Genomic DNA, 251,991 nt, shown 5'->3' on the forward strand with positions numbered 1-251,991 from the left:
CGTCTCTCTTTATCTGACCTGAAAGCTCAATAAAAGTATAGTGTGTTAAAATCATAAGTAGTATACGTGTGGTTTTAGAAATCATGGTGGTCTATATTTTACTCAACTATATTTGAAATGGAAATATTTCATTTAGTAACTCACTTAGTACACATAGTTGACAGCTATGTGTTTTTTTGTTTTGTTGTTTGTTGTTTGTTTCTAGACTAACACAAAAATCATGAGTTAGAGATTAAACCACTGACTTGCAGTTAAAATATCAATATTTTTAAAAGCAAACTTAAGACCACTTTAACTTGACTTTTACCTACTGAGCTTTATCTATTTACTATTTTCATTTTTATTTCTGTCACAGTCTGTTAACTGATGTCTGTATTATTCACCGTAAAAGCTTTATTAATCTAACATTCTTTTTTTTACCCCTTTTCCTCCTGATTTTTATTCAATCACCAGTTTAATTAGTCTGTAATGTTTCTTCATTTTACCATGGATGCCATTTCCTCAGTTTAATTTTGTGAAGGACTTTGTGTTAAAAGTCATAAGGTAGGTTTATTGATTCAATTGTCATGTTCCAGATGTCAGGAGTCCAGTAAAGAGTCATTTCACCTCTAGATAACAAGTCTGCAGAACATGGATATACATCTGTGCTACTAAACTACATTTTTGTCATCTTTCCTCTCCCATTAATTATCTCATGAATGCTCACGTTTGACAGGCAAAATATTGTCTAGGGAACTCTTGTTACACCTATAAAAGTCTGCTTACAGTTGTTGCATTAGTATAAACAATTTAATATGGTGACATATAGTAATAGTCTTTTTTGGCATAATGAGTTTTTTTTTTCTTTATATGAAGAACATTTCAGATAGAATTTTGCTCAATTAGTTTTCTTTTTGTTATATTATTGTAGTCTGTGAGTAGCATTCGTATACAGTATTTTATAACAGTATATTCACATAATTGTGTTATGCCAGTAATGACCAGAAGGGGGCAGAAATTCTATTCCTGGCCCTACACAGTTCAGGTTGATCCACAATGGGATTCTCCAAATCTACAAATCACACTCTCACAGCAGACACCTTCCACAGAGCCAAACATCTGAAACTAAACCTGACAAAGAAGCCAAACTCTGTCCTTTTGTCAACAACAAATCTGAGACACTGTGGGATCTTTCTCTTTGCTTTGGTATCATAGTGTCAGTGACAGAGAAGCCCTGCCCTGTAGGCAGGTAGAGTGAGAGGGAGAGAGAGGAAGGCTCTTTGGTGCAGAACTTACCTTTTGTCTCACCCCTTCACAAGTCCTGAAGCCGAGCTCAACGTTTCAGCGTTGTTTGAGAGTGGGTGTACTCTGGGACAATGGCATCAGATAGGTGCTCCACAGAGACAACTGTTCAGAGATCTATATTTAACACTGTAGAGCCCTGTTGTGTTGTGTTTCAGAGGCGTGTAGAATTTTCTGTATTGTTGTGTGAAGGTCGGGGGGTGGGGGTATGTCATTGAGGGAACATCCTCATAATGATGTGAAACAGGTGCTGTGGTCACAAAGCCTCCCCAAGGACCGATATCAGAAGAGTTAGTCCGATTTGAATCAGACTAAGACAATAATTCAGTTTTCATAATGTCATGTAAACACGTTGGATCGAGCTAGTCTTAGTCTGACTAACATACCTGGATAATGCATAGTCCGATTACTGCTGCATGTATACGCAGAAGGAGAGTACTGTTGATCAGGCGGCGATAGAGTGCTGACTGTTGGTAGAAAACCATCTCAAACTCTGTTGTACTGCAAATAGTGAGTATGAGGTAGTTCTGTTTTTGAAGTGGCAGTGTACGAGATTGTAATAAGGCAACTGAAATGCACGTTTTCACAGAGGATCTGAGGTCATTTCCTGTTTGTTATTCCTGCTACTGTCATCCTGACTGGCCCAGCGGTTGTTTTCCAACCATCCAGGAAGTCCTTTTTAATGTGTTATGCCTCCATCACCTCCTCTTCTTTTTTCCTGTAGTTCCCAGTCGAAACTTATCTGTCAGGGACTTTAAACATGTTTATTTACAGATCATCAGGGAGCTGGGGAAGAGGCCTGAAAGAGAGCCGCTTGCCCACTGGTCTTCAAACCCCAAGATCTGGTCCCTTGGTGCGGCGTCGGAGGCCGCGCTCCCGTTGCCATGTTTGATGGGTGTCGACAGCCACTTGCAGAGCTTCAAAGAGAAATGTGGTGGCTGTAGATGTGTGACTGCTCGCAGAGTACTAATCTGTTCAGAGGAAGGGGGATCCAATCCGGATCTTTTTCATCCAGCCGCACAGAGACGGGGCTTTTTCCAAGAGGCCTGCTGTAATACTGTGCATTACTGAGATAAAGGCTTCTCCTCACAGCTGTCTAACACTGACAGACTCTTGGAAAAACTGGCTCTGGGTGGATCTGGGAGGATCCTTTCCTTCTCTGCTGCTCTATCTTTTCCACAGGTTTCTGTCTTTGCAGCCTCACACTTCCTTACAAACCCTTGAGCTTGGCCTTGTTTTCACCCACAAATCCCTGTTATCATTGTTTTTGATAAGATCTTCTTCAGGACATTTTCTCAGACACATTTGCTCTGAAACAAGAATAATGTAAATTGTGTTGTACAGTTAAAACCGTCAAACATCTGACCATAATTTAATAGAATTAAATAGTTTTCTTTTAATTAATCAGCCATGTTCAGTAACTTCTGTTGGTGCATTTTATATGTTTGAGACCATCTTTTCAGCGTGAGTTCTTAGTACTTACAGGTGTTGAAACTAGAAGTGAAGTTAGTGAAATCTATAACCGCAAACTGCACCAAGGATGGCGAATGTCCATCCTGGAGTAATGAAACCAAACATTTCTTATTTTTTATATTTTTATTTTTTATATTTTTATTAAGTCATTGTACACTTAATAAGCTTAATACCTCCCGGGAGGTATGGTCAATTTATGTAAATAAACCCTCTTAATTCTCACACACTCATTCCTGTTAAGCGTTTTTATAATAGTTTATCTTGTGTTATTGAAAGGAAAATGTTCTCAAACCCTTAAAATACCTCAGTTTTCAATCAGTAAATGACAAATTAGTTTGAATATTCTTCTAATACCTTTACAATGATTCATATTCTAAAAGAGAAGGAGACAAAATCTCCTCTGGCTGGACAACACTTTTTATTCAGAGCTGACTAAGAATAGTGTTGGCTCTGTTGTGTTTGTGATAAACTGGAATCTATCCTCTTCCAAGCAGACAAACTAGGACTCTGGAGGGGAGGACGTCCACCGGACCAGACCAGGGAGGAAGGAAAGTAGGGATTGAAGGAAAAATGGAAGGGAGGGAGGAAGAGAGGGGGAGGGCGGCTCCAGACGTCACATCTGTTACCACTACTCCCCAGGGGCCTGCAGGGCATGGGAATGTCGCTCATCTCCAACCAGCCCCCTGCCCCCATGCTGTGACCGGCCTGAGACCTGCGGTTTGAAATCATTTGAATGTGAAAAAAAACTGATACATGCAGCTTTATTTCAAGGTTGCTCCTCTCATACAATGAATCATGAGGAAGTCTTTTTTCCCTCAAGAGTAAAAAAACTGTTCTGTTAGTTTGGATGTGAAGACCACAAAGCACCCGGATTCCATTAATACATTATTTATTGAACCCCAAAAGATACACAGGGAAAAACCAGCACATAAAAATAAATGTGTCGTGCATTCTTTTTTTTTCTTTTTTTTTGGATAATTAAAATTTCACAATACCTATTGGACTTTTTAGCTGATCATTCCTCAGATTTGTTTTACTTTTAATCCCATTCATTCTTGCATTTTTAAAGACATTTGTTGAAGTGGCTAATGTGACAGCTCTTTGCCAGTTCTTTGTATCTTCCCGACACCCAGAAACATAAAAGTGTAACTTTATTCAACAAATGTTGAAACTGTGGAGCAGCATTTTAATACAGTTGTTCAGTTACACCCCAAAAAATCACCCTGTTTTGGGATGCAATGCTTCACTTTGGGTGTCTGCACTGTGTCATTGTCTACACTTGTCCAAAGATGGACATGGACTCCCATTTACAAGCTTAAATGACTTCAAACACAATTTATTATAAATTGTTGCATTTACTTCCTAGTTGTGACAGTTCAGGTTACGATGCCACATAATCTCCCCCCTGTGTGTCTTTAGAAATACAGCTTTTAAACCCCTGCCAGCTGTTAACAATGGCATGCTATGTGTATGAATGTGTGTGTGCACATGTATGTGCAGCAGCTGTCGACAGCATGTACAATTTCCAGCCAGTGGCCATAACACAGCAACCAGCTGTTCCTAAAACTCATACTTTTCTCATACTTTGCGGCTATAACTGCTGCCATTCTTTAGACCGTGTCAACATGAATACAGCAGCACACGTTCCACGCTTCACAACATCTGAGCTGAAAATATTACTGATCGTAATGTGTCCAGATTTACATTATCAGATTTGCCTTTTAACTTTTATCTTGGGAATTAGTTTCACTGATGTACTGTAGTTTCAGGGTTTTTATTATTTATTTATTGTTTAAAAGGGAAACAAATACAATGTTATTAGCTCAAATCTCATATATTTCAGTTAGTTTACAAAAACAAGGAGAAAAGGTCAATTTTTAATGCAATTCTGTTAGATATATTCTGGCTTTACTCCTGTATTCTACAGTTTAATCGCATTCTAGGTATAAAATAAATTTTTCTAATCTCAGTTTTGATTAAATACTGTTGTAGATTCGAGTCTGCGCTGAATGCTAATGCTAGCTTACGTGACCACAATGCTAACATGCTATCTTTAGCTCTTTTGATGATGGACATGCTATGAACACAAAAAACACCTTCGTAGTTATTTCTTTGGAAAGCATTTGTCTTAAGACCAATTCATAGAGCTTCTACACTATACAGTTCTAGCAGCTCAGCTCGGCTCGGCTCGGCTCAGCTCGGCTGTACTGGGGTTTTGTTTTGTTGCTTCTCCATTAGCGATAGCAGGCTACCTGCGCTCTGGTCATGCAGGAAGTACTGAACTACAACTGTGACTGGAGATTCATGGGGACTCATTCAGTTTCTATTTTTCATTAATTGGACTTTGTGTTATGTTTTCATGGTTTCAGTTGCTTTAAACTTTGATTCTGGGTTTTTTTCTGCTGTTTATTTACTTTGTGGCTTGTTGATTTCCTGTTTTACTTTGTAGTTTCTTCTTCCTATAGTGTGTCATCTCGTCCTGCCATTGTTTGGTTTTCCTGAAGTATTTCTTGATGCACGTGAATGCGCTATGGTCAACACTAAGGTGTCAGTGGATATTTCATAATTGTATCATGTTTCTTCTTGGACGCACAACAAATTAACATCAAACACTAGACACGTCCTTGTCTCCTCTAAGGTTTCACTAAGCATGCCTGTGTTACACTTGAGCGAATAAACAACCCGTGTCTAACATGCCACACTGTGATTTGTCACAGTCAGTTAACACTGAACACTCTCATGTATTCTTTCTTGCCAAATCAATTTCAAGGAAAGCTGTATTTTGTTTGTTGTTTGTTTGCTTTGTTTTTTCCTACAATTTACACCATGAGACAATTTCACTTTATATAATTTAAGTAACCTGAGCGATCGATTCTTAATCTATAAATATTGACTCATGTCAAATGATCTGGTAAAAAAAACAAAAAACTTTCAAACTTGTTTTATAGGGAGTCTTTTATTTCTTATAAGACAATAAATGTTGATCGGTTTATTCACTTGCATTATACCTCGATTCCTGCACAGCTGTGGTGTATGTACTTACATTTTTATACTTAAATCTTATATTTAGTGTTTTACTCTAATACATTTCCGTTGTATAGCTGTTTGTATCTTCTTCTTTCATATTTTATTTATAAACTAAATGTCAACCGTTAACTTGCTTATTCCACATCCCATCACTTAAATTTCTTTACATTTCACATTTTAATGGTTTTCATAATTTTTAAAAGATGCCTGACCGGTTTGGGGAGCAATAAAGAAGCTGACCCATTTTTAAAAACATTTCTGTCAAGACTTGACATTTAGTTTCATATTCAAGGTTTTTTTTATGTATTTTTCAGCCAAACCAATGCCTCAAAACAGAGCCATGAGATATTTTTTGACTCATCTAAAGTCAAAAAAAAAAGGCAGCAGACGACGAGTGAGTGTCTGTCAGGCTGACTTGTGGCTTATGGTTCTTTTTATGTCTGTGGAGTGAGACAGCCGTTCATGGCGTTCAGCCTGGGACAGACAGATGATGTGTTAAAAGAGCTTTTAAGCCGAGTATTAGCCTTAATGACAGATCTGACACATTTGAGCCGACTTCAGTTATTGTTTGTTAAACCATGGTACATTAGCATAGCTGCATGGGCAGAGTCATGAGGAGTATCAGGTCCAAACAGGTGTCCTTTACTCCTAAGTTGTTTTCCAGAAGGCTGTGCTCGCAACCTTATTGCTGGGTGGATAATGACCATCCATCCATTCATCCATCCATCCATCCATCCATCTATCTAGTCTTCTTTCAAATGCACTAAATATATAAGAGAAAATAGAACTGAGTACCTTTTGGTCCAATTTTGGAACCTCTTTAAGGGTGCATTCACACCAACCTTGTTTAATGCCCCTGATGTGATTTGTTTAGGTCATTGTGGACGCAGTCAGAGAGCTCTGATGCCAACCAAATAACCAAACTCTGGTCCACTTGAAAGAGGTGAGCCCAGACCACTTGAGATCAGGAGTGGTTGATCACCGTGTGAGCTCTCGCAGCACCTTTCACTGGATGCATGTAGTATTGGCTACAGCCTGTGTTCAGAATCAGAATCAGAATAGCCTTTATTGTCGTTATTTTGTGGACAACGAAATTTGGGTGCCACTCCCTTGGTGCAAAATACAAATATATAAATAACAATTTTAAAAGAGAAAATAGAAATATTAACAATAAAATAAGAATAAGAAATGTTGTTTACATTTTTTTTTCAGAAACTATGACTATGTATAAATTAACATAAGATAACAAATTCAAAGTTCTTATCTACACGGAAAGATTAGAGATAAAGATAGACAGGACTGAAAATGACTGGCAGGTCCCAAATCTGCAGGGAGACCAGCACTTTAAGACAAGCTGGAATTGTCGTCCCCAAAGTGCCACCACGCCTGCCCACCAGCTAACTGCTGGCCTTCAGGGTGCTGCTCATCAGCAGGGCAGATGAACATTAACCTGCCAATGCTCCATGGTGTAGAAATCTTTTACCAGCCTATATGTCACACCAATATCTGACAGAGCGGTATTTCTGTCTATAGTGAAAAAAATGAACAAATTCTTCAATAATAACCCTTTGCCCTTTATGTTTTTCTTTGTCCTGCACTATTTTGTAATGAAGCCAACTTTCCTCCTGACAGAGGGGATCTGAATGCAGAGAACAAAACATACAGTAGACTTTCAGAGAATCAGTTCACTCTTACACAATAAATCTGGAATTACATCTTATCAAGGCAGGAACAATGTCCTCATTCAGGAGCTGGTCCAGCAACAATAAGCATACACTCACTGGCATGTAGGTACTTTTATAACTTTGACAACATTAAAACCCAAGTACTTTAAACCAGAAAAAAACAAGCAATAAGCTTCCATATTGGTAGTATACGTACAAACCTCTTTTAAAGCCCCATTTCTCTTTGTTGTAAAGTCCTCTGGGGAATTTGTGGGCTTATCAACTCACAACAACCTTTAATTTGTCAGGAGTTGAATTGTTAAAAATCTGGTACTCTCCATGCACATTTCAAATGCCGCCCAGGCGACCACTGGAAGAAGGAAAATTGACTGAATGCCTTTTAGAGATACAACATATTTAATTGGCATGATGCAGCAGATGGGCCTCCTGCTAATATGAGTGTCCAGTGTTCTCTCCTGCTCTTTGGCCAAATGTGAACTGATGGAGGGGAAAAAAATAAGACTGGACACTTCTAAAGACAGAAAATTAATTAGATACAGTATTGTGTAAGATTATTTATTTAAGTGCTAAACGAGATTAAAATGGTGGAGAGACAGAACCACAGTGATGCACATTCTCTGTTCCTGCGTCCTCAGTAATCCCTGTGTGGAGCAGAGGCAGCTGGGAGATTGGCAGTTCTTCAATCTCTAATGAGCGACCATCTCCCTGACCCTGCTTCATTCCCCTTTTCCTCTCTCCATCCTTTGCTCAATAAAGCCCTCAGTCCAAACCTCCAGCCTCTCCTTGCCTCACTCAATTAGAACAATCAAATATAATTGCAATGAAAGGACGAGAGCCTGTGTGGCCCACGTCGCCATCGGCTTGACTGTGTCCAAGCCAGACGCCTAGTTGTGCTCAACACTGTCCATCTGCACACAGTGAGAGCCTTTGTTCCTGGAGGAAACCAAATAGAGTGAGGCGATGACCAATGCACTCAGGCCAAGAGGAGGCGTGTCCAGCACACTTAATCAGGCTTGTGTTTGATCCTGGGAACCGGAGGTCATAGATGTGAGCAGCAAGCAGAGTTTGACCTGTACAGTACAATGAAACACTGGGAAAGAATATATTCATTCAATGGTGACGACTTCTGAAGGCCACGGGGCAGCTGGAACCAATCTCAGCTGACATATGGCGAAAGGTGGCGTGCACCCAAGACAGGTCACCAGTCTCTTGCAGGGTTAAACATGCAGAGACGAACAACCACTCACTGTCACATTCACTGCTACAATTTAGAATGTCCAGTTAACCTCTGCATGTTTCCGGACGATGGAGAACCCAGAGGAAACCCACGCCCACTCACGTGCAGACTCAACACAGAGAGCTCCTCGGTCAGACCGGGTCACAAACCAGGACCATCTTGCTGTGAGGCAACATTGCTAACCACATAACACCGTGTGGCCCATAGTAAAGAAGATGTGATTCTGAAACTATATGAACTCTTCATCAGGACATAAAGAAAAACACACCTTTAATCATTTCATTAATTTCATCATTGTGAGGTGGATCTATTGATGGAAGTCTCATCCTGACTTCTACTTTTTATTATTTTTGGATGGCCTTATTGTTCAGTGACTCAGTTATTTCTTTTTCATTTTTCGGTGTCACGTATTCACTGAGAGCAAACCTGCCAGGTTCGAGAGAAGTGCACAGTACAGTCACCACTGAATAATGACTCAGTCATCTTCTAACCGCTTTATCCTCCACCAGAGGGTCGCGGGGGGTTCTGTGCCAATCTCAGCTACATCGGGCGATAGGTGGGGTACACCCTGGACAGTTCGCCAGTCCATCGCAGGGCCACACACAACTAGAGACAAACAACCATTCACTCTCACACTCACTCCTACGGTCAATTTAGAGTGTCCAATTCACCTAATCCCCACATTGCATGTTTTTGGACTGTGGGAGGAAGCCGGAGAACCCGGAGAGAACCCATGCACACACAGGGAGAACATGCAAACTCCATGCAGAAAGGCCCTTGTTCCAACCGGGGCTCGAACCCGGGTCTTCTCGCTGCAAGGCGAGAGTGCTAACCACTACACCACCGTGTGGCCCTATATGTCAAAAGTATCCCATTCAATTTACTAGTTTACTGGTACCCACCATGTGCAGGATGTTCTGTACATGCTGAACTGTGCATTACTGCACAGACAAACTGTACCGTTTATACAATCCAGCTGCAGCTCAGTGACCCTGAATGGACACATTCTGACTCACGCTGCAGGGACAGTCAGCGTCGGGCTCATTGTGTAAAAGTCGCCATATTTATTTATGATTTTTTCCCCCTGCAGTTACATGGCTCGCTGACTCTAAATCTGATAAGTAGTGCAACTGAGGCTTGTGCGAGTTAAACAGATGATATTCTGTTATGCAAATATCTGTCCGTGAAAGCTCTGTTAGCAGGATAAACATGTTTATGCAAAATGAAACCAGCAGAACAGTGAGACTGTGAACCGTTTCTTATTTCTTCCTTACATCGTCAAATGCAAACAGTAGTGAACCACTCCCATGCATAACATAAACATACCCGATGCAATTTTTTTTTTTGCAGACAACAGAACATTCTCAGGTAGGAGGGAAACCACTGTTTGAACACAAACATCAATAATAAGTCCTTTCTAAGAAGTTTTTCCCAGGCTCTGAAGGAAATCAGTGTCTGCCTCCAAAAAAAAAAGAAAAAGAAAAAAAAATCTCACCAATAATTGCAGTTGGTAAACAAAAGCTCTAACCTTGAGGCCTTTTCCTTTGTGTTGCAGGAAAGGAGAGGAGAACCAACCACTGCCTGAGATGAAGAAGGATGACAGGTGTCAGATGAACAAACTGTGAGCGTGATAGCGTCACAGATACGAGATGGCAGCAGAGACTAACGGATTATTACGCAAACAAACAAAGAATCCTGCAGTGTCAGCATTTACAAAACATTCTCAAACAGAGAGGGAACTTCATGTGTGGGAAAGTTTGATTAAGAGATTGTGAGGCTGCCGTAGGTGCGAGTCTCACACCCATCAATACCCTGAAACAAATCTAATAATTAGCCACAAATAAAAAAAGCCCAATCCCTTTGAACTGAGTTACATGGGTTGGTGGTTAAAATCAACCCCTATGAAATGGAACAGAGATTCAACATGCCGACATTAAACAAAAAGCCACTGTCAGCTATTGTCATACTGCTATTGCTACCATGAAATATAGAAATTATTCTCTGCTTCAGACGTGTCAGAAAACGTCTTCAATGTCTGGGAAAATTAGTGGACCACTTTATATGTACAAAGAGACGGCAAACAGGTTTTGTTGTCTTTAGCGTGACAACACAACTTGCGAAACAATGTTAGTTTCAACATAGTTTGATTCAGTTAATCTGAGAAATATGCCCCTGTAAAGTCTCTGTTTTCAGGGTTTAGCTCTTACACTCCACCCTATCGCTACCACAACAAGTGTTGGGGATTTGGGGATGAGATTGAGCATTTGTATTTAAAATGAACACTGCAGGAGGCAGGAAAGTGTCCATTTAAACTGTTAACACTAACAGTTTGGTATCAAGGCTCTCAATCCTGCATGGGCCCCTCCCACCAAATGATTCACATGCCTCATATGTGTTTTACTGCATGTATTGTGTGACTTTTTTTTCTCATTTTTAGGCTGTTTATAGGCAGTTGTTGCCAATATAGAGATAGCAACTTTTCCCCCAAAGGAACATGTATGCACAGCTGCTTTGAAGAGCAGCCAAAGGGAGGCACCCTCTCTCACTGAGAACTGCTTTAATTGTGATGGTTCAGTCTCTGCTGTCATGGGCCAGATTTGTAGTGGAAGTTTAGTTCTCAGATCACTGGAGTTACATCAGGCTGAAAGGTTTTCATGGAATTATTGATCAACTGCGGCAAAAAAATTAAATGTTGCCTACCCACCATTAAGATTTCTTGAAATACTATATTGTTGAAACGAAGGTCATTTCAAGCTTGTGAGCTTTAAAATAATGTCTAATTTTGGACAAAATCTCCAAAGCTGATCTCTCTCTTTCCGCCTCTGTATCATGCTGGGAATAACCGGCCGTTTCCTGTCGTTGCAGCTTGACTGCAGACATATGATTTCCACAAGCAGCCTCCTGCAGATGTTGGCCAGCGATGTGAGCTGAACCAGGGACGTGAGGCGATCCGACTTTCTGTGTGCCGCTATAATTAGAGCCACTTAATGGAGACCAGCAAGTGCGTTGTGCTGTAATAGAGCCAGAGTTGACAGTGGCCATTTGAATGATTGATTGTTTGACTTGTTTATAGAATCCTCAGTAGCAAACCATGACATATATCTAAGTTATTTTAGTCAAAGCTTCATTTTTTTTTGGTCCCATGAGAATATTGTAAAGGTCACTGTAATTCTAGGTCGCAGTGGAAAAACAGAGGAAAACCCGCCAACTTCTCTTGGGCAATATGTTTTGACAATAATGTGCCTCTCAGCCCATGCTGGTCCTTTTTAAATTTCACTGCAGTTGAAATTTTCAGTCTCTCTCAGGCACTTGGATCTGCACGTTGGCAACTGTGTGCTACTATGACACAATCACTGGATGTTAAATACCACAGTATGAGGGTAACTTTGTGTTTTCCAGTGATTAAAAAAATATAAAGGGTCAATGTATTCTTATAAACATCATATTTTCCTTTAGTGGTGAATTGGGTTTGCTCTTATTTTGAAATGAAAAATATGTTTTTCTACTCCCCGGAGGGTTTTTCCAGTTAAATAGGATAAGACAACAGACTCCCGCCGGATCATTTTAAATGTATTGTAGCATCACCATGCCAAAGACTGTAATTTTCTTGAGCTTATGTGATTTTGTTAAGGAGAATCGTGGGGAAAATGGCAGGAACAATGACGCTGCATTAACGTTAAGTTGAGTAATTGTTATTTTCGGGTCTATTCAAAGATTGATGAGCTTCCTGAAAGATTCCTAAGAACACAGGATGTACATCTCTTTCACTTTAATTTGTCTTGAAATTTAGGGTTTTCTACCCAATCTGCAGGATTATGCTGCTCTTCTGCGTCGCTGCAAACCACTCATGTACAGTAGATCACGTGATAATGTCTTAACCACTTATTGTGATTTTTGTGGAAATGAGGGTGATGACCATTTGGTTATAAATGTGGTTATGTTTAGAAATAAAAGGCACCTGGTTAGAGACAGGAAAATATATTTTTATATCTGTCTAAATCCATGGTTCTCAAACTGTGGTATGAGTACCACCAGTGGTACCCAAGATTCCTCTGCAGGAAAATCAGAAATACTGCATATACCAGGGTATGTGATCTGGGTGGAGCTATGGATTTTTGACTGGATTGTGTTGCAAATGAAACAAATAATTACTAATAATTAGTCACCTTAACTCTCACTTCATCTTAATCTAATTTCATCTTAATATAATAATACCTCTGTATTTTAACGTTGTTACTTCAAGAGTTCAATATTTTCTCAGGTGGCACTTGGTATAAAAAAATGTGAGCACCACTATTTAAATCATTTCCAGTCCCAGAGCCGACTCAACTTCATGTAATAATTACATAAACAATAATAGTGGCTTAATGCTAAAATCGCTGTTAAATCTGAACACCTGTCAGTATCTCTAAATAGGTCTTGGGTGAAAATACTCTGGTTCATTGTTGTTTTTTTTCAGTTGTTCCTTTTTGTCTGAAAGTGAAAGGCTACCTCAGTTGACAGCTGCAAAAAAAGAGTGTTAAACACCTTTTCTCCAGAACTTTCTCACAGCCACCGTTTACAGGGATTAATGCCACTCATTTATGACGCTCAGGTAGAAAAATACATTTCCCACCATTGTCAGATTGTCTGGTCATGAGAGCCAGTCAGGGACAGACAGGACTACATGTGCAGACTACTGGATTTGTCTCTGGGATATTCAAGTACCCTGTGAACTACACTGTACCTGGAGTCGCAAATAGCTGTTTGTCTTTTAAGAGCAGGATTAAGAACATAAGCATGTCTAAAAATCCATCTAAGTTCCTCTAGATTTCTGGAAGAGAAAGAGGAATTCTGAAGAAAACTCAGATGTAAACTTCAGACCTGGAGCAGAGAGCCCGTTTAAAAACAAGATGCTGCAGAGCTTAATTGCAGAAAAGAAAACATTTACTTCCTCGGAACTGCGTACGTGCTGCCTGCAAAAACAGCACAGTAGGTGATTCTGTCAACCAGTGAGAAGGAAGCATGCAGTCCATGTTTGTGCCCGTCGTTGCTGCTTATCATCCATTTTGTTAGCCATTGTTGAGTTTTATGCTCTCATGCAGCTTCCAGGTCAGTCCTCTGCATCAGGACACGGTGTCATACACAAGTTATATAACGTTGTTTGTTTTAAATAAAGTTTTGCTTTTACTGCAAACACAAAGTACAACTTAAGTGACACACATGCTTTTTATTCAGCGATAGACAAACATGTACACACAAGCTAGATACTATACATGTGAATAGAAATTCAGTCTGTGCTATCAGACAAAATGTGTGTTAGGTTTGAGTGTGTGTGACATGCCTTGTTTGTCTCATGCGCCTATCACCCACTTGAACCACAGACGCCTGCTCTCAGTGAAAACATGACTGTCAGGAAACAGAAAACTGATTTTAGCAACTTAACAAAAGGCTCACTAACTGTTGCTGCCTCTTTTTTGTACTGTCTGTCATTGTTGTAGTTATTTTCTGATGTAATTTGTTGTTGACGTGCTTGCCTTAGCTAGGTCTCACTTGCAAGATAAACACGATTCCCAATATGACTTTGCTGTGATATTGTCTTCAAGAAGGAAACACTTAAAAAGGGGAAACAGGAAATGTAGACTTTCTGCTTAAGTCTACAATATGTTTGCTGCTTTTTAAACCATCATGAAAATGTGTCATTTTAAATCAAGACACACAGCGGTCATTGCTCCACTGCTGCCTCTTTCAGTAAGTTCTAATGTGTAACTGTGATTTCACACTTTAAATTAGATCAAATGCAAATGTGTTTTACAGTAACCCAACACCGTGACCCATGAAAAAAGAATCTCATTCTGGTAAATAAATGAGAGGTGTGTGTGAACTTTCTCCTTCCCATCACTTGGTCCGCGGTGTCGAGCGCTGAGCTGTAGTCGTCAGGTGCTTCATTGTCCCACAGAAGTCCTGGTTTCCTTGCTCTTTGTGTGGCATCGTGTCACAGGCTCCCACACTGTTCTCATTACACAGCAACGTACACAGGAGCTCTAATCCTCACCCTTCCTTCCCTTGTACAAACTACAATTATGAGATTACTCTTACAAACAAGCGACACACACTCTCTCACTCTCTCACACACACATTTCTGGAGCTTGCAGTTATATATTGTCCAAACTTACTCGAGGAGACGTTAAATCTTAGAATAATAAACCGGAGAGCTTCAAAGTCTTGGGTAAACAGTTATTTCTCAGCAAACATTTTTCTTATTAAGATATGCAGTGGGAAAAAGAGTGAGAGGGGGCAGTGGAGGTATTTGTGTATATTTTGCAGCGACAGAAAAAGAAACAGGAGGAGAGAGAAAAAGTCCCTAACGAGAAGAAAGACAGAAAGCCCCCTTCCTCGGTCTGAGCAGTGACCTTGCACCGGTTAAGTCCATATCAGTAACCCCCGTGCAGTCACAGACTTGACATGGAGCTATTTCATTCCCATGACTGGGCTGCAGATATTTACCCACAATCCCACAGGATCATGGAGCCAGTATGTCCTGGCTGCACAGTGATACTCCAGGCTCCCTCATCACGTCGTCCTTATCAGTGCTCTATCAGAGGAGAACAGCTATCACATTAGACATCTGTCAATGATCAGTGGACAGGCGCTCACTGTGGGAAAAAAAAAAAGAGAGGCTAGAATCGAGGTGAAGAAAATGTCATTATTTGTTTTTGAGCTGAGGGAACTTAAAATTTTAATTTAATTTTCATTTTTAGAGTTTCAGTGTGTGTCACTTTTTCCTGGTGCCCCCAAAATTTGTTGAAATCCACAACACCATGCAGAAAACAGCAAAAAAGAGCATTGAGGAAGAACTAAAACTCCTCCTCAAGGTTCTTGATAATGTTACCCTTTTTAGGTCGAATCCATGACATCTGACTCACATGAATGCAGTGTATCCACTGAAATGCTTCTCATTTATGTTGAGTGGAATGGCATCGAGGGTCACACAGTTGGTGTTGTGGTCCTGATAGGCCTACTGCGGGGGACTGACATTACCTAACCACATCTAGATTTATGATGCAAAATGAATCTATAGATGTGGCGGGCCACATGCAATCAATCAGAGGGCCCCATGTTACCCATGAGCCACAGGTTTGAGACCTCTCCCTCTAACTCTGTCTTTGTTTTCCCCTTTGTCTTGTTTACCTTGAAATTTTGTGCACATGTGTATAGGTGGTGATGTCTTAAATTACATTATATATATATATATATATATATATATATATATATATATATATATACATAATTGTTGTGTATTGTTTTATAATATACATAAAACAATACAATAAATCTCCAGGAACACTTTTTTAAAACCTGCCTATGGCTGTTGCATTCAGAGCAGATTTGTCCTCAAATTGCAGTAAAGGACCACACCTTCACTTCCAAATGATCAGGTTTCCATCCGTCCTTTTACCTCCTTGCTCCATTTCCTGTCTGTCAAATGTCTTGTAAGTGTGTCCAAAAGAGGGGCTGGGCTCTGTAACATGAATGCCAGAACCGAAGCAAAATGGAATGTGACTGGGGAAAAGGTGACACACCTAACTATAAAGTGAGGTGGTGACGCTTATTCTGCATGAAGTGATTCAGCAGACAGTATGGTGCTGTTCGGTGACATCATGGTGTAAAATTTGGCACTTATGAATGAGTTTTTGTTTCAATGATTTCTGGCCTGAAATGATCACAGCTTACTTATTTAGAGCTTGTCTATGTCAGACAGCACATCACGGCTCTTAAGTAGCAAAACAGCTCTGTAATGGCCTGTAGTGACTGACAGAATGTGTGTTTTTATGTTTCACTGGAAAAAAATGTGAATTTAACTTGCTAAAATCACCCCACTGAGAATTAAACAAGCCTGGACTACTGACATGCCAACCACCACTTTGTGTGGGAGTGAAATATTCCTGGCGGGTAACTGAAATGCAAAAAAAAAAAGAGAGAGAGTGAAGGACTAAAAAGGAAGGGTAGGGCAAAGGAGAGAGCATGATATCAAGATGGCACAGGCAGACATGGAAATAGGTGGAACCAGTGATGGATGCAGGAGAGGTGGAATTACAGTGTCCCTTTGGAAATCCTAATAAGGGAAAGGTCGCATGTTTCCCAAACTTTCTGGAATACAGTATAGTGCTTTTTTTCCTGGCTGCACCTCAAGCAAATAGCCTTAGTGCAACATTGGGAAGCCAACATTTAAAGAAAAAAAATCTCTACTAGAAATCTTGACATCCCCAAAGCTAAACCTCCAATATTCCCCTTTTTTTAAAAACACTAAAGTACACTAAAATAAGGTGGTATGAATTTCACACAATGTAGACAGAACACATTAATGTTACATGTGGTGGTATGCAGACGAGGGTAATTATGAAATGTTTGAGGAACAAAGAAAAGGCTGGGAACAGTGGCGCAGAGGTGTGTCCCACTACATCCTCAGCCACAAGAAGCTTAGCGCATTCCTTTGAAAGCGAGATGTGCACTGTCGTACATGGATTTCAGTGTGAATGAATATGTTTATGCCATTTCTGGAGCGAGCAATGCATCTGTTGTTATTTATTATAAAAACAAATCAATACAGGCCTCATTGCAAAAGCATCTCATTAGACTTAGAGACTTGATCGTCATGTTCAAACCACTCGTTTAAGATTAAGAAATTATCATCAGGTGAAAGTTACGCAACAAAATCTGTTTTATGATGAAATAAAGTTCTTTTTTTGGGACCAGTCCATAGTCACTCTTTAAGTGGTGTGGTTAAGAGTGATGAAACGAGACGTCACATCATCTAACCATAAAGAATAATGTGTCATTAGGTTGTGGATATGACAAGTGAAGACAAGTCCATTATCAATATATAATGACATTTTATGAAACAATAAAAACAAACAATTTAATGCATTGTTTATTCAGTAATTATAATATAATTACTAATCCTTATTCACAGCTTATTCTGGAGCTGTCAACCATATCACATAGTTCTCATCTGTAATAGCTGAAACGAAAATAGATGTGTTGTTATTCAAACTCTGTAGGTGTTGGTTTTTCCATGGCAATTGTACTTTAATGTTTTTTTTTAACCATTTAAAGTTATTTGTACAGTAAAAGAGCAGAAAAAAAAGAAAAATCGATTCTTAAAGGAACAAGGCCATGAAAGAAGATTCGCTGAAGTTGACTGGGAAACAAGTTTAGTGTGGATGCTGGAGCAGCAAAACACCGGTTCAACTTTGTCTTTGGGAGTTTAATTCAACCCCCCCTGTAAACAAAAGGAGGAAGTGGCCCTGTGTGACTGGCTTGCAGGGACTTCCTGTTTGTGACTCTGAGTCCAAAAACAGAACCAGGGTCTCTGGACCTCCCACGACACAGTTTCACTTGGGGCTGGAGAAGCAGTGACCTGCTGCGTCTGGCTGTCCGCACATTGTGCTTATGTAGCCGGGGTGCCACAATACTGGGAAGCAGCTGCAGCAGACGTTAAAGTGAAAATGAGTGTTTAGTTAATGCGCTGTGTGGCGTGTAATTAGTGTAATCGGAAACAGTCCTAATGACTGTTTAAATTTCTGGGTCACTTTTGACAGGTTAAAGTGTGATTGTATGTATTGTATTTAAATGATGTTTTTTAAATGTCAGAATGTTCGTTTGCCATTAAATGACATTACGATGGAAAAGAGGCTCACAGACAGTAACACATTAATAATAAGCAGACCTGTCACCTACCAAGTCAATACAATAATGAGTGATTAATGCCATTTTATAATGTCTTGCTTTTATTCTGTGATTTTCTTAATCACAGTATTTCTAATGTTCTAATGTATTTCTATGCCCTTGTAAAGCACTTTGAGTTGCCCTGTGTATGAATAGTGCTATAGAAATAAACTCGCCTTCAACCAGTTTAATTACCTTGAGAAATGAACTGAAGTGGGGCCACGCAGTTGGTGAAGTGGTTAACACGCTCGCCTTTTGCAGCAAGAAGACCCGGGTTCGCAAACCGATCGGAACAAGGACATTTCTGCATGGAGTTTGCATGTTCTCCCTGTGTGTGTGTGTGTGTGTGTGTGTGTGTGAGGGCTTTCCTCACACAGTCTAAAAACATGCAGATTTGACTGTAAATTGACCGTGAGAGTGGATGGTTGTTTGTCTCTCTGTGGCCCTGTGATGGACTGGCGACCTGTCCAGGGTGTACCGCACCTTTTGCTCTATGTCAGCGGGGGGTTGGCACCAGTGGCCCCCATCCATGTGGAGGATAAAGCGAAAGATGAATGAACTAAGGAATTGACTGAAGTGAAGCATGTTCCTTTTATACTGTGTCAAGTGAAGATGTTACAGAGTTCTGTACTGAACACACCAATGTTGAAGTGAAGAGTTGTCCCTCACTTCTTCATCAGCTCCACCCGCTCATCTAAACATGTTCTCGTCTGGACACGATATGTGCAACTCCCGCTACTGATGAAACAAAACAAATCAAACTTGTGAAACTGTGACTTATTAACTTACTGTTAAAGCCACAATAAGCTCTCCAGACATTCTCAGCACCTCCTTCCCTTAACCTTGCTACTGCAGGAAAGCAGGAGCCAAAGACCCTCGTCTGCATTTCCTCACTGTGGGCGACAATAATCCATGATTCAACAATAAAGTCGGTAAACCCTCCTTTCTGATAAGAACAATATACAGCAACACCAGGATACATTAATCTGTGTTTGAAACTCTCAGGAAATAATACAATTGCAATACAATGGTCAATGTTCCTTCCCTCAGGTATGCTTTGTGCCGTAGTGGACATCACAACCTGTCAGTTGTGCTTTTTGACAATACATTCAGTGTCTGGTGTTGAAGGTATATGGCCCTGAAGAAACCAGCTTCGTATCCTGGGAAAAGGAAACACAGACAAAAGAGGTGATCAAGCTCTTGTTCATGATTATTGTCTTACAACGTCCCACTCTTGTGGGAAATTTGTAAAAGGAGGAAGAGAATGGATAAACGGATTCAACGCTTCACACAACATGGCCTTGATGCATTTAAATGAATCGGTAAATGTATTTATATAGCACTTTTCTAGTCTCGATGACCACTCCAAGCTGCTTTACACGACAGTTTTGCCATTCACCCATTCACTCCCACTTTCATACAGTGCATCTTCTTTCACTTTTCCTGCTGTCCTTCTGTCACACATCACCCCTGACGTTCGTCTCCACCCACTGCACACACTTCTTCACCTCTCTTGGTGCACACCTTCCGTTGCTTTGAATGGTTGACCCCAGGTATTTGAACTCATCCACTTTCACTACCTCTACTCCTTTCATCTTCACCGTACCACCTGTCTCACTGCCATTCACACACAGATATTCTGTCTTGTTCCTGCTAACCTTCATTCCTCTTCTCTCCCGTGCAGACCTCCAACTCTCCAGGCTCTAGTCCACCTGTCTGACCTCATATGTCAACCTGTCCTTCACTATTGAAAACAAGAAGGTGCTCAGATCTGATCACTGATGTAATCCCACCTTCACCTTGAACCCACCCGTCACTCCAGCTGCACACCTCGCCTCTGTTTCAGTGTCTTCATACGTCGTGCATCACCCTCACATCTCTGCCACTTCAGACTTCCACATACATTACCACACCTGACCATAAGCTTTCTCTAGATCCACAAAGACACAAAGCAACTCCTCCTGGTCTTCTCTAAACTTCTCCATCAGCATTCTCAAAGCTAACCTGACATCTTTGCGGCTCTTTGTTGGCATGAACCCATACTGCTGCTTGCTGATCTTCACTTCTTTCCCATATATTGGCAGATCAATTACACACACATTACCTTTGTTTTTTGAAAATCTGTACCACTACACTGCTGGCAAACATGTTTTCATAGTCAGTGTTGACCATGTGTGAATACCTCCTACAGTCACACTTAAAAAAAAACTATCACTTTAATGTCTATGAATAGTTTAGCCTATGTGCTGCTTTAGCCTATTTCTAAATGATTAAATACCAAAATGTAGATACACACTAATATCAGAAAACAGGCATCACCAATTGATCTCACATTGCAGTCCATATGTCCTTGTCGTTTTTAGCTGAACTGGACCTACTGTAAGTCATGAAAGTCCTTTGGGAGAGGTGAGAGTTGGGAGGTCAATTCTTTCCCCGTCCATAAAGCCTGTGAATGTGCAGTAGTAAACAGGACACTTCTCTATAATTAGAAATGTCTTGGTTATAGAAGTTTTCTGCGAATAAAACAAGACCACAGCATTCCAGAGAAGCTCCAAAATGATCATGTGTGGGACTGCCCATGTCCTTCCAAGGGATTGTTTGATTTGTGGGAGATTTAGATTTTTTGACATCTGGAAGTCATCTGCTGAGGTTGTCACCACACCACCAGCTACACATTCAGATAATGGATCAACAAATCATTAAGGCCCACCCACAACCATAGAGGAGTGAGTGTGGAGATCCCGAGGAAAACTGTCATCACAACAGTTGCAGTGCAGTAGTCAACACTCAGAGAAAGCCGGTCTGGTTAATGAGTCGCTGGGACTATTGTGGCTCATTTATTGTAACTGTAAGGCCTTCACTTTCAACGTGAGGTGTACAGATAAGGAGCTCAACCTGTGAAGCTGTGGATACACGAAGAGCTGGTGTCAAACACACTGTGAGAGGTGAAAGACTGACACTGTGTTCTGCTGTGTGTGCTTGAGTCTCACCATAAAATCCCAAATATACTCAGGACAGTGAAATGGACACTTACACTTTTCTGTTTGTGTTCTTCTGCTTTTATACTTGTAATTATTTTGGGCAAAAACATGAAAAACATCCTAACCCATTCAAAAAAATTGGGTATGCTACTTATGTATGGACTAGAAGTTGTAACTGTGTCTCTTTTTTAAATTCTCATGCTAAACATACTGCATAATAATAATAATAATAATAATAATACCCTCATGTGTACAATAAAGCAGTAGACAATGAGTTAATGAACAAATGAATAATAACAATAACAACGTTCTTCTAAAAGTTACAAAGTGATTAACACTTTGTAACAGCAACTGAAACAAGACACTGGGTCATAATACCGACCTGGAATAAACATTTTTTCACTTAAACTAATCATTATTTTATTATAACTGATTAATAGTAATTAATCATATTGATTCCCTCATAAGTCTTGCATTCATGATGTTTTTCTCTTGACCATTGGACAACATATTTGACAATATCTACCGTCCTCCTCACACTCTCTAAAAAACTATCCATGTCTTCATCGATGTCTACCACTGCGTCTTCATGTCGGTGACCAAACAGAGTAGGGAAACAGATGTTGTTTGTTTCCTCTTTGACGAAGATACACACCAAAATAAACACAATAAACGTCAAACATTTAAGGCATTCTACTCCATTCTATTGTTGGTTTTGGTCTGTCTGTGGCATTTGCTGAAAAAAAAACAAAACATGGAGGAACACACTTCACTTCATACTTCTTGTCTTTATATGCACAGGAAGCATAAAACGAGATTATGTTGTAGCCGTGAGACTTTTTTGGATTTTGACTGAGACACTTGTCTTTCTCTGGCTCTTATAACATTATATACTATTTTTAAATGATGTAGAAAATTCACACCCTCCATTTAATGACTGTTAGCAGGTTCAAAGGGAGATTATCTCCATCCCCGCAGCAGCTCGATCGCAGTAAAAACAAAGACAAAAGACAAACTGAGTTGAGCTCCATAAGACAGTGAACTACATGTCCGGACTTGTCCCATACACACAACATCTGCCGTTGCGGCACTGCTCGTCGCCCACCCACATGTTTTGGGGTTGTGTTTTTTTTTTTTTTTCCAAAAGGCAAAACAGAGGCTCTTTTATGCAAAGTGGTATTAACACTGTAGATTCTTGGCACAGCCCTCGTACATAAAACACAGCGAGTGCAACAGTTGAACGGCAGTTATGTGGTCATGACACTGTGGATGCAGGCAACATTCTTTCTATAGCTATAGAATCACAGAGTTTCTTAATAAAATCTTGTCTTTTGACTCATACATTCAGCCAATGCCTCTGCCTCGGCTCCAGAAAGGGGTGTGTCATATCTGACAAAAACTTTCCATTAATTACCATAGGGAATCATTTCGCAGCTTTATATGAGGGTGAAAAACAGCTCCAAAAAAATGAAAATCTGAAGACAAATCACTGAATGGCATACTTTATTGAACTTTTTTGATTAGTTACATTTTCATTCACAGTAGGAAAAACAACGGCACAGTATAAATAAGGAAAGCATCATAACCAGGTATGTGACATCTTCTACATCAACGATGGATAGGGGTCACTACATCGTGCTACTTAAATTGTACACCATGTATCATATGGATATTTCATATCGTCTGAAAATAAAGTTTAAATGACAACAAACAAACATGAAGGTCATCAACAACCTTCCTCATTCGACAATAACATTGTCCATTTTGTCCATCTTGCACAATACAAGTCTTTTATCAACCTAAGAACCTCACCCTTCAGGACTGACTATAGGTGGATCGGTCTGTAACCATTTCTGAGTCATTATTTTCAGATATCTTTGTTTCCTTTTATCCTTTCTGTTAGATCCCAAGATAAAGCATGGTGAATGTCAGGGGAATCTGCTGTCCAAGAATACGCTGCATAGTTCTCAAGATATTTTCCCAAAATGCCTGTAACGTTGGGCATTTTTGTTTTATCAAAGCAGCAGAATATGAGAAAAACAATGGCAGATTATAGTATGTGCCTTGAGCCTAATATAGAGGTATTGCATGCGCTGAGTTGATGGATGTTGTTTCATATCTAACATATTTACTCCGCAGTAAAAACCTCCACTGATCTATTCACATGAGGAGAGGGGTAACAAATGCACATCTGTTTGACTAGCGTTTATCTTGGATTTATATGATAATCCCTCATTGTGAAAATGGCTAGAATATGGTGGTGTTAAAGCCCCACCATGTTTCCTAAATAAACCACTCTGTGCATCACTTAGAGGATGAGAACTGCAGCAGACAGATTGTGGTGTAGTTTTCCTATCTGATCTGACCTGATGCAGCTGTCTCTCTTTTATGAGGCTGATAAAGTAGAACAGGTCTTTCCATCTGTGCTGCACCAGTCGTGAGGACAGACCCCCAACCCCCAGGTCAACACAATGAGAAGGAAATCAACACAAATCCTGTTTACTCTTCACCTCACAATGCCACACAGTTTCCCCATTGAACAACAGCACAATAGGGAGTCGTTTAAATGAAGCGCAGGGTTGAAAATATTGTAAAACCTGTCGCAGGTTCTCTTAATATGTGTTATTTGGTCACAACCAGTGTGATATTAGTGAGGTGGTGATGCAACATGGAAGTCCTGCTCCCCTGGGTCAATAAGTGTAAAGTGATATCACCTTCTGATAAAGAGCTGGACAGACACACAGGTCAAACGTTAACCTAGTCAGCGGAAATGTGATGTTGGGTTTAAACAGTTGGGGTCATCCTCACATTGACCACTTAATTAAACACCCAATTGTTCCCTGACCCTCCTTTTTTGCTTAAAAGCTCCTGTGTGTAACGTTGATGTTGTTGACGTTATTAATCTGCCTCTGTTTGGTCTTCAAACAGAATCCATCTTCGGAATGACCTTTTTTTTCTCACAGTATTCACTTCTGAAACTTTTAATGGGTACTTCTACGTGTTTGTCATACCTCAACCTGTTTGACGCTGTCTCACCTTTCTAGCAACATTTTGCAATCACTTCCTGTGTGACACAAGATCTAAACACTGCAGTACTGAGAAACTCAGAGAGTTGTGTGGAGCTGATTAGGCTTATGTTCATATTTAAAACTTCTGCATTGAACAAATCAACACTTTCCCAAATGTTCCCTTTTTATCATAACATCGTGATGGAACAAACAAAATGTGCCACTGTCTGTGCAGCCTTCAACAAATGAACCACATCATCTATGCTGACTGTCTACATATATATATATATATATAGATTGTAAAGGAATCCATGATAAACAGAATTATCTGTCGTCAAGCTACATTAACCACTAGTACATCTTTTAATACATGACGCCTTTTCTCATAATGAATTGTTTAATTTCCTTAGGAGATGGGTCATATAAGCTTCATATAAGCCCAGGAACTTTTCTTATTTACCTGGGAAGAAAAATCTTGGCCAACTCACCAGAATTACCCAGGGAATTATTTTCTCTCGACCCTAAAATTTCACCGATTGAGGTGCCACTTTTACAGACTTTTCAGTTTACCAGAATCTCTAGGACGCTGATTGGTGGAACACATTTTGCAGCTGTTTAAGCCAGTAACTCTGCAACTCACCTTTAAACAACACATTTAAAAGAAGGTGAAGAAAGACAAACATATTCGGTCGTTTAAAAATATGGTGCAGGTGAAGAGGTCCAGACTCCAGGGGGCTGCTATTTCTCAGTGCTGAATATAAAACCCCTGCTCACACAAGTAGTAACCCACCATGACATCTGTCATTTTGAATCCTTGAGTTTATTATTTTGGCCTCTGCCGTCTTGATTTTTAGAATCAGAAGCAATTATTTTGGAAGACAGTGCTCACCTATTGCATATCTGCTTACATCTGCAAACAATTTGTCTGCCTGTCAGTTATTCAGTGTCGATGCACTTATATATACCATGCTTTATTGTCTATTTTACTCTACATGGGACAGTCGTTTACAAAACAAACATCATATCTGTTGATATGTTAAATATCAACAGATATTTAACATGTTCATTGATAAAAGAAACCACGTCCACTCTCGGTTTCCCACTGGAAACAAACAGCGGCACACATTTGACTTACTAGGCCACCTGCGTCTGCTGGAGGTCATATTATGTAGCCAAAATACTGAATTATGGTTGTAATAAACTGCTTGTGCAAATGACCTGAATTGTCTCCTGGCTGTTTTCGTATAGATACAGGACAGAAGCTTAAAGTGACAGGATCACACGTCTCTTAATCTATTCTTCTCTAAATAACCTCAGCCCATTTATTAGTTGCGTGTTTCACAGGTTTCAGAAATTAAAGTCTCATTCAATTAATCTTATGATTGAGCTAAATGGGTTAATAACCAAACAACCAAAGATGATTATGAGCTTAATATGGTAAAGATAGCCAGACTGATACATTTGCATGACAATACCCACACAGTCCTGCCTTAATCTGATTAGTGTGCACATAAACAGGCTGATTTAAAATGTAGGTTACACAGTGTTAGACCAGACTCTCATCATGCCCGTTTGGTTTTTTTCTCTCTGCCCTCGGGGTTTAAACGCCTGCGTGATGTTTTTTTTCCCTCTCAGTCTGGCAGCTGTTTTACCTGTAACGTCCTGGCAGAGGTTTATTAAACAAATGAGGGCCTGGTTTGGTTTGGTATGGCATGGGTGGATTAGTGAATGGGTGTAGTGGACTGGACTGGACTGGACTGGAGCCTCTGTGTGAAGTTCAAATGGAAGAAAACAGCCTCAAAGAGACAAACATGTTATTAGAGAGAAATCTCATAGTTCAGTGTCAACATTATCGTGATGATAATGTACAATATAAACATACAATGTCAATATAAATGAATAATAACTTATTATACTATCTACACTGCACTGTACACAACTATGTGCAATTATGAGTTGCACTATTATTTTTTTATATGAATTATTGTCTATTTGTGGCTATACTTGATATAGGTGTTGCTGTATGTCACTTTGTCTTTTTTATGTGTTAATCATGCTACATCAACATACCCAAGGACCACATATGGAAATTAACCAGTGGCTACGATCTGGCACATGTACATGTGAAAATGTATGTGTACTGCTGTTTGTTTTCAAAATAAAACAAATTCAAACACAGTCAAATAAGTTTTGTGCAGATAGTTGCAAAGGCATACTGTGCTTGCAAACATGAGGGTCAGTGTCTGCTGTTCCACGCATGTGTATCTGATCCCATATGTATGGTCTTTTTTTTAGATGCACACGGATTACCACATGAATTCATGGGTGGATGATGACAGTTGTGCTCCAGTCCAATCCAAATTTATTTCTAAAGCACAGTGGTTCCCAAACTTTTCACAGTCCCTGATAATTGAACTCCAGCCATGTACCCCCACTCCCACACACTTAAAAAAGAAAACTTGTGTCTGTCTGTGTAGCCACTACATCACTTTCCCAGTTTGGGAATCACTGCTATAGCACACTTAAAAACAACAGAGTTGACCAAAGTGCTATACATTGCATAAATACATAAAACAGACAGGATATGAATGAATGTGAACTACAAACAATACAAAAAACTATAAAAACAGAATATAAAACCAATGAAACACAGACAGAAGGTCAATAGAAAATATAAAACACTAAAACTGCCAACTCTTATACATGGTCAGGGAACACCAAGGAGAAGAAGTGGGTTTTTAGTGGAGATTTAAAAACAGGCAGTGTGGGAGCACTCGACCTATAGGTACAACAAGAAGAGATTTTTCTGCAGACATCAGTGATCTTGACATGGCAGACCTTTGTTTGCATTTTCGATTGCTCTCTATTCTTTCATTTTTTTTCTTTTAACATCACTGTGAATGCACTAAGCACCGCTGGTGTAGTGGTATCATGCAAGATTCCCATTCTTGTGACCCGGGTTCGATTCCCGGGCGGTGCATAACCCTTCCTAAATTTCTCAAAGGAACCTGAGGGTTTTATAATGTTCTATCTAATCAAAATTCGTCCACTCCAAAAAACATGTTCATGACGACACAGCGTCTCCACCCTGTGTCGTCATGAATGACAACAACACAATGTGTGAGCCATAGTAAAGAACCACATCAGCTTTAAGTTAATGATAATATTCTAAAAAAAATTCATCCATCTGTAAAATAAACATATTCAAATATCATAATGATGCATATTTTTTATGTAATGTGAAATTTACAAGCAGTTTTGATGTTTTTACTTACTTAGCTACTTATTTATGATTTACGGTCAGAGGCCCCTGACTTGTGAGGGTTTTTGGGCCAGAGCCCAGTATGTCCTTTCATTAAGCTGGAAACACTGTATTTATTTACTTATTTATCTTCGATGTGTTTCTGTTTGTGGGCCACACAGTTGGTGCAGTGGTTAGCACTTTTGCCTTTGCAGCAAGAAGACACAGATTCACAACCCGGTCGGAACAAGGGCCTTTCTGCATGGAGTTTGCATGTTCTCCCCATGTGTGCGTAGGTTTTTTCAAAGACATGTAGATTTGGGGATTAGGCAAATTGGACTCTCTAAATTGACCATGAGTGTGCGAGTGAATGGTTATTGGTCTCTACATGTGGCCCTGTGATGGACTGGTGACCTGTCCAGGGTGTTCAGGTGCACAGCCCGCGACCCTCAGGTTGAGGACAAAGCGGTAGAAGATTGATGGATGGTGTTCTGGTTGTCATTTGTTTCATTCTCATTAGTCATTTTCCACCTTCCCCAGAAGTGCAGGTGTTTTCAGTGATGTCAGCAGTGTGTACCATCACAGCAGTGTACCTGTGTGAAACTGCTCCGGCTCCATTCACATACCACTTGATGGGAACCTGCCGTAACTTTCTGCTGACTCCGCAGACCGGCTGAGTGAAAGTTTTGCACAAGTTGCAGTCAGCAGTAATTTATCAGTGAAGAAGATCCTAACTGCTACGAGGCACACTGGTTCCCATGCTCCGTCAGGTTGTGATGCCCTCATGCAGCACTGATGTGGGCTTTTAAACACACACTGTTGACACTGAGCTGTGATTCAGAGATTCATTTCAGAGTGTTCTCTCCTTGTTTCCCACTCTTTAATGTTTTCAAGTGTTATAATATCACAGTTGTCAGGGCTCATGTGAATAACTGACTCTATCCCTCATTTCAAATCTTAACTGAAAACTCACCTGTTCAAAATAGCCACCACGCAGCACTGTCCAATTATATTGTCTTTCATTATATTGTATTATATATTTTAACTTGTTATGTGTTTGCATTGTATGTAAGGTGACCTTGAGTGTTGAGAATAAAGTGTCTTATTATGATTATGATATTTTAATGTAATATTCAAATCCCTTGCTCCTAACTGAGGTGCACATTTTGGGTTGCAAACACTTTTGTGAAGATTTTTTCTTAATTGAAATATAACTAAATATAATCAACTTTAAGATGCCCTACAAAACAACAAGATCTCATAAACCGTAAATCAGAGCAAGTATAGCACAGGTCCTGATTCATTATTCTTAATAAACGAAATAATTTAAAACTTGAGATAATAATAATAATGATAATGATAATGATAATAAATTAAGGTAATGACTGTACTCGTGCTCAGTTGTTCTCTGTCTAATTACAATGATGAAGACTTGTTATTTAACCAATCACTAACTTATAAAACACGCTGGGGAAGAAAGATAAGTTGTACTGTGTGTGTGTGTGTAACGCCCCTCTGTGTGTGTGTGTGTGTGTGAGCAGCAGCAGTCAGTGATGTGGTTCGTCCCTCAAGTCATTTCCAACTCGGGAACAGAAGTGACAACATCTCTCGCGCGCAGAGGATCCGCTGAGGGATGCAGTGAAACTTAGTTTGTTATTGACTTGTTCTTCACTGTTTTGGTCCGTTTTTTTTCACCTGTCGTAAAGGGGAGACACAACGTCGGATCTATGAAAAAAGCCACGTGGACTTGTAAAAACGTTTTAAACCAGAAGGAATGTATATTTTCTTTGCCAAACTAACTTTCTTGTTGTCGCTGATCGGACTAACACGAGGTGAGTGGCGCGTTATTTTACATCACTGCTTCTGGGCACTTTCTCATCAGTTTGCTATAGAATGAAGTTTGTTGTTTGTTTTTGTTAGATTGTTTGTAATCATGTTAACTCGTAGTAAAGTAAGTCATAAAGTTTGAGTAACTTGAACCTTTCATTTTAGTTTGTAAAGTGATGAGCTGAACTTTGAGCAGTTTCCTTTTACTTTTTACTAGTTTACTGTGATTTTTCTCTCATCAAATTTGCTTCCATGCACCTGTTGGCATCATCCCAGACATGTCAGGTTTTCTCCAGCTCACAGTATTGTTTTCTTCCTTATTTGTAAATGCATGTATTTGCTGCTTGGCTTCAGAACGATGGTTTTATATACGTACAGTGTAAGCGTGTGTGTGTGTGTGTGTCCTGTGTCAAACCCATGTTCACCTCAAACACTGCACTCTTCAGGTGACAAGAGTCTCACCTCCATTCCACACATGAGTGTCAAAGTGTCTGTGGGGATATCTGTGCTGTATGACCTGGAGTTAACCATATTTTCTGACACTGTTGATGGGAGTTTTTGTTGTGTATTGGTGTATTAAAACTCTCCTTTCACAGGCCTGATATGCTCCTCGCTCACGGAGTCATGTTCGAACCAGGGGAGATGCGAAACAACTCCAGATGGGACCGGAGAGTGCAAGTAAGTTAAACATCTGTCTTCCTGCTTCTTTTCAGCGGTGAATGTTGAGGGCGCGAGAGTGTTGGTGTCGGCGCTGGACGATGCAGAAGTGTGTGATTGTGGACTCTGACGTGACGGTCTGGGCTCCAAAGGTGGAGATCTCATACCAGTGCTGCTATTTCTGGGAGAGAGAGATGGAGGGGACATTGATGAGGACTGCTGGGGTCACTGTGTGTGTGTGTGTGTGTGTGTGTGTGTTAATGCCACCACACTCTCCCCTCTGCAGCCAAACTCTGGCCGTCCTAAATCTTGTTTTTCTTTTCTTTCATGGAGCGACAGCTGGGGTTGCCAGAAGCTCGGTGACCATTGTTCTCTGCTGCGATTAATTCTGTGTGACTAATCTTGGTGAGGCTTCCCAGAGAGACCCTCAGACCCTGTCCTCCTACCCAAGCTCTCCACTAGCCCCCCCTCTCTCTTGGGATTTTGTCGCCTCCTCACTGGTCTTCAGTCACCCGCTCTCATTCCTTTAGACAGACTGGAGACGATAGATGTTTTTTAACCTACTGAAAAAAATGATGCCAAGTTTGTCTCTCTGAGGTTTTTCTAGTCGTTGATGTTTTGACCAATGTTGACCAACAAGCAACTGAGCTGCCCCCAAACTCTAATTTTTCAAACATCAATCACTCTTTGTGCCTGGCTGTGTTTCCAACGGTCTAGTCCAGTCCAGTGCCACCTGACTGCCGCTGAGATGACTGGGAGCCCTTTTGGGTCACTCTCAGCTTCTGGAGTGCAAGGCCCAGGCCGCTATCTTGGCTCCCCGCCACCCCTCAATTACACCCCCAAACACTTCACCTCCTCACTGTGCCACAAAGCCAGCATTGTGTGCCTGCACTGTCCTCCTGCTCAGGCTCCTCCAATTAAACTTGGAGATGGGCAACAATACAAAAAAAAAGAGGACAAAAAGTTTCAATGAGATTGTGTGCAGGGTGATTACATTCCTCTCTTAATCTGCTTTCAGTCACTGAAGTCCAGACATTTTCCTGGGGCTGAGTGCGAGAACTCAAATTTTCCTCATCATTTTTGAAAACTTTTCCCGCCATGACCCCTTTTCAAACTTCCACAAAAAACTCACAGTGAGCTCAGGTGACGAGGAATCTTCTTATACACTTCACAGAGAACAAGGCAATCAGAGATGGCACACTTCTCCTCATTCACACAGCAAGCCTCTGTCGGACTCCAGAGCACAAGGTTGCATGTTCACTTAAATTTAAAAAAAATATTCTAGCAAGCCTCTGTCGGCCTCTGTTGCACATATTGCAAGCAAGTGCGTAAGCACACACACACACACAGACACACACACAGACACACACACACAGACACACACATACACAGACACACAGAGCCACCAAAAGCAATACATCACTCCCACTCTGTGGGGCAAAGTGGGCAATTCCTGCGTTCTCGACACAGGCAGCACTGGAAATGTTCCTTCTGTTGGGAATGTGTCTGATCCAGACGATCTCCTGCATTTATTTTCTCATATTTTAAAGCTTTCATGAGGTTTGGGCAAGAAAGTGTTTGTGGCAGAAACTTGGAGCTGTTGATTTAACAGGAAATTGTGTGAAAGTACATTTTCCTCTTCTCTTTCGCCCTCACCACTCTCCCATAAAACACCATGAGCCCGACCTCTTCTGGAAGGTTATTTTTGATGTGTTATGTGAGAAAGTGGAACTAGTTAAAGTAAGGCGGATCCATTTTCACAAACTCAAGGCTATGGTATTAATGAAATAAGAAAGAAAAATGGTCAAAGACAAAGATTCACCAGAGCCATAAAACACTGTGTAACTATAGTACAAGTGGTTATTCACAACGCCATTTTCTTCCTGCAACAACTGATGATTTCCACAGTGAGTGCATTCACACGGTCACTGGTGTGTCTGTGGTGAAGCGGCACAGCTGCCAGCATCAGGATATGGACAGTTGAGGAATAATTGCTGCCAGGTGGATCCTGTTTGGAGCCTTGAACGATGATGTTTGTCTTGTTGACGTACCTTTAAGAGGAGTGTGAAAGTCGTGTCAAGTGTCAAGTGTATCACTTCACTAATGTCGTACATGGTTGAATTGATATTTTGGTGATTAGTTAACAGTTTGTAAGATCCTCTTTGGTCTCCTGAAATTCAAGACCTGACGTTTTTGTGTTTCCTTAAATCTATGGCCTATGGCAATCCTGTCTTTTGTGGAATTTTTGGATGCACTTTTTCCTGCATTTTTGTCTGTGACTTGCTTGCAGACTTCCAGGTATCCTCTCTGCTTTGGTGGTGTATGAGCAGGGTCGGTTAGTGATGACAGTTAAAGCCAATCATTCCATGAAGCGTGTTGTTTGTTTTATTAAACAGCTACAGACAGACAGGGAGATTTAAGCAAATAAGATAAAGGATGTTTTATAAATATTAAGGAGAGTTTTTCCCCTGAGACTAACTCTTTTCTCATACATTTCTGAGCTTGTTTCACCTAAATCAAAACCACTTGCGCTATGTGGAGGTCAAGTAAGAGGTATTGGCAGCTTCAGTTTCATATAGTCTGACAGATATGCCTCCTTGACATGCCATAACATAAATACCATCCTCTCTACTTATCTTGGCCCTCCTGACCCAAGTGAGATCCTGACTGAGGTTTATCTCTAAAGAGCTTTGAGGAGGTCTCTCATTTACTTTAGAGGTTTGGCAGCAGCAGCAGCAGCAGCAGCAGAGAGCAGTGAGTGACGGGGCCGAGCCCATCCAGACCAGGATAAATCTCTCCCAGATTCCAGCGGCACAATGGAGAGATGAGAGCTGTCCGGGGGTCTGTTCAGGAGAACTGAGACATTACTGATGTTCATCATCAGTTAGTCACTGTGACGATAACTGGTGACTTCTAACGGCCTGTTGAAAGCTGAGAGTCACATGATGAAGGGGGTTTTAAGATGTACATGTTGGCAGGTATGAATAACATCAGTACTATACACCAGAAGTTTAGCTAATTCATTAACACAGAATAATCATTTTGAGCATCTGGGGTTTCGGATTGTGAATTTTTATTGGCAAAGTGTCTTTGATAGTTTATTTGATGAATGATAGTTTGTGGGCTATAAATAAATTATTATACTATAATGAAACACAGCAGTGATTTGGATTCTCAGAAAAGTTTTGCCTCTCAACAGCCATACTGGTATTGGGCAGCTGTTCGGGCTCCTATCTAAATTTATTTAAGTACCATAACTTTGGCCAGACATAAATACTACAAATATGAAATCATCAGTCGAATCTGCCTCATTGTCTACCGCTTTATCCTCCACAAGAGGGTGGAGCTCGTGCCAATCCCAGCTGACACGGGGGGAAAGGCGTGGTACACCCTGGACAGGCCACCAGTCCATCGCAAGGCCAAAACACAGAGATGAACAACCATTCACTCTCACACCTATGGTCAGTTTAGAGCAGGGGTGTCAAACTCATTTTTGTTCAGGGGCCACATATAGCACAGTTTGATCTCAAGGGGGCCGGACCAGTAAAAATAGCAAAATAATAGAATAATAACCTATGAACAACTCCTTTGTTTTACATTTAATGAAGAATAATTTTACAAAACATGAAATTTCTTGAGAAATATAAGTGCAATTTCAACAATATCATGCCTAAATTTACTATTTACACAGCACACTGGATCTATAAAGGCACAAACATTTAGTCACGGGTATCTGGAGCATTTGACATTACATTTAGATTAGTGTGAAATTTTAACAAATTCATCCTGTGGGCCGGATTGGACCCTCTGGCGGGCCGGTTCTGGCCCCAGGGCCGTATGTTTGACACCCCTGGTTTAGAGTGTCCAGATAACCCATGATCAGTCCCATGATCAGTCAAATCCCATTTAAGAAAAGAACAACTCACAAAATAATCCCAAGACCTTCATCCCTGGCTTCGCCAAAGCAACATAAACAAATAGGTTCATATAATCCTGTCCTCGATATTCTCCTCTTCCATGTGTGTTTAAAGTCTGTCCATTTGATCTGTAAATCAACAACATGATTGACAGATGTATATTCCAGTTCAGCTGTTATAGAGTTGATCGCTGGGAGGAAAGGGCGGGATTTGTGTCATACTTCATTCCATCAGTGACACGGTGACTTTTTATTTCAAATGTATGTAAATGATGTGTCTGTCCCCTGTAAAGTCTTCAAAGCATGAAACATTTTTCTTAACCTTAGTGGTTTAACTTTAGTGGAGCTTTGTGGTTTAACAAAATCTCTAAGTTCACGTTTTCTTGCTGGAGCTTTCAGCTCCATCAGTACATTTCTCAGTTGGAGATACATTCAATATATTGGCTATGATGTGTTAAACTGCTCATGCCAATGTCAAGACTTAAGTTTCATGCTTTTCCTTTTTAACGCAGACAAGAATTCCTGGATAAAATCATAAGAGCAGGAACAGATCCAGTAAAATTTAGAAATTTTAAAGACTTTCCATGGTTTCTGACAGTTTCTTGGACCATGTGCTTTGAAATACCGTGAACGTGGAAAATGTTTGGCATTTCAGAGTGAGCGACATACACTTAGGATCTGACAAAAAAGAGATTTAATCCTGTACTTGTGTGTTTGTGTTTGAGTGTCATTTGAAGTCATTGAATTCCTTGCTGGTATGTGTGGCCACTGCTACAGTACACATCCACTTCAGTGAAAGTGAGCCTTGTCCCTCCGCTTCAAGGGATTCTTCAATGGCACCTCTGTTTTCTGTGGTCAGATGAGTCTATCTCAACGTCCCTCCACCCTCACCCTCACCCGCACCACCACCCCTCCTCCCCCTACATCCCCATTCAGAGTTCAGGAAACACCCTCCCGGGGAAGAAAAGGTGCTGTATCTGATCATATCATCGCACACCCAGAAACACACAGCGCGAGGCTTTTAATGTGGCCGCTGCTGGTCGTGTTGGGTTCCCTCTGGCAAAAGTGCTGCTGTTGAGAGGGCAGATCGGCCGAGCATTCTCGCTGTATGAAGCCACTAAAAGGTGGTAATGGTGGCGGGGGTAAATGCAGGGGAATTAGTGATATTTGAGCCTCGCTGGTTGGCATATGTCACGACGAATCATATCAACTTTGATCACGGGCTAAGTGGACTGAGACTCGGTGTGTGTTTGTGTGTGCTTGTGAGACAAAGCCACTTGGCATAAAGCACACTTCCTCATTTCTTCTCTTTTTTTCCCCCTCTTCCTTTCAGCCCGACCACCTGTCTGTGTGTTGTAGTATAACAGCGGAACAGGAACGTGCACTTGTCCACAGCAGCGTGCTTCATGATTACTTGTGGTTTTTGCCTATTCAGCTGCGCACTGAGACACACTGACTTTGTCTGCCAGGTGTGCTTTTAAGCTCCCGCTCACATTTTCACTGCCAGGCACACATTGAGTCAGTCACTGCAAATGTAGGAGAATGGAGTGTGATGCCTCTCAAGTGAAATAGAGCAGCTTGTTATGATCGGGATATCTGTTACAGAGGGAGAAAATAAAGGGTCCACACATGACAGTTTTAGTGTTTTGAGCCAGGATTATCTAAGAGGGGACAAAAGGAACTCTTATTTTGAATACTTTTTCATTTCTCTAAAGCAAACTGTCTGGATAACTCCCAAAACACATGTAATCCTGTATTAAGTGGCATTTCACCTCCGAAAAACCTCTCCGGGCAAACGTCTGATTCATGTTTTAATGTCCTACATGTGTATAATTATGTTGAAATGAATCCAGCCTGATCCTGGGTTTGATTTATGGATGACGCAGCGAAGATGAAGCAGTCTAATGTGCTGTGTCTGAAGCCCTGAAGTTGCCATGTGCAGGGTCCAGTGGCAGCGTCAGCTTCACCTTCAGTTGCCCATAAAGCATTTAAGTGGTTCCCAACCTTGTAAAGTAGGCAGTGGCAGAAGTCATTAGACCTTCTGTGACTCTGAACACACACACACACACACTGAGTGTCGATCCCTGAGGGAGCTTGTTCTTTCCCATGGGCTGTGTCCGTACTGCTCTCAAATAAACAGGGTCTCTAATGAAGGCTGCCAGATGTGGGCTGGTCAGGTCAGCTCTCCTTTACTATTAGAGAGGAAGGGAAAAAAAGGATGAATGTAAGGAGGGAGAAAGAGGGGCAGCGCTTCCCCTGTAATTTCTGTGGCCAGTGAGGATCCCGTGGTAACTTTGGTTTCAGCTCCACAACAAACAACAAGACGGTTTTAGTGCCAGCGTTGGCCTTAGCCAAAAAGCTATTTTTATTTCAGTCGACTCAATCTGTGCGATCGAAGCTGAATCTGAATTTAAGCGTGTGTGGGTTGTTTTTTTTTCTGTGTTGACTTTCAGCACCAGTGATGGTAGAGTTGTCAGCTTCCATATGCGCAACGCGAAAGAGGGCAGTTGAAAAAAGGAGAGGGAAGTGTAGAGGAATGGAGACAAAAGAGAGTCCCCCTGGGCAATGCTTGTAAAACAGATCAGACAAGAATAAAGGGGACTTAGACTAGGCAGACAACCAAAACAGCCAGGAAATGAGAAAGGGTGGTGGGGAGACTGGAGGGATGAGGGGGGCCGAGGTGCAAACATGCTCCACTAACACAGTTCGAGTCTTGACTGAAGACTTGAGGAAGAAGCCTCAAGCGAGTGAGTGAGCGAGGGCTTTGAAAAAGAGTGATATCAATAACAGACGTTAAGAGATAATGCTGCTGTTTGTCTGCGTGTGTTTTTAATTTGAACGTTATTGGCCATCCCTCTATCCGTTTCACCGCATTGTCTGAGATCTGGACGCTTGGCAACATTTCAAATGCAGAGTCTCCGCGGGGAAAAAGGAAACATGAACAGACAGACTGTTGGACAGATTACAAACAAAACTCCATGTTTGTCAAGCAGACTATTGTAAGCAACAACAAAAGTGAATGATAAAATGGCAACTTGCTGCTCTAACTTGGTCCCTATAGGGTCTCACGTTTATAATACAGTGTCGTAACTGTGTGTAACACATCCAAAAATGGAAAATAGCAAATCAAAGACAGTTTCATAATGAAATTAAACAACTGGCCTTTGAATAAAATAGACTTTAAGAGTTTTCTCTGTAAACTAAGCTGAGAGCATAATTAACCTAAACTATTGCGATTGAAGTCATTGTCAGAAAAGAAGCTGGACACTCATTCTGTCTCCTACAGGGCTTTACATTATGTGCCTAAATAATTGAATAAGTGTCTTTGACACACAGAGAGGCCCTTACAGCTACTGTATTTGCATACAGTGCACGTGTGGCAGACATATTACGTTCAAAGCCTCTGTCCCCATCTGTGTGTGACCTCAGAAGCACAGCAGATGGCAGATTGGCCCCCGACTTTGAGGACAGCTCCTTTTCGAGTGACGCCTGGCTGAGGGTCAGATGTCACCACAACATCTGCTGGAGGCTCGAGCCGCCGCCCGGCCCCTGTTATGCATCCCATCAGTGAACCAGACCTGTTGCCACGGGCTGCAGTGGCAGCCACTGAACATGAGATGGCCCAGAAGTGAGTGCAGGCGAGAACAATGTGGTCTGTTGGGCCAGGGCGACAGAAAAGATAATAACAGTATCGACCTTACCGCGGAGATAGTTCCACTGCTGTCCCGCAGTTATACGATACCGTACGAACACCTGATATTTGCTCAGCTTCTGATTTGTGCCCCTCTTTTCATGTCTTCTTTATTTACCTTTCCAGCAGCTTGCTTTACCTGCTGCTGTTGAGATTATCCTGCTTGCAAGGCGGGCAGATCTCTCTTGTTGAAGCAGCTGCATCACTGTTTGTTTTGAACACAAGTCGGACTCCATAAAAGAGTCATTTGAATATCTGTTGTCTTACTCACTCAATTTATACGCTCAGGCTCCTATTCAGTCAAGTATTGCGAGCGCTGAGCACAATGCCTGTAAAAGCATTTTGTGCCCTGAACGTGTATTTGACAGGCGCTCGCCAAGTTAAAGAGCAAACCGTTAGCATTCTTTGCCTAGCGTGTGCTAGAGTTGACTTGCGGCTCGCAACTCAGCCGGCGTGTGTTTGAACAGTGCGTCCACGTGCACTGAGGTAAGGCGAGGGGGCTCTCTCTGTTTGTCTTTCAGGCCTCAGTGTGAGACACTGGGGTGTTTTTGCGAGGGCAGATGCCGCTTTCAAAGCCAGTCTGAGTTTTTCAAGGAACCATAAAGTGACGGTGCCAGCACGCCTCTACTGAGGTTTCTTGGGTCAAGAATCGGGACAGGAGACTCTTGAGAGTAAACATTTAAATTCCTTTTGAGTTGGCAAACTCGGTAAGAAGTTTGCCAGTTGTCTGTCTCCCCTCGAAGAACCCAACCAAACCAGTTCCACTTTCCTTTCTTTCCGACTCTTTTGTTTGCTTGACTGCTTGTGTGTTTTGGATTTGAAGCTTTTCTTTTGCTGCATGCTCGGCCTCAAAGACTGCAGAATAAAGTTACAGATTAAAGTTACACAGCAGCTTGCAGAGACGTTTTAGGGATAGTGAGCATTAGTCTGTCGAGACTTATAAATCCAAATGTGCTGTTTTACAAATGAAAAAAAATAATAAAATGCAGTGTCGGAGACGCGCGGTGAGGTTTAGAGGGAAAGATCGAAGGTGGACAGGCGGGAGCGAGTGGATGCCAGCGACCATACTGCTTTGAAGAGAGGAAGTGAAACCAATAATGAGGAAATTTAGGGATGAGCCATATATAATGAAAGAAGATTTAGGGAGAGATTTTGTTGGGATGTAGAAAGGGAGAAAGAGGAATTAAGGGAAGGAGAGGAAAGAGGAGGTTTGACAGCTGAGCATGTCCGGCCTTAGGTCAGCACTGAATGAGGAGGAAAAACAATGAGCCCACTCATCATGCTCTCTTTGCTATTCCTGTCTTTTCTTTGCTATTAGAGGAAACAGCCATTGAGATACTAACACTATAAAAAAAGTATTACTAAAAGTCCAAAGTGACACATCTAACTAGTCACCCATAAAGCAATTGTATTATTCATGTTCATAAAATGTGAAAAAAAAACTTTAAAAGAATCATCTCCACCAAACTCAGCCTATTTGCATAAACACGTATAAACATATTTATTACAGTACAGGCTTTGGGACAGTAATGGGATAGAGTTCCGTGAAGAGGAAGGAGGCAGAGTTGTGGGATAAGGGACATGGGAGGTGCTGAGGAGGAGCAGGAGGGGAGGGGCTGGCTGGGGCAGCAGCTGCCGTCTCCTCATTAACATGCGCACCTGCTCCCTGCGGCCTTTTTCCAGTGAGTTTGTGTGGCGCCTCACGACCTCAGCACCCGCCATTACTGGGGCTAAACTGGACTGGCCTTCTCGCAGCCACACACACACACACACACACACACACACAGACATGCACACACAGACACACGTCTATTGTCTGCTGCGGGTCTGGGTACAGAGACATATGAACTCTGTGGAAGAATTTGAAGCTATGTCATAATTATTTTTAAAAACAATGGAAACTTTGCCTAATTCTCAAGTGCTAAAAATAAATCATGCCATAGATTGAATCCTGTTGCAAATCGTATTTGAATTTGTGTCTAAATAAGAAGTTTTGAACGCAATGTTAATGTAATGTAAGGACTATTTGTAGACAAGGAAAACTATGTTACGAAACATTTCCTGAGACATATTGAATAATTCCTAATTCTATATATAACTATATTTAAAATAGGTCGTCGGACATCCACTGAAATAGTAACTTTACATGGGTCAGTGAGATACCCCAGAAAAAAAACCCCTAACATTTTATAAGGAAGATCCTTTATCTTCCTTATAAAATGTAATGCCTGCCAACTGTAGTGCCTAACTTAAAATATCAACAATTGTCCATTAGATTCATTCAGCAGGTTGGAGTATGACTGAAAACACAAAAGAGGCACCCATGAAAGGTTTTATGGCACTTTTCCATTATACAGTTCTCGCACTATCAGGCGCATCGCTTTCCATGACTATAGTACCTCCTCAACGTGGGTGGGGTCGTCGCAGCACGGCTGCAAGGAACTGCTGTGACGTTGTTTTATACATGACACACACAGTGCGTAGTGAGGAGCAAAAGCAGTGCTTTTCGGTTTACTGAATCATTAGAATCATTGAATACAGACTCCTCTGTTAAATATTGAGATTTTAGAAATGTCCTTGCTACACGTTGGAGATTAATGTATGTTTAGTCTTTTTAACTGATCTACAGTTCGGCATTGTTCGGTAGCAGGTACCAAAATAACACCAGGTACTATCAGTCAAGCCGAGCTGAGCCGAGCTGAAAACCTCTGCAGATGGACAGGATAAAAAATCTGTGCTGCTACTGTATACACATACATGCTCCCTCAGTCAGGTGTGGTAGTATTGCTTGACGAGGTGGTGACTCTCTGCTCCCGGTGGTCACATGCCACCACTCACTCATTGCTACTGTTTGTGCAGCGGGCAGCCTTGCATGTGATGTTTTCTTTTCCTTGCCTCATTCCTCAGGCTGCCTAATCCCCTGAGAGGGAGACCCTGTCTAAACACACCCCTGTCCCCATAGAGAGGCCACGGCTTGGCCCCCACCAACACACACACACACACACACACACACACAGACACACACACTCTGGCTGGACCCCCTGGGAATGTTTGGGGACCAGGTCTTGTCAGCCCCTCAGGGCTAACAGACTCTCAGGCTCTGCTCAGGTATTTGAGAGCGATGGTGGATTTTTGGAGCATGTTTAGCGCACAATATTGTTTCTGCATGAGAGTGAAACACAACAATATTGAAAGAGAGCAGTTTTCTGTCAAATCCAAGATGGAAAAAAAATGGGATTTCTAGAACTTGTAATTTTCCTTTGCAGAAGAACTCACTTTTAGAAACCTTTCATGTTACTGGACAGAGGTTGTGCCACAGTCTCCTCCGTTTCATCCTCTTCCCATTTCTAGTTTGATGATGCTGCTGAAAATCCTCTCTGGGGAGGAAAGAATCACGAGCACTGAGGTGTTGGGGTGTGCGGTGCTTTTTAATCTGCCATAATGTTGGCTTGCAGCTCAAACACTGTTGAATAGTTGGCGCCTTCCTCTGAGGATGAATGAGTGGTGACAAAAGGGTTTGAAGTGAGCTGCTGAAGGGTGCCACCACGACTCCTTTTTTTGCGTCTCAAGTTTTAGAGAGAACAGATTATGAAGGAAAATTCCAAATACCACCGGGGTTTTTTTTTTTTGTGTTCATCTCCAGTGCTATTGAGTAGCTTCTTTGTTTTTGTACTGCCCGGGCCTCTCTGGCCACCCTGTGTTGTTGACAACAGTACTGAAGCTCTGAAGGCGATGAAAACAGAAATGTGGCGGTAAGGGTTGAGCTAAAGCTGGACCAGGGAGTACTCATGCCATAACAGATAGTAACATGCATGCAAACCGCAGTGTTTTTATGTTAAAAGTCCAAGTTAGTTTGACTAAAATCAAGCTAGTCTTAGTCAGACTAACATGGAGTTGGACTTGGTGTTCGGTGCATGGACCAAAATTTCCTCCCCGGTCTTTGACCCGGAAGTAGAAGCAGATGATGTATTTAAACTGCAATACTGTTGCTGGAAATCATACGGCAATCAAACGGTACCTGTCTTTGGACAACACAGCAAACACAAGAGCCATGCTCGCCCTAATTTATATCATGATTAACATGTACAGCAGGTACAAAACATACAGAACCACAGCACGATCCATCTCGCCGTTCACTGATTCAATACGGTTGAATATGCACACAGTCATGAACACTGTGTGTGTGTGTGTGTGTGTGTGTGTGTGAGACTGCACACACTGTAGCTATGCCTGTATGGATGTTCTGTGTGTGTGTGTGTGTGTGTGTGTGTGGCCGCTTTGTTTAGCCATGTGTATACTCAGGGGGACTCTTCTCTTAAGCTCCTCTCATTGTAATTGATAATGTGTGAATGTGTCCCTGCGATCTGCGGCGTCTACCTCCCCCTCGTCGTTTATGAATGACACACAACCTGTGAGAAACCTCTGTAGTCCGTCCCCCTCGTCCCTCTGTTCGGACCGCTGTGTTTTACAGCCTCTAACACATTGTTCACGGGGGGGATCACAGCGGAAAGATGAATGTCCTGTTTAAAGCATAGCTTCTCATGGTCGTGTTGCTGTGTTGTAAAAACAGCAGGACTATCTTTTAAAAGAGCAGATAGTCGCACTGGGAAACGCTTTTAATGCAACCAGCGGATTTATAAGCACAATAGTCTGCACTGAGAAACATTAGATCATTGGACATATAAATATAAATTCCCTTTCGACTGTTCCCACTCTTTGTACTGCTAATTTTAAATGAAAAAAATATCTTATGTTTATTAGTCGATGATCTTTTTCACCCCCAACCAATCCAGGCCAGATATCCACACTTTTAATTTATTAAAATGAAAGTAATTTAAAAATACTTTAATCCACCTGAACTCAGCCATATTAGCTAAGAAAACAAATGCTGTGCATACATACAGAAAAGTACAGAAGATTATCAACATATGAGTTATTTAATAATAGCAAATGCAGTTCATATAAGAAGCCATAAGACAGCAGAGTATGGTGGTAGGTAGATATCACTGGTGCCTTCAGTCCAAGCTGAACCCTGCTTCTCGCTCAGTGTCAGCTGATATTATGTTCCTGACCACTTGGTTTTTGTCTCTCACTAGATGCGGGGATGGATATGTAGGAAGCCGGTGCCAGTTTCGTGACCCGTGCGTCTCCTCGCCATGCATGAACGAGGGCACGTGTCGAGCCGTGACCAGAGGGAACGCGGTGGACTTCAGCTGCACCTGCAAACCGGGCTACACTGACCGCATCTGCCTCACGCCCGTCAACGTCTGCCTCAGCTCACCGTGTCGTAACGGAGGCACGTGTGAGCTCGAGACCCTCCAGGCGTACAAGTGCCACTGCCCACCTGGATGGTCAGGTAATAAAGCTGTGGTTTCTGAATCAAGCACTGGTCGATGTCTGACACGTTTATCACACGATGAAAAGTAATAGCTGAATTTACTCACAGTTTTTATGTCTTAGCACATTTAAAACATGTTTTCTTTATAATTCAGGTTATTTATACCAGAGAGGTTATGTTTTTGTCTGGGTCCATTTGTTTGTGGGTTTGTTGGTTTATTTGTTTGCAGAATTATGCAAAAACTACTAAACCACTTTCCACCACCACACTAGCACTGAGGACAAACCCATATCATTTTGGTTTGGACGCCGATTTAAGGGTCAATCCGGTATTTTTATTTATTTATTTTTTTACTTTTGTGATTTTTGACTTTCTTTGTTATTGCACATGTGTTCATATTTCCTTATGTTGCACACATTTGTATTTATTTATTTTAAATCTGGCATATCCAGAGACATGCAATTTACACTAAATACAAACAAGCTTTTGTGTCAGTGTACGTAAGTTTGACTGAATTTTTGCCCATTGTCTTTGAACAAAGAGGAGGGGCTATTTCTGGCTTATACAACATAATGTCATGTGAACATATTTATTTCAAGTGAAATTAAAAAATGATGGATCTTTGCATCATTCATATCTATTTTCATTGCAGTGATGTTTCATTGTACTGTATGTAAAAAGGTCCATTACACCAGGTTTAACACATGCTTGAGCATTAAACAGACTTTTGCACAGTACTGGATCTAACCAGTAAAGTAATGTATGTAGAGATTGAACCAAAGCTTGATATTAAGTATCAGGCATTTGTTTCTAAGAGTTTTGAGTTTGTGGAATTCTGAATGTTCCTTGTCCAAAAACATGCAGAGGTTAAGTGAACACTCTAAAGTCAAAGTAAGTAAAGTAAGTTGTCCGTCTCTATGTTGGCCCTGTAATGGACTGGCAAACTGTCCATTGTGCACCCCGTCTTTTGTCCTCTGTCAGCTGGGATTGACACCAGCAGTGACCCTCATGTGGAGGATATAGCAGTAGACAGTGGTTAGATTCTGAGGATAGTGTGTCTTTTTTCTAAAATAAACTAGAACCATTTGTGAAAAACTACAGATGACAATGTCCTAAAGTGAAATTATTAACCTTAGCAAAAATATAATTGTATATGTTTATTAGAATAGAATGATCTGTTGTCATCGTCATCATCTATTCTCTGTGTTTTTAGGTAAACTGTGCCAACAAGCCGACCCCTGCACCTCGAACCCATGTGCCAATGGCGGCCAGTGCTCTGCCATCGAGTCTCATTACATCTGCACCTGCACGCCATTCTTCAACGGAAAGACCTGCAAACAAGACGTCAACGAGTGCGATGCAAACCCGTCGCCCTGCAAGAACGGGGGTGTGTGCATCAATGAAGTGGGCGGGTACAGATGCCAGTGTCCTCTGGAGTACATGGGCAAGCACTGCGAGAACCGCTACCTGCCCTGCAACCCCTCACCCTGCTTTAATGGAGGCACTTGTATCCAAAAGGGGGAAACAAGCTATGAATGCACCTGTGTACTAGGTAAGAATTTTAACTAAAGCCATGGGCAGACAGGTTTCTATGATTTGATTTTTATTTCAACATTTTAAACTTTCATCAACATTTAAACCACAAAGTCACATGATGTAAACTGGATAATTTTAGTGTTGAATGTTATCTTGATGTGAGTTTAATTTAATTCAATTCAATTCAGTTCAGTGGGGGCAGATGAGAGGTGGGGGACAGGAAGGGGGAGAGGTAGTACAAGAGGGAGGTGAGGTAGAGACAGAAGAAAGAGACCAGGAGCAGAAATACAACAATTGTATCAAGTTACATGTTTAGACAAGCCAGTTCTGAATCAGTGATGACATGTTTATAGAACTACAATGTCATTTATACAAGCAGCAGCGGCAGAGATTATTTATAGAAATTAGACTGATATCAGCTTTAATTATAGCATCATAATAATACTGGTGATGAAATGATTTGAATGGTAATGATAGTAATGCTAATAGCCTCAAAACTGGATCTGGATCCTGCCATCCTGCAAGATGAGGACAGAGAGAGAGAGAGGACAGGAAGAAAAGACACAAACCAGGGAGTGAAAGAACAAGGACATTATATGTTAATGACATATAATGAAGTCATATTCTATTGGGGTTGATTTCATATCTGCTCCTTGTCTCATCTTGGCTTGTTCCTGGTCACTTGGGTTTGGTTCACTCGATTCACATTGTCATGTCTGTACAGTAAAACATTGTGATGGACGACGTGATTACATTGCCCCCGCACACTCAACCTGTATTTAGACATGCTAGTGAAAGGAAGCAAAGAGACGGCGTAAAAAGTGTATATTTTTCATTTGATATCAGGTCTCGACAATGGTAACGCCACATTGTGATGTCCGTCAGCTGATGATTATTTGTTAGATACACAATGGAATGTAACAAGAAGTTTGAGTTGAGTTTAAATGTCAGTAGTTGTTGCTTCATAGATGATGTCATTTAAGGCTGGGCTATTCCTGCTTATGTTGTGTCTTTTGTGTGTGTGTGTATATATATATATATATATATATATATATATATATATATATATATATATATATATATATATACACATATGTATGTGTGTGTGTGTGTTTACAGTGTGTGAACAAGGCAGAGCAGGAAGGCATCAGGCCTTATCATAAGGAAATGGTCAAAGGACAACATCCTTTTCACGTAGTAGAGTGAAGCAAAGCTTTCTCGGGCTGTAGTCCTGCCTCCCTCAGCTCGTCACCTCCGCGCTGACGGAGTTCGGATATTCACGTCATGTGTGAAATGTGCTTGTTGACATATAATGGAACAAGCTGTTACTTCCTCTCACTATATAGTATAAAGTTTACTTGTGGAGACCGCTGTCACGAAGTGAGTTAAAACGTTGTGCTCTCAAATGAGGCTTTGATTGGTGATATATCATTGTCTGGACTCGTGAGACATAATTACCAATATGCTGTGTATTAAACCAAGTGTTTTCATAAAAACAGGGTTTTCTGATAACAGATTTTCCCTCAACTCATCAGTATGACTCCGTAAGGTGTCACTTGTCACAGGAATGAGGTATTAACTGGCCCAAGAAGTTGACAGTGGGACAATGGTGGACAGTGGTGTAATACTTGAAGGCAACCTACTCTCTTTACATGCTGCTGTTCTCTATTTACTAAATATATCACCATATTGCATTGTATAGATATACTAAATGCCATATTGATTATAATAGCTGAAATTGACTTCAACACTTCAAACTGTTACCGTGTCAAAAAGCAGTGGTGCTTTTCCACTGGTTTCCTCGAGTGTAACTACACAACAGCGTGGATGTTACACAGAGAGGTTCCCACAGACCTCAGGAGGGAACAGCTGCCATTTTCTCTGGCAGAAAAAAAGACAGTTGACCACATTTAACTGTTAAGAAGTTTCACACCCTTCGTTGAAAGGTTTTGGGAGATTGTTGTTTTCAAACCAGGCGAAACATGTAACTGTAAACCAGAATGAGTAGGAATTACTAGCAGAATAAGTTGAGACTTTAATCCGTATTTTTCTTTATTTCAGGTTTCAGTGGTAAAAACTGCAACTACAACATTGACGACTGTCCCAATCATGACTGTCAGAATGGAGGGACGTGTGTAGATGGAGTCAAAACCTACAACTGCCAGTGTAAACCGGAATTTACAGGTGTGTGTAGCGATGTAGAGGTGCATGTGTCAACGCTGCAACTTCAGAAATATGAACGCAATGTAGTGATGTGTTTATATTTATGTACTATAGTGAATGTTTTTGACCTGGGGGCCACTGAGTGTCTCGGTTGGTCAGTAGGCCGGTCATGTGAGAAAAAGTCCCAACTTTTTCAAAAAATTATATTTATTATGAAATTTTAAAGAATTTCAAAATAAAAGTGTTTGTTTTGATTTGGAACGATAAATAGTGTAAAAAAAGCATCTGTTAATAAAAAAAAATACACAAAAAATAATTCTAACTTGATATTAAGTGTCGGGCCGCATGAAATTGATTGGTACCGCAAGTTTGAGACCTCTGCTCCATAATTTCTACATTTGTTGCATGTTTTGTGACTGTAGACACAGATGTGCATGTATTATGCAAGTATGAATGTACTGCATGGGTGTTATGTGTGTATTTACAGTATGTATGTGTATGTGTATGAAATGTTGTGTCTTGTTGTGTCCTTCCACAGGTCAGCGCTGCACAGAGGATGTAGATGAGTGTCAACTGATGCCCAACGCCTGCCAAAATGGTGGAACGTGTCACAACACCTATGGCAGCTACCAGTGTGTGTGTGTTAATGGCTGGACCGGCGACGACTGCAGCGAGAACATCGATGATTGTGCCAGTGCCGCGTGCCATGCCGGATCCACCTGTCATGACCGTGTCGCTTCCTTCTTCTGCGAGTGCCCTCATGGCCGCACAGGTAATTTTAATGTGCATTCAGCGTTCACTGCTTGACAGTACACTATTTTTTTTACGCGACAACACAACAAACCTATAAGCGTCTTTGACTGAAGGACATTTTAATTATGTGTTGTGAGGATAAGGAAGTAACAAATAAAGACAAAGTAAATTAAAGGCTGTAAAGTAAACACCAGTAAGTGACATGCATCAATGCTAATCTCTGGTTTCTGCTGTGGTTTTGGTGTCTTGAACTAAACTAACTCTGTTCTTAGACATGAGTGTGTTTTTAACACTTTGCAGACATATAATTTCTACACTTCATATTGAAGACAAATGGGTGTGATGACATGCATTTGTTTTAGTGGATGGACATGTTTTTCTTTCCCGAAGAGATGTAATGCTTTGATCTTTCAGAGTAAAAACAAGTTCCCATATGTAGAGCCACGGTGGTGCAGTGGTTGGTGCAACAAGAAGGTTCCTGGTCTAAATCCTGGAATGGATTGTGGTCTTTCTGTTTCAAGTTTCTATGTTCTTCCCATGTGTCTGTAGAATATCTCTGCCAAATATAACCAGAAATGGTCACACTTTTTGCACGGTCATTTAAAGTAAAACCTGGATGTCTCGTTCTTCAAAGAAAATAGCAGAGGAAGAGCAATTTAAGGCAATGTAGCTCTGGGTTAGCAATTGGAGTGCGTCGTCTTCAAACCAGAAGGTCGGCGTTTCAATCCCCCAAATTACTTACTAAGTGCTGGCAGTGTGTGATTGGTTGTGACAGGTTCATTATAGAAGTACTGCAAATAGATGCGCTGTGCTATTATAGTTGTGAATGGGTAAAGCTCTTTGAGTAGTCATCAGGACAGACATTTGACCATTTTCAGATAAGTCAATGATGTATTAGTCCGATCATGGACACATTTTGTTGTCTTATGTTTCTGAGATATACAGTACTAAAACTACAACAAGCACATTTGTTGACACATTTTTCGCCGCTCTATACAGTATACGTCATGTGGGTCATATTGGTTGTGGGTCTATCCAATTGCGTACAGAGGCATTTTGATCTACAGTAGTCCCATTCTACCTTCTGCTGCCATGACGAGACTAAGATGCAGTCTGGCGTTAGTCAGGCTACCTGTCCAGGGTCTTGTCTACGCAATGTACGTGAAACTGTCATTGAAAGATGAACGCAACATTAAAGAGGAAACCTACAGTTTAATGTTAATGTCTTCTTTACCAGGTCTGCTGTGCCAGCTGGACGACGCCTGCATCAGTAACCCGTGTCAAAAGGGCTCCAACTGTGACACCAACCCTGTCAATGGAAACCACTTTTGCAACTGCCCCTCCGGATACTTTGGTGCTTCCTGTGATCAAGATACTGACGAGTGTGCACTGGGTAAGACTCAGACCGTTGCCTGGTTTCAGCCTGCAAATCTCACTGACTTAAGAAAGATTTTGGCCTGCACCGATGAGTCCACGACAAAGTCTCAGTCACTGCTCATGCATTTGTAACACAGGTCAAAACACAAGCACTTTCTTTTCTGTTACTAGGCGCAGTTTCAAGGCCCTAATTATACGCACATTTGCAGTGAGGCTGCATCCACACTACTCAGCTTTTGTCTGAAGATGCATAAATTCTTCTCTGTGGATATACACGTTTGAAAAGGCTGCTGCTCTGTTTTTATTTGAAAAGTCTGTGTTTTTAGGGTCTCGTTGTGTGATCTGTAATTGCTAAAAAGTTAAATAACATGTATTCATATAAATACGCTATTTACCAAAGGAGCATGAACCCTGTTCTTCTGATACAGAGCTCAGCAGACATTGTATGGTTGTAGCCTATAAGAAATCACTGACAGTGGACGCTTTAGTTTTTGACTTCACCATATCCACCCAAAATCATCTCATTGCCCTGTGTTTGTCTCATAGACAGTTTAAAGTCAAATACTCATTTGTTTTGACCAGGTTCCAACCCATGTGAGCACGCAGGCAAGTGTATCAACACCAAAGGTTCCTTCCAGTGTAAGTGCCAGCAGGGTTTTGTGGGGCCACGATGTGAACTGGACATCAACGAGTGCATTTCCAACCCGTGTATGAACGAGGCCACGTGCCTGGACCAGATAGGAGGCTTTCGCTGCATCTGCATGCCAGGTGAGACGCTCGTGTTTGAGGGTCGTTTATGTGTTTCTGGTTTTACATCTTAATTGTATTATATTTGAATATAGGACACACGTTGCTGTATACTATCGAGAGTGTAATGCCTTTTTGTAACTTTGCTGGATATGATAGGATTATTATACTGATGTCACTAAAACTCAAAGATGAGCTTTCAAACAAGTCACATGAAGACAAAAGCAGCCTTTTCAGCTCAGGTGAAGGTTGAATCCATCTGTTTTCACCTCACCTGGAAATTATCTTTTGGGGAAAATACTCCAAACATCAAATAAGGGTTATTTCATGTTTACATCCTCGTGTTCAGTTTTAATTTGAAATCACAATGTGAAACAGTATAACTAGCAAATGCTCAAGGCTGATATTTAAGATACATGTTATGTTATGAGTCACACCAATATCTTATCAAACATATGTATAGTTCTTCAGTTCAGTATCAACATCTAAAATTATCTTTTATATTTTGCACAGTTGATCAGACTAAATCAGTCATTTAATGACAAATACCTTAAACTTTTTAACTCATTGTCATTTAATCAAGAAACTACTTGTTATACACAGCCATTCTCCTATTTATGACGCCATTGTGTATGATTTCCATCCAGTACAGCATCGCATTACAACAGTGTGAACGTGCCTCTCACTGTGAATCTCTGTCTAACCAATCCTTCTCTCCCCGCGTCCTCCCTTGCTAATTGGCCAGGCTACGAGGGGGAGTTCTGCCAGATCGATACGGACGAGTGCGCCAACAGCCCCTGCGTCAACAACGGCAAATGTATCGACAAGATCAACTTCTTCCTCTGCCAGTGCCCCACAGGTGAGGCTGCCGTGCTGCTGCAGAGGAGAGAGGATGGGAAGAGGGCGCGCTCTCTCTAACACACACACGTGCACGCACACACACAAACACCTCTCTGGACAGGCACTAATCCCAGCCCTGAGGCAGGCTTACCCAGGCCCGGGTAGCAACGAAACCAGCAGTCGAGGTAGAGAAGGAAGAGGAAGAAAAAGAAGAAGGAGAAAAAACAATCTATAGGGAAAGGCTTGAGGAAGTTTGAACTTTTTGTACAAGTTTGTTATCCCTTTTACAAAAGTCTGATGAGTGAGCAGAAACTTGTGGCTCTTGTGATTGTGACTGGGAAAAAAGGAGAGGTAATACCAGCTGCCAGAGCCACTGCAAGGCTTCATAAAATAATGCTTTGTGTGTTGTTGTGGCCAGTGAGGTCATTGGTTAGTGTTTTTGAGGGGAGGTAGTTGTTTTGCTGCAGCTTTTTTGTTTTTGGAGATGCCATTGGAGTTACAGTGTTTGGACAAGAGGTATTGATGTGTTGTTCAGGGTGGGAGGAATGCAACTATTGAATCTTGGTCAGGGAGAAAAGGAAGAAAAGAAAAGAAAGAAAGAAAGGTTCTTATTTTTTTGCATTCTTTCAGTGGGATCGTTGACGTGGAAGTGATTTTCTTTTTTTTTTCCTGCTCTTTCTTTTCTGGGAGGAAAATAGTGAAGCTCTGAGTCGGGTGGATCAAAGGCGGCCCGGGGTGGAGAGAGGCAAGATTCCTCCTGTTGAGAGAGAAAGAGAGGAAGGAGCAAAAAAATGGAAAGAAAGAAAAGAAAAGAAAGAAGGACATCCCAATGAGGAAGCTTTCGAATGAAACGAGAGGGGGTACAAGAGTAAACACAAGAGCTTAGCTCCTATGAAAACTCTGTGTGACATGGAGAGGGGGTTATGTGAGGAAGCAGCACAAAGTGGTAGCAGTGAAAGTGGTTTTAAGGGGTGTGGAGTGTGTGTGTGTGTGTGGGGGTGAAAGGTTTGGAGGTTGAGACGCACAGACCGTTATGCTAAAGGGGGGGGCTAAAGAAGGGGGAGGGGTTTTAACCGCTCGGCTTGAGATGTAAATTTGTCCCAGTTGTGAGCCAGGCTTGAGGCGAGGGTCGCCTCTTTTCATTTCTGTACATGGAATAGCCATGGAAACCCCACTGAGAGCCTTTGAAATGTCTGATTCCTACAGTCTAGGAATAAAACCCCTCCTTTTCCCCCCTCTGAGGTGCATTATGTATGTGTGTGTGTCAGTGTCCCGGTGCATTTTTGTTGTGTTTTATATGCATATGTGTGCATCTGGGCTAAGAGATTAAAGTGGAGAATTGCATTCAGGTGCACTGTGACTAAACACTTTTTAAAAAACTAATTTTGTTCGAGACAACCCTCTTACAGGTTTTGAGTCTGAGTTTGGAAGTTCTATATGTATAAAGTGTACATTTTAAAATACGTACGTGCCACCATGCACGCCCTTCCTTCAGAACTGCTTCAGTATCTTCGCTCATTTTCTTATGGATTAGTTTTAAATCTAAGGTTGAAGGACTGCACAATATGTTCAAGTACAATATCCAAATCAAAAGACGCTGCAATAATTTGATGAAGACATATAGTAAACAGCTGCAGTGCTGCGGAAATCCAGCTGCAGAAAGTCTTTCTCTCTCCAGTGAATGTCAAATCATCATGATGGTGTGTGTGTAAAAATGACTGTTAAAAATCAGTTTCCAGGCTTGGAGAAATCCGGCCTGCGAGGGTAGACTTTGACCAATCATGTTTTTATTCAGCATTTATTCAACCAGGTTAGCCCCATTAAAGATAGCAGCAACATTTTAGAACAGCCAATTGCAAAATGTCCACTGAGTGGAGATTGGGACCATGTTTCCAAATTAAAAGTGAAGAGAAGTAAAAAAAAGCTAAAATGTGATCTTCTACAGTTTCTTATATACATATAGATATATAGTACATACACATACACACATAAATATGTATATATACATACAGTATATCCCACCAGTTTCTCTTTTGCATAAAAATAAAAGCAAGAGATGTGTCTATAATAAAATCCTAGTAAGAGCTTTAGTTTTTTTAACAGCATACTGAATGTGCTCCGTAAAAGACAAGTGGTCATCAATTAGAAATCCTAGATATTTAAAAGTAGGCACTAACTCTGTCGGTTGACCATTAACTTCTCTCTCTCTGTATGGCAGAAAAAAAAAGAGAGTCCATCACAATCATCTATTTTCTGGTTGTTGCCATCTTTTATACTGTGAAAAGAACCAGACTCGCGACCTGGTCCGACCTGTGTGGAGTTTGCATGTTCTCCCCATGTGTTCATGGGTTTTCTTCAGGTGCTTCGGTTTCCTCACAGTCTAAAAACCTGCACAGGTTCTGAATTGGCCTTAGGTGCGAATGTGAGAATGGACTGGCAACCTGTAGAGGGTGTACCTTACCTTTCTCCCTATGTCAGCTGGGATAGGCTTCAGCTGCCCCGCGACCCTCATGTGGAGGATTACGTGTTAAACAATGGAAGGAATGAATACTTCATACTACAGCTTTAAGCCAACTTTGGAAATGCATTCTTGTGGAATTGACTAATTGGATTATATAATAACAATAAAAGGGCTGCCATTATGAAATCAGTTCCATAACAAATTATTATTGCCATGCTTTTAGCTTTTCCAGAGTCCACTGCGAAAAAAATCAACTAAACCCCTCAAATACTTCCTCGCTGGATTAGCCGGAGCTGAGTATTGTCCTTTCAGCCTAAACCACCTGTATCTTTCTGCGGTGAGGAGGGGAACTGGGAATTTTATCACTTCATCACACAACATCCTGCTTGCCCTTGGACTGTGCCATCTTTAGACAGAGGGGAGATTAAAAGAGGAAAATATCTCAGATGTGCAGAAAAGGAAAAAGCCTGCTGGTTAATTTTTTGAATAGTGCAGGGGGAAAAGGTCAAGCTGGTGCTTTGTAAAGGTGGGGAGATTGGACGGGGGGGGGCTATGGGGCGGTGGGGGTTGGTGGAGTAAGGGTGAAAGCAAGACAGGAGAATGCACATTGTGATGGAAAAGTTTTGGAGGACAAAAGAGGCAACAGGCGCGGTTTGGCTCAGATGAGGCGTTGTGCGCACAGGCCTTTCTTTGTCTCTCACCTCTTGGTCAGAAGGCCTTGCAACTTTTATTCTGTCCTCGTTTCTTTTTTGCTCCTCCCCCTCCCCACTCCTCCTGCTTTCAACAAGCTGGCGCCCCCACTCAGCCTCCTCCTCTTTGGATTTGTGCTGAAAAGAAGAGCGAGGGAAAAGAAAAAGTAGTATAGTATTTTGCTCTCGTTAATTAACATGCAGATTTCTGATTCGCTGCAAGCTCTTATAGAATTGGCTCGGGATTATGAGCGGGACGGTTTGAAATGGTGAGAACACACTAGCGATGTCTGTACACACACACACACACACACACCGCACGTGCACGTTCACACACATGCGTATGCCCCCACAATAGAACCCCTCTTGTTGTTTTTCCAGGCTTCACTGGGAACCACTGCCAGATAGACATCGATGAGTGTGCCAGCACGCCGTGCAAGAATGGCGCCAAATGCACAGACGGGCCCAACAAGTATACCTGCGAGTGCACGGAAGGTACAGAGAGTCTTAACAAAAGCTAAAAAACTAATACGATTAAATAAATATGACTTTTTACAGGAAAGTTTACAAGGTCATAGAGTGTGACTTTTGACACGTGCCTGTAAAATATGTCACACATCAAGACGACATGACCAAAGTTAACCCTCGCTGTTGCCAGGCTACACAGGGAGACACTGCGAGATTGACATCAACGAGTGTTCCTCTGACCCCTGCCATTACGGCACCTGCGTCGACGGGTTGGCCTCGTTCAGCTGTAACTGCAGACCCGGATACACCGGGCGGCTCTGTGAAACCAACATCAACGAGTGTCTGAGCCAGCCGTGCAGGAACGGCGGCACCTGCCAGGACCAAGAGAACACTTACATTTGCAGCTGCCCCAAGGGAACCACAGGTAAAACACCACACACACACACACTAACAGAAAACTTCTCTTTTTAAAAAAAAAAAAAAGATTTGAGGCCAATGAGACACAATTTCTTCCAGGAATCAACTGTGAAATCAACATTGACGACTGTAAGAGCAACCCCTGTGACTACGGGACCTGCATTGACAAGATTAATGGATATGGGTGTGCCTGTGAACCAGGTTATACCGGTAAGCATCTTCAATATGAATTATGCAAATGCTTCATTAGTTGTTATATAGATGTTTTATTCAACTCAACCTATGAAAGGCACAATAAAAGTGTGTGTGTGTGTGTCTTCTCTGGGTAAACTCTCCCACAGTCCAAAGACATGCATGACAGAATTGTTGATTGTCTCTGTATGTTGGCCTTTTGATGGCCTTGGTGACCTATCCAGGGTGAACCCTGCCTCTTGCCCATGTGATTGGCTTCAGCTCCTCCCTTCACCCTCAAAGGTTAAGTTCAACAGATAATGTAACAATGAATGGAAACGTTTCACTGTTTTTAGGAGAGAGAGCGAGTGAGCAGAAGGTTGGGAATTGTAGGAAGACGACAACCATCTAAACCTATGAAACACATCGATTTCTAGCTCTCTTAGCTCTTTATTCTGACAGCTACCACTGATCTACTATCACATGTGGTCAGTGACGTGTCTCTCAGTCTCTGACAGTAAATGGCATCACTGACTGCAGCTTTAATCCCACCAAAGGTGTACGGTCCTTAAATGAGTGTGATTTACTAAGATATTGGAGCAGTCTCATCAAATTAGGAACCTTTTATTATACTTAAAACAATTGCAATGTTATGTGATTACAGTCACATTATTTAATACTGTACGTTTCACAAAAGTGTTTTATTTTATGTCAAGAATATACAAAGAGTTATTTGGCTGCTTCTCTTTAAGATATTGTCGTCTCCCACCTGTCAATCATTGTATTTGACTGTGTAAATGCATTAAAGCTACGTTAACATGGCTGCAGTCTCAGGTGACCAATACACTAAATGAGTATTTAAGGTACATGATTTGGGAAATTGGCATTATGGAGCGCGATCGCGGTGGGGAGCGTGACAGATGGCGAGCGAGTGAGCGCTCTCCTCTGAGGCTCGACTGGTGTCACCTTCCAACTCCACCGTGTCCCTCCAACCTGCCGCTGGTAGGACACACAAGCTGCCCTTGCCACACAAAGAGGCGACCCACACACACAGACTCTGTGAAACGCACAGTCACCCGAGATTTGAGCAGGAAAAAAGATTCCCTGAAAGATTCCTGAAAGTTGAGCTTTTAAAAGCTTGGAAGTCAGTCCCTGCTTTAAAGCTAAATGGGCGGCCTTCAAGTGGCCGACAAAGCAGGGGCTTAAAGCCCTTCATGTTTCTGGAAATTGATACATTAACTCCTCTGAGATATAGACTCCATTGTGTGGCGGCTTTGTCTGCACTTGTATGAGTGCATTTATTTGAAAATAAGAGCAAAATTTGCCCTTTTAACACGTGTTTCAAAGGTCATCATAGCAATGCACACATAGATAGAGAACACATTTGATCACACACAATTTCCTCTCCTTTCTTTTAGGCACCATGTGTAACATCAACATTGACGAGTGTGCCATCAACCCCTGCCACAACGGCGGCACCTGCATCGATGGCATCAACAGGTTCACCTGCGTGTGTCCGGATGGTTACCATGACACCACCTGCTTCTCGCAAGTCAACGAGTGCCTCAGCAACCCCTGCATCCACGGCAACTGTGAAGATAAGATCAACGGGTGAGGCGGTCTGCACACTAATACATTAAATTAGTGAACCCATGAAATTGAATCGCTCTTTGCAATCAGACCGCCTCTATCGCTGAGAGTTTCCAACATTGTTTCCCCTCCATCAGCTACAACTGCCTCTGTGATTCCGGCTGGAGCGGTAAAAACTGTGACATCAACAACAACGAGTGTGAGTCCAACCCGTGTATGAATGGTGGCACCTGCAAGGATATGACCGGCGGATACGTGTGCACCTGTCGCGTGGGCTTCACCGGTCAGTACAAGTGCATGAGTGTTTGTCTTTTGCTTCGACATCCAAACCACGCCTCTCTCCCCACGCCACTTGACCTTTCAACTCAAACTAAAGTGTGTGTGTGTAATCTATAACCACAGGACTAAACTGCCAGACCAACATCAACGAATGTGCCTCCAACCCCTGCCTCAACCAGGGGACGTGCATCGACGACGTCGCTGGCTACAAGTGCAACTGTCTCCTGCCTTACACGGGTATGAAAATATTATTGGAAATAGCTGATACAGTACGTGTATGTGCTGGCCTGGTGTTCAGGCATTTCCCTTTCCACACGGCCCGTGTACTTGAAATGAATCAACTGTCGAGTAAAGTTCAGCAGCAAGACTTCCTCAGGGCTTAAAGACACCAAACCTCTGCTCCTCTGTGGTATACAAGCGTCCCCGATCAGATCTGGAAAATATTTTTATGTCGTCCCATTTGTTATTTGACAAAACAGATCATAATGGAATGGCTAAGGGCACATTTTTCTCGTATTTTTTGAGTCATCTTTTTGGAAAAATCCACAGGACTCTGAATAATAAAAGGCCTCTGCTTGTGCCGGGGTGGGAACGGGGTGCTTGACACATTTCCTGTTTGCCCGCTTCCGGTCTCACAGAAAAGTAAATGGCTTCACAATGGCCGGAAACTGGAGCCGGCTTCCCGTACGAGCCATGTGTTGTGGAAACAGATAGGGAAATGTCTCCGCAGGCTTCTAATACTAACAGAACCTGGCTAAAATCTTCTGATAGCACTGACTGAAAGATGATTCTGTGTTTATTTAGGTTGGGTTATCTCCAGGTCCATGACTCACCCTCGATATCACATAGTGACATAGTGAAGAATAGCTCAGTGATTTATATCAGACGAAGGTTTGCTGTAATGTGAGGTGATTTTGTGTTTGTGTTGTACAGGAGAGAACTGTGAAACCGTGATGGCTCCCTGCAGCTCCAAACCCTGCAAATATGGAGGAGTGTGTCAGGAGTCAGAGGACTATCAGAGCTTCTCTTGTGTCTGCCCTGAAGGATGGCAAGGTGAACACTAATGGAAAGATCATACTATTTATACTATTTACAATTCAAATCAAACAACTTTATTAATATACCTCATGCCATCGCCCCAACATAAAAAAGGACACTTTTAGAGTAGAGTACACACTGTGTCATCTCATAACAATATTACATAGAGCAGTAAATAGGTTTAAAAAAGAAATAATGGTGTAGTGATATTCAGTGCAAATACACACAACAAAAGAGGAAAAGAAGGATCAGTACTTAATACAAATGAAAATGATAAGTACGTGAATTTGAAATGTGATCGTCGTACAGCAACATAAATAAAAACAACAGCATGAAATAAGAAAATTCTAAATTATTCTATTGATCAAAATGGAATTAAAAACACAATAAAATACGTGTATAGATAAAAACACACACAGGCCATGATGTGTTATAAATCTATTTAAAGTCTTGTCACACAGGATTTCGCTGGAATGTAAGAAATAAAAATGTCCTCCCACCTCTCATCCACTTGCCTTATACAGTAGGAATCTCATTTAGTTTACACACACACACTGTCATGTATACATGTAATTGCATAATCAAGTGTTAGAATTTATGTTGTAGACTAAATCAAAGCACTGGTTTTCTGGTTAGAAGATGACCCACTCTACCTTCTGAGCCACATGCTCCCCTCGTTCATTCACGTCTTTGTCGTATTCTAAAAATCTCCAGAAAAATTGATGTAAAATATGCTTTTTTATATTATCTTAATATGTGTGTCTTTTTTTCTGCTTTCCCTCTCTTTAAGGACAAACCTGTGAGGTGGACATCAAAGAGTGTGTGAAGAATCCCTGTCTTAATGGAGCAACCTGTCAGAACACTATGGGCAGTTTTCGCTGTGGCTGCAAACCGGGCTTCACTGGACGCATATGTGAAACTGACATCGACGACTGCAAGCCCAGTGAGTTTTCTAAATTCTTTTTTTTTTGTCCCTGATGCGTGGACGGCAAAGATGTGGAGAGCCAGTGTTGCTAAGTGGGAATGCTGTCCCCATAGACCCCTGCAGCAACGGAGGACTCTGCAAGGATGAGGTGAATGGCGTCCTGTGCACCTGCCTGCCTGGCTTCAGGGGGACAAAGTGCGAGGAGGACATCAACGAGTGCGAGAGCAACCCGTGTAAGAACGGCGCCAACTGCACTGACTGTGTGAACAGCTATACCTGCACCTGTCCACCCGGCTTCAGTGGAATCCACTGTGAAAACAATACTCCTGACTGCACTGAGAGGTAGGAAGCACACAGGAAAAAGAGTGACATGTTAATATCACAAGTACATCTGGTGTGTTGTTGTGAAGGTGGAGGTCAACAGCTTCACATTCATCCTCTTGATGATGTATGTGGAATTTTCTTGTCCACTAGTGCCCCCTCTGGTGAAGAATTGATCCCTCACAGCCAACTTCTACATCTCCTTTAGTGAGGCTGAGCCACAAGCAGTATATAATCAGTTTCTTTACCTTAAAAGTACAATGTGTACATTTATATTTGTGCATTTATTTGGGAAGTTTCAAGTTGCAACTGATAATTCTTCAGTTCACGCATCCCTTCCAAGTGTGTTGGAGAACCTATGTAGTTATCTTTAAGAGCTGACCTGGTTCCTGGCATAATTATGAAATATTAATTCTGGGGAAATTAAAAACAGGCAATTGTATAATTTAAATAATAATAATAATAATAATAAAAAATTCCCCTCAATTGTATTTACTGGACCTTGTACATCTGTTGGAGATCTTTTTTTCTAAACTGGATAAATTGCTGTAAAGTAATTGGCCAGGTAGTGTTTGACTTTATTTTAAAAAGCTGTGGAATAAGGCATTTGCTTTTCCACGCAGCTCCTGCTTCAACGGCGGCACTTGCATGGACGGCATCGACACGTTCACCTGTCGGTGTCCGCCAGGTTTCACTGGAAGTTACTGTCAGCACGACATCAACGAGTGTGACTCCAAACCCTGTCTGAACGGAGGCACCTGCCAGGACAGCTACGGCACCTACAAGTGCACCTGCCCCCATGGTTACACGGGACTCAACTGTCAGGTACGAGGAGTAAATCTGGTTGCACTTCCATAAATAAATACAAAACAGTGTTTCGCCTAAAAGAACAGACCAAAAATGAAAACCTGTTTATCCTTAAAGGTCAGTTTATATCTTTCTTCTGTTGCTTTGTTTTAGTGATATTCATCTGTAGGAGCTGCTTACCTCTTGAATATGATGATTTGAAACACCAGTGCCACATGGCTCCACGTGTCTCTCCCTGTTTTTCTCAGTTTGACTGGATGAAGTCTTCTTGCACTGCCCACTGCTGCTAAGTCTGATAGTATTGCTTGACAGAGCTGCGTTTCCAATGAAGAACGCGGTGTTCAAATAATGTCACTAAACAGAGGCAGAATAAAACGTTAGGCACTGCAGATTTGAATGCACGTCTGTAACTTTTGTCTCTTAACACCCAAAATGTTCCCACCTTTCAGAATTTGGTCCGTTGGTGTGACTCGTCACCCTGTAAGAACGGGGGAACCTGCTGGCAGAGAGGCACCACCTATACCTGCGAGTGTGAGACAGGCTGGACGGGCTTATACTGTGATGTCCCGCGTGTTTCCTGTGAGGTGGCAGCCAAACAGAGAGGTGAGATGGATGGTGCACTTTTTCTTTCTTTCTTTCTTTCTTTCTTTCTTTCTTTTAAATCACATTATCATACACAATTTGTGAAAGCAGCACCATTAACAGTACCTTCTGCCTGATTCCCTCTATGTAGGAGTCGATGTTGCCCATCTGTGTCGGAACTCCGGTCAGTGTCTGGACGCAGGAAACGTTCACCACTGCTACTGCCAGGTCGGATACACTGGAAGCTACTGTGAGGAGCAGGTGGATGAATGCACCCCCAACCCTTGTCAGAATGGAGCCACCTGCACCGACTTCTTAGGTGGATATACGTGCAAGGTAATAATGGAAACGTGAACAAATAGCGTACAGTTGCTGTCAGTACAATAGATGCATTAGACCCATCAGAAATGAACCACACAATACAATCACACAGAGAATTAAATCCTTTCACAGTATGTTTGACCTTGATTTGAATTCAGAAGGAAGTTGTTGGATGGACTGATGCACAAGAACTTGCTTGAATGGATGCGTCAGTCTTGGGGGACTGACAGGAAATCAAGATGAAACTTTTCCTCTATCCTGCATAGGGCTGAACAGTTAATGGAAATTTATCGAAATCGCAATTGTGTGTCAAAATATCATTTTAGATGAATGATTTTCTTTTTCTACAGACTGAAGAAGACATCGTTGTTGTTTCCCACATTCATTTATAATTGTTTAGCCCTAATCCTGCAACATGTTATCATATCAGGAGGTGGAACATTACATATCTACCCTCTAGTGGACTCCTGAGCCACAGTCACCCAGTTTACATTTACATGACATTTTCTGGGAAAAACTCTGATTTGATCTTGAATTAACTGAACAGCAGGAGTCATTTCAGCTCAAACAACTCTGCAGTTTTAATGAAGTTTATAAATAGAAGCTTGTTTATGTTAATCTCCCCTGGAATAAAGAATCTGCTGGCCTTGGCAGAATGGAGACAGAGAAAAGAGCCAGGTAAACAAAACTCACTTTGTTTCATGTCATTGATTAAACTTTCCTTGTCTCCTCTCCCTCCCTCCCTCCTCCTCTTTCTCTTCCTTCTTCTTCTCTCGTTCCCTCCGTCTCTCAGTGCATGCCAGGCTACATTGGGACCAACTGCTCCGACGAGATCAATGAGTGCTTCTCCCAGCCGTGCCAGAATGGGGGCACCTGCATTGACCTGATCAATACCTACAAATGCTCTTGTCCCCGTGGAACCCAAGGTCAGCAGACCCCACGCACGCACACCCTCCTCTGCACCGCCCTGCCCGTCCACCCTTTCCTCCTTCATCTCCACGCTTCATTAATTAGGGCTTAGCAGCGCCCAGAGCATGTCTGAAAACTCCTCCTCCCATCTTATCTCCATCCCTTCCTCTGATTGTCAAATACACCATTGATTTTTCTCTCGCACATGAAGGGAGTGTGTGCTGTAGATGAGCCTCAAGGGCCAACACAACTGGGTGAATCCCAAGAAATGTTAGTGTGCTTCTTTAGGTAAATATTCAAATATTATTTTAAAATATTGACATATTGACAAATTTAAAAGATAATCCACAATAATTGCCTCTGCGCCGGACTGGCGACCTGTCCAGGGTGTGACCCGTGACCCTCATGTGGAGGATAAAGTGGTAGACAATGAATAAATGAAAAAAAAAAAAGGGTTCGGTTTTGCAAACGAGTATGAATGTATGAATTTTAGAAACAAAAATACTTGGTGACACATATTCACCATTAACTAGGTGCTTACCAACATGCATATAAGTAGCATACTAGCCCTTTATTAGTAAATATTAAGCACGTATTAACGCCTTATTAAGGCGAAATCTTAATTCATGTCGTAATAGAGGTATAATAAGGTGATGTTGAATAAGGTGTTCATACGTGCTTAATAATTACTAATAAAGGGCTAGTATGCTACTTACATATGTTAGTAAGCACGTAGTTATTGGTGAATATGTGTTCCCGAATATAAAGTGTTACCAAGTACTTAAACTTTTACAATATGAGGTTGTTGAATGTCTGTCTGGAGAAAATGTAGTCTTACGTGAAGCTGAAACGGAGAAAACCTTTTGACTTACACTTGTCAAAATGAGGTTCAAACTGATTCCACAGTGTTAAGGTGATGACACCCTCCATGTTTATATTGAACCCCTATAAATCTTGCGTTTGTTATGTTATTCCCTTGTCCACTGGGATATATTTTTGCAGGAAAATTGCAGATAAAGAAGCATTCAAAACAAAAAAGGAGAATAGTATTCACCTGGTATCTTGTGTGTTTTTCAGGCAGGGGGTTTTATTATGACACAACACCAGCTCTGAAGATAAAAGCACCTCTTTAACATCATCACAAATTAGATCCCCGACTAAATGTAAAAACTCATCTTCCTCCGTCTCCTCAGGAGTGCACTGTGAAATCAACTTTGACGACTGCAATCCGTCCACCGACCCCGTCACCAAAGAGCCCAAGTGCTTCAACAAAGGCAAGTGTGTGGATGGAGTGGGAGGATACCACTGCATCTGCCCCGCGGGATACGTGGGGGAGCGCTGTGAGGGAGACGTCAACGAGTGTCTGTCCAACCCATGTGACCCGCGCGGCACGCTCGGCTGCATCCAGCTCACCAACAACTACCGCTGCGAGTGTCGCACTGGATACACAGGTACACTGCCCGAGGACATGAGCTCTACTGTCTTCTGTTCAAAGACATGGTTCACTTCAACTTTTACAGGCAAAACTAGGCATTTTTACTTTTGTTGACAGATTCCTTAGGTTTGTTCTGTTTTTGTTGCTTGTTTTTTTTCAGAATAAATTTAAACTTTCATTAGAAGCAATTTAAAACCCCTTAAAATCAATTCTTGTCATGTGTCTTGTGATCTTTTGTTACTTGTGAGCCAGATTGTAGATTGTTTATGCATATATGTTATTTTAGTTATTTGTAATATTTATATTTTTCTTATGTATATTTATACTTTTTTTTCTACAAAAGCATCTCTTTTTCTACTTTATGCTGGTGTTTTGTGAGTGGACAGCAAAGTAAGAATTTCATTGTACAGGGAAACGTGTTTCTTTACTGTGCATATGACAATAAACACTTTGAGATTGTACAGGAATTACACTATTCTTTATAATATTGACTTATATATTGACTGAATGCATACCTGCATTGATTGCTGTGTTATGTTAAAAGGACATTGTAGATTCGTTCTAATCATATTAATGTACGTCTTCCTTATGTGTGAACCCCTTCAGGTCAACGTTGTGACATGGTGTTCGATGGCTGTAAGGGCAAGCCTTGTCGTAATGGAGGGACCTGCGCTGTAGCCAGTAACACGCCGCATGGCTTCATCTGCAAATGTCCTCCTGTAAGCACACACACACACACACGCACACACACACGCACACACATATTCCCTAGCCCCTTACCCTAATCTTAATCAGCACAACTAAGTGTGTAACTCCTGATGTCCCCACAAAGTGACTTCACAAAGATATAAATACAAATACACACACACACAACATACTGGTAAGGACATATACAGTATGTGAAATAATTTACTCAAGTGGCTCCAAGTACTTACGGCAACTAGGGACTCATACATACATTTGAGCAGTCAAATGTTTTAAAAGGAAGCTACAGTATGTGAGTGTGACATGTTTTTTTAGCGCTGTAAAAATGATGTATACTCTTGTTCAGACTTGCAGACATTTCAGTATTTCATGTATGTAGCATGTAAACTATAGGAGGCAATGGGAATATGTAGCCTGGCTGGATTTCCCACTTAGCCTCATGTAAAATTGCCACTTTTCAATTTAAAGTGTTAAAATCCTCACTTTAATGTTCTTTGCATGTTGTCTCTTCTCTTCTGAAAGGGCTTCACTGGCTCCACATGTGAGTATGATGCGCACGCCTGCGGCAGCCTTCACTGTCGCAACGCTGGCACCTGCATCTCCGGCCTCAAGAGTCCCAAGTGTCTGTGCTCCCCGTCGTTCACTGGGCCCGAGTGCCAGTATCCCACTGACAGCCCCTGTAATTCCAACCCCTGCTACAATGGCGGCACGTGTGAGTACACCACTGAGGCGCCGTTCTACCACTGCGTCTGCCCCACAAACTTCAACGGCCTGCGCTGCCACATCCTGGATTACAGCTTCCAGGGAGGGTTCGGCCACGACATCACGCCGCCGTCAGAAGTAGAGGTGGCCTGCGAGATCCCGCAGTGCAAGGAGCACAAGCACAACAGCTTCTGCGACGTGCTCTGCAACAATCACGCGTGCGGCTGGGACAACGGCGACTGTTCGCTCAACTTCAACGATCCGTGGAAGAACTGCTCTGCCTCGCTGCAGTGCTGGCGCTACTTCAACAATGGAAAGTGTGACTCGCAGTGTGATAACGCTGGATGCCTCTATGATGGGTTTGACTGTCAGAATCTGGAAGGACAGTGCAAGTAAGTCGTTTAATGCACGTGTTGAAGGCAGTTATATTTCTTAAAAAATGTAGATATTGATATTGATTATATACGCTGCTGGTTGAAAGCACTAAAAACAATGCTTCCCAAAAGTGTGGACCAAGACCTACTGGTGGGCATTGGTGGTATTGCAGGTGGGCGTCTGACTGGGGTGTAAATATTCTCATATTTTACAAATCCTTTGAAAGATATATTTTTGCTCTGGGGGAACAAAATGTAAATTCAAAATATGTGTTTATAAAATGTCATGTCTCACTTTGTAAGTTACATTTTATTTATCATAGGGCTTCAAGGTTATGGTCATAATTGTGATCACAATTATTTTGATCAGTATTGAGACATGAATATAATTATATATATATAATATATATAATTATATGTATAATATTACGATGGAGAATTAGTAATTTTTTAGTGAAAAAAAATTCACACATTATCTCTGTTTAAACAATGTCTAATATTATCTGGTTGAGGGCCTCACCCTGTGGCTAGTAATTCTAGTTTTGTATTAATTTGTTAGGACATCTAAATTGTTTTTATCTTATTCAAATAAGAATATAATTTTTTTTGCTTAATGCATGGACTGATGCTCTTGAAATTATGTGTTATTATATATTACAACAGCCCTAAACTATCCTTATTTCTCTCCAGTCCTCTGTATGACCAGTACTGCAAGGATCACTATGCCGACGGCCACTGTGACCAGGGCTGCAACAACGCCGAGTGTGAGTGGGACGGCTTGGACTGTGCCAACAACATGCCGGAGAAGCTGGCCTTGGGCCAGCTGGTGCTGGTGGTCCACATCACGCCCGAGCAGCTTCTCAGCAACTCCTCCACCTTTCTGCGAGAACTGAGCCGCGTCCTTCACACCAATGTGATATTCAGGAAAAACAGCAAAGGCGAGGTGATGGTGTATCCGTACTATGGCAACGAACACGAGCTGAAGAAGTACAACGTCAAGCGCTCAGTTGCCGCGTGGTCAGAGGTTCCCGGTCAGGTGTTGAACGTGGTGAAGAGGAGCCTCTTGGATGTGTCAGGAGGGAACTCAAGGATGAGGAGGGAGCTGGACCATTTACAGATCAAAGGGTGAGTATTTGCTCTCCTCTTTAGGCTCTTGACTTTACATACTTTACATACGACAGACTTTATATGACGTCCTCACTGTCCTATTGCCCCACTTCAGGTCAGTTGTCCACTTGGAGGTGGACAATCGTCAGTGCTTCCAGCAGTCCACCGAGTGTTTCCAGAGCACCAACGATGCTGCAGCCTACCTCGGGGCTTTGGCCTCAAGCGGCAAACTGGACGTCCCGTATACCATCAAAGCTGTTTTTAGTAAGTTTGCATTATAAAAACTATGTTTTTGATATTCGTCTATCCTTTTTTTTTTTTTTTATTGTATAAGTTCAAAATGTATTTCTGGAAGTCATTCTGAAAGTGAGTGCTCACCGTTACACTGTTACACACTGTTTGTGTTGTTGGGTTTTTCTTTTGGTGTTTGTTAAGGCCAAAGTGGATCAGACACGTGCTCTTTAATGCCCGCACTCAAACCGAAAAGTATCTACCGCGCCCTCTGGTTGGGTCCTAACCTTGCTGCGCTTTGATTGTGTATTTGTTATGCAGCAGTGAACAAATGCAATTGTGAATCTCATGGCCTAAACAATCAATCCTTCCCTCGTCGTGTAAATCCACTGGCTTCAGGCTCCAAAATGGTTAATTGCTGCAAATCAACTTGTCCAATCCCCTACTCACACAATATAACGCACTGTCTCTGTCTCCGCCTCTCTCTTTCTTTCTCAGACATGTACACGTTTACATCCGTGGATAACACACACACACACACACGCATGCACGTGCACGCTCACACACTTCATCCCACAATGTGAGGGGCTGCTGCAACCTTCACCTCGCTGAATGTAATACCAGGACTTAATGCATCTCTGAGGGTTTAGGTTGGGGGAGTTTATCATTTCAAAATCGTTAGTGGAAAAAAAAAGAGAAGGGGAAAAATTGATCGGGAGTGTGCTAGAAGTTGGGAGTCTTTGTTATCTTGAAAATCCTAATAAATCCTTCGTCTTTACAGCTTAAAGCGCGTGCAGTAATTTGAAGTTCATTAATCCCCATCCTTTTTTTTCTCTTAAAGAAGAAATGGTAAAGTTGTCTCCTGGTACCCTGGGCTGAAAAGGGAGAGAGGAGGTGGTGGTATTCTTTTTTTCCCCCCTTTTCTTTTTGTAATCACGCCCCATCCCTGTTTTTTTTTCCTTTTTTTCCTTTTTGAAAAGTGGTTAGCAATTCTGATTATCACTGAATAGGTAGTAGAAGCTAGCTTTACCAACAGTGAGGGGGGATTGCCTGTCACTTTCTGGGGCTCGCTGCTGGTTGTGGTGTGATTACGGAGAACTGCGAGGCAAAGGGGAGTCAGACGATCATAGCCCCGGCACTCCGGCGAATCCGGGGCAACCTGGTCTGTCCTCTGACGGTCCCCCGTCTTTTCCCCTCGCCCTCCCCCGTCGTGACCATGTTTTCCCTTTTCCTACCAGGTGATGTCGACCAGAAGCTTTCACCAAACCTCTACCCAATCTACTTGGTCCTGGCCGGTGTAGGGATACTGGCCTTCCTCGGAGTGGGGATGGTAGCTGCCCGAAAGCGGCGCCATGAACATGGGCGCCTCTGGCTCCCCGAAGGCTTCAAGACCACAGAGACGAGCAAGAAGAAGAGACGTGAGCCTGTCGGAGAGGATTCAGTGGGATTAAAGTAAGTTTGTATTCATCTAATGGTGGCACTCAGTGTCGTCAGGCACCTGTTTCTTTGCAGGTCAGATGAAGGGCTACTACTTCTGAGGAGCATTTTGGGTCTAAGTGGCGATCAGTCAAATTTGGAAAAGGAGGCTTTTACGTGGATCATTAATGATAATGATATCGGAGGTTTACATGCTCATTAATTGACTCGTTGGGGCAAAGGGGTGGGGTGTATGGATTTGATCAACGTTTTTGTTTTTCGGCATCGCCGCACCATTTATTGTGCGTAGTTCAGACGAGATGAAGGCAGTGGAGTACGAGAATTTTCACCAGGTTTTCTGCTTCATCTCAGGCCGTTGAAAAACACCTCGGACATCTCGCTCATGGATGACGCCCAGAACGAATGGGGCGAAGACGAGCCTTCAGATGTAAAACGCTTCAGGGTAAGGAAAAAAAAAAAATCTGCAATATTCTTTTATAAACAAATTTTAATTAAGTTGAAATTTAAATTTAGTAAAAAAAATTAAAAACATTTTATTTGGAATTTTCAGGTTTTTTTTTTTTTGAATCAGCCATTAATAGTATTTTATTTTAAATACTTTAAATTTCTGTTTTGAAACTGTCTAACCTCTTCCTGTCCCTGCTTCAGCAGTTTGACGAGCAGGCTATTTCTGAGGCGGACGACCAGACCGACCACCGCCAGTGGACACAACAGCACCTGGATGCTGCTGACCTGCGTATCCCCTCCATCGCTCCCACACCCCCTCAGGGCGAGATTGAGAATGACTGCATGGATGTCAATGTCCGTGGACCAGGTGGGTTCGACGCACTAACCTATTAATATTTATTTAATTAAACAAAAATAACTTAATGAGATTTTTTTCCAAGATTATACAAATAATTAAATGTATATTTAAATACAAGTTTAATTGCGTTAGAAACATGTATGGAATTGTGAAATAAAATGACAAGTGACATTTTCAAGATAAAAAGTATATTAAAATGAAGAATGTTTAATTTTATGATGTAAAATTTACTCAATTTTTTTCATTGCTTTGTGAAGCACTGGATTAATTAAATGTAATTAATCTTCAGAGAAATTAATTTGTAAGTGTAACAATTGAAAAAGAGAAGTCACATCTTGGAAATGGTTGTGTGTGTGTGTGTGTGTGTATAATGATTCACTGTCTTTCTGAGGGAGCATTGCACATTTCTTGTGTGTTCAAGTGTGAGTTAAATCGTGCATGTAGGAGTTGCTAAAGCCCCATGTCCTCAGGGTAAAGGATCTTCTTCAAAGCAGCCAACTGGAAGCCAGGTGCCTGAGGGAAAACACTGATTCCTGATCAGATTAATCATTTGACCAGTAATAGGCCTCTGTTTTTTCTTCTCCACATTACAAAACCCAATGATGGCATCAAATGCAAAAACCCAATTTTGTAAGAAAGTGGCAAATTCCCTGAACAAAAGCTATGAAAAATCAAAGTAACAGAGTTAAGAACTTGATAGCACAGTTTTTTCCTCCGCCGGGATCGATGGAGTTGAATCGACCAAATCTGTGAGATCTTGGGCTTGCCATCCTTTTGAAGAGGAGAAAACCAATTCAATGCGACTGACAGTGCTGCCTCTCACAGTTAGATATTAATGTTTGGGTTTTGCAGCAGTGTAGCTTTAACAAGCCCTGGCCTCTATCCCCCAGCTTCACTTTCCCTCTGAAGCTTCTCCTCACCGAGGCCTTGATCAGAATCCGTTATCGGAAAGACAGAGCTGTGATTATTCAACCCAAGCAAAGGTGTCAAATCCTCATTCGATTTGTTTGTTGCTTTGTTTTGATCTGTGCGGCACTTTGAAGTGCAGGCTGTCTTTTTTTGGGGCCAGTTTACTGGGTCTGAGCTGACCATGCAGTCCAGAACGACATGGGCAGGACATCACTGCACTTGCACGCCTTCTTTGCTAAACTCCTTTCCTCCTCCTTCTCTCCTGTCTGTGCAGATGGGTTTACTCCCCTGATGATTGCCTCCTGCAGCGGGGGCGGTTTGGAAACGGGCAACAGTGAAGAAGAGGACGATGCTTCTGCCAACGTGATCAATGACTTCATCTACCAGGGAGCCAACCTGCACAATCAGACCGACCGTACGGGCGAAACCGCTCTCCACCTGGCTGCTCGCTACGCTCGCTCTGATGCTGCAAAGCGCCTCCTGGAGGCCAGTGCTGATGCCAACGTCCAGGACAACATGGGCAGGACACCACTGCACGCCGCTGTGGCCGCTGATGCCCAGGGAGTGTTCCAGGTGAGTTCTCACATGTCAGATTTATTTCCTTAGTAATTCCTAGGTAACATTTTCAATTTGCATATTTTTACTGAAATTAAGAAATAATTAGCAAATTGATCTGTCAATTACTGACTTTCTTCATGTAAAAATGCCAAAATACACATCTTCTGTGATGTCTCGTGATTATTTGTCTAGGTTTTATTATCATGAACTTTAAAATAATGACATCCTCAAATGTATTATTTTATCCAGTTTGATTTACTCTCATAGAGGAGCAAAGAAATAAATAATGTTGATATATAATAACCTTAAATCAAAAAACAGTCAAACCAATGAATCAATTATCACATTAGTTGGCACCTACAGTAATTTAGTCGTTGTTTACTGATTATTTAATTGTTGGAGCTATATTTAATTGTATTAGTCAGAGGACTTTTGTTGCTGTGTTAGTTTTTTGTGTAATTTTTGACATTTATTCATCCATCATCAGACAAATCTACGTGAAACCCGAAAAATATCTCATTAAATAATCGTGAAATGCTCATGTATTTACAAGTCAAATATTATTGTGTCAAACTTTTTTCATGATTGCATTCTTTGAAGCACAAAATGAAATAAGACTTTGTATTTCTGCAGATTCTGATAAGGAACCGTGCCACAGATTTGGATGCCCGCATGCACGATGGCACCACACCTTTGATCTTGGCAGCCAGGCTGGCAGTGGAGGGCATGGTGGAGGAGCTTATCAACTGTCATGCTGACGTCAATGCAATCGACGATTTTGGTAAATGTTCTGCCACTCAAGAACCTGAGAATCCTTACAGCTTTAAAAAATGTGTCAGACAGACATCGTCAGGTAGATTAACCCTTTTTTTTTGTTCGTCCTCTCAGGTAAATCAGCTCTACATTGGGCTGCAGCAGTTAATAATATAGAGGCTGCAATTGTGCTTCTGAAGAATGGAGCCAACAAGGACATGCAAAACAACAAGGTAAGAAAAACAGTCTTTGTACTGCTAAACTTTTCATTTAAACTTTATGATTTAAGACTGACTGAACCATCTGCTTCTCTATTAATAACACATACGTCGAGTAACCCATGCGTAGGGCCAAAATCAGTGTCACACATACGGTATAGTTCCAGAGCATACCAGATACTCTGACTCCCTCACTCACTTTCTGCCCTTCTTTTTCCCTCATCACTCTGTCTCTCAACTGTCCTCCTTTTCTGATTACATTGGGATATTGTTATAAGTTCAAATCAGTTGAAGGGATGCAAAACATGTACATTTGGCATCTTTGTCTGCTTTTCATTGCAGATTTCAGAGAAATGTATCTATCCCACAATGGGGAATTCAGGTTTAACAGTTCACAGTCATAAAATCAAAATACAGCATTAAATAAATAAATGACTGCATTCATAACCATTACAATATGACAACATTACAACAATATGGTCACAAGGAAACAAGCAACTACCCTTGACACTGGGCATTTAACAGCTTGATTTGAGAAGGAATGAAAGAGTTTAAGTAAGTGTTTGTTTTCCTCAGGTGCGTCAAAGCAAATTAACTGGAAAAAACATGGTCAGGTTGACTAATGATACTTGTCCAGAGTGAACTCAAGTCCTGTAACTGGACTCCCGTAATCTTAGAGCAGACCTTGACGCTCCTGACTCTCCTTGTCTTTCACATAAAGCCCATTTAACCAACAGATAAAAGAAATAGTAAAAAAGACCATCAATAAACGTACAGTAACATTTAGCAAGAGAGAGCAAATGACGTGATGCCTTGGAAATGCAAATTTTATTGAGCAAATCAATAAAAGTGGATGGCATGGGCGAAGCGCCTCTTACGTGTTGTCCTCCCATCTTAAGCTGTGTCAGCACATTAGTTCCTTGAATTTGAAGGAACTAATGGACTTTAAAAGTCCTTGAATTTGATGTCAACCAAGGTGTGGGGACCCTGTTTTTATACAAAGAGGATGTCACGCGCAAGCCTTACCTTACTTTTGACCGAAAGTTGTCTGTCGCCAGTTTAAATAATAAGGAAACATATTTCAGAAAGAGTCTTTCCTGTTCTTCTGGCAATCTGTTAATATGTTGTCTCCCTCTTCACTGCCTCAGGAGGAAACACCTCTGTTCTTGGCTGCCAGAGAAGGAAGCTACGAGACTGCCAAGGTCTTACTGGACCACTTTGCCAACAGAGAAATAACCGACCATATGGACCGACTTCCCAGAGACATCGCACAGGAGAGAATGCACCATGACATTGTGCGACTGATGGACGAGTACAACCTGGTGCGAAGTCCTCCCATGCATGGAGGGTCTCTGAGCACCACATTGTCACCGACTCTTTGCTCGCCAAACGGTTACCTGGGCAGCTTGAAGCAGCCCCAACCTCAAGGACAGGGCAAAAAGGCACGTAAGCCCAGCACCAAGGGCATCGGCTGTAAAGATGGCAAAGACATGAAGGTGAAGAAGAAGAACTCGCAGGACGGGAAGCCCGGGAACCTCCTGGATAGCTCAGCTGTTCTCTCACCCGTTGACTCGCTGGAGTCTCCACACGGCTATGTGTCTGATGTGGCCTCTCCGCCCATGATGACCTCACCTTTCCAGCAGTCGCCATCTGTATCCCTGAACCATCTGCAGGGAATGTCTGACCCACATCTGCCTATAAATCACATGGTGATGCCAAACAAGCAGGAACTGGCTCGCATGCAGTTTGACCCGCTGCCTCCTCGTCTCACTCATCTGCCCGTGTCTGGCTCCGGTGGTCAGGGCACCATGAATGGCCAGTGCGACTGGCTGTCCAGGATGCATGGCCAGTTCAATCCCATGAGAGGAGGTCCTGGTGGTCATGGAGGTCTGCATCAGGGAGGTCAGCACAGTATGATGACCTCCCTCCACAACAGCCTTCCTACGACCAGCCTGTCTCAAATGATGACCTACCAGGGGATCCAGAGCACCAGGATGGGTCCACAGCCCCACATAATGCAGCAGCAGGCTCAGCAGATGCAGCAGATGCAGAACCTCCAGCAGCTTCAACAACAACAACAGCAGCAGCAGAGCATCCAGCTGCAGCATCAAACCTCAAACAACACCAACAGTCAGAACTTCATCAGCGGTGAGCTGAGTTCTCCGGAGCTCCAGCAGGGCACCGGCAGCTCCAGCATGCCCATCCACACCATTCTACCACAGGAAACCCAGATTATACCCTCCCCCATCAACCAGTCAATGGCCAGCACCCAGTTCCTCACCCCACCCTCCCAGCACAGTTATTCAAGCCCCATGGACAATACCCCAAACCATCAGGTCCAGGTGCCGGATCACCCTTTTCTGACCCCGTCCCCCGGCTCCCCTGATCAGTGGTCCAGTTCGTCTCCTCATTCCAACCTGTCTGACTGGTCGGAGGGCATCTCAAGTCCACCGACAAGCATGCAGTCTCAGATTGGACATATACCTGAACAGTTCAAATAAAGTGCGTGTATGTTTTTGCCCAGATGAGCTGCTCTCTCTCTTTTTTTTTTTTTATGAAAATACAAAGGCACTCTAAAAAAAAGAGACTAAAAGGGCACCGCTGTAAACAAGATTTAGGACTTTTTTTTATACTGTATGCTTTTACACTAACAGCAACACCTGTTTTTCATCCATTCTTTTTATTTATTAATGTCTTATTTATATACATTGCCTACTTACAGAAATCTTCGGGGATCCATGGTGTGGGGTTTTAGCAGAACAGAGACAGTCTTTTAGAGACACTCTTTTTTTTTCAGTGCTTTTCTCTGCAGTGAGGTCACAGCATACACACTGGGTATTTATTTCCTTGAGGACTTTTAGTCTTTGCCTTTTTTTGTATAATTTCTCAACCTTTGTTTATATCATTTTATTATTCTTTTGTATAATCTTGTTAATAAAGAAAATTGCAATTAAGGGGCATTTTATAGAGCACATTTTATGTTTCAGTGTTAATGTTTAATTTGTCGTTTATGTGCGGGAAATATTGCAGTCAGTGGCGACAGTGAGCAGAACACACTGTATGTCCTGTATTTCATGCACAAGTCCTTTTCCCCTTTTTTAAAAAAAAAAATCTTCTGTGATTCTTAGTTACACTCTAGAGTTGTGTTCATTTCTACATCATCTAGATTGATCGCATTCGTATGTAGAGATGTGTTGCACATGCGATATGGTGTACAGTGTACAGCCATCTTGGAGATTGGCGGTTAAGAGACAGGCTTGAGTATCTGCTAGTCCTGTGGTGTTGGAGAACTGGCCCGGTGGCCACAGCGTATGTTGTTATGGTATGTTTCCAGAGGGAAAAGGAAAACAAATTTCCCCTGTCCCTCTATTAGTTTGAGCCTATGGCTGTGTTCATCCTTTTGTAAATAAGTTCCCTTGTAAGCAAGATTTTGTTTAAGAAATCTGATGTCTTAAGCATGTCATTTTGATAGGCCACGCACCAGTCAACCACCTCTAAAATGTCAAACAGAACAGAATATATAAATATATATTTTGTATTTAACTTTCCCTTATGCATAAATAAATTTGAACTATATACAAATAGATACAATATATTGTTAGACAATGTTTTTCTCAGAAAAATATAAAACAATAAATATTGAGGTTTTATAAACTGATATTTAAGTACTGTTCTGTAACACATAAAGAAGTCCTCCATTTGTGTATGTCATGATGATGTGTTTTTGTTACACTTTGATGATATGAAAAAGAAGTTCTCAGCTGTGACATTGTCAATGCCTTTATTAAAAAAAAAAAAAAAGCTCCCTGGTATAGTTTGCAAATTGTCATAATACAAACATAAGGTTGTTGTGAAAATGTAATGACTGCAATATGTTTTCTTCCTCTCAAAGTTATGATTTTTGAAGAAATGTATTATACCTTTTTATTTTGTATCTGTAAAGATGTTCCTTGTTATAATAAAGGGCACTTGTGTGTCTTAAATGTTATTGCTGTATTTTCTTTACATTATGATACAAGATCAGTACAGTACAGTATTATCCTCTGGATTAACTGTAGAAAACTGAAGAAAGCAAAAATAAAATAAATATCCACTACAGTATGTTAGATTAAATGTGACCCTTTCATCATATAATAGCAACTAATTTAATAATTTTATGAAGTACATTATTTTATTTGGCTCGTCTCCACAGGTTCTGCTGCACCACCTGTATGTCTCCAACTAATGCTTATTTTTGTTAGTGGTGCTAAATTATTAGTTTTGTGTATTTTTTAATATGGCAAAAATTCTTTATCTTTGTTTCCCAAACCTTGAAACCAGAAGATATTCACATTTAAAAAGCTAAGCAAATCAGAAAATTTGATTTTGTTTGTTTGTAGAAAACACTGACTGATAGATATCTCATAAATATAAACAGAAACTGTCCAAATGTTTAAATAAACATATTATATAGTTAAATAGTTGGTTTACAAATACTGCCTGCCTGCCTATCTATCTATGTATCTATGTATCTATGTATCTATCTATCTATCTATGTATCTATGTATCTATCTATCTATCTATCTATCTATCTATCTATCATCACTCATTAAACACGTCATTTAAAACTGTAGTTTTCCTGTTTATTCAGCGTTCGTGTCATTTCCTTAAAAACTACGACTCCCATGGTGCACCGGTGGCAGCAAGTTAAAGTTCAAAGTTCAGACATTACAGTGAAAATAGGGTCCTCGCAGACTGGCATCCTGTGTGCTAACAGGGAAAGGTAAACAACCCGGCGGGCACTGGACACGTTGACTAGTCGTTACCGCCCCGAAAACCGACAGAGGAAACCGAACATGTCCCACAGTTAATCGGCGGGCGCTCTGGCTTTTTGTTGTCGGTGGATTTACAGAAGGACGGCTAGCTGGGTGCTAACGTTAGCACGCTAGCTTGCCAGGAGCATAGAGACTGCTACTAGCTAGCCAACGTCTCTGCAAGGGTACTCTCTGAAGAAGGGCTGCAGCTATGTTCGTCCAGGAAGAGAAGATATTCGCCGGCAAGGTGTTGAAAATACACATCTGCACCATGGATGGCACGGAGTGGCTGGAAGAGGTGACGGAAGACACCACTGTTGAGAAAGTAAAGGAGAAGTGCTTGAAACATGTAGGTGGTGTGTCTTGTTTGTGTCTCCTCTGTTGCTCTTTTCGTCCTGTCATCCCTGTGCCCGGGGAGCAGTCCACCATACCCTTTGTAGTGTAAACTATCAGTGTCAGTGTCACTGCGTTTGTATTTATAGTAACCGGGTAGACTGTGCTATATATAATTTAGCAGGTTGGCTGCCCCTCCAGCTAACAGTCCCCTTTTCTGTTCTCACTGAGCCATGCTACTTTTCAGCCTGTCTATTATTACACAGCTCATCTCTCTTTTCCTTCTATGGCCCTAAAAGCATAAAAGTCCCAACTCTGCTCTAATGTTTGTTTCTCATGAAACATAATAGGTCAGAAATATATTTTGTGTGATATGCACATTTGTTTTAAGGCTTTTATTTTAAAACAACCCATTGGTTTATTGAGTTTTTGGTTATTGTGTTGATTTTGTGATTTGTGTGAGTGTCTCTCTCTGTTTAATAGTCCATTTTAGAGCTGTCAATTAAGTAAAGTATTAAGTATAATTGATCATATTAGTTTTCAGAACCCCAAATATTAGAATTTTGAATCGTAAAACTACTAACATTTAAAGGCCTCTCTCTTTGTTTTTGGAAATCTTATTTAATTTAGTTATTCAATAGATCAGATATCAGTTTGAAACAATGTGTTGTGTTTTCTTTGTCTTTAATGTTTATTTATTTTAAAATTTAACAGCATCATCGACCATCAACATTGTTGCCAAATCTTCTGTTTATCGACAATTTAAATGAATTGATTTGTGTGATGGATAATCATTTCAAAAATAAAAACTGAATAGTCATATGGTAATAAATGATGATTTGTTTTGGGGTATTTATTGTTATAACATGTGTAACATTATGGTTCTTTAATATAAGAATTGATTGCTTGTATAGTTTTATATTCCAATAATCAAAAACGATTGTTTCTTGTTTCAAATGTAGTCTATATTGTTCTTGTTTTGCAGTACGTATATGGAAGTGTAGAAGACCCCAAAACACTCACCCACCATAAACTTATACACGCTGCTACAGAAAGAGTTCTCACCGACACTAAAACAGTCGCTGATGAAAACCTCAAAGATAAAGGTATGCATTTCACTCATTGATAAATTTTTGGCATTATTGTGTCCTATTTTCCTTGTGTTTAACATTTTTAATACATATATTTCAGACGTTTTGCTGCTTATAAAGAAAAGACCACCTCCTACCCCTCCAAAGATGGCAGACATTAGTACAGAAGAAAAGGTATGCTTGTTCAACTCTTTGTAAACGCATGTTTCGTCATGCTGATTCCAAACTCTGAAATATTTGTGTTTGTGTTTTGCCTGCTTTGTACTAACTGTTGTTGTTGTTGTTGTTAATGGGGATTTTCACAGAAGAAACAAGATAACAAAGCTCCAGACAAAGATGCGATCCTAAAAGCCACCACCAGCCTGTCCACACGCCACACTGACCGCACTGTTACCCAGCACAACATTAGAGATGTGAGGATTTAATTGTCATGAATACCTGTAGATAATACGAAGTGTAGTTGAATTGGTTATGAGTATGTGTTTGTATTGTTCCAGTTTCAAACAGAGCTCAGAAAAATCCTGGTTTCTCTCATTGAAGTTGCCCAGAAGCTTCTTGCCTTGAACCCTGATGCTGTTGAACTCTTCAAAAAAGCCAATGGTGTGTTGTATTAATAATACCATTGTGAGCAAAGTTAGGATGATAGAATATGTTGCACCAGACACTGACACGTTACAGTAATGTAAAAAGATGGTGTTTCCTGACCTGGGGGTGAGACTCAACAGGCAATGTTCTCTCTATTTAGCTTTTATTGTTTGTGATTGTAGTGAATATGATTGATTTGTTTACTGAAATGTTGAGTTCACAGTTCACACAATGCTCCGTCTTGGCTGCAGTCCTCAGATCTTTTATTGTTTCTTGTAGCAATGTTGGATGAAGATGAAGAGGATCGGGTGGATGAAACGGCACTTCAGCAGCTCACTGAGATGGGTTTCCCAGAGAGCAGGGCCATCAAAGCTCTCAGACTGAATCAGTGAGTCTGTATTTGTTGTCTAAACACCGACACTGAAAATGAACTGTTTTTACAAGAATTGCAGGTCTGATGGACATGAACACCACATTTTTGTAACTTTTCTCTGTTACAATGGACTATTCTTCCTCAGTCTGTGTAGTCTGGTCAGATACATTTTTCCGTCATCCTTTCTGCAGCATGTCAGTGACCCAGGCCATGGAGTGGCTGATTGAACATGTAGATGACCCCACTGTAGACACGCCACTACCAGGCCAGGACTCCTCTGGGGCAGCAGGAGCCACAGCAGCTGCTACGCCAGGCCCTTCTACCTCTGCCTCAGCGTCAGCCTCAGCGTCAGCCTCAGCCCCGAGTCCTAATCTTCTCCGCAGCCTCTCCAGCCAGTCGAGCACCGATGAAAGCAACAGACATGATGAACTCACTGAGATCTTCAAGAGGATCCGCAGGAAACGGGAGTTCAGACCAGACTCAAGAGTGGGTTGTTTTCATTCTTAAGCTTCAACTATGATCTTAGGAAGTATTTGAGGCCACAGGTGGATTTGTTGTACCTTGTCTATGTCTATTTAGAAGTACATCTCCTGCCTTAGTGGTTATAAAGTTAATATGCTGTATAGCTTTGATTGTGTTCACGGTCTATTCACAGTCGTAGGGCTTAGCATAGTTTGTATGGGAGCAAACGCTGAATGTTTCCAATCAAAAAGGTGATTAAACACCTGTCTTTATTCAAAACACTACCATTGTTGTTAATTTAATTTCCCCCACAACACTTGTTACACTTCATAAAACTGTAACTGGATATGCTGGGTTTTTTTCCCCATTATTTCTGCAGGCTGTCATTGCATTGATGGAGATGGGCTTTGATGAAAAGGAGGTGACTGATGCTCTGAGAGTCAATAATAACCAACAGGATGCTGCGGTATGTTCACACAGTTTTACAACAGATTTGCTATTTGTCTTACTGCTCTATACATAAATAAGTGAGCATATAGTTCAAAGGCTGATGATGTACGTTTGTGCTTGTTGACTTAATGATTTCACTTTTGCTTTGATTTCACATATCTTGTTTCACACTTTCCTTCCACATGACAAGCCTTTACTTATTTTAAGAACAGTAATCCAATTGGAAGCCTGACCTGTGCAAAGATGATGTATTTTCAACAACAGAATGTGTTTTTCTCTCTTGCAGTGTGAGTGGCTCCTGGGAGATAGAAAGCCGTCTCCTGAAGATCTAGACAAAGGCATTGACACCAACAGCCCGCTGTTCCAAGCCATTCTGGAGAATCCAGTGGTCCAGTTGGGTCTAACCAATCCCAAGACTCTGCTAGGTACAGAAAGCTCAAATCCAGCACCTACATCTTGGTAAAAGCTAGCAATAACAAGGCGACACATACAACTGATACATCCCACACCCTCCCTTAACATATGGACACACACACTACAAGCTTTAAGTAAACAATTATTGTGTTATTATTTTTGTCATATCCTAACGTGCTAAAAATATTTTAAGGACCAAGTCATACTCTCAGCATTCCGTGTCCATCGAGCGCTGCTTCGTATTTTTGCATGAGCATACATGCCCACTGTTCTGTGGCCATTTCTCTGCAAGAGTGCCCTCTTTTGTACGTCCTTGTATTCTCCAAGAGCTGAGTTGCACATGTTTGGGTACCAGCAAACTGCCTTGTATTACCTCAAGCAAGTTTCCACAGCTGGACTGGAAAGTGTTGTGCTACAGGAAGCAGGGGCATACAGGCCACATGGACTCAAACCTGAAGTGTGTTTGAGTTCGTCCAGGTAGGGTCTGCACAGACCAATGCAGAAATGGGCGGATAACGATATTTACATCACACGGATCTCATCAAATATGTGGAAACAGAAAGTATGGCCTGGGCCGTACAGTATATGAAAGAGTAGGTTTTTAAATATCCATTTACAGGCTATTAATTAACACAATTCTTCCAAATGTGTGTGTTTGTTTAGCTTTTGAAGACATGCTGGAGAATCCTCTCAACAGCGCCCAGTGGATGAACGACCCCGAGACCGGCCCAGTCATGCTCCAAATATCCAGAATCTTCCAGACCCTCAATCGCACATAGAGCCTTCTGGTGACCCCTGTGTGTGACTGCGGCAGCAGTGTGTGTGTGCGTGTGTTTGCGTGTGTGCGTGAGAGTGGGTATTTGTTTGTATCTCGGTAGAGACACAAGTATTGTTTTTGCCTTGGAAAGACAGAGCTGGCAGAGACAAAGTAGGAAAAAAGTGATCTATATATATGTGTGTGTGTATATATATATATATATATATATATATATATATACACACACAAAAAAACTATTTATAACAGTACAATAAAAACAGTTATACAAAACAAAGTTAACATATGTTGTTTTTACATTTGAATGAGATCAATTTATAATTATGACAGACATGATTTATTTTATATAATTTCTCCCATGTACAAATTACATCAATTTTAATCAATTTAATGTTTACAGTTGAAAGAAAACTGTTTTATATGTTTTGTAATATTTAAATATCAATCACAGTTTTGTGTCTTGTGTTGAAATTGTTACATGTCATCATTGGTGAATGTGTGGAAGACTTCTGTCACTGTCATGTTATGTTGTCCCCTCCTCCCTTAGTGTCTTGTTCTCATCAGTATAACTGCTTACAATGTGGAGGCTGATGGTCAGAGTTGAGTGTTTGCTCAGCTCGTTGGACACGTTACTTCTTGCCATTAATGCCTGCGAGGTCACTGTAAGTCAACCGTGTGAACCGTTGAGAACATTTGAATATTTATTTTACCTTCTTGCCTTTTTTTTAAAGGAAAGCTGTATACTAAACTGTTTGCGTCTTAGCGATTTTACAAGAAAAACGATAAATTAGGCTTGAGTGTTTATTGTCAATGTGCTCTTGAATGTCATATTATCATATTGCGTTAATTAAGCACCTGTTGACGTCTGTGAATATCACTCACTGCAGCACTGAGGAGTTACAAGAAGAGTCTTTGTGTTTCGTCTCAAAGGACTGTCGTGGGATGTTTAACAGAGCTAAGCCAAATCAGAAGAGTGTTTGGCCTTTTAAGTCTTTATTCTGAATTATGAAGATGCATGCTCAATCTGGAGATTCAAGCATCTTTGTACACGCAACTAATGTTGGTCTTTTAGTTTACTTTTTTCTTTTGAGAGCAATGATCATGTATGCTGTCAAACCAAACTATCACTATACAGCCTGCCTTGGCAGTAAATGTATTCATTAAAAAATATCCTGTATTTCTGTGCAATAGCAAGGACTTGTAATGAAATGTATTTGATTAGAGATGTTTGAACTGCAATGGATAGTGTGGTATTCTATATCAGCCTTTGCATTTATTTACATGGTTTCATTTACATGCAAGTACTTAAAATATTCAGCTCTGCTAAGGCGAACTTTGCATCTCCTAGCTGTACCGGCAGTTCAAAACATAATATTGAGGATGATGTGTTTTGCCAAGGTTTTGGGTGTTTTTATTCAATATTTAAAATGTGGTTTTGATGTGACTTTTCTGCTCAGGGAGGCTGAGATTGTTTTTCTAAAAACCTGTCATCATGGCAAACCTCTGCTCACCCCCCCTTGTAGTTTGACGTTTGAAAAAAATGGCTTTAACTGATCAGTAGAACTTTGCTTAAACGAGGAGCACCAAAAACACATGGTTTTGTAAATGCAATATTTGAAAATATTTAAATGTTTTTAGGGAGAGATGTTTGTCTGAATTGTGTATAATTACATTATTTATATCAGAGCAAAACTAGTTCTTTGTCTTTTCTTTTTTTATTTATAAAATTTTTAGCAGACCTCAAAGCTAATCTATAAATGTGAGTACGTTAAATGATTCAAATGTTGTTTTTACAAACCATTATAAAAATGTGTTTATGATCTGGTAGGCCACAGTATGATTTCATGGTGTAAAACATGTTTAAGTCTCTGGAAGCCTGTCTGCACACCGTCTGCACTGTAAAAGATCTTGAACATGGTCACAGTGAGGAGTTGTCCCATCACTTCCATGTGAGCCATTGGTTTGCATGCAAATATCCTATAATATCTGGAGTCAAACATTTGGCAATGTTTGCAGAAAAAATGCTCAATTCTATCAAAATGGTCAGTGGGAAGAGGAAAGGACTTAATGGACTTTATTGCTATGGGACAGCGGAGAAATGTTGGGGTCACAGATTACTCTAATCACTCAGCTTTCATGCAGCACTGTCCCAGATCAACAACCTATGCAATATACTCTCTCGGTCTGTTTGTTCAAACAGCCTGATGGCAACTGGCATCTAAAACACTATTGCATTAAAGTTACTTTTGTGGCTGTATTTTTTTGGATTCTGTCATTTTTAAGTGGCCAACAGGTCAATATAGGCCAGCAAATTGGATATAGGTGTAGCAAAAGAATCAAGGACTTGATCAGGTACAAGATCTGCCAATCATAAACTCATGACTGACATTATAATGCTTGTAATGCTCTTTCCCTTTCAATTAATGAATCTTTATTTATCAGGGACACTGCAGTGAGACATAGTGGACATAACATGCATCTGATGTACTGCACATCTAGCAATTTGTTAGTTTGCCAACTCCTGTCCCTGGAGTGTCGCACATACAGTAAAAATTACAATAATACAAGACCATCTTTCTCATCTACCTAATACAGTGTAAAAATATATTTTTGCAGTATATGATAATGATGCCAGCGAATTGGCTTTTTATCTAGAATGTTTTATTGTGGAAGGAGCTGCTTGTGCAATATGGGATGTGGGAGAAGATCATGGTGTGTATGTATAGTAGCAGGGCTGTCTGCATGGTATGTGTCTGATTAATTTGAAGCAGTTGAGATTGATTTCTTTTTTTATAGTTTTGAAACTTTCTTTATATTGTGACTAAATTTGAGTTGAGGATCTGGTATAATTCCCAGCTATTTGAATTCTGATGTCTTGATTATGTATGTTAATTCTAAGTGTTGCTGGCTAGATTTTTTTAATTGAGAAGCACATGGAGACTTGTGTTTTTAAGGTTCAGCAGTAGATGATTTTGAATGGGCCACTTTTGGACGTTTACACGTAGACAGGACGGCAGCAGCCTGCGCTGGTGTCTTGGCAGCTGTGTGTATGACTGTGTCAACTGCATGAAGTTGACATGCTGTGGCTGGGCAGTTTAACGGCAGGTCATTAATGAAAAGGCTGAATAGGAAAGGACCAAGAATAGACCCTTGTGGAATGCCCATATTGTTATTTAAAAATAGGGATGTGTCCTGGCCAACTTTGACACACTGTTCTCTGTTCTGGAGATAGGATGTGAAATGGAAGTGAATGTTGAGTATTTATATTCCACAAAGAGACTTATAATGCTGCTGCTTCTGCTTCTTCCTCTGAGAACTGTAAGGCTGCCCTCCACAGGAGAAATGTATCTGTTACTATAAATTCTTATATATAGACCAGATGCAAAAGGAAACTCTAAAACTGCCTTAATGGCAAGAGATGATTCTTCCCAATATTTGAATTTGATCCTATGGAAAAACACAAAAGCCTGTTTTAATAAAGAACAGTTGTCATTCTCGTTTGAATTGACCACATGGATATCTTCTTCTTTTGGGTCCTATCTTACCTAGGGGTCGCCACAGCATCTGCCTATAAAACATGTTCAATTGTCCTGGATTTCCAGGGACAATCCAGGTGTTTTTCTTTAATTATAATTTCAGATAGCTAGCTAATTCACAATGTCCCATTCTCAGTCTAGTTAGGAGAACCTTGTCCCTTCTCTTCAGCTTCAGTGAAAGCCACTTATTTCTAACAGAAGGCTGCAGAGAGTGTTCAGACATCTTATTTCCTTCAACTCCTGAGTGTCCAAGGCACATAAATATTGTATTACAGCCCACTTTTTCTAACCCTGACTAGGTAACATCGGTGCATAAGTGAACAGTGATGAAGACAAAGTCCTTTCATCTGCCTTACATAAATCAAAAGCAATGGCCCTCCTTCCTACCACTTCCTATTCATTTCCATGGGAGGTTTCTTTGCAATTTTCCTTCATAATCGTTACTCGAAATGCCATAGCACAGCTTTCCTGATCTATCAGCATGTTTTGGTCTCTGATTTAATTTTTTGTTTTCTTTTTCCTCTAAAAGGCGCCTCGGGCTTTGCTGCTTTGATCTTCAAAGCAGACAATAAGTACGGATGCCAACTGCCATAAAATATCGAAGAGGAAGAACGACGGGACACAAAACACACACACACACAAGATCAGCAAGATTCAACTTTGAAGAGAGCTTTGAGAGAGATGAGATTAAGGAACGCGGGTGAGGATAAAAGAATGAGGATAAGAATGAAGGAGAACTTTGAACTGTGATCAAGAATTCTGAACTGTGGGGGGCATTGGACCTTTCTGTGTACAGCCTGCCAGAAATGGTTATTATTATTATTTGTATGAGAAGAAGAAGAAGAATTAACTGTGTATAAACCAGCCATTGTTTATGCTCAACACAAACCAACAGCTTAAATATTGTTAAAAGAGATGAGAAAATCAACAGTGATTCCGCCGAAAGGTCTTTCTCTAGAGGTCCTTGACTCTCCATGGACCCGAAAGAAAATTTATTTTAACAATTACCGGAGAGGAGATGAAGAGGAAACTAAGGATGAAAGTGAGTACAACTCCGAGACATGCGAATCTGACTCTTCAAAGAAATTTAAATCTCCGGTTAATTCCAAGTTTTTGGATACATCTAAGTCTTCAGTCGAATCTAAATATTCAAACGAGTCGGAGTCTTCAGATAATTCAAAGTCTTTAGATAAATCAAAGTTTCCAGATAAATGTAAGGTTTTAGCTAAATCCAAGGCTTCAGTTGAACTTGATGGTCTACAGGAAGAACTACAAGCAGCAAGGAAAGCCAGTTCTGCTCTTAAAAAGGACTTGAAGATTATTAAAGAGGCTGAAGCTCAACAGGAAGAAGCCCTGGAATGGATGCGAAAAGAAAAGCACACTCTTGCAAAGGTTTTGAAGGAGGAGCAAGCTAAAAAGAGAACTCTTCGTGTTGAAAATGAGCTAATGAAGGCACAAATAGTTGCCCTTCAGAAGTCGCACAAAGAGCAGCAGCACGGATACGAAAAGCTCCAAAAGAAAATGACACTTATTCACAAGGAAGAACAAGCAGTGATCAAAAACCTGACAGATGAAAATCTTAAAAAGGATAATGAAATCCAGTCCTTACACCTCATTATGCAGAGTTTTAAAACTTTCATAGAGGCCAAGGACAGAACCATTTCATGGCTCCAAAAGATGAATTCTGAGGCTGCTGTGTCCCAGCAAAAACTCAACCCTCTGATTCATGAAAACCAACAACTGGTTTTTGAGAACCAGAGGCTCCGTGCTCATGGAGATGCTGTCTATCAGCAGCAAAAGTATGCAAATGAACACAACCTTTTGACCAAAAGAAACCTACAACTGGCATCCAAGATCAAGAGGTTGGAAGGTGACCTCGAAGATGCCCTAAATGAGAGAAAACATGCTCAAAAGCAGCACCAAGAAGACAGAGAAGCTTGTAGTAGACTTGAGGAAGAGGTTCGGATAGAGAAAGCTCTCTTCTTTAGAGCCAGTGAAGAAATAGAGATGTTGAAGAAAGCCAGTGCGGATACAATGAAGGATATGGAGACGAAATATGAAATTGAAGAAGCCCTGAGACAAGAAAAGGAACACAGTGCAGCCTTGCAAAAGGGAACTGATCAAAGCAACTCTGTTCTTGAAAAGGTAAAGGCAACAAGTGAGCAGTACCTGGCTGAACTCTGGGAATCAAGGAAGGAGCAGCAACAACTCGCTGAGGCGCTCGAGAAAGCACAAAGCAGCCTCAGCTGTCTTCAGGCTCAGCACCAGGCTGAGTTACAATTGCAGGAAAGTCAGATCAAAGACAAAGATTCCAGGTTCAAGGAGCAGAAACTTTCTTTAGGTAATGCATTGAATGCTCTAACACAGCTGCAAAACGAATACGTCGATCTAGGGAAGAGGTACGGCGAAATCAATTCTCTTTACCGTCGGCTGCTTAAAGAACATGGTGACCTCCAAAACAGACATGAGAGGCTCACGTATACAAAAGGGAACCCCCGACCAGAATTCTCTGTATCTCACCTCTGCTCAGCTACAGAGGTCAAATGTGAGTGGTGGTTTGGTAAGAGCTATACTCACATGTACTGTTAAAATAAAAGCAATTTACTGAGAATCTGCTATTCGTAAATAAGTGAAAAAATATTTCATAAGGAATAATTCAAGGATATTCCAACTACTAACAGACTACTCAGTCCTAAAGTGAAACAATACAGGTGTAAATCTCACCAGTGCTTGATTTCTAAGCTGTGTACACAACGTTTCTTTCTTCTTTTTTTTGGGTGGACACTCCCTAAGTCCAGCAGAAATAACGATTATCTGTCATTTCCACCATTTTACCAGTAGATGGCATTATTTGTCTAAGTCAAGAGGACAAAGCAGCATCACAATAATAAATGCATGTCAATGCTTTGTGAGATTTAAAGAATTATAAAATAGAGAATATTTTCTGTGATTTTAGTTATTTAGTCGTACATCCATTTAAGAAATTAAACATACAAAACAAATATTTCTAATGAAAAAACAATACCAAAAGGAATGAAAAGGAGCAGAAAGAAGACAAATCTTATATCTTTCACAGTGTGTCAGTGCACAATACACAAATGATAAAAAAGCAAATAATGTATGGAAATATAATAAGTAAAGCTAAATGATGTCATATTTATTCAAAATACCGTTGACTTTTTTTTTAAATATTGTTATTGCATGTGATTTCTTTGTTTCTAATCTCAATTTGTTTTATAAACAGACTCCCTTCACCATCAAGACTCCGTTCGATCAAACTGGTTCTGATTCTTGGTTTACTAAAGATCTTTTAAAGATCTTCTCTTTTCTCAAGTCTTTTCTGTAAGTTGCATTATACTTTGGATAATCTAGGAGATCATCAAATTTCAGCGATTCACTGTCACTGTAATAAACAATGTTTAGTTGTACACTTGTCTCTAAATGTAACACGTGTGTTCAGATCATCTTAACAAAACACTGTGTTGTTTTAAAATCATGAAGAAATTTTGAAATATTAATCTCTTTTTGGTAAGTTAGTTGCATGGTATCCTTTGCAGCTTCCTGTACATAGCCATCCAATCGAAGAATTTAGAATTTATTAATGTATGTTTCTTTGCCTTGCCTCAACCAGGGGGCTTAAACCTAACCACACCCAAAAACTAGAAAATGGTTATCATGACTATCATCTCAATAGTGCATATATCTGTGGTTGTACAAGTGCAGGATCCTGGGGCCTGGGTTGACTTAAGCTTGATTCATACACCGTCACTTAACAATTTGACAATAATTGCTTGAGTTTCAATGAATGCCCTTGTGAAAGGCGTCAGTCGTCTCCGTGTAACGGCGCACCTCCAGCTGCCTCTTTCATTTGCCAGTCTACATTGTATCACACCGATCAGTACTGTCAGTTTATTTGTATCCATATCTGTGCTGACTTTTTCTTCATTTTGATAATGTGTGGATTAGATGCAGTTGTTGATATAACTGAGTGGGAAATAGGTTTGGAATTTACTTTTACTGAGATGATTGTTGCAGCAATAAACCAGTGACGAGAGCAACGGGGAGATGTTGTGGTTCGACAGCTGAAGAGGGAACACAACAAGAAAGTTTCTGCGACAAAAGAAAATTCTACAGTTTATAATATATAAATCAGGCTTAATAACCAGCAGTTCTCTCAACTCACAGTCCAGGAAATTGCTTGCTTTGATTACTTTATTAAAACACCCATGAACCAATAAAATAAAAGTATTAGCAATATACAGTAGGAAGAGACAAATGGACTGTAGTCAATGAAGCTGGAATCTTTCCTTTGCTTATGGAAGGCAGATTTGCACAAAGAATCTGACTTAGATGTAAAGTTATGGTTAAAGTTATGCCAATAGAGCTTGTCAGCTACAATTAGTAATACATAGAGATTGATCAATTACAACGTCTTTCACCAGCTTTACTCCACATATATTGTATTAATGCAACCCTTATGTATCAACTATGTGTTTTAGATGTAGTAGAGAGGAGGGCTCATTCTTACATTGTATCTGGTTGTCCACAAAAACAAAAAAGGTTTGGCGAGATCTATGCCACATATGCAACCTATTCAATATACTTTTTCATTGGATCTACAAATTTGCACACTGGGAAACCTTACAGAAACTTAAAAAAAAAAAATCACTTTGTGGATTTAAAGGAAATATCATGAGGTAAATTAATACAATATTATTGTACACCTTACCAACGTCTTTATCAGATTTGATATTAGGATACTGCCTATAGCACTGACACCATTGGTCATATGAAAGACTAGGATTGTTTTTATTGCCTCTCACCTTTTGAAAATGTATATAACTCAGTTTATTTCAAGTGAGGCTCTTTATAAGAGAAGGATGTGGGGGTGCGCTAATATGTTGTTTGTGCCTGTATCCATAGACTATATTTCTTTTTTTCTGTAATGTTAATACACCAATATGTAGAAACTCTTTGACCAAAATGATATTTTTAATGCTAAAATTAATTATTATCCAAGAAATTTCAAATGTACTGTTTTACAGAAAATAGCAAAGCACATTATTATTTATTGATTAAGATATCAAATTATAGCTATATACTTGCATTCCTGAACAGAAACATTTGTTTTAGTGGTTGAATGGTATGCTTGATTAATTTCTGACTTCTCAGAAAAGCCCAGTGAGCTGGCTCAAATTTGTGTATAGAAAGGTGAATTCAGCTTGTTATTTGCCAAATAAATAACAGTTTGAAGGATTACTAAAATATTTGTTTTCTCGTTTTTTGTGAGAGATGGTCTAACAAATAATATAAACTAAAAAATAAATAAACGTACTTAGTGCTGGTTTATTATTGTCAAGATGTTCGGTGCCGTGGTAAAGTATGGTAATCACGCATGCGCAGTCGCTGCCCTCACTCACGAAGACTGGGACTGTAATTAAACGTCGATGGACAGAGCGCGAACACACACACATACACGCGCACCCACGTAGCCTCAAATCTCTGTGTGCGTGTCCCCACTCTAACATGAGGCATTCAATAACTGCGGGATAGACGGAGTCTCTGGGCGGCGTGTTCATTCACCGGAAAGCCCTGTCTTTTCTTTCCTCTACCTTTCTGCTGGACGTCTCTGCGTTTGTGCTGGGGGTCTTGCCGTACGTGGAGCTGTTGTCATTCTCACAGGCCGCGGTTCGGCTCTCGTTGCTGGGAGGAGACCGTTAAGAGACTCCCTGCTAGTACTCTTAGCTGGCTATGATGCGTCGCTGCTGCAGGTGTATTTTCCACTCGGCAGGCCACTGTACAGCGAGGCGGGTCCTTGATTAATTGTTTACCCCGACTGATCTGGAGGGTGACTCGGAGATACACCACACCTTCAAGGTAACGTGTTGTCAGCTAGCTAACGTCATTCACGGGGCCGATGAACGCAGTGGCGCTCCAAGCTAACGGTTAGCCAGCTAGTTAGCTAGCAGCCATGTATTTGCATGTATGACCGCATAGCCAACCTGGGTACTTGGTCAGCTAACTGTTATTCTCTTGCCAATGGGTTTAGTACAAACAGCAACCCTTTAACGTTAAATTAAAAGGAATATTTTTAATTAGCGTTTACCTAGCTTATCCAACACGCAAGCATTGAGCTGTTAATACTAACGCAATGGCAAAGTAGCACTGAGTTTATGCTACAGGTAATGATTACCACAGCTGAACTACACACAACTTAAAGTCAAACAATATTAAATTTCCCTGTATGCTAGTATGCTTGTGCATTTCGTTTCCCCTCATCTGTATCTCTTCAATACATTACATTCTCACTCAAACACCAATAAAGGGTGAGTGAAGAGATTCAAACACAAGTCTGTTTGCATTAAAGCAGGCATTCTTAAAAAATGAAATGTTATTCCAAAGGGTTGGACGAAGCATGATATAGAAGTATTTATTGTGTACAGACTTCAAGGAAGTTACCGGGGGAGGAAGATGACGGAATATTCAGTGCCTGACAGGTCTGACTGCTGAAACAATCTTTTGTTGTTAGTCTGCTCTGGGAAAGTGCTATCACTGCAATTGCAGTCTGAGATTGTCTATCAGCATGGGGTTGTAAATAGTTTTTCCTTGAACAACATTGACCCTTGAATGTAGTCAGAATGTGCTTTATATATGTGGTTTTGATTGAAGCACCAAAGTAAAGCTGTAATCAAATAAACTAGCAGTTAAAGATTACAGGATGTGATATGCTTCCTACAACATACAGAATGTAAGGGACTGGCCATGATGTGTCTGACAATTTTGTGTTACTGTGGCCTCACTCTTGGTTCAGTTAGGCACCTGATACTGCAAAGACACTTATTTCACCCTGTTAACAACAGACACAATGACTCCGTGATTGTAATTATGCCTGCCAGGATGCTACTTTGGTACTTATGCCTCAATTACTAGATTAAAGCCTCAATAGATGGTTCAGCAAGAAAACAATAACAAGATGGTTCAGTGCACAACTCAAAACGCAAATTTTCTCAATAATTAAACATTAGGGAAGTTTTTTTTTTAATTTTTTTTAAGAAAATTATTTAATGGAGCATCAAGCTTCATTTTAGATCTTAGAAAAGGCATTGCAAAATGGCACACTGAATACTGAGTTGCTGTTATTTGACTGAGGCTCTTGTGCTGTGACATGTAACGTCATGTTTATTTCTGTTGTTTCAAGGATGGATGTAGATTTTTGTGCTGGTGGGGACAGTACCAGGAGAAAAATGGATCTGGCTGGGGTTGCAGAAGGCACAATAGATGTTACGCCATTGGAGATGTATGACTCTTCCAGAGCAAAAATAGCTGCCAACCTCCGGTGGCTGTTTGCCAAAGCTTATGGCATTGGTAAGTTATGTGAATTCACATAAAAGCGATAACACTGTTTTTAATTTTATAGATTGTATGTTTTATTTGTAAATGATGTTTGCATGTCTTAAGAAAGTAATGGATGAATTCCTCAAAATATAACCTTTCTCATATACTCATAGTTATCTCACAAATTCAGATGTTTTTGTTGGATGAGTGTTTTTACTTTTCTCAACATACTGATCACCAGTTTGTCTTGAAACTTTGACAACAGAAATATTAATTTATTTGTACTAGGCCAGTCCAATTTTTCCACACGGATTACACGCTGGTACCTGTCCATCAGCCATGTTGTTTACAACCCTTAAAATTGAGATGAGAGATCCGGCCATGATTAAATCTCTTGATCAAAGGTACTGTATGTATTGCCCAGCTGAGAAGTGGAAATACCCTAAGTGTATGCCCAGGTCCGTGAGCAAGAGGAGAAAGTAATCTGAAGTGCACAAATGTACATACCCCAGAATATATTGCAATATACACTACCAGTGAAAAGTTTGGATACACGAGTCAAAAGTGTGGACACACATTTCCATTTAATTGAATGAGGAAGTGTGTCCAAACCTTTGACTGGTGTGTCCAAACTTTTGACCGGTAGTGTATACCGTTACCGCAAGATGTTTTGGAATTATACTGCAATATGAGTTTTAAACCATACTGCCCAGCCCTGATGCTAAAATAAATGGAAATATTAATCAGTAATGTCAACATAAATCCTGCCTACTTTTCTAAAAAGTTCTATCTTGAACGTTGAAACAAATTTTGTTTCCTCTTCATATGGCCTTTAAGATAGTGAAAATTAATTATTAAGTAGTTAATCTGAAAGGACGTATAATGTTTTGTGAGAGTGTTACTATAATTTTATTTCTCTCATTCTTAACTCATGAAATTAATTCTTAATCTTTATGCGGGCATGGCATCAGAGAACAGTGTGACTGTCAGGCAGGTTTTTAATCATCGATACTTCGAAATGTTGCTTGTCAACTGTAGGATGTGCTACAGGGTGTCCCCTTATTATAGCAGTTAAACATAATTTTCAGTTGTGCATATCTGTTGCAGCACTGCCGTCTCGGTTAAAATCATCCCTCATTATTTCAAGGCCTTGTTCAAGCTTTCCTTTGTGTTTTGTTTCTCTAGTATCTTGTTAAAAAGATTTCACTGCCACTGAAGCTTTCAGTTTAAACGGATGACAACAAGTTCTCCTTTTGATGATAATTCTTCTGCATATTTTTTTTTCTTATTTTTATGGCCTAGTAATAAAAAAAAAATGTGGACTAGTAGTAGTTAGAGTGGTTGCCTCTGTGTGTCTGTCAGTCTGTGCGGATACAGACCGACTGACAGACACACAGAGCCACCAAACACAATACTTACCCCCACTCATCAGCTGGATGCTCTTTCATAAAGTGCTTGATACCAACAATTACTATTTGCACCATGCTTCATAACGTTTTCCCCAAGTAAAGTTCCCTAGTTAATGGAAAAGGCCAGACGTTTTGCTGCAGAAACATTTCTTGTATCACAGATGAATAGAGGTGGAGATGATTGTCTGTGACAATAGAAAGTATACAGTTGTCCCAAAGCTTTAGTGGCTCACAGGGAGGCAACTCAGTCTCAGGGTCCGCCACAATCATCTTCCTCTTATGGAGCTGAATATATTAGGCCCATCTGATTTTCACTCCATGGTTCATATGGTGCCTGTTAACAATGCTAATGCTGTAGCATTGTTTACTCTGCTTGTATAAACAGTCTTGATGACAAAGTTCCTTTATAAACAACTGCAGCAAATCTCATGATGTGGGTGTAGTCAGGAGTCGTGTGCATCAAGTGTGAACTCACTATTATGGTTTTAATTTTATTTTCAGTCTTTGAACAAGCATGTGTGTTATAGTGCACGCTAACCCAGTTGCAGGGGTCGAAATTAAAAACTTGGGTGCCAATGAATAATATAGAATTCAGAACAAGCTTATAGATAAAATAAAGAAACATATCAGAGATTGAATTTAAAATTTGAGATGTACCATGTTAAGATGTTTTAGTAAGGGCAATGAATGGATACTTTTTCATTAAAATGAATACCCTCAGTCTAAATGTATATACATCAGTTGGATTACTCACAAAACAGCATAAATGAATAGGAACTGTAAATATTGTTGAAATTTATTAATGATTTTCCATTGAAATCATCAGTAAAGTAATGCAATTTCCATCATATCTGGTTTCCTCTACTGTATTTCTGTAGAACAGCACATACAGGCGTCTAGTCACAATCGTTTTGCTGTACTCAATAATTTTTCCTGGATGTACAAAGCTGAAAAAACTTTGGACATCCATACAGGCCCCCCCTGCCCCTCTTTGTTTTCAGTCTATTTAATTAGTTGATTTCTTTTACAGGCAAGGTATGTGTTGTATTAATGAGTGGCTGAAAAGACTATGTTCGGCCCGGTCCAAAGCAACGCAAAGTGCAGTGCAAGTGTCATTGCAGGTTTTTGTATGCATGTGTATATCCAATATGTATTCTTTCCGATTAACAATTTCAAAAAGAATTCATGAACAGATGACTAATCGTTGAACTTACTAATCGGTACTATTAACTCGTAGGTGTATAATTTAATTGACTAATTGTAGGTTCCTGCTAGTATAACAAACCTGAAGTGACATGGGCGATGTGCTACGAGCTATGCTATTGAAGGACCGTGTACTTTTCTGTCTGAACATGAATGTTTATGTCTCGTGTGCTGTAAGAGTGCTGCACTGTCTTGGTGCTGTGTGTGTGTCTCGAGTGAGAGAGGCAGTGTCAGTTGTGACAGTGACCAGGCATGGTTAGCGATAGTCGAGACAAAGAAGACACTAATGTGAAATGTTCTGTGCTTGTTGGAAGAAATAAATGTCCAGACTCCTCCTGATCAAGTGTCTGTATGTTCTTCACCTGCTTGTAAAAGACCTGAGTCTGCCTGAAGCAGCTACAGCGACCTCCTGGAGGAAATATAGTATCTTCCCTGTGCTTTCTGACCATGGCCTATAAGCTACATAAGGTGAAACATAACCAGGCTTATGAAAGTTAAACTTGTTCCACTGTGACTCAGTTGTAGCATGTCTCTGTCTGCAGGAGCTAGCCCCGCCTCTCTCCTCAGGACAGGGAACAGCGAAAATCCATTGTACACTATCTCATCATGTCCTGTACCCACTGTTTCCTCTACATTCATTTAGGAGTGGCGGGCAAGTCATTCCTAAATCCTAGTTGCCGCTCCTTCAAATTTCTTTAAAAAAAAATACACTGCCGCAGCATGTCTCCACCTTCACAGCAGAGTCCTGCACTGGGTTGGATAATCGCGAGTACTACAGTAAACTACAGATAACTATCTACACGCCATGATGTAACTGCTGACTGCATTTTGAGATGAGCTTGTTCAAATATTTCTCTAAGAAGAGAAAGACACCAGATGAAGATGACACTAGTTGGGTATCATTAGCCTTTTACTGACTAATAAATAAAGAAGAAAAATAATTACATTTACTGTTCACACTTGTAATCAGATGTGATAAATTATCTAACATTAATGTTTTATGTAATTGTTTAAGACGTAATAAGTAACATTAGACAGGGAGGAGCAGCGGAACAAAGTGAAGGAGAGCAGAATACAGCAGGGGGAGAGCCGAATGAAGGAGCAGGAGAGCAAAGGAGAGGGAGATGAGAGTAGAGGAGAAAAACCTCAAGTGAAGCACAGGCTATCAGGCTGGGACCCTAAATGGTTTGAAAAAAATAGCCGTTCCACTCATGGCTCTACCATGCTGATAATTCTTTCCTTTCTTATTTTTTTTTTTACATATACATGTCAGTATTTCTGTTAAATAAATAAAAAAAGAGGAGGAGGAGAGAGGAGAGAATTAAGAGAGCACTACCCAGTTACCCAGTTTAGAAAACTACACAGCAAACGTGGCACACCTCTTTTAATCACTGCTGTAGCCATGTTGTGTGTGTTGTCCCTCACCACTACATGCACTTTATTTTTGGTTATATTCCACTTTCCTAACATGCTGTCAAAAGTTGTTGCAATAGCAGCAGCTGTGTGAGATCCACAGCTCTCTTGTATGAAAAGAACAGCCTTCTGAAGTGCAAAGGTTTTCATGTCTACTGTGCTATGAGACGTGGCACGCTAACAAGACTAACACTTGACGCCAAGTGTCTGTGATAAAGCTTATGTGTGTGAATGGGTACGAAAGATGTGCGATAGTAAATGCGCTGCATATCGATGCACTGTATGAATATGTGAGTGAATGGGTGAATAGCAAAACTGTAGTGTAAATCAGCTTTGAGTGGTCATTATGTTTTTATTGTTTTGGTCAATAGTCATATCGGCATGTTGGACGATGACTGATAATTCATTTGAAAGGCAATGTCTTGCTGATAATATCATGCATTCCTATTGATTATGGTATGTTGCGGAACACGTTTGGCTGACTGTGCTGTACATCCTGGTTTTTGTTGTTTGTCCTCATGCTCCTCTCATCCCACTAAGTACATTTCATCCGCCTGGCCTGTAGTGGCATGAGGGTGGGGGGGGAGCAGCTGCTAGATTACATCTGGGTCTGTGGAATATAGTCAAACATTATGACTTGCAATTACACATTTACTGTACTAATGTACACTGACGCTCGTCTCAAGGATTGACTGGTTGGTTTGATTGTTTGGTGACGTACAAAGTTAACTAATACTTATTTAACATTGTTCTTATTTGCACCATGTGCCTGAATGCAGACGGCATATTTGTGGCTTGTTTTGGCATACTGCATGGATACATGATACAGTACAGGATCAGAGCATAAGCAGCTACTTGAATGAGGGCTCCATTGTTTATGTAGAAATTAAAATTCTGTTTTTGCAGTTTTATTGTTGCATGATAACAACTGTACATACATTCAACAGGGAAATTAAATAAGCCTGTTTCATACTCCATAATAGGGAAGGGACAATTTGAAAATTTCATGTTGCTTATCAGTTATCTGAAGCAAAATAATTGTAATTGTCTATATTATTGTGGTAATTCAAAATCGGCTTTAAACTTGAAACTCTAAAAGACACTTAAGTTACTAACCTTTTCATTGTGGTTAGCAATAATTACGCTAGGCCTTGATTCCTACTCTTAAAAACTCACTGGATGAAGTGGTAGAAGATGAGTGAGCCGAGTTTTCTCAACATTGGAATATCACACAGAAAATTAGATTATTTCTTTATCATGTCGTCTTTTTTCAGATTACATTTTTCATATGATCCCAACCCTCAAGTAAATGAAACGATATATTTTTTTCTTTTCTATTCATACTGTCATGCAACATATTTGAAGTTATGTGTGCTTCACCTTGCAGAATGCATTTGTTTTGTGCATGCCTCAAGTCAAGGGCTCTTTCATCCCATGCCCATTAAAGGCTTTGGTTTTTGAGAATGACTTCACTTCTAGTGCAACAGAATCTCTTGCTTAGGTCAGAGTTTCCTTTTTGATTTTTAGGACTCCTGTATTGTTGTATTCAGTGCTGGCCATGCCTACTGTGTCACCTGAGAAGCTGTTTTCACTGCAGCCTTGGCTTGCAATGGATCTATTTTCCCCTGTGCTCTTTAGGCAGAAGCTGCAACTTACAGTTTCAAATGGCACATAAACTGAAGTTGACTTGGAGACAAAACCATTCACTCTCACATTTACACCTCGATATTTGTTCTATGTTTTGCCCTGCAATAGACTGGCAACCTAATACAGGGTGTACCCCAGCTTTCACCCTATGTCAGCTGGGATTGGCATCAGTGACCCCATAACCCTCATGTGGAGGATAAAGCAGTAGACAATAAATTAATGAATGAATAAATTTCAACCATTTACTGCAAATCCAAGGTTTCATTCTCTCCCCTTATGTCAAAAGCTTTTGAGAGTTGTGCCAGTAAGTTGATAAAAAAAAAAACAGGCTAGGTATCTCGTCTTAATTGCAAGTTACAGTTAAAAACTTCACTGCAAATATGACTATTGGAGCATGTGAAAATGCCACATAGTTCACCTTTACCCTTTCTTTTTTTGCAGACCATATTCCAGAGGACCTGAGGGACCCATTCTACACGGATCAGTATGAGCAGGAACACATAAAGCCGCCTGTCATCCGCCTACTGCTGTCATGTGAGCTTTACTGCCGAGTCTGCACCCTCATTCTCAAGACGGAGCAGGCAGCGTCTCTACAGTCTCACCTGTCCGTCATCCAAGCTCTGTCCCGTAAAGGGATTTATGTTGTGGACAGTGACGATACACGTGTCACAGAGGGGGACCTGGCCTGTGTACCCATCAAAATGGTGAGTGGTTGTCCTCAATGGCTTTTGTTGCAAAAAACATCTTCATTGTACACTAATTGATCATCTGGTTATTCTCTGTGTGAATTTAAGTGAAAAATAATAATAATAATAATAATAATTATTGTAGCTATGGGTAGGTGCTGAATCCTGATTCCAGTATTTCCCTGGTTGCTATGCAACTGGGTTCAGCTCACCTGAATCACAGCACAAGTTTTAGTTGGGCTGATTTCCTGCACCTGTTTGCAAGGTACTGATTCAAGTCAAGTTTTGATTTGATTCTATAGCGATTCTTATAGAGATATTTAAGTTTTCCTACCAATTTTGCTTAATAATCAAAGAAATTTTCTCTGAACTAATGCTGCAGATTGTATAAAATGTAGGTCTCTATAACATGGTGCATCATTAAAATTAGTCATTTTTACACACTCTACAGATTTAGATGTTGTCTACAGACTTAGATCCAACAATATCCTGGTCACACGAGACTATCGTGGTTAAGTATGACGTGTTTTCGATAGTCTCAAGAGATGTGCGCACGGACATAGGAAATGGCATATATTAAAAGCTTGATTTAATTTTTATGAATCTATATGGGATTTTCTGAATAAAAAATCAATATGATTTGGAAAATCTGCTTTTTGACTGCCCTAATTTATAGTTCCTGAGCTGTCTATATGAGGCACCATTTTCACTGAGGCACCGCCTGCACATTGTGACCATGAACTACAAGCACACGTTTCTGCCATACAGTGATGCAGGCAGGCTGTGTGTGGAAGATGATGAGATATGTTTCAATCCACATGTCTGAGGACAATTGAGATCACTGGGACAATAGGCTGTGGTAAATGACAAAAATGTAATTGTGGTGACGCCTCATGTGGTAGATTTGGCACATCTGAGGTGTATATATTTGAAGTGTTGAGTTATTCTTACATTAAATTTTATGGTCAAATTTTAAATACCAGTTCAGGTAGTGTTAAAAAATCAGAAATAACCAAAACAATACCTGACCAATCTAACTATTGTAGCACAGACTGCCCGTGTGAGAAGATGGAAACTAGGCCAGTAGCTACAACAGCCTTGCATATTACCTGTAAAGCTGTTCCTGCTTCTGATTTATTATCTTACCACAGTGAAATCAGTGAAACTAGCTCATGCTTTTATTTCCACCGAGCAGTGCAGCCATTCTAAACCATATGCATTAGTCACTGGGAAACCAGTTGTGTACTTGTTGTGTAGGGTGACTTTAAAAACCTGTGGATATGTACATAATTACCACTGCAATAGTTTGGTATTATTAACTGTATAAAAGAGAGTTTACACTTTCAGAATGATTGTGATAGTGTGGCCTTATCGTTTCCATGCAAATTAGCTATTCATGCAAGATCGTGCTGAGATTAGGATTTGTAATGTGTTTATTGTACAATGGTCCTGCTTGGAACTAGTCTCTTGTTGCCATTAATATTAAGAGGGTTTCAACTATGCAATAATACTTCAAAGAATGGATGTTGCTGTCTGTTAAGAGCATTTACTGTATTTTTGTACTTTAAAGTCTCCCCTCAGTTTAAATGATGCTTTTCATGCAACTTTTCACACTCTGTTGATTTTATTAGTTAAATTTCAGGGAAAATGTCTAACTGTTGACAATGAGGTTTTGTCTCATTTTCACTGTTGATCCCTTTCTGTTGTCAATAATATTGTCACAGGTCAGCTTTAAAATAGGTTATAATGCTCCTGGTATGGACTGCACATCCTGTAGGTCATCACCGGTAATGGTAGAACCACGTCACAGCATTGTCCCTGTGGCAATGGGATGTGATGTCTCACAATTTAACCGAGAGGATAGAACACTAATCAGTTCACTAAAGCCCTTTGCGGCAAACTGTGTTTGTAATGGGCTATATAAATAAAATTGACTTGATCTTGGCCATCTTTTCTTTTGCTATGGAAACCAGTATTGGTGCCTATCTTAAGACTTGTTAATTTAGCCTCACAAAATAATCCACACAGGCCTGGTATAAGCAGCTAGACACAAAGCCTGTTAAAGGGGATGAAAAATACTGAGCAGGACACCTTGTATCTCTAATAGACTGTTGGAACACCCCCTTTCAGTTTGCTGACTTGACAAAGTGTTTCCATAGCAACCTGCTTTTTTGCTATAGTGTGTGTGAGTGAGTGAAAGAGATCCCATACCAGCAGACATTTTTTTTCCAGAGATTTTGAAACCCTGAAACATAAAGTTTTGTAAATGCTGCTGGCCCTGTTTTTCGTTTGAAAACACCAGATTATATTTTAGTAACGATGGACCGATACTAAAACAATAAAACCATCACTTAAGTTCATCTTATAACTAGCTCTTACTAGTCATGATTTGACGACCAGTGGAATGCAAATCTTCTACAGTAAAGCAATTGAAGACTATTAAAATCTGACATGTTCTTACTTTTTACTAGGGGTCTATGGGCTGAAATATACCAGAAACTGAATTTGAATCATTTATATTTGAATTTAAATTGCTAAACTTGAATAATTGCATTAAAAAAAACTGAATTTGAATCACATGATTGTTTAATCATGAGTCATTGCATTGGAAAAATTCTATATATTTTCACATTTAGTTTTCACGATTCAAATTCAGTTCTCTCTATTCTTATACCTTTATTTGCTTTTCACTGTGAAAAGAGATTAAAGCTTGATTTTGTTTTGTTTCAGGTAACGAGCCTTTACCTTGGTGGATTTCAAGGCTTAACTTGTGTTGGGGCAACAGCTTTTAAAATCCTAAAAAACTAGCCATTCTCTTTAGTTTGTTTATGTGTGTGTGCGCGTCCTGTATCGTTTGTCATCATGCACACCCACAACTCAGGGCCACAACTTCTCCCCATGGGGTTTTGTAAAGCATTATGAGGTGTACGATGCTTGTTGGAGGAGAACAAAAAATAGAACGGGACGTCCTGCTGATAGATTTGCCCTTTCATGAATTTGGGATGGAAGTCTTTAGGTACCTCACGATACGATTATGATTCAGGGACCACAATTCAATTATAAAGCAATTATCAATTATAACATGCTTTCTCAGAACTTTTTTGTTGCCTTGAAAAAAAATAAAATATGTACCAATGATTTGTTGAGGAATGGCCTCAAATGACGACCAATGGTCACCCAAGAGAATCCTTTGTCAGGGGCAGCCCTATCTGGTACATCTGTGACATTACAGTACAGAAAAAACACTGAATTTCAGGTTAATTGCTTTTTAATGACTTCACCTGTGTTTAAACATTCTGGGTATACCTGCTTATTATGGCGTGAAGTAAGCTTTATACACTTACAAAATATATTCTCTTTATAGCTCTTGAGCTTAGTAGAGTAGTGTGTTAATACAGTTGATTGGGTTTTTTTTCATGCAAAATAAGTGAAATTGATTGTCCTCTGTTTTTCTTTCTCACTCAACCAGAGTGCTCACATGCCCATGATCGATGCTCTGATGATGGCCTACACCGTGGAGATGATCAGTATCGAGAAAGTGGTGGCATCTGTCAAACGCTTCTCCACCTTCAGTGCCTCCAAAGAGCTACCCTTTGACCTAGAGGACGCTATGGTCTTCTGGATCAACAAGGTTTGAACAACAGAACAGTATCCAGCTGGTCATGATGGTCATGTCTTATGCTGATTTCTCACGCTGCTCCACATGTCAAAAAGAGCTTTCACATTGGCATCACAATTCACAGTAGAATGCTTGTATTCTTGAGGCCCGTATGTCAATGGTGCTCAGAGACAAGTCGGGAGATAGCAGTGCAGAACTGTTGCATACACACAAAACACTCAGGCTCACATTGCAGTCATCTTTAAAATGGTCAAATGTCCAAAGCAGTGAAAGCCATGATGCAATGTCTCCATGAATCTTCATGATGTCCCACAGCATTGCTGTCATTGAAATGGAAACCGTCTGTTACTGATGGCTAAACTGCCAATAAATGTACTGTACTAGTTGATAAATCTATACATTTTGAAGTCCACAAAATTGCAGAAAATATTATTTATTAAGAGCATCTAGATATAATAACTAACGCAGCATATCCTATCATTTAGAGAGTTACGTCAAATTTATTTTTACATTTTCTATAACTGACAGAAGATGATCATTCCATTCATTTCCGTAAATGGAATATTTGAAGGAAATTCAAATTTCTCCAACAAACAGTTTCTTAAATATCTGAACATGTATATGGGTAATCATTTTCCCTAATTGGCTTTTTACAACAAGTCTGCCAAAGATGCAAATTAATTTGTGTTGCCAAACTCTGCTTTAATGTGAATGTTAGTAGTTGTCTGTTAGGATAAACAGCTGGTGGTTTTGATTTCTCTAGCCAGCATCATTAATTCATTGCAGAAGGAGAGTATGCAGTAAACTGCTGCAAGTAAGAGCACAGCTTTAACCACAAATGGTGATGACAAAGAAGAAAACATTGTTCGAACTGCAACGATTATTAATTCATTACTAAATGAATCGTCAACTATTTTGATCAATTATTATTTGTTTTTAGAGGGTTTGACAAACAAATCATTAAAACTGAATAATTTTCATCTGAGGTTATCATTATTTCAAGGTTTGGGAAACACTAATCAATGTAATTTTCTAACATTTTATGGACCAAACAAGCTCTGATCAGGATTCTCATGTATTTAAGATAATATTATTACCTTCTCCTTGCACCACATAGATGATGGTTTCATCTGCTTTTTAATCTTTTTATTAGTGCTTTTATATCTGCTTAATTCTCTGAGTTAAATGACATACAGGCTTTAAATGTGATTAATGGCCTGCTGTATTGCACACAGATTTATAGTGTCCAGATATCTACAGGACATATAAACAGGCTGTTGGGGGTTAGGGTAATTTATTTAACCTGGTTTCTCTGTGTAACCCTGGTTTGTTGAGGACATCTATGTGAACTGAATGTGGCATTGCTTCTTCTTCAGGTGAACATGAAGATGAGAGAGATAGCAGAAAGAGATCACAAGGTCAAGCACCATCCTTTGGAGTCCCCCAGCCACCAAAAGGTAAAGAAACATATGTCTTCCAGTTGCTCTATTTACAGGAGAGAAATCCAGATCCTAAAAAGGCCATATGTGGCCGTTAAAGGATATAAAATGTTTATAATTTTATTAGAAACATTTATCTAGGCATCACCTCTACTAAATATTTCACCAAAGTTTAAGTTAATTGTGATTCAGCACAATATTAGGATGATAAGATAGCTGTCTCTCGCTAATGGCACTGACCCTGCTGTCTTTTTCTGTTTAAACTGGAAACGGATCCAAACCTTTTGTCTGTGACCTCTGATCTGTTAATCTTTCTGCTCCTGTTCCTCATCTGTACCTCCCTCCCCTCTCTTATCCCTGCAAACTGGATAGTCTCCCTCCAAATGGTATTGGAAGCTTGTCCCTGTAAGTTGGATGCCAGCCCTCCCACCCCCATAACCCCATGTTCTTCCCCTCTCCCCCTTGCACGCATAGTTCTGTGCTGATGTGTGCGCACACTCCACCACAGCTCATTTAAGCTCATTCTGTGCTGCCAGTGTGTCTGCAAGGGGGAGAATGCTGATGGATATTCTTTTTTCCCCCTAGTGGCAAATATGTCACCCAGGTGTAAGACTTTTCTTACCTTTGTCAAGTATTCAAAAGATTTTATTTTAGCTACGCAATGTATGCTATTTCATTTCAAGCTCAAGTAGGCAATGTGGATTTGCTGTGCAAGTGTGTTCTTTCTTGAGTTTTAAACCATAGGGTGAGAACATTATAAGGAAAGTGGGAAAATTCTGGATAGTTTTTCTTTTCTGATCATACATCTTTTTAAAATACTTTAAAAGTTTAGGACTCGGTTTTAGGGTTGGTATTTTGGTGTAATTTAGGATTATGGTGCTTTCACCACATATCAAATTTGAGACCATTTTGTCACTAGATTACTGAAGTCAATGCAAACACACACATTTTAACAACAAGTGTTATTGAAAATGAGACCTTGCTGTGTCTCATTGAGTTTACCTGTTTATGTGAATCGTGGGATGCAAATGACACTAAATTGCTTGTGTTGAAACTTGAGGTAAATTCTCATTATAAAATGTTATGAAAGTCAAAAGACCCATAAGGCATTTTATGGCTAGGGCAAGAAGATAGGGAAATTCATTTTAGTTGAGAGCAAATCCATGCCTATACCTCTCCTTTGCAATCCCATCCTTTGCCACTTTTCACTGACTGCTTTGTCATTCAGCCTCTAGTCTCTCTAATCTGCTTTCACATTTGTTCCCTCTGTTCTCAACGTCTATTCTGTCAGCGTCTCTGCTTTGTATGTTTGTGTGTCAAACTGATGTCGTGCACAAGCTGGCCCATAGCATGCTGGAGCTCACTAAAGTGGTAGTGTTTCCTCTGTCAGGACTGGAATCTCTATGCTTGTCCTGTAATAGAGGACAAGCTTAGGTTTCATTTCATCTTAGATTTGTAGCTAAACTGTTTAGCCAAGTTGGTATCATTTTTTAGATGTATTGAAGAAATTACTAAATCGTGTTTGTTATTTTTATCTCTTCGTAGTATTGCTGCTTGCCTTTTCTTTCCTGTACATGGTACCTGCAGTTTTGTGCAGAGCTATGCAAGGAAGTAACTAGTGGACTAAAATTACTTGTTAAAATTGTGTTTTAAATGTTAAATACTGATACCGTCTAACTAGGGCTGGGCAATATAGTAAAAAACCTTATTACTCCTTATTACATTAAAATAAAACTTTTGATAAATAAAACAGGTGTACATATTAACTAATATCTATAATACTTACAGGTTCAAAGCTTCAAGTCCTACAGGAGAACAAAATAAATTTGATCAGTTCTAAATACAGTTAAATATCAGGAACAACCCTCATGCTGTGTCTTTTTCCCACCAACAAACATGCCAATCTAACCAATGCAGCACAATGCTTAGCAAAGTATGACACACTTTGCAGCTCTTCTTCAGTTCTCTCTCTGCAGTCCGTATAAAACAGGGGAAGAACTGTCTGAGAGAAATATTTACGACCAGGGTGTTGGGTCAATTACTTTTATCAGCTGCTTAAATCAGTTATTTCCGACTGTGCTTAATTGCACCATGCGTTGTGTGTTCTCCAGGGGATGGCACTGCTTCAGGTGTCTTCTTCTCTGCCTTCTTCGGTAACACTGTTGCTAGAGGTTTTCGTTAGGATTTTGTGTTATAATTTTCTCTTTTAACTCGCTCTCATGTCTAGCTGTGTATGGCTGCAGTCATGAAAACATTACCACACGTGCCTCCCCCTGCTTGCCTTGCACTTTGTGCATCAACCTTAGCTGATGTGGCTGCAGCTATTCCAGCCACATGATTTTCTCTTGAGTTTCTCTCATTGTCATTGGTTGTTCAGGTTGTCTGTCAAAACATAGATGATTAGTACTATTAAAGTTTAATCAAGCATATCCCGATGTATATTATCATATAATTGCCCAGCCCCAAGAGAGCCAGAGATTGTCAAGTTGATAAGTCATTACATGGGGAGAGGTTTTTCCAGCATAAGGTGAATAATTGTATATCCTGCAGAAGTATTAGGCTTTATAAGCAACATCACCAGTCAGTACAATATGCTTTGGTATGGTATATCCATTTTGTTGTGACTTGGGCATAGGATAGTGCAGCTACAGCCATGATGCTACCGCCTGTGGATCACTACTTTTCAAATTCATCCAATAGTACTAAAACAGAGGTTAAAAAACCAAAAACTTCCTGTGTGACAGATTCTGTACTCTGCAAATGCACCATGTTTCTCAGATTAATATCTGAATCTGTGTCTGTGTTTTGGAAGCTGAAATAAGCACTGAAAATGTCCGTCATACTTAACAGATGCATATAACACATTGGTGTGAGCAATTATCTGTACCAGCCACACACTCATTCACTTAAAGTGGGCCAGTGATTACCCCAGTTTGATAAATATGCTTTTAGTCAGCTGTGTCACCCTGCTAGTGTTGACCGGGCTCCACCACTGGTCGCCTTCCCTTTTTGACCACCAACTGTGTTCACGTCACTGCTCCAACATCTTCACCTTCATTGTGTCTCATTGGTTCTCCCTTTAAATTGGTGACCCTTTTGTTGCTCAACTCAGCAGCATCTTATGATAAAGTCATTAAACCTGATGCTGGATCAGTTGAAGAGGAGTTTTACCTTGAGCTTAAATACCTTTTTCTTTTGAAACTCCTGGGGAGAACCTTGATTTGATGCTTAAATGAATTGGCTGTAGCATTAATCGTCCTACCATGTTGGAATGTGTGTTGTTTTTTCTTGCAGCTTTACTTTTTTTCTTTCTTAATAAACTGCCATCCTCTCTCCCTGCTGGTTAGGTGAGGTATCGTCGAGAGCATGCCTCAGGGCAACATCTGGCCTTCCCGTTAGTGGAGGACTTGATGAGGGATGTTTGTGATGGAGCTGCACTGCTCACTGTGGTCCACTACTACTGCTCAGACATCATGAAGCTGGAGGGTATGTGCACTGCCATGTTTATTCTCTTCATGAAATTAATTATCAGTTGCCCTCGAAGAATTTGTAAATCTATCTTTCCTGACAATGAAGTTAATATCCAGTGTCTGTCCATGTGTAATACATTTCTGGCACCTTCACATGGCTTATTGGTTCAGTTCTGTCTCTGTGATATATCTCACCATCAGATCATTGAACGTGTACTAATGTGACCTCTTCTCTGTCTGTCTGATCAGATATTCGCCTGAAGGAAGTCCCCTCTATTGCTGATAGCCTGTACAACATTCAGCTGGTCAGAGAGTTCGCCAATGAGTATCTGAATAAAAGTTTCTACTTGACAACCGAGGACATGCTTTACTCACCACTCGTGCTAAAGGTATGTGAACTAAAATTATATATTTAATCTACATTACAAGTCACTTATTAGTACAAGTTAAATGTCTGGATTCAAGCTTTTTTTTAACCACATTACCTGTTCCTTGTAGCACAATGTCATGGTTTTTATTGCTGAGCTCTTCTGGTGGTTTGAGACTGTCAAGCCAGAGTTTGTCCAGCCCAGAGATCTGCAGGAGTTAAAAGATGGTAAGCATCACAGTGCAACTTCCTCACATACAAGATGAAAATATCACATTGGTGAAAGACTGACTGCATTGTATCTTTTTAAAGGCTAGACTGATAGTATAATGAAAGCATGTGGTAACGCTGCACACTGTGATGTTACATTATTCTCAATAACTGCATCAGAAATGTCTTAACTATGACAATCCTTGTCTCGAGTTATTGGAGAAGTAATATCTGGTGACAAAATGATTGATTAAGACATTAATCACAAATTGAACCCTTATGTATTGCATTTCAAATGAACATTTTTGTCTTTACTTGATTTGTGCACAATTGCATATAAATCCTGTTCATCTCTGGTTGCGCTGCATTAGTGACAGCAGTCCTTAGCCACTATCTGTTTGTATTAGTGATCACCATATTTGTCCTCCTTTCCTCAGCACGAGCCGCAGCTCAGCCCAAGAGTGCACGTCCATCAGTGCCCATCTCTAATGCCACTAAACGCAGCTTCCTGGTTAGTCCTGGTGTGGCCGATAACCAGAGCAGCCCTGAAGTCTGTAACAGGTACTTCCTGCACCCTGACGACTCTGACCCCCTGTAAGTCTTCTCTCACTTTTCCTTCTCATTCCACCTCATGATCCAGTCTGCTAACCAGTTACAGTAACTGTATAAGGTTGAGTAAATATGCACTTGATTCTGTCTCATCATTAATTTCACGTGTCTTTCACCTTTCTCGTCTGCACCAAACTATTATGATATGCACCAAGTAAAGCTAAGCTTTACATTACATTTACATGTATGTGTGTGTGCTTAAAGGCTGCAACTATTATTTTCTTTATTGATTCAGCTATCGATCATTTTCTCAGTTAACTCTTGTTTGTTCCATAAAATGTGATCAGTTAATGTAATTATTTTAGTACGACAGGATGTATGAAGCCTTTGGATTTTCTCTGACAGCTCAGATAGGTTCCATTAAAACGCAGCTGACTGTTCCCACAAAATCATTGTTCCAGAGCTGCAGCCTCTGCTTTTACCAGGTTAATGATGAGTGGCAGGCTGTTTACAAACACTGATATTTCACTAGTACTTTTCTTTGCTATAAAAACAAGATGCGCGATGCATAACTTCCATAGAATCATGTGGCTGCAGCCACATCATGTTAGGTGGACGCATACAGTGGATACAAGCATACAAGCAGGGGAAGGTATATGTGGTAATATTTTCATGACCCCAGCCATGCTTACCAACAAAAAAGAGAGCAAAATAGAAAATGAGCAACATCTGAAGCAGTGCCATCTCCTGAAGAACACTTAATACAAGACTTTACAGTCGGAGATTCAAGTACGGGCCCTGTCATACTACATAAACGGCGATATCATGCAATCATCTACTTTTTTGCTAAAAGATGTGGTGCAATTACTCTTTTCTGCAATTGTGATGTTTATGAGACTAAAGACTTCAGCTACATAGTTCAAAGGAGAAATAAATGTTTTAAGCATACAGGGAAAAATAAGTCTTTGATCATAAAAGGAAGAAAGCATCTCAAGGTATTAACTATAGTTCGTCACTAATTCAGTAAAGCAAAAAAGGCATGAAGTGATGTCCGAGTCATTTTTGTAGTTGCAGTCACAGTTAAGTCCCAACAGCAATCAAGCATAGTCGAAAAATAATGGATTTGGCTGTAAATATTTCTCTCGGACAGTATTTCCTCTGCCTTATACAGACTGCTGAGAATTAAAAAAAGAGCTGCGAAGTGTCATACCTTTCATATCGGATTGGTCAAGTCGCATTTGTGTTTGTTCTAGTTTGTTTTTTGCTGGGTTTGTTTGTCAAAGTCACAGCATATGAAGGTAGTTCCTGATATTTAGAACTGATCAAAGAATGTATTTTGTTCTCACATAAAACTTGAAGCTTTGAACCTGTAAAGTGTTAAGATTTTAGTTAATATACACCTGTTTTGTTCGTCTAAATTCATTTGCAGAACGTAATAACCCTTTAAACTAAAGAGTAAAAGAGAAACTTGACAGAAATATCAATGTGAGTGTGAGTTATATCGTGATATAACCATATATATATGTGTATATATATATATGGTTATATCGTGATATAACCATATATATATAACCATATATATATATGTGTGTATATATATATATATATATATGTATGTGTATATATATATATATTTATATATATGTGTGTGTGTGTGTGTGTATACATACATATATATATATATACATATATATATATATATATATATATATATATATATATATATATATATATACATATATATATATATATATATATATATATATATATATATATATATATATATATATATACGTATATGTATATATATATATATGTGTGTGTGTGTGTGTATATATACACAGGAAACAATTTATATTAAAAAAAGCATATAACATTTTTTTCCCATATTACCTAGCCCTAGTTGCAGCCCTAATTTACTTTGCATTTTTGGGGTTAAAAAAGGTTTATTGAATGTTATCTCTTTTTAAAGATTGAGATTAGGGGTGGGCGGTATTGGCAAATACGATCTCTATATTTTTGACAATATTGATAATTAGCAGAAATCACACAAAAGGAAAATATGCAGTGTGCTCCATCTTATCTTATAATAAATATATAAAATTTAAAATATTTTTTTATAAATATAAAAAATATAGAAAGACTTTAAACAAACGTTATTATTATAAACAAATCCACAGTCAAATAGAAAAGAATACTATTACTATACAGTATAGACTTATTAGGACAGTTTTTTCCAAAAATTCAGTTTGAACTAATTTATAATGACCTGTTATTTGTTCAAGTAATTCAAACCCCCACCCCCGTGAGCACATGCTGCTGCCACCCCCACCATTGTCACTGCTCAGATGTAATCATGTTACATCCAGTAGCTGTTTATCAGTGCAAGCAGCTTCATTTCTGATATTATTTGATAGAAATAATATCGAGAGTGTGTGGCTCTCTTTATTTACATTATAACCATCAGAGCAGTGCATACAAAGACCAAAGCTGTGTCTTTGTATGCAGGTGTTTATATTATACGGCACAGCGAGGTGTTTAGTGTGCCTGGCAGGTTTACCAGGCTTTTCTTGAGATCTGGCATCTCCATGTTTCCTCTGCGCAGCTGCCCTGAGTGGCAGGGAAAGTACTCGCGAGTCTACTAGTGGTAATTGGACACTGGATTCTGCTGCTCAGTGCTCAGTGCTCAGTGCTCCTGCAAGGAGGACTTCTGCTGCACGCATTGAGTGAATGTGCGGAGTTTACTTGCATCGAGTTTCATCGATACTACCTCAAATAATATGTAATATTATTATAATATATAATAATAATAATATATAACACCCGCCTCTAGTTGAGAGTTTCTCTGTTTGATGTTACAGTGTCTGTTCTTATTTGGGTTTGTGAACTGCATTTGATTGGCAGAAGCTGCAGTCCTTTGTTTGGGTGTGACCTTCATACTGCCCTGATCTAACAAATGATTTACATGGCTCTGCTTTGCTTGCATTATTCTGATGACTGTATTTCATTCTACATAAATTACAGTAGTGTTACAAATTACTTTTTACTGACTGCTTTTCTTTTTCGTTTTAGTAAAGGGGGGCCAACCTTCAGTCCTTCGCACCCACTTCTACCCCTACGACAGAGGCAGCAGATGCAGCAAGGAGAAGACACTCCAGGTAACTACCTCCAAAAAGCAAAGCAGTACATCTTCTGATCCATCATGTGAGACACAGATTCTTATTCAACTTATTTCATACCTCCTGATCAATCATTTGTTTCTGGTTAGGTTTGCGATTCCGTTCAAACTCGTTGACCCAAATGGATGGACAACCAAGAGCCTCTGTCGCTGCATGGCCTGACAAGAGGCAGAGGTACGGAGTATAGTAGCACACATACATATTTAAATCTAGAAGAAAGGTGCTTATAAATAAGTTCAATTTCTTTTTCTTTATTTTTTTAATTATTAATATTTTTTCCAATGCACTAATATCTATAACTATCAGGTGTGCAAAACAGAGTTTCCATGGATCTTTAAAAAGGCATTGAATTAATTCATCTAAAAACAAGGCCTTATTTGGTATTCGAATATTTCAAATCGTTCTTTCAGAAGTCTTGGGAAAACATGGGAAGTAAGAATTTATGATTTGTTATCTAACATAATTAATGTAATTAAATGTGTGTGTGTGTGGATATGTATCTGTGTGTTTGTGTATATATAATTTTCTATTTACAAATTTAATTTTAAATAATTTTCCCAATGCCTCTTGCCGTAACATCATGCAGATCAGGGTATTGGAACCAACAAAACATTAAGCAGATATTTAAATTCTGTACATTAAAATTCTTTCTTTTTTGTTCAAAATTGTCCCTATCCCCAACTAATGTTTTTTTTTCCCCATTTTTGTTTATATCTTGAATTTAACTTGCCTTATGCTGGAAGAAGCTTGTTGTTTTTTTGGAATCTTTAAATTATACTGACAAAAATGTCTCTGTCTCTGTAGACCGCTGTCCACACTGAGCCCCTTCATGTTGCATGCAGCCACAGACAGTGATGCAGACATCGCCTCTGGTGACAATATTAGTCTGGCTCGGTCCATAAGTAAGGACAGTCTGGCATCCAACATAACCAACATCACACCCAAACACCAGACTTCTGTCCACCAGCTTTCACAGGGTGTAGTGCGTAAAGTCAACGGACACAGCCTATTGAGTAATGTCAACATTGAAGATGAGGAGGAAACTCTGTTGGCTGTTGCAAGGACTGATTGTACCACCATACAAAAACAGGTTGATGGGATGCCAGCAACTGCCACTGTGGGACCTAAACCTTCCACTGAGTCCAAACCTGCAACAGATTGCTTTTACCTAGAACCACTGATGCCTGCCGTGCTCAAAACAGCAAAAGAAAAGTCTGTATGCCTAAACAAGGAGGAAGAGTGTGGTGAGGGGCCCCTATCGTCAGGACGGGGCTCATTACGACGAGGAGATGGATCTACATCAGTCGTTCGTAGGAAAACGCCCATCAACTTAAACCAAACATTTTCCCCTCCAGGTGAGGAGACGGACTCGTCAGAGGAACCTACACAAGGTCAGACAGGTTTCAGGCTCGCATCCACAGACGGTACGGACCTCCTGTCCAGAGACCCAGCAGGTGGCTTCTACCTGCATTCAGATGCTGAAGAACCAAAGTCTGGTCATGGTGTAGATGCTGAGCTGGAAGACCTGGATGAGGATGAAGAGGATTTGGATGAAGCAGTTACCACTAAAGACCCTAGTTGGCCTAGGAAAGACCTCAATGAGGAGGATGAAGAAGAAGAATCAGCCAAACTCCAAGAGGATATGAATGTGAAAGAGCATGAGGACAAAGACATAAATGGTGGCAGTGGTCGCTCCAGCCCTTGTCTCAGCACTCACTCCCAGGCCAGCAGCATGGCAAGCGGCAGTGTGCGCATGACCTCGTTTGCAGAGCGCAAATACCAGCAGCAGCGCTTTGGCAGCAACCATGACCTACGCTCCAGTGCCTCTAGCTCCCAAAGGACCACCCCAGATGGATCAGAGAGCAGTGGGCCGCTGGCATCCTCTTGGAGGATGAAAAGAGATCAGAGCCCCTCCTCACCGTTGGGTGGAAGCATCCGTGCAGGTGATGTTAGTGGTGGTACTGTTCTGGCTTCCGAACTGGTCCAGCTGCGTATGCAGTTGGAGGAGAAGCGGCGGGCCATTGAGCACCAAAAGAAGAAGATGGAGGTGCTCTCAGCAAGGCAGAGGCAGAAGCTTGGAAAGGCAGCTTTCCTGCACATTGTAAAGAAAGGTGGAGGCAGGAGTGAAACGTTACCCAACCCACTTAAAGCTGATATTCCTAAAGATGAGATCAATGGAGAAAAGGGACCAAAAAGTAAAGATGATGTATGTGTTGATGCCTTGAGGGGGGGGAAAGAGGTGGCAGCAACCACCTTGCCTGGTGCCTTAGAAGCCGACAAGAAAGTAAACAGTGGAAGCTTCTATTTAGAAGAAGAGTTGGACCTGAACGAGTGTAGCCGCTCCATTGACCTACTGAACGACGCCATCAGTAGCATCCAGCAGCAGATGATGCAGCTGTCGGTGCAGCAAGAGATGTTGATGAAACAGAATGTACAGTCCCCCCCTGCTGCAACTCCACCTCCTCCCACTGGTGAAAAAAAATGTGACTCGAAGTCCAGTGCAAGTTTTCATTATGTGGAGCACCTCTCTGGCACTAACACTGCCCCTACCAGGAAGCCCCCCAAGCTGAGCTCAGGCCGGAGCTCCAGATCAAAACCATCAGAGTTGAAAATAGCCAAGGAACAAGGCAGGCACACATCCAGGACCCTCACCCCCACCCACAGTGGATCAGAGTCAGCACCACATCCAAGGCATTTAGCCGGGGGCAGGTCCCCCAGGACCGAGCAGCCTGACAGCCCCAGAAACCTCACCACAAGAGACGCAGTCGATATGCACGGCTCCAGCCACATTCGGAGCCCCACCTTCCGCCTTCATGACGAGGCAAATATGCGTTTGCCAACTCGAGTGGACCTGACAGCAGTGGTTGTCCCAGAAGTGTCCTTCAACAAATGCATGTCCAGCACCATGAGAGAGCCTGAGCTCAATTCTTTAGAGCTCAGTTTAGAGAACATCTCATCAGAGGAGGTGCAGCGCAGCAAAACCCACCTGATTGAGGTTGATCTGTCTGAGCTGAAAGCTACCGATGATGAGGTTGCTGCGGACGCAACAACAGAAGCAGGTGATGGGGAGCAGAAGTCAGTTCTGGGCTTCTTCTTCAAGGTAATGCCTTTACTGTACATGAAAATATATAATCCATATCATCTTCCATATCTATCATCAAGTGTATAATCATCTTTGAAGTTTTGATTATTCGCTGACTTATTATTTTATATATGTATTTATTTGTAGCTTCATAAAAGATGAATTGGTTTACATTTGATTGATTCCCATGTTATAGGATGAGCAGAAGGCTGAGGATGAGCTTGCTAAGAAAAGAGCAGCATTCTTGCTGAAACAGCAGAAGAAGGCTGAGGAGGCTCGTCTTCGTAAACATCAACTGGAAGCCGAATCTGAGCTGAAACGAGATGAAGCTAGGTAACCAATTTTACATACTTTAATATTTGGATTAGAAAGACTATTCAACAAAACTAGATGCTAATAAACTGGTGTTTGACGTCTACTTCAGACGGAAGGCTGAGGAGGAGCGCCTTCGCAAAGAGGAAGAGAAGACACGTCGGGAGTTAATAAAGCAGGAGTATCTGCGGCGGAAGCAGCAGGAGATGTTAGAGGAGCAGGGACTGGTGAAGCCTAAAACCCCAAAACCCAAACAGAAACACAGACCAAAGACTGTGTTCAGAGAAGAATCCTCCAGTGACAATTTCTCCAAGTGCTCTTCAACACGTAAGATTCTTACATGACCAGTTTGACGTTAACCCAGTACTCCTTGTTAGTTTATACTTTGAAGCTAGGGTCTGCAATTTATTTATGAATCCTCTGACGAGGCCACCCTGATAGCCCTCACAATATTATGTCATAATGTCGTAAATTACAGCCAAACATTTAATTCAGACCACATTGAATGATTAACTGATGTACAGTACCTCTAACCAACCTGCCTACCTGCGTGCATCTTGCAAAGTCACAATGACCAAGACAATCAATTCTAGTTTTTTGGGGGGCAGCACCTGATGAGTCAGATGTGTTATTTGCATATCTAGTTTGCTATTGCGAGCTCTTCCAGGTTTACAGACCACCACATTAGTAGCCAATAAATATGAACAAGATAGAGATAAGGATGTTGACGTTTTTTCTTTATTTAGTTAAAAAAACCTGTAACAAATTAAGTAGTCTAGGGTATTCTTTGTGGTGTTTTCTGCTACTAAATTGATCTGGAGATGAACTTCACAATGTGTATAGACCCCATTTTTAATCTTCCATGTTGGTAGATTAGATTATGTAGAGTTTTAGCCCTGGATCTTGACAGGTCTTCTTTTGCAGTTTTCTAGGTCATATGATTATATTTAGTTTGACACACAGGATGTACAGTACAACTTCAATGCACGAAGTTGCATTTTACTTGGTTGTCAACACGCTTACAAACCAGCACACTCATAATGTGTTTATTGACACAAACACTTGTTGTATATTTGACAGCTGAAAACTTGAGCACTGCCCAATCAGGCTCCAGTCTATCTCTGGCCTCCGCCGCAACCAACGAGGCCGACAGCGTCAACTCTGGAGGAGCTAGCTCCCAGCGGTAAACTGTGTTTTTTTTTCTTTTTTTTGTGCGCTTGTATTTAAAGAATATTTTGTACACTTTTTTATTCTTGAGACTAGTGTTTATACCAATATCTGTTACAAAAGTCATGTTTTCGTGATGTCTTCCAGCTGTGATTCTGTGGAGTCATTTCCTGGCAGTCGTACCAACAGTCGAACCGCTGAGAGGGACTGGGACAACGGCTCCACTGCATCTTCCATCACATCCATGGCAGAATATACAGGTCAGTGGGCAGAATCACAGCTATTCTCAGATGTTACTTTGACAGCAGCTATGTATTCAAAGACTAGGCTTCGCAATCACTGTCAAATGTTTAAGGAAACAATAATTAAATTGCTGTTATCTGCCACGGTGCCTGTTGTGTGATGTGTTCCTTTCATTAAGAGAGCAGATGATTATTTACTCTCTCGTTTGTTGTACACAGCATTTGTGTTGTCTAACTGGTTTTCCCCCTTTAGGTCCCAAACTCTTTAAGGAGCCCAGCGCCAAGTCAAACAAGCCAATCATCCACAATGCAATCTCACACTGCTGCCTGGCTGGCAAGGTCAACGAGCCGCAGAAGAACCAGATCCTAGAGGTAGGTCGTCTTCAGTAAACAAAGGAGTTGTTTTGTTTACATATTCATTTAAACTGATATTATGCAAATATTTTGATTTATTTGTGTTGTTTTTTTGTGGACTGGACACAGAGATCTGTAAATCTTTTACACAATCAAATCACACTTATTGATGAACTGACTCTTCGTAACTATTTATCCAAGCAGAAGAATTGTTTTCAGTATACAAAGCCTAGATTCGGAGTCACTAAATGACACTCCGATTTGGACCCTGACCAACACACTGTTCTATCCGGACCATTTCCATAAATCACTAATGACTTTGCCATTTAGTGACCCATAATCTAGGCTTGTTAGTAAATGCCACGTTTTGATGGAGTGTTTGTTTTTCAACTGGAGCAGCTTTTCCTGCCTTTAATGCACCAGACGTCCAGGAAATGCAGAACAATTATGAGCTGTAAATGAACACGTCACGACACTCAGCCAATCACACTAGTGAACTGGATCCACACTGGATGTGCATCGCTGAATCTTAAATCATTTTGTTTTTGTTCACATGACACAGCAAGTGTACCAAGTAATCCACCCTGATGGGATTAAACCTTTTGTTTATTTTTACTGTTACAAGCAATATAAGAAGAGAAAATAATCTTTCATTCCAGTTTCAAATCCAATTCTTTCTGTTTCAAAGTAAATTCACTTTACTGTCACTTCCTTGAATACATACATCTTTAAACAGAGCTTTGATTGTGAAATATTTGCATGATCGACAGATGCACAGCTAAACGTTAAACGTATATTATGGCTTTATCAAAGGCAAACCCGCAGCAGCAGCTGCACAACAGCCAGTGAAACGCACAGACCAAGTTGACGCAAGTTTTTGAGGGAGTGTGTGTTTGGCATGTTAGCCACAGGAATGTTTACCAGAGCTGTTGCCTGTGAACTGAATGTTCATTTCGCCACCATAAGTCACCTTTAATTGTCTCAGAAATTGGCAGAACAACGAGCCTTATAACCACAGACCACGTGTACTCACAGCAGCCCAGGACACCACGTCAGGTGTCTTCACCTGAAAGATTATCTGAGATTAGCCACCCAAACAGCTGACATAATTTCCTCGTAAGTGGTCAGAAACCATCCCAGTGAAGCTCAGCTGAGTGCTTGTCGACAAAAGTGTTGCATGTATCCAACATTCTCAGAAGAATGTTATGTCTCTCTTTTTCACCCCTCTGTGGATTTCCCTGTTTCATGTGGGAGCCAAAGCTTCAGCATTTAACTTGCTGCTATTTAAGTGCGTCCATGTGATTGACAACCGTCTTCTGCTTCTTTGCTAACCAGGAGTTGGAGAAGTGCGAGTCCAACCACCTGATGATCCTCTTTCGTGATGGCGGCTGTCAGTTCAGAGCCCTCTACTCGTACTTCCCCGACACCGAGGAGATCCAGAAGCTGACGGGCACCGGACCCAAGAGCATCAGCAAGAAGATGATTGACAAGCTGTACAAGTACAGCTCGGACCGAAAGCAGTTTACTGTTATACCTGCCAAGACTGTGTCGGTGAGCGTGGATGCTCTGACCATCCACAACCACCTGTGGCAGCCCAAGAGAGGCACTGTGCCAAAGAAGAGTGTAAAATAGCAGGAAGGAACTGGTAAACCCTCTGTCAGACAAATCATCGTTTACTCATCTTGCTTGTGTCCCACATTAACTGCTTCGATGCTCATCGCCACGTTTACCGCCACGCTCGCTCTGGAAAACCTACTCAGGAGAGGCCACGTCTGCGAACATGTGGTGATGTGTAGGTGAAAACGGACAACAAAGAAGGGAAGAGGTGTGTCTGTCTGTGTGTGTGTGTATGTGTGTGTGAGAGAGAGAGTCTGTCTGACTGTGAGTGTCCGTCTGTCACAGGTGGTCTGAGGGTCTGGTGCTTGCAACAAAAAGGGGAATGTGGACTGAATGTGCTTCTTCTCTCTGTGATCTCAGTGCGGTCTGTTCAGATTTTGTCTGGTCTGGCTCTATTTTCTACAACAACCACAACTCGAGCATGTGGCATTTTGATTTCTTTCTCTCTGATTCATAAGTGGTGGATGTATAATTTTTACATAAAGTATTTATTAGTTCAGCACTGTCATGATGGAGAGCGCAGCTGCAGTAACACTAAAATCCTTTCCTCTCTCCAGGACTTTGGAAGCTCCTCTCCTTTGGTCCGATTTGGACAAAAGGAGGGGCATTAGGGGGATTTCCTGTCATTTCTTTTGGAATATCTGAAAGGCATGACATCTGTATGAGCTTTGTTGGACTGCTCTGTTGTCCCAACAACAATTATCTCTTCCTGTCGTATCTGGCATTGCCTTTTTTTGCCTCACTCCCCCCAAAAAATCATACCCTGCTGCTCTGAACTGTCTTCTTGTTTTTGTGGCGGGGAGCTCGTCGCGCCTTTTAACGCATCGTGGTACTATCGTCTATTTATTCAACCGCTTTTTAAACTATACGCTGATCGTGTAGCTCTGGATATGTGTATAGCAAAAAGAAACCAGTCAGTGATGGTCATTTTTTATTTGAACACCCCCTTGTCACAAGGGTGTGAGAATCATGGGCTTTGGTACAGAAATCATGCTTTTTCTGGTTTTATTTTAGATTTTAACATTTTTCTTAAAACATTAACGCTGTTTAGAGTTTGAGCTGATGTGATGTGTTTTCATCATAACGGGAATTCTCTGATGTTTAGGGCTTAGTTGTTTTTCTGTCTCTCACCACTGGGCACTCTTGAATTGTCCTGTATAAAGGTGCACTCATGAACACTTGCAGTCGAAGTCTTCTTTCATGCAAACTCTAACTCCTCCACTCGTCCGCACGTGTCGGTCTGTCCCGCACGCACGCACTCTTGTTGTGAAGTGTGTTTTTGGGCCACTACAGCCGCTGGGAATGAATGACCCATTTGTTACCCCGTGTGTGTGTGTGTGTGTGTGTGTTGGCGGCGGGACTGTGGTTCAGATATGTACCGACATTAAAGAACATTCCTCCAAGGTGTTGACAGACACTGCCACGTGGGCTCTATCTTTTCTCTCTCTGTCATTTAAACATAATCAAAGTGCTTTTATTTTGTCAACCCTTTGTTGGGCTGGAGAACAACCACAAGTGTCGCACAAGCACTTTACTTTCTCTTTGTTGGGGGAATTTCACCTTTTAAATGGGCATAAATCCTTAATTATTTATTGAAGGGATCGTTCCGGATTTATAAAGTCACGATGTTTGGGGGGGGGGATTCTAGATAGTTGTCGTGTTGCGCACATGTGACCGCACTCTGCGCTGCATGTGGTGAGAAGCAGCCAGGTGTGGTCAAACATGGCAACACCAGAGGACAAGAAGGAAAAAACAGATGTCAGCCTTTTAGAAAAGTCTCACTTTAAATGAAGAAAACCAAACAATGTCACCTTAAGTGCAAAGCTGTGTTTTTAGCCAGCAGGTTCACGTTGCTGGTCTTCTGCTGCCTCCATCATCAAGTCTCTCTTTGACGGAGGATTTCTAAACCCTTAAGTCACAAAATAACACAATTCACAATTTGTTCAGTAGATTTAAAAAGCAACACAAAAGCTTGACTTTCTGGTCAAAAAAGGTTGTTTGATGTCGAGATTTGAGATTGAATATATTCTTGAGGTAATGAATACTAAAGCAGATGTAGACTGGGTTAGGTGAGCCTTTTGTTAAGTGGCTAACATCTGTTTTGTTTTGGAATCCCAAACTATCCCTTTAATATAACTGCTGTAAAATTGTGAACACTAATCCAAACACTAGGATGAAATACTGACATAAAGGGCCTCCACTGATGTGATACTACTGCTGTCTCTAAAAACATCAGGAAACTTGATTTCACACCTGCTGCGTTGTTTTTGGTGGGTGTGGCTGAGGGAGGTGCTACGTCTTTAGTACCATGTGAGTGTGTTTTTATGTTCACTAAAAGATTGTATTGGCATTGGTCACCGTTTTTGTTACACTAGTGTATTTTTTCATCCTTGTTGATTGTCTCTTTGATCCCATGCCATCTATTTATTTTAAAATGGAAGCACTGAAACTGAATAAATTTTCAAGTGAATAAAAGTCACATTTTTCATTTTAATTCTTTCCTCATGGTTTGATTATTATTTCATTTACATTTGTGTGAAATTCACTGTTTTCTTTCCATTTACTGGTTTTAGACCCCACACCGTTTTCACGAGTTCACCCCACATTCTTTTCCTGCAATGTTTGCTTTCACCCTAATTTATGGCTCTTTTGCTGTTGCTATAGCAACCATGCCGCGAGAGCTGATGTCTGATGTAAGTTTCCACTGATCCAAAATTGTATGGGTTCTTGTTTACCTCATGCCCCATCCTTCCTCAAGAGGTCATGAAATGGACGCACAGATTTATCAGATTTAACAGACGCACACCAATGTTATTCTGGGCTGTTACCACACAAAACTCTTACTTGTAATTGAGTAAGTAGATGAAAATACCCAAAAACTGGTTTATGATTAAAGGTAGTACTACTTTTAATCATAAATACTCTTTGAAGTAACCTTTAAAAGTTAGATATAACCTTAAATGTTAACTAAAGATGAATCTAGCAATCTGGTACATACAAATCTCTGGCCAATGTTCTCAGAACTTTCTCTTTTAGTTGTAAAAAACATAACCACAAGTTTTTGGTTCTCAACATAACGTTAGGCTCCTACCTGACCCTGAGGGAACGTCCCTGCCAGCAGGTGGCGCTATGCCCTTGACTCTTATCTCACATGAGAAGTTGGCCACATATCGGTCAATGTACAGTAAAGTTTTAGGGCACTTCCTGTTTCGTGGCGAATGGTCTAAAATCGCCCAAATTCCCATGGTTGCCGTGGCCACGCCCCTTTTGAATCTGCAGGACTTTATGATAATGTTTCATCTTTGATGTGTCCTGTACAAATGTACATTGGCATTTTTTGAATGTTTTCTCTATTATATTTATATTATATTTCTCTTAATTTACATAATTTATGTGCCAGTTTTTTTAGTGCCTCAAAAATACGCTTCTTTTAGAAGAGAACGATAATTCCAGCAGTGCTCAGGCCCTAATGAATCAAACAAATAAAACAGAAATATCAGACAAAGTGAGCTTGGAAAATGTCTTAAATGAATAAAGTGAAATAAGTGAAATAGTTTTGGTTTCCCCTGGTGACTCTCACTCCACCAACCAACTGGAACAGCGGCTTTTAAAACTCTTCCACACCAGCGCACATCACCACGCCGAGCGTTCGTCTGTCATAGCAACTGTGTTTCTTCTCCACACCTGGTGGATCAGGAGATCACAACACCCTCACACTCGTGAGAACCGTGCCTCCAGGTGCTGTAAGAGTCCAGATCGCAGATGTCCCTGCTGAGATTGACCACCACGATGTCAGGTTTGTGCATTCATTTAAATGTCTCCGTGTGTAGAAAAGGATGAAATGGTGATTTCTGGTGTGTCTCCACAGTGGTCGCTGTCCTCGTGTTGCTGGTGCACGTGCAGCTCAGTTGTTCCTGTGACGCAGAACAACGATCACTCATCTGCCACAGCATTCCTTCATGTGAGGACTGAAAGTCTTTAATATTCATGTTCACTGAGATGACACTGGTGAAAAGTCTTTTATGATGAGATTCGTTTTTTGACAACAAAACAACGACTGACTGTTTTAAAGTTGAAGAACATTTCTTTCTTTTTTTCTACCTTTTTAAACACGAGACAAATGTAAATAAGTGATAGACTCAAAGTATTTGGCAACTCACTAATAAATAAAGTTGCTTAGACCTAACTTTATTTTCCATTTCATGAATTTATTTTCATTTACTTGGTTCACTTGTTGACTTTTGTATTTTTAGTTAAGCATTTTACTAAGTTAGATGGAAAAAATAAGCTTTCCTTTTTGTGTGTTCATCATAAAGAGCAGTATATTGTGACTGCATCACACACTAAACAACATTACCACTAGATGGCAGCGAACACACTTTTAATTTTAAAAGAAAAAGTAAATCACCAAAAAATGACTTTGGTGGAAGTCACTCTTTATAATATTACTTAAGTAAAAGTGTATGACATTTACAGTATTTAAGTATCAAAAGTAATTTGATATAATCTGATATAAAATGTACTTAAGTTTTAGAAATAAAAGTATTAAAAAGAAGGGAGGAGTCATGTGTGAGCCATGGTAGCTTAGTGGTAGGGTGAGCTGTCTTTCAACGGGAAGGTTGTGGGTTCAATTCCTGCCTGTGTTAGTCTATATGTGTCTTTGAGCAAGACTTGTGACTGGTATTGTGTAAAGCAGTTCATGAAGGCTAGGGAAGTGCTATATAAATACAGACCTTTTCCAACTCTTCTTCTGATTTTATTTGGTAGTAAAAACAATAGTTAGAGGAAATGTAGAAAAAAAGTAAGTAGAAAATTAGGAGCTGAAAAATGACGAAGTAGAAAATGTTCCCATTTTAAGAGCTGAAAAATGACAGAAAGTAGAAAATATTCCCATTTTAGGAGCTGAAAATTACAGAAAGTAGAAAATATTCCCATTTTAGGAGCTAAAAAATGACAGAAAGTAGAAAATATTCACATTTTAGGAGCTGAAAAATGACAGAAAGTAGAAAATATTCACATTTTAGGAGCTGAAAATTACAGAAAGTAGAAAATATTCCCATTTTAGGAGCTAAAAAATGACAGAAAGTAGAAAATATTCACATTTTAGGAGCTGAAAAATGACAGAAAGTAGAAAATATTCACATTTTAGGAGCTAGAAAATGACAGAAAGTAGAATAGTTTTTACTTTTGTATTCATCCTCATGTCTGTGTACTGTGCGGTTATGAAAATCTAACTTTGGCTGGAAATTGTATGAAATTGCAGAGTATGATGATGATATTGATGGTGAGGATGATTGTCGTATTTAAGTGTCATGGCTACAGTCATGTAATGTAATATCTGCTGTCTCACCCATTGGATGTCACTAATTCTTACAGTTTCCTTGTTTATATTGTGAATAGAATCTCAGGTTTATTTGCACATTAACTGTCATTCTTGCAGATTTCAGCCCTGGTTATTTGACCCTGGTGATGTACGTGAACGACGTTGGGAACATCAACTCCACGTTGTTTCACAGTGAAGGTCTGGCCTCTGTGACGCGGCTCAGGCTGGACGGCGCTGATATCACAGGAATCGACGAAGGAGCCTTCGGTTCTTTACAGAACCTGACCAGTGTCAGTTTAATGAGGAACTCCTTGACCCAGGTTAACTCAAACTGGTTCGCTCGGCCCGCTGTCCTCAGTGAGCTCAGCCTCTCAGAGAACCAGATCGAGGCTGTGAATGAGTCCATGCTCGGCGGGTTCACCGGCCTCACAAAGCTCAGTCTGAGTAAGAATCGGATCAGAACCATAGGTCCACACAGTTTGGCCTCACAGAGCAGTCTCGCAGAGCTGGACTTGTCCGAGAACAGGTTGACTCGGCTCTCGCCGCAGGTCCTCGGGCCTCTCAGGTCCACCAAGATAAGACTGGATGCAAATCCCTGGGACTGTTCCTGTGCGGCTCAAGACTCTGTTCTCCTCATCAAAGGTTTGTGGAAACACGAGACAGAGCTGCATCCAAACCTGCGAGTTTGAGGGAATCTAACGTGAACCTGCTTCTGTTCTCAGGTCTCCACAGTCGATCTCAGCTGGACAGAGAGTCGCTGGTGACCTGTGTCACGCCTTCGGCCCTGAACGGTCGACCGGTGTGGAACGTGACGACGGCGTGTGAGACGTCACCTGAACCAGGATCAACATCAGTGTCTCAGTCCGTCAACGTCAAACCCACGAGTGCTCTCACGCCTGCTGCCTCTGGTACAGCCCATTCTTCTTCTATGCTTTTGTTTATTACATAAACCTTTAAACATTTGTGTAAAATGTGCCAGTTTCCTGGAAAACTTCCTTACAATTTCCTAAATATTACCGCGTGTTAGTTTAAATGCTAGTAAGAAGAATGTAATGATGTTTTCTGGTACACTTTATAAGAGGATAAAAAGGTTTTATCTAGTAAATGATGTCACAGGTGAGTGAGAATGTTATAAACAGCTTTACATGTCTGGAAATTCATTTTAGAAATAATGTGTGATTATTTATTTATCGATCATCAGTGTGTTAATTAATTAAAATATCAACACACATAAAATATATGATCTATAATGTTTGTAAAAAAATAATTTTAACAATATACATTGCATTTCTCTATTTACTACAGTATTTTTCACTTGATAAACAATTTAATTTTCATCATTATTTAAAATGGGTTTTTGTTTCCATTATAAATGAGAGGTGGTGTTTATCATCATCGTCATCATCATCATCATCACAGGACTATTTCCCAGACAGTCAAAGGTTTCAAGGAAACCCCCAGAACAATTCAAAGATCTATAAATACTGAATGTTGACAGTCGGGTTTTGGAATCTTTTGTTGTTCTCGTAGAAAAAGTCGAAACAACACAATCACAGCCAACGACGGAGCGTTCTGTCCAAACCACACCCACTGATGGAGCCGTTCAAACGTCACACACTGGTAACACGAGCTTCTCCGAGGCTGAAACTGGTAACGTTGGTCACGTTAAGTGATTTTGTCTGTCGTTCTCTGCAGCGTCAGAAACATCTGTCCACCTCAGACCCACTGATCTCCTCACAACAGTCTCCACACACACCGGTACCTTCACTCTTCCACATTCTGTTTACTTTTTTGTTATTATTATTGTTATTATAACAGGTTTGTCTCTGGACTCCTGCATCATTTAATTATTATAAAAAAAATAAAAAAATCTATATATGTATATTTATATATATGTATATATATATATATCTATATATATATATGGAATGAGTTTCATGTTTATTAAAATTAAATGTCTGCTCACTCATCAGGTCAGTGAACTATTCCAAAATGTAAATCATAATCCTTTTATTCTCTAAATATTATTTACTCTTATAAACATTTAAACTTAATTTAAGCATTAAATGAAACTTATTAATCTTTTGCAACAAAACAAAAATACTGAAGCACCACCAACTGGTCATTTAGCATAAAACTAATAGTCCAAAGATTATAATTTATGAACTCCATCTGCACTCAATCATCACCCATTTTATTTAAAATAGATTCTCTTTCTTGTTTTCCTTTTACAAACTGGTTACAAAAAAAATATACACTGAAAAACTTGGGTTTAATATATAAAAATACACATATTCCCTCTCATAATGACTTCCTCTCTGACATGGTGTGTTTCTGTTCTTTTAAATATTATTATATATATAATATTATTTCTAATATTTGTGAAAAGCATGACATTGGAACTAGAATTCTGATAAATGTGCAGCATTAAATGTTAATAGTGGAGCTTTCAGTCAGGTCTCATTGTCTTATCAGCTGTTCATTACAAACCAAGAAGCTGTGGAGATAAAAAATAAATAAATAATTACTTTTACTTTGGACTATTTCAAATCTGCAGTAAACCTTAATTTTCTCATAGCTATTCATTGCATTCTTATAGATCCTTCATAGTGCCTTATAGTCTGCTAAACTACACATTTTTTACTGGAAAATGATGCTATTTCACCTGCAGATGGCGCCACAACAGCATGATAAAAACGACCAATGACTGATCATGAAAGCATCAAGATTAAAGCAAATATCAGCAGAATTGAATGCATTTTCATACACATATTACATTTGAAAGTTCTCTGTCGTTCCCTTTAGCAACACGTGTGACTTCAACTCCGTCACACAACGGAGCGTCCGGTAAGATCCGTCAGTTTTTGTAATATGAAACTGAGAAATATTAAATGTAGTAAATCATAGCTTTAAGCATGTATGTTTCTGTCGTTCATTCTAGGGAGTTGTGAGACGTCACACGCTGTGCAAACCATACTGTCTGCACTCATTGCTGTCATAGGTTGGTTTTTGGTTCTTTTTTTATGCAGATTCTTTTGTGTTAATGATAATAAGTGTATGTCTTGTGCTCCTGTGCAGTGATCCTGTGTGTGCTGCTGTTTGTGGTGTGTTTCCTGCTCGTGCAGCACAGGAGGAAACACATCAACGCGGCGGCGGTGACGCCTGGAAAGCCAGCAAACGAGAAATCCGAGCAAGAGAGCGGAACCACTCGTGATCGGTCTCCACTGGAGCCGCCTGACAGCAGGGACCCAGAGCTGCTTCTGAGGAGGACTCTCACCGGAGTCAGAGCTAAATCGGCCGATGCTGTTCTCTTTACGTCTCCCTTCGCTGCGTCTGGAAGTGATCGAGTGGCTGAACAGACCGAGACGGAGCAGGAGGAGCACGCAGATGGACACAGGGTGGAGAGTGAAGGAATTTGGGGGCAACATTTCACAAACATCACTGAGACAAATGAGATGCAAACTGACGCCGACATGAAGATACAAGGAAACAGCCACTGTGTTGACACTGACACTGTACCCTATCTGAGCATGAGCACCAACCAGATCACACCGCACCTGGAAAATCTCAGCAGGGAGTCCACTGATAGCTCGGGTCAAAGGTCACAGATGGGTAAAATATTAGGGAGGATCTCCACATGGCCTCTGACTGCAGCTCAGTGGCAGCAACAATGTCAAATAAAGGAGGAGGAGGAGGGAAATGAAGCTGAGAAGTTTCCAGGTCAAGGGGAGGAAACTGTAAAGAGAGTGGAGCATCAGGACAAGACGGCAGAGAAAGAGAAGACAAATCAAAAGGAAGATTCCGTCCATTTTTCAAACCAAGATCACAAGACCGCATCTCACTGTGAGGTTGTGAAGCAAGAAGATCTGACCGCGGCGCGGTCGACGCGTCGGAAAACACCAAACCGAGACGTCAAACCTGCAGAAAACTCAACACACCAGAGCAGACATGACCGAAGAGAGCAAAGAAATGAAGAGGCCGCCGAAACGTCCAAGGCTCCCCCTGGTGGTGCCTCGCCCGATGACGACACGCTGCTGGACGGCAACGAGTACGCCTTCATGGATCTGCTGCACGAGGTGGCGCAGAACAGAGGACGCTGGACACGGGACAGGTGGAGACACGTCCATGCCAACAAGCAGCGGAAGACGGAGGTTCAGACCGTCACAGATTAACAGTCAGTCAGATTAACAGATCCACAAGTGTTGATAAAGTGGAAAAGTTTCTTCTAGATTTACTGGCATAAAGTAATTATGTAAAAAAAACAGGCAACAATAGCACTTGTCAGTCACACTGGTGTACACTCATGCCACTTACTGTAATGTGCCGTGCTTTATTGTCTCTTTTCTGTTAACTGTGAACATTTATTTACACAATTTACATCATGTCCGATTGAAAAAGAGAGGAAACGATGCCATTATCTCCTCAGGAAAGTGTTTACTGATGTTATATAAATCAAGTTAAGCTCATTTTCCCCTTAGACTTCCGTTCCAACTGAGCAGACTGAGCTTGCAACCAGTGGAGTCGCCCCCTAGTGGCCAACTGCTACTGACATCCTACTCCCCGCGCTTCACCTTTCAAAGACGATGTTCATATTTACCGTATATATATATATATATATATATATATATATATATATGTAGACTATGGGGAGAATATATAATCAAATGACACAAATTTAACTCAAATATTTCATGGACAGCAGCTTTAAACAAATTATTTTACCTGTAAAATGATTTTAATGTAACCCAGGAAGAAGAGACCACATTCCAGATAAAGGAGCATTAATAAGCAATAGATCAGGTGTATCAAACATATGTCCCACGGGCCAGAACCGGCCCACCAGTGGGTCCAATACGGCCCCCAGGATAAATTTGTGAAAATTACAAAAAAATACTACATTTTTCAGCTCCAGTTACCTGTAAATGGTTAATTTAGGCATCATATTGTTGAAAGTGGACTTCTTTTTCTCAAGAAAATCAGGTTGATCATAATACATTTTGTAAAAACATATTTAGATGTAGAACAAAGGGAAAATGTTGTTGTTCATAGGTTATTATGCTATTATTTTACGCTTTGTCGCTTCAGAAATTGTCAAATTGATCAAATAAAAGTATATGATTAAATAAAGACACGTTTTCATTCATTCATCGATCTGGCTGCATGCAGCATTTATTTGTTCATGTTTTAAATGTGGAGAAGGACACTTGCTTCTCATAAGAAATAGTACAAAATGGATCAACCACTTTTTTTTTCTCTCTTTTTTTTTTTTTCCCAACAGTGACTTAAAATCATAAAGTGGAGGTAAACATAGTACAGAGGCGTTTGGTCAACACTGAAACAACATGCACAATCCAGTCATAGAAATACACAGTATCAAATAATGGCTCCAACTTGCAAGCAGTTGATTTGACGATGGAGTTTCTCTAAGCGAGTGAGATGTAGAAAACGTCTCATTCTTGGCAAGCTTGTATTATCAAAACATGCTGTGTAGTGTCTGCATGCCCCGTGTGTTAGTGTGAGTGTGGACAGTAAAGAGGTCTGGAGTGATTATTATCTAGTGTTAATCACAAGTGAGGACACAGGAAGACGTTAAAGTGATAGATCAGGCTTTTCTTTTTTTTTTTCTTTCTTTCAAAGTGTGGAGAGTGAACCAGCATCAGGTGCAGTCTGGTCACACTCAATGAAAAAACAGACAGAATAAATAACCTGTAAAATGTTTTAGGAACACGTTTGCTGCTTTATCTTCTTCTCAGACGGACTTTTCCAACTGGAAACAGACATTTGTGAACAGTTTTCTCTCCAACACTAAAGTCCACAGAGAAAATCAGCATTTTCTTTTTAGCTTTTGGAGGACATGGAATCATTTTAGTTAAGGATTTCAAACATCAAAGTCACTAAACTTGCTTGAATCAGTGACTTCTGTGTGCCATGATTTCAAATCAGATGTTCTCTATGGTCCTTGGTGCAAGGGAGTGAGAGGTTTACAAACTGACGCTACGTCACTCTGAACGTCACTTAACCAGAGCATATAATTCACAAAGCAGTGGCTTAATCTGTTGTTCCATGTTTTCACTGAGGGCATCCACACTTAAAAAAGAAAATAAATAAAACAAAAAAAGAAAAGTTCAGATCTGCATGCTGATTGTGTCCTCCAACGCCATCGCTCATGCCTTCACTCCTCGTCTCTCTGTAAACTGACTCCTCTGGGGACATTTTGATCAGTTACAGGTCGCAACAATACACACATTGTACATAAAATAATCTTATGCTAATCCCAGAACCATCACAACTGTCCTTGGATATTTCTTTGACGTAATGACAAACAACAAAAAAAAAATGGCACATTTGCAAGGTAAACAAACAACAACATAATCCACGGCGTGTAATCATCTTAGCTTCACAGGAGTCTGCTGTGATGTTGTACAGGTTCAGATTAAAGGGTCATGCTGCTCTGCTCTCGACATCCTCGCAGAGCTTAGTGCAAAAATACTTCAAGTCCTCTTTCACTTCATCACACACACACACACTAAAGAAAACAATCAATATGTAAAGTTACTATTTACAACAAAACAAACGGTGGCGAAACAATACGTTATAATAACCGGAAATGAAAATACTATGTTGTGACACAAAAAATCTGGAATGGCGAGCGCTTCATTCTCAGCTCAAGTTTCAAATCCATTTTTTTTTGGTAAATGCAGAAGGTCAACGTCTCTGACCACACTGTAGATTACAAGATTAAAATGCCTGCTAGTATTTGTGCAAAACCGTTCTGCTACCACGACCACGGCAACTTCTTAAATGTTATGAAACTGGATTAAAAAAAAACAACTCACTATTTACAACCAACTTCTAATGAAATCAACAAAGGGTTTTTGACCTATATTAATGAGTAAAAAGAACATAAAAAAATTTAATTTCTTTTTTTAAATATACGTCTGGTAGATGTCTGCATGTTGATTTTTGAAAATTGGCCTGATGCATGAAGATTCCGCCACTCGTGTTTGTAAACTGAATCAGAGCCTCCAGTTAAGAGACTGAAACAAAGAGATTATCACCTTCTAAACGTATTTAATAAAAAAAAACGTGTCGCATTTCAAAAGTTGCTCCAGTTAAAATGCAAATGCTCTGTCAAAACGTGGCAGTTATCGGTGATTTATGGAAACACAGTAGGTTCTTTTTATGACCTGCGGCATAAACGGTAAACAGCAACACGTCGAGTAAAACACAACATCAATCATTTTAGATTATGGCGTGACATTACTTTCATTATAAACAAATGTTGCTCCAAATTCTCTGCACAAAAGTGAATAAATATCAGTAATTAAATCCTCAAATGTTATTTCCAATGCAAAGTGTTACACGTGAAACAATTCGAAATTTGGAACGTTTACATTTCAGCTCAGAAACATGTAGTTCAGTAGCAAGATCTAAAAATTAAAACATTATTCATCATGGTGTCGTACGGAAGAGTATTAATAATTGAAAGAAAGAAAAAAACCCAGCATTAATTCTGAGATTAAAGTCAGAATTCTGACTTTAATCTCAGGTTTTTTTTTTACATGTGGCCCTAATATTCTTCCGTCGTGTCGTAATTAAGATATTCATGATGATATTTTACAGAATTTCAAAGTAAAAGAGCTTGTTTTGATATGGAGTTTTTTTGATAAAACATATTAATTCTGCAAATAAATCTGTTAATATTAAAAACAGGGACATATTATATTATATATTAATTATCGCTGGCAGCTGAGCCTCAGTCACCACGCGCTGTGTTTAAAAGAAGGTGAGGTCGTGGGCCATGTTTTCATTATAACATGACATTAAGTGGGCTGCATGAGGCCCGCGGGCCACCAGTTTGACACCTCTGCTGTAAAATGATTCCTTTGAATTGGTTTGTAACAAGAGTTGTGGCCACTTTTCAAATGTTAGGACGACAGCAGCAGCAGCAGCAGCAGCAGGAGGCCTTTTCTTGACTTTTACTAAGAAAATAAAGTGATTATCAGTAATAATCACTGTCGGCTCTTCTATTTTTTTTTTATTCTCATTAAATGAATCAACGATAGCTAAAAACTGGCTGATTGACACATTAGTGAACCGAATGTTGACCCAGTTCATTTACTTTGGCTTTTCTCATGTATGTATGTGTACGAGTCGATCAGGCTCTGAAATAAACACAAACACTTTTCATCACAATAGATTCAGAATGGCACATAGTGGTAATGTACTTTTTTGTTTTCTTTCCTTAAATATCGAACAAATACGTAAAAAATAGAGTAAACAGAATGGCACATAGAGCAGATATGAGAGACTCATAAACAGTAAACACTAGAGTAACACATATTTGCCTCCAAAGACACAAAGAAATATTAATGAATGACTGTATGTGCTGTAAATAATAAATAAACTGTACATCTAAAAAACAAACAAACAAAGAAAATGTCATTAATTAAAGATCGTGTGGAGGAGGGATTATAGGGTTTAATGTAAAGAAAACACAGCTTCTCAAAAATTGTGGTGCTACACCAACTGTTGTTTTTTTTCTTTTTTTTTTTTACCAACTGACCACTTGTTGTGAAGACCTTTAACCCCTGGGAGCAGCTGAGACCCGAGATTAAGGTGAAAACAGACGATGAAGCAGCAGCGTCACCCCTGAGCAAAGCATGTTAAGTGAAGTGATGATTTCATATCACGTATGTGCGTGAAAAGAAAAGACCAAGGACTTCCTCACGTGAGCGATTCTCTGACCTTTGGTTGTGTAGAGAGAGTCATGTGCAGATCCTGCTTCTCTGTATCAGGTTGTCTTGCTTGGGCGGCATGTGCTTGTACCGGGGGGCGTGTGGAGGGCAGACGGGGGGCGGGGCGGTCAATGACGAGGCACTCTTCATGCATCCTTCTCTAGCAGCTCAGTTGGACGGCGCATCTCTCAAAGCAAATCTGAAAATGTTCATTGTTCCTGGTCTGAGAGACACAAAAATGCACATTCACTATGGACGACGACCCGAGACAAGCCGGCGTCTGCGTGAGACAGACGAGCTCCGTCGGCCCAGGTGTGGCTTAGCGGTTAAGGGTCAGAGTGTTGAGCACAAAGGGGGAGGGACTTCAGAGGTGAGTCTCGTCTCGTGTCTCCATGCCAATGTCCTGCAGGTTCCTGGTGCCACATGCCTGACCCACCGGAGTGTCCTCTGGCATGTGTGCCAGCGGGTCAGGCCGGATTATATACCTGGAGAGGTAAAATCCCACATCATTAGTAAGTGTGAAGCTCGTGGTTTAATCTGAACCCTGACCATTTTGGATTAAAACTTCAGTTTTAAATGATCCATAGTGCACGGTCTAAAGCAGGGGCCTCAAACTCAAAATGACCTGCGGGCCAGTGAACTTTGGTCGAATGAAAAAGTCCAACAGTTCAAGAAAAATGTACTGTTTAATGATTAGAAATTAATATCTTAAAGTGTTTGATATATAGTTCAACAAAAAACTCAACTCAAAACACACTAAATATACACTAAACACATTAAATATGATTAAAATATAACCTAATGTATTATTGTTGTTCACTGTTGGTCAGTTTGGGCCAGTTTTCATTGTACTTTTAAAATAAGGGTAGGGCTGCAGGACATTGACTGGGGGCCCGCTTGTGGCCTGTAGGCCGTGAGTTTGAGACCCCTGGTCTAAAGTGTGTGTGGTGCAAGTGCATTAGAGTGTCCAACTCTACTTTTACTAGATACACGAGGCCTAAAAGTGAGGCACAAAGCACAACGTTGATGTTTCTAGTGTCTGAATCATTCATTCACAAGTACAGGAAACTGGAAGAGTGACCGATTCTCTGCTGAGGAGACGGATGATGAACAATTAGAGCACGGACTCTTCACTGACGGACGGGTACGTGGTCCTTGACCGTCTACTGGTCCTCTGACTCAACTGCATAAGACACAGGATGAGGAACTGCACTGACCACTCACTGGTGCACTGATGTCTGCAAGTGCATTTAACACCTACACAACTACACAACGTGGGTGTGAAAATATGACAACTGTGTCGGGTGGAAACTCGTAATGACACTTGTGCTGCTCTGTTTCGCCGGGAGTCAGATGGAGTAATGAGATGGAAAAGATGCAGTAATAGCAAAGTACAATATATATATTTACAGTTTATGATATATATCATGTTCACAGTAAAATGTGTAAAATCATCCACAAAGCTAAACAAAAAAAAAACCCACAAATACAAGCTTAAATCCTGTTTCTGTTCTGTTTTCACTTGTTTTAACTTGCGTGAGTAATACATTGCGTGTAAAACAAACCCAGAAAATGTCTAAATCTGTCTTTGCGACATCCGTCATCTAAGTTTAGCAGCTACAGTTACAGCTCCATCTGCAAAATTGCAGATTTTTTGGGGTCTGTATGATTCAAATTGCCTGAAAACTCATTTCAACTTAAAGTCATTTTGTCAAATTGAATCCAAACATCTGTTTATTGTGTGACTGCAGGCTGACGTTGTTTTCCATTACATTTGAAATGTCCAGGTGACATGGTGACTGGATTCATGACAGGAAGTGAGAGAGTGGCATGTTTCGCTGTGAGTCTTACACAATGTCATTGAGCTCCAGCATGGTGTCAGGAGGAGGATTGATGAGGACGTAGGACAGAGTGTTCTGGTGGTCGTTCATCTCGTCTGTTAAAAAGAAAGAAAGACAGAAAACACGTTCAGGGTCAGGACTCAGTCAGGAGACAAGCTGTCTTACCTTTTTCAACCTTCCACTGAAGACCCATGTGCAGTGTAAGAACAAGTGCTACCAAATCTGACTAATAGATGTGGAAAAGCTCTTTTTAAAGACTAATTATAGCTGTTTACTATAAATGAATGCTTCATGCTTTCTCTCTTTGATATGACATTTCATTATTTTGTCCTAACTATGACTATCTCATGATTTACATCTCAATTTTTGACTATATTTGATTTCAATTTGACATTTATTTCATGATTTTGACCTTTTCTCTCACAATTTTGACTTTCCTCTTAACTATCATAATTTCAACTTTGAATGTTATTGTATTGACTTTGCATTACTTATCTCAAGTGTGATATGTAACGATATGTAAACAGTATATAGTCATGACTTATTAAATATTTGTTTTAATATGGTAATACATTACCATTTTTTATTAGAAAATGATCTATAATTGAATTCTTATATTTCTATTCCTATATTTTAGACTAATATTCTTTTTAACTTGAGAAATATAGGTATTAATATTATCTTTTTAAATAAAAATCCTAATTGTTAGGCAGAAACTCAGTTTTATTGAGTGAGTAGGGTGTGTGTGTGTGTTTGTTGAGTGCTCTCTTGCAGCTGCTCCTACTTGTGTTGTGTGATGGACAGAGGAGGGGAAGGAGAACGGGAGTGTCTCCATGACAACCCACCTTGGAGTGGCCCTTAATAAAGCCAGGCGGGGTGCAAGAGAGAGAAGGGCTAACTGTTACTGACAGGGACTTTGTGGAAGGAGGGGAGGCCCATGCTGCTTAAGGACTCCATGCGTAACTTCAGGACGGGGCCAACATGCAGACAGCGTCCGAGGCCACGCACCGTGACTGATATCCATCGCATTCCTTCATCGCCCTGCACATTCCACACTGGACCAACAGGCTGTGAAGGCGGCAGGCTGCCATGCCAGCGGACGAAACGTAGCCCCCAACCCCACCCCCCCGCCCCACACCCCAACAACAACAGCAACCCACAGACACAGAGGACATGCTCCAGCATCCGTCAGACTGGACCAAACGCAGAAGAACTCAAACCAAACCCAGAGTAAGAGCAGAACGCATCGGGAGTGTGAGAGTGGAAGTGGAGGGAGGTGCTTCTTGTTATGATGAGCGATAAAGGACTACAGCATCCTCTAATCCACGCTTTGATACAGTAGAAAATACCATAAACCAACACGAAACATTCATTTTCACTAATTAGTGAGCAGTAGTTTGCTGCAATTTGAGAAACATAAACCCACTATACGACAAAAGTATTACCTCAGTTATTTCTTTTGTTCATACATTTGTTTTGGTATTGTGACCTGTCAAACTTCTGGAGCTAAGTTAATTTTTTACCCACAAACAAATATCACAAGAAACGTTTCGATTTAAGTCATTGCTTTTGGATTTAAAAATAAAAATACATTAAAAATGTATCACTAACACAGAAATGTGTTATACTCCATTGGTAAAATGAACCACACCTAATCTAGTCTATGTTTTATTTAGTAATCTAGTCTTTGTTTTATGGCAGCCAGCGTTTTCCTATCTTAAGGGCCAGTTAGGAAGGATCAGTAATCATAATTATGATTTTAGTCATTATTATTTGAAATACTTGTTGATATTATGCTGTTGCTGTATTTTACTATTTTGTTTTGTTGTGCGTCCTGCTTTTATATGTGTGTATGTGTGATACTGTATATACTACATATGTACAGTAGGTAAATAAAAAGGGAGGAGATTTTTGTTATTTTATTACGGGCATTTTTCTACACTCAAGAATATTGAGTCAACATACAGAGAAGGTAACAGTAATTGGGGCAGCAACTGTTTCTGTATTCACCATTTTCTGACATTTTAAAAGACAAAACAACCAAGAGTTGTTACAATATTATGGTTGCAACGCTAACATTTATCACGGCTGTCACCTAAACTGAAGCTTCACCTGCTGCAGAGTCAGACCAGAGTTATGGTTTCAGATAAAAGCCTCAGCTAAAGGAACAGCCTAGGAAAAATACAGACCCTTTTTTTTAAGAAGAATCTGTGACTCATGCAAAGCTCTCGTGGAGTCCCAGCATAAAAATAACAGACGAGCTACGAGCGCCACTGGTTTAACCCTTTAACCCAAGAGTGATGCTCACACCAGACAGACAAAGATATGGCTGAGCTGAAGCAGCTGTGTGGGAGGAACGATCCACATTTCTCTCTGAATGTTGTGGGAGTCGGATTCACAGCCTCAGGAAGCACTTACGATTACAGTTGTGTGTTATTAATTTGTTTCATAATGCGGAAAAACTGGTACTTGCAAAGCATTAATGTTTACATTTCTGAAGTGCTCTATGTGGAAACAACAGTGAAGGCAGAATTGAGGAAAACAATGCTTCTCCCTCCTCTCAGTTTTTAATTTTCTACATCAGTGACGCACCGTTGTTGATTGTCATTTGCTGTAAACATCAAACTGAAAAAGCAATTGAATAAGAGGCAAAAAGACTGTTATTGTTTGTGATTGAGGGTTGTATTAAAGGGATTGATTAAATTTGTGATTATTCAAAGACAGTGTGTCGCAAACAAACAAAAAGTAAACATCAGTATCAGTCGCGAGTCACGACGACTGGCAAAATTGTTGTTCGGTAAGAAAATGAGTCTGTCGTTCGTCAGGAACTCATTTTCCACATCTAACCTTCCATCCACAGACATGACACGTTCCGCTCCACTCTTTAAAGCCATACTCTTATGCCCTGCTGATACTCCAGCCGTTTGTGACGTCACCTCACGGGAACACAATGCAGAAAAGACCAGATAGAAAGAGAGAGACAGTGGAGAGAGGTAGATTGGCTGCCGGTCTACCGTCGATTATAGCAGGAGAGACACACGCACGCACACAGGCACACATAGCTACTGTACACACACACACACACACACACACTCATGCAATTAAAATTGCAATACTGTCATCATCAAGCTAACCTGACGGCCTGGTCCCCTCTGTATATGGATGCTCTGAAATGTCCTGCAACTCTAAGCAATGGCATTCACTGTTACCTTCAATGACGTTTAACGGTGCTCTTTTAAAAATGTATAGTTTCCATAACAAACACAAATGTGAGACAACAAACATCCACAAATGAGTGTTTTATAGTGACGTCAGTTAGGTGCACTATTTGTGCATGGACGCTGATGAGAGGACAAAATGTCTTTCTCCACAAGATGGACCACATGTGCTACAGATTAGATGAGGGAGGGAAAAAGAAACAGCACATCAATTACCTTGCAAATATCCTAGATTTACTCGATTCATGACATCACTCGCAGTGAGATTAGAAACATCCTCTACAAGCCAAAAGGAGGGAAGATAGAAGAATCAGAGAGAGGAGGAGGAGGAGGAGAAGAGGAGGGGAAAACAAGAAAAAAGAAGAAGAACAAAAACAATCAGGCAGGCAGCGAATGTGTTTGCAGTTTCAAAAAGAACTCTTTTAGTAAAGGTGATGCAAAGAAAGCCATGCGTTAGAGAGTGCGCACAGAATCACTTCCAAATTATTCATCTGTCACACGTTGCATTATTCCTCACTGACTTTCATCGTTCTCAAGAAGGTCTTGAGCTTTTGGGGTTCTTCCTGAAACGTATTTAATCAACATGTTACATGATATTTGGCAAGTGCAACACACCTGGAGCATGATTCTGCCCTTTATTTAAAAAAAAAACAAAACGAAGAAAAAAGAATAAATGAAAGCATGAAGCTGGGAGGAGCAAAGAACAAAAGTAGAGCAGCTACAAATGCAGGCAATTGCAGTCTGTGATCAAATGCAATTGAGAAAAGGTTCACTGCTCCCGCATCTTCAAGCACGATATGTTGACATCCAGATGTGATGGTCATGAATGCGTGGCGTGGTGTGGGAATGAGATTCTGGTACATGGGAGAGGAAGTCTGATGTGTGTGGAGGTGATGTGAGAAAATGAAGTTCTGATGAGGAGGTGTGATGTTACTGTGTCTGTCCATTCACAGCAACATGTCTTCACAGACTATGAGATGAGACAAAATGGCTGGAACAGAGATTGGAGTTTTGAATAGAGCCTCCAAATGCACCGCACTGCATGGCAGAAACAATCTAATTGGCTGAGAACAGAGTCAGTGGGTGGAGCTAAATAAAGAATCAGCTAAAATTGGCTCCCTGCTTTTTGTTTCACGTTTAAAGGAGGCAGAGACGCAAATGCCGCACAATGACTAGTTTCAACCCTTTTCTACATTGATGAATGCAAAGTTATAGGAGCTGAAATGCATCCAAACAAAGCTGCACGCACCACTCATTCATGGTTAAAGTTAAGTTTAGAATCTGTTTCCCACAGAATTAATACAATCCACAGTAACAGGGGTGCACACAGATGTCTACGCTATGTATGTGGTTTGCTTTTGTGTACAACACAGTCCAAGAGACGAGTACACAGACCGGAGGGTCTCGCATGAGAAAGAGAACTGAATTACATACCATTCCAGGTTTTGAACACACAAATCAGATGTAACTGTGCACACAACTCAAGCCCAAGATCTTTTCTGTTCTTATGAGGGGCGTCTTCTTTTTGGTTCATTATTAAATCTATATAATAACTGGGAAACACTGTTTAAATGATATATATACAAGTGGGATTCTTTAAGGCAATGAAAAGCCCTGGATGTGTGAAATCTGAGGTACATTACAACCTAATATTACAAATTAAATGATACCAGAAATGCATATTCAATAAGTATGTTTTTTTTGTAGCAAAGTAAACACACTTTTCCCATCATTTCAACTTCACCCACTAACTTTTATAGCAGCCAATAATATTATTTCTTCCATTAAAGCTTTTATAGGCTTAAAGAAATAGTTCAGACTCCAATCTGCAGCAAACACCATGATTTGCAATATTATGTATCATTTTTCAGGAATATTATGATAATTTATTTTGATTTAGTAAGTGCTACACTGTGAACAACTGCCCTGAATTAAGCATTAACTATCATTTAACAAACATACAGTATCTACTGGTCGTAACTCCACGGCATCGGCTGCTCTACTCACCGTATCCGACCGTGGGCAGACCCAGGTGCTTCATGCGATTCTTGACGAGCTCGGACAGCTCCTGGCGCTCGGAGCGCCGGTACAGGTTGAGTCTCTGCTGCGAGATGCGCTCGGCTCGACTCGGCGGTTTGGTGCTCTTCCTGCTCAGACGCCGCGCCCACTGCATGCTCTTCTTCCTCAGCAGCGGGTGATCCGATTGGTCGCTAGCAGTCGAGTTTTTGTGCCCCATCTTCTCCTTCCAGGTGTCTCCACGTTCTCTATGGTCCTCACCATGCTCCACATTAATAGACACCTGAGACTGGGAGAGCACAGTGACAGTGTTAATGGACAACAGCATGTGTTGTCTGGATTATTCCTGTGTTATCATATAGTGATGGTTATCAACATGGTAAAATGCCAGAGAAATGGCAGTGAGGTATTTTTCATCTTTGCCAGCTCTCAAAAAAGAGACAAAAAGAGCTCTAAAAAACAAAGGCCAAGCACATTTGTCCCTTACCTGAACATAACCGTCTTTGCACTGAAACAAGAAAAGGACAAACACCCAAACAAAAAGAGATGCATTGAAAAATAGCAGCATTCAAAGCAAACTAAATGATTAAAAACTTTAAATGAAAAATGAGAAAAGTAAATATAATAGAGTGAATTTGGGAAATGGACACTAGCAATTATAAGTACATTTTTACATCTTATAAACCTACCAAAAATATTGTTTAGAGAGTGATTTCTATTTCAGTATTCACACCAGCTAAGCACCGACATCTGTGGTATCAAAGCAGTTTCCTGCCGTCATTTAATAGTCAAAAAAAAACTAAAAGGAAAGAATCTTCAATAGAAAAAAATATGCAGGACATTTAGTCAGAACAAATAAAGAAACGGCATACTTCACAGAGAGGTGGTTAAAGGAATAAGGTGTGAAAGGAGAAGATAAGAAAATAATATAATATAAAAAAGCCAAACCAGGAGCCACAGCTGAAACTAAAGCCAAAGCCAAGATTCTGACATTATGTTCCTGAACTTGCCTCCGAGGACGAGAACATGTGCGACTCAGTGCGGTAAATCCCAATGGGGATCTCAGCGCTGGAGGAACAAAGTTTCTGGAAGAGTCTGCCGTACGTCCTGATCCACAGATCCTCCTCTGTGATCTTCATCTGCAGGAGACAATGTGTGACAGGCCGCTTGATACACACACACACACACGTGTAGTTAAACTTTGTGGGAGATTAGAAACTTACAACACACAAGTACCCAGAGCCTGGCGTGGTGTCCAGACCCAGAAGAAGCCTTACAATAGCGATCATGTAGTCCTTCACAAATGACTGAAAACAGACAGACAGAGACTGTGATGAAGAAATGATCTTATCTTTTAACAGTTTAAAGCAGTGATGATAATTCCCCTTTGTATGTGTGCCCATACCTTCCAGCTCTACTGTATACTGTATACTCATGACTAAATAATCGTAGTACACCATAGTAAACCACATTTCAGCCCCAGATGTGTGTTATCTTATATCCCACCTGGTAAAGCAGTGTGTCCAACATGCTGATGCTGAAAACCCTGCCCGCAGCAAACGGCAGCCGGAACATGAAGGCCAGGTTCGAGCCCTTATCACGCTCTATCTGGAAAACAGATTTTTGAGAAACAGTCTCACTTTGTTCTCTTTTTTTTGTTTAGCAAACTATTACTCTTTGCTACACTGTTTAAAAAGATGTGAAAATATGACACATTTTTCTATAGGCTGTGAAAGCCAAAGATATAATTGTTGGCAAGAGAAAAAGTATAGAAAAGCAAAAATGAAGAATGGGGAAACTTCGAAAACTCACACACTTGGTAAAAGGTTGGCGTGTACACCACGTTTTCAATAGGAAAAATGTGTTTCATGAGATCACAGTGACCTTGACCTTTGAGCAGCAAATATCCAATCATTTTATCCTCAAGTACAAGTCAACATTTGTACCCAATCTGAAGAACTGTCCTCAAGGCTTTCTTAAGATATGGTTTTTACAGGAATGGGACAAAAATAAATAAATAACCACTATGTCCCCAAAGCAATTAAGTGTTAAAACATGACTGAACATCACCAGACAAGATACCATCAAAATATTAACTTTTATAATGTGAGAACTTACAGTAATTAAATGTTTCCAACGTCTACTTTTTCAAAATTGGCATAGAATTGGCACTTATTTCATAGATTTGAAATAACCATTTCAAAATGTGAGTCCATACACATGTATTTGGGGACTGTCATAATTTGAAATAGTACTGGTGAGGGATTCAGAGGTTTTAAATATTGATCTAGAGTTAGATATGTCTCCTTTTGAAAACAAAAAGAAGTATATAGTCCACATTCCTTCCTCTGTTGATTAAGTATTGACTATACTTTGTCTCAGAGTTCTTCTTCTATACAACAACTGCATGAAAGAAAAAATAGTATTTGATTAAGAAAATAACAGCAGAACTTCACATACATTTTTATAATAGATGGAATCCTGTAATAGAACATTTAAATTTAGGTAGCAAGTTATATGATATAAGAACATGTGTGTAAACTGATAGTTGCCACTGCCACTTTTTTCCCTTTCCCTTATTTATTTATTTCTCATAATTTTTCTTTCCAGGGATTGCATTTAAACTCTACGGACATGTCTGCCTGCAAAATATAAATAATAACTGTTTGGTGTAACAAAGACAGCAGCTGTACAAAAGTGACTGTGGAAAATATGGTTGAAATTGCAGCCTTTGCGATTGCAATTTTGAAAATGATATTCTTGATTATTTGAAGGCTGAAACTTTACTGATTTTAAGCATTACGCTGGATTAGATGATCGTCTTTGAAGATAAATGAAAATGTGAGTGTCTCATCATGGTTCCTGACTGTAGAAGCACTAACCTTCTCCAGTTTGGAGAGAGCGAGTGAGTAACAGTCCTTGGCCCTGAACTGCATGAACCTCATGTTGGACGGGTGTGTGAGCTCAGTGATGATGCTGAGGCTGGGGAACAACCTGAGAGCGGTGGAGGAAAAAGAGATTGGAGTTAGAGGACAGATGAAATGCTTTGTGATGAGAGGTAGACCTGGTGTGGCAGTGATTAATGCTTTTAATTTTAGCTGTTAAATAAATTAGTTGCTCTAGAGCTTTGTGTTTATAAGGTGATTGTTTACAGAAGAGTGAGGTCCTCCCTCTGTTACCTGAACATAGTCTGGACATTGACAATGGTCTTGGCATCTGCCATGTAGTCCTCCTTAGCACTCATGGTGCTCTCTTTGTCCACAACCACCAAGTTGTCAGCATAGATTATACCACACTGCAGCAGATTATCCAGACTGGGCCATTCAGAAAACACAAGGGTTAATAACTTCATGACAAATCAGGAAACACCATATTACATCAATCTGTTTAGTTTAAAGGAAAAAAAATAAAAGATTCCACACTCCATTACATTCTTATACTATGTTTGCAATGTCCTACATTTCCATATAAATCCAACCTGAAGAAATGTATAGGTCTTATATTGAGACTAAATCTCAATAAATTACCTGTCAGGTGTAACTGCCATAGCTGAGTAACTCAAAACACTATTATCATCCTAATATACACACATGACCTAGTACTTGATAGAAAATACTATGTTCTAATAATGGAAAATTTAAGTTACATTTAAAAAGCACACATGATTACACTACACAGCACTACTAACTGTGAGACACATTTTTTTCCATGTATGCAGATACAAATAAAACAAAGTCATAGTCTGGACTGAATCTAAAAATTGCCAACTGAAAAGTAACAATATGGAAATGAATTTGTAATCATGTAATTTCATGGTAATTCTGTCTTACGTCTATGGTAATATCAATGAAAAATGATGTATTGAGGTATTTCATTAATGATAGCTTATATTTATTTTCATTACAACCCATTACTTGGATATTACTTTGCAAATATGATGGTATTACCATAATATTACCTACCTATTATAAACAACAACACACTTATGTAAACGGTTACAGTATTGCATGTAATTTCTCTCAGAGATGTTTTTTTGGGCTCATTTCCTGTTTGTATTCTCCATCCTATGTCACCTCATAAACACAGTCCAACCTCATGAGCCGAGACTTTGTTGAGCTCTTCTCAGTTTACTGATCAAAGTCTCTAGAGCGATAATAATTGTCAGAATTTAGAGGAACTTCAAACGTATTTTAACCAGGTGCTAAGTGGTCATAACGCCACCCATAAGAATCTGATCTCCTGTACTGAAGCATCCAGAATCGCAATTTGGTTTGGTTGCTTTTGCAAACGGAAGTTTACAAGTGTTGACCTGTAACCAGGCTCCTATTGGACAATAACAGCTGTCAATCACACTGGTGATCACACATATTATGTGTCACACTTTATCGTCTCTTTTCTTCTAAATGTGAACATAATTTACAAAACAGACATCATGTTCTATTGAGGAAGAAATTAAACTTGCAATTGAGACCAATAACTGTTTACTGATGTTATATATCAAGGAAGAAATAGGCACATTTTCCCATAGACTTCCCATTCAAACTTTTTGTGACCTGTGGAGTCAATGTCATATATTTGCTTCCTAAAGCAAACTGGATGGCTACATCCACTTTTTTATATATGTCTATGATTCTACGTCATATTTCACCGACAGCAGCATCATTTATAATTTTTTTTTAAAATCTTAACGATGAATGAATCATTAATTTAAAACATCCACAGCACTCAAATTCAATTGCAGATGATCTGTGCAAACACATACTTGTCGATTGTGCCAGCCATGAAGTAAACCATTGGAAAGCAGCAAATGGCCTCTAAGAAGTGGTTGTCTGGCCTGTGGGAAACAGGAAACAAAATGAAGGAGCATCTCAGAATAATTATCTCCTAGAAACCACGATGGAAGTTTATGACATCATTGCTGTAATTTACAGAAAGCTCTTGTGGCTCTCTGCAGAGACTGCGACTGCACTGAGGAGGCTGGAGTTAATGAAAGCCACACTGACTTAGAACAACAAGAACACATAAACATCTAAAACAAGCAAATACATTCTTTTACATGGACAGAATCTTTATTTATGAATAATTAAAAAGCAATGTCTTTTTTTTCCACATTATCTCAAAAGCCAAGTTATAGCTCCAATTTTCTAGTGGAAGTAATTTGGTTGTTTTACCACTGCAACTTTTATTCAGCCCACACACATTGACACAAACAACACACACTTTCTTCTTGTTATTAATAATGTAGGATTATATTAAAGTACTAGAGGTAAGCAGGCCACCATTACCGCAGTGCTGTTTCCCTGCAGTGTGAATTCAAGCTCCCCTAAGAATGTAAAGTTTTCTGCTTTTACTTGTCAAACATTATCTGCTCAGTAATATACATTTTCACCCCTGAAAGGTTTTGTTGACAAGCTTTTAAGTCACAGTCACATCAGTCTATTTACAGTACTACGATTGAAACTTGAGGTATTGAAGCATCCTTTATTCAGTATTTTCTGGTGATTGACATAAAAGTAGTCTAAATAATGGTAATAAAAAGTTACAACTGGCAATCATGATGTAACCGTTTTCAGTAATGGCTGCGACCTGCCATCGCACTAATTGTGGCTCTGTTAAATAGCAGAGCACACACATTCATGTAGCAGATGACGGTTAGATAATCATTGCACTTAGTCACTTAGTAAGCATGTAGCAAATTTACATCTTATGTTTAATGTGTCATGTGTATATTACTGCAAGCAGAGGTGATGTAGGTATTACAGGGTGATGAAACGATACCAATATCAGTACGATGCAGTCTAGTCTAGACTAGTCTGTTTTGCTTTTTTCTTCTTTAATATTAAATCCCACACAGCTGACATGGTCACTACAGTGTGTCTCACTCATATTCTGGTCACATGACATGTGCTTTGTGAAGCATTTTATTGGAATAGCCCCCCCGTGACCCTCATGTGGAGGATAAAGTGGTAGAAGCTGAATGAATTAATAGATTTTTTGATTGTTTCACCTCAGAATTGTAAAAGTTTTCCAACCCCTTAGAACCCCTATTTTAATTTAACTGAAGTCACAAAAATCAAACTGAAGTCACAAAAATCTCTCTTGACTTTGTTACCACCTTGCCAAATTTAAATTTAAAAAGAAGTCTTTAAGAATTTAAGCAGTCCTGCTCTCGGTCTTTCTCTAATAACGGTTCCTGCAGCCTCACAGCAGGTGTCTGCTCCTCTTTCTGTTCTTCTTCCTCATTTATTCATCTTTAGGAATTTTAAATAAGAGCTTTTCAGGACAAAGACATCTCAGATAACTAGCAAACCAAAGGCAGTGGTACAATAGCAGTGGCAGCTGCTCATGGATGAACAGGTAATGAAGTTCACTGAGGGTTTTTATATCATTACAGAGTTTGCAAAGCAGTTATAGCAACTGTGGCTCCAGTACAAACACACTTAAAAATCCTGAAAAGAGGACTGGACTACAGAGTTTTTAAAGATAATATATAATGAAGAGTGTGAAGAGGGGAAACTCAGTCTATCTGACATATTCATGATGACTATCCTAAATGTTTTCACCCAGCCCTAAATACAAGTCTTAAGGGCTGGGTGAAAAAAAAGCAGTATGTTTACTTTCAGGTGTCCTGAAGTGAACATACTGTATAAACACTGGGTTGGAAGCACAGAGAACAGCTGAACAGCCTTACGGGTAATCCAGCAGCAGCACTATGGGGTTGAGCTCCTTCCTGGACCGATAGTAAGCGCGCAGCGGAACAATGAAGTTGTAGAGGCCATTTCCTGCCGTCTCTGCAGACACTATAATCAGCTTATTCTTGAAGCCGTATGCCTTGGCGTCCTCAAAGCTGTTATGTGTGCAGCCCTGGATGGAGAAAGAGTCAGATTCAGATTTATTACCGTCATTCAGGAACAAGATTTGTTACCCAGGACAAGAAGCATACAGAGCAAAATCATCAAGACTGAAGTACTAACATGTGAAAGTGCACGATAAAATAGACCTAATGAATAAGTAATTACTGCTTTGTGGTTGGACACCTCCACAAATAAGTTAAGTTGCATTTTGCATCCATGTCTCTCCAGTCACAGATAATATAAGAAGACTCCAAAGGCTTCAATCAAAGGTATTAAGTGTATGTTACTTTATATATACAAGCAAAATCTGATTGGTTCATCTTAGAGGTAATGAGGAGAATAAATTGCCTCCCGGATGGACAGACAGACATTGATCTATTGATTCAAAAGTACATTCATTAGCACAGTTTGTGAAAGTAATGTTATAATAATATAAAAATATTAATAAAATACTGTGACTTCATTCAATATATTTACTAACTAATCAGAATATTTATTTGTCTTTGGACGAAACTCAGATGGACACTTATCTCTTAATAATTTAGCAAAAACTTTGAAATCCATTTTTATGGTAAAATAAAATTAAATAAAAATAAAGAATTTAGCAGTGAAATAAAGCAGTAGTCACAGTTTCAGTTTTTTTTGTGTGGTTTAACTTTGTGCTGTTTCCGTCTGTTGCTGCAGGGGAATTTACCTTGTCGAGGCGAAGGCAGCAGAATGGAGCTTTCTGTGGGAGCAGGTGGCACAGAGTTGGTGAGCTGCCGATGTAGGGCGAGTTCGGGGGGTAACCCTTCACAAAACTGGTGGAACGGAAAACAAGAGAGCGCTCTGAGAAGAGGTACAAATCCATCTTTAAGCTACTTTAAAATGAAGCAGTAATATGAACATCTTCACACAGTTTGCTTCTGTTACGTTTTTTTACTCACAAATAATCTACAAATTAGAAGAAGTGAGCACAAGTTGTAGAAATACAATAATGCTATACATTTATTATACAACACTACAGAGCTTGTAAACATTGCTTACATGCAGTTCAAACCATAACTTGGGGAGTGGCCTTCACAGTGTTTTGATTTCCTTTGTTTTTAATAATGTAAATATTTCTATTTTAAAATGACATGATATGCAGAATGACGTGAGTTTCCATGCTTTTCACATTTATATAAAAACATCGCAAAGAAATGCTCAATCCCTAATCTCATAATATCAAATTACATGACTGACAAAGCACATTGTTTCTGCCTTTCAATTCATAAGTAGATTCTGCAGCTGCATGAAAAGAGCTTGTGTTTCTAATTCTGATCGACTCCTTCCTCAAAACTGACTTAATTGACCATTACAATGTTTTTGTATCATCATGCCTCATGTTGTTTGTCAAGTTGGTTGTGAGTCCCCTCTTCTCTTTGTAAAGTATCTGATTTGTAAAGTATCAACTGTAATTACCCTCTTCACTTTCACAGTGCCCTCTATAGCTTGCTCATAGAAGAGACTCGAATCAAAGGTGCAACCTGATCTCCACATGATGGCACTGTGGGACCTTGAGTTTAAATTCTCAAACACTGTTTGTTTCCGAGAGCCACTGATGTCAGGGTTAAGCAGAGAAACGGAGAATCTGAATCCTGAACTCATCTCAATGTTATGAAACCACACAGAGTGACAGAAGAGAGGAACAAAGCCCTGAGATTAAGTGATTTGTTGGACTTGCTGAACTATCAGGGCGATTGTCTGTCTGACCAGCTGAAGGATTAGAGACACGAGGTGGGGATTTATATGAGGAAGCACAGCGTATACGCCTCACTCAAGAGGAAAAGTGCTGACAACCCTGTTATAACACACACATTCATCACTGACTTCTGCACCACACATCATCACGACAAACAGATTGCACACTTATTCCAAACCCATTCATCTCTCGTCTTCCAATCACTGAGGCGTTAAGAGTGGGAGGTGAGCCGGTGAGATCAATCAAGAATACAGCACAGGTCACTTGTTCTATTAGGACGTTTGACTTTTTTACTGCTGCATCACAAGATATATCGTATACTATAAATTTCTTTAGGTTTGGTCTTTCATCTGGTATTTGGTCTTTCATCATCACCACAGCTACTTACTCTGACCCTACAGAGCCTTCTTCATCCGACTGGTTGGTTTCATCCTCTGATTGGTCGCTGAGGAGGTCACAGGGCAGAATCGCCGACGAATCTGCGATCTCTAGAACCGGCGCGATGCTTGGTCTGCGGCTTCCAGAGCCATTCTCTGTCGGCAAGGACAGCTTGCTGCTTTCCTCGGGCGGATCAGGGTTCTGCAGATCTATGGCTACAGTGCCTAAAGGTAGCATAACGTTAGCATGTGTAAACCCACTAAGAAAAAGCAATTTTACTGCCATTTGGTTTGAGGGCAATAGGGGATTTTTGCACACACAGTAAACATCACAATTGGATCACAACCATATGATTATGGAAAACATCTTTTCCTATATGGAGGTAAATTAGCTCCATGTTTAGCTTGTTCAGCATCTTAGCAACCTACGTTCCTTTCACTTGAGCTCAAATGCTTGACCTTGAGGAGAAAATGTATTGCTTTCTGAAGTGATTTCTCTACCACCAACAACATGCAAAAAGCATTGTGTAAGTCAATAAATATAATCTTAACCTACATCATATTTGTGCTTTGCAATATGATGTATGATGAAGTACAACACATATATCATGTATTTCAGATACATGATGGGATTGGGACCTTTCATTTAAATGGCAACAGACAACTTTCATGTCCCTAGTGGTTCAAGGAGGTATTAGTACTGGGTCATATTCTGAAAGAAGCAGCAGTGGCATAGTCTTGCAAGGAGGCACACAATCTCCATAAACCTAAAATCCTGCATGTGAATATTCTGATTCTATAGACGAGAGACAATTTTTGAGCCTTTTGATTTCCATTCCTAGTTTGAGCAATTGAGTTTGCAGCAGGCTTTCAAGTAGTCTGTGTAGAGAGTAAAAGAGGGGGAACATGCTGACAGAAAGCCATGAGTCAACTATGAGTTTTTTAATGCATGAGCTTTCACAAGTCTCAAGTGCAACAGCAAACTTTTACAAAGGTAAGTGCCAAAATACAGACTAACTCGATGATTGACAATCTAGACTGTGTTTCCGAGATTGGATGCAGGTATTTTTCATCGGAGCAAGTGATGTGTAATGATAAGCAGAACTTGTCTGTAAAACCATCCAGCAGCCCTACAACTGTCTACAGCAGAACACAACAAATCACAATGTGACAAATGTTGACAAATCCTGCAGTATTGATACGCAGGCTGGCTGTGTTATTTACTGATCAAGCAGAAAGAAGGCAAGCTGTATACTGTTTTTGAAGTGTATACATTCCCGGAGCTCTCTTCCCCAGGTGACTACCTGCTCATTCTTGTTTATCTCTGTTCCTATCACTCTCCTTTGTCCCTCTATCATGGGATTCTTTTTCTCTTCGTCTTTTTGAGTTGCTTTTCGTCAATTAGTCTGTTCCACCACCTGCCATTTCCTTTATTAGGGATATACACGAGGCACAATGTGAACACTAGTTTGTTTAGTTAATGGAATAGGTAACTTAGTCCCTTTGTGTGTCATTTTACTGTAAAATTCCACATTACGGTGACCAAGCGCATTACAGGGTAAAAGCAAGCAATGCATGAGGTTATATGAAAATAAAAAATTGACCAAATAAGACTGAAATCAATTTTTCCTTATATTCCTGAGGTTCAGACTGGATGAATGACTGGAAAGATGCAGGCTCCACTTTGCTGCACGATACAATAAATCACTAAAATGGTGCGTTGGCCATCTGGAAAACAAGAATTTTATATTTTATAAGAAATTGGATAATATACGACTGGTGCAGTCATATATTATCCCCTCCCCAGCACAGACATAGTTAATCTTATTTTGCTGTTACACTGTACAATCAGTTTTAACATCATGATGACAAGTTTACGACAAGTTGTCTATTTCCACTTAAAGAAAATCACAAAAGACTTGAGGGAGGTGGCAAACAATAAGAAAATGTTAGTGTGGTGTACTGTGAGTGGCGTAATATAAATTGAGAACATTTCAGAGCTAGTAAATAAGTTCAAGAGAGTGATGCACCATGCACAAACTTACCATAGGAAGTGGTCTGATCAACTTTCACAGGTCAAAGAAAAAGCACAACACAATATTTTCAGCCAACAAACCAAAGAAGCATGTAAGAAATAAACTCATGCATAGCAAGAGTCCCTGAAAGCATATGACATTGTCAAGGCAGCCGTCAAACTATTTGGAGTAAATAAACAATAAAGCATCCATTTTCTCTTCAGCCAATCAAAACTAAGTCTATTATGGAACTACAAATTGTACCTTCAATTTTCCTCTGTTTTTGTTTTTCTTCACTACCTTAAGGTCGTTTTTTTTTTTCTTTCACTCTCACCCATGCTGGCGATGATGCTGTGCACGGGCAGCCTGGAGGGGGCGTCGTACAGGCCAGTGACAGACAGACCTTTGCTGTGTTTCTCCTCCTGTTTGAAGATAAAGGCAGAGTTCTCCTCCTTGGTGATGTTGATATAGTAGCAGGTGTCCGGGGCAGCCATGATGTGGCGCGGGCCGGGGTTCAGGAGGATGCTCTTGTTATCCTCCCTCTTCACACCAATCAAACACACACCGTACCTGTGCGGTTAAGAGGGTATGCAACGTTAATCTCAAGACATATTGTAACTGATTACGTATGATAATCTGGTGCCCAGACTGAGCTGGTACTAGGTTAACTAACTTTTTATGGGCGTGGAAGGAAGCATAGGTGAAGCTTTTTCCATCGTACTCCCCAAAAAACTTGCTGTCACACAAGCGGATGTGGTAGACCTCGTTCCCTGAGCAGCGTCCATATATCCTCTGCCACTGCTCTGGTGACAGCTGCCCCTCCCTGGAAGACAATTATCAGAATAATCATGACATGAATTACATTAAAGCTGCATTTAGCAGGATCAGATAGTCCTGCTGCGTCTTGATATTAATATAAAAAATGTGTTATTATATAACACATTTTTGATGTTAGGTGATGCAGTGGAACTCCACTTGATACCACAAGATTATTGAAGCACCATAGCTAGTCAAAAGTACTGAGGTTCAACACCCATCCCTAGATAAGACACAGGTGATGTCTTCATCTCCGATACACTTGTATTACCTGTATTGACATGACGTGATTTATTGTGTTTATTGCCCAACTCTCTTTCAGACTTTCCATTTTAAGTTGCTTTGGAATTGTGACTTTTCCACTCACAGAAAAGCTGTGCAAACAGCTGCTGCTTTGTAGAACAGCCAATAAGAGTGCCCTCTCCCTGAACTGCCCTGTGATTGAAGTCTCTTCTTATGGTGTCTTTAAGAATCCCCATACATTTCTCAGGTTTTATTTAAACTATGGCAAACAAATTAAAGGGAGTGCAGACCACCTACTTCCTATGTTCATCAGTTTGGTCATACTTTACTTTTCTTTTCCCCTATTACTGTTACATTTACAGCCCCAAGGTAGACTGTTTTCTTAGCGGTGCTTCAGCTCTGCAGTGAAGAAAACAGAGGTTGCCTCACAGAGAAAGTTACATCACAATGCTGTTTTTAAAAGCCTTAGAGGGAATGGTGGAATGTTTACTGACTCCACAGTGACAGCAGTATATAGTGGTGTCCAGGTGTGTAAAAAACCTCAGCTGTGGGAGTATCTTTCTTCTAATAAAAACGTCTTTTTTCTTCTAATTTTAATTATTAAGTGGGAACAAGTCTGCCCCCATGAATAAAAGGATATTAAACTTTGACGGAGCACTCAAAGCCAGGAAAACTCTTTATTTATGGCTTGATAGGGGCTGAGCTCTGGAGGCAGAAATTATATGATTGGCTTGAGTTGAATCAAATCAAAGTGAGTAATGTCAAGGTGAGAGCCACCAGCTCTCTGGTCAATTTTCATAAACATGTCAGGGGAACTTAAGAAAACTCTAGAGTGTCTTCAGGTGACCTGAGGTGCTGTGGTCTGCTCCTGCAACTCATTTACATAAACTGCCACTCTGTCACATCTCCCAGTGTCTCCCGCATCTAAAAGAAATGCACCGGGCTTTCAGTTGACTCTACTTTTGGCAGGATAGGACTGAGGCTAAGATTAGGGCAAAGAAACGGACTGAGGTTAGGGTTAGGATAATAAGGTTAGACTTAGTGGATATTCACTGTTAGCGTTAACTTGAAAGCCATTAGATTATCTGGGATTCATTACTGGTGACAAGTATCATGTATGATAAAGTTCACTTGCCCTTTCTCACAGACAGGTAAAATAATCATTCGTGTCTATTACATCTTGTTTCATAGAAACATAACACAATGACTGGTGAGTCCTTCAGGGACCTCATGCCAGAACTGAATGTAGAAAAACTGCTTTCAGTGTCAGTGCAGCTGTGGACTCTTCAGCTGCGTGATCTAAAACGCCTAATTATCCTGTACCACTAGGATACTTGGATCACAGTTGAGTGGATAATGGTTAAAAAAGGCAAGAAAGGAATGCAATGCACTTAGACCACAGTGATCAAATCACTTAGGATGAACATTAATAGATACAACAGACTAATTAATCACCACCTCTATAAGAAGATCTTAGAACAGGCAGGACAATAGGTTGAACACATGGAGCATTGTTTTAATGAGGTATTAGTAAGGGTACACTGCATTTTCGCCATCTGGCCTCTGAATAAAATGAGTGTAAACATGACAGGACCATAACAACTGATACGGTTTTAAAAGAACATACTGACAATGAACACAGATACTCACTGTCCTCTGGAAGTGTGAACCAAGAGAGTGACTAAGGTCGACATGGCTGGACACACACAGTTGAGAGCCAACATGGCATACTTGAACTCTTCCTCACATACTACATGATCTGTTTAAGATAGATTAGAATCGGTTAGATTTAAAAATGTGTCACATGTGGAAACAATGACAGTAGCTTTCATGCACTTACCAGCAAACTTAACATGAAATTTATTTTCTGGTTTGAGGATTTGGACGTAGAGAGGACAGTTTGGAGCAAAGTCCTTCGCAGCCCAGGCCCTTAGAATCGTCTGGTGATCCTGCAGAAAAGGAAATTGTTTTATTTTATTCGTGCAGTGGCCCATTTGTAAATGGAACTTTACTTTTATGGACCTTGAATTTTGCCTTAGAGACTTAGTGCACTCTCAATAAAGAATAAGGTTGATATTAAATGTATTATGATTGTGATAAATTACTGTTGATGTGACTCACTGCAGCAGTTCGGTCAACTTCGTTCCTGCTGCTTAAAATAAAGCAGGCCTCAGCATCATCCATCCTGAGGATCGACATAGAGAAGGACAAACAAAGGCACACAGTGAAGGTGATGAGCTAGTAACTGACAGAGAGGCAACTGATCCATGCAGGACACTTGTTTAATGAAAGCAATGTTTTAAAGAAAAGCTAGCCAAGGATGAGTGCCAACGTCTCACGACAATGACTGAAAAGGTCAACAGCCCCATTCTGGCATGAAAACAGTCTGTTCTTGGTCTCACTATCAGTTAATATATTACAACAAGCTCTAAGAGATCTACAGTGTGATATAATTAAAATAAGAAAAGCAGGGTTGGTGTGTTTAAAAGGCTTCTGTGGCTGGGTGATTTTACTCATTCAGTGTGGGAAACTGCTGTAGTATCTAATTGTCTAATTGTGAAAAACAGCATGACCCCCTGATGTTACCATAAAACCAGTAGTAAAACCAGTGCGATATGTTAAGGTCAGGTATGTTCCACTGTCATCTATCATGATGTGTGTAAATGAAGAGTGACATGCCATTACACTGATGTGTAAGCAGTGGGCAGCAAAATGGTCCAAATGGATCTCTGTCTTTTACTACACTGAGGTGGCAGTGTATTGCCAATGTGCATCGCCTGTTCACACACTTTATATCTCACTCACGCATTGTCTACCGCTTTATCCTACACAAACGCACTAAATTAAAGTAGGGATCTTTATAGAGATATAGCCAACATCTTGTTTTATGAGGAAATTGTGACTTTTAACCTTTGGCCACCTAATTCTAAACAGGTCAGAGTCCACAAGGACCTTTGTGCCAAATGGTATTTCCTCCAGGTGTTCCTGATATTATGTTCCTGAATGGGATAGATGTGATGTAATGTTGATTTTTGTTATCACTTCATCCATTGGTCCTGTTTACAGAAAAGCTGCCTCACATTTCTGCTGCTGGCAAACCACTCTAGAGTGAGGTGTCCTACATTGTGCTCCCAGGATTGGCCAAGCAGCATGCTCAGCCAAACAGGGAGCACGACATAGGTAACCTTGCACAAGGTTGCCCTAAGCCCAAGCAAGACAATAATACCTTGCACAATATTATTATTATTGCCCAAGCATAGCTGCATAGGTGCATTACTACTGTGTCCTGCCAGAACTGAGGCTAGGCTTCATTTATAGGAAGTGAAAAAATAAATCAAGATAATTGATTTATGAAAAGAAAATATAGAGGTACAAGTTTTCTGCCTGACAGCAATGATAAGATAAATGTTTAAAATGTTTAAACTGACCCGAGTGCCTGCATTGACACCTGGATATACAGTACTGTACTAATTCAGTCAGAGAAGTCATCAACAATTCCGAGTCTTAAATTTGGCTAAATGAAGGATCCTCTGTCAAGGATCAATGTCATGCTTTCACCTACTTGGCCCTCATCAGGTCCTGGTCTTTGAGAGCAGATCCTTGCAGGTAGATCACTCTCTGGGACCACAGAGGGATTTGGAGGATACGGCGAACTTGAATGTCCATCTCTGTTGGACACAGAATCACCACGTAGTAGTCCTGCACGACAGAGACAAAACGGCTATTAAAATCCCCTGAGAACTTCGTGTGAAGTTTGAAGTTTATGAAGTCTTTTTATATATTAAATATTCCTGGCTGAACATGCAGAAACACGGAGTTAGAGTTTGGCACAGACCTGCGCAATTCAAATCAGTGAACCAGCTAAAATAGAAATCTCTTATTGCAGGAGAAAATTTGGCAGCAACAGAAAACAGAATACATTTTATTATTAAACAATTAGTTTCTATTGTACCTGTAGTCTAGGATGAGCATAGAACTCGTTGAGGAAATCCATCAGCAGGTCAATCTTCAGTGAGCTGACACACAACACCACATGCTTCTCTGTCTGTGCCCGGTGCCGGCTGTAGTTCCCTCCTAACTTCTGACTCTCCATCCATAGGTACGCTAGTTCCTCAAACTGACAAAATGACAATGAATATTGATGTGATGTCAAAAGCAACACGAATTAGGAAATAAGTTATAAAGAGAAAGATGAATTTGCTGTCTGGACACTGATGGGAAAAGCTCTGGAGTGAAAAAGTGCTGATGCTGTAAGAACAAAAGCTAATCTCAGTTTCTCTTCCAGTTTGCTCCACAGAGACAAGAGAGTCAACACTTAAGACATTCTGAAGTGATGAACAGATTCATCACAGTCACATGCTGAGTCTATACAGAGATGACGTAGTGCTATGATAACTACCTGCAATGGAAGGACCACTAGAGCAACACAGATGAGAATGACCACCAGCAGCTGCGAGGGCCAAATCTGAGGCGTGACATCCCCATATCCGACAGTGGAGAAGGTGACAATGCAGAAATAGAACGAGTCAAACAAGGACAGGTTCTTCCCGGCTCTCTCTAGGTGCTGAATCCCACAAGCTCTATAGAAAAAAAAAAGAAATACAGTATGTCTCTGACAAGTAAAGACAAACACACACACAGGCACACACAGGAATCTATGTCAGCATTATAATTTTGATCAGTAGATTAGGTATCTAAATTCAATTTGCTAAAGATTAAAGGGCACAAAAGTCAATACAGCGATCCTGGGCAGGGGTAGGTGAGAATATCTGACCAGACACTGGGTGATGGCCAAGGGTGACAAGGCTGATAAGAGTTATAAGAGTTGAACTTAATGAAATGTCAAAAAGGCAAGAAGGATAGACATCATAGCCAAAACCCTTCACAGGGTGTTCCATCAGTTTAACAATGTTTCTTGGTAGGATTTATTTTCCTATTCTCTTGCTTATCAACTATATTTTAGAGCCTGTGTCTTTCTGGGTAACACATTTTATTTGGCTACTTATGACAACTTTTGGCCACAAAACACTTTCAGCTATGAAACAATGATGACCAGAGGCCATTTACATTCATTTACATTTTCCTTTGAAATATGCTGCAATTTCACTGGGAATGTTAATTTGCTAGACAAGCTGTTTTACTTACAACTCCACAGCATGCCAAAATTCAGTCTCTAATTTAATGAATTAATCTGCAGCCAAGTGTGTTATGATTTAGAGGGGGAAAAAAATGGAATATAAGAAAATATAAAAAACAGAATAGGCAGAAAGTTTGGGGACTAGATTTTGCAGTGGATGTCATGAAACCAAACATGGTAAAAGAGGCATTTATGTGACTCAAAACTCACCCAGTGAAAACCAGACACATTAATGTACAGATGAGGATGAACACCTGGTTGAACATGGCAGAGTGGGTCCTCTGGATGGCACGATGGAAGTCATTCTGGACAGATGAAAAGAGATACATAAAGGCAGGTTTCATCGTCTTCCGTAACACTGATTGGTACAGTATTACCTCTTCTATTTTCTCTAATTCAGGCTCAAAAGCATTTGGGAAAAAAGCACAAAAGTCAGTCACTGTCCATATTTTAAGTAAACGTTTAGTACGTAGAATTTAGAGGAATCTCACAACCAAAATGTCTCCAACATACTTGAAGCTATCCTGGTAACAAAAAAGAATTGAAATACTATTGAGAACCTGATCATTGTTATTTATTTATCTGTATAAAGCACTGTATGAGTTGTCCTGCCCTGTCTCTCACGCCCCCCCAGGGGGGCCCGCCCCACTATTTGAGAAGTACTGGTTTAGTGTAACTTCTACAGCATGCTTTCTTCTTTTACATTAGCTATGTGTTCATCCTGAAACGAAGAAGCTCACAATTTATTTCCCTGTTGCACCTTGTTAGCAGCAGGTGCCTCTTTAAACCGTCACAGCTCTCTCACCATGTGCTGATCAGCATGGCCTCACATTCAACCATCTGGCCCAACAAAAGACTTGTTGTTTTCCTTTGGCATAGTCTCATCAAGCAAGAGCTTACACTCCACCAGCTGATATACACTAAATCAAGGGTCAACCTTTTTCTACTCTAACAAAATGAAAATGGCTGAGAGCTACTCGTGTTTTTTAAAATTTGAAATCCAAGATAGCGCTCCCCAGAATACGATGTCGCGGAGCTCTCCGAGTCAATTTACTACTTTTACTCATTCCACTTCTGACTTTTTTGTGCCGAGACACACTGCATATGGCTTTTATGATCGGGCGACCTTACTATGGCTGAGAGAGTGCAGTCATTTCGGACACCTCTGAGTTTGATTGGATAAAAATGGAAGTAGATTTATGTCCAATGATTGAAACCTTTGGCGAGTTATTTTAGGGATCAGGAACTATGGCTGAATAATTAATCCAAATTTTTTTATCAAAAATGCAATACAGTCGACTGCAGTGTCAAAATATCACTTCATCTTATTTTATTCTCCAGACTGAAGAGAACAGCTTTGTTTCTCACAGTTCTGCACAAATATCACACAGTAATCATTTTAAATATGCTTTTTGAATGAGAAAATGATGAATAATGATGTAAAAATTACTATTCCCTCTGAAATTATGAATCATATCACAATTCCTGTCAAAATAATCACGATTAGATATTTATTCAAAATCGTTCTGGGAACTTCTGGGAACTTGCAAGCTACTTGTTGGAGACCCCTTCTCTAAATGCATAAATCCCAGGTGACTTTGCGCCTATGGTAATTCTGCATATCTGACATAATTTACCCTTTGTATAGTATGTTATTGTGTTGCATTGCATTGCTTTGCTTACAGTAGCTTCTTTTTGTTTTGGCTGACCTACCTTGATGCAGGGTTCTGCTTTTGTTCAAAATATGCTGCCACTACTAAATGTGATTCATTACTTCAATATACCTTATTAAAAGTCTCCAATGAAGAGAGAGTTGGCACAGTGTGCAGCTCTGCTCTACTAATAACCTCCAGTAACTGCAGTTGGTGGAATAATGCAGATATATTGAGTGACATTTAGTTGTCTATATAATCATTCAGATAGAATACCACATGAAAATGAAAACTGCAAGAGCCCAAACAACTTAAGATGGATTTATTTTATTTTATAGTGAAATGTAAAACTATGTCTTTCTCCCTGACACATCTGATCTTAAAACCAGACAACAGTCAGCTCAGTTGTTTTCTTTAATAGTCAACTAATTAGCTGAACAGGCTGATTCATCAAAGTCAACAGCATTATGATAACAACACCAAACAAATGGATGACGCCAATAAAACAAGCTTAAAAGGGACAGCAATAGCCAGTGCACAAATTAGGTGCATTCACTTAAAGACAGCGTCAGCTAACGAGTAGGAAAGAGATTCACCTTCAAAATTGAATTTTGTTCAGATAATTGAATAAACCGATTCAAGCCTTGCAGCCAGTATTAGTCATGAGCTTCAACATGGCTGACACGAGAGGGATTATCTTCCTTGAAACCAAGCCTTATCTATGCTCTTTTTGCAATACCTATACAATTAGTGCAATGCATATATTAACATCATATATGTAAATGAGCTATTTCACCTTCATCGTCCAGAGAAACCAACTTAATGATAATGGATGTCCTGAGATCTAGGCTAAAAATATGGGTCTTTGCAATATCGGAAACATTTAAATCATTACCAAAGACTCACTTTAGTCAAGGGATAGTTAGTAAGTGTAATATACATTCTTTTAAGAATATGTTTCCTACTTTTTCCTGCATGAGACAACCTTTAGGGACGTATGTGCTACGTATGTGTTGCCGTGTAAATCACTCATACACTTTCCACAGACAAAATCTGTCATTTTTGCTCTTGAGGACACGTAAGCCATTGGTCTACTGCTGCCTAATTTAATAACTGTGTAATTTGTATAAATCTGAATGAAGGATTTTACATAAAGTCAGTATAACACACATTTTACTGATGGAGGCAGTAACAATTACTGTGTACAATGACATAAAATTGCAGATTTTCTCTATGAACTATGAAGCAAATATGTTTTTAATATAGTGTATAAATAAGTCGGCATAGATTATTAGCCTTTTATTATGTGGCTATGGCTATAACCCCTTTTTCCTGACAGCATTTGCCTGTTAGAACTAATTATTTCAAAAATAAAAATAACAACTTACTATCATGTTCTCCAGGGCTCCTTTGGCTAGCCAGCAATTAAGAAATACAGGGACAAATATGTTTCTCCATGGAGGCCAGAAAATCTTGACGAAGATGGGAAGGAAAGAAAGAACATTAGAACATGTAAAACAAATCCGTTCAAAATCCTGATTCACAATAAGATTCTTTTTCCTATAACACAAAAACTGATCAGATGATTAAATATAAAATTACTCACAGTGATTATAAATGGCACTGAATTGATCATCTCCAATATGAAGGTTATCTGAAAGATCTGCTCCCAAATGTTTCCCTGAAATATTAAAATTGAAGGGAAAAAACTTAATGAACCAGTGAAAGGGAAGACTGCTGTGTTTGCAGTTATGATGACCAATGGAGGAAGTCAGCTGTGAAGAGAGAACAATACCGTGTAACAACAGTATTGTTCTTATGAACAGCAGTGTCACAAATGGTGAGGTTAAAGGTCAAAGGCAAACGAAATGCACTTTCACATGGTGTATATAATTATAGCAGAGCACAGCACTGACTCCAGATGAAGTTATCTGTTATATTTGGAGAAGGGAGAATTAGAAAAAAAAAATTCCACCTGTGTATTAGTATATCAATCAGGAAAATCCTCTTCACATGCAGGGTCATTATTATTTGTGGAAACTTATTTACAAACTATTATATGACACTTTCTTAAAATGAAGGTGCATTGTTTGCATAGACTGTTTCTGCCGCAAAGTAATGTCCCACTCTGAAATGAGGGCAAGAGACTCTCTAATAGATGCCTTGGCACCAGCATTTGGACTCAACCCCGAAAGCTGCCAGTCCACAAGAGAGAACCATACAGGAAATTATACATACAGACATTATTCAGACAACAGCAAAACATCAGCTCAGAGTGTGCTGTGTGGACTCGGTTTCTTACCTTGTAGCTCAGATATGTGATAAGCATGGTCTCCAAGAAACTGATTAAGGCCACTGACACCTGAGTAGGAGAAGGAGACAAGGAGATAAATGAGCCAAGCAGTTGTAAATTCCTTTCCTCTGGCTCCTCAGTCATCACTGACAAACTACTTTGCTCTGCAATTCTTTTATTTAATAGATGGGTGGAAGTGTTTTTGGCTTGAATTCTGCATCCACATTGAGTTCATGCAGGAAAAATTTGATTTATGAGCACTTTCACTTGAACACTCTCACCTGTATCGCCCATACAGAAACCCGTCTGTTCACCGAGAAAATCAGGTGCCTGTCAAAAACCCAAGACAAAGTTAATTCCTCACTCATCAGTGTTTTATTCCATCAAAGACAACGCGTTTCGTGTTACAGTTAAATGAATCTGAAACATACCAGTTGATTTGTGTTGAGTCTGATAGATTTGTCCCACTGTTGTTGTGACATAATGTGCTGTTGAAAAAAAAAAAAAAAGAAAATAGAAAAAATACACAAGGATAAATAAAGTGTAATTGCGAGTGGGAGCGGAAACCTGCCCACTGGGAAACATTTTCATTAGTTGATGTGATGCCATAAAGAACAAACCCCATGCCTCTGAAACCTGTCGGCACTAAGCAAAGTCAAGACCATCTACAACTTTCCCAGTGACGGTAAAGCAGTTTAAAAATGCTTTATGTAACATGCCAGTTCAAATGGTCTGATATGGCCCATTCAGACAGACATGTAATTCTGTTCGAGAGAGGTGGTTTATGCCAATCAGTGTTCATGTAAGCAATTGACCCGCTCACAATTTCTTTGTTTCGGTACATTAATGGAATTGGATAGAAAACTGGTTGGGAGCCAGCACACCTTTCTTATTAGAGTCTTTAAAGGAACCACAGATTATAGGGCAGTAAATTAAATGCACTTGGTTTGATGTAAATGTCCCCCTGTCCTCCCCCTCTGTTTATCAAAGAAGGAGCAGCATGTACTGCTAAGTCAGCGTTATCATTACAGAGAACAGGAGAAACAAAAGCATTGTTTGAGGAAGACCGTGTAGGACAAAAAAAATGAAACTAATAAACATAAATTAAAAGTCACAAAGAGGAGGGAAAAGAAATCAGCACAGGAGCAGAGGAGAAATATCTGCGGGCGAGCAGCAAACACAGTTGTGAAAAACTTCTTGAGAACACAGGCAGAAGTAAAGCTTCATCAACTATTTATGGACAATTGGACAACTACATGCACATGTCAAAATGGTTTATTCTATCATAATCGTATTACTTATTTTTGCATCCAGGTGAACAGGGATGTCGTGACTTCTCATCAGATTGATCTTAATCAGATTGAAAAAAATGTGCACGTGATAATAATGTGGTTGTGAGCATAGTTGCAGTACTCTGCGCGTGTACTGTGTATATTACTGGAGTATTCTACTAGAGGGCACACAACAGAACTCAGACTGTCCACAACGTCTAGGATCACAACAGGGAAAGGGATTGTGTCTCTATCATAGATTGCATGCGAGACCTTTAAATCAATTTGTGATGATGAAGACACTGCGTCTTACTGTTCGTGCGAGTCTTGCATCTTGTGCCGGCATCATGTTCATTTCCGAGGTTGTGCACAACTGACACGCCAAACCCACACAAAGGATATGCGAGGCAGCCCTGAGGTGTGTATGCATTTTGAACAGCATGTATAAGTCTTGCCTGAGAGATGCATATACAGTACCCTGATTTCTTTAATGTTTGCTGGTTTATGCACCTTTTTCATAGAAAAATTCTCAGGCAGACAGTAAACCACCTGCTTGGAATTAATCAAATAAATAAGACCTCAATTATTAGATTACTAACTGACTGCTCAATTATTGCTATTGATTGCTATTAGGCACTTATTTGAGGTCTGGAAAGCACAGATTGATTTTTCAGCATTGTCTGACATTTTACAGAACAAATAAGTTTCATTTTGATCAATCAAACAAGATGAACTGATAATGAAGATCATCATTAGTTACAGCTCTCAGAAAGTGGGAGGATGACAGAGAAAAAAAGACTTAGCAGAAGTGGCACATTATGTGACATCAAACAAATCACGTGTCAAAAAACCTCTGTCCAAAATCGGTGGACACATCAGACACATGGACTGGGAGACGAGATGGAGTGTGACACTCACCATGGGCTATTGATTTGCTCGGGGTCGTCCAGAGTGACTCTAACGGTGTAGAGAACACAGGTGAGAATCTTGAGCGAGAAGTTGAACAGACGGATTCTCAGGCCTGTGGAGTGACAAACACGGCAACATTTGACAAATCAGTTTTTAAACTTCAGCGATAACATCTTGAACTAGTGTTTTTGATCTCTGATGTTTTGATTACAGGCTCACCTTCAAAGCTCCACACATTGTCTGGTAATTGTGTCACATTTCTTTTCCAAATGTCTGCCATCTTAAGTGCAAACCATAAAGCACTACGCCCAGGTTTGTGATTAGAAGTCTACTGCTGCCAACAGATGCCACCTTACTTTTCCTCTTTGGAAACAGATCCAGCCAGAACACTTTAAATTTAAGTGTCTGAAATGCCTTTAATGAGAGGCCTACAGTGACAGTGATGTTAAAGTCCTGAAGCATGACTAATACACATCCATCCTGCTCTGGCACTTTGTCACAACTGATGTCCCTTGATGGGTGGTTCCCAAATCCTCCAAGAATAATGCCAGCACTTTCACTGGCTGAAGGACCACACAGTAAAATAATGATCATCACACAGACATGGCTGATTATTATTGGCTCTGTAAACTGATAGCCAAGCATGACATGCACCACCAAATACACAAGATGCACGATACTGGACATGCTATGCCGATATAGCAGGAGAGCTTGGGCTGATAACCGTTACCGATATATATATACATATGTTTTTCCCTGAGTCAAACTGCAGAGGTTGTTTCATCTCTTATGGAGTGAAATTAACATAATATTTTTTCACACTTTTTTTTTTTTTTTCAATTTTATTGAGCAAAACAATTGAACGTAAAAAAAACACAATAGTGTAGAAGTCAAGGAGCTAGCTGCCTATTTAGCCCACGGTTGTGGTCATTATTCATATCAGCAGATCTTGATGTGTTTGCCAATATTGGATAAAACATTTTTTAACCAATATCTGCCGATACAGATGTTGTGCCGATAATATTGCACATCCCAAAAATATACAGAATACAAAAACTTGGCTGCAAACAGAGGATGGTGCAAGCCTTCTTATCCATTTCCAATCAGCTTCATTAACGACATAACCGCTTGTGATGTGACCTCTTCAGACACAGGCCTACTCATCAGACTGTGTTGCTCTATGTCAAAGACTATTCCTGAAAGTGGCAGTGAGAAGCAGAGCCAGTCACATCAACCTACATCACTGTCAAGGATGGGTTAGCTAAATGTTTTAGCAGAGACGCACAACAAGATGCAAACTGGCTTCCAGACACAATGCACCAGACCACCGAGCTGCACCAGAGTTTTCTCATTATCTCCTAATGAAAAAAGGACTGCGGCCCTTCCTCCCCTGTCAACAAATGTGACGTACTGTACTCTTTATTCTATGCTGGGCAGTCTGCACACCCAACACACAGTCATTTACAATGAGGCATTCAATATAATAATGGAGAAAAATAAAATATGACATTACTAGGCAAAATTTCTTACATTGTGCTTTTATTTCTTCCATGATCTTAGATTTTCTAGGCAAGAGGTCGGCAGCATGATCACCACTTTCAGCTGTACTTACTTGACCTTTGGTTCTTGATGAAAAAAAGCTTCAACCTCTCCTTGAAGGTGTTTTCATTCACGTAGAACTCCACCTGCACCCTGTGGGCAACAGGGACACAAATGTAACTTAAAACATGGATACTGATGTACATCATGAGGGTCCTAGTCAACACATTCCCAACAATTGTTACTGTCAATGCAGAGCGTTTACTGATACTACTGTACATAGAAGTGCCCGTGAAAGAGTTTCTATAGCAACATCAAACATACATTTTTTTTACAAAGAAATTAAGAAAAAATACTTTTTAACCACGGAATGTGTCCCAAAGGTGTCACAGAAAAAGAAAACGAAGCTTAGTGTCATACTTAACCACCCGGCCACAGATTGAATATAAATAATAGATGTAGTCTTTGTTTCTGTTCGGTTCACACTCCTGTATCCTACGGACAAAATACAGCTGGTAACTTTAACCATGCAATTGCTATAATTGTTAATGTTTCTAGTGTGCCTTATGGGAATTTAGGTCTGTAAGAGTTTCTGCCAAGTAATCCTGTTATCTTACAGTCAGTCATTATATGTATAGTTTCACCTTCAAAGTGCAACAGTATAAGCCACATTATGCAAGAGCTTCATTCCTCTTGAGCAACATTGGAACTTGTTCAATAATGCAGCAATTACAAATAAATATAGACCTATTTTCTCCATACACAGTGCACTCTCCTCATGGTGTACTTGCAGTTATGCATATGCAAATGCTGACTGTAAACACATGACAAACTGAGATTAAATTAGGTTACAGCTTCTTTAATGCTCCACTGAGGCGTCATTTCAAACTGATCTATTCATCTATGACACAGACACATGGGAGGAGGAAGAGGAGTGTTTTCAAACATTTCTATTTTAATATTTTATATACTTATTTACTATCTAGCCACACAATATGAAATATAATTTGGTGTAGCAGCATGTGGCACAAAACTGTCAATTAACAATTGATAATAGTCTCCAAAACAAAAACACATGTAAAGAGCTTTGATTTCTTTGTAGTGATTACACTGTGTGTCAAATCTACAGGTATTAAACTTGCATGAACTTAACTTAACCTTGGATCATTCATCACCACAAGTGCAAACGATGATGTAGCTACTAGATTATACAAATAGGTAGTGTAGTAACTGATCTCTGTAATACAGACATGGTCACTAATGAGCATGTAGGGAAGGTAATGGCATCACGGCTCAGGGAGGGAGCCTTGTCTGACAAGATGAATATAGAGCACAAAAAAAACACGGGAGAAGAGAGAGCAGAAGGCAATTACAGGGATGAATCCTGAGGGAGGTATGTAGCCTTTGTGGAGATGAAGTGTGTAGGTGGAAGACGGTATGTGTGCACCATCTTCCAGCTATTCTCCCGTTTCTGTCTTTATCCCCCCTGTGACAGCTTCCAAAACAATAAATATTGACTTGCGCGTCGCAGTGCATGTTATGTGTTTCCAGTGCGAGCAATTGAGCACATGTGCACTGTGTTATAGGAAACGACCACTCCACACTCTCCCAATCCCCGTGCCGCCATCCGAATCTAATGCACAGCACCATGAAAACCACATAAACACAATGTCTCAACTGCATCATCATCTGTGAAGCAGTAAAACACCGTCCTTACCATGACAGCAAATCAAGCGATCAATAATGCACAGACTCGTTCACTGACACAGTTATAGGAACAGTCAGTAAGTGGAAATTTAAAAGGTATCTTCAATAAACACAATTATTTTTGCATTGGTGGGGCAATACTGAGAGAGTGAATGAACCATGTGTGCATGGGGATAATAAACATCTGGCAGCATGTTTGCCCTTCTCGTAATGATTAAATGTAAAGGCTTTTCCTGCTTTTCTGGATGCAAAACAAGCCACGTGCTGTGCAGTCTGTCAGTAAGAAATTGTTTTTTAAGTTGCCAAACAATTTTATATAAATATATAATTGTGATATTAAAGCCCACATAGACCGGAAGCTCCAATTAACGCTGCGTTTGTGTGTGTATCTGCGTCATTACCTCGTTTATGAAACCCTAAAGTTTCAGAACAAACAGTTCAGCCACTGCTGAGAAAATAGTGTTGTATTGTTTTCCTGGGCTCTGCGAAGCGGATCGGCACTTCCTTAATTTGATGTCGTCATCAAAAATCCTCACCACTCCTCTCACCACCGTAGCGCCTCCTGGTGCGGGCACTAGTCCGGGCACATCCGGTTGCGTACATTCAACCACAGAAGAAGAAGAACTACTCTCGGTGTAGCTGCTGAGATGCAGAGCATCCACCGTGCCAGAGGGGAAGCTGTGTATCTGAGAGCTGGCCTATCTATTACGTCACTTCCAGGTACCTGGCCAATCACAGGACAGTGGGAAAGCTCTCGTTGGCTGGCCAATCACAACACAGTCCACATTCTAGGGGTGTGGTTTTGGTCTGAAACAGTGCGGCTGACGAGAGAGTCAGTGAGGAGATATTTTGATCAGCTCGTTTGCAGCGATTAGGAGGTTTTTAATCATGAAAACAAGTTCATATATGTAAGTAGACCTCCATAACTAACATATATGTGTGATACAAGCATTCTATGTCACCTTTAAGATATTAATATTTTTTTTAAAAGGTGAAAACGTGTTTGCCTATTATCTACTCAGATGTTTCTTGGTGACAGGAAAAGCGTGTTCATTTAAAAAAAGGTAGCAGAAGAAAAAGTCAGCAGCCTGTAAATCACGTTGTCATTTTTCTGTGAAAAACTCTTTCTCTTTCAGAAATGTTGACGACATTTCTGTATGTCGTCAACCTACCATCGAAATGGTGAAAATGTTGCTTCTCTATATGTTAGTGGAGCATTTACATTAATATTCTGTACAAACACTGATGAACCGCGCCGTACGTGGACTCTGGTCACCACTTGAGCAGCAAGACCAGAAGACTACACACACAACAGTGAAGATGTAAAAACATCTTCAATACTTGAATCCAAGTCAGTGTAGAACAACAAAACCATACAAGTACTCACATTATTTTCTTTGGCATCTCAGTCACCTTCAAACCATCACCACCAAGCTTTGGACATTAGCCTAATAGTCAAGTGTAAATACAAGTAGGCTGAATATCCATATACTGTAGATTTACTGGCTGCACCTTAGAAAGGTTTACACATACTAAGCAAGGCATTAGAGATGAATGTTAACATGTGGGCACAATAAATTGACGGTGCTAATGTATGTGCTAAGCTAACAGGTTTACATGTAGAGGCTTGTGTCCGCAATATGTCCTTATTCATGGAGAAAGCAACAAGAGCCAAATGTATAACAGAAGGGAAAGTTGGAGCTGAGATCCAGCTTTTGGTGTTTAGTCTGATTTATGCTCAATATTCGAGGATGAAACCATCTGGCCATATTCATTTCGGCCTTATGTGCACTCTGTGAACTCTTACGGGCATAAACAAAACAGCAGATTCAAAGCAGTACCATGGAAACTCATGGGACTACTATTGTAGCCAATAGTTAAGGTCAATCAACCATAGGGAGAAATGAGAAAACATTTCAACAATTTTGCAAGCTGGCAAAAAAAAAAAACAATGTCAACAACAATGAAGCTGCTTTTACCTCTTCCATAAGGGGTACAGTATCACCACCTCAACGATCGCCATGGTTGATGTTGACAACTTTGCACTGCCCTCCAGTGGGTATACTGCTTAATAACCATGCCAACTTAAAAAAAAACACATGGAAGTACAGTATGGTGGCAGGGATGGTTACATTGTTGGAAACAGACATATCTTTTTTTGCAGGTGAAGTCAGCATGAATGATACGGGGAGAACACACAGACTCACAATGCACGCAGTTGTACACATGACCATTGCCAGTATGCATTACAGTTACATGCATGCCTTGCCTGAAACACTGAACAACTACAACTCAGTAAATGAACATAAAGCAAAGAGCTCACTGACCTCAGGATAGCCTGCATAAAAAAGGCTATCCTGAGCATGTGGAATATTGCATCACAGGGACAAACTTAGGTGAAGAACAGTGTCAGTTAACCAAGTAGAATATCACCTGAGGATAATCATGATCATGGAAGCTGTGGAGGTAAGTTACAACACTTATAAGTCTTGAAATGGTGCACTGATGCTTCCTGTCGCGTCATGTAATGCCTATTTGATAGCAGTAAAACAAACATAAAATACCCATTGCTAAATAAATAAATAAATGACCACACATGTTGGCATAGCAACATGTGGCAAATACTGTCTCTGGCCACTTAGGTTGCATGAGAGGAAGCTTCCCTGAGGGTTTGTAATAGGGGGACGTAGCATCTTTAATTCTAATCCCTAAAACAAAAGAACAATCTTTTATTCTCTGCTTCTTTTCCACTGAGCTGGATATGACACTCCCCACAGTGAAAGCCCTTCTTGCCCTGTAGCCTCATTACAATGCAAAAATAATAGACCTGGTAAAGAACTCTGTCAAATTAAAGTTAAAGCTGTGAAGCCTCATGAGGATAGCGTATACTTTGCGTTTAGGGGTGCAATGATTCATCAATTAATTAATTACGATCTACTACTAAATTGTCATCTATTCTGATAATCGATTTGAATGGTTATTTTTAACTTCTTAAATGTGAATATGGTCTGGTTTCTTCTTTCCATTTAACAAATAAATCATTAAAACTGAATAATTGTTGTTGACAATACAAAAAATTTAAGGACATCAACATTTTGAGGTTTGGGAAACATTGATCATCAAATCTCACACAAGTTTGTTTCCAGAGTTAAGTGGTGCTAAGTAGGGATGGGAATCGGTATCAGTCAGTATCGGTCCGACACTGGTCAAAATCACTGGATCGAATGTTAGACAGATACAATATATACAGATGCTATATATCGCATGCTTCACAATGCACAGGCTGTAAAAGTGTAAATAAAAATCAGCTAAGCCATTTTAGCTGAGTCATGTTTGGGCTGTTTATTTCTTCTTTTCGGGAGACCAATATTTGTTACACAGTTGGAGAATTATGTCTGAAATGACTCAGTGCAAATGTGTTATTAACAGTTTCATAGTTCATAAATGGTCTAAAATGACTGTATCGGACCAATATCGGTATCGGTAGATAGCCTACACGAGTTTTTGATATTGGAATCGGTATTGGACACAAAAAATGTCATCGGGACATCCCCAGTGCTAAGATCGAAGCTTGACTATGTGCTATTTAATTGGACAACTGTCTTTGTCAGAGTACACAAGCATTAGTCAGGCATACTTTTTGAGGCTTTCAACAGTTTATTGAATGAAGTGTGTCTGCCTCCGCTACAGTAGGTGCACTGGCGATATGCCCTCTTTCAGCTTGCTAGTATTGGATGATTTCTAGGTTGATCTAATTACGTCACAGACCAAAAACAACTTTAGCTGATGGCTGGTTGGTAGCATGTCAATCACTAATCTGTGTCTTTCAAACACCCATTAATCTCGAGATGACACAGCATAGATCCGCTCTCCTATCAATGCACCTGATTTTGGCCATGTTTTTCTTGTGGCATTTCCTATTATATATTATATTATATTCAATTTAGTACAATTGCAGTTAAGATAATAATTCAGTTTTTCCTGACATCATTTAAACATCTTAGCTGATACACATGTGTGGAAGGTAGACAGAAAATATTTGCTGTGTTTGAGGACCAAGACAACACTTTCCATGAGCAATAATCGAAATGCACTGCAGAATATATTTTTATGACTTGGTTTTTAATCATTTAAAAACACTCATTTAAAGGAGCTGTCACATGTAAGAGTCTGTCAAGAAGCTATATACAAATCTGCAATTATTATATCAATGCTGCGATGATTGGTATCCTGTGGCTCAAAGACAAAGGCCTGATTGTAAAGGGCAGCAACATTTTGCAGTAACCTGAGATAATATCACCGTTGTTCATGTTTCATGGTGCAGTGAGGTAACTGAGGTACTGGGTGAATTTGTTTAATCAAACAAAGGCACCATAAATTAGTCATTGATAATTTATAATACTGCATAATTTTCTAGGCATAATAACTAAAAAAAAGCAAAGCAAAAGCAGAGCTGTAATAAGAAAAACCTACTGATGAATTACGAGTGGAAATGTACGATGGAGTATTAGGGCCACACTTGAAGAAAACATTTTCTTGCCATGAAGAGAGTCATCTCGACATGTCGACTTTAAACTTGACATGTCAAGATTAAACTCAAAATTTCAAGAATAAAGTTGGAATATCAAGTCAAGATTTAAGTGGAGATTTTGTCCATCAGAGAGAGCGACCGCTCCACAGAAGCTGCCACTGAATCCGGACAGTCAGTCTCAGAAGTGGTTGGAATGTGAACCAGAGCTTGTAACCTGCTGAAATTTTTCTTGACTGGAAGCAGTAAAATATCAATAATGTAAAGTCTCCCTGTTAAGTCTCAGTCTCAGACTGAGTGTCTGTATTAAGTGGTAGCTTCTGTCGAGCATTCACTCTCACTGATGGACAAATATTAAAGGTGTCTTGGCAAGGAAAGAAAGAAGCCCAACAGCTCATACAATGAGCAAGCACTAGACCATCAAGAACTCTCTGACAGAACCAGACTCAAACATGTGCAGCCATCTGCCTAGGTTGGTTGGGGTGAAAGGAAAATAGGAGATGGAGGAGCGGTTGGGGACAGAAATGGGGAAAAGAAAAAAGAGAGGAGTAACAAAAAGAGATGAGAGATGGAGACAACAAATCAACCTTTCAACAATCAAATAATATAACATGTATGTTAAAAAAAATAGGAGGAAAGGGAGAGAATAAGGGAAAGATGGAACATGAACCAACATAAAAAGAACAAAATAGGCAGGCTAGGACAGACTAACCCTCTAAAATAAAACTAAAATTGTAAAAAGAGCACAAGGAAAGATGGGGGACAGAATAGACGTAGGGGACACGAGTGGAGGAGAGAAAAGATGAGAGAATGACAACTTGCAAATTTGCAAATGACATTGAATTAAAATGTGCCCTCTCCTTGCATACAATGCCACTTTCAGAGAAGGTGAAGTATGAGCCCCTGTGCACGCACACTACAAAGACAGCCAACAATGATTGCATGGCATTTAAAAGGCATGGCATTCAGGTAACCAGCATTATACATCAGGAACATGCAGTGTCACATAAGTATTCAGATGCAGATATTCAGAATATTCACATATTACAGTGATGTTTCTTTCAGATTGTGCAGCAGAAAAATGTAAAATTACCACCAAGCCACAGTGACCACTGGCCACTCAAATCTATACATAATAATGCATTCACTAAGCACAAACAGGTTTGTGAGGTCAGTGACCTTGGCCGTTAATAATCGACCACTACATTCACATCAGTTCTGTCAGTCAGTCAGTCATCATCTACCGCTTTATCCTCCACCAGAGGGTCGTGGGGTGCTGTGCGAATCTCAGCTACATCGGGTGATAGGCGGGGAACACCCTGGACAGTTCGCCAGTCCATCGCAGGGCCACACACACAGATAGAGACAAACAACCATTACTCACACTCACTCCCATGGTCAATTTAGAGTGTCCAATTTAACTAAGCCACACATTGCATGTTTTTGGACTGTGGGAGGAAGCCGGAGAACCCGGAGAGAACCCACGCACACACGGGGAGAACATGCAAACTCCATGCAGAAAGGCCCTTGTTCCAACTGGGGCTCGAACCCGGGTCTTCTCGCTGCAAGGCAAGAGTGCTAACCACCAAACCACCGTGTGTCCCACATCAGTTCATCAGAGTCAAAATAAAGATTTCCACCAAAATTGAAGAAATCATGTTCAAGAATGGTTGGATGGACAGACAACCCAGAAACATAATGCCTTCAGCCTGACACAGAGGAATAAAAAAAACATGTTTATTGTTAGATAAACTGATGACAAACTAGTTTAGCTACTTGAGGATGCATTTGCCTTTTTTTTATTTTAAAGTTGTTGTTGCTGAACATAACACGGTGCTTGCACAGAAGTTGTGGTTTCCTGAATGTGCAAACGAGATCTTTGATTGGCTAAAACCAAAACACAACATTTCCTGTGATGCTGGTGTTGGTGTGACATGCCACCAGCCACCACAGTCCAAAAACATGCAGATGTTCTAATTGAACCGTGAGTGTGAGAGTGGATAGTTGTTTCTATGTGGCCCTGTGATGGACTGGCAAACTGTCTAGGGTGTACCCCGCCTCAAGTGACATGTGACATGGGAGTGACATGCCACAGGAAATTCCAGTATACCAGGCATGTTGTGTTTGCAGTTTTATTATAGACAAAAGTGAAATGACAGTTCTAGACTTAATGTCTAATAATGTTTATTATAATTCTTCCCTATAACCTTATCAAATGAAATACATGCATTAGTCTCCATCACCCTGAATCTCTAAGAGTAAGAGTGATACGATGCACACTTCTTATCGTGCACCACTCAGCACAAGATCACAATCTTATTTCCAAGGCTTCATCAAACAGTACACTCTCAAATGGCATCCCATCACAGCTGAATGGTGAAGCGTGAGAATCAGTTCTGCCAGTGGCTGCTATATGACAGTAAAAAGAAGATCTTAGACTGTATAGGAGGTAGTAAAGGTCATTTTAAACAAATTGCAATGTTGTAAATTCACTTTTTAAAATGTGTTACTTGGTGGTAGCTCTAGAAATGACACACTACAGACTCAGAGGAGCTACAATCTACATTAAATAACATACTTGCAATGCTGAACAGGATGTGGCAAACAGACGGATGATCTATAATTTTTTACATTATATTTTCACCAAATGAATATTAAAGCATTACATCAAGTCGGTTCACAGTCCAACATGACCAATTTAACCTCCTGTCTGAGTCACTGATTTTGTTGATGTCCTTTCCCACCTTTGCTCGACCTTGGTTTGCTCTCATTGAATATATTTTTGATGTTTTTCGACTTAATAAGTACTTTTAAGATAAGTGGAAGCAATAAACCCAAGTCAAAGCTGAAAAAACGTTCTTTAGAATTTGAAAGCACTTGTCATTTTACTCCTAATGCGTACACTTTCCAGTACATCTTTGTGAGCTTCACAGACTACATTTCATGAAGAGCATTCCAAGTTTGACATCATTCAATTATTTGTACTTTTGGAACTGATTTAATGGTTGTTTCCAAGCCGCTGTCGTTTTCTTGACCAAACCAAACAGCACAGATCAATTTGCTGCAGTGGATGTACACACATTTAACCAGTACTTTAAGAATTTAAAAAGGGAAGGTCCACAAATTATGAATGAAATCAGACAATTTTCAAGTTACTGATAGGTCCTCCGTGCTTCAACTCTTTTATCACCACACCCAGCAGCTTCACCATCACTCAGACAGCTCAGTTCACTGCAATAAAGGCCTTACTGTACACTTGAAACTATTACAACAGCTGAAAAAAAGGCATAAACATTCTCACAGTCAGCAGCGTGCAAAGGTAACAGCAATTGATGGTGATGGAGATTTCAGCAAACATTTCACCAATATAAGCTTTTCAAGATTCTCTCTCTGCTCACATGATTGATGTTTCAAGCAGATGTTACAGTACAATCAGAGTGAAGACTGGTGTGCATAACAAACTAGATTAATAATTTGTAATTTAAACCACACACACACAAGCCGCCTTTTCACCATGAATTGTGGTGTGGCTGAATCTGTGAAGAGTCTTTGTCACGACAACTGTTGAAAAGGCAGCCGCAATGAATGGGTTATTACCCGCTTTTCAATCAGTCATAACCACAATACACATTGTCAACTGTGATGATAATGGCAAATGTTACTCTAAAACATAGACAATTAGAATTAAAATGTGTTATGTTTGCACACACACACACATACCAATTAGTGATTGTGAATTTGACCCATCCTTATACACACCAGTAGTGAACACAAACAAGCCAAGTGCAGAAGCAGTGGGACTGGGTGCCTTGTTCAGGGCCACCCCAGCCCTTAACCCTTCCCAGGATTTGAACCAGCAACCCTCCGGTTACAAGCCCAACTCCTTTCCTGTCCGAGAGGCACTACATCCATGTCCACATACAGTACAAGTTTGTTAAATTTAAAAGTAAATGGTGCTTTTGTGCTTGAGAACAGTTCATGATCAGTCCTGTGTACAGTTACCACAGCAGGTCACAATCCATGCAATGCAAGCATGATGCTGCCAGAGACTTACTGGGCATTGGTTGAGTCCATACTGTACTCCTCCTGATACCTGGATGCGGCACACATGGACACAGACAGGCACAGATTAGGAGAGAGTGAGGTTGTCAAAACAGGAAAGGGAAGGAAAAGGATGAACAGCAAGAAAAGGATCCCACTGCAGTCAGTGTTCATCCCAGCTCAGATACAACAATTGCATTACCTTGAGGGAGAATCTGACTTTTTGTGCAGAAGTATCACAGAGAGCCACGTAAACTAGTTTATATTCTTTGTAGAATATCATTAAAACCCGAACATATTCACCATGTTGGTTATACCCAAGACTTTTCCACCAAGGTTTCGTTGAGTCATCTTCAAACTCTACAGTGAATTTTATTTCCTGAGCATGGCAGGAAATAAATGTAGTCAGAGTTTAATTCACAGGACACATGTACAGATTATGTACTGACTTCATTTAAAAATATACAGTAACGTTTCAGTTGACTTGAGAACAGATGGGACACCTAATGCAAACCACAGGGGATCAGTGGACACACCCTGTGACTCAGTCAATGGTTGCTACACTGAGATGACCAGAGGAAGAACAGGGAAGTCTGTAACACTGAGGGACATTGACAGACAGAGAGACATACTCAGATATTGATTTTAATGACTAGGGGTTAAAGGTACAAAGCGATCCAGACAAAACCAATATGTGACTTGTTTATTCAGTGTTTTAACGTTGTCACTGCTCCATCAACCGATCATTCAGGTGCATTTTATGGTTCAATGTAAACTGAAAATGAGCCATGATTTAAAATTAAAAGTGTGACTCAGATTATCCATTTCCTACATCGTATTATCTTTATTCTTCCAAACATTTCTGTCTGATAATGCTGTATAATAAAATACTTGGATTGTATTACATTAAGCAGTTTTTGTGTCATGAAAACAAAAGCTGTCGTTTGGTCAAAACTATTAATTAGAAAGAGTGAAGGAATTTCTTTAAAAACCAATGGTCATTATTTGCCGGTTGAAGCGTTAATGCTTTATGATGAAGGAAGAAAACGTCATCATACCATTAACCTTTCTTTAAAAATTGACTAATGGATTGTGCATTTATTCCAGGAAGCAGCCACTGTAGGTCACAAGAGATCTTATACCTTTTTGAGTAACTAATAAAGAACCATTTGCAAAAGAGCAGCCTCCATCATCACTCCCACAGGATTAATTAGATCACCACTTTTGGGATATCACTGAAGTCAAAGGGCTTTTAGTGGCAAAATATGAACATTTCCAATGTTACTTTAGTTGCAACCATACTAAAAATTACAAAAAAAAGTGTCATATGAGGATTTTAATTATCAATCACACTGTATGTTGCATTTAAAAAGAAGAAGAAAGAAAACAGATTCTGTTTAATATTCAATTTTGAAACGATATTAGGGAGATTAAAGATGCATTTGAATTTCGTATTTGATATTTAAAAAGTTGAACTGCTTTCACAAATATGCAACAGACTGATGTAGTGTACAGTATGTGGCAGAGTAACACTTATTTTTAAGCTATTTGGCTAAAAACACTTGCCACTAGAAAGGCTATCAGCGTAATTATTAGGGTCAAACAGAACCTAATAAAAGTACTGTAGGTTCACATTGGAAATACAGTATAGAATGAGTCTGTTTATCAGAAATACGACATCACACCAATGAACAACTCTGCAATAAAAGATGCTATCTGGCTGCTAAGAGCTTTAAAATGAGCCTCCATTAGCTGATTCACTGATGCACGCCTCTCTTTCTCCTTATCTTTAACATAAACCAAAAACCAAAAAAAAATCCAAATATTCATGCAGCTAACACCATAATGCCCTTGAAGTCCGAGTGTAATCATGAGATGTACAGCAAAGACGAAAAGCAATTCTCACCTCTGTAGCTGAGCAGCGGAGATAACGATGCAAAACGACCAGCACAAGTACAATTACATGCACTGAGAACTGCCTCGAACACTAACTGATATTAAGTGGGATGGGATCTTAGACACATACATCATCTCTGCGCCACTTTGAAGGACAAATGGGAGTGGTAGTTTTCAGTCTGTTGTGTTTACCTGCGTATGAACGCGCACCAACTTCTTCACATCAACGACACTTCACACACAGCTCAAGTTCTCCTGTCCAAGCGTATGAAATAGGGAAGTATACATTTTCATACATTATGAATGAGAATTTATCTTTATATGAAAGGTATCATTCTCAGAGAGATGGCCAGTTTCTATCATATACTGTACCACTATTACACCTGAATTAAGCAGTACAGTATAAATGGGTTTTTAAATGCATGTAAACCCACAACAAAGTGACAATTCCTATTGAAAATGTTTGCCTTTCTGCTTGTGTTACTCCTTTGAGTCATTTTGGTTTCACAACCACTTCACACTCCATAAATCAATGTGTCAGTTAACTACCTGGCAAGCTAATACATGGTAAAGGTCTGGAACGACACACAAAAGAAAAAGAGGACCATGGAGAGTGGTAATGTTCTAGTGGTTACACTTTTCCATCTTTCACTTCAGTCCTTTCTCAAACTCAATTTTAGATCATTGTGTGAAATGTGCACGTTAGAGATGGCATCTATAGGATGCCACTTGTGTCCATTCCCAGACAAAAAAGCGAAATATCTGTGACATTGATGTAGAGCTGAAACAATTAATCGATTACTAAATTAATCAACAACTATTTTGATAACCGATTGATCGGTTTGAAGCTTTTTTCATGTTTAAAACAACAATTCCGATTGTTTAAGCGTCTCAAATGTGAATATTTTCTTCATTTCTTTGCTCTGGATAACAAAGGAATCATTAAAAGTTAATCATTTTGGTTTGAGGACAAAACAAGACATTTGAGAACATCATCACTTCCAGGTTTGACGAAAACCAATGAACATTTTTAAGGTTTTCTGATATTTTATGGACCAAACGATTAATCTTTAATTATGAAAATAATCGTTAGTTGCAGCTCTACATTGATGTTTATTTTGATGCTGAAACCTAATGAATCGTAAGCTACGACACAATACAGTGTATGCCACTTGGCAACGCCATCAGTTGCATCATCAGCTGCGACACAAGTCGGCGATGCAATTAGCATGCACCAGTGGACCAGCAGAGAATCAGCCTTTCTGTGGCAATCATTCTGTTTATGTGTGCAGAAAGAATTCCAAAGAAAATCCCCCACACACACACTGTGCAACATACCGTTTACATTCTGCCTCCAGGACTGTGACAACAGCTATTTTTGAACCTCTCGATTGAGGAGACACGATCAAAGGGATTGCCGTGATTGTTTCACATTGGCAGCTTTCATCTGGGAAAGCCCAACACTGTACAATGTATACTGGGTTTTACACAAGCCATGGCATCTGCTCTGAAGATCAGAATGCTTCACTTGTTGGTCTTGTGCAATCAAGCCACTTTTAGAAAACCTGTGTTAGTGCTCCTTCACACTTTCTGCTGAGATTTAGCACAGCTCAAATTCAGTACAGACACTGTTTACATACAGCATGAGCTGAATCTGGCAGCTTTTTTCCCCCAATATTGCACTTCCTTCTTCTTTAAGTACTCACATTGATTATATGCTACGGGACTAACTGGTGCTTTTTAATAAGCTGGAAAAGACAAGTGAGAACTGTTTTGATCGATGAGCTGACCTACATGAACACAAGTGTCACATACTGTGTAAACACACACATACGCAGCTTTGTGCAATTATTCTTCTTAGGACACTGCACTGACTAATCTAGTCCAATACCTCAGTAATTAGCTTCTGTCACATATGGACCAGGTTTTGGTCTTCATAAGGGCTAATGGTCCTAACAAGGTCAGTGTTTATGCCAGAAAAAGTCCTAAAGAGGTAAGAAATACAGGTATACACACACACAGTATCTCAGTGTTACAAAGACTTGCATGCTGTTCAGTGTAACCTGGGATCTTGTTATTTTTGAATGATTCCACAGTCAGCAACTGAGAGATTTCTCCCTCCTGGTTTAATGAACAGCAAACTTGAACAACATCTAATTTACCACAAGAAACACCACATGCAAACCCCCTCATTAGACATGGGTACTCGAATTAAAATGATGGCAAAATTGTTCAGTGAAAAGCAAGAGTGCTATTTATAAAGACACAAAGACAAATGGGAGGACAACTCTCTTACAATCACAATGTAATTGAGCAGCACCATTTACCAAAGAACGCAGAATAGAAATCAGAAAACTGCAGACAAATTACACTCTATCACTGAGATAGTGACGATAAAAACATGCATAAAACATTGTATGTTAAGTGGACAGCTACAATACAGCAATGTGCTACTGTAAAGACAATAGGAAATAGTAGAGCTTATAAACGACGAGTGGAGAAGAGTTTCACAAAAAGACAACTCCATCCTGCCAATTCTAATGAGGTGCTTCTCTCATTACATCGACACTAATCTGAGAGTTTATTGAAACCTGTTCTTTACCTGCTATTTCCCAAGTGACTCCTGCTAACACATGAAGTAATTCTTATTTAGACACTACAGACGAATGAAGACTCATTACTCAAGACCATGGACACTTTAGAGAAACTCAAGAATACAGATTAAGACAAATTTATACAGAAATTAATGTTGTAAGCATGAAGGAAATCATGACACAAACTAACACTAACACAAGTTATGGTGACAACAACACCTTTTTTCACATTACAATATACACTTTTTTATTGTCTTCTAACTGCATGTGTCATGTGACTGTTTTGATCCAATCATGACTGAGTATTCACATCTGCAGGTTTAACATTAACATTAAGCCAGTTGAATTATCTTAGGATAGATCGTATAATAGGTGGGGGAACATTTAGGCAATCCTCTCATGCTCCAAAAATTATAAAACATTTAAAATGTATTATATAACAATTAGAATTTGTCATTTCGAAAGGATAACTACATTAGGAGTGCCTACAAGGGGATAACAAAAATGTGCCAGGATATAACGAAAAGGGAGCATAACATAGATTAAAACAGACAACGATACACAGATGAATTCAGATTTAATAAACTTACACTAAATTGATTTTTTTTTTAATGAGCTCCATTCTCCAAATGTGTTATTTTTTCAGGCAGATTGTTCAAGGAGTTGCAATATGATGATGACCAAAATAAATCTGTTCAGATTTCTGTTTTGGCCATTTCTGCTGTCAAACCTCCATGTTTCATTAACTGTAGATAGACACTGCCTACAATATTTGGATGCCAATGGTTTATGGAGTATCCTTCATACACACATTTAAAGAGGATTTCCAGGGTATAGATCATTATGCTGAAATAAATGAGTTCCGTCTTGCACGATCGAACCACAGTATTGATTATCTCTCTCTCCTCATATTGTTCTTGAGCCAGCTGGACACAAACCCTACAGTGATAACATTTCACAAAGTAGAGTACTCTCTGATTCCTGACATCTTGTCAGCCTGTGGTGGCATTCAGAAACACTTATATATAACAAATGAAATCTATGTTTTTGGGAAAATCTGGTAACCCAGGGCCAATTCAACGGATTGTGACAGCCAATTTGCTCCGAGCAGCTGTCAGCTGACTCACTGTGACATTTTTAACACACCAACAGATCCAGCAGTCAGCTTCTTAACACCATGAGCTTCATCACTGCATATGCCATATTTCATGCTTATTATTCCCTGTCAGTGTTGCTAATGATAAATGATATATTTGCATCATCCCTGTAGTCTTTTTTCATGAGTTTTACGGATATTAGTGGACAGTCAATGGTGAAGAGGAAGACGGGAAACCAGAGGTGAGAGGATACGTTAATGAAACACAACTCCCTGTAGTCGTCATCATTTTGTGAATCCTTTGCTGAATTACTATGGTATATGCTACTCTTGTTAGTACAACGAAAACACTGAGTGCTTTGTGCCAGGATTTACTGCCACACAAATGTCATGATTATCAAAAACATCAGAAAAGACGACATTCAAGAAATGCTTATATTCCAAAAACCACCCTCACAAATTTAGCTAACTAAAATTTAACCCAGCGTAAGGTATACTTGACACATTTTAAGCCTAATCCACCTCCATTCTTAGGACTTTGGATGACACTGTGAGCTCTGTAACTCCTTCCAGATACATCACAGAAAAAAAACAACAGCTAAGCGGGAGAAATTTTGCCCTAAGGGAATGCTTTGCACAGATACGTAATCAGCCACAGGGATTGGAAAGGTTTAGCTGAGACATAATTGCTTTCTAGAATGGGAAGACGAGGAGTAAAGGTGATTAAAGGTCGCCTATTGTAGAAACGTGAGATTCCAATGTTCTAAGTGATTATAAAAACAAGGTGCTTCACAAATACTGATAAGAAAAAATCAAAACAGAGAAGTGTGAACAGCCATTTAAAAGAAGTGTACTTCCAAACCTTTACAGTCTGCTACCATAGCGATGAATGGTTTAATAAGCTATTACAGCTACTGATTTCAGCCACTTATATTTGATAATTAATCAATCTCATAAATAGCTCTTTTTGTCATTCTGAGTTTTGTCAAAACATCAAAGATTGGCATGCTTCACCATTTTCTGACATTATATGGGCAACTTTCAATTAATCAATAATGTAATCAACAGCACAGCCCTTTAACTTTAACCATCAAAAACTAATCAATCCTTATTGCGGGTGAAGTGTTAATGAAATGCTGCACAATCAGCTAATATATCATTGCATAACAAGAAAAAGAATATTACAGATCAGTGCTGCAATGTCTATACATTTTATTCAGACCGTGTCCAATAACCTGGTTCATATAACCACAGATAGTTTGACACACTTCTGGAAAAGGCACCGCATAACACTCTAGAAACATTTCTTAGTAAAAGAACCTGACCTGACCTAAATTTTCAGTTTTTAACCATCAAATTAGCATTAACAAAATGGCTGCCTAAAAACTGAAAATTCAGCATGTTATGTGAAAAAAGTCACGATCCCAACTTTTACTAAAAAAACGTGTCTCGCACGCACAAAATATGTCTAAAATGCTGTTTATATTATTGATATCTCATTAGACATTAGAGCCTCATGATCACAATGTAACCTATAACCTATATTGTATCTCATGCCAAATGCAAATGACATGCCTCAAATAATAAAAGGAGAAATACTGACAGAGACTAATTCCACCAGCACACTGTTGTCTGAAACACTGCCAAACAGGGACACTCTCTATTTCCAGCCAAACTGAGCCCATGTAACTAGCAACACAGAATTCTCATCTGCATGTCTCCCTCAGTTGTTACAGGCTTGACCCGATTTGCACAAACCACAATCTAATTTGTCTATCAAATGGTAGAAGTGTCTTTAAATATGCAGACAGGTTATAGAGAGAATATAACATGCAGGTTTTTAATTGGAACTTGGAGGAATGTCAACATCATCGCCTGTGGTTTGCATTTGAATTCAGGCTTGGATGTATGTGATGGAGAAAAATAACTTATTTATTAGAACACGAAGAGTCATAAAATTGTAATGCAAATGCAGCATCCTTTGAATTATGTAATCACTGTATACACTGCAGCCACTGAATGAATCCCATCCACGCTGACAGAGAGCAATGACAGCTTCAGTCCTGAAACTGACTCATAATAACTGGCTCACTGCTGTCACCTCGTAACGATTATGTCATTATTCACATGCCTATCAATATGAGTGGGCAATGTCAATTTATTGGTTCAGGTGGGATAAAGATCACAACGCAACTTTTGCGTGAGGATACATTACAAGTTATTTAGTAGACGTGATGCACCGCGCATCGTGTTATTCGGCGGATGCTGCATGCGTGTGTGCAAGCGAGATGCGTTCAGAAACATGCCACTCTGGTGCGGATCTGCGGCAGTTACCTTTGGCCCGCATCGCTCCCAAAAGAGTCTACGGTCCGGAGAGGATTGGAGGGGTTGACCCATGTGGGCTCTGGTGTTTTCTGCACCTCGGTCTTCACGTCTGGGTCGATCTCCGAGGGCGAAGGCGTCAGCTTTGCGCCCGCCATGGTTGCCTGCCCGCCGAGTGTGATGCTTCCACCGGAGCGCGGCCAATATGTGTCTTCCTCCTGGTGTCAACTGCAGAAAGCTCAGCGACCGACGCTGAAAAACCGCATCCTCAGTTTCAATGTTTCTGCACGAAGGCGGAGGGAGAGCTTACGGTCTCCCGCTCTGCTGCCGCATCACATCACAGGGAGCTCAGAGGCTCAATGAGCAGAGCATCGCCACGTCTCCTCCTGCTCATGGAGCTGAGTTCTCCTCCATCCCTGGTGGAGATAAAGGTCCTCGTGCGCCTTAGATACACGCGTCGCCACGAAGTAACGTCAAGCGCTCAACCAACGCATCGGTCTCTCCGGCGGCTTACATAACTTACATAACACAGTCAAATATAATAATCCATTTCATCCACCTGTTCCGTGTTTTTTTCCAATTCTAGACTGTTTTTTGTTTTTTTTTACATTAGATGCAAATAAATAAATAATCTAAACTCATAATTCAGCCTCCTTCAAATGTTGTTGTGCTCTGACTGTAAACAAAGAGACAGAGGATAATGACAAAACCGCAGAGCAGAGAGCAGGTGGCCTGAAGCCTGTAGACAAACACTCATGTCAGGTTTGCATAGAAACACACGTCACAACTGAACTACATCCTCTGTCAAAGTCAAGCTTCCAACACAAGGAACACATATCTCTCACATCAATTTGTGTTTGTTCTGTAAACAAAACATGAGAATATTTGATTTATTATTCTTTGAAATCTCTTTTAGGGAAAAATAGGGAAAAGTCAATGGATTAAATAAATCTGAGCAAATCTAATGCAAATACAAGTGTGTGCAAGGCTCCCTTAGAGAATATGTGTACAGTACACTGACACAAGATACAAGTCCATTTGTATCAACTATATAACTGCAAACAAGTGTCAGTCGGTCAGTATCTAACCGCTTTATCCCCCACCAGAGGGTCGCGGGGGGTGCTGTGCCAATCTCAGCTACATCGGGCGATAGGCGGGGTACACCCTGGACAGTTCGCCAGTCCATCGCAGGGCCACACACAACTAGAGACAAACAACCATTCACTCTCACACTCACTCCTAGAGAGTGTCCAATTTACCTAATCCCCACATTGCATGTTTTTGGACTGTGGGAGGAAGCCGGAGAACCCGGAGAGAACCCACGCACACACGGGGAGAACATGCAAACTCCATGCAGAAAGGCCCTTGTTCCAACCGGGGCTCGAACCCGGGTCTTCTCGCTTATAATAACTTATGCAATTAATAGCCACTGCCCTGCCAGCAGGAGGCGCTATGCCCATGTCTCAGTTTCCATATGCTGATTTGTCTCATTTGAATGGTCAAAAGTCAGTAATATCATACCAATAATGTCGCTACGATTAACATGCTCATTCATTTATGAAAAGTGCAAATCGCCAGTATGGATGCCAAAGTCAAAATGGCATTCTTCCTGTTGAGTTGGGGCCAAGTTTAGTGAAATATGGTGCAACTTGGTTTCGGATTTCTCCATCCGAGTTTCACCTTAGGGGGCGCTACAGAGCCATTTGATACCACTTCTTGGTGTCAAATTCTGGCACCAAAACTGGCAGATTATTTGCCAGTTGAAGAAAGAAAATAAATCCTAGAAGAGCAATATGTTCTAGCACAACTGTGTGAGTGCTGGGCCCAAAATATGAAAATATTTTGTCTTCTTAACCCTGAATTGAAATTGATTAACTTCAAAAAGTCTAAACGAGAATTAAATAAATATTATAATTTCACTAATGGCACAAACAGCAAGTACAGCAAGTACAGGAGATGGAAAGGTGTCAGTGTCAGCTCACTGAGCAAGCTTTTGAGGATCTGTTTAGAGACATCATTTTTCTCATTTTGTAATGTTACATGCTTCAGCAAAATCATAAGGTAACTAGCATATACAGTATACAAAACGTGGATGTAATTGTTCCCTTTTCAAAACTAACTCCCATTCTGAAGCCTCAAATTTGTGATTTGAGCTCTATTTTCCTCTAAATGGACATAATTTACAAAACTGACATCGTCTTCTATTAAGGAGGACCAAAAACTGGTGATTGAGACCAGATTCATTCTTCAGGAAAATGGGTTATAAATAAAGTGTGCGTCACTTTTCAAACTGGAAGACTACATCAATTTTATTGACATTGAGATTATAATAGTCTCGCTAAGAAGCTAGCTGCTCACAAGCAACTCCCGCGTGGTTTGCTAGCTATTTTTGGGGCTTTATACCATTTTTGGACCAAACAACTAATCGATTAATTGGGACAATAAATAATTGATCATGAAAATAAACATTATGCAGCACAACTCATTTTCAGTGTGACTTGGGTCACAAGAGGAAGCTGAAAAGATAGCCAATCATCATCCCTGACTCGTTGTCATGGAGATACTGGGCATATATACCAAAGAATACATTTGCAGTTTACATGAGGAGAGCAGAGAAATGGTGTTCGCACATAATGGTCCCAGAGTAAAATGTCACTAAACTACCACAACCAGCCAGTTAAAAATACACTGACATTCAGGATGGCTTATTTGTTTTCTCTTATATCTCACTCTCATCCGTCTTTATTGTATTTTATTGCTTCATTTATCTTTAATCATTAAAGCATGTGGGTTGTTTTCAAATGTGCTATATAAATAAATTTGACCTTAACCTGGACTTAAACATCATAATGAAACACGAAAATGACAGGGGACGGGAGATTTTGAACAAAATAGGAAGTGACAGTTGTAACCAATGAGCCATGACCCTTTCATGTTTGCTTCAATTTGCAAACATTATTCAAATTTACTACGTTTTCTACAAACTAAATCTTGGTATTAGATCCCAGCTCATTATCCTTTGTTAGTGAATCCCCAAAAAAGCTATCCACGGTTCATTTCACCATCTAGTTTATTATTATGATTTCACAGGCCTGTTTGCTGTTTACAGTGATGTATTTATTGGACGATGAAACGTAATCAGAGGAGCCACATGAGCAGAAACCTTATTAGTAATGCATTTAGGAAACACATGATACATGCACATTCACTGCACATGGCCTTTTGGGTTCAGGCTTCAGGGAACACATTACATTATCTGTTGATAACCTTGGGATTAGATAGATGGACCTGTGTGTGGAGGGCAACATATTTAATCACAGATGTGGAAAATGGAGAGAAGAGAAAGACAATAAGTCTCTTCAATGGCTGACAAACATTTACTAGTATATGCAAACAATAATGCAACATTGGCATCCCACTTTTAAGACGTATTTGGTAGAGTTAATTTCCTGTTAATGCTAAGTTTCTGTTTTGACCTTTCACTTTTAAGCCACACCAAATCATGATTTACAGTCAATATAATCATGACTGTATATCATGATTTGATTTAGTGGCAAAGATATTGGGAAAACTAAAACAAACAGAGAAAATAATATGTTTAACATTGTTGGAACGCTATTGTAGTTCACATCCTGTATGTATTTCGGCTTTAAACATGTCCATCCATCCATGTTCTATCACCTTGGACTGAGGGAGTACTTGGAAAGAACTAGGGGTCTCACGATTCTCCAAATCCTTCATTTGATTTGATTATTGATTGTAATAGATTTTTTTCTCTCTTTTAGCACATAATTATGGGTCTGCCATTTTTGGACTTTAGTCTAGTTTAGTCTAGGACCATTGGTTTTATGTCACGATATCTCACTTGTACCAGTGTACTTCACAATAAGAACTGCAGGACATCACGCTGGGGACGTGGTTAAATCATTGATTCAACCTTTTCAAGGTCGAGATTGTGACGTTGTTTCGATCAATGTTCGCTTTACAATCGAGATTGGGGCCCCCTCTAAATGAGCACATATCCAAGCTCCACACAGAAAGACCCTCGGTTGAACTGGGATCCAAACTGGCTGTGAGGTATGGCGGATTATGAACCAGCGAGTCAGTGAGCAACAATGTTAGTGTAGTATTTTTTGTCAATGCAATGTAAAAGCGGTTGATATCACACACATTTGTGGCCTCTATATGAGCAACAAAAGTTATCTCGCAGCTCGTGGTCAACTGACTTTGGATGGTTGCAATATAATGGATGACAATCAAAATCTCTATTTACAAGGTTTTTACTTAAAACATCAGTACCACATACCAGAAGTAAATCCTCAGTAACGATAATAATGTGAATCTCCAACTCCATCTCTAGTTGCCAGTCATTGTCTGGCAATATTAATGCATTCATAACATACTTATCAATGGAGACTATGATATTATAATTGAATCAATTCAACAGATATCAAATCTGTTCTGGAGGTATGATCTAAGTGTCGGTGAGTGTCCGGACTGCTGTCTCTCTGTTACATTACAAGGAAACAGACATGCAGGAGGAAGGTTGGAGATTAGTTCATCAGTGGCAGAAGGACAGATTTGAGCTGAGAGACACTATGTGGTGAAGTAGCAAACTGCAAGCTGTGAGGAGTCATCTATCAATAGCAATAATAAATACAGTGCAAAAAACATTCATGTATTCTGCATATAATGACTATAAATATGGCAGCACAACCCTGGGATTTATCTCTCGTGACATCACCCTTTTGCAATTCTTTTCGCTGCTCAAATCCTGACCTTTACATGTTCCACATGTACAGTACATTACATAAGCTAGTGGATTCTGAAACCATTGAAAAGCATTGGGCTGAGTGGCTTCAGATTCAATGACATATTACCTTCAAGTCCAGCTTAACAATGGATCATATTGAGTGTGTCAGAGTCAAAGTCAATGCTTTGATCTAAAAAAAATACTTGCAATGGTATAATTGGCTTCCTGGGCCATAGATAATCATAAACAGGTCTGACACTATAAACCAAGTGCTGAACAAACACGAAACAAACCTGACATACATTCGGTTTTTGGGTTTGTCCTGAGTCAGATTTGTGTTACCATGTCCCTGATGTGCAGTTCTTACATTAACATTGCTTGTTTTCCCTGACTGAAGGCATATGCAGCATCAACAACCATTATCATAAACATAGATATAACTGAGAGGTCTCAAATCGGCAGTTTTCTGTGGACCACCATTTCATATTGTTTTCTTTGTGTTTTCTTGTAAACACAGCACCGGTGGCCAAGGTGCAGCTGCAGAGACGTGAAAGAATATAGACAAAATACTAAGTGTGTTTGTTTATAATAAGAGACATTTGGTTATAATGATCACATAATTTCATGAATTATATTTAACATTAAATTATATATACTGCATTAATCTATATCAGTGTTTTATTATTTACGTAATATTTTTATTTGTTTTAGCTATTTCTAGATTAATTTCACATCATAAATAAGTATTTTTTAATTGTGAGCGATATGTCATTCCTTATGAAAACGCTTTTAGATGAATAAAGATGAAGAAGATGAATATCTTTATTGCAATATAAAATAATATACTGTATATATAGAATTGAATATTGTGTTCTAAATTTAAGCTCATATGTCACCCCCGAAAGAACAGCTGCTTTTTCCCCCCAAATTTCTTTCTCTAGGCTGAAAGTTGAAGTTTGACAAGTGACAGAGCCCAACCATAACTTAGTTATCCTTCCACAAAAGGCTGTTGGTTCTGCTTCTGTGAACAGTTCACAGATTCTGCAACATAACTCCCAGCTCCAGAGATAAAAACAAAAAGGAAACAGGAAATGAGTAATCTGATCACTCACAATCACGTGATGAATTCAAATTTCTTAGAGCTGCCATTCATAGAATCAGTTTGCAATAGACATCTAGTTAAAAATGACATAAATATATCAAATGACTTGTATTTGCAAGCTACATGCTACCTAAGAGAAAATAACAGCGGTGATGATGTAATAGATAATTAAAAAGAAATCTTGCCTCCTTCCAAAAGCTTCAAAATCATTGGGCACAACTCAGCTCCACGATGATACATTCTGTGTCAAAACGTATTAAGGCAGGAAGCTTGCATTTCTGTGGGCAAAATGTCTAGGCAGTGTCCATTACACACACAAATATACTCGTATTAGATAGGCACCTCATTCACTGCTGCTTTGCCAATGGCTATTTTCATGGAAACAAAGATTCAGCTTCCTATTTACTGCCATGACTTTGTTTTCTGACTCACAAATGAAGATGTTCACTCGGGGAAAGTGACTTTACCAGAGCAAACAGTTAATTTGACACAAAAAAATGAACATGTAGTCTTACAATATCTATGAAGCCATTACATCCATTCTTTTAATCTTCTATACGTGTCCTGAAAAGATCAACTGCAGTCTGAGAAACACATAATGTGCAGCTTTCCATGCCTTCAAATAAATGGCTGAATAAGATTTTCTTCCAACAACAAGCATTTTCTGTGAAACCTCTTTGAGAACGTTCAGGCACGTTGTTGGGCCACATTCCACAGTTTCATTAATAAAACAAATGCTCCCAGCATGACAGCTAGCAGAAAAGCAGTGATACAGATCTCATTTGCATGAAATTGGAAAATCAGCTCACATTTGCCAGCTATATAAAAGGTTTCCTTTTAAGTGGGTGAAGTTACAATTTTTTTTATCACTAATAGTTGGAGAATCTTTTCATCATCTTTACTTACAACTGACAGTCTAGTTTGTATTGATCTTGATATGTGGAATCGAGTAACAGTATTGATGGTGACTACACAATAAAAACTGTCACTTTTTATTCGAAATTTTATATTATTAGGGTATGTAGTTTATGTTTCAAACTGTACTTATTAAGAAGTACCCCTTCTAACTAGTCCAGCAGAAGGTGCACACAAGGTTTTTCTACCATATTATATGACAGTGTCAGCTGCAGCAACCACAGCATCTTAGCGATGAAAGCCGACAATAAACAAGGAAGACTCCCCTCGCTGCAGATTGAAACCCCCTGCTTTGGTGGAGAGACATGACCTAATATTCTCTGTAAATAACTGTGTGCAAGGGACACCACTGTGTTCTCATCTAAAGGTATATTGTAAATAAAAGACGTTGAGATAGAAATTGAGTTGCTTTACACATAGAATGGATGTAAGATTATTACATTTTAGTTAAAAGCTTGCGGAGCTTCCTTTTGCTCTCAGTGGTTTCCTGAAGTGTCATGAATACTCCTAGTGCTGTGGTTCTCAAACTGTGGTAGAGCTTCCTCTGGTGGTACTTGGAGGAAAAATCAGAAATACTGTTCTTGTGTATATACCAGGGTATGTGATATGTGAGTGGAGCTGAGGAATTATGAAACAACTCACAAAACAAATAACAATAAACAAATAAAAATTAAAGAATAATAATAATTAGATTCACCTCATTGCTTGCTCTATCTTAATCTAATTTCACTATACCAGTGTCTGAAGTATATATATGAGGAAGAGGAGATGATGAGAGAGCAAATTATCTTATTGGGAATAAATCTGCCTCCTGTGAAAAGTCTGTAGCTGACTTTGCTCAGCCCATTTACATCACTGAATTTTAACATTGGTGATAATGGTATTACTTCAGGAGCTAAATATTTTCTCCTTGGGTTAGGGTTTCTCTCTAGTGCTAGTAGCACTGTTAATAAGGTAACAATTATTAAAATGTCTTTGAACAAATCACAGGTTATTACAAAAAAGTAAAAAAAGTTAAAGTCCTAGTTTATAATGTTTATTATCCTTGTATTTATTATTTTCACGACACAGCATCATTCAGGGATTACACCCAGTTACACTATTTTAAGGCAATACTTCAGTGGTCATCCAATACACTGATAACATAAATTAAACACCTAAGTGTAAACAGATATGGGGTAATATGAACATTTTATGACATATCCTTACCAAATTGTGGTACTGTCATGATATTATTGTGAAAACTGCAAAAATATTCTTTAAACTCTTAAAATGGCTATAAATGCAGTGATATCACATTACCTTATATTACTTTCTTCTTCATCAAGCAAAGATAGTTTGTAAATAAGTGAAAAACAGCCATTAATCTAGGCATTTGAAAATTATGTTTTACAAAATGCCAAGCAGCATGCAGTCAACCACAGCAGCTTTATTTCTAAAGAACAACTCAGTCAGGTGAATTAAATAAATAAGAGGCAAACAGGCACAGAACCAGCACAGCTTTATTCTCCTCATAATTGCTATAACTACAAAAACACATAAAAGAGACAATAATGAGCTCTAATCGGTGTTAAGAAATGAGACACAAACTATTAGCAAAACCACAGGCACAATATATTCTAATGAAGTTTCAGTATTAATGTCTCATAGGGTCTTCAATTATTCTCTCTCTCTCTCTCTCTCTCTCTCTCTTCTTCTCATTCTTCTGATGCAGCCAACCTTTATATACAGTATCTGTCCTATTTGAAATACTGTCCAAATTCACTTACTGGTCACTGGCTGCACAAATCCTTTGAGAAACGTTTTCCCTCATGTGATAACACAGACAGGATGTGGAAAACATGTTTGGAGCCTCTAATTCACACCAGTGGCACCAGCAGTAATCCTTTAACTGACAGCATGTCATTCTGCCGCTCATGGGAACAAATCTAACATTTATTAAGTGTAGCCCACTCACTCTGCTGATAGTGCTGGTGACTAATGACACCTATGGTTGACACTGCAAGCTCTGATTGTGAAGTGGATCAATAAAAACACATTTGGCCTTTCATTACAGGCTTTTAGGTGACATGACACTGGGAAACTTCACGGGCACAACTTGATATGTGAAGGGTCTTGTGATGTCTGAGTAGTTGTTTTTCTCGTTTAACTGACATGGAGGATTTATCATTTATTCTAATGGACGTACAAATGTGGTCCAGAGACGGATCTTAATGAGCGTGCTGCACTTCATGCAATTAAAAATGCACTGTATCCTTTCTCCAAAACAATGTGTCTAGTACAAGTTGGAACCCACAAGATGTTGTTAACAAAAAGACTATATTGGATAGAGGGTGGGAGGGAGGTGGAGCTGCTAAACAGGCTAAATAGTCATGCCTTTAAGCATATTGTGGGTTGTCATCCATTTTACTATAACATGGAACCATTATTAAACTCCCTATAATGTTATAAAAGAATAAAACATTTATTTAGAGAATTGTGAGACAATCGCTTGTGTTGCCTCTTTTGGCTTAGACCAGTAGAAGTAAAGAGAGGTATAGGATGATTTGCTGTAGCTGCTACAATTTAACCAAAATGTATTTTGGTTTTAAAAGGAATAATATATGGATGAATGTGTCAGGGCTCCCACATCATTTCCCAGGGTGTTTCCAGGACATTTTCAGCTGCTACAGTATGACTTATTCTGCCACCAGAAATGTAGTTTAAAAGCAGTTTAAGGTTACATATTAACCATTAAGTAATCTTATGGTGTGTTTTCATCGGCTCGCCTCGGCACGTCACAGTTAAGTTGCGTTTCCACTAGCATAATACCTGGTACACAAGGTACTTTTTTCAGTACCTGCTCTGGCGAGGTTCCAAGCGAGCTGAGCAGGTACTACGCATGACATCATCAGAGTGCCGACCACTGAGTGCCATCACAGGAAGAGACATCTGACACAAGAATCAAACCGAACAATGGCGAACTGTAGAACAGTTAAAAATAATTAACAATCCTTAAAACGAGGGTTAATCTCCAACAATTATCAGGGAAATATATAAAATCTCAATATTGAGTCAATATGAGTCAAAGCTCGCGATCAGCAGCCTGGCGCTGCATCACAAACCCTGCCGTTGTATTTCAGTCCAGTGAGAGAGTCTGTGCTCCGGTCATGGATGAAGAATTGAACAAATCTAAATGATTCTAATGATTCAGTTACACTGAAAACAACTGCTTTACAAGTCGCTAGTCACTCGTTTGGTTATGTGTCACGTGAAACACAAAGTCACCACAGTTTCCTGAAGCCGCGCAGTGATGACTCTGCCCACGTTGAGTAGGTACTATTTTTGCAGTAAAAAAACAACCTAAAGTGTGCCATGCCGTGGCGAGGCGAGCTGGGATCATAATGGAAAAGGGCCATTACATGATCTTACAAATCTATCATAGAATAACACATATAACCAAATAAAGTAACAACATTGGTTTGGGCAATTATTTGCTATCTATCTATAAGTCTGGCTTGTATCTAGTGTCTTACTCTTATAAATTGAATTGTATTTGATTTGTCTGAAAGGTGCTCGACTGATTGATAGCTACAATGCTAATTTTGCAATGTTAAATCAAATTCAGGCTACAGAGAAAGCAAAAAGACCCGAGATTGTGACCTGGTCCTAACGAGGACGATACTGGTGAAGTAGGCATTTTCTCCCCATGTGAGTGTGAGTTTTCTCCAGTTTCCTCCCACAGTCCAAGAAGGGAGAGGAGGACGGTGGGAAAGAGAATGGAAAGGAGATAAGAAGATCAAGACCAGTCGAGACCAACAGTTGTGTAACAGGTGTATTTGAGAATGTCACATGAATAACAATTATTATCATTATTATCATCTTCATCACTTCATCCAGGGTGTAACACGCCTCTTGTCGCAAAGCCATCTGGAATTGATTCCAGCTCCTCATGCGACCCTCAGAAAATGATAAGCCTTTGATGAAGGATGGATGAGGACAATAATTAGCATGTCTGCTTAGCAACGCGAAGCAAGGGAGCGCTCCAGAGCTCTCAATAGCACTCACTCACGATACTTAAGTTTTAAAGCTTCATTCCACAGAAATATTATTGTGTCTAAATCATTTAAAGGTTAAAGATTTTTATTTCACAAAAACTTAAAGTACTTCTGTACTTTAAGTTTTAAAGTTTCAATCAAATTACATATTACTTTGTCTAAACACTCCCTTTATTGGTCACATTTGACACTGATCACTTTACAAATAGCATAAATGTCCATTATCAGCTTAAGTTTTAATAGTAATAGTAGTAGGGATGGCATTTTTGCGACGCCTATTGCGATATTAAAAATATAAGAATTCTCACCAGATGATTTGGCTCTATTTGGAAAGAATTAGATTGATTCACCAAGGTCAATTATAAAACATGTCATACCCTAAAATAAAGGGGCTCATATGTGAACAAACAAGAACAAAAAAGTTTTTTAAAATGTAAAATAAAGAGAGGAGAAAACAATACAGATCAGTGATTGTTCCACACACACAGTCGGCTGCACTACATATCCACGGCTCGTCTGTTTATGCGTGTGTCTGTGTGTATCCATTTTCACGCTTTTTCTACTCAGAAAGTATTAAGGTTTATGATGAGGTCTGTAAAGTCACTATACATTCACACAGAAACCGCACTTAACGTAAACAAACAGACATTATTTCCCTTTGCCCCTATTTTTGGTGAAATGTTTCAGCACAACTTCCATTCCTGGCATGTACATATTTCCTGAAACGACACCGTGTTTATGGGGAACTTTTTTAAAGCGGCAAAGAAAAAGAGTGTTTATATTTTGTGCCGTTTCTGTCTGAATGTGGTCACAGTCTCTCCCTCTTGTTTATTGCTCATCTTCGGCGTGGTGTGTGATGGACAGCATGTACATAAGGGGGGAGGGGCTGACTGAGCTGAGGGAGAAACTGAGCAAGCGCATGAGAGAGAGAGAGAGAGAGAGAGAGAGAGCAGAGCAACGAGCCAGTTCAGAGATGCTTTTCTGAAGCAAAACAAACATTAAAAAGAGCGAAAACAACACACCTGACCTGACCTGCGATGTGACTATCACACATCGCGATGACAGTGCTCAAAGCACCCTGAAGCTGCTGCTCATTTCTCTCACAGAGTGCACACTGAACAATTTCAAACAGATATTATGAACAGATAGCTAATCTTTCAACCGACTAATGGTTACTATGAACTCATATTTACATAATTTAACTGACTCATCGTGGGTTGCTTCTAGAATAACATAGCTAAGGTGGAAGGCAGGGAGGTGTTCTACAAGTTAGGCTGTTGAACACATAATGTTCATAATGTTTGATAGGATTGTTCAAACCACCTTTACAAGCAAAAGTCCTTAACTTAATTTTTTTTCATCTGTTGCAACTCAGTCGAAGCAGGTCTGTGTCTGCGTATGAGGCCTGTGTGCAGCGGGTAGCCCCACCCCCTGCACTGACAGGCTCTGACAGAGACGCACACAGATCTCTCATCAGGATTGGGAACAGCAGAAATCCATCACAGGCAAACAAATTTCATCAGTAAAATAATGTTATAAGAACCAAGAAGAAGGAAGCCTGACAAAAACGACTCTTTTATTCAATCGTTTTGCTGCCTTAAATAATCTGGTACATGTATTATGAAGAGGAGACCACACTCTCATTTCTGGATTCAAGATGGGATTTCTTCTGTTATTGAATGAAGTTATTCAACAATGGTGACAATTGCCTTCATGGTATATGATGATGGACAACTTTGACCAGCATCCCCTCATGTCCACTGTCCTTTCTCTGGGTTTGTGTGTCCCTTCTGCTCTTCACCTCCCTCATGTCTTCGTTTGCCACATGAAAATCACCCAGGCGTCAAATCCCAGCACTCACTTATACCACAGCATCAGTCAGAAAACAGCTGCTACCACTTTCAGTGCACTATTATTAACATCAGTGCTTAATGATGCTATAAAGGCATTTTAAATATTTTTGAATATTTGATAACCTTCCATAACCAAAAGTCAAGTGAGGTTGATCGCCTGTTGTGCTGCACATTTGTGATGTCTCTTCTGCTGCCTCACTTTGGAGGAGCAAACAGCCAAGTCCACAGATTTGTTCATTATTTTTTTATTAGAGTGTCTGCTCAGGAGGGCGATATAGGCTGCCTGTGCCTCCATTTTCACAGCAAAACAACATAAAATGAAAGTGTTATTTTTGAGATGCAACCAGAGGGCATTTAAAGCGGATCTAAGGCCAACTTGCCCTCGCAGGGCCATCTGCTGGACCTGGCAGTAATTACTTAAGACGGGATATTAAAGTTAAGAGTTCCTCGTACTCAGAATCCCAATGGAAATCCAAATATCAGATAACAAATGACAGCCTTAGTGCAAATCACTAAGTCTTCCCCCCTGATACCCTGTAGTCCTAATTGTTTAATGTTTTTACCATTTTTAATTGCCTGCTACAACCATTTTGGGGCAGAGGAGACCTTTGTGGACAATTTAGCACCTGGTACAACCTCCTCAGCGAATTGTTCGGAGATTCGGCAGGAATACATTCTCCCGAGCTGCTGCAGAGCTTGGTCTGATGCCTGATTTATAACCAAATAAAATCCCTTTGTTCAGTATGAGTCCTGTGTCAGAGGGGTTCTTTCTACAACATCAACTCATCACCTATCGTTCGTAAGAAGAAGGAAGCCTGACAAAAACGACAGAAGCTCTTTTATTCAATCGTTTTGCTGCCTTAAATAATCTGGTACATGTATTATGAAGAGGAGACCACACTCTCATTTCTGGATTCAAGATGGGATTTCTTCTGTTATTGAATGGAGTTATTCAACAATGGTGACAATTGCCTTCATGGTATATGATGATGGACAACTTTGACCAGCATCCCCTCGTGTCCACTGTCCTTTCTCTGGGTTTGTGTGTCCCTTCTGCTCTTCACCTCCCTCATGTCTTCGTTTGCCACATGAAAATCACCCAGGCGTCAAATGCCAGCACTCACTTATACCACAGCATCAGTCAGAAAACAGCTGCTACCACTTTCAGTGCACTATGATCTTGGGACACTTTTTTCCACTTGAGAGATTGGATTTGTAATATGAACATAGCCATACGCCCTCCTAGGGACTCAACCCCACTGCTCATATGAAAACATGACATGTTTTTGATTTATACTAATTAAATTGTCTGAGAAACAATGTAGCTTCAGAAATTCCAGCTGGGGTTTATTCAAATTATTAGAATCAACACACAAATAGATGACTACATGAAGCTGTTTAATGTCACAATGCCACTACTTGACTCATGAGGAGGTGAGTTTAGTGACCAATTAACACTGCTCATGCTGTCACTATTACTCCCATCAGCATTATCTCTGATTAGAGAAAAGGAAAAACCCCAAGAAACATGATTGAACATAGAGGAAACGTAGAGAGAACTTCAGTAATCACTTCCCTCCTGCTTGTTCCATTCTCTGATGGCATGCATGAAAAATCATGTAGTGGCTTATTTCCATTTCCGACACTGATTGAGGATGTTGCCCCTTGGTAGATTGACAGAGTGGGAAACACATGCACACATTCACAAGTATAAGTGTTCACAGAACACGACAATGTGTCCACAGTGAGAGCCCACACACAGATACCAGTGCAGACAAGAGTAACACAGACTAGTCCCTTGTCATGGTTTCAACATGATTGTTCCTCTTCAACACCCACACAGTCAAGCCATCATTAAGGCCCCTTGACACCAAACCCTGGAGATAATGACAGCACAGTAGGACGACTCCCCTTCCCCAACTGTACACCCACAACCTCATCACAGATGAAGAGACAAGCAGAAATACAATGCCATACATAATTTTAACATCACAGAATGGATTATTGCCTTAATACTGTGGAAAGGAAACGCATTGTAATCCAAACCCAAAAAACATATTGAGAGAAACTCACTTTGTCATGGTCCACTTCAAACAACACCCAACACTTGTTTATCTAGTTTTCCTTGAGATGTAGTGAAGGTGAATCAGTATCCCAAATTTTGATTTAAGCATGTTATTTTAACTACAATGCAACATTGCTGTGTTGTTGGGTACTCTACCAACTTCATAATTGATTTAAAAGAAATTGATTTGCAAATCACAATATTGCAATATGCACAACTACGTAATTGTGGGATAATACAATACATGTATTTAACATAAGACTCTGGCTTCTACTGATGTTGATGTTTTTTGTCTCTGTTAAAGATCAGTTCATGACCTACCACTGATGCACATCTTCAAAGGAAATAATGTTTTTTTTTTTTCAGTATACAGTACCTAGCCCAGATAATTTGTATTTGTGTTCAGCATGCTTTAGAGTTGCTTTTAAGAGAAAAGGGTTTCAGGCTAACAAAAGAAGACACCATGGTCATTTCAAAGCCCAGATAATTTGTATTTGTGTTCAGCATGCTTTTAGAAAAGGATGTCAGGAAGAACCTTTAACATTGTTGGCTGTTTCAAGAGTAGTGATTCAATTGACCTTTGTAAAAAAAAAACAGACAGTTAAAATCCACAAGCCTTTACTTACTGAATAGTATCTCTGTGTATGACTGCACCCTTTATAACTGTTTCCTGGGCAAGTAGAAAACCAATATCTTCACCTTTCCTTAATTCATCTGCTTTGTAATATCAATTTACACCCATGTGGCAGGTAACAAAGTGCCTGTTCTTCTGTATTGTGTGGCTATTGTTGCAGTCTAACTTACAAACATGGATAACATAATGATTGCCATTCATAACATACTCCTATTAGCAAAAGGGGGCCATTGCCTAATGCTGTTCATCTAATTCTTCATGCTCCTGTCAGTATGACCCTTCACCACAGTAATGGAAGAGCGAAGAGATGGCGGAACTCCACATTAGTCTATAGATAGTTATTTAAAAAAAAAATCGAATTCTGGTTATTGTTCACTATGTGATACTCCCCCCCCAGCAATGTTATTATATTTAGTGGGTTATCACTGTCCAATTTCTTCAATCAACTGTCTTTTATAGCCCATTGTGACAGACGTTAGGAAACAGATGCAAAAGCCCTTAAGAGCAGTGGGCGGGAGATGGGGGGTGGTCTGGCTCTGCCTCTCGGGGCTAATTTGTTTTGAGGCTGTACACTCAACAAGGCATTAGTACAGGAAATAATCAACATCATAAACCACGAGCATGCAGACAATCAACCATGAAATAGAGCACCCCCAAAGCCCACATTGTCCATTTCCACTTTCACTCCAGAGGCTCAGAAACTAGCAGTTACTGTGCACTCGCAGGGGATGCCATCAACAAGATGGTGTTCTGCTTTTGCATCCTCTACCCAAAATATACACTGTGTGTGAAAATCTACCATGTTTGTTTTTTAAAAAAAAAAAACCAGGGTCCATGAATTATGCAAAAGTTTCAGTAAGAGTATTAATTATCAGTGTCAATAAAATCCTATCAAAAACATCCGTAAGAAGCCCACATAATGTTATTAAATGTGTTATTAAAACCAATTCAACAACTGGGTGAAACACAGACACACACATAGACACTCTATTTAATAATAAATGTAACCCTACTGTGTTCACTGTTGACTGTATTTCCACATAATTAATATGTAGCTTATAACATTTTTCTTTTAAATGACACGATGGAGCTTAGATGAACACTATACATTGCAATCACTGCAATTCTTCGGGAAGGTACCCAGACTGGAGTTTAGTTGAAAATGGTCAAATACTGCAACATCTCTCTAAATTTGTATTGATAGAACAAACTGCATAGACTGCGTTATGCTACAGGAAACCCCAGAGACCAAGAGAGGAGAGGAAACAGTAAAAACAAAGAGTTATGAAAGAACAGTGGTGGCAAAATGTCATTCACTTTCAAATAAAACCTGTGGCACAATATGTGGAACATGAAGGATGATGTTTGTTTTCAATTTATACAAGACAGGGATCAATCACCTAATCACAAATTTAGAAAAACACAACAGCCCTCATCACAACACTTATCAAATCAACAGCCTGGGGTTGAGCGATAGCATACACAAGTCTGCCAGAATTAGGTACTGATTGAATTATAAATCAGTTACACAAGCAAACTGCAGTGCGGATCAGCTAGATAAGCTTTTAAATGTAACTGCTTGGTAATGGTGCAGCAACAAGAGAAAAGGTTTTCAGGATAACAAAAGAAGACACCATGGTCATTTCAAAGCCTCAACTAATCAAAACACAACAGATGTGCCTGCATGTCAAGATAAAACCAGGAGTGTCTTAAACATTGTTGTAAAATGACCTTTCGAGTGGAGCCAAGACAACCGTGTTTTCTTTTTCCAGATTCTTTAAACAGAAGCGTTCTCTAATGTAGCATTTCGATAATCAATGAAATGGTTATTTATTAAAATAAGGTCTCTAAGTTTCAGCTTCTTAAGAAACGCTAATCAACAATTTTCAATATTTTCTGACAATTTGGGGACCAAAAAACATTGATTAATCAAGAAATTAATCAACATATTAATCAATAATGAAAATAAGTCACATCAACCTTACTCATGATAACTGAAAGCAAATGGAAAAACCAACAACAACAGTAGTCTTTCTGGGTGGAGCCAAGATACAATGGTACTATTTTACTGACACCAAAACAGAAGTCACAGCCTAACGGGTGAAAGCGGATAGGATAGAAATTACATGTGATGCTTGGACATCTGTTGCCACTGTATCATATGTAACCATAACTGCGTACTATCACAGTAAGTAACATACTGTGCACTATCATAGATGTGTTTACACATTTCATTTCATTTAATAAACGATAGTGGAAATTAATTCAACTCATCTCATTACAAATGCTGAAAATAGTGGTGGGTAAGTGGTGAGCGATTACACAGTGAGACAAAGACTGATTGAAGGTGTATCAAGATGCATCGGTAATCTTTCATAATCTAATTTGTGGCCCCTGAATCATAATTCTATCGTGAGGCACCTAAAGATTCCCACCCCTAGTCTCAAAGTGTTCTTAGAAGGTTAGATAGAACTGTGTTGCTGATAGTTCAGTGAAATGGCTTTATTTCAGCACCATGGAGAGCTCCACTGTACAAAATTCTCAGCCTCTCGTGCAACTAACAGCATCTGTTCATCTGCCTCTCAAACCGCAGCAGTAATTGACCTCTTTGGAGACTCCTGAGCACTCCAGCGCTAAATTGCCTATGACGCCAGTGATGGGCCAAGGGAGGGGCAATTACATGCTCCGATCAGAGCGTGTTTGAAAAACGCATAGAAATCCTCTTAATGTCCAAATAGCAATCATTAAATTTAAAAAAATAATAATAATAATTCAATAAATAAATGTCAGTTTGAAAATGAAAGGCATGCAAACTTCATGTCATGGAACTTTTCACTGAGGCAGAGACAATAGCCAGAATTTGGTGAGAGTCCATAGAAAAAATTCATAGTTCCTCTACAGACAGAGGCTAGTAGAAAGGGGTGGGATCTATCTGTTGGATTTTGTTGCCTGGTGGCTTAGGAGCTAAATATTCCAGATTTACAGACCCTAGCTTTAATAAAGTATAACTCCTAAATAAATAAATAAATAAAGTATCTCCATCATCACTACTAATAATGTAGTTTACATTTGTGAGCTCATCTCAGTGCAAACACAGTTACCATTATGGTGTCAGTTGCACTAAATCATGAAGGACAGATTTACTGCAAAAGTCACATTGAAATAATGAGAAGGAAGGGAAGGATGCCACTTGTCGTGGTTGACAGCAGTCCAAATAGTCTGGAAAACCTCTACTACAAAATCTCGCTGTACATCATTTCTATTTCAGTAGGTGCTTCCACCTACACACCAAATCAACAGAAAACTACAATTCCTGCCACATTCTCCAGGCGAGGTTTGAGAGAAGTCACTATAAGCGACAGTAACTGAAGTAGAAGAGGCAGCTATGATGAGAGCAATGCAGCATGCAACAGCTTCTGTACTGTGTGAACAATGTTAAACACATAAAGATTCAAACGTGAAGTGGATGTGTACACAGAGACAAACAAAAAGGCGTCTCCGGGGAAATCCCTTGGCAGCCTCTAATACTGAACAGGAACATAGTTTTCATGCTACCTGTCATCGTTCTGAAATGTCTGGTCCCCAAGAAGCAAGTCCCTGAAGCGGTAGCGAGGTGGGAGAGGAGGCACCTCGGAGTCCACGTCTGCCATCTTGAGAGCAGAAATGTCCAGAATAACACCAGAGTTGCTGCTGTTGTTCTTCTGCAGGGTGTCCATGGATGGCCTACAAGACGAGAAGGAGATCAGCAGCCATGCATCAAAGTATGGCAGCTTCTGCACTGGTGTACTCTAGTTACATTACAATATTTCAACATAATGGCCAAGCTAATGGAAAAAAGGTGAATGCAAGGTGACAAATTGTTGAGATGATTTAATGTTATAGCAGCAGTTGAGCCCTCAGAAACAACAACCAATATTAGAACAAAAAAAAAGCTCTTCTGTTTACTCATTGGCTTAGACTTCATAAATGGGGTGCACTTTGAATTGTAAGGATTTCAAAGCCATATAAAGTCTTGGTCTGTGTAGAAAGTGAACCATTTAAAGGCATACTTCACCATTGGAAAGATGAATGTCTGGAAAACTGCGTCATCTATGTAGTAGAAATGTGAAATAATATTTGAAGCAAGTGCCTTCTTTGCCGAGAAAAGCAAGAAAATGCCACCTGCCGGCTTCTAGTTTTCACTGAAATGCAGGTCTTTTCCCTTGCAGCCATATCAGTTTGAAAACTACATTTGAGCATTGTTGTTCTCAGTTTACGCTGCAGAGCAAGCGCCGGTTAGCATTACTGTTAGCAAAGATGGCGGACACCATGTTTACATTCTGGGAATGAAGTCTCGTCCCCCTACGGGTGAGTCTAAAAAGTGAGGAACTGGCGTTGTAGTTTCAAACCTTGAACTGACGTTTGCCCTACGCTTAGTCAAATGATACGATTTGCATCATTTGACTCAGCGTAATTGGAAAAGGAAAATTGTGGAACACTGAGGGAGGGAAACACACTTTTTTGTAAAATACTACTGCTATTCTAGCAATACAAAGCCACATGCAAATTGGTGAAGTATTCCTTCATGAAGGCTCAAGGCTTTCGAGCTGCCTCACAGCATTTTCTCTTGTTTTCTCTAGGGGTTTATGCCATGTGAGCACAGACAGCACAAACAACAACATGGCAGATGGTCAGATAGGGAGAAATTACACTTTAACAAACAGAATGTAAGAAGCTCCAATATCCTGCTTTAAAATGATCAAAATTGGTGTATTGTGTCCTCTGAAGAGTTGTTATTAAAAATAAAGAGAACAAGTTTAGTGCATCTGCCAGTAGCACAGGACATACAGCACATGACTGACAGGACAGTTTCAAAAACATGACCAGATACAGTCATGTACAGCCATGCTATTAGAATTGTGTGGGGTGAGTTATGATTGACACCAGATAGTTACAGTTGGGAATGTTGAGGTTGGTAAAATGTTATGCAAGCCTGTGTATGCTATATGTAAAGGTGGAGGGAGAATAATGAGCAGAGAGTATGAGAGTTAGTGGTCAAGGGGTGAGGGAAGGCGGTTTTAGAGAAAGGGAGAAGAAGGGTAAAGGCCTTGTGATATACACAATTTGAAGCTATGTTTTGTTTGGATTTAGAAAAGTTGCATAAGGCTTTCAGTTTTCTTCAAAGGTTGACATAAGGTTGTTTTTATGAGCGTACTTTTTCCATTGCAATGTAGTCTGAAATTAGGTTAGTTAAGTGAGTGATGTGACATGAATTCCTTGATTTCCAGTTCTGGAGGAATACTTTCTTAGCGACAGTTAGAGAAATAAGCATAGGATTTATGAATTTGGATGGGACATGGACTTTGGAGATATCACCAAGGAGACAGAGTGGTGGCAATGCTGGCATTCTGCTGCTCAGGATGGTGGAGAGTGTCTCAGTAACCATGATCTAGAAAGAAACTGGTTAACCAGGGCAAGAAGATAGTTATCTGTGCTATCTCAGGTTCACTGTGAACAGATCTCTGTGTGGGCTTGTCCCATTTTAAACATTTTGCTTTGAGTGATGTGAGTTCTGTGAATAACTTAAAGTTGCTGTTAGTGGTAATGGAAAAGGTGCTTTTACAACTTTGTTCCCAGAAATCAGGGATGGGCGAGAGAGCCAGGTCATTTTCCGAGAATGATGTAATATTTGACCAACGGGGGATGGTATAAAACCAAATTGATTTGCCCTAATGTATGGACTCGGATTGTACTTTCTATCTGGTGGACTTGAAATAATCTTGTATAGTCAGTACAGTAAGGACAACATGCTGCAATACATTCAAGGTATTTTTCTCATAGTTTCTCAGTCACTGGTGTTGCTGATACTCTTTCCTTTGTCAGTCACAACGTAAAAGTTATGCATGTCAACAGACACAAAAAAAACAACACAGATTAAGTCATGTGTAACCAATAACTAATTTGACAATTGTTCAAAAGTAACATATATTTGTTTACATTACAGTTAGGCACTGCTGTAAATAATACCAATATGTGAATTTTAGACCTCACCCTACTTCACCACAAGATAGCAAATTGGTTGTTAGATAGAGGTAGGGAATATTCAAAACTAGGATATGTTTGATTAAAAAACTTTTTTCACAAGATTGGTGGACAACTGTGGACTAAAAGTAAATATATTATCAAGGAACGGATAGTTAATCAGATTTAACCTATACATTAAAGATATTTGAGTCACCATAGTGTCACCATCTTTCTGGTGTGAGCCATTTATTTTTAATGGCACTGTTCTGTTTCACATGCATCATGCTTTAAAAAACAACTGGCATTTTTCCATCATCAAAGGAGACCCAACAAAGCAATGCACCTCCATACTTAATGATTGTATACACAGAACATGTGGCGCCTGTACTGCACATGTAGGTCAATAAAGTGCTTCAGGAAATTACCTGTCTCCATGGGAACTTGATGATTGGCGTGGGGGGCTCATGGCTGCCTCTTGTATAGGATATATGAGAGATACAGGAAAGACAAAGAGATGGAGAGAGGGAGAAAAAAAGACAGGGGGAAAGTTTAAACTCTCTTAAAGACTGATTGAGGATGTTATGCGACTGCATTCGCTGTCTGTTCAGCCTGAGTTCAGCACACCCTCTAGAATGTGCTGCTCTTCATGAGAGAGAGAGATTCCTTTTCAGACATGCTTAAATGTCTCACTGTGTGACACAAAAACAAAGATTGTTTTTCATCATTGATGGTAAGTCGTCTAACCCTGTATAAAATAGGTGTCTCCCCATGTTGTAAATGGAGATCTCCACAGTACTTGGCTTCCCATGATGTAAAAGGAAGGAGAAGGAAATGACATTTGTATTACAATGCACTTCCATCTAGTTTCAATTCAACTGCATGAAATTCCTGTGTGCAGTGTTGACTGCATTGATTTCCATGTAAAGAGTCCCCAAAAGGAACAATAACTGGGAAATACAGAGCTATGTAGTTGTGCTCGGTCCACATACGGCACAGCGTAGGTAGCTTAGAGTGCACTAACAAGCACTAGAGACACACTCTCCCCAAAATAACGACAGTGCAGACCCTAAGAAGTACAGACAGAGAAGAGAGGGTGATGAGCTCATAAGTGCACAGCAGAGTAGAGAGACATGATAATGTCCACCACTATGCAAGTAAAACAAACTGTGTCTCCTGCCCACAGTCTTTGAGAACCATCTTAATGAACAAGTCAATGGGACCACAATAATAGGGAGCAAAGTTGCTCCCGGTAATAGACTATCTGCTCTGCACTTAAGAGACAGAAAACTATAGAGAAAGACCAATGTGACTCTAAACAAATAAAGAACTGGAATTTACAAATGCAATTACTTGTGTTCTGACAATGTTTCACCTGAACACTATCAGGAACTTGTAAGTTTTCATCATGGTTGCCAAATATTGACTTGGACAAAGATTAAACATTAAGTTTATAATTACATAATGTACATGTACATTGATAATCCAAAACATCTGCTGTTAAATTTACCACATATTTGCGGGACACTAGAAAAATCTAGCTAAAAAAAAAGCCTGCAAATGAATGAATGTTAATTTCAAACATTATAGCAAAAATACATTAAATAACAATGCAACCAAGAAAAAGTATTGTTCAAAAAGGAGTAGAATGAAGCACATGCTTATTATTATTATAGATATTACCACATACACTCAACACCTCCCCTCAAACAATTACTCTTCATAAATAGTATAAATGAATTAGGTATCAATAGAATCTACATGAGCAGCACTACATCACTAAGCACAGCAGTGTCAATGGGTATATACATATATATATATATATATATATATATATATATATATATATATATATATATGAATATTTTCAATTCATCTATGGTGCTGTATATGTGTGTAACTGTTTATATTGTAATTGTTTATATTGAAATAAAACTCTTTAAACCTCATCAAGTTTGCCTGTTAATTAATCAATGACTGCAATTATGAGTGCTAATGTGCAGACAGTTAAAATTAGTAATATGTACTTAATGCTGTCTATGTTAATGTACCAAAATAATGTTCTCCAAAGGTTGAATGAAGGTTGTGAGTAAGTAACATTAGGGGAACCGAATGTGGGACTAGAGCAAACTTTCAGGTAACATTCCCAGGGAACTAGAAATTGTTAGCTGGGAAATGTTAATATTTACAATTTTATTGTAGTAAACACGGACGGTGACGTTACACAACATGACTATTATGTTGTGAGTGTGTCACACGACTCAAACACATTTGCATGCTCAATTCAAGTAGCATTTGGTGAGTTACTGAGAGTTACAGAGATACTTAGTCAAGTGGAGTCTTGCTAACGTGACTTACCTGCCTGTGTTTCCTAAGGTCACATCGTGGTCAACACGGGGTTTGGTTTTAGCAGCAAAACCTCCTAATACTCCATAAAGTACAGCAGTGTCATCGCTGGTAAACCGTAAAGTAAAGCTGTGCGGTCATTTGACAAATGAAGGACGTCCAGCGGATATTAGCCTTAAAACCTTCAGTTAGTCAAGGCTCGAGAAAGCTAACAATACCGCCTGTTAGCTAGCACGAAGGTTGATTTAACTTTAAATCGTCCCAGTTCTCAGCTCTGATTGGCTGACACTCTTCCGAATACAGTAATTCATCGCACACCTGCATTGTTGATTCCATTATGGATACACGCGACCGACATATGACAGCTTGTAGTTTGACCCTTTTCACGAACTCCATTCTTTAGCAGAATGTATTTTAACGTAATTTTTTTAGTGCATAACTGGTCTGCCTTTACACTTGCGTTTACTGAATGTACAAGTCGTATATCCGTATTTTGTTTTCAGGTGCTCTTACATCACAACGTCTGACCTGAATGTCACGTGGAGGAGCGCTTCTTATAGCCGTCCTATACGCCATACATGTCCATATTCGCTGTGGGTTTTCTACGGTCAACTGTCAGCATCAGCATCTCCTCCAGCATCTTCTCCTCCACCGTGAAGGAGCAGCCGCAGGGGCAGCAGCAGCAGCAGCAGGAGGAGGAGGAGGAGTAGTGCGTCTGCCTGTTTCTCAACCTGAAATCACCTCCAGCTCTCTTCGCCATCTACCGGAGAACCTTAACATAATTCAGTGTCTCACGCGTCAGGAGCTGACAGGGGAATGGTTTTGTCCAATTCATGTAAATCATACTTTCTTCTGTGATGCGATTTCAGAGTTTTATTTAAGGACAGCTGGATCCCTTATTTAAAAGTCCTAGGGTGAAATCAGGTGTATGTTTGTCCTAATGCAGTGGTAAGAGGAGGAATGTTCAACCACACACACACACACACACACATCTGCACACCAAAATAATCTGGAATTATACCAAAAACAATTCTCAAATCATATGTCATTTATTCATTTCTCAGTAGCCAACATAGTTATGATATTAACACAACATGCACAGGTCTTGGTAACTTTTTGGAGACTCACAATATTTACCAGACAACACATATTATTATTATTATCATTGTTATTTCTATTAAAACATACCTGCCACAGTTCTGTCATCTTCTATCTGCTTCTCAACTGACCCACTCAAATTGAAAAAGAAATTCATTCTGTGCTCACAGATGGCACGGGTGGCAGACAGCGCTGGCAGCAGCAATCCTGTGTGCTTCTCCAGAAAAAAGCAGTGTCTCTCTGTGTGGTGTGTTCCTGCACTCAGCCCTCTCTCCACATTTCAGCCCATTATTCTCGAGGGGGGACGAGCTCCGAGCGTCATCATTTCAAAGCCCACACAGCCACTAATGCTTTCCCATGTCAGCAGTCAGCTCTCAGTCAGCAGCTTATCTCACGCAGGATCCTTATTTCCACTTGTGTGTCTTTGCACAACTCAGTCCAGCTGTTTTCAGTCATTTACAGCACGTTCTTGTTTTTATTTTTACATTTCCAGCAATGGGTTATTTTCAGCTTGATGACAGGAATTCAGAGAGGCTGGTGAACGTAGCAAATACATCCTGTATTTACAGTGACATTTCATAAGAGTCAACTATTCAGAGATGTCAGAGTATATAATAAAGCTAAATTACACACCTTTTCCACATATATGGTATATTTGTTTGGTTGTATTTTACACTTTTGTGCAAGTCTAACTGCCATCTAAGTTTTTCACCTTCAAAACCTCCTTGTACAATCTATCAATGTGAAATGATGACTTTCATATTGTAATCATTTTGAGTAGGGATGGCCCGATACCTCCTTTTTGTGATCAATACCGAGACCAAACCTCACATCAGTCCACTACAGTCATTTTAGACCTTTCAAACTAACACATTTGTGCCATTTCAAGCTATTTCAATGACATAATTATCCAAATATTTAACAAATATTCTTCTCCTATGAAGAAGAAATAAACACCCTGTGATTTCTACCAACTTTTGAATTACTTTTGACATTTCAATTGCATACTTTTCATTCATTGGTTAAATCCATGATGCTCTTGATAACCATGTTAAAAACACTAACAGCAGATACTGTTACTCAAGATTTACTTGTTTTAATAACGCTGTTCCTGGGAAAAAACAATGATATTCATTATGTAAAAAAGATAATTGATAATTGATGAGATTGATGAGATTGTTTTGGAGTTTTTTTGACCTTCTAAACAAAAAAATATCATAGAACTGCAACAATATATTGAAAAGTTCAGGGTGTGGAATCAGGGAGGCTCTATAAAAGAAACAAACAAACAAAAAGATTAAATTTCAATACATTCAATCACCTGTTGTCTCTTATGAGACATTATGAGCCTCTTATAATAAATGGAGTCAGCCATGTTATACTGCCACCATGATTTCACAGTAGCCCAGAAAGGACAAATCAAGCAATTTTATGTATGTATATATATATATATATATATATATATATATATATATATATATATATATATATATATATACATATATAAATAAACATAAGCGTCTCTAAATGCAAATGTCATTGTTTAGTGCTGATAGTCTGATGGCAGCCAACAAAGATTGTGATAATGTTTTTCCTGTGTGTTTCATTTGATCCGTATGTTTTGAATGTTCTCTATAAACATTTTGAGTTAACTTGTGTATGAAAGGTGTTATACAAATATGTTTAACATTATGCTTTGTCATTATCTTATGTCCCATATGTTCGCGTAACATTCAGTCTGTATATTTGAATGGAAGTTATCGATATATCCAAAACATATTTAAACATGTATCTGCCATGGATTTACATCTATGCCAAGCTGCAGTGCATAATTTATCCATGTTTTACGTCTTTTTTATTTATTTGAGTTGTTTTGGATGTATCTTATTACCTCACATGAGCTTCTCTGCTTTTTATTGTGTCTTTTATTAAATTTAGTCATTCATTTATTGTCTACCACATTTATTGAGCTAATCTATTTGGTCTTTGTGAACATTATTTGCATGCTGTGTCCTTCATTTGAATATAGGCTTGGTCAAGCTGGATGAGGGAGTATTTGTGTGTATACAGCGTCAGCAGAGGGGCGAGCAGGGGTAGGAAACACTTTTTTACATTATAAACTTTTTTTTAGCAGAAGGACTTATTTCTAAAACCTTTTGTGCCTGCTTCTTTGTGTTTTTCATCATACTCCAACCTAATTGCATCTGTCTTTGCTTTAATGGTTCTGTTGCCTCCATCTGTCGTGATATTAAAGGAACCAGCATGTCGTCAGGTGATATGAGATCCAAACGCTGCTATACTGAGAATCCTGTGAGGCTGAAAGACGTAATCAGCTTTGTGTGAACTCATTTCGAAAGCCAAGGAACATTGTTTACATTAATGCATATGTCAGTTATTTACAAACTACATTTGAATATGTCTGTTTTCTAAGCTGGATTCATAAAAGGTTCCATTACTTAACTGCTGACCTTACAGCCTATTGTGTGCTTTAATGCCGACTGCCAAATTTGACTAATGTTCCTTTTGGAGTGAACTCTTTAAATTCTCAGCCTTTATGCCATCTACCATTTAAGCCATATCACGGTGTGTCTTGATGCGTGGTGCATATCCATTAAGCAGTTTTTTCGCACACCTCTGTCCTGTCCACATAACACGAGCGTTGTTGAGTGGATCAGCAAAGCACAGCCACTTTCCCTCCGGGGTGTTTGCTCTTCATGCTTCCAAAGTGTCTAAAAACAGACAGAGACAGTGGGACTCAGATTTAGTCAGCAGCCTGAAGGCATATATAATATATAGAGGCTGTCGGTACTGTGCATGTAGCCAGGTATGTGCATGAATCATGAACTAACTCAACAAATTTGTCAGACTGTCTCGATGCATTTGCAAATGAGTCTCTTTTGGAAGATCATCTTGAAATTCATTTGACAACTGTATCACTATGGAAGACAACCAATGTTATTTTGCATCTATTACAATAAATTTAATTTGCATTGATGATTAGGCAGTGTTCATCATTAGTTACCCCCCAAAGTCACTTTGTGCCTATACCACACATGCATCCCATGTCATTTCATACTACGATTATTTTTGACAACTGTAAACAGGAAACATTTAGACTTAGGCACTAATAAATTACCTTCTGTAACTCACTCTAAGTTACTCCTTATCTGTTATTTAGAATGGCCAGCGTTTTGTGTATTTTGATTGCCACGGAAGACCATGATTTTTCATAATAACAAAGCATGGAATAAGAAAATATGTCTAAATAATACTATTATTAATTGAAAATCCTGACCTAAAATCCTGTGGTTTTGGTTCATTTTGTCCTATTTAAATTGAAAAGGAATCAAAATCTGTAAAGTTTATTCAAACACATTAAAAATGTGTTGCACTGTATAGTTATTCCAAAACTGGACACTGGCAATTTTATTCTGGAGACTGTGTTGCTCTTATATCATGTGTCACCACCGGTTTGTTTTCTTCTTAATGTCTAGGGTCATTATTTGGCAGGTCTACTTCCTGCTTCCTTCTGCTTCTGTCCTAATAAGCGTCTGCTAAATGACATGTAATGTAAATGACATGTAATAATGCATTAAAGGCTATTGTGGCAGTTTGTCTATGGAAACATTGTTAACATTAACTTTTAATGCTTCATTTACAGTACCCATTTCTTAATTTTTACTATATTATAATATGCATAGCACTTATATTAACATAGTTACAAAGTGATAAACATAAATTCCTTTTAAAAATGTTTTTCCAAAGTTTTTTTTTAACCCAACCTTTCTTTTCCAGATGTTCGTTCTACTACTTCTGATGAATTTCATTATTAAAAGGCTGTTATTTTTTGCTGATGAAAAAAGATGAAGCAGTCTCCAGGATGTCACATGATTGCTTTTTCTTTTACCTCCATGTGTTTGTTTGATGGCTGTAGACTTCTATAGTTTTCAGACTGGTGACACCATCAGAGCCTCCCACAGCCAGCAAGGCACCATTGAAGATGACAAGGGATACCTGAGACACCAAGCACAGGCATAAAAGTATAAAACAATTTATTTAGACAAAAAAAAACATTTTAAATGAAATTTTTCTGATTTTTATTTTCAGAGTTTTCCATAGTCCACTCTATCATACTATTGCAATTTCAATGGCTTATTAAAACAAATCCATAGGTTTAAAGTTGATGACTAATAAAACATTTGTTAAAAACACTTAATCTAGACTGTTTGAGTATAGAAAAGTTGGAAGAGTCAGACAAAGTAAGCCTGACCTAAACCTGACCTGTTGTGTGGGTTAAATGTTCACACCATAGTTTCCACTTTTAAATTGGGTTTTCTTTTTCAGTTTAAAATGATTTACTGTATTTAAATAGTCTCATATTCTCATATATCTCAACATTTCATACGTATATTGTAATATCCGTTCATTTTTATTTGGCAGTAATTAGTAATCAATTTTGGAGTGATAAGAGTGACATCGATCATTTATTGAGCCTTAATTACATGGAACAGATGTGTATATAAATATATATGACTTTATATGAAAATATTCAATCACTTTAATATTGCCATTTGAACCATTATATTCATTCATTCATCTTCTACCGCTTTATCCTCACATGAGGGTCATGGAGAGAGCTGGTGCCTGACCATTATTTATACATTATATATGTACACCTCATACATTGTTTGTATCTCTTCATGTTTCATCTTGCATAATTATCAGGTCAAACTTTTCAATTATTCAATAAGAGAACAAAACAAGAATAAATATACAATAACAAGAATGCAAGTATCCCTTTCCTTTCCTTTCCTTTCCTTTCCTTTCCTTTCCTCTTCTGTTCTCTCCACCTCTTCTTAAAATACACCCTGAACATTACATACAGTAAATCAGAGGGGAGCGGTGCCATATGATCCCATGCATTACTTACATTGTCCCTCTTGCTCCTCATACATTTCACAGGTGACCACCTCATGGTGTCGGGGTCAAACCTCTCAGCTGCACAGAGCTCCAGACTGAGCTCATCTCTGCCTCCGGCCACGTAGATGTGTCCCAGGTACACGGTGCAGCCTGCGTTCTCCCTGGGACTTCGCATGTGGGAACATATCGACCAGGTGCCGTCTACGGGATTGTACCGCTCCACTGGGGAACATTTAGAGGAAGGCAGAGGCCAAGCTCACTATATATACAACTATAAATAAAGCATGAGAAACAGTGTATGGAGTATGGAGTACCAGTGTTTATGTTGATCTAATATATAAAAAGGACAAAAATAATATACATAAATGTTTTTTTGCAAAATATTATTAAGCTCTTGTACTCAAGAATTTGTGGGAATTTTACTGGCATACACTTCTCACAGACTGAAATGGTCAGTGACGAAGGAGAGCACAACATAACCCTTATTTATCTTTGGCAAGGTCAAGGAGCTTGAGAGAGTGAGAGAGGGAGTGCATACATAGAGTTGGTGGGAGTGTCTTAGGGGCAGAAAGTCCTTATCATTGATGACCTGTAAGACAATATTTTTAATTTTGTAGTCATCCTGTCTACTGTAATGTTTAAGCTCCAGACAGTAATGGGAATTGAAAGTGCAGAAATAATCACCACTAAGAATCAGTTAATCTAGTCTGACAATTTTAAGAATATTTCTTTCTTTTTTTGCATTTTTGAATAATAAGAAATGTGTCCATTTGAAATTGATTAAAGCTCCCCTGTGGTCGAGCATGCATTTTCACTCATCGTAAATGGTGATTGAAATATGATTATGCAGTCCAAGTCTATTTTTAGCAGTAAATTCCACATCTGAAAGTTTCAAAATGTTTTCAGCCATCGTCCATAGTATGCAGGCATCTCACTTTACTATAGCTAATGTGCTTCTGTCACTCTGTGTATATACATCAGGGGTGTCAAACATACGGCCCGGGGGCCAGAACCGGCCCGCCAGAGGGTCCAATCCGGCACACAGGATGAATTTGTTGAAATTTCACACTAATCTAAACGTAATGTCAAATGTTCCAGATACCCGTGACTAAATGTTTGTGCCTTTATAGATCCAGTGTGCTGTGTAAATAGTAAATTTAGGCATGATATTGTTGAAATTGCACTTATTTCTCAAAAAATGTCATGTTTTGTAAAATTATCCTTCATTAAATGTAAAACAAAGGAGAAAAAACAAAGGAGTTCTTGTTGTTCATAGGTTATTATTCTATTATTTTGCTCTTTTTACTGGTCCGGCCCCCTTGAGAAATTGTGCTGTATGTGGTCCCTGAACAAAAATGAGTTTGACACCCCTGATATACATGAATGGCTGAGGTTTATTATTCTTTGCTTGCTATCACATCTCTCACCTGAGTTCAGAGCCATGTCGCCATCATTCCCTCCAATCACATACAAGTAACCGTCAAGCACAGCGGCCGCTGCTCTGGTGCGTCTGGTCAGCATCGGCACCTGTTTGCTCCATGAGTTCATCTTCGGATCATATCTGGAGCAACAGGAAGGGAAAAAAAACAAGGTTAATTATACAAACAGTTTGAGAAAACGTGTGTCAAACATTAGTGGTTGTATTGTATTATATCCTTATTCCTGCTTCTAAGTCCTGCCTTCAAAATAATGTCAGATGATGGGAAACCCTTATATTTTCATTGCAGACATAGACACAGCACTGGTGCCTCAGAGCAAGAGGGTTCTTGTTTTGAATAACAGTCCATGATTCCATTCTGTGGAGAGTTTGTATGTTCTCCCCATGTTTGCAACTGCATTCATCATTTGTACTCATTTTGTTAGATTTCCATACATGAAATATCACGTGTTATATTGTAGAGAAGAACACTCCCCAGTAGCATGTCTTGCTGTCCATCAGTTAGTGTCCAGTCAACAGCTTAGAATGTTCTAGAACAGTGTTTCTCAAACTTTTTCAGACCAAGGACCACTTCACCCATAAAAAAAACACTCATGGACCAACCTGACTCAAAATAGCCCCAAAACGGTTGCAGTCTGCAGTGCCACAAAGTGGTCCACTGCACTGCTCAAGTCAGACAATGCCACAAAAACAACTGTTTTTTGATTTTACATTACTACTAGTTGATGTGATATTGAAAACAACACATACAGGCAATTTGAGAAACACTGACATTTTAAATTTTAAAACATATGTTACTTGCTTGTCACCTCACGCACCACCAGTGGTGAGAAAGGCACAAGCTGCCTCTGGACAGAAATAATGTTCTACTGTATACTAGGGTATGTGATCGGAGTGGAGCTGAAATAAATAACAAACAAAACAACATTAATAATAATTAGGGTCATCTTATCTCTAGCTCCATCTTAATCCATCTTAATCTGCTTCCTGTGAAAGGCCTGTAGCTGACTTTGCTCGGTCTATTTATATCACTGTATTTTAACATATTGGTGATAATGGTGTTACTTCAAGAGCTCAATATTTCTCAGGTGGTACTAAAAAAAGCTTGCGAACCACTGCTCTAGAACCAGGCTTGCCTTTAAAGGACGTCTTATATATCCACAGTAATTGTATAAAGTCATTAGTATTAATCCTCTTTGGTAACACTACCTCTCCACAGTGTTCATGGCAGTAATGCCATCGTGTCCGCCAATTGCATACAGGAATCCGTCCATTGCCACCAGACACACTCCACTGCGGGGGCTGTTCAAGGGCGCGACATCTGTGCTCCAGCTGTCTCTGTCTGGACTGTACCTGTGGTGATGGAGGTCAAAGGGTGTGGAGGTCATGTCAGAGCAGAACCGATACAGACACGTTTGTAGAAATAGTTTGTCAAATATTTTGCCTCCTCGTGTGTGTGTGTGTGTGTGTAAACACACACCTGCACACTGGGATAAGGTATTTGAGCTGTGTGTGAGCATCTGTCAGATTGTTTCCTCCTTTTTTGATTGAGGGCCATTAAAAGTTGTTTACCTCCCACCTGAAGACCAATTACGAGAAAAAAGGAACAACACAACTCAATTCCTAATTGGCTTGGGTCATATTTTTCCAAAAAAAAAAGGTTACAACAGCACAGTAACCTCTCCTCACAGACCCTAATTGATCTCCTGGTTGAGACCATTTAGAGCAGATCACTCAGGACAGGAGCAGGTCTTTCCCTGCTGGTCTGCAGCCATACACTGCTGGTAATTATGGGTAAACCGGCTGGTATTCAGCTGAGGAGTGACTGTGGAAACTGGGAGCAGAGCCAAGTCCTTGGAGACATACAGCTGATAAAGTAGGAGGACAGGGAGTAGGAGAAAACGCGTGAGTTTATTTGTGGCTTCCTCGTCGTATATAAGAATAAAAACACGGGTAACATGAGTAGATGGCGGGAATTCTAGTCCACTGCTCCCAAATGTGAGGATTCTTGGGGTTTTAACGTTGGTTTAATGTCATGAGGTCTACATCTGATCTCTGCTTAAAGGCTGACATCTAGTGTTCAAAGATGTGAACAACAGCAACACATTTTCTTTTCCATTTTAAATGTGTATATATGGCATTGTGGATGACAGGTGACAACATTATGAAGCTTTCCTTTGTGTGAACTGAGCACATCTGTCATTTTTCAGTCCACCTACCTACTGACTCTTCCCATTTTAAATGTGTATATTTTAAATTTCTCTTACATTCATGGGGACCGTCACATCTTTTCTGGCTGCTTGTGTTTGTCCTATAATAATAATAATAGTAATAATAATAGTAACATCCCATTTTATTGATTTGCATGAAGTCAAAGTCGCTTTACATTAAAAGCACAAGAATGAAAAAGAAAAGACGAAGAGAAGAAAGTTAAAAACAGTATTGAAAGCAATCTTGAAAAGGTGAGTTTTGAGGTATGAGGAGACGTCAGAACAGTCACAGAAGGATTGGGGTAGTGAGTTCCTGAGGAGGGAGCTGAATCTATATTCTTATATATTATCTTCTATAAGTTTGTTTTTAATTTTAGGTTTATTTACGTCTGTTTTTGGATTTATTTTGCACCATAAATGTGTTTTTATTGTGAATTATACATCATTCCATATCAAAACAAGCCCTTTTTACTTTCTGTGAAATATCATCATGAATAGCTTTAATGCGATATCATGATGCGATATTGTGTTGCTTATATTGTCGAACATATTGTCAAATTGTTGTTTTTTCCCTCTTTTCCCCTGCAAACTGGCCCCCTCTCGACCAGACTAGATGCTCATTGGCCCCCAGGTCATTTGAGTTTGACAGCCCTGCTCTAAAAGGTTCTTAGTTATTGATAGACAGTAATTTCACCTCCAGCATCACTTGCTACATCACTCTAGGAGTCGTATGAGATAATGATTAATTAATAGTTTGAATCCGCTTACAGGAGACATAATATAATGTTTCAATTACAAGGACTCATACACTCAGCAGTCTGAATGTAACTGGGACGTGAAATTCACTGGAGAATGGGACAAAATAAACAATCTCTTCAGATGATGATGAGAGAAATCCTGTGCAGTAAAGCGCTTAAAGTAATAATAGCAAGCGAGGAAATTTACAAATTAAAGTTATTTACAGAGAAAAATAATTCCCAAATCAAGACACAAAAGACGTCCTAACGCTCACCTCTCCACGCTGCTGAAACATCTGACGTTATCTTCTCCTCCCACTGTGTAGATCTTTCCACCCAGAGTTCCCACAGCTACGGCGCCACGATTTTTGATCATACGCGCTGCTGCTCTCCACTCGTTGTACTCAGGACAGAACTTTTCCACCAAGCAAGACGGGTCGTCCCAGGTCCATCCTCCAACTACCAAAAAACAAAAAAAAGAAACAGTGCATGGCAATCAGAACTTAATCACAGGGGTCGGTGAGAACATGTCCTATGTCTGGTGTTGAGACGCAGGCTTATGGTCACAGTAAAACACATCTCTTTTGTTTTGTGCACCATATTGATTGAGAAAAAACCCCACAAGAGCTATAACCTACAAAAAGATATTTGTCAAATATCATCTAAATACTTTAAAAACAAATATTTTTCATGAGGCACGTTTTTAATCTTACTTTTTGAGTCTTTCCAAGTGCAGTGTGAGAAGAAGAAAAAAAAGGGCAAACTTTGGCACAGATCCGGGCCAATTTCGTCGAGTTACCACAGTGATTCTTGGACGAACAGAGTGTAAAGGCATCAAACTCATCATCATGATTATGTTGTAAGATGGTGTTGCGCCTCCAGAGTAACTTAAGTGCTCTTTGGCACAGATGTAACACGTGTCTGTAAATCAGCTGGACTCTACTGGAGGGCTAAACACTCATTTTGAGCCTTTACAGTAGTTCTGCTTGGTCCAGACTGACCCATTTTTCAATTGTTTTCTGAACTACAGGATTTAATATCACTATTTTAACATGTATTGTCCAATTGTGCACACATGAAGATATTTGCATTTATGTTTTTACACTCATTCATTGTCCTTTAAAGCAAGGGTCTGCAATTTGCGTCTAAAAACACACCTCGTCCTGGTCACTGTCTTCTTCTCTTCTTTACATCCTTCTTTTCCCACCTCTCCTTCACTAACCCCCTTAACTGGTGGAGGCAGATGTTCATACACTTTCTCTCCGCTGATGCCAATAACTTGCTCATTGTGTTCCTGTTGGGTTTCTCTATAGTAATCGTAAGGTCTTAGCTTTACCATGCAAAGTGACTTAAGATACTGTAATGTATTGATCCTATTTGTTGAAATACTCTATCATTGAATAAACCTGAATATCGACATAAAAGCTTCATTCAAACATCTGCAACGTGCTCCCAAGTTCACAAATTTCACCTATCCTGATTTTGGATCTATTTTCCACTTTCAGTTGCCGATTTTGCACAAAATGTTGTCTTCTTCAGACATTCCATTAGCAACATGAATTCATCTTTTCAACGTCTCACTCATTCCAATTCGATGCAGCGTGCCAGGTTGGCGTCAGCTCGGGCAGAAGGCAGCAATCCGTCTGCAATTTCGTCAGAAATGCTTCTAAAATGCTTTAAGCAGAGACGATAGCCATGTTCGCAAATGAATGACTAAGACCTTCAATGTTTTGGGGGCAGAGCTTTGACCAGAGTGTCTCATGTCAAACGCTCTTCCCCAAAACAACCCGTCCCACTGTTACCTTTTCTGGCTTTTCCACAGATATTGGCTTTAATTTGCCACCAGTTTGTACGTGTTTGGATAACAAACTCCACAACTTTATATTCTATCCTCGGTACCACTTTCCCATCACTCCAGAACACTGACACCACCAGGGTCTTTAGAAGGAATCACATCACCATCAAGGACACAGCACAGCATACACTTTTCTCACTTCTGCTGTCAGGGAGAAGCAGAAATGTGAAATCAAGAACAACAAGACTGAAAAATTGCTTTTACTCTCAGACCAAAAGACTCCTGAACTTTCATTACTTTCCCTAGAGAGGGTAACAATCAGGTTTTTAATGAGAACATCATTGGACAGCCTTTTACTGCACACATGACAATAAATGTATCTTGAATTCATTTAGCCTAATCCTGCCTTTGTATGGTTAACCCATGTGTGGTTTGAAGCCGTGATCACATCCACGTCACTAACTAGTTAAGATAAGGAGCTTTGTCAGGAGACAGAAGTCTGTGTTAGGGAATTATACGTTAGGGAACTTACCGCTCATCAAATATTAACGGGAGATCCACTTTGCCTATGTGCTCGTATACTCATGAAATAGAGCAATTACAGTAAACCACAGTTGTCTCTTAACAGTTGCGGTGTCCATATACAGAGACCACAGTTTCCAGGCCGGCTCGTGTCACAGTGACATGTCTTACTGGAATCTAGACAATCAGTGTGGAGCTCAAGTCTTAACAACGCTGCAAGCATTTGTATTGTTATTTGTATTTTTTTAATCATAATGTATTAAGTCTGAAAAGAATTCTCTTCACTTGTTTTTGCATACGGGTCATGCTGCATTCATCATAGTGTATTTGAACAATGCCTCTTGGTAGACTTGGTGTCTGTTGTTGTTTTGGAATAGTAATATGGTAGGCCTCATATTTCTGTTAGACACAGACAGACAGACAGACAGACAGATAGATAAATAGATAGATAGATATCTCTTAGCATATGTTTATATTGCCAAGCCAAAATGTTAAAATAAAACTTAAATTTTGTAGTGAAATATTACAAAAAATTAAGGTGCAGATTTTTTGCATCTGATTTTTTTCTTATATCAGTACTACACCTGTAAAGTGTAGCTGGTTTATCGGTTCAAAATAATATTCAAAAGGTGGTTAGTCCTAAAGCAAACCACTATAAACCTTTTGCGATGTAAAACAAAAGCAGAAACTGACCCACAAACATTGTTTCATCCTGCACGTCTTTGGCTGGAGATTTGCTGCGTCGCCTGTGAAGGGAAGGGCGCGTTGACGTGCGTCGAGCGGCTCCTCCCTTGGTCTCTTTGATCAGCATATGGTGGGATGCTGGTGCCACAAGGGCCGCCCTACAATGTGCAGTAGATACATTAAATTGATTCAACACACACAATGTAAACACACTCATTTAAAAGTCACAACTTTTAAACAACTTTTAAAAAACTTTTTGTTTTGTTACAAAACACCATATCTTCTGCCTTACTTACAATTATTATATAGAGAATTTCTGATTTAAAATGTGTTATATATTAGTATTTTCTAATAGGATTCCAATAAGGATTTATACTCTTACTCTTGTTCATTGAAAACTCCCATGTTTTCTCTGCTTGAGAACGTGTCTGTCCTCACTGCTCTCTGTCACTACGAGGACATTGTACTTATACTTGACTCCTCCCAAGAGTCAAACCCTCCGGGCGACAAAACCGCCGCCCACCACCAAGACCATCCCAAATAATTTATCCCACCATCTTGTGAGCCTGAAACCCAACACCCCTCTTACACACCCTATAGCTTTCCACTTTCAAACCAAAGGACTCATCGCTCTCAAATTTAGTTTTACATGCAACTCTATCAAGTTACTGTGTTACTGTGAACTTACTGCATGTGACTTCATTTATCTTAGTAGGTCAAAAAGAGTAGGCAGTCTTCCTTCTCTTTATGTTTGGTCATTATTTATAATATGGAGAGCAAAGATACATATTATTAATTGGGTGGTCACAATGGTTATTTGTCATTTTTAGTTGAATATAATTGTCAGTTTAATTATCTAGTGATTTATATCACTTAGTCTGAGAGGAGCCACAATGTTTTTTTAAACTTTTATTTATTTTCAACAAAACTTTGTTTTTCATTTAATAAATACCTGTTACTTACACTACTATTATATCTCTACATATCTTTCATTATTTTAATGATTTCATTGTTGATTTGTCTCTAAATCTGGACGTTAAGCTCATTTGTAATGCAAATGTTGTCAAAGCACTTTCAACAGATTGACGATCGCTATATAATAATGTGGTGACATTTATTATTATTTCTATGTCATTTCAAGCAGAACAGTAAAACACAGTTAATGGCTCCAATCATCCATTTTGTTGGTTGCATGGGATTTTACATAAATATACCATTTGACATATTTGAATCTGCAAACTTTCGCCTATATCTCAGAGGCTTTGTCTTTATCAGAACGCTGTGTATTGATGACTTGTTTTTTAAACTATTTTCAAGGTCCAGATTGGGTTCATTTCCCGGCTCCGTGAGTCTACATGCCTGATGTGTCCTTGGGCAAGACACTTAACCCCATGTTGCTCCTGACAGCTGCGCTGGCAGTGAGTGAATGGTAGGAAGAAAAACAGAATATGCTGTGTATAGATGAGCAGTGTGGAAGTGTGAATGAATGGGTGACTGAGCTTTAGGTGGTCATGAAGACTAGAATACAAAGCATTTTTACATCATGGTAATGAACCACCTCTTATTACTGACTGATTAAGGCCACATCCACACAGAAACCAAATTAAACAAAACAAACGTTTTGAAAATGTTTCTCGTGACAACGCTGCAGTACATATGGCAGGCATGTAAGTGGCGCTGTAGGGCTGCTTCACCAAAATGGAGAAGACGACTTAACCATTGAATGAAGCATGCTGGGGGAAAGGAAAGAAAATAAAAGAAAGAAAATTGTCATCAGTTATCATAAAGCAAACAGAGTAAACAACGTTTCAACGTTTTCCGCGTAAACCCCCCACTATGGATTCACCTACACTTGTTTCTGGGCAGACAGACCCTCAGTTAGCTCGTGTTCTTCATGTGAAGGAATTGCCTTTGTGTGTGCACCATCTGTCTTCACCGTTTCACATTTTCACCTGACCCCTGTCAGCTCCCTTCCCCAAAATCCCTGCCCCACTCCATCACTTCCTTCCTCTCACTCCTGTGCCACAGAAATATCTTCATTTATAGATCTGTCCAGTGAAAGCCCCTAAGACAGTACAATGATTCACCCCATGTAGGTCAAAATAGCAACTTCTGACTCACTGCCGTTTGTCGTCAGTGTGGTTTCTAAGTAACAGGCGGACAGACGGACGGACAGACAGACAGACCAGGTGAAGCAGCTGCTGAGCTCTCCTCGATAAGGCCTTTCCGAGTTAATCCAACAAGCAGGGAGTGTCACTGTGGTCGTCAGGAATTATTTCAGATATGAGTGGCTGGGATTTCCCCGAGGCTTTACTCTGCTGATTAAAGTTTGCTCCTGTGAAATGTCCTCAACGCATCCTCCCAGAATCAGCAGTGAGACTCAAACACTTGGCTGGCAGCTCTCATTCAGCCACTTTGTGACCTCAGCAGCTTTGCTTTGCCACCTGAGGCCGCTTGGTTGTAAAATCCTCAAATTTTCAGGAGGTCAAGGGTTTATTGAAGACTCCGAGGATAAGAAATACCAGCAGAAAATACCTGAATGAAAAAAAAGCCAGTCATTGCATTTCTCCCACTCCACCTGAAAGCAAATGCAGTCTAATGGTTGGAACATTTGAATTAATATGAACCTATTTGATAAATCACACTAAAATGTGTCATAACGCCATTATTATGATCCATTTTCTGTGTGTCCTTTATATTTTATTGCACCAAATGATTACAGTCATTAATAACCATACAGCAAACTATCCCAGCCTTGCACAATGTTTGTATTTTCTCTGTATTATTTGTTGATTATTGTTGATGATGTGGTTGCCCAATTGAATTTATGATGCTGCTTAAGGACCCTGTCTTGTCAATATGGCTTCCTATTGAAACAACTAAAAAAAAAAAACAAATAAAAAGAAGAGGAAGTGCTGACCATTTAGCATTTAAAAATCCTTATTAATCTCGATAAATAAACTCAAACCAAGCCACGGTGAGGTGACCATGACCCTGTGGGTCAAATATGATGTCACATGTTTCGTGCAGTTGTTAAAAAAGTGCTGTAGTTGACACACACACACACACAATAAAACATTTTTAGGAGAAAGCGATATCGGGGTCAGGGTGTGGATGTCAGGAAGATGACCACAGACTCTTAAAAGTTTACAGCTGTCACTTGGACACATGGTGTGACAGATGAGCTGGAGCCATGTGAGAGAAAACTCACTGGATCTCAAAAAAGATTAAGATTTGGATGCAGAACACTCTGTTACTGTAAAAGTGTTCGCAGAGAGGTCAAGGGTCAGGGTTCTTTTTGCAGCCACGTGTGTACTATTATTGTCCGACCTCTAGTGTCCGCTACACTGACTTTGTCTCTTTTGTTTGTCTTTGGTCCCCTCAGATGCCACTGCATGGAGCGATCATCAACGCGCCGGCGTCGCTCTTCTGCATTTGCATATGGATTTCTATATTTGACACTGAGTAATTAATCACATCCTCGCGTATCCATCAACAATAACCATTACAGACACTGTTCTCAGACGAGTGTGGGCCGCTCTACTGCTGCACAGCAAACCCAGAGCACGGCTTCATTAGTGTATCCCTGCAACACAGTGATCAGATTCATCTTCACTGAGTTCACTGGTCTAAGAAGAGTCTTATATTCAGCCCACACACACACACACACACACACACACTCTCCGCAGTCACAAGCCTGCGTCCTTTCAAGTACTCTACAGAAGGATAGAATAAGTGATTACATGGAAAATGCATTCAACTATTTAATCTATATCATCACTTTTATTAATGAGCTCATTCACCTTAAAGATCTTCTTCATTTGGTCATTTCCTACATGTCCCTTAATGATTTGTTTTCCAACCACAAGATCATGATTTAAACTAGGGAAATGAATCACAAGCATCGTTCATTAGTTCTAATCTGAGTGATGTATGTGACCTATTTAAATGTATGGGTTTTTTTTTTTTTCCCCTCCTGTCCGAGGTGAGTGATGTTTTATGATGATGATTTACTGCAGAGTATAAAACCTGACACAGGAAACTTAACTGTTGGTGTTGTTGGTTACAGAACAGAAACCTTGGGGCTTGACTGCTGTAAGACATGACCCAGTCGAGGTTTGACTCCAGAAACAACGTTCAGGGCTCATGTTTTGGCCACTTGGGGGCAGCAGAGGCCAAACACACAACACTGACAAACTGTGCTGAAGATAAGATGGGGGACACGGTGGCGCAGTGGGTCGCACTGGCTCTCACAGCAAGATGGTCCAGGTTTGTCACCAAGCTTGACCGAGGGGTTGGAGTTTCCATGTTTTTTTTTCCTCCAGTTTCCTCCCACAGTCTGCTCTTTAACTGTCCACCATTTTAATTTACTCATTTAAATGTGTTTCTTATATTTGTGATATGTATTAAGACGTGTGCTACTGACCTCTTGCCCAGGTCACCCTTGTAAATAAGATCTCGATTTCAATCTTAATTTTACATGGTTAAATAAGACAAAATAAGATAAGATAAGATAAGATAATCTTTTATTAGTCTAACATTTTGTGTCACAGCAGCCCAGACAGTAATGATAAAGGTAATAAATAATCAACATGCATTTTCACATAAAAATATCAACAATAAGGGAAAATAAGGAGTAGAATGTACATGATAGACATCAAGTAACCAGAATATATACAATATGGACTTGATATTTACAGTATAAACATAATTGAAGATGAGATATTATAGAAATAAAGGATAAACAAACAAAAATATCTCAGCTGATTATGGGTGTGAGTGTGAGAGTGAATAGCTGTTAGTCCTTGAGATGGCCCTTTGAATACATACCTTAAAGCTAATTGCTGATTTATTCATAAATAATGTGGATAGATATGGTCTAGTGTGTAAATTGCATGCAGGTGTAGCTGCCTTTGCCTCAACCAGACAGTTTCAATACTGTGGGCTCTTTAAAAAAAATATGTTTTAAAATGCCCCAGGCCCAAACATTTTTTCTGCTGATCTAAAATCCTCGAAGTATGAAGCTATGATGGAAGAGTAAAAATGTCTCATAGCATCCCACGGTGACTTAATGGTGATGATTAGAGTAGAGAGGGCAATGTGACACATTGAGTGATTGAATTCCTCTTGTGTGAAATGAGTGTGCAAATATTTTCCATTTTTTTAGAACAAATCGAAAGTATAATGTGTGATGAACTCATGGTTTTTCATCGTCGCGTTGACAGCGGGTCAAGGAAACAAACAGCCTGCATGGCGACTACAGAAGTGTGCGCTGCCGCAGGTCTGGTATTTTGTGAAAAACGTGAACTCTACTGCCAATTAAAGACCCGACCAGCCACAGTAAGACGTCTTGAGTTTTTGTGTCAGCAGGAAGAAAGAAAAGAAAAGAAATGACACAGCACTTCAGGAGGAGGAGGAGAGGTAATTAGCCACAGAGGAACAACAGAACATGGGCAGTTCCAGAAATAAGTGCCAGACCACTTTCCTATTATATATATATATATATATATATATATGTATATATACTGAGGGAACTCAAGAAAGAGTAAAATATGACTGGCACTGGTCTTATTGCACCATCAAGTGGTGAAACCATGACACTACACAGAGTAAGACAAGACATTGCAGCTCACTGTCTTGTGGACCCTAAATAAATATGTTTTGTGATGAAGAAATAAATAACCACCGAGTCATTACCACTGACTGTCTCAAGTTGCTGAATGACCATAACAACAAACACTGAATGTTCCATCATTGTTCATTATTAAAACCCACGGTGGTGAAGGTAGCTCTCTTCACTGGAAAGATCACCAGAAATGAATGAATGAATGTTTGATCATTGGTTCGCGTTCCAATTTATCCCAGTGCATACAGGCACTGTTAAATTAAATACAATACAAATTGGAGAGACAGAGAGAAAGATGGACGGTAAGTAATATTGAACAGTTGAAATGATATAGCACACACAGAACAAAAGAAAACATAGACAACATTAGACTGACACTCAGGTACAGTTTTCTATAGCAACAGTGGGAGGGGACTGAGGCAATGCCCGGCCAACCCCCATCTATTAAATTGTGGGGTTTTATTGTGTGTACAGTTCTGTCACATGTTCCTGCTTGTTTGTCCTCAGGAGTATTTTTCATGGCTAAGATGCCGTTTCATTCCTTTTATTACTGAGCTGTTTTTGTTTTTTTTTACTTTTAAGTCATGTTTTCAAAGCTTCTTTGTGAAACCGGCAGGCAGCTCCACTCACCACTGTCCACTGTGAGGACAATGTCCTGGAAAAGGCACCTTAGTGGTGTCAATGAGGCTGCTGCTGTTGAAGAAATGCTCTTTAACTGGATTTGTCCTGACGGCGCAAACGGTGGACGGGTGAACTTTAAAGACACAATTCTGCTTTTCTCATCTTGAGGAAATACGTACAAATTAAAGGTGAAAATCGGCACTGCCATTCAAAGGCACACAGCCGCCAAGTTATCGTGCCTTAAATCATTGTTGTAGTCCGGTCCCTTAACCCTAGAACACTAACGTTCATTTATGTAACACCATCACTAACACATATCATATGGTATATTTTACCCGATATAATAGACCTGAGAAAAAACCTTTCATTAGAATATATTAAAGTGCAACTGCATATATTAAAGACAACAGCAATATAATAAAAATCACGTTTTTGTAATTGTGTGGGTGAAAATCACCCAACGTTAACATTCTAGGGTTAACCCTGAGTGGGAGGCAAGTCCTGAGTCCCCAGCGTTAGAGTCCTCATCACCTGAGACTGAGTCATCCAGGTTGATTTGAGTCGTGCTCTGTAACACGCATGACTCACTTCATGTCGTGTTTTTCTGCTGGCTTTTTACTTTACTTGCCCGAAGACCAAAACCAAGCAGTGAATGGTCTTGGGCCAAAATACATGAGTTCCCTCTGAAGCAACCAGCACTCTAAGATCATCTTAGAAGAGGTTTACTGTGTGTTTCCCAGATGCAGAACCAAACAAAGTAAAGCAGCATTCAGTTATTCTGCTCTTCACCTGTGGAACAAACTTACTGAATACCTGCTCAGACTGTCAGCTCATTTAAATCAGGCCTGGAAAACATTATTATTTACTGCAGCTTTTTCAAAAATTCGTAAATAATCATCTTAGTTATCAATTCATTCTTGTATTCAAATGCACTTCGTATTGGCAAGTCACACGTTTATCTCTCATGATTTTACTATTTTCATTTTAATGTCCTGATTTTATTCTATGATTTTCTTAATGTATTTCTATGCCAAAATCTGGACATTTCTATGTGTAAGTGTATGTTTCTTTAGGCATCGTTACTGTGAAGTAACCATGTGAGGATATGGACACACGCTTGTTGATTCACATGCAAGCAAACATGGCTAATGTTGCTGCGTGAAACAATATATGCCAAAGTAATAGGCCTCTTAAAAATAACCATCATAAAGTCCAAGTCTTCATCTTCTGTTTCTGAGTCCAACTCTAGTCAATATTTGCATCCAAGTCTGAGCTCAAGAGTCCAACTTGGATCCGAGTCCTAGATTCCAGCACTAAAACACTGCTGACATTCCTCAGAGGTCGCCCCATCTACGGCGAGATAAAACGAAAACTTCTAACTCATCTGATTCGCTTATGACTGCTCTGAGCCACCGCTGCTTTGTGTTGGTAACACATTATACAATAGGAAGAAGAGGAGGAAATGAGATATATTCTGCTCCTTTTGGTTCTTGGAATGAGAAGCAGGATGAATGGTCCGTAATCCTAACTGTCCCCCGAGAGTGGGATATTACATAAGCTGTCCATAAAAGCCGGTGAAATATGGTTTCAAAGCAGCAAACGAGCGCCAGCGTCAACACTGCAGCCTCGTGTGTTTCCGCGCAGATCATCGATGACTTTTACAAATATCAGTGGTCAAAATATGCTTAGCAGAGCAAAATGACGAATCACCCGGCGTGCAACAGTGCTGCTCACGTCATGCATCACACAATGGACGCTGGAGGGCGGACATGTGTCGTGAGACCATCGTAGACGCGCTGGCTCGTTAAATTGGCAGGAAGTAAATAGAGCACTGCCAAACTAAATATGCTCAGATCCCCCCATCACTTTTTCTTGTTTTATGTAACTGGTCCAGCTTGCAGACACAGCCTGCTTCTCCTGCAGAGGCCTTCTGAGGGCGCCAGTGTGCACTCAGCAGGTGAGGCTCTCAGGAAGAACTGATGTGTGCAGAACAGGACAGTATGACTGTGTGGATAACTCACAGAGATGACATGAGAGTGTGGATGACCTTATGGGAGGAAAAAGTGGGAAAATGCCCGTTATATTACAATAACATCATATCCTGACCAGGCCTGTAACTGATCAGGAGAGACGCACAATATAATTCCTACTTATAGATTCCAGAGATTCTTCACATGTTTCACATTCGCCGGTGGAAATATGGTGATGGGCTTTTCTTTATCCTCCGCATGAAAGAGATGATCCCTTTCATATTTTTTCATTGTGTCTGGCAGAGAGAGGTGCACAGTTAAAACTTCCATCGCACGAATAATGTCAACATTCAACAGCGCAGTGGTCGGACGAGCGTGTCGGTGCAACTTTAAGAGAACAGAGATGACAGGGAGACTGTCAGGGAAAGAAAAATGCTTTCCACTTCCCCATGTTCATGGTTGAAGTGGCCCTCTATCTTCTCCTTTTACCTTTTGTTTCACTTTTTCTCTGTATTTTCCCTCCTTTACTGCACCTTATTCTGTCACAGCTCCTTCCTCTTCTCCTTCCTCTCCCACGTCTTTTCTTACTCTGTCTCCTCTTGTTGTATCTGTGTTCCTACTCCTTCTTTGTGCTCCTATTTTTGTGCTCTTCTTCTTCTTTTCTTCTCTCCGTACCAGAGCATAAGAGGGCTGTAAAACAGAAGAGCCATCCAGAACATCACAGGTGCAGCAGACAAGGCTGCGGATCAAGTGGGAGCGATGCGGGGAACACAACTGCTACTGAGGGTGTCTGAAACACTTGATGACCCCAGGTTACACTGATGATGTGTCCAAGAACCAAACTCATCTCCTTCTTCTCCGTGCTCCTCCTCTTGTCCTTCTTCTTGTCTTCTGGTGTCATTCATACTCCTGCTTTCCCTCACAATTCTCCTCCCCTGCTGCCTGTATTTCTTATGTTTCCCGTCCTTGTCCTCTTTCGACCCATTACCTCTTTTCTCCTTCTTTTCCCTTTTTTCTCGTCAATGCTCTTCTCCTTCTCCTCCTCCATCTGGCAGTCTTCAGACTATTCAGACGTCCATATGTTTTGCTTCCCGCTGTTTAGAGCAAGGATCAATCATTTTTGTCATAATTCAAAGTGTGGGCGTCACGATCGGCCTTTTAAATAACAATCATGTCGACCATCAATCAAGCGGACGAATAAAATCTGACACAGTGTATGGGAAACGTAGAGGCGATGAAATAAACATCTCATAAGCGAGGAGCATGTGTGGCCTGCATGCACAGAGTGAAGGTCAGGATCTATTAAAGATGAATGAGGGACTGCTGTCAGATGACGGGGACCCGGTGTCTAAGATGTTGGCTGCTCAGATGTCACTGGCTGAAGAAAGAGAGAGAGAGAGAGAGAGAGAGATCACAGAACAGGAGAACAACAGCTGAGGAGGTGTCAGGTCACCTGGTGGAAAGACAAATTCTACTGCAGTCAAGTCAGCAGGTAAGATCACTGCTCTGCTTAGAGGAAAACAAATTCAATTAAGGAGTTTTGATATGTTTTTCTATCTATCTATCTATCTATCTATCTATCTATCTATGCATGAGTAGTAGTAGATAGCTATCTATCTATCTATCTATCTATCTATCTATCTATCTATCTATCTATATCTATCTATCTATCTATCTATCTATCTATCTATCCATGAGTAGTAGTAGATATCTATCTATCTATCTATCTATCTATCTATCCATGAGTAGTAGTAGATAGCTATCCATCTATCTATCTATCTATCTATCTATCTATCTATCTATCTATGGTATATCCATCTATCTATCTATCTATCTATCTATCTATCTATCTATCTATCTATCTATCTATCTATCTATCTATCTATCTATCTATCTATCTATCTATCTATCTATCTATCTATGCATGAGAAGTAGTAGATAGCTATCCATCTATCTATCTATTTATCTTTCTATCTATGCATGAGTAGTAGTAGATAGCTATCCATCTATTTATCTTTCTATCTATCTATATATCTATCTATGCATGAGTAGTAGTAGATAGCTATCTATCTATCTATCTATCTATCTATCCATGCACGAGTAGTAGTAGATAGATAGCTATCCATCTATCCATCTATCTATCTATCATGAGTAGTAGTAGATAGCTATCTATCTATCTATCTATCTATCTATCTATCTATCTATGCACGAGTAGTAGTAGATATCTATCTATCTATCTATCTATCTATCTATCTATCTATCTATCTATCTATCTATCTATCTATCTATCTCACCACTCACCCAAAATATAGGCTCCATCAAATTCAGACAAAATGATTACCACAAATATCACTTAAAATCTCTCACACATCTGAGTGCTTGTGCATCTGATACACGACGTACACTTACTTTTACTCTGTGGAAACTTTAAACTTTAATTGTAGTTTTACTGCTCGCACTGTTGTTACAATGATGTTCCAATTTACTTGTGCAACCTGAATGGAAAAGGAAAACGGTGACAATGGATCAAATTAATGTACAGTGCATCATGCGACGGTGAGCGAGAAGGATGAATTACTGCCAAGACAGACTTGCGAGATCATTAAGTAGCTCAAAAAAAAGAAAAAGAAAAAGAAAAAGAGAAGAACAGAGGGAGCTGTATAACAGCACAGGGCGGTTAAACACACACAGCCATTAAAAGTGATATCAAACCCATCTTTCCTCGACGTGTTGATGTTCTGCTAAACATTACAAATGTTCACTGTCTTACTACTAAAATGTGTAAGACAGCAATAAATGTTTACACCAATCAGGATAACTTTTAAGGGAATAATGGAGACTGACAATAAAGAAGCACAAGCCATATTTTCCCTGCTGTTATTGACCATGTGAGACTGAGGTGCACTTGTGCATATATAGGCCACTAATCTCAGGAGATGGCTGCCTGCTGGCTGCCTCCTCTCCCACAACGAGCACTGGCCCAGCAGACGACATGGCTGCAGAGGCAGAGATTAGATTACACATATACTGTAATTCACTGTGGCAGGAAACAATGGAGGCTTGTTAACGTACAGAGGAAAAAAACAAATATGGGTGTCGGCATAATTTAGATCTTCCTCATGCAGGAGCACAGGGAAACCACATCCTCCATGTTTAACTCACACTGTGAGATAAACTTTTTATCCAATTTTCACAACCAATAACATCATGGAAATCAGAAATGATATAGTCCATCTGCTAGTCTTACTAACAATAACCTTTTGCCTTGCCTTGCCTTGCCTTTCGCTAATCGCTAAGTCCAGCATTTAATTTTTATGAATATCTGTTCATTATAACATACATTTTAATAACAACAATATTAATATTAATAACACTAATACTGCCGCTACTACTACTAATAATTTATTCCATATTTCCATATACTATATTGTAATTAATTGTAATTTAAGTACAATTTCCATTAGGATCAATACATGTTTCATCTCTCATCTGATCTGGTTTTGGATGATCTTATGTTATTTGTTATGACCTCATTTTTTTATATCTTTGTATTCTACAAACTTTATAGTACTCATGTAAAATGAATCTGACATAATACGTATACATTTAAAAAGGGAGTAAAACAGTCTGTATGTTGCTGTTTCTGCTTCAGAATGGAGTCGTATCGGAGGGAGTCGATGACAAGACTCAGGAGAAACAGCAAGACTCTCCTTCAGGATCTTCTCTATAAAGGACTCCACGGAGGAGACAGAGACACTCCTGTAAGTGTCTGATTTACCGTCAGTTGCCTTTAAAAAGATCAGCTACACCAAAGAAGCATGTTTTTCCAACAGATCCCAGCTCAGCCTGGCAGAGATTCTAAAATGATCCATTCGATTGCCAGTCTGATCAGAGGCAAGAGCAAACTGCTCCTGCTTGAGAGTCCTGATACCGTCGAGATCTACAAGGTAAGTGTAAATGTCTTTGCTATTCCAGCAAGAGATGCTTTCAAATTCAATTAATACTAAAGGTCAAGATGCTCTAACTTAATCTGCTCTAGTGGCGCCAGGTGAAGGAGCAGACTTTCATCACGTGGCACCAAAATACAGAAACTACTTTTTACTCAAATCTTATTATGTGTACTATATATAATATATATTTTACTCTCGTGCATTGGAATTGATTAAATATTAATGGGAAACAAAAAACCCTCTCCAAATTCAAAGTTGTTTTTATTAAATGCAAATGAGAAACAGAACAAATAAATGTTTTATGAATTGCATTCATCCTGAGCGCAACAAAACACTAAGTGCAGACAAATTATACCCATACATGCAAAGATATAAATAACAAACCCAGATGGCTGAACCTAAATGAATACATAAATGTTGAAATAACTATGTTTTAAACGGCTAAATCAGTGAAAGGAAAAGCACTAAAAATAAAAATAGTTTTAGTAATAGAACAGTGGGATGTTTCTGGAATAAGAAAGTTTGTAAAACGTATCCTCATGACTTTTTAAAGGCTCGGCTGCGTTTGTCTCAGAAACCCGAACACTATATGCATCAGCTGCATCTGCAGCCTCAAGACTTTACTGTTGATTTCTCAGCTCTCTGGTGATAACAGGAGAAAAATGGGAACAGCATATTAATCATTGTGCTTTGCTGAGTCGCGTTCTGCCGCATGTGTAATAATTAGCATCCTATACTTGCAGAGTTCACAAGTTTTTCGTACCTTAAAATAAACCTCAAAATAGACAATACGTACAACTTCCCTGATGCCACAAACGGAGCTAGTAGAAGACTTGCTGTGTTTATACATTATTTATTTTTTAAGCTTTTATTTGAAATATAGAGAGACGGGGAATAGGCTGAAAGAGTTGGGTAACAAAAAAAAACAAAAAACCCGGTGATGATGTTCTAAAGCCAAATGTGTCCAAACCTCTTGGCTGGGAGACAACACCTCTAGAAATTTAACACCTCATTACACCTCAAATGATTGCTATAAAACAGAAATTGAATGTTCATTAAAAGGTACCGTGAACTCAGAAGTAATAAGTCACTTTGTGTCGCAGACAGATGGTCTTTCCAAAACCTTACTCATAATCACATGGACTGACTGAACTAATGATTCATATATAGATAGTAGACTCCTGCATGCCTTTAATTACACTTGACAGGTTAATTATTATTAAGTTGAATTCTCAATTTGTTGCCTAATAACACCTTACATGCTTGGCAGGTTCATTATTGAGTTGAATTCTCAAAGAGGCAGAATTAAAACGATGACAAATAAAACATCACCAGTGATTCATTGGCAGTCAAAAACTGGCCCAACCAAGCCCCGCCTGACATAACACGTTATGAACAAGTTAACTAAAGCATTTTGCACTGCAGATTTACTGGAATATCAATTTTAAATGAATCTCTTTGATTGTCGCACAGCTGAACGAACCAACAACTCGTTCTACAAGAGCAAGTAAAGATGACGTTTATCTGCCGGCAATCACCACAAAGGCTTCAAGTCTGAACTCTATTAGAGGGTCACTGAGTCAGTCCTGTCCTTACCTGTATGACAAAAGAAGAGGCTCCATCTCGTCACTTGCCTCTCAGAGAACTGGAGGTCACCTGAAAAAACAGGTACATTTACATTGTAGAGACTTTTATTTCCGTTCCAGTTTCACACAGTTTTGAAATTCAAACCTTCCTCCTCTTTCCACCTTCTGCTTTCATTGCATCAGAATAACCTCAAGGCTCAAAGAGAAGCAAAGAAATCCAACGTCACTGTAACAATGACCTACCTAGGACAAGGTCACAAGGGGTCAGGGTTGGAGTCCAGTCGGGATGAACTGAAGGTACTTCAGCAAGTCAACGGAGGGGAGAATCTCTGCGTCTACAAGGGCCTCGTGGCTCCAGGAGGTAGGAGCTGAGCAATGAACCGCTAACAATCACTAATAAGAATTATTATTACCCCCTTTTACTTGTTTATGTTTGCATAATAAAGTAATATCAATACTCATGTCCATATTAAATTACATTAAAGAAAATAATACATGCACCCATGCAGGAACAAACAATGAATGGTCTTCATTCATTCATTTTCATTTGTGGTTCTCCACTTAAAGCCAAATTAAGGTTCTATTTCATTCCAGTCTAATGTGGGTGGAGCATGAGCTACTAACACAAACTCTGCACGCAGTCACGCGCTGAGTATGAACCACGTGAGAATAGTGTGAAGAATTTAGGGAACAATAACAGGGAAAGTCAGCAATTTAAACTGCCAGAACCAGGCCCAGCAGATTAATGATATACTGATGGTAATTCATAAACCTTAGAGGTCATAATAATCTGCTCTTTCAGTGTGTTTGCTACAGTGGCAGCGTATCCAGCAAGCTGAAGCTAGTGTTACTGTGAGTAAAATAGTACAAAACGTGCCACTGCGTCGCTATAAACAAGGCCAAATTATCAAGTGAGCGTTAATTAAAAGTGTCTCCCTATTTTCACACACTTAATTAATCATCCCTCAAAGCACCATTGTAAAAAAGGGCAATGAGGATGTTGGCCTCGGGCAGTGTTTGACATGAAAAGGAAGACAAAGCTGATGCGTGTCCTCATAGATACTATCACATCACACATTAACATGTCATCTCTGCAGCTGCTACGTGCCGATACACACTGTTTGCACATGCTTGAAAGTTGTTGACCCATGTTACACACCTGATTTTTTTTTTGCACTACATAAATTGAACATTAACAATATTTTACTCTGTAAAGTGAAAACAGTGATGGGTTGTTTTGACTTGGTAAATATTTAGCTGAGTTTTCATTGGACATACAGGAAGTACATCTGCACAAGAGCCATGTTTGGTCATCTGGATGATTAATATTATCTTAATATCAGAATCAGAATCAGAAGAGCTTTATTGCCAAGTACGATTTGCACATACAAGGAATTTGTTCTGGTGTCATTGGCGCATAACAAGCATACAAAATTTTCTAAAGTGAACAGTAAACGTATATATACACAGTATATAAATGTTTTTAAAGATGAAAAAGAGCACTACAGAAAGAGCAGTAAAGAGCAGTATGACTGGGCAGAAGTGAGTAACAGTGCAAAGTGCAAAGTTCACAGTAATGAACACAGTAATGACGTTAATATAACGCATAAAAAGGATGTAATGATAATGGATGTAATGATAATGTGACATGTAGAGGCAGTGAGGCAATTTTAATATATATATATTCTTAATTGAAAGACTGCTTTTGGTCTCAATTTGGTGAAGTTCAGAGCCAACTACATTTCAATGGGTTCATTTAGTTTGGTGAAGGTCTTGATATTAAAAAAAAAAAACCTTCATAAATGAATCTGTCAATAGTTGAATCGATTAGCTGTGCAGTGGAAAACAAATGAATTACAGGTTACTGTCAGAAACCAGAACATATTCACTATTACACTGTTGTAGCCACAATGGAATTTAGGCTTTTAGCTTAAAAAAAAAGAACAGCCGAGTTGAATTTAGAAAGGGTTAAAGCAGGGGTGTCAAACATACGGCCCGGGGGCCAGAACCGGCTCGCCAGAGGGTCCAATTGGCCCACAGGATGAATTTGTTAAAATTTCACACTAATCTAAACATTAATCTAATGTCAAATGCTCCAGATACCCGTGACTAAATGTTTATGCCTTTATAGATCCAGTGTGCTGTGTAAATAGTAAATTTAGGCATGATATTATTGAAATTGCACTTTATTTCTCAAGAAATTTATCCTTTATTTATCCTTCACTAAATGTAAAACAAAGGAGAAAAAACCAAGGGGTTCCTGTTGTTCATAGGTTATTATGCTATTATTTTACTATTTTCACTGGTCCGGCCCCCTCGAGATCAAATTGTGCTGTATGTGGCCCCTGAACAAAAATGAGTTTGACACCCCTGGGTTAAAGGGTTAACAAGGGTTAACATCAATTATCTAGCTCCCCTGAGAACAGCTGATGATGTTAGTCCACAGCAACAACACGTTTGTGAAAACCCCCTTAAATTCAATGTGTGCCACCCAACGGGAAACTCCAGTGATCTGAAGCCACTAGCTTTGATCAAAGAAGCTTCTTAATTGTAAAGCGGCAACTTACAAAATCACGACACACATGTACGCTAGGGGATCAAAAATATAAAGTGAGGTGGGGCTGATTTCATTTGATATAGGGACCCTTAGGTTCATTTTTCCTCGGGCTTGCAAGGTCCCTTTACACTGGAGAGTGGGCATTGCTTGTCTTGAGTCAGAAACCAAAAATTGCACAACGTAAAATAACCGAAAAGGAAGTGAGATAACCATCCATCCATCCATCCATCATCCATCCATCCATTTTCTACCACTTTATCCTCCACATGAGGTTCACAGGGTGACATTGGTACACCCTGGATAACCAGACTTAGCCAATGAGTCAAACCTCTTTTGTCTTTCAGATCAGTTCCAGTTCGTCTCTCAGAGACACAGAGGTTACCCCTTCAGTGCTACCTTGTATGTAAATGGCATGATGGTGGGAAGGATCAGTTCCTGCTGTGAGTACCGCTACACTCCTGGCTTCCAGCAGGGCAGGAAGAGCTGCTTCAGACTAATGTGGCAGACTGGTGGGACTCCTTGCTACAGGTGAGGTTTCATCCCTCCCGGGGGGGCGGACTGCGTAACACTGGCAGAAAATAAGAAATTAGCAGCAGCCACAACAGATCCAGTCAACGCATTGTTCACCTAAGATGTAATGTATTGCACGTAGACAAAGGTAGACATGGATGTTGGTCATGGTGCAGGGGGAGGAATATACTGTAAGTCATGATGAAAAAACATTTTTCATTTTTGTCAGATGTACAAGTCTCCGGAACAAATACAGCTCCAGCCAGCAGCTGGACAACAGTACAAAGAAGAACTTCATTCTCCCTCTAGGACTGAGTGCTGGCAACGGTACCAAGCCAATTTTCCTTTCTAAAGCTTATTCATCAACTTTTTTATTTTATTTTGACATGTAGAGTGGAATAGTTTATTACAAAATCTCCGCTAAAACACGCTATTTTCTGTCAATCTGTCTCCAATGCAGGCACCGTTGAGTCATGTCCATCATCTCCTCTGTTCATCCCAGCCAAACCAAAGAAGAAATCAGTGAGGAGGCCAAGGAGACACGCCAGAGAAGGTGGTGGGGGATCGACAGACAGTGAAGGACATGCCACGGCGAAGGTTAAGGAGACCTCCAAGAAGAGACGACGCAAAAGTCAAAACAGTCACACGGAAACTAAAAGCAAGACGGATGGAAACAAAAGAGGGGAAGACGGACAGAGACGTAAAGGAGCAGATGTCGCACAGAAGTCAATGACAACAGAACAAAGTGATGATGAAGCATCGTCTGTCAGAGAAGAGCTGAAGAAGCAGGAAAGGCCCAGAAATGTCACTGCGCCACAGAAAGAGCAGCTAAAACTGAACAAGGGCAAAGTTCTCGGTGAGCAGCGTTTGATGTCCTCTGGGTACGCTGCTGTAAGAGAAGATGCGGATGAAACGTGAAATAATACCGCTTTCTCTTTTGAAGATTCATTGCAGGTTGAGGAAGCAAGGACTAAGCAGATGAGACAGAGGGAACAAAGACCAAATGGGAAAAACAGAGATGGGGAAAGACTGAGGGACTTCAATGGAGAAGCGAGTGAGGCGATGGAGCGTGGCCCAGACAAACACAAGTGTTTCAAGGCAAACAGTGAGTAGAAAACGCAGCACAGTAGAAATGAACTGGAATCCCCTTGGAGTGCTGTAACAGATTTACAAAACACTCTTATGCAGAAAATGTTGAGTTCGCAGCAAAGGGATGCACAGAAAGAAAATGTCTGAAGGAAGATGGATGACATGCCGGGGGACGTTATGCAGACATTGCACTTGCTTGCATGCATAAATATCACTGCAGCACGTCTCCTCTCTATTGAACCAGAGAACTCAAACTGAATGCAAAGTTTTCCCATGATCGCGTTATAAGAAACCGGAATCTCATTCATATCTCATTCACATCAATTTTCTCATGTTTTGTTTTTTTTCTCCCCAGCCCCCAAAGCTCCAGGCTCTGATGTCGAGCTCAGTTCAGAAAGTGACTCCATCCTGCAGGCGGATGGAGAGCCAGAGGGAGGAGAGAACGTGAGCAGCCAGAGCACCAGTAATGTAAAGCCTGACCAAGAACAAGAACTGCAGGCACAGGTGTGTGTGTGTGTGTGTGTTGCCTTATCATTATTGATATATTATTTAGTTTTTCCACATTCGTTGGGAAGTTGTCACCTGATCACACATTAGAACTTAGTGTTTGTCAAATGTAAAGCTTGACTGCGACTAGAAGTCACAGTGAAGCACCTGCATATTAAAACAAAACAAGCACAATTGTGATTATGTGCATAGCCAATATTAACTCTGGTCTAATCCCTTTCATTGTCTGAAGCCGTTTCAAAGTAAACCTAGAGGGTCACCTTCAGCTTTGGAAATGCTTTAAACCAGCATTTCCAAATCCTGGTCTTTGGGGACCCCTGTCCTCCATTAGAGGTTTCCCCCTGCTCCAACTCACCTGATTCAAATGAGTGGGTTGTTGTCAGGTTTCTGCAGAGCTTCATGATGAGCTGACTATTTGAATCAGGTGTGTTGGAGCAGGGAAACATCTAATGGAGGACAGGATTGGGAAATGTTGCTCTGTATGTTCAGGGTGTGGTACTCAGGTACATATACCACAGGTTGAGTGGCTGACAAATCACACAGTCACACAGTCTTACATTAGTAATATTTTCTCCCTGACATGTTGGATGGTTGAATTACACCCCCCTTCTGTTGATTTCCTCATCAAAGGTCTGCCTCAGAAATACAGGAAATCATTGTCTGTTTGTAGAAGTGTAACTTTTGGCAGCAAACTTTTCCATTTGGTCATTTTTCTGTGACTCGTCTGCTATCATCGTTGTCTCAGAAGTATATGCCTCTTGGCTTGTTGTAAAGACTCCGGTGTTGTGCTGCGAGAGCTTGGTCAGGGTGGTCCGAATGAAACCATCAGTCATGTTTATAACAGTACGGTGAGGACTGCATGCGCCACCTTTTTCTTTTTCGTTTATTTGTTGCTAGCGGGATGTGAGAATGACTCAAACAAATTGGATGCAAAGTGTTTCCGACACAAACTTACTGACCGCAGCTTTAAATGAGTTGAAACGGATTAAAATGCACCTGCAACTCAAGACATGGAACGAGGAAGGGGCGTGAAGTCATAGACATAATAAAAGGTTGATTCATTCATGTTAACTTACACGATTATTCCATTATTTGAGAGGATATAACACAAATGGTCACTGAGGTTTATCAAGAACAGGCATTTGGCTCAGTCGTACACATCATGATGACAAAGCATCTGACCGTGCCTAAAAAAATGTCTCAAGGTCTGGCACCGTGGACATGGCTGCCAGCCAGACCATATGTCTCCATGGGCTCTCGACCCTTTCTCTGTGTTAAGAAAACCTCCAGCACCTGTTCAACTCACATCTCAATTCCCTGGACAAACAAAGCACTTTCGACCTGTGTTGCTCGCACACACACAAATAGTAAATTCTTAACGGTCGCAATAGTGGATTCCCAGAGCTGTGATTATTGCTGTGAGAGAGGAAAAATTAATCTACCTGTGCCACAAGATGGGATCTCTGTATTTTATAAAAACTCATCTGGCCTCATGTCTGGCCATTATGGTGAACTACAAGTTTGATGAGTTATGTCTGTCGTGTATCCTTGCACCCTCTTGTGGGAATCATTCCCTATCAGGATTATAGAAATGAAAAAGCTTTAGAAATAAAATAAATAAATACTTTTGTTGTAATAACATGTTTTCTTTTTTCAATTCCAACACTTTTTCATCATTCTACAACCTTTGGCATTATTGAATCTTTCTGAAGCCCAGTTGAGAAACTCTTAAAAGGATATCAGTCATTTATTATTAGTGAAAAGGTGACCTTTCAAAGATCAATCTTAACTTTTGGAAAACTAAGTTTCTATAGTTGCAGCAAGCAGCAAATCCAAACAGCACAGCATCCACAAGATGTTTTCTTGGTTTCCGACTGTAGCTCGACGCCATGATGATGGTGCTCAGCACATCTGATGAGGTGGAGCAGTTGGTCTTGAGGAACACAGACCTGACGGACGACCTTCTGCTGGACCTGGCAGTGGCCCTGAAGAACAGCTCATCCGAGGTCACGCTGCTCAACCTCAACCTCAACCTCATCGGCCCGTATGGTGCTCACATCCTACTGGACGTCCTCAGGGTGAAGCCTCAGGTTAAAGGCTTACAGTAAGTCCCAGCATCCACAGGAAATATGAGAAGGGAAATGTATATCGCACAACTTACTGAATAAGAAGCAGACCCGAGAACACCAGCGCTAATATGACTTGAAAAAGAAAGTAATAGAACCGGCGAGGCAGAAAAAGCAAATCCATGAATGGTCTCCACACTTACACAAGGCGTCTCTTTTATGCCTCCAGTGTCTTCCTCTATTATAATAATGTTCTTGTGCTCGCCTTTGTGGAATTGGTTAAAGAAGTACATCACATACTCGATATAAAATGGAAAATCTTCTGTATTTATATTGCTCTTTTCTTGTCTCGACGACTACTCAAAACACGACAGTTTGGCCATTCACTCACACATTCATACGTCGCATGTATGCGCAGCACACTTTATACGACACATCTTTTATACACATTCACAAGGGTCTTTGCCTAAGGACACATCGGCACATAGAGAAGCGAAGCTGGGAATCAAACCCACAACCTTCAAGTTGAAAGCTAGCTATAAAAGCATAGATTTGAACAGGTTAACATTACTTACACACACGTGCTGATACATGGTTTTTTTGGTGCTCACAAAGCTACACATACAAGAACACAACTTCCAATTCATTTGCACAGCATACACACAAACTGCATTATCCCTAACCTTTACAAGTTAATGCCAAACAACAAGAAAGTTATTAATAAAAAAAGTTGTAGCTGGTTGTATCCTTAAAACAAACAGGTGCTGTGGTATTGATGTTGGACTGATCTGTTTTTCCCTGAAAAAATGTCAAACTGTTTCTTTAGCGTGCACAGCACATCCATTATGTCCATGTAATGGTTGATAGTCCATGCAGACACAGAATATGTCAGCCTCAGTAAAAATCATCATTAACACATAAAGGGAAAAATTCCATCAGATCTATTGGTCTTGAACTTGCAGAGCAGCATATCATTATGAGAAAAAACGTTTCTTGCAATTCATATTGTACACATAAATATGGGATAACCTCATGTCAGACAAGAGGCTTTTCTATAGAACTAACAGTTCATGGAGGAACTAATGTCTCTCTCTCTTCAGCTTGTTTGGAAATAGACTGCGAGACCATGGAGTGCTGACCTTGTTGAATGGAATAGCTGAGCTGCAGGAGCAAACGCTGAACACTGCTGCTGCCATACAACAGGCAATGCTTTTCCCATCAGAGCGAAATATACTTCAGCAGGTCCCCGCCGAGTGGAGCTCTTTCCAGGTTTTTGCACTTTTAGAATTGGATATTGGGGGAAATGGCTTAGGCAGTGAAGCAATAAAGGTTTTAGCATCATATATGAGGCACCACTCGTATCTTCAGTATTTGGGCCTGGCTCAGACCAGCGCCGCTGATCTGGCGGCGTGGAAGGAACTTTTCGACAGCTTAAAGCTCAACAACTCACTGAGTCAGATCATCCTGGACGAGAACAACCTGGGAGACCCCGGGGTCAGGCTGCTGGCCGACATGCTGAAAGAGAACACGAGTCTGACGCAGGTGGATCTGGACAGGAATGGCATCAGCGATGTGGGAGGAAACGACATCATGGGGGCGCTGCTGTGCAGGGCACAGCTTCCCCTGAGGCATCTGAGCCTCCAGGAAAACAACATCAGCGCAGGGCTAATGAGCAGAATACAAGAGGAGGTAAAAATATAAATGAATTCTGCAGGCGTGGACAAATGCACTTTGAAGGGTGGTTGTATTAGATGGTTCCACAGAGTCAGCGCTGACGTCACTGTTCTACACCCTTAGAACTCGGAGCATTTTGGCTGCTTTTTTCATTAATATGTTTAAACGTACAGTATATACAGAAGGCTAATTATACAGAGGCTCTAGGAATGTGCAATATAGAGTGTCATATATCTTTTTTTTTTTTAGCACAACCTAGACAATCTGATAAAAAAAAACACACCTTCACAAGTTCTCAAAATGTTGAAAATCGGATTGGATTTGTGAAATCTGGAGACATATCACGCTTCAAAGTTCGCTTTTTATGAACAAAAATAAAAGAAAAAACTTTTATAATTTTCATAACCACGATGAAAGAAATCCCTGCATTCTTTAAAGCCTGAATATGTGACATATAAACACCCCCCCCCCAGGATGTCCATATAAGGAGTTATGTATTATTCCCATGGCAATTTACCAAGGGTGCGCCTGTGAGCAACAAAGGGTTAAGATCGGTATAGACTTAAGTTCAGTGAGAGAGAGCTTCCATGTTTCAGGCTGGTGCTGGGGTGCACACAGTTAATTTGGCACTGACCCTGTGTCGGTGCATCATAAAACCACACTTACATAAACCTGATCACTTTAAAACCAAGGTAATTATATGCTGCATAAATAAATAAAGCACTGATTTGAGCAGTCAGGATTTTCTTGGAAAGAGTGACTCATTTGATTGGTTTGACCTTCACACACGGGCGTGTGCGCGCGCACATACACACAAATCTCCTGTGGCCCTGTTAAGAATTGCTGCATCTGAGTTTAGCGCAGGTGGGTAGAGCAGCAGCCGTGTTTGCTTTAGGGCTGCTCTGTGAATTGGATGCATTTTCAAAGGGATCTCAATGAACTGAAGCTTTCTACTTTGTGGCAAGGCTACATCTTCACCCTGTTTCTTTTTTTTTTTCTTTTTTTTTTTGCCTTCTTTTCATCTTCTTCTCCCCACCACCCCCATGACTCCACACCTCCTCCTTTGCTATGAAAATGACTCCAGCACAGGGCTTTCTGATATTTCTGTCATTTTTATTGAATACTTTTGTGTATTCTGACCAAAAAAGAAAGAAACCACAGTGATTCATTCCACCCACAGTATTTACAGGTCATGGATGATGAATTCACTTTTTTTTTTCTTTTTTATTCCACTAGCAGCCACTCTTTAACAGACTAATCTAGTCTGTTTTAGAGTTATGTACATGTGAGCCTTGCCACGTCTACTACCTTTGTTTTGTCGCTCTCTTCTCTTCATCTGTCAGACAATACGCTATTCAGATACTAAGCATGGGGGGGGGGGCAAAACTAGGCCAGATTCATCTGAATTTTGATGCCATAATGTCATTGTTCTATCAACACTGACAATCTGGGAATGATCAAAGCTTGTCAAAGTGGTAATTATCTCTTCCTCGTAGGGCTGCTCGCAGTGATTCTGCTGAAACCAATCCCTCCATATTTCATCAACAGTCTTTGCGAATTCCTTTCTGCTGAACCCCGATAAAGACGTTCTCCCAAGCCCTGGGAGGCTGACAGATAAATGAGACTGGCGCACCTGAAGAATACATCTGCAGAAGTTACCCTCTGAATAACATTGTATTTCTGTTGCAGTGATACTGAGCGATTTCAAACTTTATAAGATGTCCATGTGGTGTCGTATTTTGTAGTCACATCTTTAAATGAAAGTTCAGGTATTGTAAAGTGCTGTTGTGTGAGATACTGACACACAGTCAGTTCTGCAGCAGCCGGAGACACAGAGGCTCGCTCTCACTCAATACATGGCTGCCACTGGAGAGGCAAGAAAAACTGATTTTGCCACTGAGTTAAAGGGTAATAGAACATAATCTATGCCTGCTTAAATGTATAATTTTTAAGCGTACATTTCCTGCTTTATTTTGCTGTTTGAGCCATTTCTAAAGGGTGTCATTTAAATTAACTCCTCAATCCCATGCACCAAAGTGTGGCCATGCAGGTGCTGTTAATCCACAACTGCCTCCATCCCTAAAGTGCAAATGTGTTATTTTGTGACATTCATCATTTGAAATCCTTTATTCGGATTTATATAAGTAAATAAAAATAAATTAATTTATTTTAGTCCTTTATCAGTCCCGTAGGGGAAATTCCTCCTCTGAATTCAACCCATCCTCAACTAGAAACCTTCCTAGAATTAGGAGGAGTGTGCAGCCACTGAGCAAAGCCCAGGGAGCAATGGGGGTTGGATACCTTGCTCAGGGGTACCACAGCTCTTTTTTGGACGTGGTGGGGACTCAAACCGGCAAACCTCTGGTTACAAACCAAATTCCCTTTCCACTTGGCCATAGGCTGCCCACAAGACAGTGACACAAACTTAATTAAATAATAATAATGCTGATTTTCTCTATGGAGGATCCCAAATCCTTCACATGTTGCAGACTAAAGCAAAGTGAAGTCTATGTCAGTATCTTTACAATTACACATTTCAAGTCTTCTGCATGAGACAAGTGAGGTTTTGTTATCAGCACTGAAAAAAGGTGTTTCACTCTCCAACTGTTAATCTCCTAAGATCTCATGAACCACGTTTATAGTCGAATGAATACAGAATGCAGTGGTACACCACCATGCCCGACTAAGCCTGCACACAAGAGCTATGCTGTAATTTGCAGACTCCTTCGATAAGGTCTTTGTGCCTCTCTGTTACATGTAGACCTCAGTTCAGTGAACCTATTGTCTGTCTGCTAGTGTTATCTGTATTTGGCCTGAAAGAAGCCCTGCTGTCTCCTTTCAACTGATCTTCAAAAAAAAAACATGGCCTTAAATCACTGAGGCTCTGCACTGTATGTTAGAAATGCAAAGGTTCACCTGAGAGTCACAGTGTTGCTGCAGTATCCGCTGAAATAAGACGGTTAAACGCATTATTCTTCTGCATGATTCACACAGTGAATTGCTCTTTTTTTGTCACTGAACAACAGGATATAAATCTATGGGACAGAAATCTGATACACAGAGTTTAAACAACCAATGCTGCGCTGTGAGGAAAACAGAGTCATCGAGAAAATCTCTTTCTTCACTGTGACTCGGGGCAAAGACAAAACTAATGAAATGAACAATGGTCACTTTTGGGGATGTTCAGTGAATCGGGCAATAAATTATTATTTTTTAATCTATCAGTGTTTATATTTGTTCTCTATAATCTTTCTTTTACTACGGAAATGTTGTGGAAAGGTGAATGCTCAAAGAAAGCATGTCTGCCACTGTGCAAACAGAGATATTAGTACTCGCCCCAGGTAGCAGAGACGGTTGATGGTATAAAACAAAAGGAGTAAATGTGTGTCTATAAAAGACTCTTAATGTCATATAATAGAATAGAATAAAAAAGTACAGCAACCCAAGAATGGAACACATGATAGAAACCAAAACAACAAATGGAAAGGTAATAAAAAATAAAATAAAAACAGATGCAGCTACGCTATGTAATGGTGTGTTCACAATAGCATAGACATAACTTTCACTGGAATCACACTGGGCAATGAAAATCAAATAAATCCTATGACATGAATTCTATGAAATTACCCTCATTCTCATCTGTTGCTAGAGTTGAAATATTTATATATATCATATCCATGTTCTTCCATTGTCTGTACGTTATATCAGAACAGACAGTTGCAGTATCTGTACACCCAGAGCCAGAGAAGTGTGGTCGGACACAGAAGGAGAGAGCTGATGGAATCTCAGATTTCAAAAGTGAACTAAAAGAGTCTTTAATATGGCAAAATGTAAAGCGTGAAACAGAAGCCGAAAAATAACATGGAGCAAAAATATGGGAAGACGGGACTGAACTGTAACCACAGACTAGCCAACAAACCAAACATAAACCAAATGACCTCACACAGACACTAGGGACTACAGAGACTAAATACTAGATTAAAAAAAGTTAACTAATTAATCTCACATGTTGAAATTTGTTGATACATGACTAAATTAGAGGAAGAATTAGTAATCAGACATTTCAGACACCACTGACACAGAACTATGCAATTTTAAAGAAACTCAGGCCTATCAAGTGCAAGACAGGTCATCTTAAAATAAAGGCCAGAATGAATGACCGCCATCCGGGATGCAACAAAAACATGCGCTAACATCACGACAAAAACAATCCACCTGAGAATGTCCTCAGACAATCACATTTGTCATGATAGAGAGAGACAGAGAGAGAGAGCACAGTCACAGTCACAGAGTAGGCGTCCAAATGGAAGTGGAATTACAGACACTATCGGTGCCTGGAGTGGTTAGTTTGTCACTTACTTTGCACTCGTTGGCGATGTCGAGGAATTCCTCTGCGCAGGTCTCAGCAATTAGTCGCGCATCTGTTTTTTTGGACAGTCAAGGCAAAGGATCGCAACTTCCGGTCACTGTCGCTCAGCTTCTTAAAACGAAACCTTCCACCCAACAATCCCTCACCTCCCTCCAGCTTAAGCTACTATCTCGCCCGTCTGACTGTTTGGCACTGTGTCAGCACACAGCGGACGTAAACAACCTTGCGTTCAATGACTTTATCGCGTTCATTTCAGCTGTATTAGCCGCAGCGATTCATGCAGCCCTACTAAATACACGAGGGAGGGACAATCAGACACAGGTGCGACAAACGAGACACAGGTGAAACACATTAGGGCGGGGCAGACAATCAGGGAAAGACAAGACAGGAAGCAGAACAACACAGGAGAGACAAACTTCAAACTAAAACAGGAAACAGATGTGACGACCCCTTGTTAGTGGGAGTGCTAGCGGCTTTCTTCTGCTTTGTTTCAGGCTTGGAGACGGGGTCATCATTATGGTGATGAGTCACACCTGGAGACACCACATGGCTTTAGAAGCCTTCCTTCCCCTCGCTCGCTCTCTCACACTGCGGCTGCCTCTCCCTCCACAGAGGCTTGTTGCGTGAATGGGGTGAAGTCTGCCATGTCTGATTGCCTTGTTTAACACACAACACACACACATACACACTAACTGATTACTGACGCTGATCATCTCTAATTCTGTAAATAAATCATTATTTAAATTAATTGTGTTGCAGCCCAAGACCTGGGCTGTAACACAGGAAACCAGACACTAAAAACTCAAGGTAAAGAAAACAAAGGTCCAAACTGAATAAATGTTCGACTAAAAGCCACCAGGATAATCCAGGGGTCTTGACAGAAATTGCGTGATGAAGCCGTACCTTGAAACTAATGCAAATATGTCTCACACATATAACCCAGCTGCCACAGTCATGCAAATTCGTGTCAGAATCATCATCAATAAATGGGGTGAGACAACTGCACATTGTGGTTATTTGCATAAAGAGAGAGGCCTGGGGACAAACTCCTGGACCAAATTGTGTTTGCTTGTGTGCGGTGGACCCTCTTTCTGCCGTTTTGAAAACCAGGTGGCGTGTTTGTGTTTACAGAAACCCAGAGCAGTGGCCCAGTGTCAGAACAGCAAACTCTCTGTCATGTCTATTTGTTTCTGACCGCAGGCGCGCGCTCATTTGTTTTGTCTAGTTTGTCCAAACGTATGCAGTCTAGGCAAGTGATGGCCATGTTTGTATTTAAAGCAAGATATGCTCGAAATGGACCTGAGACTTAAAGCATTATAACACGGTAAAGTGCATGTTGGCTGCATGTGCTGTGGCTGTGGATGAGAGCAAAGGTCTTTTTGGCTGTGAAATGTCGCGCTGCAGTGAGACTTTACAAAAACAGATCTCCTTTATAGTCGAGAATCGCAGGGGCAATTTATAGACCTAACACATTTATACTGACGCATGCAAAGCTGCAGTGAAAGCAAATCATTCTTATAGCTGTGACAGATGAGTCAAATCCTGTATTCAAATATAAATGAAGTTGATTTGATTGTCTGTAATATAACCTTTATTGGATCTTTCAGACTTAACAATTCTGGCCTTTTTTGGTCAATACTATTTACCTTCTACTATATATAAGTCTGTAGCAAGCTTATATTGTGTCTAAAAAATCGAAAAAGTATTAGAGACACGTGTATATGTGGGTAGCATCTGCACTTTGTGATGCATACCTTTGTTTTATGGCTGGAATGTTTAGAAACAATTAAAAATGACAATTACTCGAACTAAGACGGTGAAATCTGCATTTGTTTCGGTCCCTGTGCATAAAGTTCAAGTAAAAACAACAACATAGGAACTTAGGACACACACAATTGTTCTGTCATTAAACTCTTACGATTCTAAAGACATTCATCTACTCTCTCTACACACAGAATTATGACAATAATGAAAGAAAGGTTTTTCTAGGCACTGCTGGAACAACAGCTCCTGCTGCTGTTTGACATTTGGCAGTGAGTGCAGCTTTTCAGTATGGATTATACATCAGCGGTTTGATCCTCCACTCAAATGTCACCACAACAATGCATCTGACGAGGCAGCAGCATCTGTCTCTCTGCAGCTCCACCGGGGAAAGAATTGGCAGTAATTACCATCTCAGGTGTGTCCTTCAGGAAGATTTAGAGGCAGTTTTCTTTTTCCAAGTCATTTCATTGAGATATTAAGAAAAGTCGAGTATTCTGACCTACGAGTCACGACAGTATTAAGCTCTGATTTCCCAGAATAAATTACATTTTGGGGTTCTGGTAATCAGCGGGTAAACAGATGTGTCCTTCATAATAAATCAAAATGTAATTGCTCTCAACTTTTGTCAGGAAATAGACTTGACACAGTTCTTTAAAATTGACAAAAGCAGCACTTTCCAGATCTAATAATCTGGTATCAGATCATATGAAGAGATTATTTTCGTTTTTAAGTCCAATTTCCTATTCTTTGATTGACCTATTTTGAGTCATGTCTCTGTCCATTCAACAAATCAAAGTCCAAAATTCTATTTCACTGTTTTCATCACCACCGGCTGCTATAGGGACACATCTGACTCTTCAGACCTCAAACTTTGTCTCTCTGCAGTACAATACATGGAATACGTCAGTGACACTGCCCATCTGTTGGTCCATTCTGGAACAATGTTGCTTCAAATGACCTACTTTAATAGCTGCCTATTATATGATTTATCGGTTCTCAAGCTTTCCAAATATATTAAATGTGTACTTTTTGCTGGATGGACAGCAGCCAAAAAAATGAATACAATTCACTGGAAGCCATCCCATCCTCTCACTATCAGATCCTGGACCCTTTCCTTTTTGGATGTTGCACATATGGAGCTGTCAGCAGCCTGAACAAATGCTGCTAATGAAAACACTTTGAATACCTAGCATAACTCCCTCTGTCTTTATTATGATTCATTTACTTTTTTATTTATTTTAATAATCTGTGTGTGTGTGTCTATTTTCCCTTTCACCACATGTTTTCTCATGCATCCAATGACACTTTCCCTTCATCTCGGGCCTGCTTCTGGTACACTAATCGTAGTCAGTCCTGTGCTGTTGTAAATGTCACAGTCATACATTTGTTTCTGTTTTGTTGTATGCTTTGTGAATTTCAAATATAATTATGATAGCAAAACTTTGAGACAGTGTAGATTGATTTTTAGTGGTGCAAAGGGTGAACCATGAAACCAAACCTAAATGTCTGAAATGTCCGTGTTGAAAGTTGTGTACATGTTCCGCTCACAAAAACATTCTCATGGTTCCATTCATGGTAAAATGAGAGTCTGAGTTGTTCTGGTGTGCCTCATAAGCATAATACTGTATATCCCACATTTTATTGTTGTCCGACACACACGATTTGTGCGGTCACAAATATTTGGGTTGGATGTAAATGTAAGGCACGCAAGGTCTGCCATGCCAGAACCTCCTTGAGGCGACAGTGAGAAACACTGCACCACCATGTGACCTCCTATAAATAGCAAAAATTAGAACTATAAGATGCTAAAAGATGCTAAAAGGGGCCACTAATGGCACTTTTCCACTAGTCCTGGCATGGCACGGCTCTATTTTCCATTACTAAAGTACCTCCTCAATGTGGGCGGAGTCATCAAAGCAAGGCTGCATGATGAAACTGCTGTGACGTCGTTATATACGCGACACACACCAACTATAGTGACAAGTGACTTGTAAAGCAGTAGTTTTCAGTGGATTGAATCCTCAGAATCAGTTAATTAAAAAGATGTGTTCAGTACTTCCTGCATGACCGGAGCACTCTGTCTGACACAGTCACTGAATACAGTGACCGCTGCTGATTGCTGCTTTCAGCAGTGCTGTCGCTAAATACACCAGACTGTTAAATGTTGAGATTTCCTTGCTAAATGTTGGAGATTAACGCATGTCTCCTGCATTTTCAAGTCTTTTCAACTAATCGGTGTTATGCCTTTGGACACGAGACGGGTGGACTCAAATGCACGACTCACAGACAATGTAAAGTTTAACAGAAGTTTACTTAATAAGGCTATAAACAAAAGGCGCTCTCAAGGAGGATCAAAAACAATAACCAAAAACGCTCACATGGAGGATCACAAAATCTCGATTCTATTTAACTAAAGCAGGGAATCATGAATAACTTGCTAGAGGATACTTGACAATGAAACTTCTTCAACCAAACAGGACAAACTGGCGACATGACAGGGGAACACCGGGACTATTTAAGCATGAGGGAAGTGGTAACAGGTGAATACAACCAGGGGCGGGGCAGACAATCACATGAGGGAAGGAAGTCAGGTTCTGAAACGAGAGGGAAAAAGGTGAAAACAAAATAAAACAGGAAGTGCATAAGAAAACAAGACATGGGTGACTGAACTTAACAAACTTGGCGTGGTATTACAATCAGCAGTTTGGCATTGTTCGGTTTGATTCATGCTCACGTCTTCCAGTGACAACACTCACTGCCAATCAGTGGCCGGCAGAACTCCATGTAAGTATATAATGCAGAGTCAGGTAATAAACTACCATTATTGTGGCTGGTGCATCTTTTTTAGCAGATGTGACAGTGTGACACACTATATTAAATATGTCCTTACATTCAAGAAATGATTTAGTTTAGGGTGATCATTTGTTTATGTATAAATGTTTGATTTTTTTCTTGAATCACTGATTCATGTTTTGGACTGCACGTCGTAAGAAATTATCCTTGAAATTTCCTAGACAGCAGAGTCTGAAAATTCAATTCAGCTTAATGTTCAAAATTGAATTTTGTCTAAATCCTATAATTCTGAATAACAGAAAATCAAATAAAAGCACACTTGAGAACCTGGATCCAGTCAAATCTTTGTAACCAGTGCTTGAAAAGTTACTTCAATCTAAATAGATGTCATTCAATCGATGGTTGTTTCATTTGCAGTGTTTGTGTGCATTAGAGATCATTTGAAACGGTTTTATAAATTCTAAACCTATGAAATCCTTTAAGTTGAAGCAACATAAATGTGGACTTGCCTAACGTAAACAACTCGCCTTTAAGATTCCTGTTGTATGTATGGAATGGGTAAACAGAGCCCCGGGGCATGCTCTTATTGGATCCAGCTGGGCCTGGACAGAGGTTGCTGCATTCAGCTGGCCCCAATTCCCACAGACATGAGAGTTAAACAAAAGCCTCTGTGTTTATCAGACACAAGTTTCCATCACTATTACGCATGACATGCAAGGATTCATGTGCTATTTTACAAATTCATCTTATAGTGATGAAAATAGAAAGTGGCAGAGGAACAGCAAAAATGTACAATAAATCATGACGATTGTTGTGCACACCCAAATGTTTCTCATAATTTATATGACTGCTTTATTAACTAAAGATGATTAATATGGCTATGGTATAGGGATATTAATTACACTGACACCATCTGTCAGCAGTAACATCCTCAGGTTTCCTGCAGATGCTGAGCTTCTAGTATCAATGGTACTGTTGGGATATTTTGGCCAACTGACTTCTATTAACCTCCTGTGGTCTGGAGTAAAAACAAGCTCTCCAATCTCACTGCAAATCTACACCTGCCATTGGTTAAAGATGAGGTCTGGGATTTACATGTGATCTGAGTGAGACAACAGTAAACTCCTTGATTCCGAATGGAAACACCAACAACAACAAAAAAAAACTGCACCGCATCATATCTAAATTGAACCATTTCACTCGCCGCAAACATGGCTTTAAGGACAGATTTGAGTTTTTTGACACGTGCATTTGCACCAGCAGAAGCTCAGTGTCACTGAAAACACTGCTATCAGCAATACAATGAAAAAAAAATGGCTGCCTGCTTAAGTCTACAGTATCTTCCAACTTGACACTGACGTTTCTGTTGCTTTTTAAGTTGCTTACTCTCCTACACCAAAGCCTGTAGGGGAAATCAGCAATTTCACATCATATCATACACCTGTTGTTAGTCAGTTCAAATGTTATATTATTATTTTGTGACGTAAGTGTTTGAAATCCTTCATGCAGATTTTTCCAAGTCACACAAATTTACCAAAACAAGGTAGAAAAAAGACCAACATATCCATTCTCCCTGCAAACTAAAAACTGATTTTCCCTGTGGACTTTGTTGCAGAGGAGAGATTGGTTTAAAAAGTGTCTTTTCCTTGTTTCCACGCTTGCATTGGGGCACGCACAGAGCAGCCAGCACGATGTGTCAGTACCTCATACAATCACACTTCAAAATACCTGAATAATTCATTAAAAAATCTATTTCATTTAATATCTCTCTCCTCCGTAGCTCATCTAAGGTTTCCATGAAACCTCAGCACATGGAGGGTCTGCTTGCTTTGGAAAAAGTCTCTTGCTGACCAGCTGTTAGGTAGGAAATATCTGATAAAAATAGCATTTTTTCCCATCTTAAGCTGCCGATGTGCACTGTGCTCTCAAACGTGTACATGTCAGGAATCATCAGCATGCAGATATCAGACCACAAACCATCTGTGTCCCATGAAACCATATACTTAAAATAACAATTACATAACTTTCTGCAGCCTATACATAACATGGGAAATGATGGCTCTTAACAGCTATTACTAAACAGTGAATTTAAGATGTTCTGTCGCTCTATATTTTTCTCCCTGTCAACAAATCCCATGTAAAGCCAAAGCCTCCTGTCGCTTAGTCCTACAGCTCCAAAACTATTAAAAGCACATCATCATTTTTTCTGTCACGAATAACACTGCAGTTTTTACTACACATGGACTGAAACTTTAAAAAATCCACTAGGCCATGGCCATGGCGTTGCACTGATTCACTTCATATACTTACATAAATCTTACATTTAAAAAAAAAAAAAGGGAAATGTGTGTTAGTGGATTTCATGAAGAAACTAGGTGAGTGAGGCCTAATGTTGAAATATTCCTTTCAACCTTGGCACTTCCTGGACCACAGCTTGAAAACCACTTTTACAATAGTATTACAAACCCCATGAAACTGAACACCCCAGATTGGAGATCTTCCTCTGTGCTCTTCCAAGGGCTGGGAGCACATTGCCCTTCTTGTCTGCAAACTAAAACACAAGGTAACCAAAGCTCACGTCGTCCGACGTTGCTGCGACAGGTACATGGGAAGTTCTCTTTCAAAGTGGTGAGCTCCCTTCCTTCCTGGCTCTGAGAGGATGAACTGTGAGGGGGGCTCTGTGTGAGCGGGAGGGATCCAGTTGCAGGCGGCTGAATTGGTGCTCTGTTGGGTCTCCCCTTAACACTGTCATAGCGTGTTTGCTGAAGGAGGGTCAATGAGGACTTTCTTTGGCAGAGGAATTTCACAGCACACACACACACACACAAACAGAGAGACAAG

General features: G+C 39.9%; 7 protein-coding genes and 1 non-coding gene across 16 annotated transcripts; 6 read left to right on the forward strand and 2 right to left on the reverse strand.

The window, feature by feature from the left end:
• The first annotated feature begins 27,309 nt into the window (after nt 1-27,309).
• trnag-ccc lies at nt 27,310-27,380 on the forward strand. Its single transcript has one exon. It is a non-coding gene; the product is annotated as a tRNA-Gly (tRNA).
• Nucleotides 27,381-29,229: 1,849 nt separating this feature from the next.
• LOC122769275 (neurogenic locus notch homolog protein 1-like) lies at nt 29,230-74,686 on the forward strand. 3 transcript variants are annotated; one of them, XM_044025691.1, is made up of 34 exons: nt 29,230-29,473; nt 30,065-30,146; nt 42,829-43,088; nt 44,284-44,622; nt 46,668-46,790; nt 47,308-47,541; nt 48,760-48,915; nt 49,482-49,667; nt 50,392-50,505; nt 54,018-54,131; nt 54,295-54,528; nt 54,621-54,731; nt 56,111-56,303; nt 56,420-56,565; nt 56,685-56,798; nt 57,495-57,614; nt 58,390-58,542; nt 58,638-58,866; nt 59,469-59,670; nt 60,102-60,255; nt 60,386-60,570; nt 61,349-61,481; nt 62,658-62,915; nt 63,506-63,618; nt 64,127-64,698; nt 65,371-65,805; nt 65,903-66,051; nt 67,257-67,470; nt 67,807-67,897; nt 68,104-68,269; nt 69,444-69,742; nt 70,361-70,508; nt 70,616-70,713; nt 71,847-74,686. In XM_044025691.1, exons 1-34 carry the CDS (start codon nt 29,416-29,418, stop codon nt 73,197-73,199), a joined length of 7,536 nt encoding a protein of 2,511 aa, XP_043881626.1. In that variant the 5' UTR covers nt 29,230-29,415; the 3' UTR covers nt 73,200-74,686. The 3 variants fall into 3 exon arrangements, with proteins under 3 accessions (XP_043881626.1, XP_043881627.1, XP_043881628.1); XM_044025692.1 differs by having other exon boundaries at nt 68,107-68,269; XM_044025693.1 differs by lacking the exons at nt 69,444-69,742; nt 70,361-70,508; nt 70,616-70,713; nt 71,847-74,686 and adding an exon at nt 69,151-69,398.
• A 692-nt stretch (nt 74,687-75,378) lies between these two features.
• Nucleotides 75,379-80,183, forward strand: ubac1 (UBA domain containing 1). The gene is made up of 10 exons (XM_044025363.1): nt 75,379-75,840; nt 76,810-76,930; nt 77,016-77,089; nt 77,221-77,328; nt 77,413-77,515; nt 77,780-77,888; nt 78,065-78,359; nt 78,715-78,801; nt 79,072-79,210; nt 79,863-80,183. The coding sequence occupies exons 1-10, from the start codon at nt 75,703-75,705 to the stop codon at nt 79,976-79,978; spliced, it is 1,290 nt and encodes a 429-aa protein (XP_043881298.1). The 5' UTR covers nt 75,379-75,702; the 3' UTR covers nt 79,979-80,183.
• An 8,750-nt stretch (nt 80,184-88,933) lies between these two features.
• camsap1b (calmodulin regulated spectrin-associated protein 1b) lies at nt 88,934-119,304 on the forward strand. Of its 3 annotated transcripts, none has more exons than XM_044025759.1 (19): nt 88,934-89,387; nt 90,709-90,875; nt 96,959-97,221; nt 100,673-100,834; nt 102,199-102,279; nt 102,634-102,666; nt 105,609-105,747; nt 105,981-106,120; nt 106,230-106,326; nt 106,746-106,902; nt 109,930-110,015; nt 110,126-110,210; nt 110,841-113,136; nt 113,315-113,451; nt 113,543-113,757; nt 114,511-114,613; nt 114,745-114,857; nt 115,093-115,211; nt 116,529-119,304. In XM_044025759.1, the coding sequence occupies exons 2-19, from the start codon at nt 90,710-90,712 to the stop codon at nt 116,823-116,825; spliced, it is 4,689 nt and encodes a 1,562-aa protein (XP_043881694.1). In that variant the 5' UTR covers nt 88,934-89,387; nt 90,709; the 3' UTR covers nt 116,826-119,304. The 3 variants fall into 3 exon arrangements, with proteins under 3 accessions (XP_043881694.1, XP_043881695.1, XP_043881696.1); XM_044025760.1 differs by having other exon boundaries at nt 106,746-106,869; XM_044025761.1 differs by lacking the exon at nt 102,634-102,666.
• A 1,191-nt stretch (nt 119,305-120,495) lies between these two features.
• On the forward strand, nt 120,496-127,280 carry LOC122770124. Of its 3 annotated transcripts, XM_044027116.1 has the most exons (9): nt 120,496-120,606; nt 120,679-120,771; nt 122,251-122,775; nt 122,856-123,041; nt 123,664-123,753; nt 123,829-123,891; nt 124,939-124,980; nt 125,075-125,134; nt 125,212-127,280. In XM_044027116.1, the coding sequence occupies exons 1-9, from the start codon at nt 120,573-120,575 to the stop codon at nt 126,303-126,305; spliced, it is 2,187 nt and encodes a 728-aa protein (XP_043883051.1). In that variant the 5' UTR covers nt 120,496-120,572; the 3' UTR covers nt 126,306-127,280. The 3 variants fall into 3 exon arrangements, with proteins under 3 accessions (XP_043883051.1, XP_043883052.1, XP_043883053.1); XM_044027117.1 differs by lacking the exon at nt 123,829-123,891 and having other exon boundaries at nt 123,664-123,783; XM_044027118.1 differs by lacking the exon at nt 123,829-123,891.
• A 3,093-nt stretch (nt 127,281-130,373) lies between these two features.
• Nucleotides 130,374-181,563, reverse strand: kcnt1b (potassium sodium-activated channel subfamily T member 1b). Of its 2 annotated transcripts, XM_044025734.1 has the most exons (35): nt 180,972-181,563; nt 173,065-173,103; nt 162,849-162,928; nt 161,246-161,348; nt 159,488-159,544; nt 159,338-159,386; nt 159,066-159,125; nt 158,370-158,444; nt 158,152-158,235; nt 155,322-155,416; nt 154,374-154,554; nt 153,927-154,091; nt 153,537-153,673; nt 152,096-152,159; nt 151,815-151,923; nt 151,625-151,733; nt 149,589-149,738; nt 149,250-149,485; nt 148,946-148,966; nt 146,912-147,125; nt 145,495-145,600; nt 144,638-144,810; nt 142,709-142,780; nt 141,126-141,260; nt 140,829-140,940; nt 139,453-139,554; nt 139,170-139,253; nt 138,957-139,085; nt 138,434-138,454; nt 137,938-138,235; nt 136,147-136,209; nt 135,847-135,897; nt 133,558-133,569; nt 132,723-132,807; nt 130,374-131,356 (listed from the first exon to the last, which is right to left on the reverse strand). In XM_044025734.1, the coding sequence occupies exons 1-35, from the start codon at nt 181,115-181,117 to the stop codon at nt 131,236-131,238; spliced, it is 3,738 nt and encodes a 1,245-aa protein (XP_043881669.1). In that variant the 5' UTR covers nt 181,118-181,563; the 3' UTR covers nt 130,374-131,235. The 2 variants fall into 2 exon arrangements, with proteins under 2 accessions (XP_043881669.1, XP_043881670.1); XM_044025735.1 differs by lacking the exon at nt 173,065-173,103.
• Nucleotides 181,564-205,694: 24,131 nt separating this feature from the next.
• Nucleotides 205,695-220,433, reverse strand: si:ch73-29c22.1 (kelch-like protein diablo). 2 transcript variants are annotated; one of them, XM_044025737.1, is made up of 9 exons: nt 220,255-220,433; nt 218,078-218,226; nt 215,343-215,526; nt 213,330-213,473; nt 212,110-212,243; nt 210,693-210,904; nt 209,670-209,776; nt 208,395-208,491; nt 205,695-207,031 (listed from the first exon to the last, which is right to left on the reverse strand). In XM_044025737.1, exons 2-8 carry the CDS (start codon nt 218,193-218,195, stop codon nt 208,434-208,436), a joined length of 957 nt encoding a protein of 318 aa, XP_043881672.1. In that variant the 5' UTR covers nt 218,196-218,226; nt 220,255-220,433; the 3' UTR covers nt 205,695-207,031; nt 208,395-208,433. The 2 variants fall into 2 exon arrangements, with proteins under 2 accessions (XP_043881672.1, XP_043881671.1); XM_044025736.1 differs by lacking the exon at nt 220,255-220,433 and adding an exon at nt 218,451-219,479.
• A 9,505-nt stretch (nt 220,434-229,938) lies between these two features.
• Nucleotides 229,939-240,419, forward strand: LOC122769510. Its single transcript, XM_044026071.1, has 11 exons — nt 229,939-230,046; nt 230,119-230,232; nt 231,709-231,903; nt 232,005-232,182; nt 234,723-234,906; nt 235,118-235,215; nt 235,349-235,744; nt 235,832-235,993; nt 236,333-236,481; nt 238,365-238,588; nt 239,651-240,419. Exons 1-11 carry the CDS (start codon nt 229,939-229,941, stop codon nt 240,249-240,251), a joined length of 2,409 nt encoding a protein of 802 aa, XP_043882006.1. The 3' UTR covers nt 240,252-240,419.
• Nucleotides 240,420-251,991: the final 11,572 nt, after the last annotated feature.

The sequence above is a fragment of the Solea senegalensis genome, linkage group LG5 (genome assembly GCF_019176455.1).
Source record: "Solea senegalensis isolate Sse05_10M linkage group LG5, IFAPA_SoseM_1, whole genome shotgun sequence".
NCBI classification, from domain to species: domain Eukaryota; kingdom Metazoa; phylum Chordata; class Actinopteri; order Pleuronectiformes; family Soleidae; genus Solea; species Solea senegalensis.

Bases quoted from the DNA above. Each gene is read 5' to 3' on its own strand.
- kcnt1b (XM_044025734.1), bottom strand. From the start codon at position 181,117: ATGGCGGGCGCAAAGCTGACGCCTTCGCCCTCGGAGATCGACCCAGAC. The intron at 136,210-137,937 runs GTGAGTAGAGCA...TTTGGCTTGTAG, and splicing joins TCTGCCCACGGTCGGATACG to AGGATGTTTCTAATCTCACT. The intron at 131,357-132,722 runs GTAAGACTCACA...TTACCTCTCCAG, and splicing joins CTGGAGCTCAATGACATTGT to GTATATAATCCGGCCTGACC.
- si:ch73-29c22.1 (XM_044025736.1), bottom strand. From the start codon at position 218,473: ATGGGAGTTTTCAATGAACAAGA. The intron at 210,905-212,109 runs GTGAGAGATGTG...AATGTTCCCCAG, and splicing joins CGACATGGCTCTGAACTCAG to TGGAGCGGTACAATCCCGTA. The intron at 209,777-210,692 runs GTAAGTAATGCA...TTGGTGTCTCAG, and splicing joins TGAGGAGCAAGAGGGACAAT to GTATCCCTTGTCATCTTCAA.
- LOC122769275 (XM_044025691.1), top strand. From the start codon at position 29,416: ATGTATATTTTCTTTGCCAAACTAACTTTCTTGTTGTCGCTGATCGGA. The intron at 44,623-46,667 runs GTAAGAATTTTA...TCTTTATTTCAG, and splicing joins TGAATGCACCTGTGTACTAG to GTTTCAGTGGTAAAAACTGC. The intron at 49,668-50,391 runs GTGAGACGCTCG...CTAATTGGCCAG, and splicing joins TCGCTGCATCTGCATGCCAG to GCTACGAGGGGGAGTTCTGC.
- ubac1 (XM_044025363.1), top strand. From the start codon at position 75,703: ATGTTCGTCCAGGAAGAGAAGATATTCGCCGGCAAGGTGTTGAAAATA. The intron at 77,516-77,779 runs GTGTGTTGTATT...TGTTTCTTGTAG, and splicing joins ACTCTTCAAAAAAGCCAATG to CAATGTTGGATGAAGATGAA. The intron at 77,889-78,064 runs GTGAGTCTGTAT...TCCTTTCTGCAG, and splicing joins AAAGCTCTCAGACTGAATCA to CATGTCAGTGACCCAGGCCA.
- LOC122770124 (XM_044027116.1), top strand. From the start codon at position 120,573: ATGTCCCTGCTGAGATTGACCACCACGATGTCAG. The intron at 120,607-120,678 runs GTTTGTGCATTC...GTGTCTCCACAG, and splicing joins ATTGACCACCACGATGTCAG to TGGTCGCTGTCCTCGTGTTG. The intron at 123,042-123,663 runs GTACAGCCCATT...TTGTTCTCGTAG, and splicing joins TCTCACGCCTGCTGCCTCTG to AAAAAGTCGAAACAACACAA.
- camsap1b (XM_044025759.1), top strand. From the start codon at position 90,710: ATGGATGTAGATTTTTGTGCTGGTGGGGACAGTACCAGGAGAAAAATG. The intron at 110,016-110,125 runs GTAACTACCTCC...GTTTCTGGTTAG, and splicing joins GCAAGGAGAAGACACTCCAG to GTTTGCGATTCCGTTCAAAC. The intron at 114,858-115,092 runs GTCAGTGGGCAG...TTCCCCCTTTAG, and splicing joins ATCCATGGCAGAATATACAG to GTCCCAAACTCTTTAAGGAG.
- LOC122769510 (XM_044026071.1), top strand. From the start codon at position 229,939: ATGGAGTCGTATCGGAGGGAGTCGATGACAAGACTCAGGAGAAACAGC. The intron at 230,047-230,118 runs GTAAGTGTCTGA...TTTTTCCAACAG, and splicing joins GAGGAGACAGAGACACTCCT to ATCCCAGCTCAGCCTGGCAG. The intron at 235,994-236,332 runs GTGAGTAGAAAA...TTTTCTCCCCAG, and splicing joins CAAGTGTTTCAAGGCAAACA to CCCCCAAAGCTCCAGGCTCT.